The sequence below is a fragment of the Eutrigla gurnardus genome (assembly GCF_963514095.1).
Source record: "Eutrigla gurnardus genome assembly, chromosome: 12".
Lineage (NCBI taxonomy): Eukaryota > Metazoa > Chordata > Actinopteri > Perciformes > Triglidae > Eutrigla > Eutrigla gurnardus.
Genome location: NC_139926.1, coordinates 15,226,940 through 15,505,234, shown reverse-complemented (window position 1 = coordinate 15,505,234; position 278,295 = coordinate 15,226,940). Strand labels below are relative to the sequence as shown.

The following is a 278,295-nucleotide window of genomic DNA, read 5'->3' as shown; positions in this document are numbered from 1 at the left end:
GGATGTGGGGAGGATGAAAAAGAGATACAAAGAGGGAGAAGCAACGAAACGCTACAAAAGGTATGAAGGTGAGATTAATCAGCATAATGATTCATTTGAAAATGATCCATGATACAGATGCTGCAGGTATGGGATGGGGGTCGGGTGGTGGATGGAGTGATGGTGGGATGCGGTTTAAGGCTGCAGCATGTCAGGAAACGCAAAGCTCTGTGCTTTGACCAGCCGTAGTCACAGCAACAGCATAGTTACCATTCTTTCCTGCCACTGACCTCAAACCAGCCACTACCACTTCCTGTCCGCACACATGGGCACGCAGACACAAACACACACACACACACACACACACACACACATATGTATACGCACTTCTAACCCATTTTGGCTCACTTTAATTGGCGATTTGACAACTTTTTAGAACCCTCTGACCAATGTCTTGAACACTAAGCTGCAATAAGCTATGTACAGTTTGTTTGTGTGCGTGTGTGTGTGTGTGTGTGTGTGTGTGGGTGTGTGTGTGCGTGTGTATTGTCTATATTTGGAAGATCTGACCGAGGGCTGTTGAGTGACTTTAATTCCGGAGAGTATGTTATACACTGAGTCATGCCATTCATGAATAAAGACATTTAAAACATCAAGACTTATACTTATAGATAATACTGAGTTACATGATATTGCACATGCAAAAGGGCAATTTTAAAAATAACTAATACATTGCAATTACAAATGATTTTCAAACACATTACTGTGCTTTTTAATGTTTGTTTGTTTTTTCAGCTATGTTGACTCAAAGACTCTTCCATTTCACTGGTTTATCTGTTAGTCAAATGAAGGACTCCTTTTCAAGAATGATTCATCTGTCTGCTGAAGTTTGACTGTTGAACAGCAGAGGGCACAAACAATCAAATAATGCTGATGAACGACAACATGTGGCCATCAGTATGAGGATCATAATCCCTATGCACAGCACTACACAATGAGGTTGGGCAGCGTACTGTAATAACATGAGTTTGAGTAAGTGTAATAAGACATTTTGACTTGTCATAACAGAAAATAGATAGGTGTTACTGATAGCATTAATAATAGCTCCACTTTATTGTCTCAATATGACAGTGTCACGCCAAGCCAGCATTCAATAGGCTATTCCAGAGTGGTGGAGTATTGAGTATTACTACCATTGACAAGTGAGTACTGTGCTTTCTCCAAGTACAATTTAAAAAAAAAAAAAAGTTCTGTCTTTGCATGTGTCAGGGGTCACTTACTCCTTATTGTTTTTGTTTTTTTTAGATCTGAATTTTACTCTTTTTAATCATTATTGCTGTAGATACATTCATGTTTTTCAAAAAAACAATCTCATATCTGGCTTATAGGAAGTTTTAGAAAGTTACATTTTCCGTGCGTGTTTATGTGTGCATGTGTGTGCATGCTGTGTACAAGGCTGGTCACGAAGGTCATAAAGAGGAAGTCGTTGTGGTCAGTAGAAAGGAACACATGTTTAGCTTGATGTCATGGTCAACGTCCATTTTTTTCCCTCTCCTTCATCCATCCCTTCTTGCCTTTGACCGTGGTGGAAAACTCATGCAGTGTGTGTCCAGTCAGTGGGTCTATATTTGTGAGTCTGTATAGTATATATGCACATAGTGAAAACTCGTTGGTTCAGTGTTATCCTAGCCTCCACAAACATCCAGATCAATTATCAAATTGTATTTCAAATAAATATTTCACATTGTCATATGTAAATTAGAAGACTAAGTCAACAGCTTTAACATTTCAAAGACATAAGAGTGCAGTTTTCCTTATATATAATATCTTTTTAAGATTTCCTTTTATTTAAATACACATAATACTTGTGAAAATTAACATTGGCCTGAAAGTAGTTTCCTTTACATGTGAATACAAGTGTGTATATATAACATTTCCTCCGGTTGTCTCTCCCATCCATCACCAGCGTTGACAAATTAAGACGTGCAAGTCTTGTTGAACGCTTCTCTGCATGACTTATGCTGCTTTCCAACAAGCGTACACATGCACACATGCATGTGTACGCATTTACTGTATACGGGCACTGAGTCTCTCACACACACACGCAAACACACATGCAGAGTGTGAGCAATGCAGTATAATAAGCAGCGTGGCAGCGATGTGGTCAGCTTTGCCCCATGTGCAATCGTTGAGAAGCCACATGAAGGCTTCTGGGTATTAAAGGACAAGCCTTGGTTGGCTGGGAGGGAATCTGTCATGCAACAAGAAAACTGTGTTTTTCACCCTTTTCTCCCTCTTTCATTTCTTCTCCATCCCTTTTTTTCTTTACCCTATTCCCAAGTTCTGTCTTTCACCAAATTCTCCTTCCCACCCCCCCTCCTTCTTCATTTCTTTCATTCTGTGGCATATTAGACTCAGTTGTAATACTCTCCAGCTTAAAATGCTTAGACCACTGGAATGTACCGTCAAAGAGGTGGGCGGACCCGGGGGGGTGGGACAGACCAACATGGCCAATTAAGGAGGAGATTGAGGTAAGACGGACAGCTTCTAAATGGTGTAATAACAACCTACTAAAATGTAATTACAATGCAATAGCAATAGACACTTCTAATGATAGGATGTATATGCCAATGTGATTTCCTAACTATGGCCTTGGCTTAATGGGTGACTGTTAACATGGCGTGGAGATTATAGAGAGGTGTCTGAATGCAGCGATGCAACCACAGGGACTTGTAACGGGGGAATAGTCACTCAGAAGTCCTGCCAAGTATTGATCACAACAGGTAGGTTAGCGGGGTTGAGAGGCAGCCTGAGAGGGAATGAGTCAGTGTGAGCTTGAGAGAGTGATTTCATTGGGTCATTTATCCACTACTGAGTCAACTATCCAGTGGTCCATTCATCTGTCCATCCAGTCGGTCTATTAAGACTCTATCTAGCAACAAGGTTTTTGCTTTTAATTCGCTATTACTTCATTCCTCACAAAGTGCTAATGTACATCCACTGTCTATCTTCTGTCGTTCAATCTGTCCATATGTGATGCTGCCATTCATCCATCCGTCCATCCACCTGTCCGTCTGTCCATCATCTGTCTATTCATCCATCCGTCCATTCATCCATCCGTCCATCCACCTGTCTGTCTGTCCATCATCTGTCCATCATCTGTCTAATCGTCCATCCATCCATTCATCCATCTGTCTGTCCACCTGTCCGTCTGTCCATCATCTGTCTATTCGTGCATCCATCCATCCATCCATTCATCCATCCATCTGTCCACCTGTCCATCTGTCCATCATCTGTCTATTCGTCCATCTATTCGTCCATCCATTCATCCATCTGTCCATCATCTGTCCATCATCTGTCTAATCGTTCATCTATCCATTCATCCATCCGTCCGTCCACCTGTCCGTCTCTCCATCATCTGTCTATTCGTCCATCCATCCATCCATCCGTCCATCTATCCGTCCATCCACCTGTCTGTCTGTCCATCATCTGTCCATCATCTGTCCATCCATCCATCCATCCATCCATCCATCCGTCCATCCGTCCATCCATTCATTCATCCATCCATCCGTCTCTAACAAGAGGAGTGGATGGTGGCGTCCATTATTACAGAGCATCCCAGAATAGAGTCTCGTTTTATTACAAGTCCCTCTGGTCGCCGTGGCTATCCAAATTACAGGCCAGGCTTCTCACACATAAAAAAGGTTGCGCTGCCGAAAACCAGCCACCTCAATAAAGGATGGATTAGAAAATCCTTTGCTTTTTTCCCTTCCTTTCCTTTTTGAAAGGTTTTCTGTACATTTTTTTCCCTCTGGTGTTTTGTTTTATGTTGGGGTGCAGCGGTCTTCTTCAGTGGTTTTGCTCCCCGACCCTGCGGCGGGAAAATACGCTCACTTGTGGGTTTCTGGGAAGGCAGCGGTGGACGAAACATCTGCTGGGAGCAAGATGTAAGTGTGTGTGTGTGTGTGTGTGTGTGTGTGTGTGTGTGTGTGTGTGTGCGTGTGTGTGTGTGTGTGTGTGTGTGTGTGTGTGTGTGTGTGTGTGTGTGTGTGTGTGTGTGTGTGTGTGTGTGTGTGTGTGTGTGTGAATGAGTATGCACATAGGGACACTACCCTGGCATCCTCTTTAAGTTTGAGTCTTTTGAGTGATAGCAAAATAGTAGCAGCTAATGAGAAACATATTCAATACACGTTTTGCTTTTTTGAGATCAATTATTTGTTTACATAAGGAAACTTCACAGTCACAAACGCGAAACAAACGTTTCTTGCCCCCTATTCGATTTGTCTTCCCTTCAACTCCACTCACACTAACCCGGACAATATAAGAATGTATTTGTCATTTTGAAAGACAATTTTCAACGTGTGATGTAATGTTTGGATCTTTAATAGGCTGGATAGTGAAAACTATAGAAATCGATGGTGACAGTGCTTGCAGACAAATTAAACATTTTTTATAAGAATTTAAGAAATGATATCAGTGTTCACATCTTCAATGCCTTCTGTTTAGATGAGGACCGTTTGCACCAGCAGTAAAGGCTAAAGTTACCATGCCTTAAAGCCTCAGCAATGTAGCAGCTGACAAAATAAGGTGCAGTTTGAGTACTCTCAGATGTTAATTGAACGTTACAGCAAGTGCTCATATGCCTGACTGACTTTGATTAGGTTGCATCACCAAATACTAGATAGCTGGCTTATGTGGCTAACCTTATACATCACGCCTACCTGCCCGATAAATACTCTACATCAATGTTTTTCTCTTAAATTCTGCGCTCATTTCAGGGCACATGGTGGGTGTTTCTTTATACTCTATGGACAAATGATCTTTTGTTAAAAAAAGAAAGTAAAAAAGACTTCAGACTGAACTGTGTGCTGAAAAGTAGTAAGGAATTTCTTTAGTTCATTTCCCGAATTTGTAAATGAATCATAGGGAGGTACAGCATGTCACAGCAAATCTGCACCTTTGTAACAGATCAAATAGCTTCCATGTCTTTCAAAACAGATGAATTTGTTCCTTTACCTATGATCTACTATAGATTAAGATAATTCCATTCCACTAGTTTAAATATTTACAAATGGATATATAATTAAAAGTTCAACACTTTCATCATTTGAATATGGTGCAGTGTTCCCTTTAGTCTTTGTTCTGTTTGACTCTATTGTTAGTCTCCTGCTGTCTTGAGATCTCTTTCATCGATTTACTGGGGCTTGCCATGGCCTGAATCAGCTTCCCCTAACGTGATTCAGAAGGAGTTGTTCTTTGATTGAAAATGTTACCAGCTGATTGTCTACAGATGCATGTCTGATGATGAATTAACCCCAAACAACTGAGAAATTGTGAGTTAAATCGGCAATGTTGTGTACAGCAATACTACTGTGCATTGAACAGCAACAACCATACGATGAACAACGATGCAGTCATCTCCATGGTAATGGGTTGCGGTCATATCTAGGGAGAGATGGATTACAGAGATTCAAAGGAAGACATTAAAGCTGGGGACTAGAACTTTTTGATGGATAGAGGAAAGATGAGGGGTTGGGGAGATCTATCACCAAGAAAAAAAAAGGGGATGTTTATAGCAGTTTCTTTCACATCCTCTGCCTTTAAAACCCAAAGGAGAAATATAGCCTGGGATGCAGCCTCATTAAACAATATGAGGGCTCTTTATCATGTGGCAACCCACCGGAAGTATAGGGCTGCGAGCCATCTTGGGCTCCGTCCCATCGTTTAAGAAGCCAGGGTTTTACGGGAAGTGTGAATGTGGTTTGTGATGAAAGGATGGGATGAGGTGTGTGTGTGGATGTCTGTTTGTGTGTGTGTGTCTGCAGTGCACGCTATTATTATGCTGCTGCGGTTGTAATGATGTAAGATGCTCGCAAGGGCGTAAACAAGAGCAGCACGCTATCTACAAACAACATATGAAAACATCATGTTTCCCTCGGTCTCAAATAGATGATGACAATATGCAGATTTCAGACCCGTCTCTGTCTCTGGAGGGGGAAGAGGGATACATTCAATGTACTCCCAGTCTTTTATGTAGGGTTCTTAATTACAAAGTACAATTACAAATCAATCTTTTTTTGTCATACAGCTGATATTCTGTAGACATCTCACAGGACACTTCAATAACCATTTGCTGTACTATAAAAAAAAGATGTTTAAGGTCTTTTTCCCGGTTGCAACTCTAAACTGACATGACAGTCGGTTGGTTACCTGGATCGGAAACAAGATTAAACAAAATAGTTTATATTGTCCGGTGGATGTTATAGTTTTCCATCTAGGTGGTTACGAAAGTCTTTGAGGATTCTGGAAATACTTTCAGACTGGCGGGGTTGTTAATTAAACAGCCATCTGGATTTTTCAAAGATTGACGGGTAATTATCTTAGAAACGGGCGGTTACTTCTGAAACTCAAATGTAATGCCAGTACAGGAGAGACGGAAACAACCTGGTATCTATCAGACTAATGCGGACACAGTCACTCTCACATCTTTGAGCTATTCATAATTCACAGTTTACGGTCTTTATTTTCATTTGCAGTGTGTTTCAGTGCGGTGCTATATGTTGAATGCATTCCTATCCCAAAATGTTTTCAAATAACCTGCATTCTTCTTCCCCATGTTGACTGGAACATTTGCTCTTTTATGGCACATTGCGTCCGCCGACTGAATTGAGTCGGGAAATTACCGAAAACTTAGGGGCAGCATGCAGCTGTTCTTGCTTGTCATTTGATTGTTTTTAGACGTGCTTGTGGCGTGGCACTAGGGAGACCAATGCTACTATTGGATGGATTGCCACAAGATTTTATACAACCATGCAGGGTTCCTAGAGGATGAATCTGTCTGAATTTGATTGGTGTTCACATGCTAATTTTCTTTAAAGATGTAGATTGCCTCTTTGTTACTTAAATGATCTACAGAATTTTCATCCAAGCAGGTAAAACATTCACTTATCTTGTGAACTTTCTCAATATTAGATGGATTGGCACAATGAACAGATATTCATGGTTCAAAAGCCAATGCAACCCAATGTATTTGGTGAGTCTGACGTTTCCTGTAGGGCATCACCATGATGCTGATATTTGTGGTTTTTGGGTGGAAACAACTCCATGATGAATTACCGTAAAGTGTGGAACAGACTTTCACATTACCCTCAGGATGAATTGCAGTCATTTTGGTGATACCTCGCCTTTTCATCATCTATCAGCCTAGAATGGCTGCAGACTCCTCGTGCTGTTTAAATGTATAGACCTGTATCAGCAGGGAAGATAATAATAACCAGAATAATAACGATAGCATCAACTGTCAAATGATGTCAATTCAAAAGTTGATCAGTTGATTTATTAGCTTTTTTTCCTTCCTCATCAGTGAATGAAGCGTGCTCACCTGCAGCAGGTGGAATATCAGTCATGTCTGAACATATAATTCATTCATTTCCTGACGCTGCTCCCTACATCAAGAATGAGCTTTCATGCTCAAACCATTAAATGTTTCAGAGCCACATCAAACAAACCCAAACATCTGTCTCCAAATGCCTACACACTGTGCTGTACATGTGTAGTATGAGGCTGTGAAATTTGATATAAATATTTCATATATATATTTATATATATTCTAGCAGTTTTATCGATCACAAACAGTCAATCCATTCATGTCAAAGTTGAAACCCATTGAACAACAATCCATAAATGTCCCCTTTCTGCTAAAATGAAACGCTGGAGCCCCATCCCAGCCCCCTCCCTCCACCCTTCTGCCTTGTCAATCAGTTGAAGGAGGAAAAAGTCATTAAATCTCCCTGTTGGCCATATGTAATTACAGTCTGCCTGTATGTTGCTAAATACGCCCCGGCGCTAGTCTGGTCTCCCTGGTCATGTTTTTTCCTCCCACAGGTTGTGTTTAAAGCCCTTATAATTGGCAGAAGCAGCGTGTCAGGATTAGAAGCTGTTACTGAGTAGAGGTGTTACTGTGTAGAGGTGTTACTGAGCGATCAGTCGCCGTGAGTTAAACTGTTTCCTAGAAACACATTTTACTATTCACTATTAACAGCCTCCTCTACGCTGACCTTTTGTGACACATCATCCCCAAAATGTTCAACATTTATCATGAACCGTCCCGTTACGTTTCTACATGTTGCATTATACATATATATGAAACCTATCGTGATTCACATTGTTAGCCTTGTTAAGGGTTTTCACAAGCGTTAATTAAGTTAGTGTATATTTGACTGGTGCCTGCAGGACGCCTGTGGTCAGTTGTCTTCCTCTCTCATCTCACACTACAGTCCTCTTATTCAACACCACTTTCCAAGCAGGCAGATTTAGCTTTTTTCATCGTTCAGAGATACCAAACTCATCATTTAAGTCGGTCAATATTTACACCCCGAAACAAGAATTTCGCAGTTCAGTGAAACCATTCGACAACATTTAATGTGTTTGGATGTAGCGTAAACCTGCTGGGGCATTTTCTTTACCAGGCTACAGGGCTACCCCTGTCTCACTGGCAGTAGTAAAAACCCTTGTGGGTTTAGACAAATGAAGGTTGTTTGGGCCATCAAAGCATTTAAAGTCGAAATGATGGAGCTGATGGTCAGTGATGTCAGCAAAGATGTTGACTTTGTCTGAGTCAGAGCAGTTTCTGGTCAGTAGAGCCCCTAATTTCTCGGTCTGTCCTTCGCTGTCTCCCTGTTTCCGTCTCTCTTTTAACCTCTCTTACTCTCACATCATCTCACTCTGTTCCCTCTCACACATCTAAAAACTGCTGCCCTCTCATCCAGGTCAGTGAGCTGACCTGAGCCAAAAGTGTATGCATTCACAAATCTCAAGTGCATCTTAAATGCGCATTACATGAAACTACGTACTAAATTATATGCATATTATTCTCAATTTCCATCGGTAGACATGGGCAACTTTCTGTCCTCTGTTGTTCTTTTTCTTTAATCCCTTATTAGTATGAAAACATTCGCCTTTCTTCTCATTCAAAGTGTGTTTGTGATCGATGCACAACCTTGGAAAGGAACATTCGGTGATGCTTTTTTCTCCTGAATTATAAATGTTAAAAGTTCATGTTCCTGCCCGCGCACTAGGAGGCTTTTCGGTTCACTGCAACAGCTATGCTAATTTCCTTCTCCCTTTTGGGCCGCTGCCGTGTTTTGCTGCAGACATATTACAGCTGCGTTTGTCTGATCAGACAAAAATTTGACTAAAAGTAGGGTTCCCAAGGTTTCTCAGAAGGAACTGCTATATTTACGCTGCAATAAACTCAGTTTTGTTCGCTATTTAAAGCAACGCGGAAAGTCAAGGAAATCTTTCCGGCGTCGGCTCGATAAAAATCTAATATGACATGTTAATTGTTTCTAAGATGAATTTTTTGCTCATTGACAATATAATCTCAATGTCGGGCTGCTTGATGAAAATAGAGTGCAGATGTTGTTGCTGCGGAATGGAGGCTGGTCGAGGTATAATTATGGTAAGGTAAAATGAGGCTGGTGATGGTGGATGAAGTCAAATGAAGACGTTGTTGGCTGGGGTGTTATTTTCAGTGAGGCCTCGGTATGTGTGCGACGCAGACATGTTTTTGAACAGGGGGACCTGAACTCGACGCAGACACGAAGGCGCACATTTCACACATTCATTCACGGTTGCACGGGGACAGAAGATGAAATATTTAATGTCCACGAGGTATCCTCACTGAGTAAACATGCAGCACACAGTTAACAAGTCAACACATCCAGCTAACCCCAACAATTTCCTGTCAGTAAATTCATTCAGAAGTCAGCTACAGCTTCTTTTGTAACACAGACGACGAGTTTTGGTTAAAGTCGAAAGTAGATTATTCTTTATTCTTTATTTCAAGGATAGCCCCTTGAGATGTACCATCTTATTTTCAAGGGGGTCCTTACAATAATGACAAACAATACAAAGATGTTAGAGAGTAAATACTAAACATAATTTCAAACATATTAGCACGAGGACAGACACACACACACACACACACACACACACGCTCACACACTCCAACAATGCTCCCCAGATTAGCAACAACACGATGAAAGGTATAGTATGTTACAGCTTGCATGTGTTAAGTTAGTCTGCATAATGAGCTTTGCTTGGATCAGGCACATTTTACCCTCAATTTGTATCCTTCTTACCTGAAATCGATTCAGTCTGACTATATGATAATAATAGTCACATGTTGGGGCATTGAGGTAAATGTGACAGGAGTTACTGATATGGACATTAGACAAAAGAACAAGGGACTTTTCCAGCTTAGCTGAGGTAAGAACTCCTTCATTTTTGATATATTACCTTGAAAGAAAGAGTGTCACCTCTTTGACACCATCACTGACCCATCCCTTGGATACTGGAGCTGTATGACTTAATAAATGGACTTATTTTGTAAAAAGTGTTGGCAGGAATTCTAGCTTTTGGTACTCTTTTGCTTCCCTGTGCTACTGACACTGTTTAGTCAGTGCTAAAAAGTGATCGGACTTCAACTGTGGATAAAACCCAGGTTTTTTGTAGTAGTGTACCTGTAAAATTTGAAACAAGAATCCATGTGGAGTCTGTGTGTGAAAGGCACAATAAACGATTTAATATAGGGCTCCTCTTTAATAAATGCTGCCAACACCAGCTCTGTGAATCTTCATCAACTGATTGTTCCGCCCCATGTTAACAGACCTCGCTAATGCCTCTGTGGCCTTTTCACCCTCATTGCCATGTTCTAGATGGCACGTAGTCTCTTACTACCGATTTGAATAGACTTTATGAAAACCATTGTAACCGTACGAACAATAGCATAGTAACTAAAAGGGCCTCTGAATGGGAATGTCTTCATTCAGTAAACAGCGGAACAATAAAACAGCATGTAATTTCCAGTTTCTGTTTTCACAGAATAAATATTTCAAGTGAGTCTTTGGGTAGGAGTGATTGTGCAAATCCCCCTCCCCCCCCCCCTTGTTTCTACTGTTTTGTAATAATATGGCACCTGTATGGATTCAAAGTTGATTTGTTTGATTTTTTTTAATTGAAATATATCAATTTCTCTTACTTTTCTACTCACATGTCCCGTTTTCTCATCTTTCTCATAGTGCATCAGCTTGGTTCCTTCTTCCTTCATCTATATGTCTCTGTTAGATGCTTGTCCCTCAATCTTTCCACTTGTTCTCTGTTACTCTGCATAACCCCCCCCACCCCCCCCACCCCCACCCTGCCCAAAGGCCAACGCCCCCCCACCCCCACCCCAGACAGCTGTCTCACCGCAGCACAGAGCTACGATGTGACACCGTGCTATAAATATCAGTACACATAGACACACATACACACACACACACACATACACACAAACACACCTACACACACGCACACACACACGCACACTATAAATACCATCTCTGTGCAAAACACACTGCTGCAGTATAAATATTTAAGTATAAATGTGTAATGAATTTATTGATATGTTGCCCATGCCAGCAGGCACTGTTTTGAGCCACAGAGTGGTGAACCAGTGTGGTGGGATTGAAGTGGTGCTGAGGGATTGTGGGAACGCATGTTCCGAGTTAGGCTGCTGACCAATCGGTGGGCTGGAAGCTGGAAGCCGCATCACAGAAAGAGCTACTGATCAGTACCAGTCTTCATAGCCATCCATCTCTCTCTTTTGCTCTTTCTTTTTTTCACTTTCTTGCTTTCTTTATCTCCTTTCTTTCTCGCTCTCCTTTCCACTTATATCAACTCTGATTCCCCTTTTTGTCCTTGATTCTTTTCCCTTTCTCCCTCTCCATTCTGCCAAACACACTTTTTTGTGCTTCTCTGTGTCTTTGTCACTTATCTTTCTTTCATTGACTATTTGTCCCTCAGTGTTTAATTCACACTACAATTTTGTAACTGATGGTCGCACAGCATGTCTTTGATTTTTTGAATGAGAATTTTAAAACGTGTTCACAATAGAAGAACACCGTCACTATAGCAGATTTTCCCCGTTGCTCCTCCCAGAATTCTATAAATTAACAGGTTTTCTGGTTAACAAGAAACAAGTGACTCAAGACGTTAGTCTGTATGTTCATGAAGTGACGGATTCTCACATTGATTAATTATTACTGAACACTTTTGTCAATGGGAGCATGAGAAATGTTATCTGACTTGGCTGTGATGCTTTACAGTTCAAGTGAAATGTGTCACGCTTTGCCATCACCTCCAAAGAAATAGGGGGCAGAGTTTCACCTCCTCTACTGTGTCCATAATCTAAATTTACAATCATCAGTAATGAAAAAACTTAATAGCAGGGCAAGAATACACCCCAACTTCTACTCTGATAGACGGTCAAAACAACATCATATTGTATAATATTCACATGTTGCGTCTACCTATGGTTAGCCACCTGTGTGTTTGTGCCACTGACCGGGGGCTCTACGGTCATTTTGATAGTTTGTTAATAAATCCAAAGTGTCAGAAAAGAGAAAACAATGCATGCTATCGTCTCATCCTCCTCGTGGCCAGGAGATCGTTCCATTGGGAGGAGAGCGGCGGGCACTCAGGGGTCAGGGGTCACAGTCAGTGACCGCAGCAAATCAAAATCAGCCGGCACAAACCCCCAAACAGTCACATAGGTCGAACATGTGTCATATCTCTAACAGAAGGTTTGCTGAAACCTCTGTTCTTACACACTGAATCTTTAACCATATGAAGTAAAAAACAAAAGTGAGGTCTTGTGATTGAATGTTGCTAATGGACTGACAATAATGGAAACTGTTCAGTTATTACATAACAATCATTTCTAAATAACCGCTGATAAGTATAGAGTCAGATTTTCTGTTGTACAGAAGTGGATGCTTTTCTTTGAATGTTTAAAAATGAACTCCTGAAAAAAAAAAGTAACAAAACCTGCTCTCATAGTAGACACTGTGGCTATTGTCATCTTAGTTTTATTGGGAGTAGCCAGTATCACTTCCTTTTGATAACAATCTCGATTAACCCTGCTGTTTGTTCAATAAAATTGTTCCAATGTCCCAATTTCCTTCCTCAGTGGCTGTTCCACTCTGGTAACTATTTGCCTCATGGGAAAATTAATCTGATGCAGATTTCTTCTATAAATACTTGTTTTCTGCGCAACAAGTGAAGTGGAAGGATTTCGTTTGAGTTCTATTGCTAAATTAGCAAAAAAATAATCATAGTTCTGAATGCGCTGGATTTAGCTCGGACTACTCCTGTCCCACCATTCATGCATGAACCTGTACTTTGCTCAGCAAATCCCACTGAGCTTTGCAGTATCCTTTTTCAGTAGCAGACAGGGCATTAAGAGTTGCAAACAGAACAAAACTTTAATATTACTTCAAAGCAAACCACGGCAGATGTTCTTTCTCCCCAGAATAACATGTTGATGGGAACAGATGTTGGAATATTCTATCCGAGAGATAACACTCTCTGTGGTGATACTGGGGCGGCAGACTCATTGCGGGTCAAACAAACACAGGACTTTCTTCCAGGGGACCCCTGTTCGTGTCTCACACAAAACTGAATCATTTGACACTTTGTCACGTTAGTCATGAGTTGTGATTGTTGTTATCACACGAGTCATCGTTTGAAGCTTGGGGCTACTTACCAAGTGTCGGTATTTGATGAGTTGGAAGTGACAATGTGTCGTCCGTCCTCACACTCATGGGTGTCTGCTGCGTTAATGATATGGTTAACCACCTGATCCTCCTCTCCACTCTAGAAGGGTCGGGTGGTGGGCGCTCCTGTGTCTGAAACATGCAGTCTGGGCCCCCTCGCCTTCTCCCACTTGGTTCTGTCTTCCACCCCGAACGGCTTCCCCTGACACTGCTATGCTGATGACACCAAGCAATTCTCATCTTTTCACCATCTATCAGTCAGGTGGAGGAATGCATTACCTTGTAAACGTCTTAAGACTGAGTATGTGTTTCTTCAAGGGGAGGGAATACAAAGGCCTGTCCATCATGATCACCATACTGTCACTAGAGGCCTACTAGGGCCAAGTCTCCCGGATTCATGAAGATTTCTAGGACCAAGAGGCAACCGCTAAGGCTGAATATTTATATAACTTACCTGTTTAATTATATTAAGTAACAGTGAGGTGGGTGACACTACAGCCACTAGCTATCTGCTTAGTGTCACCTCAGCTAATTCAAGTCACTGAACTTAACCTGGCGGTCATGTTTGTGGCGTTGGTGTCTATTGGAGAAAGTTTGATGTAAAGATTGGCAAATATTACAGTTACTGATAGCTCAGCGCTATCAGTAACTGTAATGTCTATGAAAGCCTGGATTATCTGACCCGCCATTCATCCAGTGACTCCTTTCTATATATCGATCTGATAGAACAGAGGACCCTGGCAAGAAGAAAGGAGGAGGCGTGAGCTCTATGGTGAATCAGATTAATGTGAGTACACAAATTAAAGGAGCGGACAGGATTTAATTTCACGTCATTTTATAACGTAACCTTGTACGATTTCATGTGACAAATACATTGACTGATGGTTGAAGAAGTGCTCATTTTTGACATTGACATTTCTATGTTAGCATTATTTTAGATGGAATAAACTCTCTGCTGTAGCTTTGGACACAGGCTTGACTCTTCATCATATGAGACTGAATACTAATTGTTGTAAGTTGCTTTGGACAAAAGCATCTGTCCAAATTAATATAATTAAATCTAATTAATGTATGAATGGAGCAAATGAATGGCAAGGGGAAACTGCTTAAGATGTTTTCTGATTATATCTCTCTCCATATACAATTACACATGCCTTTATGCTCCTCTCTCTTTCCCTCCCCTAACCTTGTATTCTCTCTCACTTTCTTCACACCTTCCAAATGAGTTTTTTACATCCTCTCCCTCCGTTCAAACGAATCTTCCTGTCCTTGCACTTACCCTCCCCTGACCTCCCCCCTCCCCTCCCCCTCATCTGTGGACTTTCTCCCTTTCCTCATCTCTCATCAACTCTCCCTCTACGTCCCTCCCTGCGTTCTTTCAAAGCCACATCCCTCTGTACTTCCTCCAGCTCCACTCATCAGAAGCCACTGTTGTTTTTCTCTGATTCCGGTAAGCATGTCTGTCTGTGTGTGAGCGTGCATGTGAGTGTGTATGTGTGTGTGAGAGTGAATCCTTTTTCATATCCCTCTAAGTGAGCCTGTTCCTGCTATTACCTTTGAGCACCCAGGGTAATCATATTGTCACGTCCTATTTCAGGGCGTCCGCTCAACATCTCTTCCCTGTCCACCTCTCTGCCTCTCTTGTGCTTTTCCACCCTCTCTCTTGCTCTTTCCTCCACTTTGCTTAGCTCAATTTACCTGTCTGTCATTCTTTATCCTCTTTTCCGTTCTGCTTGTTGTTTGCCTCCGTCTTTCATTCCTCTCTCTCTCTCTCTCTCTCTCTCTCTCTCTCTCTCTCTCTCTCTCTCTCTCTCTCTCTCTCTCTCTTTGTCACTTGCCTCCTCCCCTTCGTCTTTCTCTCCCTCTTTCTGCCCAAAAGTTCTGCAGCCCAGCTGGCATGGTTTTCTAGTGGTGTAGTAAAATATAAATATAATAAGGACGTTTTTGAGCTGGTGAATCCATTCTGAGCAGAGAAACATCACCACAGAGCCCACAGATGTGGCACACACTCGGGAGAGAGAGAGAGAGAGAGAGAGAGAGAGAGAGAGAGAGAGAGAGAGAGAGAGAGAGAGAGAGAGAGGGAGGAGAAGTGAGCCCCCGTTTGACATGGAGAGAGTATAGCAGGAGCACTGACTGCATTATTGTTGGCATTACCCAGTGACCAGATTTGTTATTAGGACACTTCATACAAACTCAAGTCTTCGTCAACAATCTTTGAAGCAAGTTTTCAAATCTTTTGAGTCTTATTTTAAGACTCACCGAACTTTTGAAAAACGATCCACATGTAATTAATAAATATGCCAAAAAGTACAAATCTGAGGACGTTCAATGAGGTAGACATTTCATTTCTTATTTCTTTTTTAGAATGTTACATATTTGTAGTTACTCAATCATATTTAGCTAAATTAATTTTGAAACTCTTCTTCTCTTTAAAAATAACGATAAATTTGACATAGTTAAAGGTTCAAGTTTCACAATTGCCAGAGGGTAATTGATGAAATCTTTAATTATAATGTATTTATGTTCCACTCTTTTCAAAAACATTCTAATAAGCAGTGTGTCTGTACAAGTGTGCGTGCGTGTGGCCGTGGCTACCTGCGTGCTTATGTATTCTCACGTATATGTGCGTGTGTGCGTGATTCCCTCTCTCCATTCATATGCGAATGTGTCAGAGCATAGCGGACTTCAGTCCCTTGGGCAGCTCTTTGTTTGCTTTAGCCATGCGGTGGCTAGCCTAGCCCGCTAACTCCAAGACACATTTAGCCTGCGCTCCACTTTTATATCACCCTGGTTTTATTTTCCTTCTGTCTGCTCTCTGACCAAACACGCTGCACAGAACTGGCCTTTAGAGAGGCGCGTATCTGTGCCACGCTCAGCCATTGATAGACAGTTTTGGTCATTGTGGTTTTCGCTGGCTGCTGCGTTAGCTCCGGCTTAGCTTCTAAACTGCTCGCACTGGCCAAGTGGCACTCCCGGCCAAAAAAGGATGCTGAAACGTGTGAAGGCTACAGTTAAGTACAGCGCATCCAGGGAGTCGTATCTCCTTGTCTCGACAGATTAATGCTTACACGGTTTCCGACGGAACCACTCGGATGCTTAGAAGCCGATCAAAACGTAGTGTTAGGTGTTTGTTGTGGTCTGGGGTTGGATACTGGAGTGTGTGGAGGGATAGAAGTAGGAGGAGGAGGAGGAGGAGGAGGAGGAGGAAGAGGGATGGTGGTTTCAGCCACTAGCTGTTGTTACCTTGAGCATAACGTCTTAACCCCCATTACAGAGAATCACCACAAGCCACAAACACGCTAGCTTCCACTGACTGCAAAACAACCCAAACTCACTTGTTTACCAGCTAATGTGCCATGTATTCACCCTCTATTACTCATCCAACCCCTCTCCCATACTACTCTTTCTTTTATCAACTCTTCCATTCACATCTTGCGCCCTCATTTCCCGATATGTTCTCCTTAACTCGTGTGCAATTTTCTCACCCTCTCTCATTATCTCTCCGTCTCTCTGCCTGTCTCCACATCCTCTTTCTCATGCTCTCCGTTTCTTTCTCTTCATCTCCTTCCTAGCAGTTCCTTTCATCTGTGTCTTCCTCCTTTTTTGCCCCACTTGGAGCCTTTGTTGGTTAGGGCCCCGGGTATGCGTGGGTAACCCCGATGCCCATGTGAAGGCCTTTAGCTGTGGACTCATAGAGCCCCAGTGCCAGTAGATGAAAGCAGGGGGAGATTCTGGGGCTGGCACCATCTTCCTCTGTCCTGCCACCGTGGCCTCTTATTTCACAGAGAAAATTAATAACTTTAACAAACATCAATGAGCGAAGGCCTGATGCTCGGTTGGCTTGGTGTAGCCTGTGTGTGTGTGTTAGCATGGGAGTGTATACTGTGCACACATGGCTGGATATGTGTGTTTTCCTTGTGTGTTTGTGGGCTTGCATGCGTGTGTGCAGTAATGCAGAAAGAGGCTAAGAGAAAAGGTGTAAAAACTTCACAGGTTGATGAATACTGACTACTAAGAGTTTTTTTTTCGGGGTGTGGGGTGTCGGCCTCTGCTCGGTTTGGCCTGATCAGATTGTTTTCTGCTTGGAAAGGCCATGGTGTCCTTTCCTGAGGCAAAGAGGAACTGAAATCCGGATGGATGAAGGGATGGATGGATGGATGGGAGAATGTGACCACTTCTGAAGCATTGTCGACAGCCACGCTGAATAGGCAGCGGGCCTGCCTGGAGCCACGCCCGTATTTATGATCTTCAAAGGAAGGATGACACACACACACACGCACGCACATACACACACACTCAATGCACAGCCACAAAATGTAGACAGTTACAGGAAAACATGTTATACACATAAATTTGCATATAGATTTCTGCGCACGCATACAGACACACTTTTGGACTCATGTGAAAGAATCGGCATCCAAATAATGTATGTGATCACAAAAGCTCTGCAGTTCCGTCTCTAAACTGAAATGCCAATTAGTGTAAATGGTATATGGCCTGCACTTCCGCAGTGGCTTTAACATGAGAGTGTTGCAGCGATCCTTACAAAGCCGTACAGATACCAACGCCACATGCCTGTGGCGGCGCTGCCGTGCAAGGCGCTGGTCTGCTCGTTGGTCGTTTGGGGTTCAGGGCACTTATTGTTCACAGGCAGGAGTAGTTAGAGGTCGCACCACTAACTCGTAACGGAATAGTTTGATATTTTGAGAAATATTCTTCATCTCTTTCAGAGTTGGACCAGAAGATCAATGCCGCTCTTACGTCTATACTACTGCCAGAAGCTCGTTAGCTTAGCTTAGCACAAAGATTGGAAACAGCGAGCCTGATTTGAAGATAATAAAAATCCACCTTTTACAGGATGTGCTGAACAATTTCGGCGAACAGTGGCATCCTGGAGTCGTCCGAGGTTGCCAGGCAACCAACAGCATCTCCGAGAGGTTACTTCTCCCACCAAGGAATAGTCCGACACCTAGCCCCCTGAAAACCAGCAACAATACAATACTAATCAGTGTTTGTAGAGATTAAATGACCAAGATAGACTGTGTTAATTAGTAACCTTCAGAGGTGCTGGTAGGTGTTTTTTGTTAGCTGTAGAGAGAGCAAGGCCAGCTGCTTCCAGACTTTGTGCTGAGCTATCTGGCTGATGGCTGTAGCCCTATACTTAAGCTACTGAACACAGGTTCTGTTCTTCTCATCTATCTTTCAACCAGAAATAAGCATATTTCCGAAAATGTCAAAGTTTAGTGGACAACAACTTCCCGAGGCACACCCATTTATCTGCAAAGCATGTTTTAGCTGATTTCACAAAAGGTGGTCGATGCCCATGTGCTCCCCCCTCTTCTAATAGCACCTAAAAAACAGAAAACGTAAGGGGGGAGACCTCACCTACAATGAGGTGATACATCATTATCTGAGCCGTTCCGCCTTACAAAGCTGGAAACAAAATCTGGTAAAACACTGACACCTCTATATGACAAATTTTGATTTTTTTTTTACTGGCTGGTATGCTCCATACTAGGAAAGTTCTAATGAATTTACCCAAGTGTCGGTTGATTTTCTATTTCAGCTTAAAGGTAAACACAGCTATAGATGGCTGTTTACTGTGTGTGAATCCCTCTCTTTGCTTTTCTCTATTCCATCAAGAGACATGAAAAGCGGTGGCACGGCAGAAATACTTTATGGTGTTTACACTCGCAAATAATAAAACATAAATTGTGGAAACCCCTCAGCCTTGTACAGTTCAGTTCATTCAAAGCAGCCTGCCCTGAGAAACAGGGGTGAGACCACCGATTTTCTGCTGGCAAATATTTGAAGAGCTAATTTGGAGGGGTTGGGTTTGCTGGTGTGTGTGTGTGTGTGTGTGTGTGTGTGTGTGTGTCAGCCACACCCAGCCAGCAGCCAGAGAGCAAGACAGCCAATGCTTATTCAATTAAAGATGTAATTTGTCCATTTTTGGGAAACTGGCAGAAATATATTAATTGTCTTAAGTGTCTTGACTTATTGGCACTGCTGTAAATCAGCAGTCATCCAGGCAGTCAGCCAATCACAGATAAAGTTAGTCAGTCAGCAATTCAAACAATCCGTCAGTCCGTTATATAGTTATATAGCCACGCAATTCTTTGGCGAGTCCACCTGCCACACATCCAGGATATCTGTCTCATAAATTACCTCATTAATAGAATGTCATCTAAACACTAGCCAAACAGTCAACCAATGACCCTTGATCTTATTTGATGCTGGAATATCTATCAGTGGCTGCATACTCCAGGAAATTGATTGGTTTAATTGATTGTCCTGTCCAGTCTGAAACAAACAAACAAACAAACATCATTCAGACCTGTCAAGGGCACAGACAGACAAAGACAACAAGTGGAAATGTGAAGTGGCAGCAAATAAAGGGCAAAGCTTGTGTTTGCAGCTCGCCTGCCTGCCTGTGTGTCTGCCAGCAGCGTGTGGACAGGACTCTCCAGTGCGCCCTGTGCCCAGGAGGGGCGGGGTGGGTGGCAGAGTAGGGACAGAGGGAGAGAGGGAGAGGAGAGAGGAGGGCAGGACTGGCAGGGTGCGGTCTGAAGTGGCAACAGATCGTTTTGGATCACTCAAATCCCTTCAACTCAACTGGAAAGCTGCAGCTTGTTGCGCGCCGGCCGCATACGGAGAGGAGACGCGTTCGGTCCAGAGAGGCACCGGGAGCGGGCGGAAAGTGGCTGATGTGACAGTTTCCCAGAGCAGAAAGGAAGAGAGGGAGAGAAACCACAACACTGCAACTTGGGATATCAGTAACCGCTCTCTCTCTCTCTCTCTTTAACTCTCTCACCCACCAAATCGACTTTGAACCTGTTTGTTTAAATACACGGACTTTACAGCCTGCACACTTACTGTTGATTCTGTAAGGCGGAGGGAGCGAAGTTTCTCAATTTGGATCCATTTCTCTTTTTCATTTCTTTTTTTCTTTTTTTTTTTGGAGCTGCTGAAAAAACTTTTTTGGTGTCCTCATGGTGCCTGGAGCTGCCGAGGTGGGCTTCTGTTATCCGAGTTTTTCGGACGTGATATTGCGACTGTCACGGACGATGGAGAGGGGAACTGAGCCGGGGAGGTACTGAAGACATCTCTGTCCACCCCCCCCTCCCGGGAGAGTCCTCCCTCCCTCCCCCCACGGGGCGATGCGGATCTCCTTCCTTCTTCTCACCGCCTCTCTGTGTGCCTTGGTCCTCCTCCTCGCACCTGCCTCGGAGGGCTGCGGGCCGGGGAGGGGGTACGGCAAGAGGCGGCTCCCGAAGAAGCTCATCCCGCTCGCGTACAAGCAATTCAGCCCCAACGTGGCCGAGAAGACCCTGGGGGCCAGCGGGAGACCCGAGGGCAAGATCACGCGCAACTCCGAGCGCTTTAAAGAACTGACGCCGAATTACAACACAGACATCATCTTCAAAGATGAGGAGGACACGGGCGCCGACAGGCTCATGACCCAGGTAAGGAGGAGACACCGGGCACGGATGCGCATGTTGGACCGTTGTTCCCGACGTGCTGCAGCTTGTATACCTGGCTCTGTACGGCCATGCTAAAAACCCAATCACTTCAGATTAGCCACACTGTTGCAGCTAATGGTCTCCGGAATGTTTACTGGCAGTTAAATGTTTAAACCAAAATAATTGATTCCATTGACTCTCGGCCCTTCGTTTCACCTCTGGATTTTTGCTACCAAGCATTCTTATCTGCTGATGTTGCCTTGAAGTATTGCTTTCCCCCCTAAACTAAGTCTTATTTTCTTGATTAGGTTCAACCACCTTTAATATGGACAGTTTTCCATTCATTTGAGTTTTAAACCAAAGTCTATATCATCTCAGTTTCAGACTTATTGTTTATCCACAAAGGCACCTCTCACCCATGTAATTGTAACAATTAGAGCAGAGTTACTTTATCTCTACCCAGCCTTTCTCAGTTGTTAATGTAATAATATGTAGCAGTAATTCATTAATTGAATAATTCATGATTCCATGATTTATCCAGTCACATTTACATACACTGCAGTGGCAGTTCCCTGCTTAGAATCCCATTCATTGCATGTGAGAAATGCAGATCTGCTGAAAAAATCAAGCCTTTTATGGAAAACTGCTGCATCATCCTGAGCAAGCACTCGTGGCTAGTTGTGCGTACTTTGACCTTAACCAAATTCACCTGACACAATTGTAATAGAGCTTTACCTTTCCTTGAGTTCATTGGTATACCCTCATATTTCTGATGGTACGTCATTTGCTTTACACTTTCACGCTCTCCTTCTCTGGTCTACACTGTCACTCTTTCTGTCTTGCTCTCTTCCACCTTCCCTCTCCCTGTGTCATGTGATGACACTGTTTTCTCCGACTATCTGCTCCACCAGACACACACCCACCCATGCCCTGTCCACACTGTACATGTGTCTTTTTTTCCTCTCAACTTGGGCATCTTTTCGTTGACCACACGGCTGTAACCATGCCTCATACTCATCACACCCAACTCACAGCGTCCCACTTTTCCTCTCTTCAGTTGATCTCTCTCCACCTCCTGCTATACTCTCAACATTATTAGGACAACTTAATTCTGCATTTGTAGCGTTGGTTTGTAACGCCCTCTCCCCGCCCGTTACGTCTCTCTTAGCGCTGCAAAGACAAGTTGAACTCTCTGGCCATCTCTGTGATGAACATGTGGCCGGGTGTGAAGCTGAGAGTGACCGAGGGCTGGGACGAGGATGGTCATCACTCGGAGGACTCGCTGCACTACGAGGGGCGCTCTGTCGACATCACCACCTCAGACAGGTAGACATGCAACACATCACGTGGTGTGAATATGCGCAATAAAACAACTCAACTTGTCAGTTAAAGCAGTGCAGAGATATTTGCTTCTGCTGACTCAATTTGGATTTAAAATCCGAGTTTAAATCTGTGGTCAAATTCCTCCAGAAATAAAATTTTTTAAGCTTTATATTATAAGCCATACAAATAATTGTATGGATGTCAGCGGGAAAATTGATGTAGTCTGCGCATGTTTTGAAAAGCAAACACACAAGCTATGATTGATCGCATGTGGAGTCAACGACATATTTGTGTTCTTTTTTATAGGGACAGAAACAAGTACGCCATGTTGGCTCGGTTGGCCGTAGAAGCTGGATTTGACTGGGTCTACTACGAGTCCAAGGCCCACATTCACTGTAGCGTCAAGTCAGGTAAGAGACTACCATGTGTGTGTGTGTGTGTATGTGTGTGTGTCTGTATGTGTGTTTGTATGTTTTTGTGTTTGTGACCAGCTGTCATTACCACTAATGAGGTTGGCGGTTCACTAATGGTTAACCTTGCCTTTCAGCGCCACTAAAAATGTGTGTGTGTGTGTGTGTGTGTGTGTGTTTGGCCTATTGGGAGCCAATCAAAGCAGGGTGGAGCACCTGTGCTCTTTGCTGCGTTCACTCTCACTTCTTCATCTCATCGTAAAGTGATCATTCTTTGTGATCATAGAGTATTTAGGCCTATAATTTGCAGATAGAGCCAGTGTAAACATACCATTTTTTGACATGGACGTAGGCTGTGCTATGTTTAGTGGTGGGACGGTGCAATAGCTAATATTACACTTGCAATGAATAACTTCGATTCTACTGTATATTTAAAGTGACATCTGACCCTCCTTTCTGCATTCCTATGATAGAGCGTTTAATTTTTTTTTTTTTCCAGTTTCATTGCGAATCACGTACAGTCCTTATGCAAACAATACTTGACCGCGTTCCACCTCGAGCCATTCTAACTTTTGAGGCATTTTAGAAACCCATTTACCCATGTCTGGTACCACCAGTTGTTTGATGCCAAACTACATTCTAGCAGTCCATTGGGGTTAGTAAGCTGTAAGATGATTAACTCTCCCTTTGTTTTGCTGTTGCTTTGCCTTCAGTAGGTTTCTCTCAGATCTCTTATCTAAGTCTTATCACCTCCCGGTCACAGCCCTCCTTTTCTGCAGCCCTCCGGCTTACAGACACACACACCTTGGACAAATATTTGGCTGCCTTAAGACTACTTTAAGAAAACCCTCCTACACACACACACACACACACACACACACACACTGATTAATTGCTTCAATTTTAGTTCCCAGCGCAGTTTCTTCAAGTCATTCCACTTTCTTGTTTCCAAATTAGCAGAGTTCATTGTTAGGAATCAAGCTCCCTCTCTTTCCTTGTGTGGAACCGTTGAGACTGGGCACGTGACTCGGTTTAAAACACGAACTCTGCTGTAATCCAAACAATATCTAGATCCAGGTCTGAGTCTGTGTACTTTCCTGTTTCTCTGACCCCGGGCCGTGCTCTGACTGCCGTGATACAATCATCTGGTTATCCATTAGCTCTTGCTGACTACCTCTTCTTGCCACCTCGTCTCACTGGGTCTTAAAGGGCCACCTTGTTCAGAGGCACTCACATGTGGTCCTACATCCATGTGGCATCTTGGGAAGCCTAAATGAATGACGACATTACAACAGAGCAGGAGCAGACACGCTTTTCTAATAATGGTGTATCATGTTCATAGGCCTTCGCAGGCCTTAGCAGACTATGTAGAGGGCCTAACACACATGCTGAGAGAAGTCACTAATATTGTGTAGAAAATCAAATATCAACTCTGGATGGGGTTAGAAATCCTAATCTGCGAGAAAAACATTATTTCTCTGTGTGTGAATCATCCGTGATATGAAGAGAGTCAGAGGCAGAAGGAAAAGACAAAGTTTGAACATGAGTCATGTCTTATATCCATGTTAACAATGTCCTGCTGAGATAAAGCTGTCCTTGAGTCAGTGTCAAAGTCTCATCGGTTTTATAGATCACTCAGTGACCGAGAACAATCTGCAGAGTGCTGCAGCTCTACTCATTAGAGAAATTACAACTGCATTCTTCTCCTTTATGTTTAGAATTCTTCTTCTTGCAACCATAATTCTTCTTAAACATAATTCAATAAAAAATGAATTAAGAAATCAAACCAAAAATCTGATTTCTCTTTCTTTTATTTCACCAGAACATTCTGTGGCAGCCAAAACTGGCGGCTGTTTCCCTGGTGATGCTCAGGTCATCCTCAAGGGCGGCGCTACTAAACAGATGCGTGACCTGCACCCTGGTGACCACGTCTTGGCCTCTTCAACAACGGATGGTTACAGCTCCCTCCTCTACAGCCCAGTCTTATCCTTTCTGGACCACCAGCCCAATGTCTCAAAGGTCTTCCTCAACATTGGCACCAACATGGGACATAATATTACTCTCACAGCCGCTCACCTGATCTTTGTCACAGACTGCACTGGTGGCCAGAGTGAGCCAGAGTGGAACGAGACAGCTGAAGAGCCACTTTTGGGCTCCACATGGGAGGGCGGGCCTAGCAGGGAAGCAGGTCTGAGGCCAGTTTTTGCCAGCGAGGTTCGGCAAGGACAGTGCATGCTCACGTATCAAGAGAAAGTGGGGTCACGGGCCACACTTTCAGTTGTGACCTTTGTAGAAGAACTGAGGAGCACCGGGTTGTACGCCCCGCTGACCCAGCATGGGTCCCTCGTGGTGAACGGCGTGCTGGCATCCTGCTACGCTGCTGTGGACAATCACCATTTGGCCCACTGGGTCCTGGCCCCACTGAGGTTCTTCTATAGCCTGATGGGGCCCTCAGAACCGCAGACAGACGGCCTGCACTGGTACCCTCGGCTTCTACAGACGCTGGGGCAAATGCTGTTGGACGCTGGACACTTCCACCCCTTGGGGATCGAGCAAGGACATAGATAGGAGCCACAGAGACATGTTTCACACTGATGACTTCATTCACTCACCTGTAAACAGGAGCACCAAAGCACAGATTGACGACCAACAAAGACATTTGTTCTTATCACGAAAATATTTTTTTTCACCCGACATGCCTGTATTTAATGTACGTCAACAAATTCCTTTTTTTAGCACATTTAAAATTGTGCAAAAAAAAAAAGAGAGGAGACGGGGAAGAATAGTTTAATAATTTCAATTAATTCATTCCAGAGAACTGGAGAGACCATGAAAGGCAGTTCTATAAGTGTTTGATGGAATATTAAACTTGAATGCCAACAGAAATACTGATATATGTATCTCCCGTGTTCAATATGAGAGGTTAACATCTGCGTCAATATTTCTAAGTTCCACACAACAAGAACAGGGCCTGTGATTAGAGATGACATCTTTCATTAAAACAAAGGGAGAGTAGAAGGTGAAGACAATAAAGTCACATCTTTCATTTATGCTGTATTTACTGTAATGTGTGAACATCTGTGCAGCTTGACATTGGTTTGAGGGATTTAAACATTCAAGGACATTTTTTGTGACACATTTGCAATCAGGCTTCAAAGAAAAGGTGATGGTGACAAATAAAAGAAAGAAAGAGGAGGAAAGAAGAAAAGAGTGACTGAATAAGGTGATTTGAAGCTCTATGTACATAGGTATTTATACAGTTATGGAATGTTAAAAAGGAAAGAAAGACAACAAATAGCTTTACTGTCAGAATCACCGCTGCAGTAAATCCACTGATTCTTTACTCTTCTTTATAGAGCCTGTAATGTATTTTAGAATGAAGTGACAGAAAAATATTTAACTGGACAATGAGGGATGATGTTCTGTGTATTTACTGAATGCAATGTAGGTTTTAACAGCCACACTGTCAATCTGGTTTTCCAAGTATGTCACTTGCTTTCAGTCAAGTTGATTGTCTCAAACTGATTCATATGGTCCGTATATACATCTTTGTGTTTTTTTTTTATCAGTTCTTTTTATTTAAAAGGGTGTTTTTGTAAGGTGTTTTTCATTGTTTCAGGTTTTCAACTATCAGGTCAGTAGTATCTAGTTAAGGTATACACAAAACTCAGGCTGTATTCAACTACTGTATTAAGCAAGAGCTATGCATCATATTAAATAACAGATAGCAAATCTCTTAACTCTCTTTAACTCTTCTTTGCATGGTCTTTTTTTTTTCTATTCCATCTATCGCCCAAGACATAAGACCTAGATTGGCAAAAAACACTTTAGGGAGCAGATGGGCTATGTGGCTGAATGAAGATGGACAAACAAAAAAAGTTCATATTGCCTAAATTGTTCTTCCAGTCGTCACTTATTGCAAATGAAGACTTGCTATCTGGGAAACTCCAAGGCATGCTTCTATATGCCTTCTAAAATATGTGTCACGTGTGTATATTAAGCTATTGTTGGAGAGACTATTTAAAGATCTATTTTTAGAAAATACTGTAAACTATTATTATTTTTCTGCAACTTTGTGCATACAATTTGTATCTGAAACATAAAGTTGTTGTTTTTAAACCGAAACTACTCTGTGATTTATTTAGTAGCAACAAATTTAGAAAAGATCACAGGCCATACATTGCTCATTAATTATATACTGTTTGCTATAATGTAATAAAGTTCCTTTTTGTTTATGTCATGCTTGTTCTGATAGAGAGGCCCTGGCTTTTTTATTCAGAAACACCAATGAGGGCTGGCAGCTGGGTTTGTAACACATACTGATAATCCACACCATGATATACAAACAGCCATAAAAGCGAGTGATCGCTGAAAACGGTGTTACATCACAACAGCTAGAACGATGTGAACGCAGCATTAATAGCTGTGGATACAGGGTGGGCTGCTGGTTGGTTTCAGAACCACGGACAGCAGCACACGCCAAGGCTCCTCTTTCCTCCTCATAATGCCTGCAAGCTTCTACCCTTTGTGTCCAGGATGGAGAGTAAGTCCTTGAATGCAGCACACCCTGATGGATGCTTCGGTACTTGCAGAGACATCAAGGGAGCAAAATCCAGAGAACAGAATTCAGCACATCGAAAAAGACACTTAATAAATAAACAAAACGGAGATTCTATAGAATCTTTATTATTATTGGTCAGTTGGGTACAGGAAAAACATTTTTGTTATATCCCATAGCTCATTACAGGAGACATCATCAACATCATCATCATCCATATTGACAAATAGAGAACCAGACCCAGGTGAAACACTCACCAAGTTACATATGTTTAAACGTAAAAATATTCAAGTGATTGATTTACCTAAATGTGCAGGTGATGTTCTCACATTTGAGGCTTTTTAAATATATATGAAAAAACCATGCACATCTGAAGTGGTTTAAATACTGAAAACCGTTACAAAACTCTGTCCACCTGAGTCTGGTGGTTTGAAGCGTTTCTCTATGTGTCCTGTCTCCATGTAATCATGTTTAAGTTTGTTTGGACCACGATACCCCAGCAACATTTTGAGGCAAGGCTGATGGACAACTGGCAATCATAATCAGGGCCAATTTGAGAGGGAATTGTGGGGGAAAACACACAATAAATATAACTACCCAACATCCCTCATAATGAGACAAAAATAAATAATAATAAATAAAAACATGTTTCAGCTGCCTCAAAAGTGACCCAAGTATCATCGTCTTAAATTAAGGGTGTTCCACACAACAACACATGGGAAGTCAGCATGCTCACAGTAACTCACATACAGATATGAATGTCTTTATAGAATATGTATCTGTCATCACAGCTTGGCAAAATTACACTTATACACAACAAATGCACAATAACACCTGGAACCATAATGCCAGCCAGTGGAAAAAGTCCCAAATATGTTTGAGATGTCTTCGTCCAGTCAGAAAAAACTTCCCGTGAAACAAACGACCTCACCCCCTGGTAGGCGGTGGCGATATCGTCCAATAACAATAGCCTATAGATAAAGAATCTATGTTTCCAAACAACCCATAAACACGCACACATACAATCGCACACAACCATTTTCTCGCACACTTATTACATGTTAATAATATCATGAGAGACGTCGATCTCTTCTGAATCAGTGACTGAATGGATGTGAAATAGTTTGGATTACCTACAGTAAGCGGCTATGTTGAGAGCAGTGAATGTGACAGAAGTAAAAAAAACACATAACGTCCTACAGTGAGTTGGCAATTATGTCGACATAGTTACATTAGGCTATATGTAATCATTGCTTGGCAGCATACAAAAATAAAAGAAGTTGCTCTGGTGCATATTCTGAAATCGTCTGCATTTGAGTTAGTCATCTCTATGCAAACGGAAGGAATTGTTTTCGGCACATTTTTCAAAAACGAATGAGGCCGGCTCAGTTATTATATATTTGATTAGCATTCAGGTGTAACCATATTTGCCTAACTATTATACTACCAGTAGCAGCATCTCATTGTTATAGTTTGGTGGCTAGCTTTTTAGCAAGCCCGGCTAATGCATATGTGGAATCCCTTGTGAAAAAAAAATAATCCATGAAAATATTTTTTACATGCCCACTCCACACAACTTCACACAATTTCAAACAACAAGGAAATATAAAACACCACTGCCAAAGATGAAAACAGTCGTGTTTTTCTACTCTATAGGACTTTGGGGTCAGTATCTCTGTTTGGATCTTTAAAGCATTTTTATCTTGAATTCCTGTTGTCTTTGACTAAATTGGTATCTGATTACCAGTTGAATGCATACTTGTTTATTTTGGATTTTAAACAACAGGTTCAAACTATCATACCACAATTCAATCTAAACTAATACAAAAACCAGGGGCCCATTTTCAATGTTTCACAAGTAGGTAACTAAAGTAGGACTAAACAATGGTATGGATGTTTTTCAAAAGGGCTTGTTTCAGCAGCAGAACCCGAAGGACTAATCAGAGTGATTGCGGATCAGTAAACAGCAAATACTGGCGTGGAAACAGCAATGGTTAAAGTGATGGTTCGGAGTGAAATGCACCCGAGGTCATTTCCACCATGACATCCAGCCAAATACCCCCTCAGAAGTATTTTTAACGATGGTCAACATTGGTCAAGATAGCCACTATCAGCCGAATGGCTTAGTACTAGCGCTATGGTACAGAGGGTATATCTCGTAAATTACCCCACTAATAATGCATGGAATGTTACCAAACTTCTGCAGTAGTACACATAGGGTCTGTACTCACAAAACGAGGCATTTGAAAGTTTGTAAGTACACCAGGAGTTTATTTAAAAGGACACTTGCCTGATAGCTTCTATCCTCGGCTGCTAACGCTAACGCTGCGCCGACGCCACTTCCGTGTTTACCCAGCCGCTGCCGTGACGCGAGTTTCACGAGAGAGTATGAAAACGTTTCACTGAATTTTTATAAATGATTGTATTATCAGGTCAACACTTGTCAACACTTGTTGACCTGAAAATACAAGCATTTATAAAAATGCGTTGACCTGATAATACAATAATTTATAAAAATTCAGCGAAACTTTTTCATACTCTCTCGTGAAACTCGCGTCACGGAAACAGCTGGGTAAACACGGAAGTGGCGTTGGCGCAGCGGTAGCGTTAGTTAGCGTTAGCAGCCGAGGATAGAAGCTATCAGGCAAGTGTTCTTTTAAATAAACTCCTGGTGTACTTACAAACTTTCAAATGCCTCGTTTTGTGAGTACAGACCCTATGTGTACTACTGCAGAAGTTTGGTAACATTCCATGCATTATTAGTGGGGTAATTTACGACATATACACACTGTACCATTTGCGCCAGTACTTAGCCATTCGGCTGATCGCCCTATCTTGACCAATGTTGACCATAGCTAAAAATGCTTCTGAGGGGGTATTTGGCTGGATGTCTTGGTGGAAATTACCTAGGGTGTATTTTACTCTGAACCATCACTTCCATCAATCTTTACTGACACACTGCCCAGCCAGAGCCCCCAAAATAAGAAATGGGCACAGGTGAGGAAACCTACATGCTCCAAAAGAAAGACACTTGATGGCTACACATGTGGCTAAAACAGACTATTGCCCAAAATAGAGATTTGTTTCAACAACCCACTTGAGCATGAGAAAACCAAGATCAGCAACAACAGCGAGTCGCTAACGTCGAGAGCTGTCGTGGTTCCAGTTGTTGATGAGATTGTCAGTTTTTGTTTTTGTTTTGTTTATGCGTTGGTTAGATGCTGATTCTCCGCCTCATGTGTTCGAAGGTCTTTTTTGGGGGGGGGGGGGTTGCCAGCTCGGAGTTGGTCGTACTCTTTCAGTGTGTTAGTCTGCTGGGTGAATGTGAGGACAGTTTGTGTTTATCTTCCTGTCATCTTGGCTTCACTAAACACACCCTCGCCTTTTTTTAAACAGATTTCAGGGTTTAGGCCTATGCTGTTGGAAGGGATTCTCTACTACACTTGGCATTGTCGTAATAATGTTACAATATCCCCCATTTCTCATTATCAGATGAACACAGGCATGTCTCCAAACGCATATTCTCTGTTATGGTGGTGGAATATGCCTTGGCAAGTTTATGACATGGCTATGAATAAAATATTATAATGCAATTGCAGCAGTAGCCACTGCAGAGGTACCCATCCCTGTATCAATCCTGTATGATTGGTATTCTCTAATCAATACACCGAATAGCAACTATAGTGCAACAAGACATCGAAGAATGGGACCCATGAAATGACTACATCTGTAATTGTAAATCTTCAGGAAATACCAAGATCCACTTTTAGCAAAGTGTAGCAGACCTTAGAAATGCATGATATCAGCCAGGGCTGTGAGAGCTCGGCTTCTATGGCCAAAGTCCTAGTAAAGATACAGTATCAGGGCAAGAGAAGGAAGAAAGGAAGGAAGGATTGAGGCAAGAGAGATGAAGAAGGAAGCTGGAATGATGCCCTGTCCTCCTTCCTCACAGCCTCTGGGTGAAGTTTTCAGGGAATACTCCTTTAGCGGCATTTTCTTTCTTCTGCAGCCAGTCATCCTCTATCATTCCCATCAGCCAGCCGTCATCCTAAAAACGCAGAAATGCAAATAAAGACACATAAACCTCACTGTTACACATAGTACAGTGTGTGTGTGTGTGTGTGCGTGTGTGTGTGTGTGTGTGTGTGTGTGTGTGTGTGTGTGTTGTGTGTGTGTGTGCACCTGTTCGTCAGGGTTGTCAAATGGGATGACCAGCACCACATCGCCAGTCTTCATCTCCAGTTCGTCCGTGTCGTTGGCAGCATAATCATGCATCACCTGAAGCTACATCACATAAATACTCACATAAATCATCTCCATATGTGCATACAAGATATATATATATATACACACACACACAGTATATAAACAAGATTTTTTTATTTATCTCGTTTTACCTTGAACAAGAAGCCAGGTGGCATTTCTGCAGGCTCTGGTGCAACTTCGGTAGATTCCACTGCAACGGGAGCAACGGGAGCAACGGGAGCAACGGGCGTCTGGAAAAACAGGTTTCATTGAGTGACAGGTAGAGCACACTGAAAAAACTTTCTTCATCGTTTAAAGAGATATAGGGACTCTAATTAAGTCCTGAAAGTCTTATTATCTAGAAAAACGATGTAACAAAAAGTGTATCTATAACCCAACTAGAATTATGTCTTTACCAAAAAAAAAGGGTTACTTGATTTTAGAAAAGGCCTGAAAAATGATGTGATGAGATTTCTAATAAATATGAAGAATGGTGGGTATTAGCCCTTAAATAACTATGTCATAGCATCACAATATAGACTATAACAATTGCACACACCTCTTCTGCTGGTGCTTCATCCTCTGGTGATGCAGCAGCTGCTGCACACTCACCCTGGGAGCAGAGAGACATGGGAGGATAACAGAGGGAGGTCAAAAATGAGGCAGACGAAAGTTTGGAATAAGGAGGAGGAAATATTGAAAGAAAGACAGACAGACAAGACAAAGACAAATACAAGCTGCACAGCCTAAACAGCAACAGTTGTGGCTAATACAAGCAATTATGTTGAATAGATGTAAGCTTGGATAGCATTTGCACAGCATACTATGTGCATGGATTTGTGTTTAGCAGTGACTGGGATTAGTTGTGTATTGAGAAGCAGGTGTCTATACTCTTCTCTTTCCTCAGCAATTAATGTCCAACTTGCCCTGTGTCACAGTTGATGCATCCACGCTGCTGGTCCAGATGCATCCTAAATCTTTCATCACAAGATTTTCTCCATCTTGCCACCATTTATACACACTTAATCTCTCTATTATCTGTTTCTTTCCAATACCTCACGCTCAAACCTCCTCCTCAAAAATCAATGCATCCATCATTTCCGTCCAGATGCATTTCTCCATTTTTTTTTCTCTCTCCTCGGTTACCTGACCCTCTTCATCATCCAGCGTAGCGGCAGCTGGTGTGGCTTCTTCCTCGGCAACATCAGCTGGAGACTCAACTGCAGGTGTTTCATCCTCCGGAGCAGGAACCTCTGTGACCGACTGGTCGATATCATCGCCCAAATCCTCTTGTTTTTCAGCCACGGGCTCATAATGAACCTGCTGGCTCTCATCATCCCCCCCTTCCTCCTGAGCTGGAGCCACGGGGTCATAGCGAACTGGTTTGGTTCCGTCATCCCCCCAGCCCTCTGTGGCAGCTGCTATGGGGTCATAGCGGATAGGCTGAGAACCGTCATCTCCCCAGGCGTCTGTGGCCGCAGCCACAGGGTCGTAGTGCTTGGTGTCCTCTTGCTCGGCACCACTGTCCTCATGCTGAGGAGCAAGGGTCAGGTTTCAAGGAGGTCAAAAGAGATATTTTATCTTACGGATATTATAAGGGGTTCATAAATCAAATGGTTGAAGACATTTTAAGGGACAGAAAGGCAAGGTATAAGGGATATGTGAGACCAGATTCAAGGGTTCAACTGGAGGAGAATAAAGAATGATTGTGTTTGTTATTTTGCTAATCATATTACATCATTTTTAATTGGGATGGCAATGACAATCAGCTGTCTGCTTCTACTACTACTTGGCTACATTGGGGCCAGCTGGGACAGTCCATCCCAAATCAAAAATGTTTCCTCTAACCTGTAGTGCTATTTATGATACATGAATACATTAAACTGCTCACAACAATTTCTGTGGATTCTCTTGAGTAACCAGGTCATTATTTCTGGAAAGAGACATAGTATGGTGCAGCCATATAATCCCATTATATTCAAGAGAAAGCAGATGTCTCAACAAATGATATCTCCAAAAACTAGCCGAAGCAAGACTGATAATTACCACTAAAGGTAAGAGGAAAAATATGCATTTTTTTTAAATTTGGGTTGAAGTGTCCCTTTAACAACTATTGGGTGGATTGGATCTTGGTTTATAGCCATATACCTGCAAACTGACAGCCTCAACTGTAGTTTGTCTTCAGTGCAAATGCGTGTATGCTAGCCCATTAAAGAAGTGGTAAGCATTAAAGCTGCTAATCATAAGAATTGTAGTATTGTCATTGTAAAAATTGAATATTTTGCAAAAAATATGCGCAGAAACGGGGCCAAGAAAGGTGCTGTGGGAGGATTTCAGCAGTGAGTCATCATCACCATCATCATCATGAGACCCAAGATTGATGTGGAAGGATAAACCTTTACGGGGGAAGGTTCAGATGAAATTAAAAGACAGATGAAGATAAGGAAGGGTGGCAGCAGAAGGCAGAAACGCAAAAGCTGTCAGCCTTTTCCCATCAGAAAATAGATGTTGGATCTTCCGCATGTAGTTTGCAAGCATGGTTTTGTATTCCCACGGCTATGTTCAGATGGAGAAAGAGGAAGAAAGCTTTGTAAGAGCAGAAGTGTTGTTCCTTTCTGGGCTATCACTGTCTTGCCTCAAGCTATACAGCAGAACTGTATGATTGTTGAGACACACCTCTCTTACAGTGATAGGGATGAACAAAAAAAGGTTAGTTAATGGTCGGGGGAGCCAAGTTGCGAGGCTTTGTGAAGTTGCCCACTAGCTCTCATGGGTTCGCCGGTCTCATTTCCATGAAAAAATCCACTGAAGACATGAGCAACTTCACTCAACTTTCACAACAAAACTGTTCCCTGTGTGTCACATGGAGCTAACATGTGAAGGACACATGTTGTGTCAATGCAACACATGTACATACAGGGATACGGAGGGCAAACAGAAAGAAAGGTGGGCGATTCAGTTACAAACCAATTTCACAAAGATGCGATAATTTACCATTCAATACACGCTAAACGAGTACATTTGTAACCTTTTCTGGATTTCAGTGGTGTCTTGCAATCAGTATTTATATGTTTTATGTCTACTGCACCCTAAGCTAGTTATTGCACATCTATCTACACATTCTCACATCTACTGCAGATGAGAGAGAGAGAGAGGATTGCATATCAGTCACCGTGTTTATTTGTTCAATATACATAACAGTATGAAATATCAATTTGTAACTGAATTATCCTGCGCTCCTTCCCAAGTTCCATTTGTGCTGTACAATCTCTTCAGTGTTTAGTGTTATCACATCAAGCACTGCAGACACAAAGACAACGCACAAACAGATTTGGGACAGACAAATGAAAGAGATTCAACTTATGGAAAAGCATGTTCATAAGCAGCAATGGCCATTACAGAAGTCCCGACCCAGCATCTCCTGCGTGTGTTGTGTACCGGTAAGCATAATGAGAGTGGGGCTTGTATAATGGTTACTTAAGGAGGAAATGTAAGTAATGACAAATGAATTGATGGGCTACTATGAACACAAATAAGAATATGCTGAAGAGGACCATGATCGTAATGATAATGTATTGTATGTTTTTTTACATATTAGAACATGTGTTAAGATGAGGATGACATGCTTACCCATGAGTCCCAGTTTGCAGGCTGTGGAAACCAGAGGCGACAGAATGAGAAGACAGAACTCAACTCTTCACAAAGCTCTTGAGTTTTCAAATTGCATTCAATAAAACTTTCCAGTGCGGATCCCATGCTCTATACCATTGCGTAGCTCTCCAACAGAACAAGGGTATACAGGCAACAAATCTGAGGTACTTAAGATGTAAGTCTAAAGACGTGGTCACTGTCATATGTTTATTGCATGTTTAGCAGAACCTTCACAATGTAAGGTGATATTTTCACACAAACAATGTAGCAAAAATCCTTTCAATGAGGCAAATGAGAACTGTTGGTATACATACTTACATATATATATTACATACATATATATATTACATACTACATACATATACTGAAACTAAGAAAAGACGATTTGGCGACTCAAAATAATTCGATTTTTAAAGTTTTCCATGCACCTGTGATTAAGAGAATTTTTGGTGGGTAACTTACAATATGTAACCCTAGTTCTATAAGCACAAAAAAAGCCTTCCAATGGACTCTGTTGATAATACATACCAGCCAATCAGTACATACACTACCACAGTATATAAAGCAGCATACACCATTACCTGCCATCCTACACCCTATTCAGTGATCGGCGTAGGAGCAACAGGGTCCCTTGATAGGGGGATCGCCGGGTTACACTATCGTAACCTTCATTGGAATGCGTTGAATGCAATCCCTGGAGGACCAAGAACACTGCCTGTAGCTTAAGGAGATTGATCCTCCATCAAGGGCCACACACCAACCACCACTGTGAACCACAACAGCCGCACCACTGTCAACGCTGTCACCGTTGCACCCTTCCTCTGCCAGCAGCCTGCTGCAGGGCCGTCGGTCTGCATGCGTTGAGCACAACCCCCAGATATTCCACCCTTCGGTCTGGCAACGGGCCACTCTACTCCCAGTTGATCATGAACCCCAGTTTGGCTAGGTGTGAGATTAATTGGGCCTTGCCCCTGCCAGGATACCTTGATATGCAGCAAGATGCTAGAGGGGGTGAGACGAAAGCTGCCTGTTCCCTACATGTTTATCTCATGATTGAGTCTAGTTTGCCTGGATCTGGTACCTACTGACTGGGTTAAGGTATACAGTAGGCTGCATGCTATTAATCTGTCAGGAATAATAATTCCAAAAACTAAGGCTGAGTCACAGACCTGGATCAACAGCTGAACATGAACAAGTGAAATAACCTTTCAAATCATGTGGGCAACTCTTAGGGTTACCTTGGTGTATGCTGAGATAAAGTAAGAACAACTTGTGTCATTCCAGAATTTAAAACTACATTTTAATATACGGTTCCGAAGAGAAAGCAGTAGGAGCAGAGCAGGGCTTTAGTCTAGAGTCCATGCCTTGAGTGATCTGTGGATAGTGCCGAAGCAGGAAGAAGTGGTCACTAGAAGCAGGTTATCATGCCATCATCCAACTCTCGTTTGGCAAATGGGAAGGAAGCAGAGCAGGTAACGCCTCAAACTACGCCAAGCTTTCCAAGCAATTTCATTTTGAATCCAGACCTATCAAGCTTGTTTCAATATATTTTAAAGTCAATACACGTCGGTGGCAACGTTTTACTGAACTAAAATATCAACATGTTATGACATTAATTTAAAAAAATTCTGAATCAAAAATAGAATCTCTTGTGAAGCTTGACATCTCTTGCATCTCTATGATCTATATGTTCATGCTATGAATCATCCACCTGGGTAACAGTAGGGGCTTTGGTTGCTTCACTGAAAGAGTCCAGGTCCATGTCCAACAGGCTGCTCACTGCAGGACTGTCAAACTGACAACAACAAGAATAGGGGGGCTCATTGGCTAACCGGGTGCAATAGAGGGTCAAGGAACAGGACAGAATAGACAGAAAATAGGATAGAATAGACTAGACTGTGTATAGGATGAGGGTTAAGGTTAGGAGGAGGGGCAGACCAGTCTCTGACCTCTGCAGGAGAATGGAAAATGAAAGGTCTATGGCTGTATGTCGACAGCAGCTGCTCACTAACCTCTGTAGGGGAGGTGACGCTGATATCAGGAGTAGCTGCAGCATCAAACAGACTGACGATGTTCTCTGTTTTCAACTCCTTAGATGGGGTCACTTTGGGTGGAGGAGGCACTGCGGGCCTTAGCTAGAACAGAGAGAGGAGCATGGTGATGAAGTCGTGGCACAAGCCAACTGAATATAAAGTTGTCTCGAATGAATATGAATCTGAATTGTGCTGCATTTTAGAAAAACTGACTTCAATAGTATGGATTTCAAAGTTGTATTTTAAACGTTTCAACTTGACATGTTGACAGTAGATGAAGAACTCAAAGTTAGATTAGAACAATAGATGTCTTTTCTCAGCAGACATTTTTACATGCCATTGCAGGATGATCACGTACCTTGGATGGAGATTTGGGGATTGGTGGCGGTCCTGCTGGCCTGAGGGTGTGGTTAGATGGTTCTTTTGCACTCACACTGAATGAGACAGAGAGAAAGGGAGGGAGAGACAGATGGAGGGCAAAATAGAAAATACAGATTACAGATAAAGTAACAAGGATGGGAAAGGATGTGAGAGAAAAGTCAAGCAGAGGTTAAAAGGTGCAGCTAAAATCTAACACAAACGTGAGATGTTACAAGGCATGCTCTACAAGAGTCCAAGAGCTGTCATGCAAGAAAAGTGAGCCTTCCTTTCCTCTATTCATTGTCTTCCTCCATCCCATGCAAGCAGGCTTTGTCTGTGCCTCCAGTAAATCCTCATAAGCGACCAGTGATAGCATTCACTGTCATAAAGAAAAGATATTCTAAAGCCTAAAGAAGTAGCCCCAAATCGATAGATATTTATTTATTTTCAATCATTGCTGGCCCAGGAAATGTTGTACTGCGGTGGCTTCAAACTCAATCAACTGGCACGATAAGGAGCTTAAGGTAGTACAATTGTACCTACACAGAGAAGGGGAGTAACAAGGGGTTTATAGGACCCCCCTATAGTATTTACCTGGCCATGTATATTCTGGCCAGGTAAACTGACTATCCACTATAGTCTTTGCATGTTGGGTTGTATTAGTTGCCTGGTGGACAAACATGCAGTTTTTCTCAACTCTTATGTATCTGCAGCTCTGGGAGCAAAGCTCCGTCATCAGTGTGTCCGTGAATTCACTTGCACAACCAAGCACATGTTCACCCTTAAATCTCCCAAGCCTGCAGATTGGCTGACAGACAGACAGCTGGACAAAGAGGTCAGTTGGACAGACAGACAAGAGTTGTGTCACCATGGTTACCACAGTTGCTGCCGGTTACCTCCTATTTGTTCCTGACGATGAGGCGCCGCAGGTACCTGTCTTTCTGAAAGGGGGGGTTCAGGGTGGCTCCTGGTTAATGCCATTTTGATAAGTAGTGATTTAATCCACGAGTTTCATATTTTTCGTGGGTTTTTTTTGATTTTTTCTTGGCTTACAGCAAAAAATTAATTATTTTGAACACAACCTCCCCACTTTCACAATTCACTCATTTAAATGTCTATGTTGGTTAAAATGACCAGATGATTCAGGTAGACTATCAACAAAATATCCAAACACTTTGGAGTAGTCTATCATTGTTACCTATTGGTGTACATCTATATATATATATACAGTTTATATATATATATTTTAAAACCTTTGATGTTAAAAGAGTATGCAGGGGAAACTGACTTGCTTGGTTGCTGCTCCGTGCCTGTTCCCTCCAATTTCTCCAAGACATCATACAAATCTTGATCCAACTGCAGAGTCAGAAAGACGGGCAGTTAGACATTAGACCTAATACCACTTTGCATTACATTGTCATCATCCTACATGGTTGTGGAACAATCGATGCACAGGATATGAAAAACAAATCATTACATTTTTGTTTCTTCTAATATGATTCAAGTGCCTTGGTCATGCCCAAATTCAGATTGACAGGATATAGGCTACAACTAAGATATTAATAGAGACGATAATCTCTCTTCAGACAATTAAAACCAAATATCCTACTGTTGGTAGAACAGGCTTCAGGTTTCATTGACAGTGCTGAATTGATACACTTGATTGAAATCTGTTTGTCTGGTCTTTATCTAAATTCTGCATAAATGAAGATCTATACACAGAACTTACCCGGCCAATTTCCTTGTGAAACTTCTCCTCAAAACCAGCCAAACTCTGGAAGGTGCTGACATAAAACCCAACACGACTACAAAGGGCAGAGGAGAGAGAGAGAGAGAGAGTATTGACTGCATTACTGGCTTGACTTAATTTAACGAAACGTAATTACAGCGTCCATCCACCAACAGGAGAATCACTTTCCACAAACACACATACACACCTGTTCCACAGTGAAGGTAATTCCTCTTGCAAGTCAATATTAATCTCCTCAAACACCTTCTGGGCTCTATCCAACTCTTCCTCGGCCTGAAACACACACACACACACACACACACACACACACACACACGAATGTGTTTGTCTGCAGTCGTTCTATCTTTGCGGTTTTCATTTTGTGTGTTGTTAGACAGCAGCACGTGACAGGGAACATGGGTTCAAACTGAGGACATCCTTGCTTTCATCCCATGTGTCTTTGACCGCCGGGCTACCAGCACATCAATTATCATTGTTTGGTAGTCAGTAGACCTTGTAGGAAGTGCGGGAGGATTATTGTGTACCTGGCTTCTGGACAGACTGCTCTGGGCAACATTGTGTGCAGACAAGATACCCTGGGCCCAGCCTGGAGTGGCCCTCTCCAACAAAGAGGAGGGCTGGAGGAGAGAGCGATAATACAACAAATAAAACATCATTTTTTTTTTAATGTAAATGACATTATTATCAGTGTGCCACGCCTGTTTGTATGAAAATATATTTCAAATTTCTTTCACCTTGGTAATTTTAATGCCCCCGTCCTTTTTCTTGGTCTTGTGTGTGGTGGCGTAGTTGTGCCTGGCGCTGTCATAATCAACCAGCTTCCTGTCCCGCTTAGCTATACGTGCCTGAACAAACAGAGGGACAACACGTTTGTGTTTATTCTCCACTTGCAAGGATAAAGTCAGCTTCCATCTTCCAAGCACAATCTTGTTTTTGGGCTCTGTATGATTATTAAAACTACAGTTAGATGACAATATACAGTTTGATGTGGAGGAAAGCCAGGAAAGATGCAAAACATTTTCCGTCATGGTTGCTGCAGGTTACCTTGATGTCAGGGAACTGGCCCAGGTAAGTATCCATGGAGATGAGAGCGTGATCGACCAACTTTTGATGGTAGTCAGTCCACAGCACATCGCAGTCCTGCAGCATTGATGGACATAACAATGACTGGTAAGGTAAAATCGTTCCAAGAAGTAATTCATGAAGTTAAAGGGAATTTTCAAAAGAGCTATTCAACATCTCTCACAAGAGATATGTGTATTCCAGACACATTTCATGAAAATCGTTTCTGACCTCCACAACGGAATCCACCTCGTTCTTGCCGTACCACTCCGGCTCATACATGTCAGCCAAACACGCCTGCACATTCTTGGAGGACTCGTGCATGGCTGCGGACAAACACATATTCTACGTCAGTGGATACTTGCTGGTTATGGCGTGTATTTGGACATCCACGATTGTCTGTCAACATATATAGCTTGTTGCATGCAAGTGTGAGTCACCTTTCACCGCCTCCAGGTATGCCCGAAGGTCCCTTTGCAGTTTGCTGCCTTCAGTCTGGGGGGGGGGAACGCAAAACATGGGGCTTACAGAACAACACTAGAGTGAAATAGACATGTTCACTGCCTGCTGAGCCAGTATTTCATTTCAGACTCAGCAAATCCCCAAACAATAATAATATGTAGAGGGTTCAGATGTGATTAAAACATTCAAACAGAAAAACTTTGACTTCATTTGAGTATGCAATATTGGTCACTATTGATTTCATGGTCAAATTAGAAATACGACTCTGTCATACAGCACAGGGCCATTCATAGGAGTGAACTCACATATTGTTTGTTGAAGTTGATCACTCCCTCCTCAAAAGCAACATCTTTGGTCTCATCGGCTTTGCCAAGCTTCTGAAGAACCTGTCAGCCAAACATATGATAACATTATTGACGATACCAAGGTTAAGGTTACATTGATTCTGTTCAGATTTAGGACGGGGACTGAGATATGTGAACATTCACCTGTTTTCCTGCCCTGATCTCTCACTTTCTTCTAAGTTTAAAATCAAATGTGATGAAATGAACGGAATAGCAATACATGACCCAATGTTAGCTTTGTTAAAAAGAGCAAAAGGAACACATTAAACAAATAGTATTTAATAAGGATGACTAAATAAATGAAGAGAGATAAGTCACATACAGAATATAATACAAAATCCATATATGCATTATATGTGTCATGTGTTTCAACATAAAGTCACTCGGCCAAAATGTTGTCAATACATATGTGATCTGTTTCCTCTCTTGAATGGTGCTGTACATGATGCATTATGATGGACAAACAGCGCCCCCTGCCATTTATTCCGAGCACAACGCGCAGGTGCATTAACGTATAGGGCCTAGATCTATTCATATTGCCGTATGGGTAATAATTATCAACATGGTGCTAGCAAAATTTAACAGAGAGTTTCAGCATTTACCATTATATGACAGGCACGTATTTAATTACTCGGATAATGATTAAAAAGGGTAGAAACACATCAGTAATCGGCTAAATGATGAGCTCCAGCAGGCTATATCTCTGTAAACCGCTGTATGACATTGAATTCAGTAAGTGTGTGTTTTAAGTGGACATCCCCGTCACCAAATAGGCCCACAGCATCCCTGCCCTTGTTATTATGATGTCGTGATGCGACACTGCGCCTCGGTGGAGGACGGATGCGGCACCGCTGCTTCGAGGCTCGTAGGCCTGATCGTAATTCTCCACGTCGTTTCCCAGCCAACACGTAAACGAGCTTACCTTTTCTTGGGCTCTGGTTAGTTTTTTCTGGACGTTGCTGGCCACTTTCCCTGCGGTCAGCCCCTTCCCCAAATTCAACTCAGCCATCTTGCAACGTAGATCAAGTCTTTGGATGCTGGAAGGAGGTGAGATAAGAGCAATAACGATCAGATAGACCGCTACGGTGACCGTTGAGGCAAATGCATCAATGTCCAGTGGAGGAAATAGTTGCGATGGGTGTAAAGGTGTGATGGTATGGTGTATCTCCCGGAAGATGTGTATGCGGAAAGCTAAACTGTATTCTCAAATGTTGAGCTGCTGTGCGCGCGTCCGTGACAGAGGAGGATGCTGTCAGAGATGCTCTTAAAGGCGCAGATGCTGCTGCGCGTCCACACGGGGACCTGTACAATGCGAGACAGATGGTGGTACAGCTACATGATGAACACAGTGTGCTGTTTTAGAATAAAATTCGGCATTTACTATCCTGAACAAGGCTCGTTGTTGATCTTCTCAGTGTTTCCTGTATTACAACGTCAGACCTTAAGAGGATGAAGTCAAGTTTTAAAATTATCAGTGTCTCAAATATATATTATATGTCAAATTAATCCATGAAATTCCAGCCCAACATTCACAAGTTAACAAACAACAATCAGAAACCAGGCCAAGCATTCTTCTATTAATGCTTCAAAGACCCATCTGTCTAAATCTGATATATCATTACATAACACGTAAAGTGATATGACAGCCATTAATGAAACAGTATCACTGTAGAGCAAGTGACTCAAGAAATAAACACCTTCCAGACACTAGTTTAGACATTTAGGTCTTAAAGAGGGCGTGTTTATATTTATGCTGTGCACCTTGGTGGATATGATCAATCAAATATATCCAAAATCAACGTATTAAAACAAGCCATCAATAGGAAAATGAGTATATGATGATGAAGGCTACTTGCAATCACTAGCTGTGATACCCTGAGAGCACACGTATCTCCTCCGGGATGGTCAACACCTACATTTGAACTATGTTCACTATACAACATGTTTTATCTGGTGATAAAATGTGTTTCGGATTCAGGAGCTCACCGGGAGATGGCGCCATTGGCCCATATCATATCAACATACAAACGTAACGTATGGAGCCCGAGTAAATGATTTGACTGTATTAAAAGCTGTCTGTTTTCGCTCAAAGGCGTCTCACGGAGGAGTGAGTCTCTGCAGACGCATAGAGGGGGATCTGCCAACATCACACAGAGCAGGCTGCTCCCAGTGATTGTTAGTGGATTCATAGTGAGTCGATCTAGAGTACAAGTTGCTGAATTTGTTATATTCCTTCACCCGATGAAGGACAGCATCCCACACAATACTCTAAAATGTATTTGCGTGATATATTTTTAATAGAAACGATCTACAGGTCTGTATTGACACAGGTGGCTGGTGCTGGCCGGGAGCTCTCCCAGGTCCTGAACTGGGACTCTGCTGGGCGGAGGGTGGTAACAGGCAGCGGAACAAAAGGCTCTCCAAACACCGGGCGGTACTTGTGTTGTGTTTGTCCAAGCCTAAAATGAAAATGAAATGTAATTATATATCCGTTGCATGATCTAGCACGAGAGCAGCAGCCTTGCATGTGAAGGGTTTAGTGTGTGATTACACGGGTTTGTCATAATCTGCCAAAACAACAACAAAGACACTATCAATACGGAAAATGAAAAAAAGAAAGAAAGAAAGAAAGAAAAAAAAGCACTTGTTTTTGATCACTTCTGGCATTTGCAATAGATTTTGATGACAGGTAAGCCGTCTGTCCTCCTTGTGAATGAAGTGCCTCGAATACCCACTTTCTCCCTTTCCTCTTCCCTTGTCCCCTTCTTTCCTTCCCCTCATCTCTCCCTCGCCGTCTCTTTATCCCCGACAATAACAACATTTGGCCACGAGTCACCAAGCCCATTCGTTCCCACATCCACATGAATAGCTCCTCTCCTCCTCCTCCACCACCACCACACCACCCCCCTCTCGTGCTGCGGGAATGGTTTAACCCGTTGCCCACAGCGAGAGCGAGACAGGGAGCACAAAGGAAGCGCGTACACATTGGTCGATTTAGGAGGGATATAATAGGGGGGGGAAAGCATGATGTGAACACGGAATAAAGAAAACCGCAAGGCACCGTTTCCATTCCCCCCGTCGCTCCGGTTCCATTAACGGCGTCCACTATTCCATGAGGTGCCGATGCAACAACGTCTGTCTGGACAGCGGAAGAAGACAGACACGAGCGTGAAACAGACGCCGCGAGGAGTTGAGCATTGTTTCATCCTCGCGCCAGGCTTCTTTTTGTGTGTGTGTGTGTGTGTGTGTGGAGTTGCTTCGCTGTTTTTGTGTTCATGTCTCGGACCGAGATATCATGATGTTGGCTTTTTCAAGCAGACAAGTGGAGATTCCCTTCTTCTTTTTTTAAAAGCAGTTTTTTTGTATTTTCCTCCCATGGGCTCGGGGATGACAAAGGGGAACACACGCTGATATGTTGCATTTCTGAGGTGAGTTTTTTTTGTTGTTGTTCCACGTCAAATTACAGTTATGCTAGCATTATCGCGTAGGTGTTTGTTGAAATTGAGTCTGCCACGAACAACAGAGACTTAAAGTGTAACGTTTTTACCCCCTCACAGCCCAAACGAGCCACATTTCACACGGTTAAAACGCTCCCCAACAGCTAATCATGTTGCCAAGAGACCTTCTCCCCATCACTGCGACTGCCTTTGAACATTTTCGACAAGACACATAGAGGACGGGCTCCGCTCCTATTGTTTTCACTCTATTGTTTTCAAACCGTCGCTTTGACGGCGAATTGGGATGCTCTGAAAACAAGGCGCGAGCACTTCCAGCCCTCTCAACGGCCGCATATCAGTGACAGCCAGATTAATCCTTCATGATGTGCGTGTGATTAATAATTGAAAAGACTAAACTCCGAATTTGACACCCGTGTGCATAATTTGGTTGGACAGCGTGTAAACACCGGGAGCCAAATTGATTTGCACTCGCAGAAAGTCACGTGCACCAATGTCCTATCTGTCTGTCTGTCCATTCATTAATCCATCCATCCATCTATACCCACCAACAAACCGTCAATGGGAGTTTATACAAAAACAAAACACAAACAGAGGGAGAACAATATCTCTCTCTACACCTCCTCTCATCTTTGGAGTACAGTAATAGCACCTTCATAATTAGTAGTTTGCTGGAGCAAAGACGAGGTAATTACATGCAGCAAGACTGCTGAGCCAACTGTGCAGGCATTTTCTTTTATTTCCTTTTGTTCAACATGCAAATGTTGTCTTTTTACCCCTGATTGTTCTGAAAATGGCACAGCTTGAACTTGTGTGTTCTCTCTCCCTCTTCTGCAGTATAAGATAGCATTATTCATAAATGGATGAGTGCTGTCGTCTGCACTGTATTTGTTGGTGTGTGTGTGTGTGTGTGTGTGTGTGTGTGTGTGTGTGTGTGTGTGTGTGTGTGTGTGTGTGTGTGTGTGTGTGTGTTTGGTACTGTTTGTGCGGATCTGCCAATGTGGTGCAAGGTGGAGACGTACAACATACTGTACATACGTGCCTACTTTGAGGTGTGAAACATAATAGCCAGGGTCACACTGAAATCCATGAGCCCGATCTATTGAGAAAAAATGATGGTTTTGAAGGTTTTGTATTATTTGAATAGAGGATGCAGAGGGAAAGTTGCCATGGGAAAAAGCATGAATAAGATGGGGCGTATAATAGTGTTAAGAAACCACTGTGCAGCCAGTGGTACACTCACTGAATGTGTGCTTTTGTTTGATTGAATGATGCACCAGAGAGCACATTGGTGTCAACCAATAGAGTTTCTTACTTTGCAGTGTGATTAAATCTTTTAATAAGGCTCTCTTTCAGTTTGTGGTTTATTTCAGGGGCTGAACTTTGAAGCTGTGGTTTTGGCTTTGGGCAATAACTCGATGAACATGTTCAGAACTTAGATCTTTATCACATTTTTCCCACCATTTATCAGATAAAATGTGGCCAGTCGTGCATGAATTTTTAGGAACACGTATTTACATTCAACTCAGTGTCCCCCGAGCTTTCTACTGTTGGCAATCGTGCTGCTACACTGGAGCAGTTGAGGGTCACCAAGCAGGGCACTGCTTTGGGAGGTATTGAGCAAAATGAAAGTGTTTAACATTTTTACTTGTATTCATTCATACGGCCCTATGCTATGAGCACTGTAATTACTCCGGTTGAAAGGTGTTATTATATTATGCACTGTTCTCTTCCCACACTGATTTCTCAGTGTTTGACTAATGACAGTTCTTGATATCGCATTTAACTCTCGGTGTCATGTGTGGTCGTTGTTTCAGATGAGATGAGGAGATACTGAGGACAGTGAGGGGATAGAGATGTGACGACATATTGGGATTCAGTCCCACGCCTTTAAAAGCCAATTAAAATAGCTTGAATGAGGCCCAACGTATGGTGCTTCGCTGATAGTTGGACTTCAGCCAAAGGGACAGGCTAAGAGTTTATGAGAAGTGGGGCCAGAAGTCACACATTCTGTCTCTTTGATGGCTTTTTACCTTTCTCCATAAGAAGGTTAGGGTTCCTCAGGATCATATATGATCATATGCGCTCGCCATGCAGAATTTTAATCGGTATTAAGCTCCAAGTTCGAAATGTTTTAAAGATGAGGATGGGTACCAGAGAGACTACCATTCATACATGGGTTGTACATGTTGCTACGCACTGTGTCATGCTTTGACAGGTTATGTAAGTACAGTGAACATAAGCCAAAAAGATTTGGACTCAAGGCAGAGCACAACGCATCTACAGGGTATTCTGTGTCTGACAGTCTGCAAAAGGCCTCTGTGTTTTTGTTATATATTAAGGAAAAGGGTCAATGGGAGGTTAAAGAGGGTGGACAAAGAAAGAGCGAGGAAGGAAATGGGATTTATCAGAGCAATATATCAAAAATGAAAGCAAAAAAAGAAGGTAGGAGGAAAAAGGTAGAAGGGGCAGGGCTATGACTTATTAGAAGTGGAGCCTGAGAGGCATACAGAAGTTAATAAATAAAGAATAACCATACAATGAGGAAAATGGCCTTCAAGAATAATGGGCAGGGTGGAGAAAGAGATGGAGGAGAAAAGGAAGGGGAGAGGACTTAGAAGGGAAAGGATGAGAGGAAGAGAAAGGGTAGAGTCGATCCTAATCCCATTAATACACACCAGTGCTGTCCTTCCCACTGGCGTATTCACATGCGCACAAGCTGTTTAGATATATTGCTGTTTTGTTGTGCGGCTCACGAATATACTGTGTGGACGGCCATTTAATGATTTGAGAACTACATTTGCTAAATGTGCGCTGGTCAGGATGGGGTCAGTGTAATGAGGACAGCATCAGGTTGGGAGCTTCTCGTTTCAACCAGATCTGACTCGCAGCTTGTAAGAGTTCTCTGGCAATGTGGCATGTTATGTGTGTGATTTAAATCGTCTCTATATGGTCCAGACACACCTACTGCATCTGTTTACAGTATTTATGTGTTCACTGTAAAGACTCAGGAATCATATTTTTCAGAATAGGAAATCCTGGTTCATCTGCATGACAATTGAGTCTGATATTTAACTTAATTCCAGCCAATGAACCGGTGAGGCCATTGGTTGTACTTCATTTGTAATACATACTAATACTGTATGTGTGCGTGTGAATGTGTGTGCCAATACAGGCGAATATCGATGGATAAATAAAGCAAATTGAGCCCACAGTGCTACAGTGGAATGCAGTAATTCAGGACAGGTCTACAGAGAGACGGAGCTGTGAGCAGCACAGCTAATAGAAACAGTGGAAGATGGAAGGCAAGGATATATACAGAGAAACTGAATTTGTGTGAGTGTGTTTCTCTATGTCTGCAGCCTCTTGTCCTGTTCTCACAGACATCCGTGTGCTTGCCACTTGTGGAAAGGATCCAAGTGTGTTTGCTCAAGTCCTCCTGCACTTAAGTACAATTCTCACGTATAGGTACTTCACTGGAATATTGCAATTTCATACTTTATGCGTCTGCTCCCCTGCCTATTAGAGGCAAATATTGGACTTTTTTGCGCCAATGTATTTATTTATTTATGAGCTATGCTAACAAGCAACTTTGTGGTTTAAAAAAGCTATAATGATCATGTATGGATTTGTATAGTGCTAACTGTGTATCATGTTTCAAAACCCACCGTGACCAGATACAGTATTGAAATGCTGTTTACATTTTAATGAGTTATTATTCACAATATTCCAGTTTTATAGAAGAATATAACAGTGAAAATGGCCATTGTTAGTTTTCGTGTATTTTTTTTTTACATTTACATTCAACAATTTGAATACACTTCGAGTATTTGAACAATTTGGAATCTATACTCTGAAAGATCTAAGTACTTCTGTCACCTCATGAGTTTGCAGTATTACTTTAGGGAAAACAGCAAGAAGGAAATAATTTTCTTTTACTGCTCGCTGGAAACAGGAACAGCATAATTAAGCAGCATGAAGATGATTATGTAGGAAACGGAGGCATAATGGTTTTGAAAGAAATGGCAAATTGCTTTACGCTGTTAGAAACGTTCTGCATTCCTCTGTGCATTGAATGGATTAGCCTCAGTTGCCTGAATACCTGTAAAAATAAGATTTCCCTGAAACTTGCTAATTTCATGCCTTTTGAGTGTCACTTTGACGTGCAGTCATACAATTATAAACAGGCACCATCAGCTCACAGGGAACTTCTTGAAAGAGACAAATGGATCCATATGGGATCGATGACAAATTTAACGCTATGGCTTAAAGTAAGCCTTGTTCAGCAAGAGAGAAAAGATAGAGAAAAAGCAAATGGGTTGAAAGCGGCAGTGAGATAAATGATGCTGGAAAGAGGGAGACGGTGAAAGACAGCGAATGAGCTGTAATCTGATCAAAGCCTCTTTACTCCCCTGTCACCTCACCTTCAGGCCACAAGCAATGACCAAGGCTTAGAGGGGGATCAATGCTGAGGCCACCAACACGCAGGACGAAGCACACACTCACTCCTCATATCATTTCACCTGAGATCGCTGCACGGCAAAGCACTTTCTCACACCAAGGCATCAAATGATGCAGCATGGTCAGTGCTCCAAAGATTGTGACGCTCTACACACCCTTCCAGCGTCAGTTTTGCCCGTGTCAGTGACGGCGTGTGAAAGTACACTTGTTACATGCATGGCATCTTTTCAAAATAATCTTTGGAAGTCCGTTGTAGGCAAGAAAAAATACCTTAATAAGAGAGAGTGCTTGACTGAGTAATAGCAACTCACGTGACAAGTTTGGACTTGAACAGCGGTCTCCTGGACCATTAAGTCATGTGTTTGTTTGCCTTACCTTTCTGCCCGGTGTGGACTATTTTGCTGTTATGCCATGTCAGTTGCTCTGTCCGTAATGCAGAAGGAGGTTGTCTGTTCATACGTTATTGTTGCATTTTATGAGTATTTTGCTAAATGGATGGATGGATGGATGAATGAATAGATGCATTAGAAGGGATTGGATCTGTCAACGATCAGCTAGGACAAAATGTCTTGAATAGTTTCTGAAAATATTTTTCTCTCTTTCAGTGTCTCGGTTTCGGTGTTTTGTGTGTGGCTGGGTGGAATGGTGCTCGAGGGGTCTAAAGGTCACCCAGACGTCTCAATAGAGTCATAGCTCAAAGGGAGAAAGGGAGAGTGTGAGGAGAAAATTAACTGCTGCCATACAAATAACCCTGCTGCATTTACAACCTAATGACCCGGGCACCCAGATGACCCAGGCTGAGCATGTTTCACTGTCTGTGCCCTCTAGCTTAGTGTTATATTACAGAGAAAATAAAGGCAAAATAAATGTATGCATGATGGATGAGACAGAACTGAATGAGCTTATTGGGATGCAGATAAGGAAATTATGAACTCAAGACTGTTAGCCGTGAAAGTGTTAAATAGCTTCCCCTTTTAGCATTAAAGCCTGACTTTATTCCACTCAATTAAGCACTGAAATGGCCTTGAATGGTTCTTTAATAAGATGTTATTAACATTTTTCAAATGTTTTTATCTACCAATGTCAGCACTTTATTTATCAAATAACCTGTATTTTACTAAGAATGGGATGTTTTATTGCCTTCATGAATGCAAGTGATGTCTGTACATGGTGTTCGCATTTTGTCTGAGCTTATGAAACTTGTGTGATCAAGACATGATTCAAAGTCAAAGAAAAGGAAATGCACAGAAACTAAGACTTCTCAAGCTCGTAAAACTAAATAAGATAAGCTTGCTGCTTTTTATACAGTCGTTTCAGCTCAGCAGTGCAGTTAATCAAAGATGCAACAGTGGAGGCATTTCCAATAAAACAAGGCGAAGGCTATCCGCTCCTATCTGGTTACTATGCCAACTGTCCAGGAAGCTGGTCCAGAGCTGCACAGTTTGGCTCACTAAGAAATAGGCCAGCAAGGAATGAAAACCTTTATTATAAACAAATGAGTTGATTAATTAATGTGTAATTTACTCTTTGAAGATTCAGAAAATAGTGCAGAATCACAGTTTCCCAAAGCCTAAGCACTTGAAATTGCTTGTTTTTTCCAAAAAATGATAATAAAAAACATAAAATATGACATTTGCAATTATTTATATCAAATAAATGCAGCTCACTTTTGAGGAAATGTAAGCGTGTGAATGTTTTCCTTCACACAAGATGGTGAATGAGCAGCTTGATGTTAAGCTCTTGGCAACATTAATTAAGCATTTCAAAGCTTTGTATAAACATTTTAAACACCAATGTTGGTAACCATTGTAAGAAACAGTGGTGAGCATTACAAATGCTGTTCACTGTTGCATTTCTATCATATGGTATACAGTAACTAGGACCCTATGATTGCACATTTTGATTCATCAACCACATGATTAGACACAATTTGATGGGAAAATGCTATAAAATTGTAAAACAGAATTTGGAAAAATAAAAACGGAAAACACGGAATTTAGAAAAATTAAAACAGAAAACACGGAATTTAGAAAAATTAAAACAGAAAACACGGAATTTAGAAAAATTCAAACGGAAAACACGGAATTTGGGAAAAAATAAAACAGAATCTGGAAAAAATGTAAATGGATTTCATAGGGCCCTACGGTATACACATTCGTTTGTTAAGGTGCTGCACTTATGCAGCTAACACCACTCATTACTGAAATAAAGTGTCATTTGTCCTCTCGGATATAATGATAGTACTGAGATCCTTTTATGTTACATCTCAATGGTCTGTGGAATACCAGTAATTGCACTGTGAATCAATCCCTCTGAGTTTTTATTCTGCAGCAGATGTAGCTAGCTGTTTTGTGATAAGTCTTTCATGTCAAATCTGTCTCGAATCTTAAGTAGGTTCAAACTCTCAAAAAACCTCTTCTCACAACAGCACACAGACACACACACACACACACACACACACACACACACACACACACACACACACACACACACACACACACACACACACACAACACTAGTTGGTGTAGTCTCCCCAGTGACAGATGAGCTAGATGGAAGCACAGTCATCCTGTTAGTAACCATGACATCAGCAACACTGTTACTCACTGTCACATGCACATGAATGCTTCCCCTCTTTCTTTCTCCAAATTGGAAAGGCTTTTCCACAAGGATATGGAGCAGCCAGCCAGTGGGAAAAAGTAGACAGCTCGGGGGGTCCAGGGGCAAGTAATGAAGCATTTCAGGAATTATTGTTAAGGGGAATAAGGTTCCTTTCATGTTTTAGCCCACATGGCCTTTAAATAGGTGTTAATATTTAAAATGAATCCCAACACCATCTTTATTGACACCTACACTCCCTTTTCTTAACTATTGATATGTACCAAAAAACATTCACTACACACAAAGCAGGTGAAAATGATTCAATATCAGGATCACCAAAAATGTAACCATGGATACGATGTATGATGTGGAAAATGATGTATATCATATATATGATCATCATGAAACTGTATAATACTGCAGGAAGTTCGATTACATCATATTTAGTTTTTCAATAACATGAAAAGGGTCATCTGATATTGATTTGCAAGTAGGGAAAAAATGTCAATGGAAAAAATGCAAAAGTGTTCTTGGACATTTTAAGCTGTAAAATTGCAGTGTGAGCCTGAGGCAGAGCATACATTTCCCTCTCTGAAAAATGAGTGGGTGGTCGGACAGAAAGACAGGACAAAAAGTCAAACAGAAATCAAGGAAGTTTGATATGTACATTTAGATATTCGAGTCAGATAATGCAAAGACTGTAAACGTCAGATAATTCCAAACATCAGCCACCCTACTTACTAATGTTCAGTGCTGATAATCGGAAGTTCCTAAAGCATCCAGAGGTCGGGTTGTGGATGGCAATGTAAGGGTTTTCCCTCAACAATGGCAGTTTTTACCTCCTGTTTCTTAATCATAATCTGTGTTTACGTTATTATTATTATAGTGCCGATACATTGAATATTAACTTTATATCTCGTAGACTGACCTCCAGAGAAAAAGAGCCATGCTCTACTCAGTCGTTCTTTGAGGTAAATGCTAATGTCAGAATGTTAACATATAATGACAATGTGAGCGTGTGAATGTTTAGCAGGTTAGGTTAAACATGATAGCATGCTAACATTTGCTAATTAGCAGCTGAGGCTGACAGGAATGGCATTAAACTTGCAGGTATTTGGTCATAAACTAAAGTATTTGCACTAATTTAAATTGTGATCAGATAGTTGTAGAGTTGTGTTATAATCCAATATGATGATCATCATTTAATGTCATAATATTGGAATAATATATATGGGGATTTTGTGTGATTGAATGTCACAGCAATTCATCCAAGAGCTCTTAATACAAAACCAAAAATGTGATCCTTGTGGTGGAGCTAGAGCAGAAGTCTGTAGATCACGTGTGGACTATCCTCTGGGGTCCATAAATGTCTGTAGGAAATTGGATCCCTAATAAATATATTAATGTGGCCTTGGATTTACAGTAAAATATTACAATTAATTGGTGAAATGTTGTTTTCTCAATCCAGTGATCATGTCTTGTATCTTGTTAACCTTGTCAGGACGAAGGACTTGATATCTCCTTAATAGCTTTAGTTGAATCAGCGAGGTTTACCTCTAAAACGTTTCACCTTAGACTAACCCAGGCTTAATCTCCATAATGGTTTAACCTAATGATCTATAACCCGCTAATCTCACTTCCCCATACTGTAGGTTCTATCTATAACGTCTATGTTTTCACATGCAAAAATAATTAGGCCTATGACATTAGTTATAGCCACGATCTAATATTTCATCTAATCTACTGATGTAAGTACACTTCAGCACATTTAACAATCAATATCAACACTTCATACCAGAGTCAGGAGAGACAACTGCTCATTTAAACCCTGAGGAAAAGACAGACAATAGATATTCAAGATTTCTGCTGCATCCCCAAAACAATAGCATTGAATGGATTTTTGTTAGTGTTCCTCATTGAATTCCCAAAAATTCAATAACATCACCGTTTCCGAAAGGAGTCGTTTCTATTACGCTCGACAATACACAGAACACATTTTTTTCATTTTGTCTGGGCTTTATTTCTTCAGTAGTTCCAGTGAAAACTGTTCCGAGGGAGGTCTGTTTATTATCCAGAGTAATGACACCAATGTTTCTGCTGTTGAAAATTCAGTTCACAGCTGTTGTTTTGGGGTTTAGGCAGACATCTCTGAGACAAATGTGAATAAATAAATATACAAACGTTATTTTGATTTTTATTAACAAAGTCAGACTCATTGTCTTTGAGGAAACAATCATTTTAACGTTGTTGTTCCTTACACACACTTGGATGAGGTTCCTAACCTGCAGAGATTTTCTAATTATGCAATCTTTTGTGTATCAAGTCTTTCTGTTTTTTTTGTTTGTGAAATATCTCCATGTCCAAACATTGCTGCTTTCTCCACCCACCCCCCCTGTCCAACCCTCCCAATCCCCACCCTGGAGAGGAGTGTGTCCTCGTTCTGGTGATTCTCTGTCGCCACCACTCAGTGTGGGGCCTCTGAAATATTCATGCTGACACACACACACACACACCTCGAGACACAGACAGGCACAAACACACACACACACACACACACACACACACACACACACACACACACACCTCGAGACACAGACAGGCACAAACACTTCCCAAACCATCTTTTTTCTCCCTGTCAGTTTGCCCATATCAGTAGAAGATTAGAAAATATAATTCAACTCGTAGCAGGTTTAGGGAGGAAAAGCTTTCCCCACACGCAAACACAAACACACGCGTCATGTTTCTCTGAAATTTTGCAGAATACAGTTTGGTATTTCCTTCATAGTTGATCAATTTGCATTTGAAATGATAGTCTGTTGTTCAAGTAAAGAATCAGGTATTTATACATAATGACAACCGGCAACATCAACTATCTTTGTTGCGATAGACGCTGGATGCCAGAGATTAGCACTGGCATACAGCAGAAGGAATCATAAAGCCCTTATTACAGTGCCAGCAGGGTTCAGATCTGATCTGTGACCTCAGACTGTCTTACTCATCTGAAGAGAAGAGGAACAGAAGCTAAACTCCTGCTGAGAACACATCAACACGCAGAAAGGTTTTTACTCTGCCAGCGGTTCCGATATGTTAGATAACATTAATGGCCTGGCAGGCTGACGGAGCAATGCAAGCACGGATATGGCTGAGCAAGTCATCATGTGAACAGTGATTTGTTTCAGAGCTGCTGTGATGTGATTCAACGCTACTCGTTTGTCAGCAGGAGGAACAGCAAGCCTGTGAAACAACATTTAGATGTTAGTTTGCATACTAGCTCACAAGTGGAGCCAACATGTTGCTCTGCAACCTGTGTTGCTACACTAAGATCATGTAGATTTCCCTTGCATCAAGTGACAGTAGTGTTGTCTAATGTGCCAGCTTCAGCGTAAAAGTGCATACATTCTACACTGTAATTGTCTTGTGTGTCTTCCCCCACATGTTTTTGAATTTGTGTAGAAGTGATATCCCATTCTACATATGGCAATAATTGTTTTATAAACCTAAACCTTTTTAAGGTTACTGTCAAATTGATATTGTCATCCATAAATTCCAAGGTTTTGGGCAACTTGTTACGGTTGAACATTTAATAGCAGGGATGGGACTGGTTTTTTTTTGCCAAATACACTCAGTTCAGTGGAAACCCTAACATGTTGGTGAATTATAAAGATTAGCTAGCTGAATAGGGTCAGAGGTCAGGACCATCCGCTGCCAGGAGGCTCAAAGAAACCATCACGGACTGGCTCTTAACATGCACATTCCCATGGAGACGAAATCCACTTCCCATTTGCAGGGTCTTGGACCACTGCTGGTTGATATAGCAACAGACAGGACGTGACATAGTTGCATAATATGCTGTTTTTCCTTCTTCCTTGTTCTGACCTTATTGTTGGGCTATTTTCTAATCATGTCATCTTCTCTGTGGGAGTAGCAGTCAAGAGAGCCACCGTCAGGTCAGACTCCACACAATGAAATGAATATTAAGCTTGAAGAGTCATGCAGGGGAAACTAAGGATGATTACTTTATTTGATTGAGCTGTCATAGAAATACTCACTGGTGCAGAACCTGGGACTTTTTTTTCTTCTCTTCATGAAACATCCTCATACTGTATTATACCGATTTGTTGTTCGTAAAATTGCTTTTTTGTCATTGGGACTTGTTTTTTAGACCCAATTGGATCTTATCGTGCAACACTATCACCCCCACGTCTCCTTGGGACTGTGTCAACAATTACAAGCTGAGCACGTAGCTTGCTTTTTAGCAAGCAATGTGTAACTAAGCAAGCCTCCACTTTCTCCAACAATGTATGTGACTTGTGTTACAAAGAAATTCAAGTTTGTGTCTGTTGTTTTGGCTGAAAGAGACACAAAACAGAAGAAGAAAAAGAAACAAGAAATAGTAGTAATCAGAAACTGTTTTCCCATAAGTGGTAAAGACTTCCAAATCACAACAGTTCCATGAAGTAAAATATATTATAATTCTTGAGGTGTGCAGAAAAATCCTTTGTGACTGAAGATGCCTCAATTGAATATTTATTGTAAATAGCAAAAAAGCTATTTTAGAGACCAAAACATTTGTCGTTATTCTTTTTGGGAGTGCAGTAGTGTCAATTGTCACCCATTCTCAGTTCGATCTTTCTCCTGAACCTGTGGTGGAACTAAGCCTCAGTTTTCCCTATCTGAGTCTGTCTTTCCAATTATGAACTGGAATTACTATTCTGTTTTTTTGACCCACTCTGCAGTGAATGCAGGCTGATGCAGGCGTTTTGTTAAAATTGAAATTATACATCAAGATGCAGGTGCATCCTGGATTTAAATCTAGTATATGTCGCCATCTATTACTCTGTTTTTTAAAATAATGACCAAGAAGAAGATGTAGCATTTCCAAACATTTCCTAATTGAAATGTAACTTTTTCATTTTGGGGATTGTGTAGCCTTGGCAGATGTACTGCACTTCTCCGGTTTCTAATATAGGCTGTATAAAGTGAATTTTTTTCCAGAAGCTTTCCATCAACTTCACCCCAGGCATTCCGTTAAAGTTTTATCATATAACCATTCCTGCATCAATTTATAATGATTATCAGTTGTCTGCGGGCAGCAGGATGACGTGATGCGTAGAATCACTCACTGAACCAGACAACTGACTTTCTCCTGTCAATACGTACCTACTCAGTTGAAGTTTCCCGATCTAGGAGTGCTACTGTGGACTAGTGAGTGTGGGGGATTAACCTCAGAAATCAATACAGCATCACATTGACATGGCTGCGTACCTCCTAGCAGTATGTTATGTTGCTAACATGGTTGCCACTGAAGACTGCTGAATTTAAACACCCCCTATTAATTCTAATCAGCGTTTGTGTAGCTCTGTGACATGTGCTCCCTTCCAGCGTTTACACCGCATCAGTAAAATGTGCACTACTAGTTTATAGTTCATCTTAATCTATGTCAATGCGTTAAGTCTAATATCGGTAGTGACAGGGAAGCCCAGAGGCACAGACTCAGGTGGGTGTTATTCACATAGGAAGTGATCTGATCCTATACCTTTGTAGGCGTAAAAGCAATTACAACGACGGAAATTGACATGTCTTAATGACATCTAATGATTGAGCAATTATATAGTGATACACTGTTTTTCCAGGATAGTGAAGCCTTTTTTAATTTCTCTTGACTCACACGTCCATCATTGTTATACAATTGGTTCTTGAAAATGAATGTTGAGACATTGACTTGACCTAGTGTGTACGCTTATTGGATTATGATTTCTCCTTGAATCCCACTTCTTTGTAGTCTGTGTGTTTTCTCCAAAGCATACAGCATATCATGTTTCTCAAGTGTGTGTGTGTGTGTGTGTGTGTGTGTGTGTGCGTGTGTGTGTGTGCACCACGGTGCATCAGCAGCACCCACCTGCACCTACTCAGTCAATAACGATTACCTCCGCTGTGCATTCAGGCAGGCGAGTACATGTTTCACGTGTTTGTGTGCGTGTTCAAGAGTGAACGCAGGAGACTGAGGGTATGTCTGTGTATGTCATCTGTAGTCTGACATGACAAGTGCAGTGATCTGAGGGAGAGAACTAGAAAAAGATATTGGATCCAGCGTAATAGAATTTAAAAGCTAAAATCAAACCGGTAACCCGCAGAGGCTGTAAGAGAACAGTTGGTTTTGAACTACAGTAGAAGAAGGTATAGAGATATGCTACTTGCACTGTAGTGTACAGTACGGTTGTTTGATCCCACTAGAATCTTTACACTAAACCCTCACTTTCAAGATTAGGTGTTCCTTCCAAAGTCTGGGGGTTTACCAGATGGACATTGGACAGATAGGAGATGAGAACAGGGCCAGACCGATTTAGCATGGAGTCACACAAGGCTAATGGAAATAACAGTGGAAAAGGAAAGACTTGTATAAAAACTGGCAGTGTGTGTGGGTGTGTGTCACGCCTTTGCATGAATTACTGCATACCAGATGTAGTATCGTGCTTGTTGCGTGAAATAATGATGATGCAGCATAAAACACTGTCATTAATGCCACTTAGAGGAAAGTCCTATTTAAAGGTATCCACTACTGAGCGAGTCCATACGCTTAATAGGTCTTAATTTGTGTCTCGACTGGAAAAAAAAACCCATTGGGATTTGGTGCCTGAATGAGCGTGGAGCTGAGTGTGTGGTTAATGGTAAGAGTCTATTACACTACAACTCTCTGTGTTTTTGTGCACATCTTTCCTCAAATGTGCGTTTAGAATTTACACTAATGTCGTTTTTCTACTTATTCTGCGATTATGTTTGTCACAGTGACTGAATTTGCCCTTGGCTATCTTCACACAGTTGTAACACAGCCGACTTTGATTCCTTTTATTTGATGATACTACAAAATACTACACACAATGTGGAAGCTCCAGGCACATTTTCATCCAACAAAAGTCCAAAAAAGAAAGAAAGCAGCGTGTGTGAAGCTGACACCACACACCTAATTGATCTGCTTGTTTCTTTTGGTGGCCCGAAGGACACAAGGGGATCAATTAAGAATGAAGATATCGATACTGAGCTGTGTTGTGTAATGGTACTACTACTCTACATAACAGCTCATGTTAGATGAGAGGTTGTAATGTAACACACTGGGTACAAAAATGAATTGTGAAACCACTAATTGCTCATAACTTACAAATACTGTAATTGCGAAAGCTGCCCTATGGCATGTTTTAGAAATGTAACTATCAAACTAATTAACCAGTGCCTCCAAATTATAAACCGTAGACACTGATTTACGAATGCAATATAACCATGCTTGAATACTAATATTGTGTGTGGATTAAGTTGATGAATAGAATGTACTTTAAGAATTGTTTTCATAGAAAATAAACACACTGCAGTTCCAGTGTATTTCACTGTATGTGATGTTTCTGGTGCAGCAGCTTCTGTCTCAATTGTTGCCTTTTCAAAACCAAATCATAGACATATGTCTCAAGAGATTTTGGAACTGACATCCAATAACACTAAAAAACAACATAGGCTGTCTATTTGCTCATGTTTATTTTCATATTTATATTTCATATATTAAGTATACATTTCAGTAATATCTTATTTACATTGTTATTGCTATATTGAAGTATGATCTTACTCATGCTGTAAGACCTTGCTTGATAATGTTGCAGTTTGCCTGGTGGTTTAGTCTTATTTATCAAAAGTCTGACATATGTTGCACTAAATGCCCCCGGACAATACACTATATTCAGCATTTTCAGCATGAACAATCAATACACGTAATACTCTATTTCTATTCCTGATGAGTGTTTCATCTATAATAATAGTGAAATGTAATACATTGTGTATACTGCAGCACTATGTTGTGCGGTATAGAGTTATGAGAGAGCAGTCAGGCGATTCAACAGCAGTGGGTGAGTATTTGCTGATGTATTATTCCAAGTGGGTGATTAGAGCAGCGGCAGTACAGGACTAAGTAGAGAGGCAAATACTTTTCAGGGGTTATTTATCCTTCGAGAGAAAAACCTAAGCTTTGTGGCACAAATACAAAATGTGCAGTCTTATACTTCCCACGACATGCAAATGTATGCAAATGGTTTTAGTTGATCTTTCCATGGCAACCATTATGTGTGTTCTGCAGATCTTCTGCTACCGGCCAAACATTTTCAAACTCTGTGCAAACAATTTGTTGCAACCTCTTAACTGTGAATGCAAGTGAATGATAGTGGCTGAATTGTGTTTGTCCTTTTTTTTTAAAGTGTGCAGTCATTTCCTTTGCAGCAGTAGTTGTTAGAGTGGCCATGCTATGCCGTGATGTTTTTTTATTTTTTTCAAAAATGTAATGCATACTTACTGCTCTGTCAGCACTTACAGCTGAGTACTTAAAATGAGCAATCAATAATCAGTTGTCGGACTTTCTCTCTTCTCACAACTGCCCTCTCTCTCCATCATTTTCCTTTCATGCCTTCCATTTGCAGGTAGACACGGCTGAATGGGTGAGGCCCAGTGATCCAGTCAACCCTGTACATCCCCTCACCCCTGTCCTCCTCCGTGCCCCTAAATGCCACCTCCATTCTTGTCAGTCACCATGACTTCCACCGACCAACTGCTGGGTTTGGCCGAGGTGGGGCTGAGGTGTGACCAGGAGATCGAGAGGAGATATGAGATCGTCCCCTCGGTGGTCTGTTCCATGTGCTGCCTCTTTGGAATCATCTACTGCTTCTTTGGTAAGTGATGATGTAGTCGAAGCTTTGATATTAAAGGTACCCATGCAGTAAATTGGATAACTGAAAAATGTTCCTTAAAAAGCTTTGTTTTAGTATTATTTCAGAATGTGGTGTGTAGGCGCTTGTTAAAAATACAGTTTGCCGCTTGTGCCTGCCATTGTCAGCTGAAAAATGCCAATCGCCATAAGCTAAGAGTATTGCTGTATTAATGGTATGAGAGGTCTATATGTCTTTTCATGCTGGTCCCATTTTGTGCACCTACAAAAACAGTGTGCCCTGCTCAATTGACAAGGAATATTTCAACATTGTTTCGAAAATTCACTTTGCACATGTTTATGTGCCGAGTTTAAGATGAAAGATCTACACAACTCTCATGTCTGGCTACTGCCAGCAGCCAGTAAGATTAGCAAAGAGCAGCACATCTAAAGCTCATTAATTAACACGGTGAATCATGTTGGTTTGATTCATACAAGTGTTAAAATGACATGTCCAAGTTATTGCAGCCAGCTAAGGAATAGCCCGTTGCAGTTAACCCCCCCACAGGGCCCCACAATGAGTTGTTGTTACACACCGTTTTTTGTATGTACTAAATAAGCCTCCCCTATTAATGCTGCTTTTTACTCGTCTAAAAGCATTAAAGACAGCCTCAATGGTAACGCTGAAAGTTGACATGCAGCTGATTTATACTTCCTATATGTGTAAGGGCCAGGAAATAATGAGAAAGAGGTAGAACATGTCTAAAGAGCCTCGGAATCTCATTTCTAGTTCATTCCACTCTGCTACTGCATGATATTATTGATTTAAGAGCAGTACACAGAGGTTGTCTTGTTTCTGCCTATGTGAATCCATATTGAAATCGTATCCCTGCAGACTAAGCTATTGCTATATGTTCATATGTTTTATTTGCATCAAATCCTGACAGCCTTTGCCGAATTGCTCACACCAGCAGACAAACTCTAAAAAAATCGACTGCCTGCTGTTTTTTTAAAGGAAAGCAGGCATTTTCTGCTGCTTATTCAAAGGCATGTTCCAATTTCTTTCAACTACATGCTGTAGCAGCACTTCTGAAAGAAAAAGGAAGCACAGAGTTTTTGCAATTAATCAAAATACCAGGCCTAACTGGTTTGTTTTTGTATTCCTTTATGCCATCAAACGCCCGGACTCATACTTTATTCATGGACCATTCATATGTTTAGACACAGGACACAGACAGAGTCCTTACTCGAGGCTAAATTTTGTACCCAGTAAGTGACTGCTGGATTCCATCACAAATATTAAGTGTTCATCCTAATGAATTTGGATGTAATGTCATTACAGGAATGTGTAATCAATAAATAATTAGAGAGAACAAGATTTGCTGTAATGTTTTCAGGCAGAGCTGTTGTTGCGACAAATACAATTGTATTTCCCCTTGAATAGGGAATGATCAAATCAAATGAATGAGCTCAAATTATATTGTGCTCAGTACGTCATTTTTTGTACAATGGTACATTCATTTCAATATTTTGCCTTCAGTTGACTTACGGGCCTATGTAATCATTTACTTGCTATTTTGTAGTTCAAGAGGCAATGGAAGAGATTTTGCTTAATGTATTTGGACTGTAAGAATGCGGGCACACAAGATCCAAATTACAGAGTCAATTTAAGAAATACTTCTTTAATACATTATGATACCCAAACAAAACACAATATAGAGCCATGCAAGTTATAAATGCTCCCCAAGAAGCAGGAAGAAAGGTGTGCAAATAAACTTGAATACAACACACTACCAGTGTCTACTGACAAGCAATCAACTGTCAAACAATGCACGGAATTGTCTTATGATAAATCATCCTTCATTAGCTTACTTGGCCACTGCTACTGTGTTTTGTTCTCTATGTAAACTAAAATATTTTCCATAAGATAGCATGCTACACAGCTCAGATCATTTACCCGCAGGCCCATAGAGGGATGTTAATATCTATACTGCCAGTAGCAAAATGCTACAAAACGAAAACATTCATGAAAGTTAACATGGTAATATTTCATGAAATAAAGATTCAGAATTGTGTTCTATATAAAATATATAGAAAGCAACCTCTATGCTGCGGGATGAATATTGATGAATGTTGAAGCTTGAAGTAGATGCATTGCATGCAAATAGAAAAGAGAGATTACTTGAAGTGTACACATGGTATAAACATTCACTGTATGTTTAGGTAAGCCGTCTCCGGCGTCCCTGCTTTATAAACAGTTCACCCAACAACTTTATGCTTACAAAGTTGACAGGATGCAACAAGAGCGTAGCCCTGAAATAACATTTCTGGACATAGATTCTCTCCACTCGGCAGAAAATGTCAAGTTTGCCCTAGGGGGGTGCCAGCCAAAAGAACAAGTTGTATGGCACTATTATTATCTTCATTAGCATGCTAACATTGGAAACATTGCATTTAGCAAGCTAAATATTATCATGTTAGTGTTTTCTGTGCAACACAATTAACACCAGGTCTGGAAGTTTCCAGTTAAACAAAAACTTCAATTTAGAGAATCACACTGATAAAATACATGATTCCAAAAAATGAACAGCAAGGCATTTTACTTCAAATACATACGCTTCTCAGTCCTTCACCATCTGTTGTCTATTTGTTTCTCTGTTTGTTTGAAAAGATAAAGAGATGGATTTTCCCCCTCCGTTGCCAGATCTTACTCTATAACTAAACAAAACTGCTGTTCTGCAAATGAGACACAGTGCCTATTGTTGATGTTACTCAGAAACTCCAGTCACATTTAAATGACAGTTCTGCAGTCTGAAAATTGAATTTCCCTGCTGATAGAACTGTAGAATGTGGTTTAATGCCAAGGTCTTGAGAAGAAAAGGTTAGCTGTCATTTATTTGATCCAAAACACAACAACAGCTTTGGAGCTTTAATGATGAGTGATGGTAGAGGGACGAGATGGATGAGGCAAAAGAAACGAGAGGTGGGGAGACGGACAAGAGCTAAATAAGCCAGAGTGAACAGATGGGATGGATTGATGGCTGGAGGAAAAGTACAGGGTCCAAGTAGGAGGGGTGGACCCATGGGGGAGAGGAGATGATGGATCCGAGAAAAAGTAGAAAAGGAAAACGGAGAAGTTTAGTAGCAGTCATGAATGAATATAAAATGCATTCATGATGGATGGAGACCGTCTCGTATGGAACAACAATTTGTGGTAAATGTTCAGGTGGCTGTAGTTGCTTCGGAAATGCTCCAGCTACACTATGTCAGACTATTCATCCAGACATTCTGTTATAGAAGACAGAAAACAGCTGTGGGGAGAGAAAAAAAATACAGTGGCTTTTACCAGGCTTTTATAGTTAAGGGTCTTGTGGCTGACAGATGCCAAGGAAAACACATGGGATTGAATAGAAGGAAGTCAAGGAAGCTAGAAGAAGTGCATCAAATAAATAAGGTATGGTCACGAGGGAGCGGCACGGACCATGGGTTGGATGAGAGGAAGAGTATTAGGCTCAGCTGTGCGATGCCTGATTACACACAAATAACAATCTGATGTTACTTCCCCTCGAGACAGATAGAGAGAGAAGCAGATATGGAGCAAATAGAAAGGGAGACACAAATATTAATGAACACAGAAGCACGAAGGAGATTGCAAATGTTGATAATTTGAGTTTTTAATTATTTTGCGTCTTTCTTTGTTGTTGCAATGAAGCACTTTAAATCGGTGATATACTGGTAAGAGCGAAAGACTGGAGGGACCATATGATGGGAGAATGAAAAAAGTAGGAGAGCAGCTGTTCCATTCAGCAAGCCTGTTGACTAATGAATGTAGATGACCTTTTGTAATGTGATGATTATCATATTCTTTCATAAAGGTTTATGGTGACAGTTTATCTGCCCATAATGAAGGAACGCGTCCCTCAGCCCACCACAGGAAGGTGGCTGTTTATTGTCTTGCTTTTCATTATTCATCATCCCTATAATATTTGATGTTCTCTGTTTGGATAGGATTGCAGCCTTTTATTTGCAACAACAAAAGAGGTGGATTTTCATAGCAATCTACTCTTAATCAGCTTAATTCAGAAAACTGTAGAATGTAAGCAGGTAAGAGCTATTTTTTGGTTAATGCTATCGTATAATTAGACCAGGTAGGATGTAGTTTTCAAACGGATGGTTGATGTGATCTGCCAGATGAAGTCAAAATCAGCCAAATTGTTGCTTTTGGTGACTAATTATAGATCTGTAAAACATAAATGTGTTATTATTCCAACAATTAGTTACAATTAATAATGTGTTCAACCCTTTATAACATGTAACTCATTATAAAATGCTGCCCAAATACATATCCTCTATGTCGTCATTGTCATTTGTTATCGATCTGCTCAGGCTGTTGGTCCCAATATGTCATTCAATAGCACTGCTTGTTGTGTGTGCGTGCATGTGTTTGAAGAGAAAATGAGCCATATACACACTCATGGACCAGTGTTTGTATGATTGCGATGACCTCACAGTGCTCTGTCTCCCATCTCTGCTCCAGGCTATCGATGCTTCAAGGCCGTATTGTTCCTGACAGGCCTAATGTTTGGCTCTGTGGTCATCTTCATGCTGTGCTACAAGGAAAGGGTGATGGACACTCAGCTGAGCGTAGAGGCGTCAGTGGGCATCGGCCTCGGAATCGGGACCCTGTGTGGCCTGGTGACCATGTTGGTTCGCAGTGTGGGACTGTTTATGGTGGGCCTGCTGCTAGGCCTGCTGGTCGGAGTGGCTTCACTGGTGGTGAGGAGACACATTTGACTGTGCACTGTATTAGATTCATGTTGACTTGTGCACAGAATGATAAGGAAAAACGGCTTTCTTGGGCTGGTTGAGGTTAGATACTACTTTTGTGCAGCTTTTAAATGGATGTCCAGGAGATCCCGCAGAACCCATGTTGAAATGCCATTGAAATTACTTTCCCAGGCAGTAGCAGCAAGAGAAGACAATACATAAATCGGCCTGTGGATTACTGCATAGGCAGTACTAAAAGCTAGAATGGTTCCTATTCATCTTGTCATTTAGGGAGGTAGCAAAGAAAAGTTAACCCTTTAAATCTTAAATCTTGTTGTTGCTGCCATTAACAAAGCCATTCAAATTACATTGATTCTGTCACGTTAATGCTGTCATAAATCTTGATGTGACCAGGCCCCAATTCTATAAAACTATAACAACTAAGATGTGTCAAAGTAAAATGAACTCTCCCCTTTCTCTCCAAGGCCATGGAGGAGTTCTACCACCCCAGAACAGTGTGGGTTCCACTGGGTGTTCTCCTGGGTTCTGGGACGCTTTTTGCCGTCCTCACTCTCCAGTGGCAGCGCTGCTTCGTCACCCTTTCCACGGCCACCTTCGGCTCCGCCATCATCACTGTCACTGTGGACTACTTTATAGAGCTGTTTGCTTTGGTACACTACGTCTACGAGAGACTCAGGGTAGGCTCGTCTGTGTGTTTCTGTGTAAACGGTCAGTGGCAGGGAGAAAGAAATGCTGTTTGTCTTCTGTGTTTGTGAGTAATCTTTATGTTTATGTCTGGTTGTGTGTGTTGGATATAATGAATGTGTCAATTAGGGAAAGACAGGCTTATGTAAGCATGGATAATGGATTTTCAGTTTGAGTATGTATGTAATTTTGTCGGAGTGACATTTAGGAATACAGTCAGCTTCACACAAATTCAATTGAAAACCTATTTGTAGATAACAAAGCCAAATGGAAATGTCTGTTTTTTACCTAAGTCAGTGAGTAAAATAGCTGACAACACTAAAGCAAAAACCCTGTAAATCCAATATTGGCATAAAACAGCATAGTGGAGAGTACATGTCCATCCAAAATCTCCCACAGGTTTTAATTATGGTGTATGCGTTGATTTTGAGATGGGGAATCTTGAAGATTCCTTTTTTTCAACCAAACTATTTGTTTAACATTATTATTGATATTTCACTTTTATGTGCTTTTTTGTTCTAGAATAACTCTCAAAAGTTTATTTATAGATGATTTATTTTGCACAAATTAGGGTTTTTGTGGAAACAGAAATGAAAATGAAATCATCTAAAATTATAAGTGTTGTGTTTGCAGGTGGCACCAAAGAAGCCAGTGTGTTGGTTTACTTGGGTCATCTTGGGGGTGTGGCCTGTCCTGGCCCTCCTGGGAGTGCTGATCCAATGGAAAGTCACTGCAGAGGGCTTTTCTCACACAGAGGGTGAGTGATGCTGCGTTACACACACAACCAGACTCCTTTGAAAGAAAAGCTAACTCAGGACACAGATATTTGTTGCGGTCTGAGCACCGTATTTGAATAATCTGCATGTTGCGATATTTGTTCATTTTGCTTCTTCGCAGCAACAAATACTAGTTTTGATTTTATGTAAATGTGTAGGAGAGTATGAAAAAAATGTCAAGAATTGTTTAAGGTATATTAAACTAACACGTGATTTACTGTTTTCCTTTTTCGGGGGTCATGATTATGTGTACAAAACATGATTGAAGTTGATGAAGTGCAAGAATACAACAGTGTTTCTACAGCCAGTTCAATATAATCTATGAAAACCAATTAGAATGATGTAGCAAAACAACACTGACGTTATACTAAACTAGAAAAACTACTCAGTCAATCAATTTCTTTCATCATATTCAATATTTTACTTATTCCATGGTTCAACGGTTGATAACTCTGTTTGCATTGGTAATTGGATATTTTGTAAAAAAAAATATATATATATGTTGTCACAGTACTGAAAACATGCCTGAGGACTCTAATGCTGATACTTGTAGGTAGAACAGGATTGATAGAATAATTTCTTGTCAAAAACAAGCTTACTCAATTTCATCCATCCATCCATTATCGATCACCGCTTAAAGGGGGCTGACATTTGGCGAAGGCAGAGGACATCCTGGGCAGGTCACCAGTCTGTCACAGCCAGGGCTGACAAAAAGAGACATGCATAGAGAGACAACCATTCACGCTCACACGCACCTGCAGGAAATTTAGAGTCATCAATGAACCTCTAATGCATGTCTTTGGACTGTGAAGAAGCTAGAATGCCTGAAACAGCCCAAACAAGCAAAAAATTCAACATTCAAAGGCAAGTAATAATCAGGCAGCAGGTGTAAACACAGGGAGCAGATCATAAGGTGGATTTACAGAAAGAGGGGACAGGCAGATGTAAGGGTAAATGGATGAAGGGCTACTGAGGAGCTGCTGAGGGAATTGGGAGCAGTTTTGCATGCGGGTGTGGAGGTCAGGTGATATGGAAATGTGGGAATACCCCAGGGAGATTTTCTGGAAAAAGGGAATGGCAGGTTTTAAAAATTCAGGGACCATGGGGAAAAGAGTATGACATGTCAGAAAAGGGCTGCCAAGACTTTGATCTTTCCCCCAAAGGATTTAAATTAATCTTAAAATCATCATAACAGCTAAGGATTTAAGGAAAATGCACAATCACATTTTATGAATTACTGCATAAATAAAGCTATATAACACATGATGCATTACGCTAAGAAATGGCTGATTTAAGAGAGACCTCACTGGGTCTGTCTCTATGGTAATGTAGGCCACAGCCTCAAGCTTCAGGCAAGGCTGGTGCAGACCCCTTGAAACGCTGTATAGTGCAGTTTTAAATTCAAGTTCTTATTCTTAATCACAGCATTTACCACCAATATCACTCATGATGACGACTATGTAAATGACAGAGATAAGAAAAGCCACGTCCTTCTATTATGGCCCTCCAGGGGAGTGTGTTTGAGTGTGTAGCTTCTGTCCCTACTCTGTGACGTATCTTAAAACCTAGCCTTGCTATTTGTACCCAACATCCTGTAACTGTTGTTACAAACATTTCAATCTGTCTATGAATTTGATTTTAACATTAATCTTAGTTACTCAGTAAGCATGCCAAGTAGAAGGAATGACGCCGAGGCTTGTTTCAGTATCGACCTCACAAAGGCCACTACAAACTGGTGCCATTTTATCACTGACAAATCTATACTCATTTTATTAAAAGGGCAGTTTTATTGGCAGCTTAAGAAACAACAACCATTATGAGTTGAGGGAACACTGTATATGTGTGTTTGTGCATACCAGGGAGAGTCTGAATACATCAACCTCAGTGTTGTCAGCAGAACGTGCTATTTTGAGGGAGACGGCCTTAATCTGTTCAGAAAACAACACAGATGGCAAAATCACTCTCTCACACACACAGTGTAAACGCACCCAAACACTATACACACGACTCTTATACATCCTAATAATATACTGGGACATAGTTCTCTCACTCACTCATACACTGCAAGGAAATTGAAACACACATCTCATTCATTCGTACACACACACACACACACACACACACACTTCCATTTGATCTTCGCTGGCGTGTGACATGCACAGCTAAACAGTGTCTTAGAAGAAGTCACACATGGCCTTAAATAATGGGATTAAACAGCAGGCTGTCGTGCATTCCAGTCGGAAGGGGGTGGGCAAAGAGATAGAAGGAGCTTTTTAGTCCTATTTTAAAAAATGTGCAATAAAGTGTGGGGGGAACAGAGACCTAGAAAGGAGTAGAGACACACATACAGTGATACGCCACTTTGGTACAAAAAGTACCAAAGTACAAAACGTTGCTCGTATGTGGCTGTCTGAAACCTTTACCCATGCACACTGACCATCCTCTGTTCTCTTGCACTGTTAAACAACCACACACAGACAAGTAAATTCTAGTATCATAGATCTTTTTCATACTTGTTTGGGGGCAGTTAATAAGGAGGCTGTTGCATCTTACTGGTTTCCCCCACAGAAGGAGGGATAAAACGATTCCTATATATAATACATGTGGGTTGCAGCATGTGATTGGGTGGAAGAATTAGGAGGAAATGATGGAGAGGCTCTTGCAAGAGAACTGTGAATGTTACTATAGTTACTGCTGCTTTGATTAACAGCCACAGCATTAAGTTCATCATTGTGTTTCTTAGAAACCCCAATCAATGAACCAATACTATTCTTAAATGTAACATCAAAAAACCTTGTTGCAGCAGTCTGTCCTTCATGATGACGAGCAGTGCATTGACATAGAAAGAAGGATGGAGGAACGGAGAAGGGGAAAAGAGGGAGCAGGTGTATTGGGGGAAGGGCAGGGGAGGGTGATAGGTTAGGGCACAATGGGTAAGCAGGGCGCCCAAGTGGAGCAGAATGGAAAATCATCTGTGTTAGGTGTTCGCAGGATACAGGCATGAATTAATTATTATTTTTGTCTGCATGTGTGGACACATATTTTCATGACATTTGGGGACATTACATTGACTAACATTCCTTTCCTGGAGAACCTTATGTAAATTTCCTGGAGAACCATATCTTAACCTTAAACCAAGTCTTCAACTTAAAATGTAATTATTTACGTTATGGTGACAATTGAATGTTCCCATAAGCTAGCCCCTCCCCCTAACTTGAACTAGCATAACTAAATTGTTAAACAGCCTTTTAAAGAAGTGGGGACATGCAGGATGGTCCTCCCTCACAAGGTCTAAAGCTCATATTAGTCCTCGCAAAGATAGATGTACAGGAACACACACACACACTGTAGCATGTAGCCAGAGGGGCCTGAGGTGGGGTGAGCTGAGGAAAGGAAAAGGGGGGTATCATTAAGCAGTTTCCCTGGCAGATGGTATCTCGTTAGCTGTCCGCCTGCACAAAGAAAAAACAAAAGACCTCATACCCCACCCACACACATATGTAACTGTGACGCATACAGTACATCTTGTCTCATGAAGTTCACCGGGGTTGTTGTACTACGGCAACATCATGACCTGAACATGAAACAGACCCACGACTCTACCGCATAATAAACGGCTAAATCGGAATGCTTACAAACATGCATACCCCCAAAAATCATATGGGTAATCAATGGACAGCGAGACAGGATGCATTTTGGACATCCTTTCCTGGGGTGGATCAAAAAAATAACAAGAACACACTCAAAATAATGTCAGGTAACTGAACAGCTTCAGGAGTGAATGAAATGAAGGAAATGGGCATCAGTTTCTTTTCTTCCTTTTTATTTTTGTAGCCTCTACTTACGATAAACCTCCACCCCCAGTAACTGCTTTTCATCAGCATGTCGAAGATAATTGAAATATTCAAAACGATCTGATTGAAGGATTTTCCTGCTTTAGTAAGTGAGGTATTTGCATGGCGTCCTCTCCTCTTGACTTGATCAGTTAATTTGTATTTCGCTCTAAAAGCTGCATTGTTCTGACTTCATCATCCTCTTTCTCACTCATATATATCTCTTGTTCCTTCTCCACACATAATCACATCTCTGGTCTTTTTTTGTCTCCAGTGGTTTTGAGTCGACAGCAACGGAGGGTTCAGCTCATGCGGATCCGACAGCGGGAAGAGAGGCTGAAAAAGGAGAAGGAGACCAAGAAGAAGAAAAAACGAGAGAACCAGAAGAGCAACCTCAAGCAGAAAGCCCACACCCATCACCACCACCACCACCAGCAGTACCATCACCCAGCAGCTTCCCACCCTCATCACCAAGCCCAGAGCTCTCAGCCACCTAAAGTCCCTCCTCCTCAGACTGAACCAGGCTATCATCGCAAGGTCAACCCTAAAAGGCGCTTTGATGGAGATGTGCTGTCACCGGTAAGATGCAGTAGCCTCCTTACTCTTAAGATTAAATTAAATTGAGATTCTGGCATGTAGGCCAACATATAAATATTTCAAGAAATAATAAAAAAAGAAGCCTCTACCTTCAATGTGTCTATATAATGTGCTTAAAAATAGCTCTTGGCATGACACCAGGGGTAATTTATTTTGGGAAATTTTGTGAATCTTCCCCAAGAGTTATATGAGAAGATTGCTGCCACTCCCATGTCGGTATGTTGAATATGAAACTGGAGCCAGCAGCCAATTAGCTTAGCTTAGCATGAAAATTGGAAAACGCTAGCCTAGCTCTGTTCAATTGTGACAAAATCTTTCTACCATCATATGAAGCAGACCGATATGAGATCTTCTTCTCTACCTGTTTCCAAAACGTCAAACAGGTTCTTCAACTGCTGTTTATGCATTTTACTGTCTTTTACCCTGTAACATCTGTCTGCCCACAGAGCTACATCAGGAGTTTCAGGGACAGACAAACAGACAGACGAGCATACTCCCACAGTCGAATGATGAGCCGCTCCCGGATGGCCGAACTCGACTACGACTGCGGCTCTCGAGTGCCCCTCACGGCTCCCAGTGGACCCCCAGTTCGCATCTGAGATGGGAAAACGAATATGGGTACAGCCAACCACACACACAGTTACATAGGCTACTTCAAACCTCTTTGTAACAGAAACTTAACGCTACTATGCCGACATACTCAACTGCCAATTAATCCAACAGGAAGTCAAGATGTCCCAATAAGGCGGTGAGGCCCATACTGGTTTTCTCCTCTCTGACCAGTTAGAAGTGTCTTTTATTTGGCCAGTTTTGTCCTCTTCTGTTCTTTTTGAATTCAAAGACACAAGAGCAATGGAGCAAGAACTGATTGCTCTCCAACATAGTCGTCATATTCTGTATTTGACCTCAAACCTCTTATGTTTCTGTAGTGGTCTGGAGGACACTGGGAATAATGGACCTGTCTGGCGGGGGAAGTTGATGGAAATATCTCCGTTGAACATTTGATTTAAAGAATCTTACGGTTGCTTTAAGCCATAGTCATAGCCAGAAGTCATTTCCAGTGGGATTGCAATGGGGTAAACAATCACATTTTTCCACGGGAGGGCTGCACTATTTCAGATAAAAATGCATCACATGGCTTCCATGGAGTCGGGGTAGCAGAACCTTCAATAAACCTTCCTCAGCAACTTAAGTGCAAGGGGAAATTATGGAGGAAACAATTCGCTTCAAGACCTTCATGAAGATCGGCCAGAGGAAAAATTGCAACAAGAAGAAAACAAAAGCTAACACTGCAACATAAAGGCAGCTCTTCTTCATAATTATCGTCACTGAAAGGTCACTGTGTGAAGGGAGGTGTACATGAAGTCAGCTGGTTGTCTTCACGGAAAGCTTGTGAATTCAGACATGGCAGCACAAGTCTTCTGCTGCTTTATAATGCAGAACAGGGACTGCTTTTAGGTGTGCGTACGATCAAATAGTTTACACCGGAGACTATTTTTTTTGTTATTTCACCCTTGAACGCTCACATGTGTCATCGCCTGCATATGTGCTATTTTGCAAGGGGACTGTGCATCTCATCGCTCTGCTTTTGCCCTCGACGGCCAGCTGTTTAAACCACGGACCTGAGCAGAAGAAACATCCGTACCTTCCCTCTTCTTTCCTCTTTCCACTGAATTTAAAAACATGTTTTGAAAGCTATTGTAGGTAATTATCTTTGTTAACCTGTTTCTAAGTGATCTGGTGTCCCCTTTTTCTCTGCTCATCCAAGAAAAGAAATCTACCCTTGTCGAATTTGTCAGCCATCTAAATATACTGTTAAAGCACAAAGACTGATACTGGTGCTCTGGGAATATGGTGTTTGAAATTTGGAGCGGACAGTACATGGCAGTGAAAATGTTAAATAGTGTGTTTGTGTGTATGAGTGGACACAGAACCCCCGTGGAAAGTGATGGATTGCACCACATATTGGCTAATGAGGGGGGGATTGTTTGTTATGCTGTATTGTTCCCTCTTTTTTTTGACAATATACTGGTGAAAGATGTGAATCTCATAGTTTGGATGAAATGTTAAATGATGAAAAGGAGCAGGAGAAAAATAATGTCCTGTAAATGATAATACATAATGAAAAGATTGAATCATTTTCAAATATTCCCCTCTAATGTTTACTACTGGACCTTTCTTTTTTTCTAGACTTACTGTTTATGTGTGCATACGTTTGTGTGTTACATGCATTTGCGTGTGAGTTGCTTTTAAATTCACATGTGTTGTTGTGCCGAACACACAGAGAGCCGTATAAAGGAACCATTTTTGATTAGGACTTGAGGTGCGATAAACTCCAACACTACAACTCTTGCATTTCCGACTAATTCTTACTAAAAATGGACTATGGCCATTTGGAATGTGTTTTATATAATTTTTTTGGAGGATTTACTTCAGTTTAGATGAACAACTGTACTTAAATACTCTATATCTAATGGGATGTGATGGCCTTGGCACCAGGACCAATCATTCTCACCTCAACCCATCACTGCATGAGAATCCTTGTGTAACTGTTTCCAATGTGTCAGTGTTTCAATGTGTCACTGTTGTCTTGTGAAAACCTCAGATCTCCATTTTGAGTTTGTTGGTCCCAGGGTGCACAAAACACAAAGTCCACATTGACAGAATGAAGTCAAAAATGAAGATCATAATCTCATTGTTTTCAGTGTTTCAATAATTAAGAAACACATAAATAGTGCAACATTAGAAAACACTTAAAGGACTAAGCATAGCTTATTTTGCATTTTGAATAGGTTCAACTATCTCTTCTCTCTAGTCTATGCTGTCCAGTTAAAGGGCTCCGAAAAGGTATTTAAATCATTTCCCTCCCCTTGAAATGCATTATGCTCCGTCACCTTCTATTCTGCTGTGTCATTGTTTCGCCAATAGTGTTGTTTGGGGTTTTGCTTATACTACAGTCCTGTTTTGGTCTTCTTTTGGAGTTTTACTGTCGTCATCACTGTCTACAATTTTACAAAGGCAAAAATGCTCATTCAAGCCCTGATTGTAATTTGGGTATGAAATGCAATGTTAGACTTGTCAGTTATTTTTATGAGCTTTTTTTTTATTTTATTTTTGTTTCTATTATTTTCTGTGATTGCCTATCACTACTGAATATACATTGGGGAAAAAAACACTTGTTGTAGATATTGAATTGTAAATAATTTTTAAATGTACAACTGTTTTCTTCAATGTTTACACTATGACCGCTTATGTCATTTATCCAGCTTATTGGATTGGACATGTTTTCTATTCCGTTACTACTGTATGTCTATTCAGTTTGATTTGGCTGGGTGGTGGACGCACTTCCATTATTCTCATATTGCTGATTCAACATGCCATGTTGAAAATCCGCAAACAAACTGAGCCTTAATTGACTCTGATTATCAGCAACCGTCAGTTATTCAATAATCGCTTGACATTTTGAGAAGAGACAGCAATTCATTCTACCACCCTGTTTAAATGTGTACAAATCATTATTATTATTATTGTTATTATTATTATTGTTGTTGTTGTTGTTGATAGCATGAATTTATATGGACCTAAAATATGATAAACAGTGTGATTCTACAATCTAATGGTCTTTTTTGTCTCGGCTGGGTTAAAATGTGTCCCATGGGTTCAAATACCAAATACTCTCTGACACCTAACCAGGTTAACAAGATAAGAAGAGTTCAAGGTGCTTCACCCAAAGCACCTTGAACTCATCTTATCTAGTTAACCTGGTTAGGTGTATGAGCAGGTGTGGTATTCACTTAAGCTACAATAGTTAGGTGCATTTACAACCCTATTGAGCAAATGTCTCACACTGAACCTAACACTAAATTTCCAGTTACATGTAGAGGCAGGTGGAGCACTGCTGCGCCCAGTGTGGAGTATCGGTGCAAGGTTGAGTGAAGCTTCAGAGGCACACACACTTTACATAATAGTCACAGTTCAGAGAACAAGGTAAGCAGGGTGTAATACCCGATGGCATTCCGGGGAGCCCCCTGCCTAGAACAAGTGTCGTGCTGAAGTCTTAGACTCGATACGAAAAAGGCCTACATGATTTCATGGATTCGAGCTAAGGCAGTCAACTGCACAGCCATATAGACTTTGTGCACACATCACCAAGGCTAATCTCGTTAACAGTAAGGCTAATCACACAACCCTACAACAGAATCCACACAGCACACTCTCTCCTACCCGACCCACACACTCGTGTTTCACTGTAAAACGTTTCAACTCATGCAGAGCAGCTCTATCACAAACTTCTATTGTACTATTAAAAAATCCCCTGCTGTTCAGGTTGTGCAGGGTAATGTTTAGGGTTTCTGAACTACACAAAGTTTGCATTGCGGATCGTTTGCAACAGCCCCATCAAGCAATTATATTGTATTTATATGAATGTGAATTTATATAAATTACATTTTCCAGACCCCTTTTTATGTCAGGAGATCTCGGGTGTCAATCAAGGAGTCTTGAATTCTATAAATTAGAGAGTAAAACCAGCTACATTACAGAACAGTAAAATACATAATTAGAGATGATCAGGATGTTTGTCTTCATGTCGTCTCTCTTCACAAACACATTGAATTGCTTGGTTCCAGGCAACATTTGTATTGCAGTGTCATAATAAATCACAATGCAGAAGTTTTGGAATGTGCTACGTAGAAATGATGGTAAAGACTCCTACACGGAGTCATTCAATTACAAATCGAATCGGGTAAGAAAAAATCTTTCAGCAGCTCAAACAGGGAGCCACATGGAGCATTTTCTTTACCGGCTGATCGAGAAGTCACAAAGGTTAGCTAACTTAATTTGAAGGAAATGGAAGAGGAACATGCTGCCCTTTGTATTGACCTGTAATGATTGGGGAGCTGTTGACATTGGCAGGTAGTCGCAAAGAAACCGTGAGGGAGACAGAAAGTTCTGATCAACATTTCTAAGAAGCAATGAAGTCTCTCACTTTCTTTGTCTCCGTGCTTCGGTCTTGTTCTGCCTTGTCCCTTTTCTCTGTCTGAATAACCTTTTCATTACATTTGTTCCCTCTGCCTTCTTGTTTTCTCCCTGCGCCGCCCTCCCCGTCTCGCTCTCTTTCTTGCATGCTCATTTATTTTCTGCGTTCACTGTATCTTTCTTTTGTCTCTCCTCCTCCACCCCCACTTTTTTTTTTTTTAATCTCTGCTGACATTTTCAGTCCAATGACTTCAGACACAAACCACAAAGACTATATCATCATCTTTTTTTTGATGCTGTGCTAATCTGCTTTCTGCTGGAAACAACACATGGCCGGGCCAGCTCATTAACAAGCCATTGTTCACTTTCCCCTGCACCAAGATCAGTCCCGTCACTGATCATTTCCGGGCGCGCAACTCTTATTTTTTTTTTTATAAAAGAGAATTAAATGCTAACAGAATACGGTCACGCTTGGCTGGAAAAGTTGGTATCATTTGAGGAAGCTAACACAGCCGACATCAGATGATGAATGCAGTGGGTAGAAGTAGTTCTTAAAGGGAGTAATAGAGGGTCTTACGCAATGCACACACAAAATACAACAAAGATTTTCATTTTGTTCCCAAATCATAAGAATTTTGGTGACTCCAGTGGCAAACGGTAATAGCAAATGTCTTTATTTGAGATGTTGGCCACATAACATGGTCGCCCACGCTCGTACAATCAAACCCAGCACATGCTACCGAGCTCCAACTTCAAACATGACTCAGTTCCCTTTTTCATTAGATGTTGTGTGTTTCTGACACAATCACTCACTTTCCTTCATAAAAGCCCAGCTTGATCAAGTCATTTACGTTTGCACAGAAAGACTTGGACTATAAAGCACCGTTGCCTGTGACCATGGTGTTTCTGGCCCATAGATCTGTCATGCACCTTGCAAACCTCCCTGTGGATACTGGGCTGATACAGCTACACGAAGTCTTGTTGAAATTATATTCTTGCCATTATATTATATTTGCAGACACGATATGATGAATTCCGGTGTGAGAAGGAAAGTATCATCAATAAAACAGCATTCCTGAAATGATCTTTATTTAAATCCAGGCTTAAGACATAGAGCATATGTCCTGTTCGTGATGTGTACTGGTTGCATTCTCTGACATCAGTTTGTGTTCAGCTGAAATAATCAGCGTCCTTTCTCTAAAAATGACTCAGCGTATAAATCGTGGTAGGAAAATGTCCATTTCTTTTTATAATTTTTATTTGTTGTATGTAGTGTTTCTAGCGTTGCCTCCTCCGGTTTACATGATGTCCTGCTGATGCTGTGTGGATTCGCTGACAACCTGGGGAGGAGAAACAAAATAGCCGTTATCTATGTGAAGGACTGCAGAGTGTTGCAGATCAACAACGGTGAAGCAGGTATTGGTTGGAGTGAGGTGCTGTGCAGGGGGGTGGGGGTGGGGGTTTGGGGGGTGGGGGGGTATGCAGTGAAGCTTCTTCACTGAAGCCTGGACTGCTGAAGTTCACTCGTGTGTCCTATAGTGTCTATCGAGGGTCGGTGCAAACTGCAAGATTTCAGGAAACAGTGAGAGACTAGAGCTTTGACGATTCAAAATCTGATAGTTTGCTTCAGCCCACAGTGAAGGGATGAAAGCGTGATACTGGAACCAGACTTACAGACTGGGCACTAGCGCCCTGGCTCATAGAATACTTCATCTGTTTCAGAATATAACAAATGACAATGATTCAGTGGGATGATTATCAATCTCTTCATAGCTCAAACAAAATGACATCACAGTATGTAGGGATGTGGGTGTGTTGGGGCTGCAGAGTGTATGATATACGAGTGCATGTTAGTACCTCTCCATCGCGGGTCTCGATGGTCTTGATGAGAACTGTCTTCTTGGAGTGAACCTCTGAGGCGCGCTGATGCTGGGACTCAGGACTGGTCTCTGTAACAATACATCCGTACAACTCTTACTTCAAAATATCACGCAATATGCTTTGCCGCATTCAGTTTGGAGACATTAGTCGAGTGTTGCTGTAATTAACCGGCTCCCAACACCACGATGGCATGCCTTGCAGGTGAAGTGGACGGCCTGCAGAGCTCGGTGTGACTGCCACTTCAAAATGTTATATTCTCATAAACTCATATTCACAATCAATTGTGCTAATGAATTGTGGCCGCACCCTCATACATCATCTTTAATTACTGCTCACTGCTCTCATGTAAGCAGCCGCAAAGTGGCCCGAGCGGAGGTATTGGCAGAAGATGAATTGCACATTTGGACTGTCTATACATCAAGCGAATGGGCTAAGTTGTGTGATTATCGATGTGTGGGTTGTTGATGATTGCCCCTGTGCATCAAAGGCCATGAAAGTTTTTGACATGTCATATATTGCCACACAGTGGTCAAAATGTGTCTCTGCAGGCACACAACATAATGTCCTCAAAATAGCACCTGCCTTATATAGTCACAAGCTATAATTACACTTTTCTTTTTTTTTTGTATCCCCTAATAACTCATCTGGAATGTGAAATGGATTTTAGGGGTCTTTCTATATGAAGGGAACAATGTGGAGTGTTTCTCCTACCTCTGAATCCAATAGAGGAATAAGAAGACTGGGCAGGCATCACGTTGGTGGTGATCCTGAAGGAGAAACGAGATTCAGCATGATAAGTCGATGATAGGAAGGAAATACTAGAATACAAATGACACCTCAGTGAAAAAAGCCAAGTTATAGAGACAGTCTTCCCCACATCCGAATGTGAACAGCACACACACACACACACCTGCTCTCTTCTCCCTCCAGCAGCTTGCGGTAGGTGGCAATTTCAATATCAAGGGCCATCTTCACATTGAGGAGGTCCTGGTACTCTCTCAGGTGACGAGCCATATCGTCCTTCAAATCAACACATAAAAAGTTTGATTGTCCACGGAAACATATTTCACACCAATCACATGTTCAAACAGTGAAGGGACCAAAGACTGTGCGAAGAAACGCTGTTATATATGTGTAATAAATGTAAAGTCACAAACACGAAGTGGCTAAATCTATGATCACTAGTCAATGATTATCAGCAGGAGAAAGGTACTTCCTATAATCTGGAGAGACAGTGTAAAATCACTAAACTAATTACCTTCATCTTAGCAATGTCTTCCTCCAGCCGTGAGATGTTATCCTGGTAACCAGTAGCCTCGCGTCCCATGCGGTCCTCCATGTCCCTCATCTGGCGCAGCAGAGACTCGTTCTACAAGGGAACAGGGACACAAAGTTAGAAGTGAACACATGGTGGTTCTAAGAACAATACATGTGCTTATACAGGAACAAAAAACGTGAACGAAAGGTAGAGGTGCTGCAGGGAGTACTCACGGTGCCCTTGAGTGAGTCGATCTCACAGGTGTAGGACTGGATCTGGTGCCTGAACTCCATGGACTCCTGTTTGGCCTGACGCAGCACGTCATTGTTTTTAGTCACAGCCTGGTTCAGATCAGACACCTGAGGAGAGAAAGAATGAGATTCTAGCAACATACGGACTGTGTGTGAGTGTGTGTGTGTGTGTGTGTGTGTGTGTGTGTGTGTGTGTGTGTGTATGTGTGTGTGCCCTACCTTGGACTTGTACCAGTCTTCAGCCTCTGAGATGTTCTTGGCAGCGATGCCCTCGTACTGCATGCGGATGTCCCTAAGGGCGGCAGTCAGGTCGGGTTTAGACATGTCCATCTGGATCTGCACCTGGGTGTCCTGCATCTGGCTCTGCAGCTCACGGATCTCCTGCAAGGTGACGAGAGGGAAACATGAATAAATATATATCATACAAAATGATGACAGGAAGGTGACGAAGAATTAAAGTATAAATTAATTTCTTTTTTCTCAAGGAACCTGCATTGAAGTCTAATGTCGACACTTTCAGGGTATGCTACATCAATGATATTAACATATTGATATAGAAGAACTAGGACTGGTTACTAGTGTGAAACCCCTGCTCTTTGGTCACTCAGCTGTCTTCCAATCGAACCAAAAGATATAAAAAGCTTTGCATCTGTTCACATACACACATTCTTTCTCCCTCACACACACACACGCACACAACAGCTGACATGCTCTTCTACCAATCGGCAGTTCAGCATTTCTGAGAGGTCAGGGGACCTCAACTGTGCCGACATGGGTCTGAATGTGCAGCCTTTGATGCATGTGGTTCAATGTGCTTATTGCACTGGCTTTGCTTGAGGCCTGTGTAAGTGCATATTCCCAAATTGTTACATTTTGGTACAGGGAGAGTGTGTGTGGGAATCGTAGAAATATGCATAATGAATACACATCGGTTGGGTGTGACATCTTTGATCTCTTTGAAGCGCTGCATACCTACAGAGGCTCAGATATATTGAACGTTTTAATATAGCCTCGCACAGCGTTGTTATATGATACAGCACACGCCACCCTGCTGCGTGAGGGGTGGCTTCCTGCAGGATTTAGAGAAATATCAACAGACCTCTTCGTGGATCTTCTTGAGGAAGCCAATCTCCTCTTGCAGGCTCTCAATGCGTCTCTCCAGGTCCAGCCTGGCCAGAGTGGCATTGTCAACGTCCTGGACAACGGGGAAAAAACAACACTTCAGAGGAAGGAATTGGCTGGTGAATTTCACTTTGAGGCTAAAATGAGATACAATGAGCTGTATTGAGATATAAAGGTGTGATTTTATGAAAGTAGGAGACGTACGGCTCTGAAGGCAGAAAGGTTGTTCTCAGCCTCTTCCTTCTGGTGGATCTCCTCCTGCAGTCTGGAGAGAGAGAGAGAGCAAGGAGGGTAAAAACACAAGCAAATACAAAAACACAACAATCCTGTGTTCTTCAGGACCAATTACTAGGCAGGTAAACTGGTTACACCTTTCGTTCCTCCAGCCTTCTGTGCTTCCTGGTTTAAGGATAGAACTGCCTTGACAATGATACATCATAGTCACATTTATTTCTGTCCATATCCACACACACACACACACAGACACACAACCTTTTGCACATGCTCTTTGAGTCCTTAAGCCGTGGTGCAGCTGTTGTCACACTGTCAGAGTCAGAAGGGCAACAGTGAGAAGGAACAGAGGTCTGCCCTTGGTGATGCTGTTTCCAGAATTAGCATTTCACTTTGCACCCTGAATAACTGGAATGTGGGGCAACATGCACGCGTGTAATGTATGCATATTCAAACTGCTCTTCCAGGTATAGTTGAATGTTGATTAAATGTCTTTTTTTTTCGTTGTATTTTTGTATCTCTGTGGCAAAACACTTTTTATTTTTTAGTAATTTGCAGCCAGAGCTGAAAAAATATTTTTAAAGGAACAATGTGTTTTGTGCGTGTGAGTGGGTGGGTGTGTCTGTGCACGAATCGTAAGTGCTGTCAGGCAGGAGGTCTGTATGTATTTTGATCTCAGTGTGAGCAGCAGGTGCTTTGGCAAGCTCCACTCATTGCTGCAGGCAACAATTTCAAATTGGCTCATGAAAAGGGAGTGAAAAGTGAATGTTTGTGTGTGTGATGTGTGTGTGACTTGAAATGTTCTACCTCTCTCTCTCTCTGTCTGTCTGTGTGTGTGTGTGTGTGTGTGTGTGTGTGTGTGTGTGTGTGTGTGTGTGTGTGTGTGTGTGTGTGTGTGTGTGTGTGTGTGTGTGTGTGTTTCTATGTACACTTAAATTGAAGTGATGTTGCTTGCTACAGCAGTGACAGAAATACAAAATCTGAAGAGCTGACCCAGTAGCTACAAATAGATCACTCAGAGATGCTCCCACATCACAGATCTCTCTCTCTCTCTCTCTCTCTCTCTCTCTCTCTCTCTCTCACTCTCTCTCTCTCTCGCTGATTTTTTTTGTTCATTTCTTTTTGTTTTACTCTCACAAACATAACCATCTGTGTGCGTTCATCTGTTCAATTTCGTCTGTCTACTTCTCTTTCTGTCTGGCTGAAACTTTATCTGTCTGTCTGCCTCAGCTTTATTCTCATGGGCCTACAAGTCTCTAGAAGTCTCTCTCTCTCTCTCTCTCTCTCTCTCTCTCTCTCTCTATCTCTCTCTCTCTCTCTTCATTTTTCCCATTATGTCTCTTGCGAATAAATTAAAAGCACATTAGTATAAAGTTGGTGGACCGCAATGCTCACTGAAGTGTAGCTATTCTCATATCTCTACTGTGTCACTTTGTGGTTTCCCATTTCTCCAAAAGAGAAGAGAACAACTTCTGGAAAAGTCTTTGATGCCACATGCTGGGCTGTAATTCCTTTCATTGCATAACTTTGGGAAACTATCACGATCTCCCGTGTCCTGCTTTCCATTCCTCCCCATTTTCTCATTTCTATAAACATCCAGAAATGGGTTGCCCTATTTTTATTATATTGCCAAACGGTTGCCGACCTGTGGGTCAAGACCTCCCCTAATAATTCTGTCACACTTTTAGTTTAGTTCTCTTATATGAGATTTAAATTAGTCACTTATATAATCACTTATATATTAAACCGGTGATGAGGGTTAACAAGTAGAAATTGCTTTAGAGGGTCACATGCCAAAAGGGTAGGGAACCTCATCCATTAACTCTGTAACGGTACGTCCATTGGTACTCTTAAATCCACCCATTCATTGGGCCATCCTCTAACCTACCTGAGCTTCAGTTTCTGCAGGTCATCAGCCAGGTTGTCTCTCTCCACCTCCACGCGGGCGCGCTGGTTGGAGGCGGCCTCTATTTGCCTCCTCAGCTCCCTCATTTCCTCCTCGTACATCTCCGCCACGCGGCCGGGCCCCTCGCGGCCCCTCAGCGTCTCAATCTCCACCGTCAGCGCCGCATTCTGCTGCTCCAGGAAGCGCACCTTCTCGATGTAGCTGGCGAAGCGGTCGTTGAGGTGCTGCAGCTCGGCCTTCTCGTTGGTCCTTGTGTTGAGGAAGTCCTGGTTCATGGCATCGGCCAGGTTGAAGTCGAGTTTCTCGCCGGAGTAGGTGCGGATGGCTGAAGAGGAGCCGTACCCTGCTCCCCCGGCACCAGAGGACACCCGGTAGCTGGAATAAGAGGGACTAGCGGATTTCTTGACCTCATAGATTCGGGAGGACATGTGGCTTCCAGAGGAGCTGCGGCCAGCTCCTCCTGAGAAGAGGGAGGACATTGGGGTTGACCCGATGCCAGAGCCGAAGGTGCGACGGTAGGAGGAGGCCGACTGGGCCGAGGAGGAATAGGACTTGCTCATGGCTGGTGGACTGTTTGGTGGTCTTGTGGCTTTGATGGAGGTGGCGAGACCCAACTGTCCCACTGGGCAACTGGGAGAGAAACGAAGTGAAGGAATGGCAGACACCGAGCGCAGCTATTTGTAGATCTACCACACCCACTCCTACCCCGACCCCTCCTCTCCGTCCTCCCTCTGTCTCCATTCACCCCGTCTGCACTCCTACTTCCTCCGACTTCAGCCCTCCACTTTCCTTTAATTGATCACTTTGCTGGCATCCCCGTGGACCCATTTTTGAAGATGCCAAATGTTGGCAGCATTCCTAACCTCAGGGTACTTTCACCTAACCACCTTAAATCTGTAAATGAGCGATAATGGTGCCTTTTTGTAGAGACTATGAGGGCATATTTTGGCATTTTTTGCTGCTTGAGTCAAAGTGGTTTTATTAGCCGCCTATCAGTGCGAGCAGAAATGTAATCCTCTGATGACATTTAGTGATGTGACTTCATCTTTTGAGTCATTTATTTGACTTGGATGTCCATTAAATTGTATTATTAGGGTTTTTGTATAAATGATTGCCTTTTAAAGACAAGGCCACCTGACTTTTCTTGACATGACATTTTTGTAAATTGGTTTATTGCATATCTTGATGTGTCATACTGTATTCTCCAGGCCTTTCCTCACTCTCTCCCTCCCCTTCCCAGTCCCTCTCTTCATTTCTACCCCCCATGTGCCTGTTGTGAGCCCTCGATTCAGCTGTTGAACGGTTCTGGTTTCAACTGCTGGAAAGGGCAGGGCCTTCTGTGAGCGTGTGTGTGTGTGTGTGTGTGTGTGTGTGTGTGTGTGTGCTTTCTTGAAACGATGCGTGATGGAGTGAGTGAGTGTTAGTGAGTCGGTCTGTGCAGTTGTTAGAGTAGAGTATAGAGTATGAGCTTTCCATGAACACTATCTGCACAGAGGGAAGATAATCCAGTGGGGAAACACCGTCTATATGTCAATTCCCTGAAATAGATCACATCCCCGTTTCAAGTCAGTTTTAAATAACCTTACATGTTTGAAATAGACCCCGCATACTTAATGTAATTCATAAATCTTGCTAATGCAACTAGATCAGGAAAGGACATACCTTTCGGGTGCAGAATGCAGCCTAATTTTTAGCAATCCATAACACACTGACACTTTTCAAAACCTTTAAGGATATTCCCTGTATCCCTGCAATATCACAAAATCCATACGTTTAGCAGTGTCCTAATGCAGCACAATAGGATTGATCTTACTATCCTGCCAGTAGAGCTACAATAGTGTTTACCCTTGGTTACATAAGGAGCTGTATGGTTTGACTAATAGGGATGCTGCCGGGAAGGTCACTCCCACTCTCTACTCTGTCACAAGTGCTCTCCACTGGACTGACAAACCCTCTATGTGGGCGGACTAATCTTTACAGACCAGCAATGCACTATTAGTTAAATGTGTCGTTTGAATCCAAGCGCATTGGCAAAATTATACATCATACTACATACATACTACGACGTTTTAAAAAAGACGAATGTGAACTAAAAACAGGCCTTCATGAAGAATGTCCCTGTCTGAGACCATACACTTTATATTCCCAAAGAATATGAACTATTCTATAACTATAATAATAATAATAATAATAATAATAATAATAATAATAATACTTTTTTATAGTGCTCAAAGACACAACAACAACAACAAAAAACTAAATAAATAAATAAATCTCAGCTGTCTAGCCTAACACGGTGAAACAAATAATGCCAGCTATGTTAACACTGCTTAGATATCTGATGGGTGTGGGCCGAGACACTATAGGGGCCCGGATCTGGGTTCTGGTCAGCCTCGTGTGTGGAGTTGGCATGTTTCCCCTGTGATTGCGTGGGTTCTCTCCGAGTACTGTGGCTTCCTCCCACAGTCCAAAGACATGCAGGATGCAGGATTAATTACCCTGAGGTGTGAATGTGAGTGTGAATGGCTGTCTCTATGCGTCTCTGGTGAGCTGTCTAGGGAGTATCCTGCCTTCACCCAATGTCAGCTTGGCTCCATGCCGCCACCCTCATTAATTATCTTCACTATACGCAAACCTTTTACGCTACATATTTGATTCCATGTTAAAAAGGTTTTGTGTAGCATAGTAATCATGTGTGTTTGGGAGAAAGCATTCGAATGAATGCTGCTCGTCTATAATGGACAGGCATTGCTCTCATCAGACACGTAGGACTGCACAGTTTAAAGCCAGCCCAGGATCGTGGGGCATCTCTGTCCTGTCACAGGACCGACTGTGCTGCTGGTAATGATGGTCGTAATGATGATGACTCTAGTTCTGTAAAGTTCTGATCATTTAATTGGAGGCATAACTTTTGATTGACTTCTTACAGACGTTAAGTAAAGGCCATGCTGTAACATCCCGTTAGAAGACATTATTGTTTTTTCCTGTTTTAACTTATCGTTTCAGTTCCTGCCCTCGTGTCGTCTCCCCCCCTGATTACCTACACCTGCCTCTGATTAGCCACACCTGCCTCTGAGTTTCCCATCAAGTCGTTCCCTATATAACCTCCCCTGGTTTCCCAGCTCCTTGCCAGACTGTCAGTGTTCAGTACTTCCTAGCGTTATTAGTGATCGGTTTAATCATGACTTTTGACCCAGTATTTTGTCTCACGGATTTGGGGATTTTGATCATTCCCTTTCAACTTCTTTGCCTGCCTGACCTAGTTGGTAAAGAAATGATTCTAAAAACACCATCTCTGTGTTTTAGTCTCTTTTCACCCCACAATTGTGAGACATGCACACCCACGCAGGAAGTTTGTTCATTGTGCCTCTCCTCATGTTAAAACTGCCTCATGTCAAACATCTCTGATGACCAATAAGAATTTTAAAGTTGTCCCGCCCCTAACTGATGCAACAAAAGGAGAGTCGGGGAGATCAATCAATTGCAGTGTGTACAGACTCACAGTAGTTTGCTGCCACCGAAGCATTCAAACGTAATGGGAAATCCCAGTGTTCTAGTCAACGCGCTTTAAATGATGAACAAACAACGTGTAAACACACACACACACACACACACACACACACACACAGATCCAAAGGGGAGCCAACGCAACTGCATGCAAAGTTAATACAAAGACGCGAGCGGGCATGAACTGATGCAATTTTGCTTTAGGTGATGCAAATTGTGCATCTGTGTGAGCTGGAAATGTTTTGCAGTAACTTGAGCAAATCCTTTGTGTTCAGCCTGGAGATGTAGAAATGTATTTACAGAGTGTGTGTGTGTGTGTGTGTGTGTGTGTGTGTGTGTGTGTGTGTGTATTCTGTGTGGATATAGATTTGGGGGTTGGGCAGTGTGTGTGTGTGGTCGTGTGTGTAATTGTGTTTCACAGAGCAGCGTGTGTGTCAGCTGCTGCTGGTGTCAGCTCTATTTTTAGCATTTGAACTCTGTTGTCCAGCTCCTCTCCCAGAGGATCATGGGACTGAAGACAGAACATGACACCGTTGACTGAAATAAGAATAATGATGCTGCTTTTGGTGACATGTTCTAAGGTTCAAAAGAATAACTGCTGGCCACTCTGATGTTAAATATCAAATAAAAATGTATTGTAAGGATTATGAATATAATATGGAGTTCACACGCATGATTAAGAACTGCTAGCTATTCTTTTGTTTTGCCTCACATACATGTTTAAAGTATTGAATTGTAATGAGTTAAGAATTTAAAACTGTTAGCAGACAGGATGTAAGGAATTTCACTTCCACAGATGATGTGACCTGACTGTATTATATTCTGACATGACTGGGGCAGTCATCCTGGAGTTCCCCAGTTGAAGACCACATCATCAGCACAGCACAGAAAATGAGCTGGCTATGAGTTGCCTAACAACCCCAGACACAGGAGCAATACCTGACCTGCAGCCTCGAAAAACACTCTTAAATTAGCATCCTGACCCCGACACTGCAGGGAAAAGTGATCACACAGGCCATGGGCGTCACCACCACCTTTTAAAAAAAGTAGTTTGGACCTAGCTAGCTACTTGGTCAACGAATTGACGCCAGCAACAGGGGCGGTCATATTTTAATTACATCTGTTACAATCATGAATCATGGACGTATTAAAACAGGCCCTCAGCCACAACACTGCTGTTGAACGCATCCGCAGACAGCATTAAACGCGCAGGAGCTCTGACCCGGCAGTCAGACTGGGCCAGTTCAATACTGTCAATTAGTGGGGGGGGGGGGGGGAGAGATGCGCTCCCAACTTACACTGCTCCACTTTTTGTTCAATTGGCTCACCCTGACCCTCGGCCGTCACTGACTTCCCTCTGAAGTTACAGAGAAAACGAAAACATGTTGAAATGAAAAAAAGGTGGTGGAGATGAGAAACAAATGGGTGGCGTGGATAATTTAAGTAGCTGAAAAGAAAAGTGTAAATTAACAATGCACTCTCAGATTAATAATTAGGCCATCATGAGTGTATGCCACTATGTGATATACACTGTGCAAAAGCTTGTTTTGATTCTGTAGTCATTTGTATAACTACTATTGCAAAGGCATAATAAAAAATGTCAGTATAACAATGATAGGCTTATTTAATTCTCATTTTCATTTCTAGGAACAAGAGACGTTAGATACGGAAGAGACATCTTCTAAAAAACATGTGAGAATGCACCAAAATGTGGGAAATTGCATAAAAAATGTCTGGGGGAGGACCCTAAACATTCATTTAGAATGCTGCCGAAACACCTGACACAGGCACTCGCACGCACCAAGTCTGATAATATAATATATAACAGTCCATGGTAGAGCCCATCATCAGGAGTTGAGAGACGATGCATGACGAAGTACAAACTAATTATAAAAGCAAAATCATCATCAGATGACAGCCGGTGGTTCATTCAGCCCGCTGGAACGTGATTGGTCAATGCTACTCAGACTACAAACAGTAACCAGAACACTTAACGCTTAATGCATTATTATAATATAAAAATATCAGCAGAAATGTCCCCATCTTTGCTTGAGAAAACGAGCTGTTTGGATGTGATTGATTTGTCTGGATTCTTTCAAATGTGACAGACCGACAGTGAGTCAGAGATCATTTCAACGAACTGATTTGATTTTGAAGCCCGTTCCTTCCTCTCCTTTTCACAACATCACTGCCATTCACCCCGCCTGGATTTACACGTCAGCAGATCTCTTTCTCTAAAATGACATTTATATTGACAAAATGGTAAAAGTTCAATCTGTCATGTCATCTTTACTTAACTCATTTACCACGTCTCATGGTTGGGGTGTCTGGGTTCAGGGTGTGGGCCCTCTGGCCTTTGGAATGCTAGGACAGCCATGAGCCAAGTCGTGTGGATAACATGATGGGAAAATGTTTGAGTCCTTTTTTTAACCACCCAACATGAGAAACTAAGATAGCAACAGTCTGTTTTTTTTAATTACAAAGTGATCAATACAGTTAGAGACCAACAAGCTCTGTCCAGAATGTGATAACAGTGGCAGTATAAAATAGCAAGAGTGAAGAAGAGTGAAACATGGTGAAAATCCTATGATGTTTTAACGTGATGAAGGGTGTTCAGCTGGTTTCATCCTTCATAGGCTGTGAATGCAAGTTGCCCAGCAACCAACCAAACATGCATACACACATGCCAACGAGTTGAGGAGTGATACAAGGATGGACAGATGAGAGTAGAGAGGAAGACAGAGAGTGTGTGTGTGTGTGTGTGTGTGTGTGTGTGTGTGTGTGTGTGGGGGTGTGTGTGTGTGTGTGTGTGTGTGTGAGTGTGTGTGAGTGTGTGTGTGTGTGTGTGTGTGTGTGTGTGTGTGTGTGTGTGTGTGTGTGTGTGTGTGTGTGAGTGTGTGTGTGTGTGTGTGTGTGTGTGTGTGTGTGTGTGTGTGTGTGAGTGTGTGTGTGTGTGTGAGTGTGTGTGTGTGTGTGTGTGCACGTGTGTGTGTGCACGTGTATGTGTGTGTGTGCACGTGTGTGTGTGTGTGCACGAGCGCTCACATGGAAACCAGAATATCTTTATAGACACGCTTTATGAGGAAACTTGTTCCAGATCTATTTTAGGTTATCTTAGTAGATATGTGACATCAAAAGCCAGCAACATAACAATGTGCCATCAAATCAAACATGTGATTTAAGAGTCATACCAGATAGAAAGGCTACTTCCTGTTTTATCACAGTCCAGCTGCCCCAGACTTCTGGCAGTAAAATTAGCAACGTTTCATGAGAGGACAATGCAAACTTAACATTCAGCACAAGTAAAAGAGCTTGAATTTATAATAAATTTGCCACATTATGTAAATACAATATGCAACTATGATAACTGTTGTTAGTTATTATTAGTAATCAAATAAGGATTTTAGTAGATGTGCTGTACATAAGATCACATGTGAATGTACACAATTAAATTACAAAAATAGAACATAGATCACCTAAAATATGCACAACGTCTACAGGCTGGAGCAACCCAGAATGGTTTAGACATTGAAGCCGGTTCCACTGAGTCAGTCTCAGTAACATTATTAAACCTCTAGCTCTACACTTAACATGTCAGTGGGCATTTTCATTCATCATTGAGTGTTTTATGAATGGACATAAAGCTACTGCATAGTTCAGTCTGGTTTCTGTGTGTGCTTTGATAGACACAAGAGGGAGCAAGAGGACAACTAGACAACATGAACAGCTGTGACACACTTCCAGGTGGAGGCGTGGCTCGCTGCCACATCCAGTGCATAATAAATCAATAATTAAATAATCAAGTATTGCACCGCTTGGGCATCCATTAAGTGCTAGATCGAGACAGAAATATGTACAATTATTTATTTATTTTTTGTATTTTTGGGGGGGGGGGGGGGGGGGGGGGTCAGTGTGCAATATAATATAACTACAATAGGATAATACACTGGAGACGCTTTTGTATTGGTTTTGTTTGCATGTTGGCTCTTGGTGCATCATGGTCTTACCTGGGCTGAGGTGAACTGAAGGGACTACCCAGCATGTGTACGTCCTCTTAGCCATGGTCCTTTGAGATTGCTCTTGTTGCCATCCGGCCTTCCAGGAATCTTATAGGGTGAAAAACAGCTTGTGTGTGCAGCACATTTTTGTTTCATCCCCAAATAAACATTCATATAAGATATATAGAGAACATCTGCAATCCTGAAGATTTCATGACAGTTAAGCGTTAAATATCAACGTCAAAGGGACACTTCACCCCCAAATCTAAAATACACATTTTTCCTCTTCCATGTAGTGCCATAGATATATTTGTCTTCTGTCCAATATAATGGGATGGATGGATGGATGGATGGATGGATGGATGGATGGATAGATAGATAGATAGATAGATAGATAGATAGATAGATAGATAGATAGATAGATAGATAGATAGATAGATAGATAGATAGATAGATTGATTGATTGATTGATTGATTGATTGATTGATTGATTGATTGATTTTGATTTATTATAATCTAAAGTTGACACACAAGTCCACATCACATTATGTCAAAATTAATGCATTTCGTGATTGGAAAGGAGCAGAAAGGGAAATGTAATTTTGAGGTTTCCTTTCCATTCAAAATAGCATTAAGATATGAGACTTGGGTGTCTATGTGGGCCAGAGGTGCTCACCTGTAATCTGCTCGATGCATTGCACACGTATTGTGCGCATGCATGCATGTGCGTAAGCAGAGCGCGTGACGTTTTCCGAATAGGTGTGGGAGATTAAAACTTTCGCTCGTCTCAGCCGTGACGACGCAGCTGCAGGTGGATCCCCTCTGCCTGCCTCCTCTTCCTCCTCTTCTTCTTTTTTCAGATTGTGAGGCTCTACGTTATTTCCGCAGTCGCGCGCTGCCTCCCCGCTCCTCGCGCCCCGCCTTGCCACTGTGGAATCAGTTGTTTTTTTTTCTTCCTTCCCTCCAGCCATTCGTGTATATGTTTCTGTCACATGGGCTGCCTGGATGCGGTGTGAGCTGTCGACACTGCATGCTGCGGCTCGTTTGAAAATGATGGGGATTTAAAAAAAATATAAAAATAAAAAGAGAGAGAGAGAGAGAGGGGGACGAAAAGCAAAGGGACTCCGCATCTTTCTCTCCATCTCCGCCGCCGCTGGGAGGCTTCCGAGGGGGGATCATGCAACCCTTTAAACCGTGGCGAGCCGTGCTCCTTCTAACCGTGCTGTGCCGACCGGGAATCTCAGATAAATACGGTAAGATGACGGTTGATGATGCTGATGATTGCGAGGTCCGTATCTGAACATCATCCCCACAGGTACACGGTGTGCCGGTCTAATGACTTCACGGTGATCTCATCCGACTGGATACTTTATCCCCCTGTGGCACCGCTGCCATGGTCCTGTAATATTCCACTATTTTTTTGTCACTGTAGAGGATTTGCCATAGATGGATGGTCTGTGTGGGTAAATGTAGAGGCTGATAATGAGATTAGAGTGAGGCGGAGGAGGGATGGAGGATGCAAGTAGTGATGAGGAGGAAGAGAAACCCTAGCTGTAGGTGTTTTATTTCTTTTTCTTGCAGAGCATGGGACACTTTTAGAGATGTATGATCCATGTCATGGGAAACTGAAGAATAAGAATTGCATTGCTCAGTGTGAACTCTGTTTCTACAGTGTGTGTGACGATCAAAATCTTGAATCTTGAATTGAATGTCACCAACACTCCTCGTGGTGTTATCATCGGCATTATGTTATCATTTCTATTGGCAAGGTAGCAGGAAAGCCATTAAATCCAGTTGTTTGTGAGGATACAGGAATGTCGCCCAGACTAACACACAGTTCATCATCAAACAGATCTGATGGCAAATTAATGTTTAAACCTATAATAAAAGACAAAAAGTTGTGGTCCACAAAATTGCAAACTGAAGACAAAAAAGACCAGAGTATATTTTTTATGCATATTGTATAAAAAGAAAATTAAAATAAGTTCCCTACATCTTAAGAATGTGTTTCATGCTGCCTGAACGGTGTCATCCTCACATTTCACTCCCAGAAAGGACAGTATAACAGTCGCAGTCGCAGGTGTTGTGCATATCATTGACAATGGCAGCAGTAGTGATGTCAGTTTATTGATTATTGACAAGATCCCATTATTTTTCATTTTGTCATAATTATGTATTACTTTGATGCAACAAGTGCATTTATTTTATTTATGCCCCCCAAATTCCAAATGATAGGTTTTGTTGCTTTTTCCCCTCCAAAAAAAAAAAACTGACTAAAAAAAATGGTGTCAGTCTGACACGTAGGTGTTTTGGAAGTCTGGAGTGAATTCAATCAGTTATTCAGACTGATCAGGTTTTCAACGACAAAAACAAGTGACCATGATTTTATTCTAACATAAGGGTTGCCACTCCCATTATTTCCCCTTCACTCTGTTCCTTATATATAACGCCATTTGAATTATTTAAAGAGATATTTCTTGTCAGTTTATTATTTAAGTGCAATCGACCAAATGCAATGCATTACACGCCTTAAAAACAATATTTTTGACAGTTCATTATGCATCTAAAGCACCTCACTGTGACAGCAATGGGGGAACTATACTTGCCCAAACACTTATAATAAGCAAAAGGGGACAGAAAATGCTGGTAAAATATAAGTCTTTCTGTACCTCTTTGAAAAAATATTTGAAATGATTAAAAATCATTGAGAAAACTCATGTGAAATTGCAAGAAAAACCTATCAATGAACAATGGACAGCCGTGGGAAGCCATTCTGCAAGTGCCTGCGATTTCAGCACCATGGAGAGAAACAAGACAACCACGGTTTCTTCCTGTTGTCCATTCATCCATTAACGCCTCTTTGCTTCCATCTCTGCTCTCCTTTCACACATGCATCCATCCATGTGTTCACTTGATGAGCCATCCACGAGTCCAACTGTCTGTCGTTACACATGCAGCATGATGTTTATGTCAGAGCAGAGGTCCCCACAGCCAGCCATTTCCTTGAGGCCGGATGTCCTTTGCTTTTCCATTTCCCCTAAAATTGCTCACCACATGTTTGTAATTAAAAGTCAATACAGTAGTTTTTACAAAAAGCATGTGTTGCTGTTGCCACCTTGGGAGAATGCTTGTTATATTAACTAAATCATGCAAGTTGAATTTACCAAATCACAGTGTACCGGAAATTAAAATGAGATCCAGAAATGGAAACACGATTTGAACCCTATAAAATAAACTATAAATAAACAGTTTTTTAGCTCTATTGGCCCAACACTGCCAGATGTCCTTTCCTGGACATCCACTCAGTGTTTGATGACCGAGATTGACATTTAGGTACAATGTCTTGTCATCATTGTGATGATACGTGTTCGATCCCTCTGCCGCGCGCAGTTCCTCGGATACCTCATTATTTCAGCTACACATGAAGGTTCACTTAACCCTTCCACAGAGAGTAGCTATCTCTCTCTCTCGTTTTAAACAGCACATAGAAATGCTATTGTTGTTTTTAAGAAGTCATCTGATTTGTCTGCAAGATTGCATGTAAGATTTGGTCCAAATAATTCCACGTGAAGTGAAGTTAGGAGAAAATGGATTGCTTGCCCCCATTAGTCATTAAAATATAGCCTCAGGCTTGGAAGTTTAAAGTTTGAGAATGCATCACCACTTACACAGTGTGTGTGTGTGTGTGTGTGTGTGTGTGTGTGTGTGTGTGTGTGTGTGCGTGTGTTTCTCTTCAAAGAAAGTAGAGGTGAGTCACTGAAACTGCTGTAGGTTCTGCGTCACTTGATTTAGAGACTTGATTTTAAAGCAAATAGTTCACAATCTTCTCTATCCATTCATTCCATGCATTTCATTTGGGGTATTGATATCATGACATACTGTACGCACAGATTTCATACCATGTCTTGTACATGCAAACATGACATGAGCTGTGACGTGAAGAGAAAGGCAGGCAGGATAACGCGTGTTGTGCCGTGTTCCCATCTAACGTCAGCCACCCGCTCCTTCCCACATTCATACCCTCAAAGGCCTTACTCACCGCCCTAAAATATGAACAGCTTAAAATGACATTCAGGGGAATTTAAAAAGTGATAACACTGTTCGTTTCCAACCCATTTAACAAATCAGCATAACAGTGTAGCCCCAAAATAATCTCATCCCTCTAATGAATCCATGTTTAAGTCGTGCTTATGAAAAACATAGAGACGTTCCACCTGGAATACAACTTGATGGTGTCTATGCAGGAGCAAAATTGTCATGTTTTTTCAGAAGTTGTAACTTTCTTTTATGCTAATGAACGACCACTTAACAATTGAGGTGGCTCTTGAAATGTCCTTGAGCAGTTATATAAAAGTCTTGTAAAAGATAAGTGCAGGTTGGCTTTGACTGGCACAGCATTTAAATATGAAAGACGTGCGTTTTAAGTCATCACTGTGCTGCTCGTTTGAAGCTGATGATAATGTTATTAAGCCTGGCTTAAGCGCACCTTGTTGTGTTCCTATTTCAACCTTCTCAGTGTGAGGTAAAGCAGGAAGGCAGATTTGAGCCCTCTCTTTGTCTTTCTGCCTCAGGTTGCCTGTTTGAGGGAAAACTGTGCTCAAGGGATCAGTCCTGTTCAGATGGTGGGTAAAACACACACACACTCAAACATAATCTCTCTCTTTTATTTCTACTTTCTTAATCCCGTTTATGCTTGTTAATGTTGAATTCTAAACCACGGCTGGACATTATATGTGTCACACGCTAACACAAAGACCCTCTCAGCCCTCATCTGTCTATCTAAGCATCACCTGCCCCTCTTCCCTTTCCTCATCTTTCCTCAAGCCCCTCCCCCGCTCTGCTGTCTCCATGGCAACACTGACATCACCGTGAGGTTGACACCCCCACAGTTGTTGTGGCAATACAGCAATGAGTCACTGACGCACGCTTACGCACTTCTCTGTGGAAATTGCACTTACGCACAAGAGCAGCCATTGGACGCAGTACAGAAAATGGGCCGGCGTTCTTGCAGCTGGGGAGCAGACAGAGCGGCATATTTGTGCACATCTGTGCGTCTGAGAGGGAGATAGCGACTACTCAAAGGTTTTTCCGTCTGATTGGCTGAAATGAGCCCTTTGTCTCTCTGTCTGTCTCTCAGAATCTGTGTCTCTTCAAGAGCCGCTGACAGTCTGTTTGTTAGACACCTACAAATACTCACTGACCTTTTTTTTTTAGCTTGTGGGAGGAAAATAATTAAGGACACATCTAGGTCTCACTGTGACAAACACATTAAAAGTAAATGTTGAGTTTAGACGGAGAGTTCAAAGAAGTGCAATCAATAGAAAACAATCAGACCGTTTTGGATTTTGTGAAGAATCTCATCCAAACATGAATGCCTTCTGTTTGCGTTCAGTATACTCCCGTTGAACTACTTGCACAAGACATCACTGCTTTTTAATTGGCAAATTACGTGTTTGACGTCTAAGTCATCAAAGATGAAATATAATAAACAGTAGAACCCTCTCACAGATAATACAGACACGCTACACTGAAAATATATGGCAGTGATTGCAAATGTTTATTTTTGTTCATCTTTTCAGATGCAAATTCAGCAGTAATTATACTATCAAACCAACTGCTTCATTACTTCAACTTGATTGATTTAGGCCCGTTTGCTGACTTACCAGGAATGAATTGGAGTATCAATATCAATCTGTTCTCTTTGTGATCTGGTACACAGCTAGCTTCTGCCAAAAAGAAGAGAAAAAAGCAGCAAATATGAATCTTTGAATTGAACTGAACAGAATTGTTTTAATTGGAAAGTAGTGTTTTCACCGGACACTAATGACAGAGATGCCAGCTTATGTATCGCGTCCTCTAAGGTCTTGTGAGAAATAATTTGTGTAAAAGTCCTTTTCTTTCGTGATAGAGGAGATGGACTGAGTCCCATGTGTTTTGCTGTGCTGTATGGATTGCACTGCATCTTACGGTTGCTCTCAGCAGTTGTTTATTTGTGTCTGTGGCAGGATGTGTGTCTGGCCCTTATAGACTTGGCTGTATGCCGGCAGAATAAAAGCTTTTCAGGTTGTTACTGTTATATAGTTTCTATACCTCTGATAAAACTAGTGGATTGGACATGGGGCGCTTCCCCTCATTTTTACTACATAAGTGTTTGTTGTTTGTGGTGCTGTGTAAGGTTATACATGGGTCAAAATCATGTTTATGATGTTGTTGCAAGCATCTCCCCTGTGAGCCTGTAGAGTCTGTTAGCAGGTGAGGCCCGTGTTAAACAGATTAAGGTCATACATTGTCTGTGTGCACAGGTGTAGCAACCTGACTTGGTCAACCAGCTGCTCCTTGAGGTTTTAATTTCTTGATGTACAACAGGCATCTAGGCAGTGAAGGTTTGGTGGGTCTTTTGAAAATGGCCATAGCAGCAAATGCAAATTTTAGTAGTGTGTGAACCTATGAGAACATCAGTGGGTTGGTGTTGTTTAGGTATCGATGGAAATTCACATTTGAGTATGCTGTCTTACACTGAATACTAGAGTATGTCCCCTGCACAAAAGTCAAATCTACAGAAATAACCCAAGCTCCAGAAATAGTCCCAATCCAATTAAGCCATGCAGTTTGCCATCGCCTCTCCATTCATCTTCCATTCCTTCTCCACATATCCCTCTTCTCTCTGTCATCAGTCAGTACACCCCCAGGGATAAGAGCATTTTATACCCCCCAATATCCCGTGTCATTGTCAACGTCATCGTATGTATGATTTGATTCGGGGTTTCACTGACTGGGATGGAAAATACTGGGGGAAGGATGCTCAGGTTCTTTCAGTATTCTCTCTCTATGTCTACTGTCTCTTGAACTTGTAAATCTCATAACACTAACACAAGGCTGATTGAATACCTACCCACAGAGAAGGCGTTACCTCTGCAAAATGGAAATAAAATAAAAACATCAGTCTACTTGCTCTTCAATACACGAGAGGCAATAAATAAATAAAAAAATAAGCCGGACTGTTTCCTGCAGCATCGCGCGGCTCTATAAACACATTAATACTCTCTAATCTGTTCCGTATAACATCTTAGGCCCACTGTTTCACTGTGGCAGGTTGGGTTGTGTGAGATTCAGCCAGTGTAGTGCGGTGACTCATCAGTGCGCCAGATAAGTCTTCTCTTTATCCCCGTCACATTGCAGTCTGACGCGTTTTCTTCAGAAACATCTTCCTTCGGGATGAACCAATCAAAGTCACATACCTCCAAAGGATGCATCGGCTTGTTTCTCGCTGATCGGCGGATGCATGATGCATGTGTGGGTTAAGGTTAAACGTGAACCTTTCCTCATGTGCTGCAGATGTTCAAAATGTGGATTCGTGTACAATCGTGAGATGAGAACGGCATAAAATAATACATGAACATGTATTTCTTTTTGCCCTGAGGCTGCCTGCAGGTTAGCAACTATCTCAAATTATTTTTTTCTAAAGTGGCAGAACCTTGTCAAAAGCAGTGACAAGTGTCAGCGTGTGGGCTGCACTTCAAAACCATGACTCACTGCGGAGGCTGTGGCGTGGGCTACATTAGAATTGTGGGTATTATTACAAAGTACTGTACCTAAAGGAAAGAAAACATCTGCGACTGTATTTTCCATACGCCTTTTCCACAGAAGGCGTTACGATTTATCATAGTAGGAAAAGCACACTAATAGCATTAACGATGACTCTGTTCTCTTCAAGTATCCCAGATTAGAAATCACTAAAACAAGATCTCACAAAGACTATACTGGCAAGAATTAAAGGGTAACAGTGTGCGTGCGTGTGTGTTCATTCCAGATGGACTGTTCGGTCAGTGTCGTAGCTCGAAGCAGGACCTGGTCCAGTACCAGGTGTCAGTTCCAGTTCTGAAGAGGATGCAGGAAGTCCTCAAACAACTCATGCTACAAGGTGAGATGTGAAAGTCATCACCAGCATTCCTGGACTGTGTTATAGTACCGAAAATTTCAAATGGATTCTGCTATGATGTCAGTATAATTCAGATGAAAGCAAAACTAAAATATTTTTGAAACAAGACTAAGCGTCTACAGACACTGCTCTGTGAGACTATTAGATTATAGACTGTGTATAATAAGACATGAGTCTGTGTGTGCAGGTCTTTCATGGCAAGACGACATCACCCAGTATATTTTATCCAAGGAGCTGAAGAGAGTTCCCCATGTCACCCACCCCTCTAAGCCAAACTTCTCCTCTCCTTCCTCTCAGTAAGTACAGTTACACTGATATTCAGTCATTTCAACAAGTCAATATTTATTTCTCTCTGGAACTATTCCTTTATCCTTCCCTGTGCATGTATCCTACTACTTACCTACCTACTTCTCTCTTGGTTCCCAGGTCCAAACAGAACATCCCCCACCGCCATAGTTCTAAATCAGGGTCCGCACCTCCTGGTGGCAACTATGTGGACTACATGATCGTTGAGCCTCCTCAGACCCCCCTACGCATGCAGACAGCCTCCATGGACCCATACACATACCACCAGGTACACCTATTTCCATTCCATTGAGGAATATCACATGCATGCATGGGCACGGTACTAAACCAGTGATATACCTCTCCTGGTTCCAGCATAGGTATCAAGACGACGTGGAGAGATCACTCATTGGGGCAGGAGCTGGTTATGCTCGCCCCTCTTCTCGGTCGCAGGCCAATCAAAGAGAGCGAGAGCGTGACAGGCAGCTGCTACAAGAGGCCTTGTCCCTCTACCTCGCGTCTGCACAGCCTTCTTATCGCCACCGAGGGGCCGCTTCCATGGCTCCCGCAGGTAAACAGGACTTTCTACTTTCCCAGATAAGACACACAAGAGAAACACTGTTGGAGAACATGAAAACATAAAACAATATATGGTATGAGCAGGTCTGCCTTATTATGAGGCCCTGGAACTGGGGATACCAGTGGACTATGTGGAAGACTACACCCTAGAGGAAAGGCTTGGTACTGCTGGACGACAACAACCGCTGCAGAATAAAAAGATACCTCAGGACATCAGCATTCTGTTGGGAAACAATGGTGAGGAAAATAATCTCAATGTTATTAAAGTTTAATTTACGTGAGGCGTTGCATCAGAATTTCTTTACAACAAATATACAGTAGAAGGACAGTAGAAAGACAATGACTATAACAATATCACTTTGCGCTGCTGTGTTAGATGGCCTTCTCCAGAGGATGTCAGGAGTCTTGAAGAGGTACGGAGTTGACCCCAGAGAGCTCAGCCAAGAGCAGCTCTACAAACTAGCCCTTATTCTGCAGCTGATGCAGGCCCAGGACAAAACAGGTAGAAACACTTTCAGTCATTTCCAATCGACTACTGGTTCTTTTTTAAGCTGGTGGAGCTCATTTGGAATAAATCTGATAATTATCCCAAATAGATCAAAAAGAACACCTCGATAGCTGACACTTTAAGACAGATAATGCTTAAATTGAATAGGGTTTTATTGAAGTATTTGTTTAAAAAGCATACGTTTCTCTGTCTTAACCCAGATCCAGCTGAAAAAGATCTCGTCACACTCAAGGAGGTATGTCAGTGTCACCGTCAGCACTGTTCACAAGAAGCGATCGTACATTTTTAACTTTTTCTTTCCACTGACCGGTCGTCTATCATTCCCCTTTAGGTGCAGCTATTAAAAACAGACAGTGTGTCCCGCAAGCCGGAGAAGCCCGCCCCCGTCCCTGGTCCCTCTGATGCCCTCGCTGCCACCTCCTCCGTCCCGGTCCAAGTTACACCTCAAGTCAAGAGCACCAGTCTCCCCCAGTCTGCCTCCCAGCCTTCACAGGCTACTCCTGCTGCAGGTGAACCAGGCCTAAAGGAGCAGGGTTTGCCTCTGGTCGTGGGTACCGGAGCCAAGGAGGAGTACGGCTACATCGTCACCAACCAGAGGTCAGCACTCGGTCACAATCAGCTCTTCTGTTTATTACAGATAAACTAAAGCATGGAGCACATATGTTCCTTTGGAGCCACTAAATATGATCAGAAAAGAAAATGTATTTATTTTGCTGTTTACAAGGAGGATAATGATGTATTTCATTCATAGTCCTTTGAGTTTGTATGATGGAGTGAAGCTGTTGGAGCTACTGGCTGATAAGATACACCTGACAACCAGCAGCTTCATCAACATCAGGTAACACCACCGCGCCACTGTGTCAGTGTGTGAGAGTTGTGCTTTTTATTTTTTTTTACTATTTTACTCTTAACAGTAAGACTGTTTTCCCCAGTTTTGTAATAAAACATGTCCGCCCCTGCGGCTTTGTGTTTCCAGTGTGGTGGGCCCCGCGTTGACGTTTCGTATGCGCCAGAATGAACACAACATGACAGCCGCAGAGGTGGCTGCTAAAGCTGGTGAGGCTCAAAAACACAGCGACACACCAACACCTACCTGCTCACACAAGCATGACATGAACAGTATGTGGGCGCGTTGCCCTGTCGCTCTCACATTTGTTTTTGCCCCAAAAAAACATATCACGGAAGGAAGCATTTTCTCAAAAAATATGTTTTGTTTCACCTCAACAGTATCTGAAAAGAACTTCCTGGAGTCGGAGACAGGCCTGAAGATTGTGCAGACTGGTGTGGGAGAGGTACAAATTTCCTTTGTAACCCCTCCTATCAGTAACATGTGGAGCAGTTGGCAAGGCAACACAGATATAATCACTCCTTTGTATTCCATACCATTTACCATCTATTCATCGGTGGTCCTAACCTTGACAGATGATCAGATCAAATTAGACTTCAGCTTGTCATATTTCTGGTACTATAAAATGATTGCTGTTGAAATGGTTCAGATACATGGATACTGGATGTTAGTGTTGAGGAAGACCTTCAGTGCAAATCACCTAACGCACAGGATGAAGGACTGATTCGTGGTTTGCAAATTTAGAGGATGTATTTTGTATTGCTCAATATGGGAATATCACCAAATGTAGAAAAAAAATAAGCTCAACTTTTTGTCAGCAAAATGACTTTTATGAGAACGAGCACTCTTGCGGCGCAGCACAAACAAAGACAGCACATCCATCTCAGTTTTGGAGCTTGTTTTCCATCCGCCACTACACTTGTAATATTGTGCGTGGGTGTTTGTCTAATGCGTAAAGCCCTGTGAGCGTTTGCCACCTGGAGGGCAAGTGGCCAGAACAAATCAGTCTGCAGCTCATGACAACTAAACCATAATTTGCTATATTTACTCGTTGCTATGGCGCTTTTCCTCCCCCACCCCCACCCCCTACTGTGGCTCCCAGATCCCAGGTGCTATGGCAACAGGTGTCATTAACCTCCTTATTTTCTTTCTATCCTAACAGCCTTATTCCAGGCCTCTGAATTATTGCCTTATAACTGAATGTGTAATGGACACACACGTGCACAGATTTGAATTCAGGGCTGCAGATAATATTGTAATTGTCCAATGGAACGTGTGTGTCTATTCATTCAAAATGTCATTATTTTGTCATTTCATTCAGTAAGACATGATTTGCATACTGATTTTTGTATTTGACCAAAACTGGGCAGCAACCTCCTGTTGTGAAAAGTGAAGCCAATCATGAGTTCTCAAACCTCTGTTTCTAAAACTCAACATCACCCTCTCACCGAGCACAGTTACATAGAAACAGATGCGTGACCTATATCCTTTGTGATGTCTCTTTCCCAGAGGACAGATGCACGGGGTCTCCCCCAGGTGACCAGGGTTTCCCAGGGCTCCAGTGGCACAGTCATCACCCTTGTTTCCATGGCAGTAGTGGGAGGCGTGTTGGTATTGGCCATGGCCGTAGCTTGTCTCAGGCACTACGCTCAGCAAGTGACCAGTGGCAAGCTTGGACTGGGGCCAGAGGGAGGAGCAGAAACACACTTTGACTATCAGGTAAGGCAGCGTAAGGAGATTCAGGCCATCTTATAGAATTTAGTACAAAATATTATCGGTTATTATATATAATCACCGATCATTAAACTTACACTTACACTTACCATTTTTATCCTCCTTCCTTTCCACTCAGGAGTTATGTCGGCAGCACATGGCGTCCAAATCCTCCCTGTGCCGCCAGGACTGTGTGGGCGGGGCGAGCATCGGCATGGCGGGGTCTGCCATACTCACGGGTGCCGGCGGGCGAAGGGGCACGGACACGTCGCGCGTCAGCAGCGTTTCCTCACAGTTCAGCGACGGGCCCCAGCACAGCCCGTCCTCCACCCACAGCTCCACGCCGTCTTGGAGCGAAGAGCCGGCCCAGTCTAACATGGACATCTCTACTGGTCACATGATACTGGTGAGTTAATCAGAGTGGAGAGACAAATAAATGTAAAAAAAATATACATATATTTATATTTACCTCCTACGCTTCATGTGCATGCCATCTCTCTCCGGCAGGCTTATATGGAGGATCACCTGCGTAATAAGGACCGCCTTCAGAGGGAGTGGGAGGCTTTGTGCTCCTACCAGGCTGAACCCAGCTCAGTAGCGGCAGCTCAGACGCCAAGCAACATGGACAAAAACAGACACGCAGAATCCCTCCCCTGTTAGTTCATCAATGTGTCGCTGTAATCATTTCTGTCGTTTGACGTGATGGTGTCATGTTATATCAATCATAGCTCGTTCATTCAGTGATTTTCTTTTACAGATGACCACTCTCGGGTGAAGCTGAAGGCTGACCTAAACCCCAATAAACAAGACTACATTAACGCTAGCATCATCGTAAGAGTTCTTTGAACAATATAAAACATTTACAGTATGCAATGATTTATAATCGTTTATTACACAGTCTATTACACATGTATCACTTAATGCAATACGAGAATTGTATTATATACTGATTGTATTATATACTGCATTGCTGATGGATTTCCATCAAGTACATGCAATTCATTAGTTGTTAAAGCAGAAAGAAGCTATTTGGATGTGTGTTATTTTGTGACTGCTTTTGTATGCCAAACTCCTGTCTCTCCATCAGAATACATTTAGACCAGATTCAGATCTGTAAAATTCAATCCATGCCCAAGAGGCCAAAGGAAAGATCTTGAAGCCTCAGTCTCATGTATTTGCAACCATATCACTGTATCAGTTCCTCAGCAGAGAAAGCTTACGAAACCTTTTTAACCCACAGTCTGATCATGACCCTCGCCAGCCGGCTTATATCGCAACACAGGGACCGCTGGCTCACACTGTCGCTGATTTCTGGCAGGTCAGTGCAATCGTTCCTCTTATCTTCTTTTTTCTGTCTCCCTCGCAATGTTTTGAGGATGCACCTGCTGTTTAATGACAAATTAAATCGATGTCGGCCTTTGGATCATCACCAGTCCATCTGCAGGGCAATCTGCCTCGTTACTCACAGATTTATTTGAACGTAACATCAGATGGTGTGCGTGTCGTCTCCGGCCCACAGATGGTCTGGGAGAACGGCTGCACGGTGATCGTGATGATGACGGCTCTGGTGGAGGACGGAGAGAAACAGTGCGAGAGATACTGGCCAGATGAGGGCTCATCGCTCTACCACATCTATGAGGTTAATTTCCTGTCATGACGCACAACCTTTAATTTGTTTTTCATTTTAACATTCAAGACAGCAGGTATAACTTCCGTGTATTAGCTTTTAGTAGAAATATGTAAATGTTGAATTCATCAAGTCACATTTTGTTTACCCTCTTGTCTGTATTTCTTTTGCGTCTGCCATTCCTCCCTCTCTTTCCTTCCCTTTTTTTTCAGGTGAACCTTGTGTCAGAGCACATCTGGTGTAAAGACTTCCTGGTACGTAGCTTCTACCTGAAGAACGTCCAGACGCAGGAGACCAGAACCCTGACGCAGTTTCACCTGCTGAGCTGGCCGGCTGACGGGATCCCCACCTCCACGCGGCCACTGCTCGACTTCCGCAGGTAAGAAGCGACACGAGGTCAGATCCCCACGCGTTCCCCCTTGATTCCAGCAGGTTGCCACCAGATTCAGTAATGCTCCGAACGTAGAGGAACGGCGGAGCGGTCCAGTGGTCGGGATGCAGTGAGTGTACAACACATCAGTGGGTTCGCCTTCATCACATCCATCCTTTCTGTCCTTCTGTATGCTGCGTTCTACACATCCATGACATTAGCTCTCTCTCTCTCACTCTCTCTCAGTGTGCAGGTTGATAGGTTTGTATTTTAACATCTCCCAGTGTCATTTTTGTGGTTTGCAGCTAGTACTCTGGCTCCAGTTGCATAGTCACAAAAATGAGCATTGGCAGGTGTGACTGGCTACTGCAAGAGGGACAGTGAATCTGTGGCTTCCTCTTCACCTATCCTCCCTGTTTCACCATGTCACTGTGGTCCACCACACTCATGCAGTTCCCATTCCTCTTCCCGTTCTGAAATCCCTTTCTAATTCCTGATCTTACTGTCTGTCATCTGTCTCCATGCTTTATTCTTTCCTACGTGGTCTACCTTCCTCTCATTCCCTTCAATTGAACCACAACCTGAAGTACCTGAAGCTGCAGTAGACAGTGGTAGTTGTGTTGTATGCATGTGTTAATCCATTTCTGTATGTTCATTGAATATGTGAATAAAGTATAAAGTATTGCAAAGTTTATGATAAATATTTTTTTTCTGTTTTTTGTTTTGTTTCTTTCTCTGCTGTCCCTTGTTCCTGCTTTTCAGGAAGGTGAATAAATGCTACAGAGGTCGTTCCTGCCCAATCATCGTTCACTGCGGGTAAACAAATAAATACATAGGAGAACATACAATAATAAGAATATGTGTTTGGAAAGCAGATTGATTGGTTAAACACTTTGGAGAATTCCATGCAAATTGACAGTTTCTTTTTCACCTTTGACAGTGATGGCACTAGCCGGACTGGCGCGTACATCCTCATCGACATGGTGCTGAACCGCATGGCCAAGGGTGAGTAACACAGACACACACACACACACACACACACACACACACACACACACACACACACACACACACAGGGTCTAATTCAGTGTGTACACAGATGTGTGACCTATCATGGACAGTGGAGGGTGCTATAGTCACAACGAACTTAAATAATTATGCATACGCTTATGTTGAGGTATTATTCCACCATGGTGTAAAAGTGTTTTGTCTATTTCTGTAACCACAATTAAATGTGGTAGTTATGCTTTTACTGTTCCTGTTGTTTGTTAGGAGTCAAGGAGATCGATATTGCAGCCTCCCTGGAGCACATCAGAGACCAGAGACCTGGCTTGGTCCGCACCAAGGTACCATAATGCTGTGTTTGTGTGTGTGTTTGCACTATTTCAGCACCTTTAAGGTGGAAGTCCATTCTAACCCAGTTTCCCGTCCTGTCTCTAACCACCCGTCTTACACCATCTCTGTCCTGATCAGGACCAGTTTGAGTTCGCTCTGACAGCAGTAGCCGAGGAGGTGAATGCCATTTTGAAAGCCCTGCCACAGTGAGCTGAGGAGGCGGCGAGGACATCCACAGGCAGACAGACAGAAAGAAATACTCATGAGGACACGCTCGTATGATCCGGTCATGTACTGTACGTCTGGCCATCACTGTAAACAAGAATATGCTCAACCACACTTGGATCAGTTACTGCTCATGTTTTCAGCATGCAGTATTTTACCATCTGCTCTTTCTCTGGGGTTTGGAAACTTTTTGGAACATCATTAAATATTTATTTTTTTGCAGGATGTAAATATGGACAGAAGATCGAATCGGTTCACCAATACAGCAAAAATTTGCTCTAATTTCTAATTAGACAACAATGAGGCCGTTAGATGTGAACTACAAATGGTAAAAAAAAAAAAAAAAATCATATACTGGGTCCTTTCCATGCAATGACATAATATTGAAGTACACTATAATTTACTTATCTTACTGCCATCTGATTCCATTCTTGCCTGATCCACCCTATTACTGGACGTGATGATTAGTTACCTCAAATGATTAATCAACAACACATGATTTACCACCAACGCTGACAGCTTGTTTGATTCCAATTTTTTTCCACCGATGTCAAAATGATCTTAAATCCATTGACAAACGTATCGACTTTCTAGGAAATCCATCTGGCAGAAATACAATAAGGTTTCAATTCAACTCTCTTAGTGTGTTGTAACTGTATGCTACCGTCTAGTGTATGTTGATTTTACAGCAGGTTTTTATTTGTGTGGCTTGTCTTGTCTGCCATGACGACATGATTGTTTGCTTTGAGCACTGGTCCTTTTGTAATGCTGTACGTTGACCACAAACTACACCTTGCCTTCTCTCTCTCTCTCTCTGCACACAAAGTGCACACTTTGTTTGGGTTCTTTTATTGTCCTCCTCAGTGTACGACCTTGTGATTAATGTAAATAACCATCCTGATGATTGTGTTTATTTCATGTAGCAGAAAATATCTATAAAAATGTATTTTTGACTTGATCTGAATAAATTTGTGATGTGATGCAGCAAAAAAATGAAAGAAAAAAAGTCTCAAGTGCTCATTTTCAAAAGCCCTGTTTTGTTTCGTGGATGTGCTTTTTGTTTGATAAAACAAAACTAAGGCACATGAGACAGGGTTTTTTTTTTTTTTGTGTCTCCTATTGATTTTAAATCCATGTATTATACCAAATGTTAAAAAAAGTGCAATCAATAGTTTTACAGACAGTGCCCCCAGTCACAAAGGTGGAACAAAAATAAGTGTATTACAATAATGTCCAGTTGATCTTTTAACCTCAAATTTAATTTGTTTGTATTTTATTTTCTTATTCTTTGATATTAACCCTGACAATTCCTGTTACAAAGGTACGCCGCCATGGACTGATACAGAATAGTCAGCAGAAAATGTTTTATTTTCTCTGCTTCATATGTTTTGAAACACGTTTCTATCTTATCCATAATGCAAATTCAGCTGAAAACAGAGTTAATGCAGAGATGATTAGAACTTTCCTTGGGTTTCAAAATAGAAACTTTCCAGTCTTTCGCTCCACAGTGAGCAATGTACACACACGCACGCATACATAGAAAAAAAAAGTGTCATTCAGCAGGTAGGTAGGAGCCGTGGCGGGAAGAGAGACAAGTGCATCATGAGGAATTGACCTTTGACCTGTAGGAATAGATGTACAAGGACATGTTACACTTCATCAGTAATTGAAATACTGCAGGTATCACCTGATATAAGTATGACTTCTACAACAGATAGGACCATCATCTACGTGGGGCTAATGGATGCTGCAGTGTCCTTCAGGTTTACGCTGGTTCTTTACCTCACAGCAGGACTAGAGCACAGCACAGCATGAGCCAATCAGGTTAACTTGTGAAGGCCTTGAAGTCTGAGTCTGAAACAGGAAGCAGGAAGTGTAAGACAAACAACAAAGTCCAACGTAAATCCAAAGAATGTGGTCTAATAACATGTTTAAAAAACGTTTTGTTTCATCAACATCACAATGAGCTCTACTTACAGAAAATACGATGAATGAAAGTGTGAGATGATAATATTAATTTGTGGCTATTTCAAATTTGTAATGATTCGTTTTGGGGACAAATTTCGATAAGACTTTTAGTTATTAATTAACAATGTCTTCTTTTTTATCAAGTCGCAATGAAGACGGGTGAAACAAAATAATTTTTAGGTGATGGCTGAGCAGAGGGATGAGATGAAAAGATGAGAAACAGGCAGACTTGCATTGATCAACGTACAACTTGTGAGGGCGTGTTAAGGAGTTAGTATGGGAATTCAATACAGACACATTGCTTTGGACAACTGACTGAGTGAAAACAAATGTCAGCATACTGATCAAGTTCTGTTGACCCTCATCGTTTTGTTTTGTTGTTTATGAAATGGCTGATCTGGATCGGTTTTAGCGATCCAGAAAGGCCTAGAATCATTTACAAAGAAGGGGAAAGCAGCACTGCAGTTCATTTCCTGTATCCTTGTTAGTTATGGTAGTAATAGTATTATTAGTATGGCATGAAATCAGTGATCATGATGGAAAAATTACTGTCATACTTAAAAAAAAAATCTCAATTATCCTCTTCGGCTCAATCTTTATTTGTCATTTCCCTTTTAACAATTTGAAACTAAAAATAATAAACACACATGATCAATTGTAGTACAAATAATACAGGGAATATTTGCATTCCCTCTCCACACGCAATAACAGTTAGGAGAGGAGAAATGATAAACAGCTCAGAGACAACAACAAATTACTGGAATTGTTTTAAACTGACGCGTCATCAGTGTTGTGCTTTATTTTTAGCCAGTGATGATGATTATCTTTTAACGTGAGAGAAAAAAACTCGTGCAATGCAAAATAAATCAGGTGCTCCACTCTGAAAATAAATATGACAACCAAATAAACTTAATGTGCTCTATGAGCAGTGTGAAAGCAGGGGTGGGAAAGAGACACTGCCTATACTTATTTCTGTCTTTGAACAGCAGTAAATCATATATTTTAACATATTACTGGCACTAGTAATTCTTTTTAACACCTTTGTGTTTTGGCACCAACAGTACTTCCTGTTACTTTCAGCCTTATTTCACAGATACATCACATTTAAAACTGTGTGTGTGTGTTTTAGTGTAACGCAAACAAGTCCAGGGGAAATAGAACCGTGCACTGATTTGGTGATAAAGCTCCCTATTATTGAACATTCACACAACAATCGCAATGCAGTTGAATTTGATCATTCTCACTCCTCAGAACACCTGACAACACCACCAGTCACCATTGTACCGCTCTAACAGTGCTTTGCTTTAAATACATTCGTTGTTTTTCTACTTCGGCACATTTGCAAAGGTAATGTGAACAAAGTAAACACATAGTAGTTACAACATGCAAAGGCACCAAAAGGATTATATATAAAGATTTATATAATGATTGTTTGTAACTGTGACTTACAATCTGTCATAATGCTGTTCACACTGTACACTTTGCTTTGAATTCCAACTTGATAAAGTGCCTCCCTCCCAATCTACAATCTGACCAAGTATGGTCATTTTAGTAAGAGTATTAAGGCCAAGACGGGTAGCTGCTATGATTGTTTGAACATTCTGACTTGGATGTGTATTTACAAATAGTGTTTGGGTGTATGTGTGTGTGTATGTGCTTCAACTACCTATTGGTACTATATTTTCTAGAAATTATTAGCTCACCAACAAACACAGGTCTTTTTTTAAAAACCAAGCCAGTATTTATGTGATCTCCGCGGCTTGCTTTAGATTTAAATCATTTAAATCATGTTTCTGACTGGGCATGTGCCACAGTTCTGATACATTCCCCATTGCCAGACAGTCAGAATGAGAAACTTCTACAACAGGGTCTCAACTGACCCAAATACATACACACATACACAGAAACACACACGCAATGCTCTCACTGAAATTTAACACTACCAACTTGACCAGATCTAAATCCCTTTTAATTCTCTTTTCAGTCAATATTTGGCAGATTTCCTCTCTGTTGATTTACATTCACTTTGATGTTTTGGCAAAATTAAATGGAAATGTCTCGGTTGGCACCTTGTCAAAGTTGACTCACTCTCTCTTTTAGAGGTGATAAGACTGCAGTAAAGCATTGTGATCTGCTGTGGCACTGCCTCAAATCAAGAGTCTGGCAATCACATAACATCAGAGTCTGTCTGTAGGCAGAACACTGAGGTAATTGTAGAGAAATAAGGCATCCCAAATGCGCACACACACACACGCTGCATTAGCACATAATACACCCGCACTTCTTTTTCTTTTTCACGCTGCTATTTTTCGTGGCAGGATCAAACTCCTCTTCACTGCTCTGGCTTAGTGGTGTAGTGTTGGCAGTTGTGGAGGACTCAGGAGAGAAGTCTCGTTCCCTGGTTCCCTTTCCCTCCTGGCCTGAGCCCATTTTACACTGCCCATCTTCATCTCTCTCCCCTGCAACAACCTTATCAGTATGAACTACATTGTAATGTGCCGTCGTAACAACCCTGCCTCCTTTACGGCCACTAGTTGTGTCACTCACGGCTGTGCCCCCACCCCCAGCACCTGATATGAAGTTGGTAGCGGCTGCTCTCTGCTGGGCTTCCATTTCTGACAGGCTGCATGCCAAAGCCATCTGCAGGTCTTCATCTTCTTCTTCATCCTCGCTGCTTGCTGCAAGCCCGTAGTTGTAGAAGGGAGCGGAGCTACATGACCGGTGTGTGGCTGCAGAGGGGGGGCTGGGTCGGGATTTGGCGGATTCTGCAGGCGACCTGTTTTGGATTTGTGGCTTCTGAGGGGAGTGATGGGCCTGTCCCTCTCGTCGGCTCAGCTCCAGAGCGAGGGCCATTTCATCCTCCGCACCTGGGAACACCACACACGACACAATACAGGTGTGTATGCAGAAGCAACATGGATGTGTACGCACAAACTAAGAGGAGCAAGAAAATAAACCTTCTGTAGGGATTCACCGTGCTACAATCTCTTCATTTATCTTCAATACCAAAATCTCTGCTCATACAATATAAAAAAAAACAACAACACTTGACTTGAAAGCTTTTTGACAAGCAAAATAGTTTGTGTCACTGTTAGAAATAAAAAAAAAATTAATTTATTGGATTCAGCTCAAGATATTGCTGTTTCTTTTACGGAAGCACTAAAATTCTGTGAAAGACTGGAATTTTTGTTGAAAAAAGTAGTAATAGTTCAAAGAAAGTGAAGGGATAGAAATTATTACATGCAACTTACGTTTATTTGTCATAACATTCAATGTGTGTAGTCTTACCATTAATTAGGACACTCTTTAACACCCCATCCTCCTCGATCTCTGTTCTTTCCTGTCCATTCTCCTTTACCCTGTTAACAAGACAAATACACAGGTAAATAGTATTTAACATTTCTTCATTATAATTGGTGTGTGTGCGTGTGTGTGTGTGTGTGTGTGTGTGTGTCACTGTGGAACATTTGTATGCAACGTGCCATCACACTCTAGCAAAGATTACACTATAAATGTAATAATATGTCCCAAATATGAAACTATGGCACTATGTGTTCTTAGTATCAACCTAGTTTGAAGGACTTTTGTCACATTAAGGACATTTAAAGTCTTATCAAATTAAACTGTACAATTATGACAGATTTCATGACGTGTGTCCCTGTTTTGTAAGGACGACCTTAGAGACGGATCACACCAAGACGCATCACATGAAACACGTCGTCCACATCCAAACACGTTGCAAATGCTCTTTAAATCTACATCTGATTGCCTGGTTGGGCAGCCACCTCTCCTCCACAGGCCAATCAGCTGTTTTGCCTGACGCACTTTGCCAAGGGGCATTTTTGAAGCGACCATGCATGTCCCGATGTGATCGGAGCCTTACGTACTTCTTGGTCGTGGTGCGTTTTCCATTTACGATGCGAGTGGAGGTAGAAACTGATCTGAAGTTGCCAATCCCTCCACCCATGCTGTCCATCCCATCCAGACCACCCATGGAAGAGAAGGAGGTAAAATCAACTGAAGAAGGACAGACAATCAGGAAAGGAAGGCAGAAGAGAAGAGACACTGATTCATTTTTATGTAATTTACAACTGAATCTCAGTCTGTGTTAATGCCACAGAAAGTGTGGGTCGACATCAACAGCGAGATGTCCACAAAATCCTCATGGCTACTGTAGGTGAGGTACACCAATGAATGACCAGCTAGTGTAATAGTACATGGAGTATACATTTTTAGTGATTTTAAACATTGACTATATGTTTGAGGTGTTTATTTTATAATTTTATAACAGTATCTTTCATGTCACAGGAATCTGGCAGTTTACTTGTATAGAAACAGTGTCCTCATATTTCAATGAACTACTCTCCCTCCGCTCTTAGCTGACCTCCCTCAGTGTGTGTGTGCTCTGTAAACTCCAAAACAGTGATGCAGTTGTTCAGCACCGGTGCTTTTGGCGTTGTGGTCACAATAAAATATACCATGTTGAATTCAACAGCTACAGTAGAGGATACCGTATTTGCCGTGCAACTTACGGCATGTAATTGTTTACCTCCTGCTGAAGGAAAAGAAAAGAACCGACTGGGGCCGAGGCGAGACGATGAACCTCCAAAGGAAGAGAAGTCATCTAGATGAGAGAAAGAGAAAGACGCTTAGAATTACTTAAAGACTGTACTGTGAGGTAAAGTGTAATATTAGAGTAGGTTTTATGTTGCTAGTTAAGAAGTTGACTTAAGTCAAGCAATGCAATCTTAAAAATATTAAGGTATCCAGGACGAGAACTGTCGAATTTTAACTGACAATTACTTTGATTGTAGTATTAATTTCCCCTCATACATCCACCTCCATATATCTTCCTAATGAAAATACAAGAATATTAATTTTCAACAAATTCTTCAGAAAAAACTCCATTTGAATATTGTGTATATGACTTACCAAAGAAGCTAGCAAAGGGATCCTGACCGCCAAAAAACTCTCTGAACACCTCATCTGGGTTGCGGAATGTGAAGGTGAATCCTGGGAAGTCCGATGAAAAATCTGAGCTGGAAGTACCTGAAAAAATAAGTTGACGGGGTCATGAGGAGCAACCAAGAGAGAGGAAGAGTATATGGGTTAGAAAACATATTAGCGGCCAGAATGTTGCAGAGCGATTGAATTGGAAGTTGCAGGTAAGGAAGGAAGGAGGAGAGGCAAAAGCAAAGAGTGTGAAGGAGGAAAGGTAAGGGATTCAATAAAGTTTTATTTACCTGTGTGTCGCATTCTGTCATTTCCATATCTGTCATACGCGTCACGCTTACTCTCTGTAGCAGAGAAACAGAGTACAACTTAATGATGGAATTAAAACCCAAAGACACCAGTACATGTGTGTTTCCTCATGCATACACTCCATGCAAATTAAATCAATAATGTAACTGCTATGTTAAAAAGTGATGACTTTTGTGAATGACGTTCCTAATATACAGAGTTATTCAGCCACACACTGCCCTGACTTACTGTCAGATAGGACTTCATAGGCCTCAGCAAGTTCTTTGAACTTCATCTCTGCTTCCTCTTTGTTATCTGGATTTTTGTCTGGGTGCCATTTCAGTGCCAGCTTCCTGTACCTGAATTCCAAATACAAAAACACATTTAATCATACACACATGTAATATATAGATAGATAAAGATGGATTGATACGTACATACATGTACTAGTACTACTGTCTTTTCTACAACAACAAACAGTGCACTATTGAGAGACTTTGAGAAATGAGGCACCAGGCCACTGAGACCAACCCATGTTTTTGAGAAGTCTGTATTTTACATACCAGTGGTTCTCAAACCTATATTTATGGGTTTGGTTAAAATGTATAACGAGATATTGTATTTTTGGTGTTTTGTCGTTTCATACCACATGTTCTGGATGAGAATGTTTCCGTTTGCAATCAAATACAAGTGTGGTTCTGAAGTTTTATAAAATCCAGAAACATAAAACTAAGGAACTGCTATTCATACATTTTCAGGGCTTATATAACCTGGCGATGTTAAGTACGAAATTAAACTCCAAATATATTGTTTTATACTCAAGTGAAATATAACTTTATTGTTCATGAAATATGTAAAGGGATTTTTAAGAAAGCTTGAGAGAGAATCAAAGGACACTCACGCCTTCTTGATATCATCCTGAGAAGCTGCTTTGGAAACTCCCAGGACGTTGTAGTAATCCACCATGTTGCCTGCTGTCACTCCTCACCACACCGCCCCCTGAAGGGAAAATACTTCGTTTTCTTTTGAATACAGAGAATATTCAACTCTGATTGGACACAGGCATTCTGCATTCATCAAATTCCTGTCTCTGATAATAAAACGTTCGTTAATCCTTGGCATATATGGTATTTCCTAAAATCCAAAAGGAAAAGAAACAGCTCTTTGCTCAGTATTTGCAGATAAGTGTTTATATACAACAGGGGCACTCTTAGCAATGCCAAAGAAGGAAATGTGTCATGTAAACATAGCTGTTTATTATTCTGTCATTTAATATTGACAAATACTGATTATGAAAACGCACAATTAATTGGTATGGAATAGGCCAATTAGTGTGGGTGTATGGGACCGTCATTACTGTTAGAACTGTTGTCATGTTTATCCATGAAACGACTTATCTGGGATAAAATCATGAAATGACTCACAACAACACTCCGTGAGGTCAATTTCATTTATTAATATATGATGCGTGATATAGATTACACTCATAAGATATTTTTATTTGTCATAAAAAATTCATGAGATGGTTTCGACGAGGTAATGAAAGCTCCGATAATGTAAATCTAGTTCTATAAACACAGGCGGCGCGGTCTACTGGACTCTAAGAGTTGTATTCTCCTCCAACCACAAGGTGCAACACAACCAACACCCACCCATAGACTGTGTATAAGAAGTGGACGTAGTCACCGTGATGTCACTCATTGGTTTGTGCACTATGGTTTTGAGTTTTAAGCCCGTCGTTTCGCCATTTTGGACTTTTGTAACCAGTGATCAGAAGTGATATAATATGTGTAGGAGGACATTCAGCAGAGGAGCCACGGGTGGATCTAAACAAACACAAATGGCAGAACGACACCCGGAGCAGCAACCTTACGGCATCTGGCTGGATCTGGCTTCTGATGCGAAGCTCTTAACAAAATGTATTTGTGGTAAACTTTACACCTTTGAGTTAATGTAAGTGTTTAATGTGTTGCTAGCATGGTAGCAACGATAGCAAGGCCATGGTAGCAACCTGTCAATCACAAGGTAGCCACGCTATTCTAGTAAAGAATACTCTGCTTTATCGTCTATTTTACTCTAAATGGGACCATCATTTACAAAATTGACATCATGCTGTATTGAAGAAGACTTGATACTAGTGTGAGAGTCCATACACATGTTTACTGAGGGAATAAAACAAATGAGAAGGAGGGACTTTTTCTCAGACTTCTATGCAATCAGATTTCTTTTTGCAACCAGAGGTGTCACCCCCGGATGGCCAGTAGAGAGAATGCAAATTTAAGGCACTTGCACGCCAGCTTGACCTTTCAGAACTGAAGGCTACCGCCTGCTCCCATCCCACCATAGTCACCAGCCTTGTGTCATTCCAGCAAACAAAGAACCTGAAAAGGAGTCCAATATGCCCACCTGACCGTGTGATTCCAGTCGGAGCTTCCTGATTGGCCGGCAACACAACAAAATGTTCAGTGGGCGAATGTGTGCTTGTGGTTGGAGGAGAGTATTACCCATAGAGTCCACTAGAGGGCGGAGTTTGTATGAGTTAGAACTAGAAGTTTCCATTTAATTTGACAAATGTATAGAGATCAGTTGACTGATAACATCACTGATAACATTTAATGGTAGCAGTTGTACTGTTGGGTTTAAAAATGTTTTTCATGTTACACACAAAAGAAATGTCTCTTGTGTCCTCCACAGATTGAAATAACTATATAAGGACATTATGCATGTCCTATTAAGGTACAGATTGTTTTTCTTTAAACATTTTCCAAATGAAATAGGCCTACTTGAAAGTGTGCCCTTGAAATGATAAAAACTCATTACACTCAGTGGTTCCATAAGCCACAGTCAGAGTCAACAGCACACCACCATGCCAATCTCATTAGTGGACTTCGACTGTTTCAGGGCTGAAGGGGACTAGCAAACTGAGGTAAAATAAATAAATAATAATATTAATAACTAAACTTAACTTCATATGCGCCCTCGGGAACAGCCATGCGCTCACACGAGTATTATTACTATGTTATTTCTAGCGTCATGGCATCTGACAACTGCTGCTGACATGACAGCGGGCCTACGCAAACGTAACGTTACATACATGGGCAGATGCACTTTGCGGGCACAGGTGCTGTCTATATCCAAGTAACTACGTAGCGTTCGCATTAGAATAACATTTGGTAGCATTTCGGTTTCCCATTATGGTAAAAGTTGGACGTGGCAAACTGCAGACGGTAGCTGGCATTGCCTGTTAACAGTGGGTAAGGTAGCCACGACTTAACAACGACTAGCCAAAGCTGTTATGGGACCTACCGTCTCAGTCTCCCGGCCTGTTGGTGAGCGGTTTAGCCGTGTGTCCGCCGCTGCGGAGCGACAATGGAGAAGTTGGGATAGCGGTGCTTCTGGAATGCGCTCCCCCCCTCTCTTCGTGACAGCCGCACGGACGGCCTCCTCCTCCGTCCACCGCCCCGACACAAACACTGTCCTCTAACACAGTATGTCTCCGGAGCACCGTTATGCCTCTGCGGTTTACCCCACGGTGCTCGTCGGGAAAACAAGCGGACGGGCAAGCCCCGTTTGCCTCGTGCGCTGTTCTGAGCTGGTGCACGCGCTACGTCACTATCAGCTGAGAGAGAAAAATAGAGCGTCTGGAACATGCGAGAGTTTTGGAAAACGTCGTCAGACCCGCCCTGTCTCAACCGCTGCCTGTTGCTCCGTGCTAATGTGGCTAGACAGGAGAGCCGAAGATACGTAGCATTACTGATCACAGGGTTATCAATGCAGTGGTGAAGTGATGGCTAATTCATTTACTCAAGTCATTTTTTTTTTGTATACCGAGAAGCTTGTTCCAATACCTGTATCTGAAAATCTCAATTTGCAGATTAATAGTTTATATAGGCCTACAAATACAAGGCCAGTTTATAAAATATGATTAATTGAAGCACCTAACACGAAGTAGGAAGGAAATTAAGTCAACTTTGATCAGCTAAAAGCTTACATCGTTTCTAACGCTTCACTTATCAAAAGTAGGCTTTTAATTATCCATTCAGGCCCATGCTTCCCTCAGGACAAATTCTGCTGCATAATTTACAGTACATTTTACTGATAATAGTTCTGCTCCTAAGATTTTCAATACACAACTGAATACAGGATAAGCGGTAGACAATGGATAGATGGATGGGCCTGTTAAAATTAATGGTGTTGTGGCACCAATGTCTTTACTTAGGTTAAGGAAACAAACATCACTGCTGACTAACTGTCTGAATAGCAGATCAGAATACAGTATATTAGTCATAGAAGAGAATTACCCCTTTAATTAAGTGAGAGAGCAGTAGGCTATTCACATTTAGACCAAAGATGTGTAACTTACCAGTGACTCATCAGGATCACATGAAGAGCTCATGGGTAGGTCAGTTTAAGTGACTAATATCTTTCCAAGTCTGAGGATTTAAAAAACAATTTAACTCACAACTTTACTAGCTGGTCACATTGCTTCCATCTGGTGGTTAAAGGAAGCAACTGCAAGTACAAGGGGGGCCCAGCCCAACCCATTGTGGCTTGTCGTAAACGGCACAAAAGGCAGGAAATTGGCAAAGGCATAGAAACTGGAATTTCCTTTGTAAATCAATTGGCACGGCATGCAAACATTCTGAAATCCAGCAAAACAGGGCTGTAAAAATCCCCTCCATGAATAGCAAATATAACAAAAGGTTCAATCGATAACAGGGATTCGATAATAAATTCAATAGTCCGAGATTAATCTAGGTCACCCAGTATGAAAGGCAGATTAGTATTTAAGATAGCAACATGTGGTTGTAGTAATCTCAAGGCAAGGTAAATCTAGGTAAAAATATTCCTTAATTGACTGCTAAACTATGTTGGACGAGTCTAGAAATGAACACAAATCATGAGATGGTTCATGAGAATGTTTTATTCATAATGCTGATCTTAGTGGTTCACGTGTTATAAGAGTGTTGTTGGGAATGTGTGGCATTCATTATAACTTCTGGAATATATGACGATGTTTGGCCCTTTAATACTCCTCTCCCTCTTCATCCTCCTCTCCCATGCTGTCAGTGCCAACCTCTTCATAATCCTTCTCCAGGGCAGCCATGTCTTCTCTGGCCTCGGAGAACTCTCCCTCCTCCATGCCCTCCCCAACGTACCAGTGGACAAAGGCTCTCTTGGCGTACATAAGGTCAAACTTGTGGTCGAGACGGGCCCAGGCCTCGGCGATGGCTGTGGTGTTGCTCAGCATGCACACAGCCCTCTGCACCTTGGCCAGGTCTCCTCCAGGAACCACCGTGGGAGGCTGATAGTTGATGCCCACCTTGAAGCCTGTGGGGCACCAGTCCACGAACTGGATGGTGCGTTTGGTCTTGATAGCAGCAATGGCAGAGTTGACATCTTTGGGCACCACATCACCACGATACAGCAGACAGCAGGCCATGTATTTACCATGACGAGGATCACACTTCACCATCTGATTGGCTGGCTCAAAGCAAGCATTGGTTATGTCAGCAACGGAGAGCTGCTCATGGTAGGCTTTCTCGGCGGAGATGACTGGAGCGTAGGTGGCCAGAGGGAAGTGGATACGAGGGTAAGGCACCAAGTTGGTCTGGAACTCTGTCAGGTCAACATTTAGGGCTCCATCAAAGCGAAGTGAGGCTGTGATCGAAGACACAATCTGGCCAATGAGCCTGTTCAGGTTGGTGTAAGTCGGCCTGTCGATGTCAAGGTTCCTGCGGCAGATGTCGTAGATGGCCTCGTTGTCCACCATGAAGGCACAGTCGGAGTGCTCCAGGGTGGTGTGGGTGGTCAGGATGGAGTTGTAAGGCTCCACTACGGCGGTGGAGACCTGGGGGGCTGGGTAAACAGCAAATTCAAGTTTTGATTTTTTTCCGTAATCAACGGAGAGTCTCTCCATCAGCAGGGAGGTGAAACCTGAGCCAGTGCCTCCACCAAAGGAGTGGAAGATGAGGAATCCCTGCAGGCCAGTGCACTGATCCGCCTGAAAGGAAAATGTGCCACGTTTATTTAAAATCCAGCTTCAGTTGCACAATGTCAAAAGGTTTGAAGTAAATCTTGTTTACTGAAAAGACATGCCTGTCAGAAAAGCAAAACCTGTCCAGCAAATAAACTAAACTCTCACCAGTTTGCGGGTCCTGTCCAGAACCAGATCTATGATCTCCTTGCCGATGGTGTAGTGTCCACGAGCGTAGTTGTTGGCTGCATCTTCCTTTCCTGTGATCAGCTGCTCAGGGTGGAACAGCTGTCGGTAGGTTCCTGTACGCACCTCATCTGTGAAAGGAACCATTGAAAACGAGGCTTAGACCCAATATCATGAGGTAATTTTTTTTAAAGCAAAATATTTGATCAATAATTTAAGCCCCAATACTTTGAAGCATGGAGTGTTAAGCATGTACATACAGTATCTTCTACAAATTAGAGGCTTTGAAATCAAGTGTATATTTAAGTTCGTGTCTATGAACACACTTTGCACATTACTGACCGATGACCGTAGGTTCCAGGTCGACAAAGATGGCTCTGGGAACATGCTTTCCTGCCCCCGTCTCGCTGAAGAAGGTGTTAAAGGAGTCATCTCCTCCTCCAATAGTCTTGTCGCTGGGCATCTGTCCGTCTGGCTGGATCCCATGTTCCAGACAGTACAGCTCCCAGCATGCATTGCCCATCTGGGCTCCGGCTTGGCCGACGTGCATGGAAATACACTCGCGCTGAGTGAAAGAAGGGAGAGAGGTTGATTAAAGGGAAGCTTACACATCGAGATGTCCATTTACTTTCCAAATGCAAATACGTCTTCAGTATTTTCTGATACAAATCAACTGCTTACACATTTTTGCCGATGAGTACATTCATTTCATGGTTTAAATAAAAAAAAAGGAAATGTATTGCGTTTTATTGTCGCTCTGGCACCCATGTCCTTCCTTTGAACTTCATGACTAATGACAATTTTCGGTATGCTGTCTGCACTCGGCTCAGAGAGGAAATAGCCGAGTCGACAAAAAGACACGTGGACTGCTGAATAATGGTTGACCGAGCGGACTGTAGAAGCTTTCAGCTCCTCGAAGTGCACACGAGCGAGCCAGCGTTTAAATGAACGCATGAGATCGTCCAGTCTGCAGTCTTTGCGGTGATGGGAGAATCCAGCAAACGTGGGCAGGAAATGTAGCTACAGATGAAATACAGATTTAAAGCCCAACACATCCACTTTACAGAGTTTTCCAAATAAACTAGGACATGTAAACTAAGGAGCTATGGGGCAGACAGGAAGGCCATGCCTCAAAAAAAGATGGGGAAACTCCCCCCCCACTTCTCCAGTCTCCTCCCTTTGCCCACCCCCTCCCCTTTTGTGCGTCTCTCTCTCCTCCCCCATCCTGTCCAGCTGCATAGTGCTATGTAACAGTCGGGGATGTGTCCCATTCTCTCCCTCTCTCCAACCAAAAAGTCCTAACAGCTGCAAAATGGCTGCCAGCTAACTCACACTGCCCAGGCCAGACCACTCCTCTTTTCTCTGGTCTTTCTATCCATCCCCCCACTGCCACGATTACCCCGGTCACTCCTTCCTAGTCAAAATGACTGTTAATTCCTCAACAAACACACAGGACTCCAGTATTTCCTTGTCCTTTAGTCACATGTGTTTCCTGCTTTGTCTAGCTAGCTGAAACAAGTCAAACAAAAGAAATGACAAAGCAGTCTAACTTATGAAGTGGCTGCCATCTGACCTACATTGTCCAAAAGTACAGAAACTAGTTACAGGGTCTTGTAGTGATAAGTATCTTTCCCATGGCGTGCCTCTCCCTGAATTCTCTCCAGACATGCCCTAAAAAGTTTCACTCCACAAACTCATGCACAAAAGCTGCCTTATCAGTAACCTTAACCTCCACAGCTCAGACCCTATGAGCATTAAAGAGGGATTGGCTGTTTAATACAGCTAATGCCGAGAAACGGAGACAAAGAGGATGAAGGGGAAGAGATAGAGGAAATTTCATCGGCTACGTCATCAGCCGAGCTATTACTCACCATTTTGTCTGCTGGTCCTTCGACTGACGTTAAAGATTCAGATAGAAGGCAGGAATGCAGAGGAGAGGGAGAGTCAGGGTTTATATATGCAAGGAGGTGGAGGGGGACGGCAGGAAACCACAGCAAGCAGCTGCATCGCTGATTGGCGGGAGGGAGCAGCAGTTTGAAAAAAAGAAGAAGTGGGATGTCCCTAATACTGTCTGTCATGGTTCTCCGCCCTTACAGTCATCTCCTTTGTCTGTCAGTTTGAGATTAGGCACTTATGTCTGTCCTCTTTTATTTCCTTTCTGATCACTTTGCCCCTGTTTTCTCATCCTGTGTTTGTGACAGTTGAAATGACACTTAAATGAGTTGCTGTGTTTGTAGCATGCCAAATATTCACAGCTGAATATATACTGTATAATATACAGTATATGCATTGAACAAGGACAATTATGTTTAATCTATGCATTCAACTGCACCCACATACTCATCAACACACATACATCCATTGTCTGTATTAAATCATTAAATTGATAATCGCATATTAATCTGGAAAAAAGTCATTAAAGTTCTTCATTCCGACTAATGAAATGTAAAAGGCAAATGCTTTAATAGTAGGCAAATTAATAGTGTTGTCTGTACAAGTGATGTGAGATGACACAAATGGCAAATAGGCATTGTTTCAGTTTAATCAGCGAAGTAGGAGAATACCCGGGGGGGGCATGACATTGGATAATTAGCATGCCACCATCTCTGCAGGCCCCTTGGGATCACAGAGCGGTGATTCACCCGTAACTGGGATCCTATTGTTGCCGCAGGCCACTGTCTGAGTATGAGCTACACAAACAACACCAGCCAGTGAGTTAGTCAGTTATTTTCTTTCCCCCGCTCTCACACAGTCACAGCTGAATGGTATATAGAAACTGACATAGGAGCCCTTTCATAACTTACATTCCACATGGGAGAGCATAGCGGGGGGAGGTGCACAAAAGAGAGGGTTTGGTCTAAGTTTCTCAGTCTGATACGGCAGAGAGAGAGTATCTTTAAAGGCCCACAATAAGATATGACTGACCACGTTTTTATTAGGTCTGTTTTTTGAATTTGTGTCACAGCATGGAGAACATATACTGAATGCCTGAAGGCACAACTTATTTGAACACATTTTTATTTCACCATTTTGCTGTTTTGAGGATAATGATTATAATACGGATTATCATCATATATTTCATCTACATGTTTCTTCACTACAAAAAACACCCCCACTTTAAAACCCGGGTAAAATATATATTTTGACTTAAATCCACGCCTTAGGAAAGTCAGTATTCCTCTCCTTCATCCTCCTCTCCCATGCTGTCAGTGCCAACCTCTTCATAATCCTTCTCCAGGGCAGCCATGTCTTCTCTGGCCTCGGAGAACTCTCCCTCCTCCATGCCCTCCCCAACGTACCAGTGGACAAAGGCTCTCTTGGCGTACATGAGGTCAAACTTGTGGTCGAGACGGGCCCAGGCCTCGGCGATGGCTGTGGTGTTGCTCAGCATGCACACAGCCCTCTGCACCTTGGCCAGGTCTCCTCCAGGAACCACCGTGGGAGGCTGATAGTTGATGCCCACCTTGAAGCCTGTGGGGCACCAGTCCACGAACTGGATGGTGCGTTTGGTCTTGATAGCAGCAATGGCAGAGTTGACATCTTTGGGCACCACATCACCGCGATACAGCAGACAGCAGGCCATGTATTTACCATGACGAGGATCACACTTCACCATCTGATTGGCTGGCTCAAAGCAGGTGTTGGTTATGTCAGCGACGGACAGCTGCTCATGGTAGGCTTTCTCGGCGGAGATGACTGGAGCGTAGGTGGCCAGAGGGAAGTGGATACGAGGGTAAGGCACCAAGTTGGTCTGGAACTCCGTCAGGTCAACATTTAGAGCTCCATCAAAGCGAAGTGAGGCTGTGATCGAAGACACAATCTGGCCAATGAGCCTGTTCAGGTTGGTGTAAGTCGGCCTGTCGATATCAAGGTTCCTGCGGCAGATGTCGTAGATGGCCTCGTTGTCCACCATGAAGGCACAGTCGGAGTGCTCCAGGGTGGTGTGGGTGGTCAGGATGGAGTTGTAAGGCTCCACTACGGCGGTGGAGATCTGGGGGGCCGGGTAGATGGCAAACTCAAGCTTTGACTTTTTACCATAATCAACAGAGAGTCTCTCCATCAGCAGGGAGGTGAAACCTGAGCCAGTGCCTCCACCGAAGGAGTGGAAGATGAGGAATCCCTGCAGGCCAGTGCACTGATCCGCCTGAAATTTAAATAATGTTTAAGCAATTAACAAATAATAAAGTCGTGCAAAAGACTAATTTACGAGAAACGTGCAACATCAGCACTCTCAGACTTTCTCACCAGTTTGCGAGTCCTGTCCAGAACCAGATCTATGATCTCCTTGCCGATGGTGTAGTGTCCACGAGCGTAGTTGTTGGCTGCATCTTCCTTTCCTGTGATCAGCTGCTCAGGGTGGAACAGCTGTCGGTAGGTTCCTGTACGCACCTCATCTGGATACAGACAAAAACTAGATTGACTGACGCGCTTTGACATTAAAATGTTTGGCAAAAACAACTCTCTTCTAGTAATAAAGTTTATCGTCTGCATGGATTTCATTTTTTTGTATCATGAAAGTATAATGCTATACTGGTACCTGTAAAAATGTGTAAAAACATGTGGACACGAAAAATGCAATAAGCCTTAAACCAATGTTCAATCCCTAATACTCATATGGCTTTATTAATCATCCCGCTGCATGAATACATGACAACATCTAATGTATGTAATGTATTATCAACTATAAGCACTGACCGATGACTGTAGGTTCCAGGTCGACAAAGATGGCTCTGGGAACATGCTTTCCTGCCCCCGTCTCGCTGAAGAAGGTGTTAAAGGAGTCATCTCCTCCTCCAGTAGTCTTGTCGCTGGGCATCTGTCCGTCTGGCTGGATCCCATGTTCCAGACAGTACAGCTCCCAACATGCATTGCCCATCTGAGCCCCGGCTTGGCCCACATGAATAGAAATGCATTCACGCTGCACAAAGCAAACAACGCTGTTCAATAACTCAACATATGTGTTTTACTTTCCACATTTCTGCTACAAATACTTTAATTTAGCGACTTCAATCCACTTATCACATTCTCCTCTACACTCTCTTAGGGGCTGGCAGATTTAAAAAATAAATATTTTCATATCTCACAAATACAATTTTATAATACAATATGATTATTACAAACAAACCAAGCCTTACCATAGTTGATCTCTCTTCTCCAAAGTCCAGGTATCGGTAAGAAGATGCAGTGCTGGAGACGGCCGTGTCACTCTGCTTCTTTATACCTGCAGTTTAAGGTGAACAGTGATTTGATCTGAGCTGTAATCAGAGAACCTACTGATGAGACCAGGATAAGACCATCCGCTTGACAGGCATACACACAAAGCAAAAGGAGGTCACCACCCTAGTCATTGTGTGAGTCTGTGAGTGTGGGTGCACCTCATATTTCAGAAAGCAGAACCCCAGATGAGGGGAAGGTAACCTCATACAGTTTCACTTGGCAGTTTCTAATATATGACTTCATCATGTGGCTTAAATAAAAAAACACTTTAGTGTAACAGTTATAGTCAGCAACAGAGTCTGACAAATTGCTCACGTAATCTAATTTGGAAAAGTTGGAATTGAGGTTTGGTGGAAGCAATTTACTATTATTAACTTTTTCAACGTCACATGAGTGTCTTTTATGTATTGATAAATGCTAAAACATAAGATGAGAATTACTTTTTGTCCAAATGTATTTTTATGGAAACTGGAAAGACAAAACCTCCAACAGGTGATGTCGGTTCTGAATCCCATCGGCACCAACGGTTGTAATTATTTGACATAACTTTTTTGTCAAGCACACCGGTTTCCCACACTCTTTCCCCAAGTTGAAACTCTCAGTCTCTATTAAACAATACAATATATATGAGACCTGCTCCTCCTTCCCGTTCCTGCAACCTCTTGGGAATGTAGAGAAACTGAATACATGTGAACCACCTCATAAAGCGTCAGCTGACTCAGTGGAGTAAACAGCAACTGCCAGATTGGTTTCACTATATGCAACATAAGAGTAAAAATGATGTTTGTTTAAGCAGGTACCCGTGTCAGACACGACATTTGTTTAGTTCACGATTCTGCTCAACATGAGTCTCTGTTAGCAGCAGAGTAACTGTTTGAGTTGGAAGAAATAACCTGTTTTGATAGACTGACATGACTCAAAGGCAGAACACACTGTTTTGTAATATTTAAGACTAGTCGAACCACTTTCAAGCCCAACGGGCATCTTTAATAGTCATTCAGTATAACCTACTGTTTTGAGATACGACACTGGGGCGATCTATGGCGTATTGTTCAAAAATGTCACATGGACTTCCTCCTTGCTGTCACGAGATACATGCACCAGCAAAAAAAAAAAAAAAACGATGAGTGTCAGTCTGTCAAATGGAAATTATAGACTCAAGTCAACCAACTTGAAAGTGTGTTGGTTGTGAACATATTTACGGAAGCCAAAGTGATAATTTACCCCACAGAGTTTCTCTCCCGAGGCTGTGAGCACATCTGCAACAAAAAAAATTAATTATTGCAGTATTTTGACATTAATCCCACAAAGTAAAAAAAAATAAAATTACATTGGTGCTGAACACATGCACCTGCAGCATGTTTTATTACCTTGTACAGAAGACAGTGAACACTTATACCAAATCTTTAGGTCTGGTTCATGACACGTGAAATCCTGCACTTTGCTGCCGCAATCATAGGTGTTCCCTCAGTCTATGTCCCACTTCCATTGTTTGAGTGTTTCAAGCAACGCCTCACAATTAAGTCTCATTATGATCATAATAAAGCCAGTGCAAGCAACAAAGAAAAAAGACACAGATCAGAACGAATAAAACAAGATTAAGAGATAATTTTTGAGGTCATGATAAATAAATTATATTGAGTGAGTTACATTATATTAATCGAGTTACAACATTACAAATATAAAGCTTAATCAATCAAATGTCCACAGAAAGCAGGGTTGTTGAAGGGTGACATGGATGTTTGAAGGATCTGTTGTTGTGGTTGGAAAAAAAAAGAGTTCGCCTTCAAGCTGTCACGTGTCTGTTTCACTTGTACTCCTTCAGTGAAGCAACTACGACCTCTAGCGTTCAAAAGGTTACAATGACATCATGTCCAGTAAAATGGCAGCCTGAGGAGGGTTGCTGTTATGTGGATTGGTTTTGCAAGATGTTGATCCCACCCACAAGATGACTGACTGTAGGTGTGGCCCTTACATACACCCAGTAGACAGAAGGGCAGTTTGAATGAATGGAATGGCACCAAAAGTGATGGGGTCTTGAAACTACAATAAGATGTGATGAAAATGTGATGAACTTAATATATACTAACATGAATAATGTACGAAAAGAGAAAAATTCTGTGTTTCCCTGCACAAATGTTATTATCGACAGTATGGAGATGGCTGTAAATAGCATTTAGAGCGTCATCAATAATATGTGAGGCAATGTAATAGATTAGTTAAATTCATAAATAAACAATTAGATTTGTGTGTTTGATCATGTAGGCGGTAGCAGCTTTCTCAGCGGAGTAGTATCTGGAAATTATGAAATATTAAGATGTTTTTTTTAAAGAATACGATGAACCACATCCATCGTCTACCGCTTATCCTGTATCCTGAGTCGGTATTGAAACTTTAAAATATCTGTTTGCAATTCATTTCTCCTGCCTACGTTTCCCCCTCTCACTATAGAGCTTAAAACTCACTTTTATCGTTTGGATATAATTGTATCTAGTGTGCTGTAAAATACAACTGTTTTAGAGCTGCCATATATTAAACAATGAATTTCCCAGAAAACCTTCCCGGTGACTGTTTGGCCTCACAGTTTGTTTGTTTTTAATTCATGACTTCTGTAAGAACACACCCTAGTGCGTCAAGTGGCACGCGCGCCAACGCGGTGGCACGGTGCGCGTTCACGTCAAAGAGACAGGTGGGAGTGGTTTGCAGTTGAATATAGCGTGGCAGCTCCCCGCACCTGGCATGACTCACTCACTCGGACCACATTGACGGCTGTCGTGAGAGTTCCAGAAAACCGGCTGCAAGTTTCTTTTCCGTCAACTTACGACTCTACTAAGAAGCTACAATGGTAAGTATAGTTTCAGTTTGGCCCGGAAGGACATTTCCACTCCAAAAGTTTGCGTTTGTATATCTACTAAAACCGAGAAAATGTTTCTTCGGTAGTTTGTATTTTTTTTTTTTACACAGTGCGCCATCTTGAGCATTTGCATGTGCTTTTAAAAAATGTGCCGGATTGAAGCAACCTCGGGACTGCTCCTCCTCCTCTGTAGCGGGACCCTGTGTCAGAAATAGACCCAGTGACTGGCTGTAAAGCTGAGCTGGCTGCTGGCCTGGGCGAGCAGGTGCTGATGACTGGAGTCTACATTTCCATCACGTCAAGGGGAGAAACAACAACGAAGCTTATAGGTGCTTTGTAGAGTCCTACTTTAATCGTTATTCCAGTATTTTATAATCCGTATAGTGCCTTGGTTTAGGCTGAGCCAGTGAGGAATTTAGGTGTGTCCCCCTGAAGCCACCATCAACAAGTCGGTTCAGATTGAGACCGGTGTTTCTGCAGGGCAGGATCCAACGTTTTCCCTCCACATTTGACAGAGCTATGGTAAAGGTTTGTTGTTGTTTTTTTTGGAAGTTTCTCCCATGCAGTAGAAAGCAAACACACTTAATATGAAAATGTGACAAATAATAAGAGAACCTAGAAGTCTCTGTGGTGAAGCTTTGTAATCACTTTTTGACATGCACTGTGGTTAGACTTCTAGCTATATCAGGAGTTGACACACGCACACACACAGCCTGTGTGTGTTTGCACAGTGTAGTATGAACACAGCTGGTTGGCTTTGTCAGTGGTGGGTATGAAAACCAATCGGTATCATTGTGTACTGAGTGAGTGAGTGCACCTGCCTTGATCAAATAATCCTGGTCTGTTAAATGTAGTTCCTTTTTTTTTTTTTTTGTACTAAATGCACGCTACCGAACTAACCTGATCAGTGACCTTTTAAATTAAAATGAATGCATAAAGGAAGGGTTTTTTGTTAAATCCATACTAGGCGTATAATTACTTCAGAATGACTCATCAGATCATTTACTTACATTGGGAGCGTGAATGAGCTCAGCAACTGTCATGTCAGCCAATCGGTTACTGTGTATTGTGTGCGGTGGTGGTTCTATGCTCCCTAAGGCAGAACTATACTTTTTGGCTAACTTTTCCATCTTTGGCATGTTGCTTTCTAGCTAGTTTAGAAATTGAAGTTGAAATTGAGGCCTATTTTTGTCTGAATCCATAGTTTTCATCCTTCACTGTAAATATCCACATCAAATTGTATGGAATTAGTTTACAGTTTTCAAATGTGATTCAAGGCAGAAGAGGCGAGGCCTCACAAAAGAGCATGAAAGGTTCAGTTTTTTTTTTTTTTATTCTGGAAGAAACACGGTGCCGACCAGTGTACAAGCCCATGTAACCCCAATTAAATCCAGTCAACTCTTCTCCAGCACCCTGTGCTTTCATCAGTTTTTGACACAAGGGGAGATGTTTGCCTTGGTGTGACAAGAGACTAAAGGTCAAAGGGTCGTCACAATAAATAGATAAATAGATTAATGTAAATTTGAATCTGTGGATGGCAGATTTCTGGCTGTTGGTGATGAACACAATTGGTTATGGTCTCCAAAATCACTATGAATCATCCTCAGTGCCAAGAATATCCATACCACATAATTTCAATCAGGCCTGTAGATCAATCAGGCCTGTAGATCAGGCCTGTAGATTCAACACATCCTGGTCCAGATTAAATTGTTGCACAGACAACTATTCCCATCGCCACCGCAGGCAGACTGCGGTGGCGATGGGAATAGAAGGGATCTCTGTTCACATGGCTGCTGACCTGAAAAGCTTTTAACAAATTGATTGCTCTCTTTTTTTTCTTTTTAAATTGCACACTTTTCCACTCCCTTGCTTGCTCTCTATGTAGAGTGTGTATTTAAGTTATTAGATGTCGTCACCAAGAAAACTGGAATCTCCGGTCCATGTGTGCTCAAACATGCCCTTGTTTATGTCATGCAGACACACCCTGTATGTCAGGAGCAGTTTGAGACTGCTTTGCCTTGAATGCTTTACAATTATGTGTGTGGTGATGGGGCCAAATCTCCCAGCATTCAAGTAGCAACATCCCTTTGGATATATGCAGCCTTTTACATTTATCATTTTAGACTTTAAATACGTTGTTTCGGATTGCAGCAGACAGAAATTCCACCTGGTAGGGACCACTATTTTAGGGACTGCCAGTCAGTGTTTACTGAAACTGTGAGCCTTGGCTGCTAGGTGTCGGGTTAGTACGAGGAACCCAAAATAGCTGCTGCATAGAGCTCTGCTAACCTGGAAGCATGGGTCCAGTCACGGGAGGGTCACCTTTTTGCTTTGGATAGTTTCTGATTATAGAATTACAAATCCTTGTTGATCAACATAGATTTACTGAGATTTTACAGACTCTAAAACGATACAGCCCCTCCCAGCCGTCAACCACAACACCTAGCCCGGTCTGGTTTGTCTGACTATTAGGAAGGGGGAAGTTGGGGAAGGATAAAAATAGCAGCCTGACATTAAGCAAGTTGAGATATAGTATGTATTTCACTGTTGTATGGAGTGGAATAAATAGCACAATGGATTTACAATGCTTTGGTTTGATTTTTCAAATGCAAAGATTGGCTTGGTTTTCTCCAGTTCATATTGTTGATTTGGAAGCTATGTATCTGTGAATGTTGTGAGCTGAAGACAATTTCTTTATGCAGGTTTTGTCTGGGAAATTGCTTAAAATGTCAGTGGAATATACCTAGCAGACGGGAATGTAGTCTCTCTGGCAAACCCAGCAAAATAAGTACCTGACAAATCAATGTTTTTCATCACATCGATCCAGTTTTGCTATAAAGCATTGATTACATTGGAACAACTTTCCATTACTGCAGGAGATGTTGGAGCTATGAGACCGCTACCATAACCGATAAGCATACGACTTTTAAAACAAATTGTGGTAACCTTCATAGTATAATGTGAACGGCATTTTTTTTTTTTTCTCAGAACTCGACCTCCGTTTCAGCTCATAATCCTTGCTCACAGTCACATGAGACCCATTGACAGCTGCAGCAAATCTGTTTTGCTCATTCTTTAAACTTCAACCTGTTCCCTCATATCTCTTTGCTTCCCTCTAGTGGCTGAGTTTCTATATGACTCCTTTGTATTCCTGTGACAATAGCATTTGTGTAAAAGCTGATTATAATACAATTTGTCATTTATAACATTTTGCACAACAAAAGTCTTTCTATGTCTAAAGCCCTTTGCTCACTAGAAAAGATCAACACAGTTGCTAAGCGTATGTAATCCTTTCCCTTCCCTGAAATGCCATTAAATCGATCGTCCCTCCTGAAGCTCCCTTCTCTCCTCTGCCCCCTTTTATTTTCAACCTCTTGTCTTCTCTTCCAGCGTGAATGCATCTCTGTGCACGTAGGCCAGGCTGGTGTCCAGATGGGCAACACCTGCTGGGAGCTCTACTGTCTGGAGCACGGCATCCAGCCGGACGGCCAGATGCCCGACCACAAGGCCGTGGGAGGCCACGACGACTCCTTCACTACCTTCTTCAGTGAGACTGGGGCTGGGAAGTATGTCCCCAGAGCAATCTTTGTTGACCTGGAACCCACTGTCATTGGTCAGTAGTGTTATGTTATACAGGATTATCATCATTCTGTGTCCGTCTTCTTTTCATATCTTTAACCTGTGAAATGAACGGATGAATTATTTTTACTCAATCGTCGCATTTCTTTTAATTTCCCAGATGAGGTGCGCACAGGAACCTACCGTCAACTGTTTCACCCTGAACAGCTGATCTCGGGAAAGGAAGATGCAGCAAACAACTACGCCCGTGGACACTACACCATCGGCAAGGAGATCATTGACTCTGTCCTAGACAGAATCCGCAAACTGGTAAAGAACTTCAGCAAAAGTTCAACTTTGAGTTCACATTCACACTGACTTCCTCCAACAGGGCTCCATGCAGGCAACTGCTGATTTTCATGGGCAGATTGTAACGCCTGCACTCAGACCTCCCGCTGCCTTTTAGAAATTTATGTTGTGAACGAATTGCTCAGAGATTTGAACTTTGATCTTTTCGAGAGAAAAAATCTTGTTCAAGAATTGTGCCAAAGCAAATAAAACCATAAAGGGACTGTAGGTTGCATGTCTGCGGAACATAAATTCAGTGTGAATCTGAATGAGATCTTCGTAGATACTGTAGATAAAGAAGCCAATAGCGCTTGAATTTTGGGGTTTTAATGCATAACCCTCACTGCCATCACACAACCAATAATGTGTGTGACAATTGCCAAATATTGATTTACTTTTCTATATGCTCATTCACGTCAGTATAATGCAATGTGGGAAAAAATGCTTTGTTTCATATTACTTTTCCAGTCTTTCTAATTGTTTCTTTGTATCTGTAGTCTGATCAGTGCACAGGTCTCCAAGGCTTCCTGGTCTTCCACTCCTTCGGTGGAGGCACTGGCTCAGGTTTCACCTCCCTGCTGATGGAGAGACTCTCCGTTGATTATGGTAAAAAGTCAAAGCTTGAGTTTGCCATCTACCCGGCCCCCCAGGTCTCCACTGCCGTAGTGGAGCCTTACAACTCCATCCTGACCACCCACACCACCCTGGAGCACTCCGACTGTGCCTTCATGGTGGACAACGAGGCCATCTACGACATCTGCCGCAGGAACCTTGATATTGAACGCCCGTCATACACCAACCTGAACAGGCTCATTAGCCAGATTGTGTCTTCGATCACAGCCTCACTTCGCTTTGATGGAGCTCTAAATGTTGACCTGACGGAGTTCCAGACCAACTTGGTGCCTTACCCTCGTATCCACTTCCCTCTGGCCACCTACGCTCCAGTCATCTCCGTTGAGAAAGCCTACCATGAGCAGCTGTCTGTCGCTGAAATCACAAACGCCTGCTTTGAGCCAGCCAATCAGATGGTGAAGTGTGATCCTCGTCATGGTAAATACATGGCCTGCTGTCTGCTGTATCGCGGTGATGTGATGCCCAAAGATGTCAACACTGCCATTGCTGCCATCAAGACCAAACGCACCATCCAGTTCGTGGACTGGTGCCCCACAGGCTTCAAGGTGGGCATCAACTATCAGCCTCCCACGTCGGTTCCTGGAGGAGACCTGGCCAAGGTGCAGAGGGCTGTGTGCATGCTGAGCAACACCACAGCCATCGCCGAGGCCTGGGCCCGTCTCGACCACAAGTTTGACCTCATGTACGCCAAGAGAGCCTTTGTCCACTGGTACGTTGGGGAGGGCATGGAGGAGGGAGAGTTCTCCGAGGCCAGAGAAGACATGGCTGCCCTGGAGAAGGATTATGAAGAGGTTGGGATTGACTCCTTCGAAGAGGATGAGGAAGGAGAGGAATATTAGGAAGGCATAGCTGATATTTGCCTGACAATTAATTTCAGAGACAAAACTAGTCTATTGTTACATAAACGGATAAATGCAACAAAATGTGCATGTTTTCAAATAAAGATTTTTTTTTTTTTTTTTTTTTTGTCTGTTAAGCTTCTTTGTTGGGCCATTAAAATTCCTTTTAAGAGTTTGTCAATTTATACCTGTTCATTCATTTGTTTTATCAAAAAGACCGAACAATGATCAATAATCTGATCTTTATAAGTTTGAAAAGTGTGGTTGCTCAATAAATCTTTCCCCAAAATATGACTCTTATTTGATTTTTTTCAAGAAATGTTTTGCAAATTGGAATGTCTGTAGTTTTATGGTTTAGCCACAAGGGTTCAGTGAAATCCAATAAATGGAGCACAACTGAAATGAATATAAACCTGTCATTAGATTATCTCCTGCCTTCACAACTCTCTCACCCATCTTTTACTTAGCATGTTAGCGTATTTGAATAATTATGCTAGGTTTTTTTTACGACTGTGTGTGTGTGTGTGTGTGTGTGTGTGTGTGTGTGTGTGTGTGTGTGTGTGTGTGTGTGTGTGTGTGTGTGTGTGTGTGTGTGTGTGTGTGTGTGTGTGTGTGTGTGTGTGTGTGTGTATACGTTTTGTTTCATGATATACAATTCATCAGTAGATATGCTGCTTCTTGTGTTTTAAAAAGGCAGTTGCTAACAAGTAGCTAAATGAGACTACAAAACGTCATAACGTCGACTAGTCCACATATACAGCCTCGTGTATACTCGCGCACATGCGACCACGGTGTAGTTAGTTTCTTACGACTTTAGCTTTTTACTTCTAGCGATTAAAATAAATTTAACATTAACAAATATAACTTTGGAGTTCATTTGTGAAGATTCGTTTTTATTTTTTTTATCAAACAACGTGTAATTATCACAAACTATTTGAAATAATCCAAAGGAAAAATCGGACGAGGAAACATTCCGGGGTTGGCTTTCAAAATAAATGTCTTCCTCGTACCACTTTCGGAGGCGCCCCCTAGTGGATTTGTTAAGGTTGCAGGGCTGCTGAGTTGTGTAATGTGCTTGTACATTTAAATTGAGTTAGCTGAGTTTAACACGTTATGAATCAATGCTACCCAACTTGCACTTAACACGCTGGGGAATATGCAGCGCAGGCAAAAATGAGTAATGACGACTTCTCTATTGCTTTGCGGACCATGACACCCGAAAACCACCAGATAATTTGGGGTGAAAACGTTGCATAAATTGGAAATTGTGTATCTGTTCTTTGGGGGTGAAGTACGTCACAAAGCAAGTAAATAACTCAAACTGTCCCGAAAGAAAAGCACTTAATCCCATCTAATGTTATCAGTTATTTCCGCCTTAAGAAGTGACTATATTCTGCAGCTCACACAGAGGTCAGCCTTCACCCACTGCACACTTCTGAACCGGTTTCTAACAGGGCCTCCATGCAAGCAAAGGGCAATGTGTTGATGCAATTAAACCACACCCAGTATGTTTTTATTAGCAGCATTGAATGTACTGGGGAACAAGTGTGATTGTCATTCCAGGTATATTGCTTTACACAATAGTTAGGCCTAAGTGATGGTTGATCCATTCATTCAGTAAAAATCACTGTAAAAAAAATGCTGCATGACGAAGACTGTGTTGGTCTTCAGATAGTGGCTTTCGCATCTAGGGACCTGCAGCATGCTGAATAATTTGCCAAAAAGCACAACATCCCTCGAGCATACACAAGTTACGATGAGTTGGCAAAAGATCCAGACATCGGTAGGCTCTTCTGTCACCATACCACGTAATGTTTGGTCTAAATTTAATCAACAAATTCCTCTCGGCTAGTTTTCAGGCCACTCTGAATCTCAACCTGCTCCAAGACTGCTACTCTTTAGTGGGCTTTTGCATCACATTACATTACTCTCGTTTTTCTTGGACTGTCCAAGAAAAACGTGCTGATTGAAAAGCCTCTGGCCATGAATTCAAGGGAAGTGCAGGAACTCATCACTGCTGCCCAAGACAACAGAGTCTTTCTCATGGAGGCAACTAAATGTTTTTTTAAAAAAAAATCAAATTACATTTACTATTCACCATTTATCTGTTCACAACATTGCACGTGTTCCTTCAGACAATGTGGACTCATTTCTTTCCCGTGTCTGGGGGCTCCGCTCACTCACATTCCTCGCTTGGCTGAGAGGAAGCTGGGAGGGGGGGGGGGGGGGGGGGGGGGGTCACTGCTAGACTTGGGCATCTACTGTCGGCAGTTTATCCTCATGGTTTTCAATGGTGAGAGGCCCGAGTCCATCCAAGCAACAGGGCATCGCATAGACACAGGAAATTGTCTCAAGGAAGTCCAAGCAAATCATTTAGTAAATTACATTTTATATTCAATGGAATATTCATAAAAATCCCGATACCTACTCAAGCCTGGAATCTGGAGGTCCTTTATTCAAGCTCTCACTGCATTTTTTGTCCAGACGTTCTCAGGAAACAGATTGCCCGTTTGTACTTGGCCAGTCACCATGATGCTGACCTATGATGCGGTTATCAATGGGTCCAAAGGCACCATTAAGGTAACAGCATACAGTATGAAAACAGTTACACATGTATCACACACTTTCAATAGCTGAAGCTAGGTCCAAACAATCTTAACCATTGTGGCTCTGTCTATGTATTCAATTTGCTTAAGTTGTTGAGTCTATGTGTAGGTTAGTTGGATTCTTACTAGGATTTTCCTGGGATATGTTTTGTTAATACCACATAAAAACTTGATAAACATGGTAAAACATGGAAGACCAGATGAAATACTAGTGTTAAATCTAAACTCAATAGATTTACCTTGTTTTAAGGGTTGTAAGCAGTCAAAAGCAAGAGCTCATTGCTGTGGCTGTCTCTGTGTATAAAATGCTCCACAATTAAAATACAGGCTCCCAAGTAATGCAACATAACTATGTACAAGTATTTATCCTTCTTCTGAATTACACTGATTTCAGATGCAGTTCCCTCTGCCAGAGGCTGGCATGCCACTAACTTCACCAACAGCACGGGTCTGCGAATAGGTGTATACGAATAGAACAGCTACCACTGGTCTGATCGGTTTTATTTATTAACATTTTCAGTCAGTTCTTTATATCCAAGTGTGGTTGCAACATTTAAGATTTTAATTGCTTATGTTGGGCAGTCATTTTTAGGAATACCTCAAAGATATTTAGATTTTGCCTCTTGTTGTGGTCTCTTATTTGCGATTGCTTGTTCTCCTCTAGGACTGAAGGAGAGTCTATGTCATGGGCTCACTCCAGTCTGTTAGCAGAAGTTATAGATGAGGCCAGAAGACAATTGTGGGTGACACATGAGCAGGACAACATCCAGTGACGTGTTCTCAGCAACAGCTCGGGACCAGAATGACCAAAAGGATGAATCTGAGTCAAGTTTCGTCTTGAATTCAGGTCATATGGGATCATGTTTTGGCAAAGCTTGGGACTATTTTGTGTGCGTGCGTGTATGACTGTAATCAGGTAACATTAACAATGGTTAATTTGTTCCATTCATGCAGTCCCATGTCAGTGTGATGAGGGTGAGCCAGCACGCACAATATTATGACAATAAAACCTAAGCTGTTAAGTGAAATTAAGCCATCATTCATTTTATTATTAACATCTGTGCTGTTCCAAATGTGTTATGTGAAAATATCGTCTGTGGAGAAGGAAAAAAAGCCTAATAAAGAATTGTAAGAGTAACATTTACATGGATTCAATTTAAATCGTGTTGTACACATTTAATTGAGTCTCTTGATGGTTGGCAAATACAGTGAAGGGAACAAATATTTTGACATTTATTGGAGTCCCTCTAACATTTCCTGAATTAATCTCCGATCAATTTAGTATTCGTCTCATTCCTGGTTGCTCGGCAACTGTACAGACGCCTTTTGCACTTCCGGAAGTGCGTGGCTCTAAGGAAATATGGCGCACAGAGCGGTGCGTGTACCAGTGGTATTCATCGCTTCACTCTACTCCCTGGCCGCGTTTTGTTTCTCTGTTTTCGTCGCTTTTGCCGCCGTTGAAACCGTAAACGCGGACAATGCGTTCAGTGCAAGCCGCGCGGCTAGCGTACCCGTCTCCGCCGCTCGGGATCTACGGTGAGTTTCTTGACGTGTTAAGTTACCGTTAGCTAGCTATGTTACTCTATGCTAACACTGCAATGGTCGTGTGTATTTGTGCAGCTTTGGGTGAGACCTCCTGTGTTTTTTAAGGCTGTATTTGTTTATTTCTTAATCCCGATGTCCAGACTCGACCACTTGTGTAGATAAATCATGCAGTCTCGATGAGAGGTGAAGGTTTACCATACTTCATACAAAAAGTTGTCACTTTAAGGACTTCTTCGTATTAGGACCACTCACTCTCTCTAGACCTTTCCCTCAATGCAACGTGGGGAAAGCTATTGTATTGTAGTAGATTTCGGCGTACACGTGCTTTGTTAAGAAGAACCAGAATCTCTTATTTCCCGTCATTTACAGTATAGTAGTAACGGCGGAATGCACGTTGCTAACTGAGTGTCGGGACGTATCGGGGCTCATCTGATGCCACCATTGAATCGTGTTTTGAGGTCTGCTGACGTACATGTATGGTGATACTACTGGTAACGTTAGTTTTACCTGTGCATGGGTATTTGTTTGCAGCATAGAGAATACGGGCCCGTCAACTCTTCATTACAACTAGTGGCTATGGTGCTTTTATTAAATATGATACAAAATCAATTGTCCACAGCATGTGACTTTAACCATTAACAACATAATATCGGTGTAATACTGATGCATGACTCTCCTCTTTGACATCTCTGTATATCATGTCATGGCACTTTTCATTGTCATTTGTCATTTTGTTTGTGTTTGGACAGCTGCCATCTATTATTAATCATATTTCTATCATCATTACTTCTACTATTACTGTTTTTATTATCATTCGATAATATCCACTGCTGTGGTTATTATTATTATTGTTATTATTATTATTAGTAATCATTTTATTTGATTAAAACTGCTATTTCTGCTCTCATTTTCCATATGACCATATGACTTTCTGTCATATGGATAGAGTATGTTGTAATTGTATTATGTTGTTTATTCAGTGTTGTGCTTCTCTTAAATGTTGGCTAGACTGCCTAGATAGGCTAGATTACTACATTTCAAAAACACGCACGCACGCACACACACACACACACACACACACACACACACACACACACACACACACACAGGTATATATAAATGAAAGGTATTGAAAGGTATCAGCTATGACTATATATAGCCCTTAATTTTGTCATACAGACAATACTTGACATCAACGTGGCCGGTTTGATGTCGACACTTAGCCTTCATTCTTTTTGTTCACTGATCCAAAACCTTTTTCAACCTCCGAGATCTCATGTTCTTGTCATCTCAGGTACCTTTTGTATGACGTGAACCCCCCGGAGGGTTTCAATCTGCGCAGAGATGTCTACATCCGCATGGCCTCCCTGGTGAAGACTTTGAGGAAGGGGGGAGATGACTGGGTGTTGGTGCTGCCCCCGTGGGGTCGCCTCTACCACTGGCAGAGCTCCAACGTCCACCAGATGCGCATCCCATGGGGAGAGTTCTTCAGCCTCACCAGCCTGCAGGCCAATGTGCCCGTCATTGAGTATGAAGAATTCATCGCCGGTGAGCTTTTTTCATTTTGCTGACCCAGACTAGAGATTCATTATATCTATTTATGGTTTCTAACTGAGTATTTTTTTTTTTAAAGGTTTATATACAATGTTTACGTTTAGAATAAGTATTTATTGCGCTTTTTCACAATGTGCAGTCACGTTTTTTTATGAGCTGTGAAAACAGTGCTCAGCTTTGTGTCTCCTCTGGATCTAGAAAATGGAGGCCCATTCATAGACCAGGTTCTGGTACTGCAAAACTACGCTGAGGGATGGACTGATGGCAAATGGGAGGAAAAAGTGGATGAGCGGCCATGCATTGAAAAGCTGATGTACTCCAAAGATAAACAGGGATACTTCAGGTAAAGCAGCACCATGCACAAAACCCCCAAATTTATATCACAAAGTATGCAAAGATAAACCCAGTTTCTTACCATTTTTAACCCTCACAACTCATTTAATGTAGCAATGTAATGTAGTATGTAACATTCCTATAGCACAGTGAAACGTAAGGGTTCATGTGGTGGCTGCGTGAAGAATCGTTTGACACCTGAGGCTGTGTTTTTATCCTGTTTTAATGTGTAGTATTTACCGCGGCTACAATCTGTTCTGAACCATCCTGGTTGTCATGACACTGATGTTTCCTGAATCCTTTTTCTGTCTTGCCTCTCTTTCGTAAGACGATTATTTTGTTGTTTATTGCTCCTTACACAAAAGAGAATGATTGAGATTAGCTGCCAAAGAAAGTGAAACGTGATTACAGTAACTCAGGAGAGCCTCCACAGACAGTGATGGATCACATTCGCAGCATTTCCGTGTTAATGACATCCATCTCCACCTGCTCGCTCGCATATCTCTCTCATCCCCATCCATCACTGACAGTCTCATTTATCTGGTTCTGTTTCCAAGGGGCTGGTTTTGGGGATACGAGGAGACGAGAGCTCGAAACGCAACGTGTATATCAGCTCAAGGCCATGCCTCCATCATGGCCCCGGTTCTTCAGAAAAACATCACAGCGACGTGAGTCCGCAGAGCAACACGCCGATGTCAACATGCACAGACCATACACATACATACATACATACACAACGTGTCAAGCACCAAATCTGGTAAATCGTGTCTGCCGGCAGATAAATCAACACAATTTTAAATGTTGTGGTTGTGTTCACTATTGAGCTTGATGTTTATTATTAAACCTCATCTCTTATTTTTTGTCATGAGTTATAGCATGAGAACGAGGAGCTCATTCTACGTTCATAAATCACTGGTTTCTGGCTCTATTTCAGAAAGCTTCCAAAGTTAAATTTGATCTGGGTCTGTTGACCATTATAATCCCACTGTACACGTGAGATGACTAGATGCTAGGTTGGTTAACAAACTACCATAATGACACTATGTAGACACAGAATTTATAATATCAGTCAAACCTAAAAGATAATCTGACTTCATTGTAATTTAAGTGTGGTATTGCTCTCAGTTTGAACTTGATATCGACACTAACATGGATATACTCATTTGGACTGTGTTATTTTCTAGATCAGTCATGCTTGACCGAGCAGAGACACTCCTCCATGATCACTATGCTGGGAAGGATTACTGGGATGTAAGTCATTACTATTGGGCTAATACCATACCTTTATTTTAGTCCCTATGAAATCCGCTTAATTTTTTTCCAGATTTTGTTTTATTTTTTTCCCAAATTCCATGTTTTCGGTTTTAATTTTTCTAAATTCTGTGTTTTCCCATTTTAATTTTTTCTAAATTCTGTGTTTTACAATTTTATAGCATTTTTTCCCATCAAATTGTGTCTAATCATGTGGTTGATGAATCAAAATTAAGAAATTAACTGAGAAATATTCTAGTAGTTCTAATTCTAATTCCTTGTCATTCAGAGACCTTACACATGTGCATACCGTAAATATGTACTTGTATGTGCAATCATTTATGGAGGAATCACAATAATAGCACCCACTTTTTCAAACAAATTCCACGAAATTCCGCATTTTACATTTTTTTTACACTTTTTTTTTACATGATGTGTGAGTGTCTCCCATTGTGTGATGTAGACCCGCCGCAGTATGGTTTTCGCCAAGCACCTGAGACTTATAGGAGATGACTTCAGAGCAAAGTACCTAAATTCTACAGATGACAGTGACCATACCATCTACAGTGAAGATTGGACCCGCATGAAAGTGAGTCAGTGAATCTGATCGTTGCACAAGTATGTGATTTTACAGGTGGAAGGCTGTGGGAACGTACAGTACAATAAAAGCCTTTGATGTGAGTGCATTTGCATCATTTGAGTCCTGGCTCTTGCACATGTTTAGCATTGTTGGAAGTTTTGAGCTTATCATGTCATCACATCACATCGGTTAAGATTTCATTGTGCTTTTGAACAGATAAAATGTAATCCTTTTTTTTATTTTGGTTAATGTGAAAGCTGTTGTCTGTAAAAACACAATTTCTTACCTGCAGTAGAGTTTCACTGCGTGAAAACAACACATTAATATCAGCCTCGTGGTGATCCAATTTTAAAGCAATAAATAAACTGTGGTGTTGTTTCTTCATTTCCTCCTCAGGTCAAGCTGGGTTCAGCTAAAGGTGGTCCATATCTGGGAGTGCATCTCCGCAGGAAGGACTTTATCTGGGGTCACAGAGAGGATGTACCCACCCTGAAGGGGGCAGTGAAAAAAATGCGCAGCTTGATGAAGAAGCATAAACTCAACAATGTGTTTGTTGCAACTGATGCAGATGAGGAAGGTAATGACATACACATTCATATTTGTCCACTCCACAGTTTACACTTTATTATTCATATAGATGACCCAAAGACATGTAGACTTTTTCTTTTATAATAATAACATCGGTGCTTATGAAATAGTATTATGAAGATTGGTAAAACATTTTTATATATCCTGTATTTTGTGACATTATGTATGCCTTTTTTATTGGGTGACACAATAACATAAGAATTCTGTGTATTATAATGATAATACTCGTGTAATAAGAACACCTAGTAGAATTAGCTGGTAACATATACAGTAAAAACATAGTAACAGGAAATGCTTTTATAAACCGTGTAATGTATTTTTTTTTTTTTTTAGAATTAAGGGAGCTAAAGAAGTTGTTGCCAGACATGGTGCGGTTTGAGCCGTCCAAAGAGGACCTGGAGCTCTTTAAAGATGGAGGGGTGGCCATCATTGACCAGTGGATATGTGCCCATGCAAGGTGAATTAGTTTGTTACATGCATTCATGACATGATTAAAATAATAGCTCACTGGTATTAGAAAATAAGATGGCATGTATGTTATCCATGTTTATGATGATAATTATAATTATAATATAATATAATTATAAAGATAAGTTCTTCTTTTCATTCACTTAAACCAAGGTGATTATGTGATTATGTGTGAGTTCATCCAATTTATTCCAAAGACTCATGTAGCACAAACGCCAGACACAATTTATTTCCCAGTACCTGGTTTATGACCAAATACCTGCAAAACTAATGACACTGTCATCAGCCTCAGCTGTACTTTATACTAAACTAAAATAGTGGCAATGTTATCATTTAGCTCAAAAGACCGTTGTTTAGCCTCATAGAGCTACTAATGGGGCTGTAGGCTCTTGTTGCTTTATTGTTTTGGAGTATTATGTGTAGATTAATTAACAAAAATAATGAATATATAAAGTGCTCAATTAATTATTGAGCGCCTACATCAGTTCCTGTATTTTACCCCATGTCTAATTTGGAAAAAGTTTCTTATGTAAGATTTTTTTTTGCCTTGTCATTGTTGCACCAAGCCGTGGAAAAAATGCTGTTCTGTGACATGCAGTGAGAGCTGCATGAGTCATCCTGTGTCACATGGTCATTTCATATTCCAATCTCTGGCATCACTTTTGTTTTTATTTATTATTTTATTTACTTTTTTTTCTTTTTACAGATTCTTCATAGGAACATCAGTGTCCACCTTCTCTTTCCGGATCCATGAAGAGAGGGAGATCTTGGGTTTTGACCCCAAAGCTACATACAGTCGTTTCTGTGGGGACAATGAGAAAGAATGTGAACAGCCCACACACTGGAAAATAGTTTACTGATGTGCTGTGACTCTCATTCTTCACACACACACAAGTGCCAAAAGCAGTGTTAAAAGTTACATGTATTTTTATTGATTATACAAGATACTTTGAGTGTTTAATGGTGTATTTTTTTTACTTTTTATGATTTCAGATTTGTGCAATCAGGTCTGTATTGACCACTGACTGAACCTGGGCTGCCAAACATGTATTACTGTAAAGTTCAACAAGAAATCTGCAAATAATTTTGGGTTGTATGTTTAATGTGGATCCTTCATGACAGCCTCATATTTCATTTACATTATTTCTTTAATATTTATTACCAGCACCACTGTTGTTATAATGACTGCAGCAAAGTGTTGTACGGCAGTATTCTTAGTTCAACATTTTCTGTGAGATGAAAACATCCCATCAATGTGAGACAAATTGTCTGAACTTTAAAGGTGTTAAATTTGAAATTCAGACCATTAAAATAGCAGCAAGCAGCTTGACACCGTCCTGACCCGTGGCATAACGCCAACATTACAATTAGCCCCTGTTAACACTGTTAGCTCTCTAAGCACTGTTGCTGTTGTTTGCGCTGTTAGCACTGTTAGCTGCTAGCCACCTGCTCAGCCGTCGCCATGTAGAGAGCAGTGTGGAGGAAATCCCTCAATCATAGGTGTGCTCTGAATCTGGATGTGTGTTTAGCGCCTTTTAGCAATTCTAATTCAACAATATTTATAAAAATACCACGTAAGTATGAAGGAACATTTAGAGATCATGAACATACTACGATTAGAATACTTTTAGGATTAAAGTCACACCTTGGAGATTTCTTGTACACATTGTTAAAGTTCCTGTGTTTCCAACCAAGACATTGCATGTTATTCTTAGGTCTAGACAACGTGTTGCATACCTTTTTTTTTAACTCGGCTACTTTCGGCCCTGCGATGTGTTCATTCGTGTGTTGCATGAGATCCAAACAAAAAGGGGAGGTTCACAAAAACACTGCTGCACAACACCACTAGTGGTCAAAAACTCCACAGGGTACCTTTTAAAACAGAAGACCAAAAAGAAGCTAATGATTCACAGCTCATAATTCTTTTTTTTAAATTTTTTTTATCTTCTACTTCCACCATATTTTTGTTGTTGTGTGAAAAACCTTTCCTCCCTTATTTTATATTTGAATGCAGTGCCTGTATTAACATTTGACAATTGTCAGTTGTCGTGAATGACAATTTCATGATGGATTATAATGGTGCTTTATTATTTTAGCCATGTCTTTTTTTGTCATTAACCCTAATAGTGTTATTGCTAATAATACTACAGTTAACAAGACATGAAATACCACGAAGGAGCCACTGTGTCTCATCAACATTAGCCAGCCATGAAGCTCTTCTGTTAAAACACACCCTGTTTTTTCAATCCTTGAAGATGCCCATATTTGATTAAAATCTGTCTGGAATCTCATGACTTGCTATGTTGTTTTTAGCAGATTTTAAACGTGGCAGAAAACAGATTTGTGACAATGAAAGCAAAGGTATTTTTGTGGCTCTCTTCTGAGTACGTATACGTCATTGACATTCTTTACGTTTTTCAGAGCCATTTTGGAAATCTATTCCAGTCTATCAGCTTCTGCTGTCCAATGAATTGTTCGTTCTGAGGCAGAGGCATGGCATCGTGATGAGACCATGGGTTTTTCCACATGTTCTTATCAAGATGTAAAACCAGTACAACATGTTAATGGTATTCTCATTGAAGCCAAACAATACAACAGTATCTTATGTCTCGGATACTTTTGTCCAGGCTCTGGAAAAAAATGCAGCATTGTCCGTATCAACAGTTTACTGACCACTTCAGCCACATAACGCTTTAGTAACATAAAGAGCTGATTTTTTTTCCTGACTTTCCTGACTTCTTTTGTGCAAATGGAGCAAATAAGATGGTATTTAATTTGATATTGTATTTTTTTTTATTCATATCTACTTTTACTTGTTACCTAGGGGACTGATGGAGGGTACGAGCCAATGGGAGCCTTCCGGAGCAATGGCTCCCATTGGTCAATTTCTATGCAGAATATGGCTGATAGACTGAATGGATTTTTTTTATTCCAAATTGTAGACCATAGCTTTAAGATTAGTTTTGACTTCGTCCTCTCAACATAGACATAAGATGTGCAGCGCCTGAATTATTCATTACCTCGTTTTGACTTTTCTCTGTGGAGCCTGTGCAGTATCAGGGTGGTTTTCCCTGTGGAGACATTTCCCAACAACACCTTTCAAACCTGGGTAATTGAGGGAGTAATGTGAAGCTTGGCGTTGCCCCTCACCCTTCAAATCAATGATGGCCCTCGTAGAGTTAAAATGTACAATGTTTTGTAACCTTCAAACGTGACTTGTAATCTTAATCACAGATCAATCTTTCTGTTCATTATTCACTTTATCCACGTTACCCAGAAGCTACACTACACTACAATAAAATAAAATAAAAATAAAAAAAACAGCCTTTACTTCAGGTCAAACAAGTAGCCCAACACATACAGTGATCATTAATGGTTGGTCATTACAAAGACATATTTTGGTTACACTTATAAAAGATCTTACTAATTATTTAGGGTAATCATTAACAAATTCTTTAATGTTAAATGCAAGACCATTTTACAGAAATGTTTGGCGCTATAGATGTCTGAAATTGATTCAAGCAACCATCTGAAATGTGATTGTGGTGTGTTAACTGTCTACAGAACACCAGCTGTAAATAGACATAATCAAAACAGTTCTCATGGACCTTCAGACATGTTTTAGACACACCATTACGTGCTATACACGTGAATTAGAATGACTAGCGTAAACATAATCTGATATAACATTATGTAAACCTAATGTAAGCGACTTAAAGGGGCCGTTATTGCTCGCGGGTGTTGCGTCGAAGCCCGTTCCCCTCGTTTGATGGAGTTACCCACATCTCACCGGTGCGTGCACGGCTGTTCCCAGAAGCGCGAGGCGCCTCTCTTTTGTTGTGGGCAAGCAAGTAGGAGAACACGCCCTTCGTCACAGATTTACCTTGTCACAGCCGCATACAGGTGCAGCGACCCACATTAGCACAAGGAACAGACACGAGAAGGTAGTTGTTACATGTAACGTTTGCAATTACTGTGACCTCGTTCTTTTTTCGTTTTGTTCGAAGTGACTCTGTTTTAACTCTCACAACCGACTAACGTTAATGGGAAAAGGCATTCTGCTAGGGGGCACCTAGCCATGTCCTTCGTAAGCCTGCGAGCTCCAGTCAGATAACAACGAATTTAACCAATTCTGAAGGCGGACGCAACCAGGTACGTTCTGTGCTTTATTGGTACATTGGGCTGTTAGGCCTACTTTATTATTATTTCATATGTCTTTTTTTTGTCATTCTTAGACTAAACTTCTACTTGTGGATTCATAATTAACTTTCTTATGCTGCCACGTTTGCTGAACTAATTAATGTTAGTAATAGTTAGATTTAAAAAAGTCCTTTATCTCATATCTTTAGTATTCGATTTAGGAGATCTTTTTATCAGAATTTTATTTATTTGAGAATATTTTGTTTTCAGGCGCTATAAAAGACAAAAAAAGTTGTCTTTACTTTATGGGCCTGTATTTATACACACACACAGTTGACAAATTAATTAAACCGCAATGTCCATTCAGCTGTTAATGTTAATTAATATGAGCACTCTAAATCTCAACACTTGTGTATACCCGCTGTGTATAAACAGGCCTAATGGATAGATGGACAGTTCATGTATTGTGTCTTCATTTTAGCATCCCCTACTGATGGCCTTCTTACGGCAGCTGAAGCTTCTTCTCTGGAAGAATGGGCTCGGAGTCGTCAGACAGCCAGTGAGTTGACTTTCAATTGCAATTTTATTCCTATTAACACACTATAGAGCACATCCTTAAGAAAGACTGTGGGAATAAATCAGCATCTATACATAAATATTAAACTGATTATTGCTGTTTTGACTTCTTGTGTTATAGCTATGGTCCCTTACTCTGATCATCTGGCCTCTGATCATCTTCATCATCATTGGTGTGACCCGCAGACAGTTCCCTCCAGTCGTAAAAGATATGTGTAAGTGTAAAACAGCACAGAAAAACATACCGGTCCATGTTAGTGACGTGTAATTGCCCTTCATCACAGTAAGTCTTTCTATTAGTCAATTGTAAACAAGATGAAAACATTTGAAACAGGACATTAAAGGAGCGATGCTATCTTATACTCCAAACTTTCTTTTCATAAAGAGTAAAGCAAAATCTTTCACCGGCAAATCAAAGGGAAAGGTCTAATTTACGAAAGTTTGCATAAACACAATTTGACCTGAAATAGCCAGCAGTGATTTAATTTGACATCTTGAATGATAGCAGCTAAACATTCGGAACATTCCAATTTCACAATCAGAGTAAACAGCCTAACCCCGCGCTGTTGACATTGTTCTCATTTCCTTTTCAAATCTTGTTGATTTAGAGGACATTTTTCAATAAATGCGAGTAAAGTTGCCTCAGGAGGGAGCGTCACATAGGTATTTCTGCCTTTATGTCGCCATCTACAAGCACAGAGGAGAGTTGAGTGGTTGGTTGAAGAGGGAGGGGCGGAAACTGCAACCAGTTGGTTTGGAAAAACATACCACAAGCCTTTCACTTTCCAGCAAGTCTGGTTCTTTAGCAAATAAACTGCAATCTCCTCATAGATAGATTTATGCACCTGTCAGTATGCGGGATAAAGTGTCTATTTTTGTATCATTTACAGCAACAGTAATATTAACAATGTAATCAGGACCACAAACTGTAATCAGTTAACCTTCCCACTTTTGTTTGTTCATTCTTTTTTATGGATAATAGTCTGTGGATTCAGGGATTTATATGTAACCTAATAACTTGAGGAATATGACCTTGTTATTGGACCACACCCAAAACAGGCAAAAAAACCAAAACAATCTTCAGCGTCTGCTCAGACGGAAATCTACCACTATAATGTTGTTTGTCAAATCTACATGATTAAGGACATGGCCTCCTGGGATCTTGAAACAATCCTTCATGGAAGTGCTGTTTTCAAGCATCCTCACTGCGACAACAACATTGTCATGTCTCCTCCAGGTTTTGTGGGACCCCGAAACCTCCCCAGCACAGGTTTCTTCCCTTTCCTGCAGACCCTAATGTGCAACACAGACAGCAACTGTCACAACAAATCAGGTCTGCTGAACAAAGCTTCCTCGGAGCCAGCTAGGAGATCCTCAAAGGATGCAAGGTATGCACATTCAGCAGTACATACTGTATGCGATATATTACCTGACCTGTATTGCAGGAATTACCGGATATTTTTTGTTTAAGTTGTTGCAATTTCATTCATCACTGCACCTGTACTGCTTCATAAGACATCCACGTCTTAAACACTGTGGGTGATGTCTCTAGTGGCTCTAATGGTGTTATGTGATAAAATGGTGTACAGAGGACCATTTGGTCACAAAGGAGGGACACACCTCAGCATAGCAGCACCACATGAGATGATGAGTCAGCATGATCACGGAAGTGTTACCAACAACAACAACAAACATTCCCCTGCAGGGCTCCAGACTAACCTTTTACATTGGTCACAGTGGTGCGCCTAACTTTTTCATTTATGTTCACCAGCACACAATTCAAGTGCACCCAAAATGTTTCGCTGCAACGCAATAATACACCTATTATACCTTTTATTTATAGTTCCCATATACACTGGTAGTTTCTGAACACATTCGGTCAATGACTATAAACAGGAATAAAGATGAAAAAAGAAAGAAATGTAGATAAATGTTTTTTCTTTATTTAAATCACAAACAAGAAATCAAAATAACCTAAATTGTTTAAAAATAAATGTAAAATGCTCGTCTTTGGATTATAGTATAAGCAGTGTTAAATGTTACTATAATTTCTGACTCTTCTGACTTTTCTGTACAAAAAAAAAAACAATCACAGATGTCTTCATTTTTGTCGCCGTTTCACTCGTAGTATATTATGGCTGATACACTGTCAGATTTCTTTTCCCCACAAACATTCAGCAAAGAAGCGATCAGGGTCAGAGCCAACCAGAGACGAAGGCCTGCCCCTACTTGGCCTCTGATTGGCTCAGACCAGTGTTACTCCGCCACAGCTACCATCTGTGGAAGAATCATTGTTCAAGATCACATACATTTGCTTGATCCCTTTTGAAAGCTTCGTATGATCCCTTTGTCTCTGTGTGACAGGTCGAATTCACTGCTTACGGGGACAGATTCTTTTAACCTCCCTCTCTCCAAGGACTCCCTGAATGATACTGCAACACTGATTGAGGCTTTGAACAACATGTTTGGTGTGTTATGCTCACTCACAGACTATTCTTTCTTTGTACTTTGCCAAAATTACATTTCATCTTTTCCAGTTAAATAGCTGAGCATAAAGACTGAAAACAGGGGACAGCTAGCCTTCGGTTAGCCACTTCATTAATGAATAGTTCTACCTTGGAAACACAACAAAGCTAACTGTTTCCCTCTATCACGAGTCGTATATTAAGCTAAGCTAACTGTCTCCTGTTAGCTTCATATTTAATGGAAAATATGAGAGGGGTTATCATTTTTTTTCTTCAAATGCTACAAAGCAAGTAACTGTATTTTCCAAAATGTTGAACTACTTACTTCAACAACCACAATTTTGGGGGGATTTAGTTTTTTGTCACTATGATATCTGCATGACTGTAAAGGCCTTTATACACTGGGGGTGTTATTCCCCATGTGATAAATTTGCATGTTAATATATTTTCTCAAACTGTTGTTTTTGTCGTGAGTTCATACAGAACGCGGATATAACGCATCATATCAAAATTCCAACAGTTGTTTATTCATCATGTATCACACCCAGCCAGTTTTTCAACAGTTTTTCAACAGTGTTTCCTTGTGTTGAAGGTTCATCTTACCCAAGAAGCTCTCATAATGTCTCTCTCATGAGCATCATGGATACAACTCTTCCTGGAGATCAGGTGGGTTTTGTTAAAATACAATGGAGGAAGTCAAACTGCTGAGAATAAGGAACAGCCTGTTAATTGTCATTGTTTACAGCAGATGATCTCTCTGACATAAAAGGCTTACGGGAATGTCTAGACAGTTTATTTAAAATTCACAGTTCTGTTACTAGTTCTTCTTCTATAAACCACACAGCATTAGTACATTTCAATGCCCCTTTATTTTATTATTCCTCTTTTTTCCCCTTGGTTAGACATTATGTTTGAGCAGAACAGGGGACACGTCATAGTAGCAGTAGTCAATAAAGATTCTGAAAGCACTATTGTTTTAATTCAATTGAATCCCTCAAGGAAAGTATTTAAAGCCATTCAAATCATCATTCTAAAATGAATGAAACCAACAGCGATGAGAGAAAAATCAAAGTATAGAGTACATTTTAGACTGCATCTTTGAGCATGCGTAGACACTGTATAATTGGTTTATTCATAATTCATTGTTACATACTATATAACTGTAAACAACGTCATTTAACAGTGCAATTGCTGCTTGTGTGCAAATTTTATGAATTGACCTTTCTAACAAATAGCTTAATTTCATGCATAACTGTAATAATCTCAATCCAGGAGTCCTTAAACAAAATGCTGGAGTCAGTGAACCTGTTGAAGAGAGCCATCTGCAACGTGACGCTGCCCATGATAAGTACAACCCAACTCACCCCCCTCCCCTACGCTATGGTCGCGTTCTGCAAGTCCAACAACACTGTGTTAGAGGTCTCGCTCAACACACTCAACCAGGTGTGCTTGCTTGCGTACATGTTTCAGCGTGTTGTTATTTGTCATTTAATGTTTATCGATAACCACACAAAACGGGTGCAGTCACATTTGAATCGTTGACTCTGAAATCACCTTCGGTTGTCAGGCGCTGATGGAGCTGATGCTGACAAAACCGGATGAGATGATGACGGCGGCCGGGGCCGCGATGTTGCTGTTCGACCAGCTGCAAAATCAGACCTCGCTGTGGGAAAACCTTCTCGCTATTCCCAGACTGTTCTCTTCCAGTTCTGAGGACCATGTACTGGCCAGCTCAGATGCCCTTCTTACCAACATACAAGGGTGATGTACTTTCAAAGATGGATCACCTCAAAATGAATGAAGGGCAGCTCTATTAAGGTGTAGTTGAAGTGTGCCGTGTTATACAGAAAATGTCATAAAGGTAGAGATGGAGTCCACCGTTAGCATGGCTCCTTAAGCAGTTTGTAAATCTTTCATTCAAATTTCGTTTTTGTTTCATGAAATAGTGAACTGAAGTACAATAATACAGAACCCCTAGTGAATTCAGTTCAGAAATACTCTTGTTGGTATGCGCTAGTCCTGTTTGAAAGCAACAATATCTGTGTGTTTGCTGCAGGTTCAGTGTTTTGGGCACTAAATGTTTTCCCCTGTGGTCTCTCTAGTGCTATGCATGTGATCCAGACTAATTTCCCTGAAGCCGGGGCCTCACTTTCCAGCGTACATCCGTTCCTTGCTGGAGGCATCAACCTCATCCACTATATTCAAAACTGGCCTGGAAAAGGTGAAATAAGGCATTAAGTCATGTTATTTTAGTGCATCCACAATGCAAACACAATACACCTGTGATCTGATAATAGAAGAGAAATGTTGTCAGTCAAGTTTTGTGCTCATTCGTCAGTAGGGTGTGACATCTGACTACGTGTTTGATTCTCATCAGATGTGCCCATATCCCTTGGAGCCGTCGTCACGTTGCAGAATGATTCACTCAGTGAAATGGTGAAACGTGTTCTTCAAGATGTCCAAATACCACTGGACAAGGTACGTACTGACCAGCTATCAATAAGCAGGATCAGCGAGCGGTAGACATAACACGGCAATTCAATACTGGTTTTAGCGCGTGAGCTTTCACTCTGTGTGAAGAAACCACATTTCTAACAGGAAAATTGAGTTATGAACTTACAACTTTAACAAGATAGAACATTTGGGGAATTACCCTTAATTTCTTGCCAAGTGTTAGATGAGAAGAGCAGTTAGCATAAAGACTGGAGCCAGAGGGATACAACTAGCTCTAGCTTCATAATATGGACCAATATGAGAGTAAGATTCTAACTGCACTCCCTAATCTCCTGAATTTGTGTTTTTTTTATTACCACCTTATTCAGTGTTTGACCACAGCGTCATTATATTTACTATAACTCTCTTCCCTTCTCTAGGCCATTGGCCTGACATTGGACAGAGGCATGGTGCGTTCGTACTTGTGTGATAACAGCAGTAACCCATTGTGGCTAACAGCAGCCTGCAGTACAGGCACATTGGACATGCTTCTGCGCTGGATCAGCCCTGATAAGCTGGCAAAGCAGGTAGGTTAGAATGATATGAATGTAAATTGTCTCATCAAGAGGGAGACTCGCAGACATAAGAAATCATGGGTGACGTTTTCCCTCTTACCGCCTCACTCTTACCTTTACTTTCTCTCTTGTCTGTGTTCTTCTGTCCTTGCTCTTAATTTACATTCTCAAGTGCCCCTGTCACTTCTAATTAGGTTGAGAGGGTGTTAATAATTAGTCTGTGGCCGCAAGAAAGCTGTTGGCTGTAGCAACAAGCAACTGTGACTCCCAGGTCGCACCTGGAGAACAGAAACCTCAAAGTCAACCAATTAGCCATGCCTCTATGGTGGACGTGTTTTGATGAGATAATTCCCAATCAGAAGCTGTTAGCTAATACTGTCATCACTCTGTGTACTCGCTCGAACAGCCAGCCGGACATCAAGCAACAATCTAACGCTGGCATATCAGAATCGGGTTTATTGCCAAGTAGGTTTTTCACATGCAATTTGCACGACTGAGAGTAAACACAGTAAGAGAAAATGAAAGAAGCACGAATAGAACAATTACAATAAAATTATGAATATGTTTCACTGCTTAGAGATGGTCAGGAAGAGAAAGGAGAAGAAAGAGATCGACTCTATGTACACGTTGGATTTTTGCTGAAATGATTCAATGTTTGCAAACCTAACTCGGCATCCCTTCTCCTCCTATATGTGAACTACTTTCTTTCCCAGGCTCTCCTCGCGTGGAGTAAGAATGTTGCACCACATGATGTGTCATTCGCCAAAGGGCTGCTGCACAGCCTGATGGGAGGTTCATCCCCAGGAGGACAGGGAGGCCCCAACACCAGAAGGACCCGGCGTAGCGTAGATACACAACCACAAAACATTGACGAGGAGCTGTGAGTACAGTACAATACAGCCAATCAGCTATAAAGCAAATACTGCTACAGAAATAATACAGCAATTTGGATTGAAGAAACTGAATGGGCTTTCTGAATGTGAAACATATATCCAGAGTGGAAGGGAGCTTAAACCTTTTATTAGGAGGCAAGGTTTTACTTCTGTTCTGAAAAAAAAAAGCCAAAAATACACAATTTCATATAGTATTCTTTTGCACCAGCAGGTTATGCTGTACTATCAAGATACAGTTTTATACACTGCTGTACATGGAAGAAACACCTTGTGTTGTCTCTTACTTGTTTGTCTTTTTCGCCCCCTGCTTTCTACACATCTGAAGTTAGCCAATTCAATTTTACATCAGGCTAAATATCAGAGACCTGTATACAAATTCTGCCATCCACTATAATCTGAACAGTTTGTTCTTTATCTTGAGTCTGGCCTTGTGCTTTGGCAGGTTTCTGAGGGTCGGTCAGGTGGCGATGGACTTAATACAAATTGTGCCGGAGCTGGATTTGGTTGTCCAGAGCATCCTCAGAACTGCCTTTCAGGCCATGAATTCAGCGACACTGGCCGTCGATACTGTAGAAGGTAAGACTGCAACACATCCTGCTCAAAGGGAAGCCTCGCTGAGAAATATATCATTTTCAACACTTTTAACAAGTGCTTTGTCATTCCTACCTGTCAAGTTAAAATAGATTTTGACAGAAGTATCTTTTGAGAACTGACCGTAGACATACAATAAACACTTTTGGTGTCGCACATAACAAAATGAAAAGGGCAGGGAGACTAAATCTCAAAGTTCACACATTCTCAGGACTTATTGTGTTCAGTGTAGCATGGCTTTGTTTGTCACAATAGTGCCACAGTGTTTTCTCGACTTAGAGTATTTGTACCTTATGACTCAGTGGTGAATGGAACAAGTCCACACCCTTACTCAGGGGACTGATGAAAGATCTGGAACCAAACTGAAAGTAGAGGAGTCACCATGTGTGAAATGGATACAGACACAAAAAGGAAAAAAAAAAAAAAAAATACAGCCCCCTGAGATGTATTGTTCAACAGAACTTGCGTAAGATGTACTTATTTTTGAAATTGTGTTGAAAAGGTATGCATGTTTTATTGCGTATCAATGAATATGACTCACTGAATAGCTTTATATTTGTTGTCTCTCCCTGGTTTGCAGAAATATTGGCCAAAGTCCTGAATGATGCTGATCAACTCCAAATGACTTATCTAACGTTGCTCACAAACCAGTCGGAGGCAAACGTTTGGATCGGTCGTGTCCTGGACAGCGTGATGGAAATTATACCAAAGGTATGCTCGTAGTATTCCAACTGACCATAGGCCTTTGGATATTAATCTCTTAGAATTAGAAGAACAATTAGTCAGTCTGTCTGACTGCTACTGGAACTCGGCCTAAAATTATAGCTGCCAGTATTCTTGCAGTGACATTTCTCAGGAATGAAAGTGGTGTGTAAATTGTTATCATAAACCATAAATGTGGACTAAAACTGCAAAGAAAACATTTTACTTTACTTTTACTTACAGTTCTTGTTAACTGTTCTTGACCACTTGTTATTTCAAGGACATTGTTCAGACTCAAAGCTTTGTTATGAAACTATGTGCAAGACGTCTAAGGTGACTTACTGAGCACCTGTCTGACATAATTTATTTCACGATTGTTTCATTGACAGTATTTATACCTTGTAATACCTTGAATTCAAGAGATGACATGTTTGAAGTTGTGGATAACGATAATGGAAAACAATGAACGTAGCATACCCTTATCAGTTGATGCGTTTGCCTCCCTTTTACTAGATTCTGTCACCTGAGTCTTTAACATGTGAGGATGTCTTGGGTCCATTTGAGTGGGTCTTAAACACAGAGAGCATAGAGATCGAGTTGTGGAGATCAATGATCTGTCAGAACAGCTCCGCTCTGCAGAACACTCTACTGATGGACTGGATGCCATTGGGTCAGAAGGTAAAATTGTTATGGGAAAACAAATTATTAATTAATGAGTCCTCCTTTTCTTTATTGTTTTAGAGGTTTTTTTTTTTTTAACAAATGGATTGTTCTTTATTTTATCAATTTAGTTTATTCATTTCATCAATCAATATGAAAGTCTGTCACAGCAGATCTTTTTCATTTACATGAACACACATCCATATTTAATGTTATAGAGACATACCTAAGCTTTAGATCTGTGGTTTCTCGTTATGTTTCTACAGGTACAAGACGTATACAAGGCCTTTACAGGCCAAAGAGACTACAACGTGACACTTCCCATGATTCTCTCTCAGTGGCACCAGCTGTGCAATAACACTGTGCAGTTTGGCGTGCTTTTGGACAGAGTGACCACACAGCTGAGTGGAGAATACTGGATGAACTGGATGCAAGAAAACAGCACTCGTGATGTCACTGTGACTCTTGAACAAAGGTCTTGAGATAATATGCCCGCAGGGCTTCATTCCAGAGCGCTACCGTGCTCTCCATATCTGCTTTTGATTTGATCAGATGATTCAATTACGTAATATTACAATTTTGTAATGGTTAACGTCATATAATGTAAAACTCACATAATGTAAAATGCACATAATGTCTTTGATTTAAAAGATTTGAGGCCCAGACCCATCAATATATGATTTTTGATTTAAATTACCCAAAGCTATTCAAATGGCCCATTTCAGTTAATATAAAGAAAAAATGTGGTGTTTTAGATGTCTCATTTCTTGCTGTTGGTTATCATTTCACGCTCTCAACAATGTTGTGCTTTGCTCTGATTGTAGTGTTTCCTTGTTCATGGTAAATCTTGGAGAAATGATTGAGAAGAGTCAACTTTGGCCCGAGGTAAAGAACTATTTCCACATGCTTTACTGGATATTGAACTACAGGCCGGGTGTCACAACTCAACCAGCAAACTGTGAGTACCATATTTTATTTTCTTAGGTAGCAAATGCATACATCCAGGATAATCAGGGTCCAAGTAAATCTCCGAATGATACAGCATTTTTTCATGAAATGCCAAAACAAGTTTTACCAATAAAAAAACAATTCAAGTATACATGTAACTTGTTATCCTTCTGCTTTAGGCTCTATTGACATGGAATACTCAGCCATTCAATGCAATACTGGTTTCAAATGGCCACAGTTTGTTCAAGCAACGATTCGGGCTCTGATGTCACCAAACCAAGACGTCCTGGTGAAGTAAGTGCTTTGTTCTTGTTAGTTAGTTGTTGTTTAATGAACAATGTCTTTTTTAGCATGGACACATGTATTGTATGCTCTGGAATAGAGTTCAGGATACCTAGGATATATAGGATGATATGATGAGAATGATGAGAATGATAACAAGATCGATACCGCTCCCACATCTGTTAAACATGAAACTATAGTCAGCAGCTGGTTTGTTTAGCTTAGCATCTGCCAACCAGCAGCTTTAAAGCTAAGCATGGGACTATTTCTTGGTTGCCATGCAACCTCATGGTGATGACAAAAAGCCAGGTCACTGAACTTATACTATGAATATTACACTTCAATTCAAGTATATTTCCTAAAATAGGAAATGACTAACATGAACCTATTGTTAATGATTATTATTATTAGTAGCATTTGATCAAACAGGCAGCTGCTTTACACACATGTGGAATTAATTGTAGTGCATACTGTTACAACACAAGTATTATTATTATTGTTACTTCTCAACCTACCTTACTCATAGCAATTTCTTAAATTCTGACATGCTGTCTTCCACTTTTGTCTTTTCTCTGTAGTTGTCTCAAAGGAAGCGTGGATCTGTTGCAGCATGTGTATGGTGACATCTTTAAACATCTGGCAGGATCATATTTGAAACAGGAAATCAAAGGTGGAGATGCACTCTCTGTCTACATGATGAACCTGATGCAAAACCTGGATAGCTTTGTCAAGACGATATTCATGCTTCCGGACCGAAACATCACAAACCCTGATGTCATGCTTCCACTCATCGGTAACCTGTTGAAGTCCACAGGTCTTGGACCACTGCTACCTCTGCTCTTCAATGGCGGCCCCCTCAATGTCTCTGCTGTGCTTGATGTTGCTTCAAGGGTTGGCAGGCTCAACCAGCACATTTTTACCTTCAATGAGACAGACCCAACAATGCCTCAACTGGAACAGTTGATAAGGCAGTTTCTCTCCTTGGAGGGTAACCTCACCATGTCTCTTTCCCACATTATGGGACACACTCTGCTGACCTATTCAGACTACTTCAACCCTGACGATGCGGCTCGTTTCATAGAAGCCATCCGGCCTTTCACGAACCAGACCTCATCAGGCATTGTAGAAGCCATACTCAGTGCCATGGAGCTACTGAAGACAGTGGTTGATTCCCCAAATGGTGACCCAACTAACATCATTCTTGGGTATCTACGCCAGCTTCAAGAATTTGTGAAGTCACTGTATAGATTGCGAAAAATCCAACAGCTCCCTTTACCAAATGGGCAGCTTAGCACAGAGCAAGTCACTGACCTCAGCCTGCTTTCCAAGGACTTTCTCGACCTCCTCACCCCAGAGAGCCTTCAGAACCTGTCTCAGGCTGGACCAGATGCTGCCCAGAACATTGTTGCACAGAAGCTTGTGGCATTCCTACCACTTGAGGTGCAACAGGAAGCTGCTCGCTTTCTCCAGGATTTCAAAGCTCTGCAGGACCATGTGAATAAATGTGCAGCAGGTCAAAACTGTTTGGCTGGAGTCTCAGAAATCTTCAGGTTCTTGGATCAGATATTAGACTTGATGCTCTCGGCCAATGTTAACGTCACCATCAAATTAGCTGGGACCAACTCAGTTCTGGAGGGAAGGGAATATGAAGAAATTACATCCCTGTTCTTCTCACTCCTCCTGTCGTCCAACGATGCTGCCAATGTTGAAACATTCAAACAGACTCTTCATTTCATCAGATTGGTCATGACTACACCAAATGTTACTGTGTCTGATGTCCAGAATTCTCTACGACAGTCAAACCTAACCCTTGAGGAACTGAACCACATTGCATCACTAGCTGGAGCTGCCAACATTAACGACCTGGTGGGAAATATGATGCAGATTATCAATGTCCGCCAGTGTTTCGAAGCACAGCAGAACCCGATAGTGATGGCCCAATGTGTTATGGGATTGATAAATGGTGTCAGCAGTTTCCTGACACACCTACCTGCACTCCGTAATGAGACAGCCATCCTCTCCCTCGTCCCGTTAATCGTCAATAACACTATCAGTGATGTCGTCCAAGCTAACTTCAGCTCCAATCCTAACATGGCTCTCGCACAAACCATGAACAACACCCTGGCCAATATCAAGAGGAACCTCCAGCTGAACAACCTGTACACTCCAGAGATCATGAATGAATTCAGAGTGGTAGAGGGTCTGATACAACTGGTCGCTTACACTGAACCATTTGATAATGTAAACACCACCTTGCTGATGAACCCCATGTATGCTCAGAAAGTATATCTGGAGATTGTGGAATGGTACTTGAAAAGACTGGAAAATATCACCAGCACAAGCTCGTTCTCCGAGCTCCTCCAACCCTTTTTCTCCCTCACACAAATGCAAGTGACCTTACAACTGGCATACACAGATTTCTCTTCGTTTTTGAGCCAGCAGATTGAGATGCTAATAAACAGTCTCCAGTACCCAATAGATGGTGCAGGGGTGAGGAAAGTTGGCCTGACAACAGTTGAAATTCTCCGGAGTCTATTCGAAATCATAAAGTTCCAGCTAGAGACTCAGAATAAAATGTCTGGTTATGACCAGTTATTCAACACAACCATTCTAAATGTGACTGAGCTCCAAGTTAAGCTATACCTCGACCTCATACAGAAGTGGATGACACAACCAAATGTCACGTCTGTCCTCAGTAGTATGCTCCAATTGGGAAACCCCAACATGAATACCTTTAAACAACTGGTAGGATCATATTTGAAACAGGAAATCAAAGGTGGAGATGCACTCTCTGACTACCTGATAAACCTGATGCAAAACCTGGATGGCTTTGTCAACACGATCTCAATGCTTCCTGGTCAAAACGTCACACACCCTGATGTCATGCTTCCACTCGTCAGTAACCTGTTGCAGTCCACAGGTCTTGGACCACTGCTGCCTCTGCTCTTCAATGGCGGTCCCCTCAATGTCTCTGCTGTGCTTGATGTTGCTTCAAGGGTTGGCAGGCTCAACCAGCACATTTTTACCTTCAATGAGACAGACCCAACAATGCCTCAACTGGAACAGTTGATAAGGCAGTTTCTCTCCTTGGAGGGTAACCTCACCATGTCTCTTTCCCACATTATGGGACACACTCTGCTGACCTATTCAGACTACTTCAACCCTGACGATGCGGCTCGTTTCCTAGAAGCCATCCGGCCTTTCACCAACCAGACCTCATCAGGCATTGTAGAAGCGATACTCAGTGCCATGGAGCTACTGAAGACAGTGGTTGATTCTCCAAATGGTGACCCAACTAACATCATTCTTGGGTATCTACGCCAGCTTCAAGAATTTGTGAAGTCACTGTATAGACTGCGAAAAATCCAACAGCTCCCTTTACCAAATGGGCAGCTTAGCACAGAGCAAGTCACTGACCTCAGCCTGCTTTCCAAGGACTTTCTCGACCTCCTCACCCAAGAGAGCCTTCAGAACCTGTCTCAGGCTGGACCAGATGCTGCCCAGAACATTGTTGCACAGAAGCTTGTGGCATTCCTACCACTTGAGGTGCAACAGGAAGCTGCTCGCTTTCTCCAGGATTTCAAAGCTCTGCAGGACCATGTAAATAAATGTGCAGCAGGTCAAAACTGTTTGGCTGGAGTCTCAGAAATCTTCAGGTTCTTGGATCAGATATTAGACTTGATGCTCTCGGCCAATGTTAACGTCACCATCAAATTAGCTGGGACCAACTCAGTTCTGGAGGGAAGGGAATATGAAGAAATTTCATCCCTGTTCTTCTCACTCCTCCTGTCGTCCAACGATGCTGCCAACGTGGAAACATTCAAACAGACTCTTCATTTCATCAGATTGGTCATGACTACACCAAATGTTACTGTGTCTGATGTCCAGAATTCTCTGCGACAGTCAAACCTAACCCTTGAGGAACTGAACCACATTGCATCATTAGCTGGAGCTGCCAACATTAACGACCTGGTGGGAAATATGATGCAGATTATCAATGTCCGCCAGTGTTTCGAAGCACAGCAGGACCCGATAGTGATGGCCCAGTGTGTTATGGGATTGATAAATGGTGTCAGCAGTTTCCTGACACACCTACCTGCACTCCGTAATGAGACAGCCATCCTCTCCCTCGTCCCGCTAATCGTCAATAACACTATCAGTGATGTCATCCAAGCTAACTTCAGCTCCAATCCTAACATGGCTCTCGCACAAACCATGAACAACACCCTGGCCAATATCAAGAGGAACCTCCAGCTGAACAACCTGTACACTCCAGAGATCATGAATGAATTCAGAGTGGTAGAGGGTCTGATACAACTGGTCGCTTACACTGAACCATTTGACAATTTGAACACCACCTTGCTGATGAACCCCATGTATGCTCAGAAAGTATATCTGGAGATGGTGGAATGGTACTTGAAAAGACTGGAAAATATCACCAGCACAAGCTCGTTCTCCGAGCTCCTCCAACCCTTTTTCTCCCTCACGCAAATGCAAATTACCTTACAACTGGCATACACAGATTTCTCTTCGTTTTTGAGCCAGCAGATCGAGATGCTGATAAACAGTCTCCAGTACCCAATAGATGGTGCCGGGGTGAGGAAAGTTGGCCTGACATCAGTTGAAATTCTCCGGAGTCTATTCGAAATCGTAAAGTTTCAGCTAGAGACTCAGAATAAAATGTCTGGTTATGACCAGTTATTCAACACAACCATTCTAAATGTGACTGAGCTCCAAGTTAAGCTATACCTCGACCTCATACAGAAGTGGATGACACAACCAAATGTCACGTCGGTCCTCAGTAGTATGCTCCAATTGGGAAACCCCAACATGAATACCTTAAAACAACTGGTAGGATCATATTTGAAACAGGAAATCAAAGGTGGAGATGCACTCTCTGACTACCTGATAAACCTGATGCAAAACCTGGATGGCTTTGTCAACACGATCTCAATGCTTCCTGGTCAAAACATCACAAACCCTGATGTCATGCTTCCACTCGTCAGTAACCTGTTGCAGTCCGCAGGTCTTGGACCGCTGCTGCCTCTGCTCTTCAGTGGCGGTCCCCTCAATGTCTCTGCTGTGCTTGATGTTGCTTCAAAGGTTGGCAGGCTCAACCAGCACATTTTTACCTTCAATGAGACAGACCCAACAATGCCTCAACTGGAACAGTTGATAAGGCAGTTTCTCTCCTTGGAGGGTAACCTCACCATGTCTCTTTCCCACATTATGGGACACACTCTGCTGACCTATTCAGACTACTTCAACCCTGACGATGCGGCTCGTTTCCTAGAAGCCATCCGGCCTTTCACCAACCAGACCTCATCAGGCATTGTAGAAGCGATACTCAGTGCCATGGAGCTACTGAAGACAGTGGTTGATTCCCCAAATAGTGACCCAACTAACATCATTCTTGGGTATCTACGCCAGCTTCAAGAATTTGTGAAGTCACTGTATAGACTGCGAAAAATCCAACAGCTCCCTTTACCAAATGGGCAGCTTAGCACAGAGCAAGTCACTGACCTCAGCCTGCTTTCCAAGGACTTTCTCGACCTCCTCACCCAAGAGAGCCTTCAGAACCTGTCTCAGGCTGGACCAGATGCTGCCCAGAACATTGTTGCACAGAAGCTTGTGGCATTCCTACCACTTGAGGTGCAACAGGAAGCTGCTCGCTTTCTCCAGGATTTCAAAGCTCTGCAGGACCATGTGAATAAATGTGCAGCAGGTCAAAACTGTTTGGCTGGAGTCTCAGAAATCTTCAGGTTCTTGGATCAGATATTAGACTTGATGCTCTCGGCCAATGGTAACGTCACCATCAAATTAGCTGGGACCAACTCAGTTCTGGAGGGAAGGGAATATGAAGAAATTACATCCCTGTTCTTCTCACTCCTCCTGTCGTCCAACGATGCTGCCAATGTGGAAACATTCAAACAGACTCTTCATTTCATCAGATTGGTCATGACTACACCAAATGTTACTGTGTCTGATGTCCAGAATTCTCTGCGACAGTCAAACCTAACCCTTGAGGAACTGAACCACATTGCATCACTAGCTGGAGCTGCCAACATTAACGACCTTGTGAGAAATATGATGCAGATTATCAATGTCCACCAGTGTTTCGAAGCACAGCGTGACCCGACAGTGATGGCCCAGTGTGTTATGGGATTGATAAATGGTGTCAGCGGTTTCCTGACACACCTACCTGCACTCCGTAATGAGACAGCCATCCTCTCCCTCGTCCCGTTAATCGTCAATAACACTATCAGTGATGTCGTCCAAGCTAACTTCAGCTCCAATCCTAACATGGCTCTCGCACAAACCATGAACAACACCCTGGCCAATATCAAGAGGAACCTCCAGCTGAACAACCTGTACACTCCAGAGATCATGAATGAATTCAGAGTGGTAGAGGGTCTGATACAACTGGTCGCTAACACTGAACCATTTGATAATGTAAACACCTCCTTGCTGATGAACCCCATGTATGCTCAGAAAGTATATCTGGAGATTGTGGAATGGTACTTGAAAAGACTGGAAAATATCACCAGCACAAGCTCGTTCTCCGAGCTCCTCCAACCCCTTTTCTCCCTCACGCAAATGCAAGTGACATTACAACTGGCATACACGGATTTCTCTTCGTTTTTGAGTCAGCAGATCGAGATGCTGATGAACAGTCTCCAGTACCCAATAGATGGTGCAGGGGTGAGGAAAGTTGGCCTGGCAACAGTTGAAATTCTCCGGAGTCTATTGGAAACCATGATGTTCCAGCTAGAGACTCAGAATAAAATGTCTGGTTATGACCAGTTATTCAACACAACCATTCTAAATGTGACTGAGCTCCAAGTTAAGCTATACCTCGACCTCATACAGAAGTGGATGACACAACCAAATGTCCCGTCGGTCCTCAGTAGTATGCTCCAATGGGGAAACCCCAACATAAATGTCTCCACCCCTGCAAGAAATCTCCAGCACCTACTGGGGACGATGGTTAATGTTCTCAGTGAAGATCAACAGGCCTACTTCTCCACCATTAGCAACATCACCATGTCCCTGAGCAAAGCCTTAATGGTGGCAGAGCAACCAGGTGGTCTACAGAGTGAAAACTTCTTTGCCGCCATTTTGGAAGCCGTCCAAAGAGCCATGCAGCTCCAGACCACAGCCACAGGCCCACTGACGCTGTCTGTACAGCAGAACATCCTGGACATTTTACAGGACTCACTTAAGCTCATTTTCCAACCAAACGTAAGTTTTGCCTCATCCCGTAACATCTCCCTCCTCATCCTCAAGAGGGCTGAGAGCGTCATCCAGCAAACAGTACCAGAAATGTTCGCTGAATACCTGATTTCTGGAATCAAAGCAGCAACCACGTATTTTGAGAGCATCTCAACAGCCCGTGGACCAGACAGCTGGAATCAGTTGTGAGTGATACTACCATTTCCCTAAAACTTCATTGGACCTGTCTCTGTCTAGAAACAAACAATATTAAATTGATAATATGAAATAGATCAAAATTCCACCATCACCGTGAAGTCACTATACATCACCAGATATTGTTTAATATTTGAGTAGCCCAATAGTGCTTGAAATGATAAACCAATTGAAATGATGGAATAAATAATGTTAGCTTCTTGTAAGGCTGTAATTAATTAAGAATAAAATAGATAAAAGATAATATAGTTGCAGCTATAGCTAATCAATATGTTTTATTTTAAAGTGGATCACATGACTTGAAGGGGTCACATGACTACCCCTCAGCTCTATTGAACATTTTAACACCCACAAGTTTACAGTTTTGGTTCATTCTCACTGCTTTCAGTGACACAGCTGTTTTTGTGAAAATGCACACAAACCCACTGTATGCTAGCATCAAATGGCAGACAGGCAATGTTAGCTGGTAACATAGTGTAGCATTTAGCGGCTAAAGAGACAAGTTTTTCGCACAGGATTTATTTGAGACCAAAAACAGAGCTAAAAGGAGATTGAATAACAGGTGAACAGAAATATAACTCCAGATTTATTTTAACGCTAACCAGAAAAATATGTAAGTAATCAAATGATTAAAAACAAGTTTGCCTTATCAACTTTACAAGGTGGAAATATATGATTGTTGTGTTTACATCGTGGTTACACAGTACCATAACATAACCAGTGAATGCATGTTTAGTTATGCATTTGTTAAAGGGAAACCACAGACTCAGCCTTTAATGAAAATTAATAGAATTTATCTTGCTTGTCAAAAAAATTGTCCCCCAGTGGAAATACCAACCACTGATGCAGATACCACACAGAATGATGGCGTACATGCTGTCCTGCAAGCTTATATCAAATTTGAAGAGACCCTTTCTGATGTGAACTCCAGATGTGCTTTGTTTTTCAAGGATTCTGGATGAGATGAACATGGTCTACAGCATCCTACCGGCAAACAGCACAGCCCAGGCCTATGTCGCTGTCCTCATTAACATCACCCACATTATCTTGGAGTCAGGCCGAGGCAAGTCAGCTTCTCTGTGTCACTGTAGGTGGACAGTATGTTGAATCCTGATGAACTCTGATGGAGTGGAGGTCGCATTATGCACTTCATTATTCAAGCGTTGATGCCAGACAGCCTAAGAGCTGTAGATCAAAGTCATAAACTGTTGTTGCTGTCTGTAAGAATAAGACGCTTTACGTTTAAGCCTATATTTGTATGTTTGACTGAAGTTGAGGTCTTTGTGAACAATATTTCTTGTGATTTCAGGCAACATGAGTCTCTGGGCAAGTTTTGAGAGCGCATCAGTAGAACATTTGCCCATGATGTTTGGCCAGGTAAGACTTAAATCATTGTCACATACGTATATATGAGAAGTTCATTATGTTTGTTTTTTTCTTCTACTTTCAATGAAGTTCAGTATGTAAAATTAATCTTTTGAAAGGTCTGCAAGTTAACCATGATGTTATATTAAATGAACAATGCTGATAAAACACCTCAGTCCTTTTTCTGTTACTATTGGCCATTATCCAGTTCTAAAACACACTTCTGCAGGTATTTAAACACATCATTCACCATCATGGACAGAGGAACCAAAACAAAAAACATGATCTTATCATATGTCTTTAATTATTTGACCTGAACTCAAGGTTCATATATAATATTCGATGGATCAACGGGCACATGAAACACAACTCCTTTAGTTGAGGTTTTGGATGAACATAAAATCTGTACATGACATTTTTTCCCCCATTTGTTTTGTTGTCAGATGGGCAAACTGTTGAGCAAGATTTGGCCACTTGTCATGGGAGGCCCAGGCCCACATACAACCACTCCATCTCTGGGGGGCTTTGCTCATCTTGTTCCAGTCTTGGAGCAGGTGATGTCTGGGAAGGCAGACCAACACACGTGGGACAAGTATGTTTCATAACCTCTTGTAATGGAAACAAACCAAACATGTTTGTCATTTGAGAGCAGGGTATTATTGAGTTGCATGTTTTGTTTGTTTCTATATCTTTGAATTTCATAATAAAAATGCTGTTTGCCACTGTGATTGCTCAACAGGCTTGAAATGATACTACAGGCCCTGCTGTCGACCCTCAATGGAACAGAGCTATCTGTTATCCCACAGTTTGAGAAAATCATAGGAAATGCGGTGATCAACATACAAGCACAGAACGGTGAGGACACTACTGATCAGCAAGACTGTTGTCTTACAGATGTAGCCAGGAAAGGGTTAGACTAGTTTGCTGATCCAGAAATGTCACTGTTACACAACAAGAAGGAACAAATCATTGACAGAAGGAAGAATTCTTTCCCACGTCCAATACATTACACAGAAATACTAGCTGTAAACTTGGTTTGGTTATGCCTTTCACTGTTCAAAATTGTCTCCTGTTACATTTCATAACAATCTGCTTATCTATACATAGCTTTTTTTTGTAAACCATGCATTTTGGTCAAACACCCTGTCTTTTCTTTCTCCCAGTGTTGATAACAAGCCTTCAGATGCCGGTGGTGACCCTGATCAGAGAAATCGCACAGTCTGTGAACACCAGCCATTTCAACTTGTCTGAGGTCTCAGAAAGAGTGCCGCTTTCGATTGAACGCACGGTGCAGCTAGCTGAGCAGGTTAGACTCATACTCCTCTCCTTGACAGCCTTTGTACAGACTGTATTGTTGTGTTTGCGTCTCTTCACAGTCATTTGCTGGCACTTATTTGTCGAATGTGCGTGAGAGTGTGCCGTGAGATTTTAGCTACTGTATCGGTAAATCTTCATGCATTATTGCAATGTAACTATATCTATGCCTCATCTTGATGCCACACATAATTTGCCAAAAGTTTCCAAACACTCAACTGATGTAAGAGCTTGGCGGAGGGGGAGGTTACCAATTCCAACCTGATTTGTCATACCAGAACTCAAATCCTATGTGCATATGACTTGGCTGGTTAGTACTTTGAATGACAATAAATGTACCTCAGTTAGTGGTAAGAAATCAGTGGTGAGGGTTTTGACATGTAGTTCTTTATCATCATACACAGGCAAAATGAATCAGAATTTATAATTATATAAATTATAATCATGATCTTATAATTGAAAGTGTTTTCTTTAGGCCGCTCTGTGTTCTTAAAAAAATGCATGGATCAAAGGGCAGATGAAATACAACCCTTGTAGTTGAGGTTTTACTGCGCAGACACCGACCTTCTCATCTCTCGGCAAGAAAGCAAAAAAGGCGTATTTGCCAAAATGTCAACCTGTTACTTTAAATGAATAATTAATGCTCATTAAATTTTCTTCAGTCTACAGTTCAAAATGTACTATTACACTAACTATTATTTTCAGCCTAAAAAATGCCGGTATCAAATAGGCTCTAATCCATACAATGGAAGATAGTATAATATAGGAGAGCACTATTGTCTTGGGTATACCTTAGAGGGAACCTTGTTACAGTCTATAACAATAGCTGACCCAGTGTTCATGCAGGTACATTGTATCTGAATTTACAGCATGTGTCAGTCTGAGAGAAGCCATGATATGATATGTGAGACTTCTGCCCTTTTCTTTGCTTCTATGTAAACTGTGAGAGATAATAATATATCCATTGTGCCTCTGCCCTTTGTCCCACTGACATTTTGTTCTGTTCCCATCTCAGTCTTGCAAACTGAACTGGTTTTCAACAATGTATATGAAACATGATGACGTTGACTCCTTCCCTTTAGGCTAATGGCAGTTTGAAGTGCAGTGAAGTTCTCAAGGCATGGGAGCCGGTGAGAAAGTCAGCATGGTTAAGCAACACCACCATGGCTATGTGGTGTAACGTCAGCGTGCAGCCAGTTTTTGAGGCCTATGCTGCAGCCCAGGCACTCTACACCCACATGAACATGAGTGTGAGTAGATGCATGGCAAATTAAAATCTAATTTGATGGAAGGATATTGTATTTTAAATTTGTTTCACAAACCAGACTGAAATATTATATTCTGATGTCAAATTTTTTTATTCAAATACAATGACCAGTTTCACCACTTGGTGGCAGTGTTGACATGCAACCAAGCTGCCACATTGCTAACAGTCCATCTCTGCTGTATGTTTTCTGTACAGCACATGGGTGTGGGACAAATGACTGTGAGTGCCGCATCTGCCAGGACTGTCAAGGCTTTAAAATCATTCTACCAAGTCAACATTAACAGCTCATTTGTGATGGAGAAGCTCATTGAGGCTCTCCTCAGCCAGTTCTCGAAGCTCGCAGGTCAGCCTCTGAGCCGTGAGGCCGAGCTTCACTGGCGCAAGCAGTTCTACGACATGCAGTTGCAAAACAGGTGAGTATTTACAGTGACGAGAAGATGATGTATTTGTTAACAAGATGTGCCCTTCACTGGTCACAATTTACTGTGCTTTGGAGGAAAGTCCCAAACACTTTTGAACACAAGTTTATTTGTATTGAATACAGCATCCACTTAATTATTAAAAATTATGAATGAGACATCACATTGAACCCCATGCATTTGTTGCATCAGTTCATTAGAATGAAAAAGCAATATCGTCTTTGTAACATTCAAAAGTCATATGAAGAAAAATCCATCATAGCATACCCCCCCACCCCACCCCCGGATCACAGCATTCTTTTAACTAAGAAGATCAGGCAGACCAGACCACACTGAAGCCAAAGGATATGAGGACAATGATGCAATCATATCAAAATGTAGCGCAGGCACACACACACAAAGAACCCACTGATCATTCTGATTAACAATGTTTTATCTGACTGTAGAAATCTCCATTAAATTCTGTCAAGAGATGGTTGCATAACTAGAAAGACTCATCGACACAGACTGACTCATAGATGCATGAACTCACCTCTCCATTTGTTGGTTCAACATCATCCACAATGCACCAATTCGGTCAATTTGACTCATACTTAATTACAGGAATTGGAGTGATCACATTTGCATTCAACTTGATTCACTTAATGCGATTCTTCCTAGAAATACGCGGGCCTGCACAGATAGCAGCTTAACCATGATTCAGCTAGCTGAGACATCCTTTTAAAATTGATTTCTCTTTATACACCAGCTGCAATAATGAGCCGGGCACGGCGATAAGGATCACATTTTGCATATCACAAGGAACCCATCTGGTCTGACTGCATGAGTTATAGATCATTGATCATAGCGGAAAGACTCCACAGACTATTTTCAAGGATGAAATGGGAAAACTGTGTGAATAAGTATAAAGCAAGATAATGAAGAAATATTACTTTTGGTCAAAGCTGAGAAATGAGAATTCTATGGAATCACTGTGTAAAGCTCTTAGTTTGCATTGCATGAAAGAAGTAGGTGAGAATTAGTCCATTGTCCACAGAAGCGCGTTACGTCTTACAATCATCTACATTCTTTTTGTAATTCATATTGACATGAGACTATATCTATAGAACAACCTTGACATTCATTGAATTTCTTCCCTCCCCTTCAGTTTGTCTTCCTTCAAAATGGTCTCACATGAGCTGGTCGGTGTTGCCCCATCCGTCCAGCCTTACATCGAAGCTATAGAGAAAGCACTTAACCATCTCATTCAAGACAGCAACCAATCCCAGGACCTTTTCAGAGAAGCAGCAATGATCTTCCTATCCTCAGCGAACATCATGTCAGACGCCGTCTTCCCCATGATGTGGGGAAATGTTTCTGAGACATCTCTTAACCACATGATGAGGGAAGCTGTCAAAGTGGTGATTGACATGAAGATATTTGGGAATGTGCCGATGGTTTACCAAGCCTTGGAGCAATGTCTGGCAAACAACGGCTCAAGCATGATTGTGCAGAAGGTGTCCGCGATGTCTGCATGGCTGGCTTCGACTCAGGCTTCTGGACTGGATCTGCTGACTCAGGCTCTGCCCAAAATCTTTGACATCCTCAGGCCTCTTATGTCTGTTCTGACCCAGATGAGTATGGACATGCCGGCAAACATGGAGCAGTTTGAAGACTTAGCTGGAAACATAATTGCAATGCTGAGGCAGTTTGTGAGCACCAGTGGTATTTTGAACCCCATGGACTACCGCCCGGGTATCTTTCAGCCAGATATGACAGCTGGTAACCATATGACGAGGGTCCGCCACAGACGAGAGGCCCCGATGATGCTGGCAAGGGAACCCATGGATGATTTCATGGACCTGTTGAACATTGACTACCATTCCATGTTCAAAGCCATCTCTGTCCCTGCTACTGCAACAGAAATTATGGAGACAGTCAACATGTTCCTCGCCAATCCCAATCTGAGCGTTGTGATGAAAGGAGCTACAAGCAACATGCCGTGGGACTTTAATGCCCCACGAGAACAGACCATTGATGCTGCTCTTGAGGCGCTCTCCTTCTTCACTCTTCCTGGGGCGTTTCAGATGTAAGTCTTATTTGCACCTTCCCAAATATGGCTTTAGGAGTATGAAAAAAAAGCACTTTTTGCCGTTTTTTGATGTGTATATTCAGTATCTTGCCTCAGATAGGAATTTTTCCCCCACATCTAAAAACAACTGCTTTGAATCTCGCCTTACCTTGTTTCTCACCATTATGTTGCATTCTTGGCCTGTTACCTAAACTGTTTTTGTTTAATCTTCTTCAGGCCATCAATGGATCTTCTGACGAATGCTGCAGATATGCTTCCCGCTGGCTTTCCATTCTCCTCAGTGCTTAAAAATATCACCAGAGCGCTTGCCAGTGAATCTCAAGGTAACTTAAGAGTTGAGATCTACTGTCTCCCTGACTCAGTCTGGACAGTAAGGCTTCTCTGACCAAGGGTAGCTTTAAAATGTGTACTCATTAGTAGTAGTTCAAAGGAGAATCCCCAAATGAATGATGTTTTATGCTTTTAGTTCCAAATGAACTTAACCTACTGACTCCTCAGTGAATCCCCCTCCCACTAAGTCTTAATTGTTGCTGTACTGTGGAGCTCCCACTGATGCTGCAGCTTGTGTTTACATACCTGCTGTGACAGTGTGCATGTATAAGCACAGTCCGCCAGCCTGTGCCATTAAAAAAAAGTCACACAGCATGGAAAAGTGCTCCCCCCCCCCCCTTTTTCCCTGACCTTCATAGCTATTACGGGACGATTGGAAGACCATCAAGCGTTTTGTTAGTGCTGTTGTTATTGTATACACGATTATGGTGCGGCATAATTCATTCTGGAGATATGAAGAATAAGGCTTCACATCAGCTTAGCTTGAGCTCCCAAAGAGCCCAAGGCCATATGGCCCTTCTCCAGCAGAAAGCCACTCAGCACCTTTTTAAATCTCATTAGCAAAGTAGAATTCAATCACTTATCCTGTCCGCTCGCGCTAAACGTCTCCCCTCGCACTCACACAAGTGGACATCTATGACCTCCTTTTAATTGGCATCTGTGTTCGTGTGATAATGTTTTTAGTGCATAGAATTACTTTGTAAGCAGCCTTAGCTTCACTTCTCCGCAACCCCACTCCTATTCTTCACACACACACACATCCGGAGTGAACTGTTGTAATTGCAAAGGCCTCTAGGTGTTGAGCACCCTGAGATTAAACATCACCATTGTCTAATTTTGGCCTAATTAAATATTCTGTCATTGCATCTTGCTGCCTGAGGTGACGCCTTTCTTTGGGCTTGTCAGATGTGTTTTAATACACGACAGCAGCTAGGATCTCCTGCCCTCGTGGCCCCATCATTCCCACACAGGGCTTCACTTTAAGCACATCATTTGCTGCTCGCTGGCTGACGCCGCTGCCTCGTAATGGTGCGAGTCGTAATGAAACCCAGTGGGATGTCATGTTATTTTGTCACCTCGCAGACCTTATTGCCTTCTTTTCCCTTTCCTGTCCCATCTTCCTGTCTAAGTCTAATAACCTCTCGCTTACCCTCATTTTTTCACCCTCTGGTTCACTCTGCCTCCCTTCACAGAGAACCTAATGCTCATGCAAGAGGCCATCCAAATAGTCGGCAAGCTCCTCCAAATCAACCTGACAGACCCGCGATTCAAAGAGCAACTCGGCCACCTGGAATCCAAGGTCTCTGCATTCACCCTGCCACTCTCACACGTGCAACATTCATCAATATATGTAAAATAGTGTTTCACAATGTCAGAAAACTACTGTCATTAAGTATTTCAATAAGCACCATTTTAATTAGAAGTACTTGGAATTTAAATGATTTTATATATTGCTGAAATTATACATCATGTTTATGGACCTGCACACATTCATTAACTGATGGCAGAGGAGCCAGGGGCAATTTGGGGTTCAGTATCTTGCCCGAGGACACTTCGGCATGCGGCCTCTGAGCCACAGCTGCCCTAATCGTGACAATAATGAGTTAAGATCCACTCATAAATACTTTATGTTCCTACGATAAAGGTGTCCCTACAGTGTTATCAAATATACATGCAACATGGACATGAATAGGCAACAAAAGCAACAACAACAATGCCACTGTTGAGACTTTGATAAAAGTGCAAACAACATGGATTTTTTTGTGTTTACAGTGAAAAGCTTTTTTTTGTGTCCATTGCCAAAAAAAAAAAGTATAAATCATAAATTGCAAGTATTCAGTGTTTTGCCCAGACCCAAAGGGAAAGCCTGAAAAGAACTGTCTAGTACAACTTGTCAGAAAAAGAAAGAATTAAGAAGAAACAAATCAAATTCTTTAGGGGGATTGGAGTTTTTTTTTCTATATGCTCTAATCCTAAGTACTAAAATGCTACAGTGGGCAACAAAGTCCAACCAACCGATCTATTGCATGTGTTTGTTTTTGCGATTTGGCCAGAAACTTACTTGGTGCTTACGTGACTGATTTACTGTAGGTGTGCACCTTGGAGGAAACAGAGTCTCTGCGTCAGCTGCTGTCGGCCCTCTCCATTGAGCCTGGTCAGCTGTGTCAAACCTTACTGCCCAGCCTGCACGTCCTGGTGGAGAATTTGATGACGAACATGACCTCTCTGACCGATGCCATCTTCCAGACCATCATTGGAGACCCTGAAACCTACAATGTCCAGTCTAACTGGTACAGCAATGTCTTACTCATTAAAATAAAACCGTTCCAGGGTTTTCACAGCAATGAGCAGCACTTTGTACAGAGAACACTGCTCTCACCATTGTCTAGTTCTTTTCCCCTCTTTTATTTTTATTTTTTTAATATAATTTGGCAGATACAGAGTAGTTCAGGCTGTTGCACTTTACAGACCTCCCTGTATTTCACAGTATTGAAGTCTGTGAAATCAGACGGTAACTCTTGCTGCCATTCGGGGCCAAAAGGCAACGTTTCTTTGTGTTGGTTTAACAGATTTTTTCCCGACCTCAGCCCATTTAGCCTGCAGGGTGCCTGGCAGCATTTTATTTTTTTTAATAAAGGCAGAGATCCCTCTTAAGAACTATTTTTTTGTATTTCCTGTTTTAAGTGCATTCATGTGTGTGTGTCTGTATTTGTGTTTACAGGTCCTCTGTGTTGAGTCGAGGTTTGGGCTTTAACACCAGCAGCCTGAGCTCTTTCAACATTAACGTCACTTCACCAGGTGAGACATTTCTCTATACCACAACAGTTGCTGTATTTCATAATAACATATTCTGAATAGATACAACTACCCCACTGTGTTACAGTAGATCAACAGATATTCCCTTAATTTTCAGCTTTTTCCACTAAACAGATTGTTGTTTTGCTTTTGGGGTTTAGTATATCATTTCTTGGCTGGCTTGTCATGAATATAGAATAAAGGCATACATATATGAGAAAAGAAGAAATTATAATCAAAACGATATAAAGACGGTCCATTTGTAAATATTGCATATACAGTATATATACATTTTGGAAGTATTGAATCTAAAATGAAAAAAATATCTGATTTAGGGATGTGGTGACTTTTGTATTAAAAGTATGATGCCTGGTTTGCTTTCAGTAGAATACAGTGGATGCCAAACCTTGTTTCCATAGCAACAGATTCATTTCAGCTCACCTGTCGCTCACTCATGTCTGATGACACCACTTTGCCCATTTCTCCACCCTCTCTTTGTGCATGATTGCTGTTCTAGTGAACATTCAACCAACTTATCCATAATTGTGATTGGCTGGCTAAGAAAACAATCGATGTCATTCAGCGCTGTCCACTCTGCCAAAAAAGCAACCAAGTGCAGCTCTTTTCAAATATTGTATTTTACGTATAAAACAGATATTTACAGATATCGCAGGCAATACAATCGGGATACAATAGTACATTATGGCACCTACTTGAAGAATACAATGGAAACGGAATCAATTCTGTTTTTGTAGAATTCCCATCATTATAGGGGTAAAACTAGATATACAGGTTCTGTATGAAAAGACAAAAACAATACCCTGCATCAGTGTCATAATGAAAAATCTACTTTTCAGCATGCTCTTATTTTATTCCATTTCCCAGGACCGGTGACAGTCGGTGAGATGCTGAGGAATAAAACAGCCTTCATTATGGATGTTCAACAACACATGAATTTTGATCCAGCTGCTCTCCATCTCCTGATGGGAACCACGGTACCAAACAACAATTTAGAGGTGAGCCAGGGACATCCTCACTATGTGTCTACATAAAGTGTATAGTGTGGAACAAGGTCCTTGTTGTATTCTCTTGAAGACACATGTCTGCACCCGGCACTCGAATCACTGTGTTGTTTTTTAGGCCCCTGTAGCCAATATATTGTGCCTAATGCTGGTGCTACAGCCAGTGGCGCAGAAGTTTCATTTTGTAAAGCCAGTTTGTTCATTTAATACCGTATATATCAGGCTAAAAAAATTAACTGTTGCCTTAATAGAAGAATGGATACAGAATGGCAAGCCTTGTTGAAATCAGTCAGCAGCTGGTCACTGATCGTGGACTATTTCTCCAGAGCAGACATGACTTAGTGGAACAAAAGTATATTGTCTTTTCCTAGTTAGTACTTGTGCAACATAAGAAATATTTAAAATATTTTACCTGCTGGTGGCAACACATTCACACACTCTCTGCACACTGCACAGGTAAAATAACAACAGTAGATGTGGTTGTACAATTGCTGAGCTATGTGACATATACTTCAATAGGAGCACACACATTTCCATAATGAGCAACCTGAAAAAAGGCCTGGATGGCACAAGTCTTTTCACTGTTCTATACCACACATCACATTCTTGCCAAGCATCCAGAACAGCAGGGCCGACTTGTCCCCGAACAATGAAGTCAAATCCAGCAGGTTGCCACACTAGCACAGGGATTTGGGAGCCATTTCTATATATAAAACCTAGGAATCTGGTATCAGTTGATGTTAATGTCTTTCAGTTGTTGTAATTTCTCTTGTTCTGCTGTTTCCAGCATTAATTGTTTCCATACTCTCTTAATACTTAAAACAGATCCTGTCCTGGTTGTTGAACCTGCGTCACTGCAACTCCAATGCAGCCATGAAAATGATAGAGACGGATGTTGCCATGAAGACCTTCTGCTCAATGTCTGTCGAACAGTGGTACAGCTTTTCACTGCTGATAGCTCGCCATCTCAACATGGAGAAAGTCATCTACAGAGTAAGGCTGAATTCAGCAGAGTCTCTTGTAAAAAACCTACATGCATACATACAAAAAAGAATCCAGACATTTATGGGACCATTTCATTGCTGTCCAGTTCAGACCACTGATGTGCTGGTGCAATGCAGACTATTCAACCAAATGGAAAGACTTAGAATTAATGCAATCAGAATTACAGGCCCTGTCAGAAATCAACCCTTTCCTTAACACTTTGATCAATATATAAGATGCTGGTAAAATGGTCTACATACTCTACAAATGTAACCTACAGTCTAGCTGGTTTCAAAGTCCCTGTCTGTTCCAATGTGTGGCTCATATCCCCTGTTTTCTTCTTTTTTCCCCTTTAATCTTAAAATGCCAAAAGAAAGTTTAAAAATGTGAGAAACATGTTTGAACGTTGTTCCCTGTCTTTCAGATGGTTTTGTCTGAAGAACTGCAGAGCATGGTGGGAGTCTTACTCCATATGGCTGAGGTTATAACCAATGTGATGAACATGATTCTGCCTGCTGTTGATCAGCTTCAAACCTATATGCACTCCGTCCAAGACCTTAACCTGATGGCCAACAGGGAATTTCACCAAGTATGTAGTCTTTGCTCCTGTTCAGTGCGTTACCTACAATGTATTCATGTGTTTGTCTATGTGTGTGTGTTCACTAGATTTAGCTAAAAGTAACAAATGCAGTTTCACTGCTCAAATTATCCCTGTGATCATACTCCATACACAAAACTGGAGCAGGAAACTTGTTGTTTTAAACGCTTTTTGAACCTGGGCCTCCACTTTTTTATTCCCATTTGCATGACACATTTTGAATACATGTAAATCATAAAGTATTAAAATATTCTATATGTTTTACCCCTAGATGGTGAGGGGACAGAGGTCCACCATTCGTAGCAAAGCTACGTTTGTCACCCTCTCTCGAGTTTTGTGCAATAAAGGTATCCTGGCTGTGCTTGGAATCTCCAATCTCCCCGTCATGTCGGAGTCAAACTCCTCCTTCACCGACCAACACCAGAGGGAGGAGATGATCGAGAGGTTCAAGATTCCACCAAATTCCAGTATGTACAGAGGAGGGCGCACTTTTGCAAACTGAATTGTATTGTATTCGGTGGTCAAAAGCATTCATGGTTAGCATTATCTTATTAAAGGAAAAGACGAGGCCAGCACACCAAGTCGACTTTTCAGTATTACCATATGGCTGTTTCGGGCAAGACACCTTTCTTCAGCGTTTATTTGGGCAATTTGTCCTTCACAAGCTGCTGCCTTGACAGCTGTGAATACTGACAATGGCCACGTTCATTGTTTGAGGCCTGAAGGGAGCTTCAGGGGACTGTCAGTGTTGCCAACTTGGCAACATTCTTGCTAGATTTAACGGCTTTTTGGAGTAAGCGCTGTTAGCTTCTTTCATTGTTATAGATTTGGCAACACCTGTCTGGGTTTTTCGGTTGGATACTTTCAAAATGCAGCTTTCGCTTGCTGATTTCTCCAACGTTACCAACCACACCTTTAAGAGACTGATGTATGCATTGTTGGTCTTTTCATTGGATTTGTTGATAATGACAAAAAAATAATAATAAAATAATACCAGCTTCAATAAACATTTCTTCAATCAACAGTGATTCTCAAAAATTCACCCCTGTGAATATTGTATGTTTGATGGTTCTCCTCTTTTTCTCACCTTGTGTAGGTCCCTTCTGCATGAGCATGTACTTGGACATGGTCAATACCACCGGAGGTGCCATCGCCTGGGCCTTCCTCAAACCAATGCTGATGGGACACATTCTGTACAGCCCTGACACACCTGTCACCAGGGCCATAATGGAGAAGGTATACAATAAATGCTTAATTTTTTCTCTGGGTTAGCACATTCATCTTTATATTCTAAATCCTCCGAAAGGTTTTGTCACTTCTATTTCTACTTCTTCTAAGCCATAGTTACCTGTGTAGTCTTCATGCACCCCGACTGCAACAAGAAACACAGTGTTGCGGGAAGTATTCACATATTTGTATGCACCACCATCTTCTGCTGTGGTTCTATTTTGAGCAGGTTTGATTTTGTTTTCAGTATACTGTTGCCTTCACAGACTGAAACAGCCTCATACACAGCGGGTTAGGAAATCTTGCTGATGCCCAGCTATTTCACGTGTTCTCGTCCTTGTCCTGTCCTTGTCCAGGCCAACGGCACCTTGCAGGAGTTCGCAAATCTGAGGAAGTACTCCGAGGACTGGATCGGGTCCGCCAACTACATAATAAAGTCTACCGAAATACTTAGCCACACTTTACCAATGCTGCAGGTATGAAAACTCAGAACCGTCTCCTGTATATCCAATTATTCTCGCTGGCTTGCTGTCGGCTCGCTGAAATTCTGGAGATAAAATTTGCAGTGGTCTGCAACGAGTTTCAGCAGCCGAATATTGATGTTGTGCATCGTGTCTTCCACTCTCTCTCCCCTCCTGTCAGAATTCCCTCGGCAATTCCTTTGTTGAGAATTTCATTCAGACGCAGACAGACATCAATGTCGGCAGTATGAAGGAGACGCTCAGCAACTTCTGTGAGTGAGCATTTGAAGGTCTTACTTTTGTAAGCTGCAGATACCAGGCTTACCCTTATATTCTTCCCTCACTTATTGCCTGTAAAATATACACACTATCAGAAAACAGGCCTGCTGCTTAGGTTTATAGGAAGCATTGCATTCATTTCTACATATGTATGTAGAGGGCAAATAAGGGGCATCCCCCCTTGATGCTATTTTTTTCCCACAAGGTCTGACATTGATATGTGGGTATTGACATTACCTTGTATTGTAAAGCCTTATTTCTATCCCAGTTAACATAAAACAGTTCATGATATTAATGGGATCACCTGGAGTTGCTTTAACCCTGTCAGTAAATCTCTAAATGTCTGTTTCCCCCACCCCGCAAAGCTAACATGACTATCATGCTGGAGAAAAACAAACACATCATGGATCAGATCACTACCTTGTCCAACCTGATGGTGAACATCTCCTCCTGCATTAAGTTTGACCGTTACCGTGGCTACGACTCTGCCGACGAGCTCAACACTGTAGCTCAGGACCTCGCCAAAAACCGTGATCTCTACGCAAGTGAGTAAATATTGGGTATAATGGGCAGGTTTTATGTGAAAAGAGCAGACTCTTTCAATCCTCGGGGTTCATTAAGACAGTGCAGCATGCAATGATTTCTGATATTGATTCATCTTCCCCACTTTTACAGTACTATTTCTGTGTTAGAGTTTGTGGGTAAGATTACACCAAGGTTTAATGAATTAAAGCCCAGCCTGTGACAGAGGCAAAACATCAACCTCATCAAACAGATACTCCTTTACATCTTTTAATCGATGCTACTTCCTCTAAAGTGGTCTTTTCTGTTAATAATGAGTTGAGATGAGGATGCTTCTCAGGGGATCTGACTCGGCAACAGTTTATCTAGAACAAGGAACATAAGGGCTAGTCTAGTCTTTGCATTTTTACATATAAAGTGCATGCAGTGAACTGGAATGCAATCTTTCTTTAAGGTGTCATCTTCAAGCTTCCCAAAGACGATGGGAAGCGCCAGGCCAGGTCTTCCCCCTCCGCATCCTCCCTGCCTCCTAAAGTCAGCTACACTATCCGCATGCACATGGACAATGTCATGCGTACTGACCGAGTCCGGGAGCCCTATTTTTATAAAGACAGCCACATCTCGGCCAGGCAGACGCTGCGCTACAACCGGGGCTTTATCTACCTGCAGGAAAACATCGATCGGGCTATCATTGAGACGCAGACTGGACAAAGAGTCACAGAGACAGCCGTCCAGCTGCAGCCCTTCCCCTATCCCTGCCACCTCCGAGATGAGTGAGTGCCGTGAATACATGGATGCACACTCACACATGCAAACGAACACACGCACACACAGACACAGGCATGCAGTCTAAACATGTCCCTGTATGGACGCATGCATAGAAACGTGAAAGCTGAGGGGAAGGGAAGTTCAGGCATTGATATGGAATAATGCATGCTCTCTCATTGTTCATTTGCCACTTGGGAGTGACAGTATGTAGTTATCCACAGGAACATTTCACATTATAATTGGGTCTGCACCACATGCATGAATATTCACTTTCATTGTGGATTCATTTTGAAGACCGACACTCAAACACCCTTCAGGCTATTCAGGAACGCCTCTCATCTTTATAATATACATCCAACGGAAAAAATTGGCTTTGCATTAACTTGTGCATCAATACACTACATTGTTTCCAATATATCATGGTTGACCGTAATGCTTATGTTTGTGCTTTAATGCTGATGTCTCATCTGAGGACCAGCGGACCACTGTCTCTGGCTGGCTGCCTTCTGATCAACTATAAGATATGATAAAACGCGCCTCGCCGATGTTCTGATTTATTACTGGGCAACAGAATTTCTGACATGAGCTGTGATATATAGCTGTGTAGTATGAAAACAGCAAGCACTCAATTCCTATGTTTCAGACCCCAGATATGATAAAAAAAAAAAAGTAATGAAATAGAGAGGCATTTGTTTTCCTTAAATAATAAGAGTATCAGAACACAGCTGTCAAAAAAACCCCATCAATATTGCTCTTCCACTCCGCACGCCTGTCTCTCTGTCAAGCGAGTGACGAGAATGACAGGGTTTTTCATCCGCTGTTGTTGACAGTGATTGGACATTAAGGTTTTCTAGAAATATGACTGACGGTTGGCACCTCTGCATTCCCCAGGTACCTGGAGGCCATCTCTTTTGTCTTCCCACTCATGCTGATGATAGCCTGGGTGCTGTTCGTGGCTGATTTTGTGAAGAAACTGGTGCATGAGAGAGAGCTGAGGCTGCATGAGGTAGTGTTTATCAAACCTGCCACTGTACTACTGCATTGAACACTGACTTCTTGGTTTCTAAGATGCCCTGTAATGATACTGTCTATTTCTTTTTGCTTTTCTTTTTTTTAAAGTACACATTCAATGACAAATTATTTCTGATAAACAGTTGACGGTGTGATAAGAAGAGCCTTCCTTTCTGCGATTCGAACACAGCAACAAATGTTAACTCTTCCTCCCCTAGCCCGTGCTGTAAACAAGCCCTGAAACCCTATTGTTTACTGGCGTTTCTGTTCTTTTTTCTTGCAGTACATGAAAATGATGGGAGTCAACCCGCTGAGCCACTTCTTTGCTTGGTTCGTGGAGTGCGCCACCTACTTGATAGTGACCGTCTTTTTCCTCACACTGCTGCTCAAGTATGGGAAGATTCTGCCCCACAGCGACGGCTTCCTCCTTTTCTTGTACCTCTGCGACTATGCTTTGAGCATTCTGTCCTTCAGTTACCTGGTCAGCTCCTTCTTTGACAAGACATACATCGCCGGCCTTAGTGGCAGCCTCCTTTACATCCTCTGCTTCTTCCCCTTCATTGTGGTTGTGGCTGTGGAGACAAAGCTCACCTTTTTCCAGAAGAGCGCTCTGGTGAGGAACCTCCTCTGTCGTGACTCATATATATTAAACTAAAATTAGGACTGTGATATGTAATGACACTAAATCCTGTTATTTGCTCTGGAAGATAGTGAGAATTTAATGGAGAGATAAGGAGCGACACAATGTCATTTAATTTGATTCCAAATTGTTATTTACTCTCATCCAGTGAAGAAAACCATATTACCAACAATATGATTCAAAATGTTTGACTGCAGCCTCAAAAAGACAGTTACTCTATGAAATAGTCCACATAAATGGAGGCTTTTGCCTCAAGTTGTTTTCCATTGTGCGGTTTTATTTATATTTCTCATTTTGCCTTAATAGTAAACTGAAAGTGTGCAAATGTTTCTGCACAGTTTCCTTTCCTTCTTACATAAGACATAAGTTATATTATATTTTAAGACATGAGTACCTTTACATGACACATACTCCATTCGTTTTTCGTTATTCGTGTTGTCAGTAAGTGGAGGTCATACATAACATCACAAGTCTTCGTATCATCTTGAGAAGGGCTTTTAGTGTATCACTTCATACTACACAAGGTTGTCAAGAGCATGAAAGGGAGGGTTTTATAGAAAGGCATTGTCTACAAATAGAAGGGGTATTTCTTATGTACTTTTTTGCTGATCTTTTTCTATATCCTGTCTAATTTGTCTCTCAATTTTCGACAGGGTTTGTTTTCCCCGACCTGTTTCAGTTATGCAAGTCAATATGTCTCTCGCTATGAGTCCCAAGGAGAAGGTATGTGCATGTAGACATCTGATTTGCATCCAGCAATATCTCTTTGACGTGCAAGTTGCTTGAGTCAGTGGGATTAAATCTTCTGTTTGCTTCTTCAGGCATTCAATGGAGCAACTCGTACACCTCGCCCGTGGCTGGAGACACAGCTTCGTTCGGTTGGCTGTGCTGGCTGATCCTCATCGACTCCATCATCTACTTCCTCCTCGGGGTTTACGTCCGCATGGTCTTCCCAGGTAAACTGTCAAATCATACGCGTCTTTAAAACATCAAGCAGATTGATCTTGATTCAAGGTGTCCTGATACTTAGGAAATATTTAAAAAAGAACATTTCTAGTATTAACTTGTCTCGATTGATCCGATTGAGCTCTCATTAATCTAGCTAGAGGGTTTAATCTGATTGTATAGCTGGTCTGTATTCATTTTGAATATCAGACAGTTTCTTAGGCTTAGCTATAATTTGTTGGATTCTACTTTCGCAGGTCTAACAGTGTAATCAGGTCAGCCGTTCTTAAAGGTTGATCACAGCATTAGCATAAGCGTCATAATATTTGCACTCTTTATTACCCATCAGGAAAGTACGGCATTGCTGTCCCGTGGTACTTCCCCTTCAAAGCCTCCTTCTGGGGCAACCTGTGCTGTTGCATTAAGACAAACAGTGTGGGCAGAGGACTCCTCTTCACCAACATCATGCAGAAAAACCAGCCTGTCTTCTCCAACGACAAGGGAAAAGGTACAGGGGAAATAAGGAAGTGGTACCGTCTAGCAATAAGCAATGCTGTCTCCTCCAGTGTTTTGTAGCAATAACATGATGTCTTTACTTTCATGTCATTTTTTTTCAGACTGCCAACACCTCACTCATATTTCACCCTCACTCTTCATTTAGTTCCCGTCCCCTGTGAGTTTGATTTACAGGTTGCTTCTGTCTCCATGTTTCTCTTAGGCCAGAGCACTCTTTCTTCTCAGGCCGGGGAGGATTTCTCAGAGCTCCCAGTGGGTGTTGCCCTTCATGGTCTCAGCAAGATCTATGGCGACCGAGTAGCTATCGAAAACCTTAACATTTCCTTCTACGAGGGCCATGTCACCTCACTGCTTGGTCACAACGGAGCCGGCAAGACAACCACCATGTATGTGTGGCACATTTATTTTCTGCATTTTTACTGTTTCGGCATGTTGTAAGATGACTACAAATGCATAATTTATGACCATTCCTGTACTGCATGAAGTTCTTTTAGATTTGATTTGTGCATCCCTTTAAAAGGGTCTCCTGCTGACAGGGGTATTGTTCTGTCCAAATCTGGCACAGCAAATGCACCGTGGTGGAGATTCGCCTGACAGGTCTTCATCAACGGGAGCACTTAAATTTACATTTTTGAATGTGACAAATTTTGCTAATGTTCTTACCCAGGGCATGAGTGCATCAGCAGAATAAGACTCAACTATTTCAAAAACAACCTGAGCCAAGAATAGATTCATGACAGACAATATTCCTAGGACCAACAAATCATAATTGAGGAAAGTGCTCGGGAGAAATTTCAATAAAATAGCTAATGAAAGGGCATTTTGAGCGTTTGATGTCCCAGGTGGGAGAAGGTAAGGTCAGAAAAAATTATTGAAAAACTGGCTGATTTTAAATTGGAATTTTATAATTTTTCCCCAAATATTAAACGTGAAATAATCCAAAAAATTAACTCACAAAATATATGATCATACTTTTTGCTTAGGTCTCTCCTGACTGGCCTTTTCGCCCCATCTTCGGGATCCATCGAGGTTTATGGCAAAGACATGCAGTCCAATATTGAAGATGTTCGCAGAGTGCTAGGGGTGTGCATGCAATACGACGTCCTCTTTGACCACATGACCGCCAATGAGCACTTGCTGCTGTACGGCCATATCAAGGCCCCACACTGGTCAAGCAGGGAACTGCATGAACAAATCCGCACGTGAGTGACCATTTATTCATTACAGGTTGCATGCTCAAGTTCATAATGTGTCTTTCTGTGATGTAACAATGACATTGAATATATTTATACTTAAGACATCATGAAAAGGTATCTATAGTTCAGCCAGTGTCGTGTTCCTCCAATAAAAATGAAATAGGGTAAGTTACAGGTGTGGATAGGCATTGCTGCATTAATTCTGATCTGTGATTAGGATAAAACATTTGTGATCCTTGAAATTAGCCCCCACTTTAGCATCTCGGGAGCTGTGAAATGTATCCAACACTTCTACAGCCATTAAATGCAGGTCAGGAAAGAGAGTGTTTCTGAACCTGCTAGGATACATTTTATCCCGGTTTCAGGCTCACATTTTCCTGATTAAAAAAAAAAATATTATATCTTTTTTTTGTTAATTTGCATTCTTTTGGATAAACATACGGGAGCAAGAGCTGTAAATATGTATTTTTTTTTATTCTGTGGCATCATAAAACTATAGGTTGAACCCCCAGATTCATTATGAGACTGTATCTGGAGGTTATCTGCATGACAAGCCATAATTTAAAGGCAAGAGACTGTACCTCTCCACAGTAGTTCAGCAACCCCCGCTGGGTTACTGATGGAACTGATGGATGTATAACTCAGGAAGTGGATTGAAATGCACACAAAGTATGGAACATGAGCTCCACGTTAAATGCTCTTCATTGACTTCCCTACCAGGATCCTAGAGGAGATGGGCATGTATGCTCACAGACACAAGCGGGTGGGCACCCTGTCAGGCGGCATGAAGCGGAAGCTGTCAATCTCCATCGCTTTCATAGGGGGCTCTCGCTTGGTGGTTCTGGATGAACCCACCACAGGAGTCGATCCCTGCTCCAGGCGAAATATCTGGGACATTGTAATACAGCACAAGAAACGTGAGTCTCTCAGACACACACACACACATACACACACACTACTGCTATTATAACTATCACCACCACTATTAATGTTACCACTAATAATGATGATAATGATACATAGATAGAGCAGGAGAAGAAAAAGAGAACAGAACACATTTTCTCTCCCTTTATGTCATGTGGGATTCTGCCAGGCTCGATACTTTTGTTCAGTTTGAATCTGTCTGTCCTCTGCGAACTCTTGGCCATATTATTTGTCACTTCAGTTTAGTGCTGAAAATCGTAACAATCTGGATTCACTGCACTGCTGCCTTGCTGCCATCAAAGACTAGATGGCCCCTAACCACTGGCTTAAAATATTCAGCCAGAATTCTAGAAGTCTTGAATTATTCATATAAATCAGAATTGTTGCCAGACAGACCAGCCACTTCACAAAAACATTGTTGAGAAACTTACACACGCCTTCATTTCCTCTCGCCTCGACTACTGCAATTCATTATGTACTTACTTCAATTAACCATCTTCAGTTGGTGCATAATGCAGCAGCAATGCTTCAGTCAAACACGAGACTCAGAGAGCATATCTCACCAGCTCTGGCTGAATTACATGGATTCCCTATTTGTTTTAGAATTCAACTTCCTGATTACTTTTTAAACCCCCTTGTGATTTGTCTCGGCTATATATTTATGATCTTGAAACTCCTTATTCTGCATCAAAACCTCAAACCAAATCTTATCAAACAAGTCCCCAATCCAATCCAAGTTAAAAGGGGTTCATGCTTTTGTGGAACAAACGGTCCCTTAGCATCAGGTCAAATCAACTGAGGCTGTGTCACATTTTAAAAAGATGTGGAAAAACTTGCTCGTGTCGGCTAGGATTTCAACATCTTATAACTGGTTTTATGTTGTTCTTTTATAATTTGTTTGATTTTTATTTTATGTGCACTTGTGGTTGATCTTAAATGTGGCATATAAATATTTATTTACATGCTTATTTAACCCCCAGTCAATATGTAACATTAAAAGCTAGTCAGTGTAGGACATCTGCGGTGTTTCACAATAATACATGTGGAATTAATCACATTGCGTCATGTTTAGACATTGTTTTTAATTAATAATAAGTTTCATCCTTGTCCAAAAATACCAATTAAAAAGTCACATTCTGTATTATACGCACTCACATGGCACAGGCCATCCAGGGGGTGGGGGTGGGGTAGAAGAGCAGGAACCTGGAGCTGGTCCTGGAGGGATTTCCTCTTCTCAGGTTTCTGTCTTTACATTTGGCATGTAATTAGGCTAAAATAAATCCAGTATTTTTTTCTTCAGGCTGTCTTGGGGTAGCAGCAGCAACGGCAAGGAGACTGCTAAATGTCATGTAATTGTAGCTGTGGAAAAAAATATCCTGTGTAATTGGCCCTGTCTCAGATGTTAGCGAGATTTTGATGCCAGGGGAATTTATTTCAAAATAAACTTCCTTCATGACTTGCTCTTCCTCTGATGATTTGTATGTGCACAGCACAGCTTGTGTCTGACTTTGTCTTTGTGATGTCTGGTTTTGGCTGTTTATTTGGATGTGTGTTGTTGCAAACATGTGGGTGTCTGTAGCTAGACATAAAAGGCCAGTGTGTACTGACTGGGATAGGAAAATAAGGAAAACAACTTTGCCAAAATACATCTAAATATTGCCTCTGTGTACTTCTTTCACCCATCTGAAAATCTTGAAACTCCCACAAAGTTTAACGGATTATATTGGCTGGTATAGATCATCTCACCGTGTGCGTTTTATGACATTGAATCACTGGATTTTCATGTTTATGTATTGACACAGTTCCCTTTATCTTCTATTTGAGATGTAGTTATGGGTCAGGGAATTACTTAATGATGCATACAGAAATAACGCAGGCTGTTTTATGTGTTTGTCCTACCAGATCGCACCATCATTATGTCCACCCACCACCTGGATGAAGCTGAAGTACTGAGTGACCGCATCGCCTTCCTGGAGAGAGGAGGTTTAAAATGTTGCGGGTCCCCCTTCCACCTGAAAGACAAGCTGGGTCAGGGCTACAAAGTCACTCTCTCCAAGAAGGTATTTTTTTTAAACTCCTCAAATATTCCATATTTCCCAGGTGCTCCATAATTAACATTTTTGGCATGAGCGAATGCAATTACAGGCGACAAACATGGCAAATAAGCATGCACCCAAGCTGTTGCCTAGCACTGCACTTCCATTGAAATGCTCTAAAACATTTAAGACACAGGCTTAATGCAGTTATATTCAGACCAGGCTTATAGGTCTGACGACAGATAAGCCTCTGGAGGAGAAGGGGCTAATTTTTGGGGGATCCGGTGCAGCTCGTGGATATCTGAGCCAAGACCTAGTAACTTGAGATGTAAGAAATCATCGTCAGAAGATAGCATCTTTTGCCCTTCATGTGATCTGTTTACCTGCATTCGACCAAAGCCTGCTAGAATGTTATTTGTTGCTTCTATTTGGACTACAAACAAACCAGAACATTTTGGATACCAAAATCTTATTCCGTTGTCTAAAGATTTTACACGTGAATGGAGATTATATTCAGACAGTTTGAGAAAAAAAAAGGGGGGGGGGGGGGGGGGGTTTGAAGTTGGAAATTAGCATGTTTCTCCTTGAAGAGTGACCGATCTAGGATGATGCACAGCCCGGATAAATAGTAACATTTACAATACATTATTATGGAGGAGCTGGCCTGTTAATTTCTTAAATAAATTCTTGTCACATTGGACACTAAAGCTGCACACAATACATATTGCAGTAGTGTGATTTGAATCAGACACATTGGAAAAACTGCTTAATAGGTTAAATCCAACACAAATTATGCTCTGCTGACTGCTGCAAACTGGCTCATACTTTTTTCAGCATACTATATCATCAACTGCTATTCCGGGATTTATAGAAAACCTAAGATTGGCTTCAATTTTCTGTATTTTTACATCTGTTTCAGGCTGTAGCAAACAGCTTTTCTGAGATAGAATTGGATGATGTTAGCAGTTGGGAGAAAAGTAGAGCATACACATCCCAAAAAACTAAAAGGATAAAAATGATATATGTTTTAAACCACTGGCAGCTGGTGTGTAGTTGTGCAAAGTAAATGTGTGTAATCTTGATGATAAAGCTTGTTTTAAACTATTCCTACTTTTCTATCTGCAGATGCGAGACGTAGAATCTGAGCGGATTGATAATTCTGAACTGAAGGCCTTCATCCAAGCTCATGTACCAGAAGCGCGACTGAAGGAGGCCCAGGGGGGCGACATGGTCTACTCGCTGCCCCCCTTCACCTCATCCAACGCCTCCTCATACCGCTCCCTCCTGACCGCGCTGGACTCCAACCTGGACGCCCTGCAGCTGGGGGGCTATGGCATCTCTGACACCACCCTAGAGGAGGTAAGCTCATACACACCCACTCAAACAACAAAAACACAGTGGAGACAAATATCACGCTGAGCTGCTGAGGCATATTTTAATGTTTCCTGTGTAAAAAAAATGCTACGTGATCATATCGACATGTTAGAACCACAGGGTGTAAAGTTTTCATGTTTTTATCTGTGTAGGTGTTCCTCCAGCTGACTGATGAACACACAGACGGCAGGACTGAGGACGGCCTGCTGTCTGTCTCAGAGACCGTTTCTGACACTGATTCCATTAACAGCTTCAACTCAGACTCCAGTGGAAGCATCTCCGGCTTTGGTGACACTATCAGTGAGTAAAAGGATGCTGGAAAAACCTTTCTTAACGGCTATTTTTTACAACATTTTTATTAAATCTTTATCTAATCAGGAATTCTCATTGAGCTTGAGATCTCGTTCCCGAGAGAGAACTGAAGAAACATTCACAAGGACACAATCAGCAAAACCAAATTAACAAAACTACCTCATGAACAAGGAATTATAATCAGTTAAAAGAATCATTAAAATACTGTAATGAAGCTTTAAAATCTCCAAGGGAAACGCAAGACTCTAGTCTGAGGGCAGTTTGTAGTTCATCCCATTCCCAACTTAGTATTAAAACTAAAAAATAGGTATGTGTGAAGTGAACAGCAACAGTGTGCTGTAACATTTTTGTTTCCTTTCCATATTTTCTTATTTAAGCTAAAATATTTGAAGAATATTTAATCCGCTGACCTACACTAGTTCAACATTTTACATTGGTCTGCACTGCCATCTTTGGTGATACAATCTACCTGTTGACCGTAACCTTCAGAGCTTACCGGTTCATCCACGGTGCGCGGCATGGCCCTGGCCTGGCAGCAGATGAAAGCCATTCTGATCAAGAGGTTCCACCACAGCCGCAGAGACTGGAAGGGCCTGATCTCCCAGATCCTCCTCCCCGTTCTGTTCATGGTGTGCGCCATGGGCCTGGGCTCCATCAAGAACGACCTGCAGCACTATCCCAAGCTGGAGCTCAGCCCTGCGCTTTACAACTACGAACCCAGCTACTCTTTCTTCAGGTCAGTCCTCGTGGCAAAGAAAATACAAGGGAGCACTGGGAGGGAGGCCAATAGACAATGTTCATTAGGGTGATTTTACACCAAACATGTTTGATGTCGATCCTCTGAAGCTTTACTCTTTTATTTAAGTGGATTTAGCAAATCAGACCAATGCCTCTGTGAGTGATTTTGAAACATTTCCCTGCATAATTTCAGGAAACGACTCCAAATGTTTCACTGTGTAAACATGGTGAATTATGGCAAGGTTGACAAACAATTCGTAATGATACTGCTGCGTGTATCTCAGCTGTCATTAGACTGTAAATGGCTTGGAGATGTTGTATCCTAGTCTTCTGTTCTGGGCTTCTGGCGTTTTCAAAAATGTTACTGCTTGGCCTGAAGAATGCACTATAATAAAAGATCAGTTTTCAAACAACACAGCTGCAAACCACAACACTCCTGCAACTTTGATGGTGGGTTGACGGATCTATTCCACTGATTGGTCTGTTGGGTTTCTTCATCGTTTTGCGGGGAACAACATGTCTCGCTTGTTAGAAAACGATTTTGAAGCTGCAGTTTGTTGAAGGGCAGATGGACCTTAAGGAGAGCGAGCAACAAAGAACAAGAGGGAAAGAGATGATTTTTGATGAAGAAGGATGACATGCGAGATCAAAGGGAGAGAGATTAAGAGTGTCAGGTGGTTGTGAGAGTTCTTCATTCTTGAGAAGTGCTGTTGTTTGATCTAGAAGATATGTATGTTTATCAAAGGCCGTATGGATGCCCTCACCAGTTCCCTTCAGCTTGATATACAAAAGAGATTGATAAAAGTATTTATTTATTTTTAATGAGATTAATAATGGTGCGTAGGAAGGTTAGAGGTAATCGTCTCAGAGCGCTAGGTTTTTAGACTTCAATGTAAAGTGGCAGATCAAATGTGCTCACTGTCTATTATCAGTTCAGTTCCCCACATTAAGCATATTAGGAGATTGTGTCCCCATGGTCACTTTATTGACAACATTGCTCCTGTAGCAGGAAATCCTAAATGCCAACGTTGAAACCCAGCCACCAAGATTAATTTGAATAAATCCATAATGACTTAAACAGAACCCTGCCATGTTTGAGACACAGCCTTTCATTTGAGTTTCTTCATTTTATTATTGTAGTAGTTATGGCGAAGTTCACCAGAAAGCATGTGAAACATTTTCAGTTGAGGCTGACTATTTGTTTTCTGCCTCCATAGTAACCAGAATCCCAACTCTGCCCCACTGATGGACACCATGATTACATTCCCTGGGATTGATAACGCCTGCCTTGACAAGTCTGATAACCCGTAAGTAATCACACCTCAAATGCCAGCTGTTTTTTTCCCCTAGAAAATGTTAATGTGTCAGTTATACTCTGGGTGGCCGTGCTCGCTTTCTCCGACGTATTCCACCCTTTTCCACATATACAGTATTTTCATATTTCACTCAATGCCATTCTCTTCATGCGTCCTCCCTGCTTCATTTTACAAGTCGGCCTCCTTCCATTTCCCGCCTCTCTCTTCTCTCTCTCTGATCTCTGTCATGTCCTTTCTCTCTATTTTCCTGCCGTTCAGCTCAATGCGATGTATGTGGCTGAAAGCCTGCAGCAGGACTGTGCAACGTGAGAGCATAATTTGTATTCCTCAAACACCCTGTGTTTATAGGGGAGATTTCCCCCTTACAGGCACTCAAATCAATGTTGGCACTCATGAACCAGACCTCGACGGCATTCTAAAGTGCTCTGCCAAAAGAGAGAGAGAGAGAGAGAGAGAGAGAGAGAGAGAGAGAGAGAGAGAGAGAGAGAGACTTCGTGTTTTGCTTTTGATATCTGTAATCACAGCGTGACAGTAACCAAAACGTTGCTTAGTCCTGCATTTGCATGCATAGAACATGTTATTGTTGACCAATGTATACCTAAAGTACAGGTTCAACATGCAACAGATATCCATATTAGTTAGAGTGTGCAAAGACTACAGCTATTGCAACAATCTCTTTTTGATCTGCACAAAGTGTTGCTGAAAGCGTTTGGCAGAGAGCAAAATGTGGCCGAGTAGGACATCAACCCACACAAGCGAATTTCACACAATATGATATTACTGCACATATAAAACAGCTTTCTACTGATATCGGAGCAAGTATTCAGGTCCCGATCTCCCAAAAAAGCATGCACGCTCACAGCTGCTGGGTGAATGGTTGCAGATTTTGCCACCATATTTAGATTTTTATAGCACTGAGGCAGGACATCATATCTACTCAGTTTCAGGATGTTTCTGTGGCGTGTCTAGGGATAATCTTGTGGCATTATCATGCACTGCAGAAGCCTGTCATTCCACCAAGCCATTTCACTTTGCGAGTGTTTCCTTTTAAGGGTCTGCACAAGAAGCACAGACAACTGGCATTCCAGTGGGAACCACTCCAAAGCATTTAGTGTCTGTAAATGCACCCGTGATGAACAGGTGAGACTGGGTCACTGAGAGCAGTGTGTGTGTGCGTGTGTGTGTGTGTGTGTGTGTGTGTGTGTGCGCGTGTGTGCGTGTGTGTGTGTGTGAGAGAGAGGCTTCTGTGTTCTCATGCATGTGTTTCTACATATAAATGTGACTTCCTGTGCATGATTGTTTGAAAAAGGGTGAGCGTAATGCGTCTGTCTCTTCCCTACGCTGCAGATTTGTCCTCGGGGGAACTTCCAGCCCCCCCATAAGAAAATCCCATCGTCTCAGATTGTGTATAACCTGAGTGGCATCAATTTGGATAACTACCTGGTGGCCACAGCCGACGACTTCATCAGGAACAGGTGAACGGAGCCGGTGTTTACATGTGGTTAATGTAGCCACATTGAGAATTCTACCCATGCTTCATTGACTCTGCTGTAGTCCCAGTGCTATTCACCACTCTGATTGCATGAACTATATGAGATAATTTTTCAATATGAATCCAAGTTGTTATCTCATATATTCTTTATCATTTTAATATTAAATGTATCTATTTCATTTAATAATCTTGATGAGTTAACATATTTTGAGATAGTTTGCAAATAATCTATGGGGCTTAATTTGTTTTGGATTGATTAGACCCAACAAAATGTAGTGATAGTGTCCATTTCAATATTTCTTTTACTTTGTATTGTTTTTATAATAATAATAATATTTTAACATTATTATAATAATGCTTTTGCAAGGACAGTTTCTTGTATATTACAAACACGGATGTGCAGATATTTAGTTGCCTGTTGGTTGAAAATGTTCAGTTTCTCTTGTTGCTCTGCTTAATATGAATGGGCTTCCAGTGCCTTCATGTTACTTTATATTTGAAAAACAAAGAATGTCTTCCTCAGCAGCTCCTTCTCAAAGCTTGTCTTCCTCTGCAGCATTCGGAGCTCTTTGTTTTGATTGATATGTTTTTCTTTCAGGTATGGTGGCTTTGCTTTTGGCATGCCACTCCCTCCTGACTTACAAATGGACCTGAGAGCGGTGCCTAAAAACCGTACTCTGGCTAAGGTAACTTTGTCTCCTTCTCTCCTCCCGCCTGTCTCGTTATCACTTTAATCACTGCACTGATGAGTAGCTGAACGTTAAAACATGACATCCTATCCTAAAATGTTTGGCTGCAGGATCACGACTGGCAGATGGAGCTGCCGTGTTAACACCATCAGTGTCATCATAAATATGCTTTACTGGAACATTTGTGCCATTGCTGTCGTGTGTCGATTTTCTCAGATGATGACATCTGCATGTATTGTGTCTTTGAAGCCTTTGTTTTCAAAACATTGGAGAGTAAACTGTGGGCCTTACATATCCTGGTCTGCAGCAGTGTGAGTGATGGTTTCTTTGCACGTCTGTGTTTGTGATCGCATGGGTTTAGGTCTGGTTCAACCCAGAGGGCCACCACTCAATGCCAGCATACTTAAACAGCCTCAGCAACCTCATCCTACGCTCCAATCTGCCAGCAAACAAGGATCCACGTAAATATGGTAAGATGGTGCTGAAATAATAGATGTTTCAAGTCAAGTTGATCACAGATTATATACATACAAATGCAATAACACTGAAGATTACTGCTATCATATGAAGCCATTTACATTTTGTGTTATTTTAATTATTTTAGAAAAGGTTTAAAATGTATAAAATTGATTTTGGCGTCATGCACTTTATTCACACACGCACATCACTCCAAAAAAAATGATGACTGTAATTGAGCAAATGGGATGCACACATCAGTATTGGGAAATATCCAGCAAGGTGCCACTGATTGAACACCTAATGCATTATGTATACTCAATATAAAGAGAGCTGTAAACAGTGTGTTTACTCATGGTTAATTTCACTGGATTAAAGCCAGGGGGTGCTGTGTGTCCTCAGACTCACATCAGTATGCATGTCGAATACTAATGACTGCCGCTTACTGGCGAAAAGAGGCTGGCCCATGATTTCAGTAGTGTTTCAGCTCTGTATCACCCTGACCATCTGCCTGCGGGCAGAAGTATACAAACACACACACACACACATTTCTTCCAGACTTGATAATAAAAGTGCCCGAGGGTAGAATGAATGTTACCTGCAAAATCACGGCAGTGGCGTTGAATGTCACAGGTGGAGATCCAAGGAGATTGCTTTTCAAGGTGATGGTTTATCAGTCAAATGTGAAGTTGTATCCCCCACATTGTGTACTGCAGTACTAACTCTGGGCTGGGACCCTTTAGAGGTCGGCATCCATCCGTTCCTTATCATGCCACTCTTACAGGTCTCTCATCGAACTGTCCACTGCCACAAATGTGCCATCAGTGTCCTGTGCCCTGTTTACACTACATATTCTGATCACCCTCACCTGCAACAATGCTGTCTGGCCCCAGAGAAAATATCTAGTTACTCAACTATTTTATAATCCACCTTTACAGCACATGACTTTTGGAAATGAAGGAAAACAATCATTGGTTCATCTTCTTAAATGTGAATATTTGGTGGCCTCTATGATAGCATAATAAATATCTTTGGGTGAAGGACTGTTTGGATTTTTGGGCTTTGAGAAACTTTATTTTTTCAAATTTTTATTTTCAGTACAAGCACTTTATGGATCAATCAACCAACTGGGAGAAAAATTGATAGTGAAAATGATTGCTCATTGTAGCTGCAGTCGTTTCCCACTGTAAAAGATAAACTATATCTGAGAATATCCATAGATATTTGTTGATAGAACCCAACAATTCCATCGAAGCAAGTAACTGGGCCTCTAACCCGCTCCAGGGCTGCTGTTCTTTAGTCGAATTTGCTTTCTCCTATTATAGGAAATGTAAGCAGAGATATGTCGGGTAGCAGTTCATGTCTGTGAGCATCTAGAAGACCCTGAAAAAATGATAAAGAAAATTCAATTTCCTTTGTGTGCACTGGCAAATGAAATCATCTTGCACTATATTTTTCAATTGACTGTGTCCCCGGCTAAGAGAATATCATTGCTCATTTGGTTCCTTTGCTGAAAAATAGCCACATGTTGTTTCTGTTTCAAACTCAATACACTGTTTTCTCTATTACAGCCATTTCAGTTTCCAGTCACCCCTATTTTGGCCGGGCGGATGATGAAGATTCAGTGTAAGGACTGCATTTTAAATTCTTCCTTCTGCTGTACTCAGTACTCAACAATAGCAATGGCTGCACTTGCACAAATCATTTTAATTAGCATTCTGAATGGTGTATATATCCCAAAATGAGTCATGCCATGATGACTATTCTTGGCTGTTGAAGGTAAATTATTGAAGCATCCTACTTTTTAATTCAGGACATCAAAGTCATGGTGGACTCGGGGCAGAGAGGTACATGACAGCGGTATTTACCCATATTTGATTTTCTAAATGGATTTCCCTGAGCTTGCACTATTGATCAGAGTTCCAATATAATGAGTGTTTACCCTGAAGGTGGCACAGAGGTGGATTGATTCTACCCCACTTCCCAAAATGAGTTCTTTTAAAATACTCCACATTCTGCTTCAGAAACCCGGACTGCAGAATCGGAGCTTGTGTGTTTACTTGCGTGCAAACACGTATGTGCTTCGGAGGGTCAAATCAAATAAATCATTCCAAGAGTGGATTGACCTAAAGCTGTGGCCTCATAAAGGTCCGGTCTCTCTAGAGCCTTATTAACACTCATTTCACCGTCTACTTGCTTGTGTTAACTGCCCTTCCTTTTATCTACGTATTCCCCATGTCTTCATGCGTATATTATTTATGTAGCTTTTTCCTGCTTAGGTACCACAGTGGCTGCAAGTGTACAAATACCCAACTGTGTTATTCTGCTTCCTTACTTGATGTATTGGTTTGGCCCGGGCTGTGTTAAAGATACAACTCCAAATGTCTTGATTGTCACAGTGGTAGCTTTGACCATGGGAGAAATATGAAGGTTATATTGGTCATATTGCTAACAAAGCTGCTGCTGGCTATCATTTGTAGTTTGTGCTGCCCTCAAACGCTCACAACGTGTCCCTCTCCGTGCTTCTCGCTCGGTCACCTTCATCCTCACCCTCGTGTTCAGCCTCATGCAGCGTATTTTGTTTGGTTGGTTGTTTGGTTGGTCGTACTGTTGCTCCCCAGCCAGAGGTGAGAGGTAAAAGTACTATAGTAGCATGTAAGGTAGGAAAAAGAGCATGGGAGGTAGCGGTAACAAGAAAGTTTGAATGAGCGCACTGGGTTGGAGAGTAACTGAGGGATCAAAGTCTCAGCTGGTTGTCTGGGCAATAGGCTCCGCAGCCTCACGGCAGCACCACTGGCTTACCAACTATATAGCAATAGCAGCATGAGGTATCTACAGAAAGCCATTTGTGTTTTTTTTACAGTTAATATCTTGTCAGAGGCGAACGCACAAGAATCTCTTTTAACAACGTTGTTAGTTATTAATGGAATTCAATTAAATCGGGAGCCACTTCAATAGTTCAAATGAGTCAGGTCCCTACAGGGAACGATATGCTCGTTTGTAGGAGGCCATTGTTTTTTGGAAATAATTTACACCAGGTTGCCTCATTCAAAGTGACACACCAGAAGATGATCAAAACGTCTTACTACTGTAGCGCTGCAGCCGTATTGTCAAAAAGGAGTAAATCCAAATGTACCATGCAGGAATATAATAAGCATCAGTGGAGTTGACGTGGTTGAATGATAATTCATCAATTAAGAACACGAAGGATAATTAACGACGGCAGTGTTGCCACTGGCATCTGAATGATCTTGTGTTTTTCCTCACAGTGTCCAGGGAATGCTCCAGATCCTAGTGGCTATGTGTGTGCTGACGGGCTACTCAATCACGACAGCCAGCTTCGCCATCTATGAAGTCACCGAGCACCACAGTGGCTCCAAGAGGCTCCAGCACATCTCTGGCATCAGTGAGCCATTCTACTGGGCTGTGAACTTCTTTTATGACATGGTAATTACCTAAAGGGAGGGGGGGGGATTTAAACATCTCACTAACCTGGTCAAATATATGGTCGAACATGATACTTCTGTTCCCCGTGTTCAATTTGAGATTGCAATAGCGAAACATTTAAAATTTTCCAAAATGATTAACCTATATTTTTCTACAGGCCGTGTATATGATCCCTGTGACCTTGACTGTTGCCGTGGTCGCGATCTTCCAGATTCCAGCATTCACAGATCGGCAAAATTTGGGCGCTGTCACCCTGCTTCTGGTCCTGTTTGGGTAAGTGATTTAACCTCTGTATAATTAAATATTCACAGGGACTTAAGGGGCTTGATTTACAAAGCCTACCGAAAAATGGCTGTCAAATTATTACATTGTTGGCCTTTTATAATGACAGTTGACCAAAAGTGATTTGATGAGGAATCAAGTCTTTATGAGGCTGAAACATCTGAATTATTCAGACAAAACTCCTTTACTCCAATGTAAAAGGAAAACTATGCTTTTTTACAACCTTCATTTCTGTAGCTCCAGCAATCGGTTCAGTCAGTTATTTTTTTTTTGCACTCACCAATTGCTAAGATCTCAAGACACAACATCACAACAAAAAACTGTGTTTTTGTATGTCTGCTTATGCAAGAATACTTTATATTTAGAACTTCAGATGTATGACGGGGCTGATGATTTGTATAAGGGTGCAGAGTGTCAGAGGGTCTTGATTCACACAAATGCACATCGGTGAGCCGATTATACACGTTGAAACAAGCTGCCAGTCTTATCACTTTGATTGTTAACTGAAAGTGGGTAATATCCGCAATAATCCCAACAGCACAACTACTGCATATAGGTCAAAGTAAGTTGTTCTGGAAACTGTGATGGATGTTTACAGCAATTTATTTGACTAACCTGGGCTGTTTGTTTTCAACGTGTATCATCGTCTGAATGCTTGGGTTTCTTTTGTTTAATCAGCGGTTCGATGTTCCAAGAACCTCAGAAACTATTTAAAATACATTGTCCACTCTGATCCAAGCGAATGCAGCAAAACTCATGTCATGCAGCAGACAAACGATCCTCACACTACACCCACACATCCGAGGATGTCCTCTCTGTATATTCTGTCCTCCGCTGCATGTGGCTTTGTGAGCCACCAGGTTGGTTTTCAGAATTTCTTGCAAAGACAGATGGTGGCAGGATTGAACTGCTGCTAGAAAAATCACCACCAACATTTTTATCCCGTTCAAGTCAAAGTTGTTAGAGAGAGAGTGAGGGATCAGGAAGCAACCTGCACTTTGGCTTGGCGTGATCTCACAATACAAGTTTTACAATCGATTTGACAAGAAGACTGAGATTTTTGGAAAGGTGCCCAACCGATGACGCATGTTTTTTTCCCCACATCTGTAGCTGAAACTTTAGTCTTTAGTCTTGCTGTTGTAGGCCTCGTCCTGAGCCCTGGATTTCAGGAGGCCAAATCAGCACTCAGCTTCTCATTTATCAGACAGATGTCTCCTTCCCAAGCAATGAATAATCACAGTCTGTCAGGCGGTACCCACCTGGTCTGCTCTGCAGCCTCCTCGCTTCTGTTCCTTGTCATGACTTGGCACTCGCAGTCTGCCTACCCAAGCAACTTTTTTTGGGCATGGCTCGTGGATGCTTTGTCTCTGTCTGGCTCGATCTGTTTTGGTCTGTCTCTTTCCTTTCCAACCTTCTTCTTTTTTCTTCTTCATACCGCCTTCTCTGCCTTGCTGACCCAGACACCCCAATCAAATGAACTAGCAGATTATGTGAGAGAAAAGAGAGAACAAAAAAAAAAAGCAAAGGCTGTTCTGCCACCAGGGGAATAGAGAGAGAAGTAATTTATCTTCCACTCTTTTGGCGTCATGACTGAATGTTTACCCTCCGCGTGGTGTGGTATTTTTCCTCCTTCCCTTTTCAGTATTCTAAGGTGTCTATTTTCATCAGGATCACTGCTGCCCTATTTAGTGTGAGAAAGGCCTGAACCACTTCAGTTTAAAAAAAATGCAAGGTCACGTCATTTTAGATGATGTATCTGTGAGGAGGGCTGTATAAATGTTCCATATCCCTATTGTTTGTTTGTCTTTGTGGGTTTTCTGTATTTGGAAGAAAACCAGCAAGAACACATCAGGGCTATGCTAAGGTGAATGTGTGTGTGTGTACTTATTTTTACATGATGCTGTGTTTAAAGTATGTGGTAATTGTCAATTCCTCAGGTTTGCTACATTCCCCTGGATGTACCTGTTGTCAGGTGTCTTCAAGGATGCGGAGATGGCCTTCATTGCGTATGTGTGCATCAACCTCTTCATCAGCATCAACACCATCATGTCCACCTCCATCCTATTCTTCCTGGGTCAGATTTCATTGACCAACCCTGAGGTCAGTATATATAACTACCCGAGTCAAGAGGCCTTTTGTTAGCAACCGAATATAATCATTAAAATAATTATAATAATACATTTTATTTGTTGGTGCCTTTCAAGACACGTTACAAAACATGAACCTAGAATATGTTAAACGCACACTTAAATGTGCAAACATATCCAGTGACAAGGAAATGAAGATTACAATTCAGGATGAGCTCTCGGGTCAATATATATCCTCTCTTCTCACCCCCCTCTATCAATGTTCACCCGATGTCCTCTATTCTGTCCTTCAATGCTGCAGTTCATCCAGGAGATCTTCAAGAAGTTGAGCCACGCCTTCCTCATCTTCCCCCAGTTCAACTTTGGGAACGGGTTGATGAAGCTGGCCAGGATGAACATAGAGGTCCAGCTGCTCAGTGGCTATGGCCTCGATGTCTATAAGAACCCATTCTCTACAGATGCCCTGGGCTGGATGTTCATCGCCTCTTTCCTCCAAGGTCTGGTCTTCTTCACTCTGCGCCTCCTGCTCAACAAGTTTCTCATACGCAAAGTCAGGTGAGGAAAACAGAAGCCTCTTATGATACACATTCAGCCTTGTTATTTAATTCAGAGTATTCTGTTTATAGAGAATATGCAAATGCATGGTTGGATATTAATCAAAGTCCTTTAAAGTAATGAATGAAAACAATAAATTAAGTTAAATTCAAATTATTTTTAATTAAAAATGAACAAAGATAAAAACAAATATAAATGCCCATAATATTGGGCCCCAAATACCAAAGAGGTGTGTAACCAGTTCAATTAAAGTTCAATTAAATTGTCATCAAATTTTAACCAATCGCAGATTTATTATGTGTCTCTGTCAGTTAAACACCTATTAGTTAGTACTAACACAAATACTTTTTACAGGAATCTAATTTGGCGCAGAAAGACAGCGCCGGAGGTGGCTTTTGAGGATGAGGATGAGGATGAGGATGAGGACGTGGCGACTGAGAAGCTACGGGTGTCCAGTGGAGCAGCCAGCACAGACGTACTGCAGGTCAACCAGCTGAGTAAGGTCTATCAACACCTCAAGAAGAAGGTCCACGCTGTCAAGAGGCTCTCTGTGGGCATCCCCGCGGGAGAGGTAAGCCTTCACCCGTAGTAGGAATTACACATACAGATGAAATCTAGCTGAGTAGGGGCATCACTTAATTAATGACTATTATCAACCGCTTCTGACAACAGTATGACTGTAATTATTCAAATAATCACAAAGTCAGTAGTATTTTGCCATTACATTGCTAGGTAAACGCAGTGCTATATAATAACATTAATTATGACCCTGTTCCATTTAGGTGGGTCAGAGTGCTGGTATTGTGCATGCTGGCTCACTTGGATGGCTGGCACATTAAATAGAATGGGATCATAATTAATTGTATGGATTACACCTGTATTTACCCTGCTATGACATGTCAAACGACATCACTGCACTGCAAATTACAACTGTAATCTTTGAAAAAGGTTACCATAGCATAATAATAGTACAGTAAAATGGGCAAATGCTTCAGCATTACTAAGCAATGAATGTTGGCTTACAGTGCTTTGGTCTGCTGGGAGAGAATGGAGCAGGAAAAACGACCACCTTCAAGATGCTGACTGGAGATATTAGCTCCACCGATGGCACAGCACAGATCAGGGACTGCGATGGGTAAGCTGATCATGAATTTATTTCTTCATCATCACTCACATACTGTACGATGCAAACTGGGGGGTGGGGCATAATAATAAGCACATTTCTGAATATACCAATTTAATATATATTCCTGTAAACTGAAAATGATTTACAAGAATCACCATAGACGATGCAACAAAAGCCATCGCAGGACAAAGTTTTGATTTCATTTCTACAGGTGCCCAAGCTGCATTGTCTAATGAGCTAGATCACATTTGCATAAAGCAAATATCCACAAATGGGGGATGTTATTGCCTCCCATCAGCCAAAATGTGAATGTAAATGGTTTAGATTTTAGCAAGTGTATAATCCCAAAATCTCAGACTCTCCCATACATGTATAAACCACTGTACTCATGAGTCTGCCTCTCTGTAACAGCTGTTGTTCAGTTGTAAGTGGGTATTCCCGGCAGGCAGCTGGGCCAATGTAGCACTCCTCATGTCCATCTGACCTACACAGTGTGGTGAATGCCATTCAAGAGAATATGTCTTTTCTTGTCTCCTTTTCCCCAGGCGGTTGGTGGACATTATGGAGTGCCGTAACAAGGGAATTAACATCGGCTACTGTCCCCAGGTGGATGCGCTGGACGACTTGCTCACAGGCGAAGAGCACTTGTACTTCTACGCTGGCATTCGAGGCATCGCAAAGGGAGAGATAGACAGGGTAAGGAAGTGCTGCAGACTCTGTGCTGCTTTTTTTTCAAAGCTCCGGGTAGTGACAAGACCATACACAAAATGACACGAGATCTGATATAAATTCAAAGGTGCACTCCCACTGCAGGACTGGTAACTGTGAATGCTTCCATGCATACTGGATCAGAGGGTGTGAAGTTTTGAGTGATGTGTGCTGAAAAGCATACTATCTGGGGTAAAATAGGAAAGCCTTTCTTGTCGGCTTGTGCAGTCCAAACTTCAGAATTGAGCTGATGCCTGCAGACAAATTTACATTTAAACGATACTTTGACGATGAGAGGATCTCATTTGACGAGTCACTTTAGCCCCATTCCTCCCATTTATCTTTCTGAGGACTAATCAATCTTACCTCTGTGGTGATTACTGAGTGTGTCTGTCTTTCACTGCTGCTGCTGACATGAGAGGAATCCACCAAACAGGATTTCTGATTTCCCATTTTGTTTTTGTTTTTCTACCTTAAAAAAACAAACAGCTCTGTTTTTGCGGAAAAATGTGTGGACATGATAAATCTAAATTGAATGCAGAAAAACACCTATCTGTGTTTCCCTCTCTATGTGTATACCATTTTACATTTTGCAGATGCAGAAGTACAGATTTCAGTCATGTTACAAACAGACCCATTAGCAAGGATGCCCGCAGACACACAGACAGAGACTTATTTGCACAGCGAAGCACAGAAATGGATCCGTGTTGCTCTATTCAGCGTCGCCGCTGTTGTTACAGCTCCTTTTCTTTGGTCAGGATAGTGACAACAATGGCTATAATGGCCACAGCATCAGCGTTGGGCTAATTCACAAAGATGAGGTTATATATAGTGTTCCTCTTATGTTGTCTCCCACTGAGAGTCCCCTAGCTGTGGATAATGAGACAAGCCTTAATGGGGTCATTTCGCATTGACATGGTTTTGTCAGGCTTAATGAGCTGTTACATAAAAGGTGATAGAAAGTGGCTTTCATGAGAGAAAAAAACAACACACTCTGTATTTCGATGTGAACCAGTCAGTCATACACAACGTTGCCACTGCTAATAATTCAAATTAAGCTGCTTGTACAGTGTATTTTTCTAAAGTACGTATTATTCTACAATGGGTTCTGATAACCCGGATCAGTAAAAAAATCAAGTCAAATACTTCTTCAGAGAAAAAGCAGATAATCTTGAGTGAACAGAGTTTTCTGCTGCTTTGGCTTGCTTCATTGATCTGGTTCCCCAACTTGCCACCCGATGGGAATAAGGCTGAAGCTTACCGATTGGGAAATCACCTCAAGCTATTTGAAAATGAACTGGTATATACAGCGCAATGTGATTAATAGGCAAAAATAGAGATTTTTAAGACAGACTTCGGTGTGACACACAAGATAAATTGCACTAAATAGATTATGCTGCGTCAGGTCCTGTTCTCTAAAGCTGCAACCCCAGGACAGCATAGAGCTTAGATAGAATAAAGTCACCAAGCAAAGTCATCATTGTTGTACATACAAACAAAATTAAATATGCATGGGAGTGGACAGATAGATACCTCACTCATTTGCATTGCAGCTGGATAGAATAGCATGGGGCAATAACAGAAATAAACATGAATATCAAGTAGCCAATGAGTAGTAGGGCCACGCTCTACCCTCAGAAAATCTTTCTGTGAATCTGTAAATCCTGCTTTGATCAGGTCTTTAACTGTGTGTAGTGGGATATTGGACTTTGTCCCCAGAGAGGGTTCCTCCAGTTGATAGATTAAAGGGATGGAAAATCAACTTCCTGGTGTTTGGATCCGCCGGAGCCACAAATGGATTGAATCGCTCCTCGTGTGCATGAAACTAGGGAGCAGCATATGAAATTGTCTCATATTCATTTAAGGTCATAGAGCCCTGCAGAGCAGGCTTTAAACTGCCCTTCTGACTCCCAATATATTAATGCAACACCAGTACTTGTCTCCCACCGTTCGCAGTAGACGCGGTTGGAGGGTTTCATATAAACCTGTTTGGAAAAAGACAAATCAAATATTATTACCTCAATCGGCTTTTGTTAAACCTTTGTCGTGTGGTGTTTGTCATTTTGCTAATCCACTGTATAATACCCTGCATGTTTTATTTTTTTTTCTGAAGGTGGTGAACTACCTACTGAAGAGGCTGGAGCTGAGCTACCATAGAAACATCATTACTGATGGTTACAGTTGCGGCACCCGCAGGAAGCTCTCTACTGCACTGGCTCTCATTGGGCATCCGCAAATCCTGCTCCTGGTGAGGACACACGGACCTGTACACGCTGCTGTAGCCGCCCTCATTATTGCAGAACTGGACAGCAAATATTAAACTAACTATATACTAGTGTTCCTCCTGAAAGGGTCTTTGAAGTAAAGTAGATATTGATCCCCTAGACTTGACAGATTTCATATAGTTAATTAGGTTGTTTCCTCAGGCTCACCCAAGGGTGGTCTTTCAACTTTGCTTCTACCTTACGTCTCTATCAAATCCTCCCTTCTCTTCCCCTCCCTGCTTACTTGTCTCCCCATCTTGTTTCACTCACTTTGTTTTCTCTGTCTTAATTTCCCCATCTTCCCTTGCATTTTCCCTCTGCTTTTTGTCTCCATCTTAGCTATGCATTTGTATTTACTCTGTCTTGTTCAATGATGCCATTGTTTTTCTCTTCTCCTACTATATGTACTGCACTGTTCAAAACACTGCCCTCCTCAACCTACTCCTTTTTTCCCCTTGATCCCCCTATCTTGATTTTAACCTTCCTCTCTTTTTACACACATCTTGGGAGGCTCACCCTGCTGTGCTGCAGGAAAGAAAAGTTCAGGAGGTTTTCAAACCCACACCCATCATAACAGCCTTTATAACACCTCTGCCAAAGGTAGATAGAAATCACCACCACAGAGGTGCCAACAGGCTGGTGCAATAGTCCTCTTAAAGTGGACTTGGTGCAATATCGCCCCCCTTTGTTAATTTATCGACTCACTTATTTATTTATATATGCATTACTTTTAACCTGGATGTATGAGCCAAGCAATACCCTGATTTCCCCCAAGGTGATGCATTAAGTATCTATCTATGTATCTTCTCATCGCTCCTCTTTCCATAGGATGAGCCAAGCTCTGGCATGGATCCTCGCACCAAGCGTCACCTGTGGAAAATCATCTCTGAAGAAGTGAAAGGAAAATGTGCCGTGGTCCTCACTTCTCACAGGTCAGTCTCAAGTACATACTGCTGCTGCTGGTTTTTGTATACACATTTATTTCTTAGGATTGGGCCAACAAAAACTAAGATGGTCTTCCTCCACCCCTCCCCTTGCTTATCTTTCTTTCTTTGTGTCCATCTCTCAGCATGGAGGAGTGCGAGGCACTGTGCGGCCGTCTTGCCATCATGGTGAAAGGTCAGTTCCGTTGCCTGGGCTCCCTGCAGCACATTAAGAACAGGTTAGTGACCTCTGCTCGACCTCCGGTCCACCATTACAGCTCATCCCACTGTGCACCCCCAACCGCCTATTCTTCCCGCTCTGTGGTCCTTTCTGCTCAATTTGAGTTGTAACCGTGTACACTTAGACATGTAATAAAACATTGCTTTGTCTCTAAATCTCCTTTGTGCAGGTTTGGCAGCGGGTTCACTGTGAAGATGTACTTGTCTGAGGCCACCTGCGATGCAGAGGAGATCACTGGCTTCATGCAACAACGATTCCCAAGCACTTATCTCAAGGTGAGCTTTGTCAGCCACCAAAATAGTTAAGAGCACTTGGTATGTCAGGGAGAAAGGACTAAGTATACATAATTTGTAGTTGTGAGTATGACTAATTGTTGCTGAAGAGTTCAGAGAGCATGCAAGTAGCATTCATTTGACATCCACATCCCAGCTATTACAAGATTGAACAAGATTCAAATTTTATGATGTTGATACGTGTGATGTTTAGTTTGAACAAATTGGTAACAGCTGTTCACTGTGTTTAACATAATTTTGGCTACACAAAGAGCATATTTCAGAATATTTAACCCTCTACTCGTGCATTCTGTGTCAATATTCAGGACCAGCACTCCACTATGGTGGAGTACCACATACCAGTTGCTCCAGGAGGGGTGGCTGACATCTTTGACCAGCTGGAGTCCAACAAGAATGCTCTGCACATCAAACACTTCTCTGTGAGCCAGACCACACTGGATGAGGTGAGGCAAAGAGACTGAGCTTAAACACAGAGTGGGGAAAACTAGCGTGATGCTTTATAGGGGTGGATGGATGGCAGCGAGGCAGAGAAAAAAGGGAAAGGAGATGAGAGGAGAAGAGAGAGGGTAGAAGGGGAAGCAGGGACAGAAGAAAGCTGAGTGGGAGTGAAAAAGTTTAAAAGAGGCAGAGGGAAACTGACAGAGGGTATGCCTGAGGGAAAATGAATGGAATATGAGTTCGGGAGAGAATCCATGAGCTTTATATTTAGCCAGTGCTGATACTCCGCCGTTCTGGGGCTCTGGGATCTGAAGATACCATTGGTAGAATAAAGAGGGCAGGCAAATTGACCAGCAGATTAACTAAAACAATGAGAGAAGAAGAGCTGTCTTTTATATCAGCATGGCACCTAAATTATTACTGAACATTCGCAGGTCTTCATCAACTTTGCAACAGGAAAGAGCATCATGGAATCCATATCACTTGACAGCCAAGACCAAGCTCGTGACCTGGACTCCATCAAGGCAGTCGACACGTAGAGATGACTACCATCCTCACTATGCTATTGTGTCAGCGTCAACTGTGAAATGTAAAAAAAAAAATGTTTGTAGTTTCATCTGTATAATCTGTGTGTGTATATATATTTTTATATATATATATATACCTGAAAAATAACTGTAACAATAATGATAATGATAATGATGATTGCATGAAGGATAATTTACATTTTTGTTCTTACTAGATTCAATTTAATGGAAATCAGAAGGCAACATGCACTTTTGCATATATGCACTAATGAACATATTTTTGCTTTTTGAAATTGAGTTTCCTATCGAACAGGTCGCACACCTTTTACCTTTAATACTCCTGAACTTAATATTATGAAGGATACAGTTAATCGTGTAGGTTATTCATTTCTGATTATGTTTGGGGCACTTTTTACTATTAGATTATTATACCATGGAAAATGAAAGAAAAGATGGAAGAATACATTTAATTTATGTTATGTTGGCAACACATTATTTTACATAATCTTAAGGCACCAACACTAAATATATAACATTTCTAAAGATGTAATTTATTTAATCTAAATGTACATGCAACTGAATTAAATTTGAATATTATGTTATATTAAATATTCTGAAGAACACCATAAATATGCACCTTTCTACAACTCATTAGCACGTCCTGTCAGTACATACCAAACCTTTACAATCAATGTACTAACTATTAAATATGTAATTTACTTTTTTCTCTGAGTATGGACCAATTAATGGTCTTGAATGTATCAAGCCTATTTTTATTCGAATTAAGAATTTTGTTTTGTTTACTTATTGTAAATGTTTGTCTAATGTTTGAGTATCAGATCACATACAACATCTTAGATTTTGCTGCTATAAACCAATCACATTCCAAGGAAGAAGAAGATAAAAAGACAAATGATTAAAAAAAGATAGGTAAGAATACTGCTACTTAAGCATAGACGGATGACTCACACCTAATTATTTTATTTATTAAAACATATTAGATTCATATATTCTGTTCCACATAATTTTTTTATTCAATGTATTTTTTACAAATGCATTTTTTGTTCATAACATGGAACTAAGTGTGGGTAATGCATTAAGCTATTGTAGACATATAAAAATAAATTGAAGCAAACAGTGATGAATAAATATACCCATATCTGAATAGCCCTAATCAAGTTGAAGAGCTTAAGAACTGAGAAGATGCCAAAATAAATAAGGGGTATCTATAATTGTCTTCTGTTGAAAATCCTACCATTTTTGTTATTTCTTTTATTGAGTCATGAGAATGTACATACACTCAATCATACACTTTAAATTAACAAAGGATGAAAAACATCAGAAGCCTTAAAATTCCTCCCATCATGACGGAGGGGTGCGTCAACAACTACGTCATCACAGCGGTGCGTTGGTTGCGTCAATCTTTGGCGGGAGATGCAAATAGCCAGGAAGTAAATGCGGCTTGTTTTGCAGTCTTGATTCATAACAAGTGAAAACAGATGAGCCCGGAAACAGCTCCAGTTTCTTCTAATAATGGATGATCTCGCACAGATAAATGATTGGAAGAACACCAAGGAAGCGGTTAGAAACTTCCGACGATTGCTGCTTTGCTCCAAATGGTAAGTTTACGTAAACGTTACTGAAAGAGAGTAAACGTAATGTTCAGTAGGTGACGTTAAGTCCTTTGTTTCGTGACTTTAGTCCGAAAATAAAAGTAACAACCAGTGCCGTTCAACCTAACGTTACAATTTCTGTTTATCAAACTGTAAACAGTTCGCTTTGACTGCTAGACGAAAGCTATAACAGGCTAATCAGCTATTTTTGAGTTTAGCGTTAGCTTGCCAAATTGTGTTAGCTCAACAAAAATAAATGACTAAAAGTTACTTTACTTTACGCGGAAACGTGACGTAAAGCCTAAAAACCTGTCTGCAACAACGCGATATTGTAAACACGATAACAAATACATCATAGACGAATAAAACCGAGGTTTGGGTGCAGCATAAAAACGCCACACATCACCTCTCACACACACTACGGCAGCCGGAGCAGCCCGACGATTCACAAGCTGGCATGCTCTGCAGAAGCTACGTTTAAATCTGATTTGTAGATGTAAACAGCTGCATCAAGGGCACAGTGGGTGATGTAACTGCAACCCGGAAGGTTACTGCCCCGAAACACTGTTGGTGACTGTGTGGTCTGGGAATGGTGGGTTGATGTAGTCCAGGTACTCTTCTTGTGGGTCTGGAGCATGCTCAGTGTAGTGGAGGGCGTCTTGCTTATTCTTACTGTCCTGACTTTTAAATGTTCTTCCCCCCCCAGCTCACATTTAATGACGGATCCTGTGTGTCTAGGGATGTGCGAGCATATGCTGTGCAGGTATTGTATTTGTAACCTCAGCTAAATGTATTTTACGCCGTCATGCTCACTAACAAATTACCTGTCTCATGGTGAACGTTAGTATTTGTCAAACACAGGTGTAACTAATTATGTTAATTGCGTCTCCATCCTGTTTAATGTGCTACCGCTGAGATGATTCAAGAGGGAACATAGCCATGAGACAGGAGGCATAATCTAGTTCTGTAGTGAAAGCAACAAGGAAGTGCCTCAAACGTGCATTCTCTCTACTGGCCATCAGGGGGCGACTGGTCGCAAAAAGAAATCCGATTGCATGGAAATCTATAAGAAATTGACCCTACTTTATTTTTTTTGTTATTTTTACCTCCATAAACATTGTAAACATGAGCTAGTTTCAAGTTGTCCACAATACAGCATGATGTTCATTTAAAAAGCACTAATATGAGGGACAGCTAACAATTCCAAAGGCATTTAACACCGATGAGGGATATGGAAAACAAAGTAATTTTACAGCTCATTTTGTCGTAAATTATCGTTGGTTTGGAAATATTGTATGTTATGGGGCCTTTTTCTTGTACAGTACTGAATATTAGTGGCAATGGCATGTTTTCTTGGCAATTAATGGTTTGCAGCATTGCAAGGCGTCAATGTAATTAATGTCCCTATAGGCATAAACTATAGCCTCAATTTATTCCTTTCATTCAAGACTGAATGGCCTTAAAGGTAAATCAATAAGCTCATTATGTTTCTTTTTTACTGAACTGTGAAGTGAACCCCTAATCCAAGGTATGGTTTATTGCTCAGGTCCTGTGCCGGCCCCCAGGCAGGAGATGGCTGTGTGGTGTGTCAGAGTCCTGCGTGGGTGAAGGACATCCAAATCAACAGGCAGCTCAGCAGCGTCATACAGCTCTTCTGTGGGCTGGAGTCCCTTCTCAATCCCATAGAGCAACCAGGTAGATGGTAGCCATAATATAGCAGCTTGACAGCACACTTAGCAGGTTTATCCTCTCAAATCCATGTGTCTTATTCATTATCTTTCTCCCCACGCTCATTTGCCCATACCCCCTTCTATCAATTGTTGACTGAAACATTTAACAATTTCCTCTGCCAATCTAATCTCTGAACGACAATATTAGTGGCTTGTTCCTGTGCTTTATTATCTTTATCTCCCATCCAGCATCCCGGTAATGACAGTAATTATGTCGTTCAATTAACTATGGTGGTGTTTTAGTTTTGGGAGTAGATCTCAGCTTTGACAAAGAACTACAGGGTACTTAAAATGTGAAAACATCTGCACACTGTTGAAACTAACATAAAAATAGCTAACAGTTCCAGAAGTCGACTTTTATTCTACTATCAAATGTCACTATTATTAGTTGGAGTGCATTATTTTTAAGGGTTAGTGTCATTCTCTTCATCTCAACAACGTCTCAACAGATTCATGGTGATTTAAAAACAAAGAGCCTTTTTGACAGCAAAAATAGAAAAAAATCAGAATTGTTTTATTGAACATGTTTTTTTCACACCTCATTGCAGATGCCTCCCCTCTAACCGAGATTCAAACACAACCTCGGAGCCCAGTGTTTAAACACAAGAAGAACTTCAAGATCTGGTTCAGCCCCCGTAGTCGCAAGGTGCGCTGCATGGTGGAGAAGCCTTCAGAGGTCATCACATCGGAGAGCACTTCTTCTGGAGAGACAGCTGCAGCGCAGCCAGGCACCGTTACTGCTCAATGCCAGGACCTCTCGGTTTACAATTTCACCTCATCCTCCCAAGACTCTGGCTCGTCTTCATCTCAAAGACGCAAAAATGAAAACAGGAAGAGGAGGTCAACTAAGAAAAACGTGGCCAGCACGAAAGTGTCAGTGCATGGAACCAAGCAGACCAAACAAAAACAGACCAAGCAGAAAATGATGAAGAACAGGCTGGAGGCTATAAACCAGCAATGGGGCATCACCAAGGAGGTAGATGATTTAAAGGGAAAGGAGCAGCCCTGTCCTGTGCAGTCAAAGAGGTCCAGTAAAAGAGTTTCCTTCCCAAGTCCTATTGTCACATCTGACGGTTCTCAGCCTCAAGTACCACAAGGAGGAAGTATTAATGAACTCAGCCCTGGGAGAAGCACCATGGGGAAGAGTTTCTTAGGAGGCAGCGTCACTGAACTGAATGACCAAACCCAGCCTGGTCACAGAATGTCAGGCAGTGAAGGCCAGATTGACCAACTGTCTGAAATTGACAATCCTGAAAAACAACACAACGCATCTACCCCAAAGCATTCATCAAAAAGATCCAGAGTGGAGGAGAAGGTTGTGACGTTGGAGACCCCAACCAAAAGGCCCAGAGCTTCCCCAGGCAGGCAGAGAAAATCACAGATGTCTCCAGCTATCCTTAACCCTCCTTCTTCGGCTAGCCCCAGGTATGATAAGAGCATCAAAAACTCAAGAGAAGAGCAAGGAGACAGCCCCTCCCTCCTCGCCACTATTGGTAGAAAATCTCCCCGCTCTCCTGTTGCATCTGTTGGACGGCCCACCCCAGGGAGCCCTGTGGCTATGAAGAGGAACCACAAGGGAGAGACCATGCTGCATCTAGCTGCTATAAAGGTGGAGAGGTTTCTGAATAATTCAACTTATTTCTGTTGCATTCTACAAATGCAAATTGTAAAACATGTCTGCCATTAAGTGACGGCATTAAAAGCTAAAATAAAGAAAGGTCTGCCTGACGATCACACAGCCGTGTTTCGGTCTGTTGAGAATAAACCATCTTGCAGTAATCCTTGTAAACACAGTTGTAATCCCACTCTGGATCCCAGGGAAGGTAATCAATGGCCCACTGTGGAGTGTGATTGATAAACAGCAGAGTTTTAGTACACTGGGATCAGCTGCTGAAGAGCTGCATTTACAGGTCTCGAATACTGACCTCAGGTTTGTTCTCTCTGTGTCCTGCAGGGAGATGTAGAGGTTGTCAAGGAATTGCTGGACCAGGGGGCTGACCCTAACCTGAAAGATAATGCTGGGTGGACACCTCTGGTAAGACACACGCAGCAAGTGATGCAGCTAAAAGCTTTATTTGTTTTGTTGGAAATCTCTGTGACAAAATGGTTCATCAACAATATCTTTTGTGGTGATTTGTGGTGTTTTTTTCTTTGTTAATAAACTAAGCTATTGTAATTTTTGTAAACACTCAGTTACTTTGTGGATTATCAGACTCTGATGGCAAAACATTTCCCATGCAAATGCTTGTTCACTCTCTCCCCTGGCCTTCATGTACAGCTTGCCATTTACTATTTATTGTATTGTCTCCTCCATTAAATCAATACTCAGTCACTGTGCATTATGTTGCTGTTATTAATATGCCATGTAAGCGCTTGGTTTTCCACTCTAAGTAGCTGTATTTATTACAATTTTCTGCATCCTAACACCTGCTATGTGAGGTTGCCGTTTCTCACTGCATTAAACCCATCCCGAAATGCAACCAACAGCAATTCAATAATCTGTTCTGTGGAGGAGCATGGCCACAAAGAGTTCATGTTGACTTTAGATTAGCTTGTAAATATGAGTAAATCATGCGAGAAATCATGGCTTCCAGAATGTGTCTGTGACGATCAGTATTTAAGCATATTTTTTATGCATGATGGCTACCTTCAAAATATGTACTAGGCACATGTTTTTTTTTTGTTTGTTTTTTTAACAATTTAGCCCAAATTGCCTGCACTTGACAGACCGCAAAATCCTTTTTGAGAATGTTTGCCGCTATCATATTGCATCACTTTATGTGGCTACTTGCTGTCAAGATGCTCCACTCAAACTTGAATTTTTTTTTTTTTTTTTGACAGTTGATTTTTCAAATTGCTACTAATAAGCTTAGAGCATGACACCTTCATATTTGACAGATTTGTTTATATCTGTGAAGGCTGGGAATATGGCATGCTACAATCATCTTACCCTCCCCCATGTGTATCGTTTGTATTCATGCATCTTTCAGCACCATCTTACCTGATGTGGTTTTCTGCTCAGCCAATCATAGGTTTACAAGGTAAAAAAAAAAAAAAGGTATTTAAAACACACAATACAATTCTCAGTTGCCCACTTTATTTATCCAGTGCAAATGCAGTTGATCCAATGGATCTTAACCTCATTCCTGAATGCAAAGCTCTTGTCCCTTTACTTTGTCAAATTTACTTCAGATTCAAGTTGCAAACAACTTAAAAACACCCACTTTTACTAAGCTGAATCCTCATTCAAATTCATTTTAGAAAAGCAGGTCAGAATAATATTGAACTTTTCCAAATTCAGTGTGATTACGCTGCAATATCTCAGTTGGTATATATTCCTATACAAAGATTCAAATTTAATTTTTATCTCTTTGAAGCACCTACCCTTATCTAAAATGGTAGCAGCTGGAAAAAAGATAAATATGACGGTGATTAAATATGGATGAGAATCTACAATACATATGGAGAATGAGGCTCTATTTTGAGGATAACCGAGAAACCAGATCACAGAAGAGCAGATGACGTCTGATCATTACTCCTCTTTGTTCCAGCATGAAGCGTGTAACCTGGGTCACCTGCCGGTTGTGGAGGTGTTGGTGTCGAGGGGAGCCCTGTTGAACACACCTGGCTATGAAAATGACTCTCCGCTCCACGATGCTGTGAGGAATGGACATCCCGCCATTGTCAAACTGCTGCTGCAGCTTGGAGCCTCGCAGAGTGTACTGTAAGTCACTTTAAATCTTCTTTTCATTCCTGGAGTTTCTTTGTTTTGGCCGGTGAGATGCTGTCCCTAACACTGTAGGCATTTATTCTTCTTGTAACGCTTATATACTGTGTACAGTACTGCAGACAGTCACTTTTATAAAAGCTACATGTTTAACAAATTTCACAGATCTCGTCTTTTGTGAACATCTTCAAATACTCTTTTCAGCTCAGTTTCAGAGCTGAAAAGAAGATTTTTGGATGCATATGTTCAAAACAGAAACGAAACCTTTTAATCTGGTTCTTGGCATTCTTGTCCCAGTCACGTGAATACAGTTACAGAATAGAATTCTTATATAACATTGCTACATATCTTCACTATAAGGTATATTTCTGACATCTAGTGTACAAAATACGTTTTAAGAAGTGTTTTGTAATCTAATTTAAAATGACATTTTAGGAATGAATAATTTAATGATCAAATTTGCAGTTTGTTGGTTTAAGAGGTTATTGGTGTGTACACAAAATGTGTGTGTGTAAATTAATGAGCTTGACAAAATATTCCAAACACCTTTCATTGAGTTGGACAATTCAAACACAAATCTCAACAAAAACGGAACATTTTAGGCAAGTTAGAATTTATTGCACGGCGATTGTATTTCATTGCATCACATGACGAAGGCTCTTGTATTATTCCGGACCAGTGTTTATTTTCCACTACTTCAATCAATCGTTTCCCAGTCAGTGTACCAGCCTTTTTCTTATCAAGGACAGGTGTGTGCTGGTGCAGTCGTATGTGAATGGACATAAGAAAATAGACTGATGCTCATTAGTTGTTGCTGGTCAATTAGGTGCAGCCGCATCAGCGTTTCTGGCCTGCGGAGACTGGGTTGTTAGCTATAATATCGATAATGAGCGAGAGGATGCTGGTTAATAAGTGTGTTGTAAAGAGTAGTTCATCAGGGTCGTTATGTTGGTCAGTTAGAGCTCTTTATTTAGACCAATCATCCTCGGTCATCTGCCTTCTTCATGTGATCGTGCTCGTGTCATTGCTTTGATGGCTCCCGATTGCTGGTTCTTGCATTTTCTCTTCTTTACTGCATGGCAAACAAAAAGAGGCAGCGATTGGGACTGTCTGTTGAGGCTGCAAGATGAATGCAGTCCTTGCATCCAACCTCACGCACACACACGCATGCACACATGCATATGGTCACACAAGGTGGAAACCACGACATCTGTCAGTCCAATCCCTAATGCGTTGGCAGGCATCTCTGGGATTTAGAAATACAGGTTTTCATTGTTACTCTGTGTATGTTTGTGTATGCACACTAGGTTTGAATTATTGGACTGCTTTTATTCATTGTTCGGGGTCTGTTCTCTAGATCGTTCACTGTGAATCCACGTTTTATCAAGTATTTGGTTATTAGAGAAATCAGAGTCTTACAACAGGCAAATTCTTAAGTGAATACCAATGTGTTTTATACAGCCGACGATTCTCTGTCATCTCAAAAACAACAGGTTTAAGCATTTTCTGAAAAGCTACACAGCATGCACAGCAGGGCTCCTGAATATAAGTGCAGTAAGCATATCTACCAGCACAGCACATTTGGACAGCTGTGTTAACTGGTAGCATATGTTCTGTTCACAAACTTAAAGGACCATCCTGTTTTTTATGTACTATACGGCTTACTAAATGAAGTGATATTAGCATTCCTTATCATACTAAGGGTTTGTAGATTGTCTTGTAAATACAGCACAGTATGAAAATTGATGATGAGAGGGGGGAGTGTTGAATTGGCTCACACTTAATGACTATCCAAAGCCTGAAGCACTGAATCCATACAGACATTAATTAACATCACCTTTGTGCCTCGTACTGACAGGTTTATTCAATATACTGGACCGATCACGCTGCACATCACAGGGTGAAACGACAAACAAGCAATGTCAGTCTACGAATGTTAGCAATGAATGGCAACTACATTTCCCAGTTAACCAAAGCATTTATATTAATACATACAGTAGTGAATATGGTATGTGTAACAGCCTTTTAAAAATACATAGATGAGACATTTTTATCCAGACATAGATATGTATGCATCAAAAAGGCAATCTGCATAACAATTACAGTACTTCTACAGGGTTAAATGGTCGAGTCATGTGCTGCATCATCAACTATAAGATGTAACAGCCAGCTGATCCAACCAATCAGGACAAATTGAGAGTGGATTGTTTAAAAGGGAAATGTAACTAATGAACCTTTTGATTAAAAATGCATACAGGCCTTACCATCTGCTTCATAATTTGCTTCCCACTTGTTTCCATCATTAAACCTATGACTCCTTGAAGACATATATCTACTGCTGAGGAGCTGACATAGTTCAAAAGCTCTGTTCGCTGTTGGGTATGCATGAGCTCGGCTCGAGTTTTAGACTGACCTCATACAATCTTAGCATATGGTACTATTTGAGGACAAGTACATTTGAGACATGATGTTTCATAATGCATGCACATTAAGTCAAAGAAATGTGTTTAAAGGCTACAGAAACAGGGGATTTACTTGGGCAAAAAATAACATCAGTAGCCAACTGATAACATGATGGTGTTATGTTTATGTTGACTTGAACTCTGTACTTGTGTTCAGCTTGAAATGAATATGTGAATCTCCTCCTCCTGGTTACAGTGGGTATCCTCTAGAAACTCCACCGCCTTCCTCCCACTTGTGTACTTTTAATGGAGAGGCTTGTGGGAGAGTGTTTGTTACTTTACATCCTGCACAATTTTCCACGCTTTATGATTTTTCTTCAGATATTCTTCTCACGTGCAGCTGCATGAAGCAGCTTGCGTGTGTGTGCATATGCATAAGTGTCGGGGACATTTTATGTTTGTGTTTGTATTTGTGTGTGTGTGTGTGTGTGTGTGTGTGGGGGGGGGTATGAATCCAAATGAAATATTTTATGGACCAGTGGACCTATTAATTGTCCCCCAGGTGTTATCTTTGCTGACGCCTAATCTTTTAGAGACGACCTGCTGGGCTTGGTTCTTCTCTCCGTCTCCTCTCCTCCTGTGTGTTTTCTCTCTTTCATTTCTCCTCTCCCTCTTTCCTCAAGGTGACCTCGGTCTTGTTTCACGCAGCTCCCGCAAACTTAAAGAAACATACTTTAAAAGTGTTTCTTCGATACACCTATGGTAACAAGGTGGTGGTCATCTCTTTGAATCTCTGTTCATAATGCTGCTTCCTGATGAGGCTAAGCCTCAATTACACATACTTTGTACGTGTGCAGCTTTTGCTTGCAGCGAGTCTAGCGTGTTGTATATGGACAAGACCTAGGAATGAAGTAGAACACAGATTTCTGCTCACCCTCATATCAAACAATTATGCTTCAACAAGTGAATGACACACATCAGTGCACAGTTTCACAGAACAAGCAGGGTGTGACATTGCCAAATTGTTTTTCTCGGAGCTCTGGTCTGGCAAATCTAGATTTTCTTCTCCTTTTTCCTCCTTGCTTGACAGCCAGTGATAAGAAAGAAAACCCAACCCAAATGTGCTCCGATTTATTCAAATAATGAATAGATATGATGGAATGATTATCTTGTTGGAGATGACTTTCCTTTGGACATATAACATCAACGTTGGTGTCTGAAAGCTTTTTCACATTGGCAGAGGAAAACTATCTTTGCTCATCTCAGTCCTGTCATGACTAATTAACATCCCAGATATGTGCAACTGCGCAACAATACGCTGCTGTGCATTTTGACCTGCTTTTAGCTCGTGTCAAGTTAAACATAATTAGTAAATTATTGAGTTTTTTTCTGCCGTCATGTATTGCTTGTCAGTTTTAACATGTCTGACTGTCCCTTTGGTCACCAGATGGCCTGCGTTTCCGCAAATGCATAAATGCACAAGTGTATGCATCCCGTGAGACACTGACACACTATCTTTTGAATTTTCTTCACAGTAATCTGTATGGAAAGCGGGCTGCTGATTACGCAGTGGGTCTGGAGATGCTGAAGATTTTCCAGGAAGCCTCAGAAGGAACCCAATATGCTAATACATCTCTTAGCCCCTCAGCCAGTCTCTCCAAAGTACGTCTACATGGAGATGTTCTTTTTTTTGTCATTTCCCTTGAAATTGTTACCGTGAGAGTACTAATATTCCTGCATTTTAGGCCTAGACATTTCTAAGCCATGTTCTTGTGTCCTTTATTAGGTGACCGACTCTGTGCGGAGGGATGAAATGGTGGTGATTCTGGCCAGCAAGCTGTCGCAGTCGGAGCAGCTTCTAGTAGCCAAACTGGGAAAACTACTGGGAGGGAGGACGGCTGAAACCTTTTCTGGCTCAGGTAGCGTTTGTGTGCTGCAGAAACACTTCCTCTGGGGGGGCTTACACTTCCCTAATGTTCCAGACGAGGCCTTTTAGTATACTGGTTGCATATGATTGCTTATTAATGTTGTTGTTTGAGACATCTGGGGACTCGGCAAAACTGCAAGTCAACAGCAGCTGGTACATTGGGAGGTTGCCTCATCAGTTTGTTCACTGCCAAAACTCAAAACAAGTCATCAACCATCATTCGGAGGCTCAAGCACCCAAAGGCTCGAGTCATGAGGCAGTATCTTGCCCTGGTCATCGATATACAGGCCTTTCACCACTACAGACATGGGATTCTATTACTAGCTCCACAGGCTTTACTACATTACACAGACCCCTTTTGTATTGTAAAAGCCACAAGTAGGTGCTTGAGCATTATCACTCATGAAGGTTCAACAGTAACTAACAAGTGCTTTTAAAGCTGTATACATCATTGGGATACAGCTGCTCCTTCACTGTTGCATAGTAATGGCTGGGAGAACACCGGAGAGGAAAAGTAATTGAAATCATTCCTCATAAAATGTTTGGAGGTACTGTCAGCGTGATGAATAAGCACTAATGAAAAACAGAAGTGTTTTTTTTTTTTCCACTACTCCCCTTCCTCTCACCGGAGGGGTGAAAGTTGGTGCTGTCAGAGATGTTTTTATACATTTTTAACTCGAGCTACAATTCCACGGTCAATGAGCAATATAAGAAGTTTTTCCCCTGCGGATATAATTATGCTCATTTTGTACTTGTCACTTGTTGAATGAAAAGGCAATAAGCTTCTATTTAAGTTTTAATTAACCTATAATTATCGTCGAAAGCGTTTTATGAAATAACCGTGAGCATGGTCCTTTGTTGTTTCTCCATGAGCAGTCTGTCAGACTTGCTCTAAGCTTACCTGTTCACAAAAAAGCAAAGCTAAGCAAATAAGTCAGAAATGCACTATTTTTGGGATATATTAAAAATGAATATTAGTCCTCCTTCTGGAGTTTGGTTGGATGAAGTAGAATTGATGTGTTATCCTGTTACAAAACTGATGTCAAAATGAATGATGAATGAACACAATATTGTTTTTCTTATCATGTTTAACATTTGGAACACAACTGTTAAACACCATATAATTGGCCATATCAACACTGTCTACTTTTAATCTAGTGATATTGAAAGAGATGTTCATGTGCCCCTAAGGATGAAAATATCTTGGCTGTCTTTTCTATCATCAAGGCAAAATTGTGTTCTGAAGTAACTTTAAAACTACATTCCCATCATCCTCAGCTGTAAAAATATTATCACGCTAACACAATAAACTAAGATGAGCACACTATGTACTGCAAGAACTCTATTCACCACATGAGCTGGGCCTCAGCGAGGGGCGTGTCTCATTGAAAGTTAAGATTCAAATGTTCAAGTACATCAGAAGATGTATTTGATTTACAAACTAAATCAAATAAATCATACATTTTACCACTTCTTGCCATGAAATCTCAGCATGGTTGTGTCACCAGGAAGTTGGGGTTCCTTTTAACCTTCAATGAAACCAGGCCATGTGCTTTTGGTGTTGCCTCTCCAGACAGCGTCTTGTGCAGCCCTTAGCTCCTGTAGTAGCACCAGGGATGTCGTCTAACTCCAGACATGTCAGGGACCAAGTTAGAGACATCAAGGCAATATCCAAAATACATTCTCCAAATTGTGGAAAAAAGGCATTCAACCATATTATAATTGTATTCTTTTGTAGCTCTCAATCTATCTAGCTATCTACATTCCCACCAATATCATGCATACACATTCTGCCTGACAGTCTTGAGTCACTCAGACATACTAGCAGCACAGCATCTGTTTGCGTTTGTGTAGCAGTACTTACTTGTACCTTTTCAATATGGCTGATATGTGTGTTTGTGTCTCCCTCCAGTGAGCCATGTCGTGGTGCCAGAAGAACACATGCCCACCACCAACTCCACCCTCCTTGGTCTTCTCTCTGGCTGCTGGGTTGTCAAATTCAGCTGTGAGTATGTGCTGAGCCGTCCACTGGAGTAGTTCTCTGTGGAGGCAATTTTTTGTTGCTGTTGTGATTTAAACCCAATTTTCCTTGATGTTAATGTCTGTGTTACCGTTTTAAATTGTAATGGAAAAGTTCCCCTTGAATTGCATTTTAGATTTTGTTATTATAGACTGTACTGAACTTCAAGTCAAGTGTTTATGACCACACAGAAAGCAGGTAACAGTAGCCGGTGATGGCTTTCATAAGCTATCGCTGCCATCTTCTTATCCAAAAAGTAAAGAACATCTATGTACTAAATGTAGTGTAAATCCACATATTGTTCAGCCAAATCATTTTTACTAACACTCAAATATCCATCCCGTTATCTCCCTTCTGATAAGGAGATTAGTTTACCATGACAATGAATAACAAAAACGTTTGGATATGTATTGCATTCAGCACTTTCTATTTGTGACAGTCATTAATATATCAGTGGAGATGGCTTTAACATTTATGCCATCACTGTAGCCCAGGATGAGATGAGTCAGTGAGATCATCATCTCTCCAAGCTTTTTCACAGTCACAAATGGTTTTAAGTGTTTTGAAATTGTTTGTTTATCATCGACAAAAGAGCGAAATTGTTAGTTAATTATATATTTTCCACACTCACTCTAGACTACTTAACAAGGTTACTTACGTATTGCCTTCAAGAGATAGTTTGACATTTCGGAACATATTCTAATTTGCTTTTAGTTAGTTGAGAAGACTTGCCATGTCTGCCTGTCAAATATGAAGCTACTGGCACAGATCGTTGTCGTGGACTGGAAACGGAGACACGCTACCCTGAGTTTGTCTGACGATAACCAGAGATCAAATACTACTCAGCCTAAAGCGTAAAAAGGATTTTTTTTTTTTTCTTGTTGGAGGAACTTTAAAAAGTTTCCATGAGTAAACAATTCTGCTTCACACCCTTCAACTAAGTTACAGGAAAACGGGCAAGTAGTTTTTCCAAAATCCTGCTAACGAACAAAACTAACAATCCAAACCAAAAACACAACCTTGGCAGAGGTAATTAGACTGGACAACCCAGCTGATTGAGTAACCTGCCCACATTTGCATTTTTGCATTTTAACATTGTTGTCTTTGTGTACAAATCACATTTGTATTCCGTTAACAGAGTCACTCTGACTATTCTCATCTGCATTCAAAGTTATATTTGCCGCAGTAAGGTGACTCTCGGCATAATATACAGTAGGAGAGAAACATGTAGGAGGTTGGTATTGGACTCTTGGAACCACATGAAGAGATTGGTTGTGCAGCACAAGCAGTTTGGAGTAATTTTATGTAGTTTGTGCTCTTCTCTGAATCCCAAAGATTTCACCTGCCATCCCTGTGTCAGACACACTTTTGATGGAGTTTGGCTGGATAGCATGCGGTTTGTGAGTTTGGCATGCAAACCTTACTGGAAACATGAGGATATTTTTATTATTTGGGTTAACATCTATTTGCTGCCGCCTCCACATAAAGTTCCTCTTGAGGCCCCAGCGTTAATTCCTCCTACGTACCAAACTAGTCTGAGACGTATACATTTGATCTTGTACGTTCTCTCTGCAACCAACCTAACCCAGGTAATATCAGGCTCTGTGTCTGGAATAAGAATGAAATGCAATACTTTTTATTTTCTGCAACACATGGAATGTCTTGGGAAACATTAAAAGAACATTTTGCATCGAGCAGTTTTCAGGTAAATTGTTTGTGTCTTCTGCTGCGTGCATACCTGTGCACAATCGATGCTCCTCGAGGCTTCAGTATTACTAACGATGAAAAGATGAGTAACTCCTTCCCCGTGCGATTTATACCATGATGAATACTTAACAAACATGTTGCTATTCCCAGCCAGACTCCCTGGCAACCTTGAAATCAACAAGCAGATATTCAGAGGAAGTCGGCTTTAGGGGAAGGGAGAAAAGTCTTGCTGTCAAAGAGTTTTCCGGCACCTTGGTGTGCCCTTGACTGGTGTGTCCATCAGTGTGTGTGTCTGTGTGGAATGAAAAGGCATGCACACTTGTCTCTGTCTCTGCCAGTAAGCCATTTCGAGTTTGAATGTGTGTATTTAGGTGTGTGGTTGTGTCACTATATGAGATTGTTTTGTGTGTTTGGACCATTTTCATCCCCTCCCCTCCTTCTTTCCTCCACGCAGGCTGAGTGCTCGACACAGCTTGTCTCCCTCATGACAATCACTGTTTCATCTTATCTGTCTCTGTCCTTGTTTTGCGTTTGTGTGCAGCGGAGTTCTCCCTGTCACCTACTTTTGTGTGCCATCGCTGTCAACTAGACCGAGTCCGAGCGTACCACTTTATTGGTCTTACGTTTCATTGCAACACTTTACCCTTCCCTAAAAGTCTTAACTAAGCTTTCATTGTGGATCAAACAATGTTTTAATTTGGAATGTAACACATTTAAGTAATAAGTGATGACAAAATGATTTGAAACATTATTGCACCAAAAAGCTATTTTTCTCTTAAGATATAGTGGGGTAATAGCATATTAAGCAGAGAATGAAGTCCCACTCCCTCTGTGTGTGTTGTAATCCGAGCATGTCGTTTGCACCGTTCATGTTGCTAGCACTGTTCACTGCTAGCTGCCGAATCAGCCATCTCCATGTTGAGAGAACATAGCTTTGTTCTGAATTTGGTATTTGGCAACATAATAATTCAACATTTTGGAAAATGCTTACTTATTTGAGCTCGATAATAATCTCAATGTCAGGACATATTTAGCCTAGCTTAGCATAAAGACTGAAGACCAAAGAAAGCAAAAAAGGGAATATCCCAAAATGTTGAACTGTCCCTTTTTATTTTCCAATGTGTGATGCCTAATTTCCCTTGGTTTTTGCCACTGTGACTCCCATTGCTAGCCCAGGGAGGAGCTGCTTCCTTTTGGCTGCCAATGAGAGGCTTCGCTCCTGCACCTGCCCCATTAGATACACAGCCTGAAGGCATTGCTACTTGGGATTATACTAGGGTCATTACTGTGGGCCGGTGTTTCGCTGCCGGCCCACCTGTACACACCTCTCTACAGTGACTGGTCTTTAGGGTACTATTGACAAAGAATGAGCTATTGTACCCTGTCTCTATCCTGAAGTGTCGCCGTGGGCCTTGAGAATTTCATACGAGTCAAACATAATGAGACATTGCTCCAGTTGATCTCATGGTTAATCAAGGAAGTGGGTTCATCTGGCTCTTCACTCAGTCAGAAAGGGTTGGAGATGTCCTGCATTCAGCCCTTGTGAAAGTAATTACCAAATATGGTAATGGCTCTTGAGCACTAAGCGCCATCGTCCGGAGCGATTAACCCCAGTATCTCCCCCTCTTCTCTGCCTGTCGCAGGCAGGGTCCCTGTAAATGAAAGTTGTAATTAAGGCGGATGACGAAAAGTAATTACACCCGTGTGTGTGTGTGTGTGTGTGTGTGTGTGTGTGTGTGTGTGTGTGTGTGTGTGTGTGTGTGTGTGTGTGTGTGTGTGTGTGTGTGTGTGTGTGTGTGTGTGTGTGTGTGTGTGTGTGTGTGTGTGTGTGTGTGTGTGTGTGTGTGTGTGTGTGTGTGTGTGTGTAAATGCAGATCCTTTACAGATTCAGTTGGAAGTTGGAGAAGTCTCTGCACGTTCATGATCAAAATAGTTATTCAGGCCATGCCTTATGCCTGGATCTATTTCACATTCATCCTTTATATCCTTTTTTTTCATAGCAAACTGCAGCATTTTCAACTAAATCTAGCCCCAGTGTGTTTTGATGTGCAACTTTTAAATTGTATTATTTTTCATGAACCCCAAACATAAGATATTCAGTAATGGAACACTTGTAGGGAACAGCAGCACTGTGATCTTTGTCGTGTTCAAAACCAATTTCTTTTATCTGTGACAGCGATGGGTCATTAAAATGTGACTTTCCACTCCATATCTGCCTTTTTTCTTCTTCTAGTTTTTATTTTTTTTATTTTTTTACAATAGAAGTTTTCTGTCTTTCAGGATGCTTTTTGTTGGAATTTAGAACCAAGTATTCTTTTCCATCTATAAAATACCAGGATGCCGAGTGTCACAGTCCTAATTTGATTCTGTAAAACCACAAGAGACGGAGAGAAAGAGATGCTCACATTCTGCTTAAGCTTGAGATACTTAAAACAAGGGTTGCATCATTAACTCCATCAGGCTGCGGGCATCTTTCTCTGTCAACAACTGCTGCTTTGCCAATACTCGAAATCTTCCAACTTATGTTACGAGAGACACGCTTTGTCATCCTCGTTTCGCGATTGGCCTTGTCGCACTCCTTCAAGTCAACATAATTAGCTGTAGCTTTCATTTCTTTCTCTCTCTTTGATGCCAGGGGTGAGGGCATGTCTGCGGGCAGGCGACTGGATGCCCGAAACTGAGCATGAAGCAGGAGAAGGCCCCCAGCGCAGTCGCATCAACAAATGCAGCTTGGTAAATGAGAAGCAAACAAACAACACATGAAGTAGATGAGTATGGATTGTATAAATCCTCTGACCTTGGAGGAGATTTGCTTTTCTGTACAATAACAGATGGTTATTATTCAGAAGCATAGAGTGCCATTAAAAGTCCTCCCTTCGAGTTTTTGAGTTTTGAAACTCGACATAATTTGGGTTTTTTGACACTAATGGAGAGGGAAAAAACGTATGTCCCTCATACTCTGTTATTACTCATAATTCATCATAATTCAGCCATATGTTGTAGAAATATGAAAAGAATTGATAACATGCCACACGTGTTTGATTGTGTATCCAATACATTTGAGATGGATGCACACATGCAGAACGACAGGCAGAAAAACACAATCATCAATCATGATTATAAATGAAGGAGAAGCGTTTGCAAGTGAAAGTGAAATGCAACCAAAGTGTAGTCAAAGAATGTTCTTCCTAGAAACTCTTGAGGGAGCCAGTTTACACCCCAGAACAGTTGGAGTTCAGTGATGCTGTGAATAGACCGGTCTCCGGTGGCCTAATTCACTGCTACTTTAAACAGCAATCCTAATCGGTGCTGATAAAAATGTCTCCTGGCTCTGTTGCAAAGCATCCACACAGATGCTCCATAACGCCAGAGCCTGGATGTATTGGCAAAGGCGTGATTCAGCGTTTAACTTAATCATGAACAAAATTGGGAGCCTGTAATCCTTTTTGCAACTGTTTTCACAAGGACTGACTTTTTCTGCTGCTTTAATAATATAGTCTTTTGATTTTATTAGAAGTTCCCACTCGTGCTTTAATTTGTTTTTTTCTTATCCTTGATCTTTCGTAGCTCCCACCACTCTTCGATGGCTGTTTCTTCTTCCTCCTTGGCTCCTTTAAGGCACCTTCCAAAGATGAGCTCACCAAACTGCTTCGGGAAGGAGGAGGTCAACTCCTGACCCGGCAGCCGAAGCCCGAAAGCGATGTGACACAAACCCTGAGTGCTGCTGCCTACCATGCGCTGCCAGGGTCTGACCAGGCCCTCTGCACCCAGTACATCCTCTTTGACCCCCGGGGCCCTCACAAGCCGGCAGTTGTGAGGCGAGGCAAGGTGTGGTCTGCTCCCTCCACCTGGCTCATCGACTGCATCGCAGCCTTCCGCCTCCTCCCTGTGTCCGACTCGCAAACGTCGGTCTAAATTTGTCATATTCAATGATAATTTTGCACTGAGATGTTACTTTGCCTTGAGCATGGTCATCATGTTTTTTTAATATGCTGTTGATGATTTAACAAGAATCACATAAATTGTATCATAACACTAATACTACTATCATGTGCTCTTAAAAGCTAAACTTGATTTACATGGTTTGTTGTTTCTTTCTTTTTATATTTGGAGCAAAGTGTGTGATAATGTCTCCGACATGTGCCCAGGGTTTCTAAATAGAACATTTCCCGTCCTGGAGACAATGGAAATTTGCTTCACAATTACTTGTGTAATTGAGTGTATGTGGTTCGGTTTAGCTCGATTGAGAAAATCGATATTAGTTAAAAGGTACTTTTGCGTTTCTTTCTTTTGCGACTCTTTTGGTGCTTTCCTTTTTCCCCCGCATGGACGCGTTTCAGAGAATGAAAATTGCTTCAACGGCGTAGAAAAGTCTTGGAAATGTATTGGTAACAATGTATATATATATCTAACACTACTGCACAGTTTAAACCAGTATTTATACTGGGTCTTCTGGGTCAGCCCCAGGTTTTCCTCCCAGTTGGACATTCCTGGAAAACCTCCACACATGCCCCAAAACCACCTTAACGGACTCCTTTGAACCCGAAAGAGCAGCACCGTTACCCTGAGCTCCATCCAGATCTCCAGACCTCTCACTTCTTTTCTAAAGGTGAGCCCAGCCACACTGAAGGGAACTCATGTCAGTCACTTGTATCCTTGATCTGGTTCTAATGGCCATTACCCAAAGCTGTTGGTCATGGGTGAAGGTGGGAAAGTGATACTGGTGAATTGCTCCACGACACTCCCAATACAACCACTGCAGGCCCTTCACCAGTGCGATTCTTGAATGACACATTCATGCAATTTTGTCCGCCGTGCATAATCTCTAGTTAATTCGGTGTTTGGTTTGTGCCGTGTGTCTCACTCCAATCAATTTCTGTCTGAATATCTAATGTGTGGTTTTGGAGTGGAAATGCATTCCATAGTCTGCATGGGTCTGCCAGGAAAACATAATTATCTAATTGAGAATGCCTGTCTGATGCTACTGGAGGGAGCGGGTCCCCCAAAAAAGATCAATGGAGACTCAATATAAAGTGTAGAAAAGGAAAAACAAAGCAATTAATTGCTCTGTCACAGTACTTGCAGTGTCCAACTTTTGTGTAACTAAGCTTGTGTGTGTGTATATGTGTATATATATATATATACACACACACTCCAGCACTAGGCAAGGTACATGTGCTTAAAAAGGTCTCCTACTGGCCATCTCCCAATATGCCGTTTTCAAAGGGATTAGTCAGGGATGCACCTAATTGCTATTGATTGCTATGTGCTGCATAAAATTGCTTCCCTTTTCTTGTCCACCGCGGGAGGTGGGAGAAGGCAATTAGTAGTGCATACGAGATAGAAGCTTTGACTGACTTGTAATGAAATGGAAAGCAGGAATGAACCTGTGAGTAATGCCCTTGAACTCACTGAGCATAACAAAACCATTACGCACCGGCATCTTCTTTTCTCTCTCACCTGGTCCCAGGGAAATACTGTACTGTTTTTTTTTTTTTTTTTAATAATGTTCTTATGGAGAGATTACCTGGAGTTCTGCTCTGTCCAGGCTCACCTGTAAAGTTTCCTATCGTTTATTGGTTATTGCTGTACGGTTTTAAAACGTTGAAAATGGGCAGAATTTGCCCGGCAGCATCCTTAAGGGTTCGATTAAAATTCACCTCACATGATTCACCCACCATTCAGGTGCCAAGAAATGCTGTGCTTTTCGCAGTAATGAATTTCACATTTTTCATTAGTCCTTAATGGCGTGTTTTCATGGAAACTTAAGTGATCTTGTATCCGGAAGCATCAGCATAATTCAGAGTAGAAAAAGTAACATAAAGAAAAAAAATCCACGCTCACTTTTGCCCATCAAAACTTCTTTTCCAAGTCTGTTTTACAAAATAGGTGTTGTCTTGATGAATAATACACATTTTCCCATTTCTTATGTCTTTTTTTTTCTTTTTTACTCCACCTCAGATTTCAGAATACACATTATACGTTTGTAGATATTTACATATGGACAATATGGGGGAACACCAAGGGTTGTTTAACTTGGTCATATACAATCAAAGATGCTGTTAATGCTGTTAATTTTTAACACATTTCTAATTTGTCATAGAAATGGTACTATCCCACCTTTGACTCCCTCATGAACAGACCCTTGGTGTCCCAAAAACTCATACAATTGATTGTATAATAACAGTGTTTCTCTCTTCATATTCTGTCTTGGTTTTCAGGCACACTTTATGTAACAGTTTTGTTGCTGAAAAAAAGCAAACATAAGGGAGAAAAAAAAAATCAGTTTCCAGCTACAGTAAATCGGTGTCTCATGGAAAGAGCAAATGGTATACCTTTACAAAATGCCCATGTACAAGCCTGCGGTTTGAATGGTCTGAGGACAGATGAGGCTAATTTGGATAGACATTTATAGATGGACATAAAGGCTTGAGTTTCTTGGCAGAAAAAGGAACAAAGACAGACTGTGCTGCCGGTCTGTCCTTGAAACTGTACAGCTTTACCCATCTGCAAGGAGAACTGTAATTCCCCCTGGTTCACCCCGGCAGAGGCGCTCTTTTTTTTTATTGTGTTTTTAAATGCGGCCTGAAATATTCTTTCAAATGGCACACATAGGAATCTACTGTATGTGAACCATTGTGTGATCCTTACTCATCAATTTTACTTCTCAATGAGAGCTATGAAAGTCATTTTCATGACAACTGTTTAAGGAGTCAAACTACTTACAGTGCAGACTCGAGGGCGACACATGCACCAGTACATTCTTGCTGTATGCTCCTTTGCTGAGGTGAAAAAATAAATAATTGTTTTGATTTCATATCTCCTTGTGTGTGTGGAGGGCCAATTGAGCATGATCTCTGATCTGGATGATTTGGATTTCTGTTGACAACCGTTTCACACTCTGCATTCCAGGCGTCGCACTTAGTCCATGGCAGCAGCTCGCAAGTTATAACGTGGCATCATGACTTTTCGTAAATATACACGCCACTGCCTGTGGCGTGTTATCTGTACGCAATTCCAGCTATCCGCGTGTATGTGTACGTTCTGAGCGAAACGACCCATCACATCTGCGTGTTTGTCAGCGCCCTCTAGCGAAACGCCCCATCACATCCGCGTGTTTGTCAGCGCCCTCTAGCGAAACGACCCATCACATCCGCGTGTTTGTCAGCGCCCTCTAGCGAAACGACCCATGACATCCGCGTGTTAGTCAGCGCCCTCTAGCGAAACGACCCATCACATCCGTGTGTTTGTCAGCGCCCTCTAGCGAAACGACCCATCACATCCGCGTGTTTGTCAGCGCCCTCTAGCGAAACGACCCATCACATCCGCGTGTTTGTCAGCGCCCTCTAGCGAAACGACCCATCACATCCGCGTGTTTGTCAGCGCCCTCTAGCGAAACGACCCATCACATCCGCGTGTTTGTCAGCGCCCTCTAGCGAAACGACCCATCACATCCGCGTGTTTGTCAGCGCCCTCTAGCGAAACGACCCATCACATCCGCGTGTTTGTCAGTACCCTCTAGCGAAACGACCCATCACATCCGCGTGTATGTAGACGCCCTTTAGGGTTAGGGTTAGGGTTCTGCGTTGATAAACACGTGAAAAGGCGATTGTGCGTAGTGATAACACGCCATAATGGCATACGAGCTGGCGCGTCATACATACGCCACTTCATGAGATCAGTCTGCAAGTTAGAGAGATGAGCAGCCGTGGCACCCCAGATTATTTTAACAAATGCGATGCACCTCAGAAGCAAACTGAATCCAACCCGACGATGAGTTGCCACGTCGTTTTTGGTTGCCTGGATAGTTCCGACGGCCGAAATCTACGTTGACTTCTATCAAAAATTGTTCTATATGTTTTTCTCTGATTGAACTCTGTCTTTGCCCTTGTACTCTGAATACTAATTCACCCCTGCTAGCTGTTACATGTTAATGTCAAAGGGGTAAAACAATAAACTACATAATGTCAAACCTCTGCACAGAGGAGTGCGAACAAAGTAGCACTTAAAGCAGTCTGGGCGGCTCATACTGTGTGAAGCCAAAGGCCATGCTTTGTGAATCTTATCTGGAACGGTACCAATAAGGCATCGGTGGTGACAGCAATGCCCCGCTACGCTCACCACCTTTGCTACCCAGTAAAATTATTCCAATATATATTTTTTTGAATATATGTACAGGCTGAATAATTATTTGGGATCTACAGCAATTAAGGTGAATGAAGTTTTTTTGTATTCCTTGTCTGGTGCGCCGAGGCTGTGACTGATGAACTGTAGATGTCACTTTTGTTTTATGAGTCTGAAGACTGAAGACCTCAAGCCGGATAGATGAGAACTGTCTTTTCACATTGAGAGACACTAAATCACTGTAGCTTAATGGTGAGAATGACCCACGCTCCATTATTGCACCTAGGATGTAACCCCACCCATGCTCTTCTTTTTTTATTTTTTATTCTGTGATTCCTCAACCAACTGTGTGCTGCAGCTTTAGAATATGCAGCTGACTTTGCAGACTATGGGGTTCTTCCACCAAAAATAGTTTTAGTGCCTTCTTAAGGTAATATACCTCTTTAGTCATTGCTCTTTATCCTATGTTCATTTCTGTCTCATTACAGAGTGCTGGGAGCTGCTATTAAGCAGCCCATCCATCACCACCCAAGAATAGGGTCTAAAAGGTTAACGGGAACGGATTTTCTGGAAATGGAAAAAAATCGAGTGATGAATGGCATGAGCTTACTGGAATTCACCTTTTGAATTAATGACTATTATTTATCACCTCAAAAATATCGTGTTTCGGGGCTCTGGGTGGGTGCTTTTTCTTTCAGGCTGGACCACTTGAGGACCACTCTGGTCAGGGGAAATATCAAGGCAATACATTAGCTTGTCTCCATGTTGTAACCCCGGCCGTACAGCTACGCCACATCTAAGAGCTTTTCTGTCGTATCGTGGAGGGGAGGAGCTGGAAATCTATTACACAATCTATAGCAGTGGCATAATGTAACAGCTTTTGTGTCTTAACAAGCCTTCTAGCTTTAAGTGCTTCACAGTGTGAAAGATTCTGTGGCTATGAGATTGTGGACGTGTACGCTCACGTGGACAATGTTCCCTCCTTTTGTCTGCCGGTTCTTGTTGGAGCGCGCCGCAGCAACGCCGAAGCGCCCAGCTGGATGATTTATCACAGAATACTCCTTGATTAAGGGAAATTAAAGCAGGACGCTCTTGGCTCACTAATTGCTTTGATAACAAGTTCAAGCAGTTAGTTAGTGGGATATATTTTGGAGGATACGGACCTCTGAGAGAAAACAATAACCACAATTAAGCCGGAAGAGACTGCCCAAAGTTGTTGTTTTGATGCAGCGTTGCAGAATTTTACATCTGTTCTCCTCATGGCTTGCTACCACCATCCGTGCCTTTTTCCCCTAATTCTACAGCAACAACCTCCCTCCTGCCCGCGCTGAGACGTGACTCAAAAACCACGGCCCAGCAAGGTGGTTTTATAACGGTTTATAAAACAGTTCATCTTAGTGTTAGAGGTGATTTCCTGCCACAGCGATCAAAAGTGTTAAAGTCTTTTGATGACACAAACATTTAATGTGTGATGTGCATCTTGTAAACAAGCTCTTAAGAGTGAAGTCGTGAAACTCAAGCACGGCGTCGCGACGCTTCCGCCGCCGTCAATCCCCACATGACAAACGAAGAAAAAAAGCGCAGTTAAGTGTGCTTATGGTTTGTTTTTTTCCTGCTGTTGGAATATTACAACACCTGCGTGATTGTGAGAGACAAGTACAGCAAGCAGATGACATACACGTACAGAAATCAACAGGAGCAATCCAACATTGCCGATGGTTCGGAAAGAGTTCAAGGAGCTTAGAAACTTTTTTTTGTGTGTGCGTGTGTGTGTGTGTGTGTGAGAGAGAGAGAGCAGCAAGTCAAGCAAGTCAACTTCTGAAAATATATAAGACGATTAAAACTGGAGGGTGGAAACAGCCTTGAGACGAGTTTCGTCTTCTTCTCAGTGGCAACATTTGTGTTTGTGAAGCTTGTGAGAGCATTTCTTCGATGCTATGCCGTCTCAGGTTGCTTAGGAATTGTGCTCCTGCCCTGTCAATCATACAAAATGGTGCAGTAGGCAGGGCCTTGCCTGAGCTTTTCCACCGTCCCGAGTGGAGTCTCTCTATGACAACGTCGGGCCGTTGAGGCACTCCCGCCGCAAGCACTGCGCCGGCTTCCACCAGTCTCCGTTGTGGCAGCGGCAGATGTTGCAGTCGTCCACCTTTACTTCGATTCCAGCTGGGATGATCGTTGTTCCAGCAAAGCAATTTGGACCTGCAGCATAGGAAGGGAGAAGAAAGGGGGGGATGGGGGGAGAGACAGCAGAGAAGGAATGAGAACGACAAGAAATGGATGTGGCTCTCCTGAGGGCCTTCTCTTTTTTGGAGGGGATGGTGGAGTGATGCAGAAAGCTGCAGGGAGTTAGGGGAGTCAGAGCAGACGTACAGATCTTTTCACGGGCATGCACCGATGGGCTTGTTTTTGCAACACTAAAGCGCTTTTGTTAGTCTCCCCTTCTCCCTCGACATGGAGCGCTTTGCATCCTAATGTGCTGCTAGCAGAGAAGGCTGCCAGGCGCTGGCTCGGCAGTACAGAGAGGCTGGAGTACAGAGAGAGAGCAAAGGAAGAGAGGGAGAAAGCTGCTTTGAGAGGCGGCAGGGAGGATGGTGTTAATCACTCCAGTCGGTATGAAAAGGCCACAGAACTCCTTAGCAATTCCTTCCATGGTCTCTTTCTCTCTCTCTCTCCACACACACACACACACACACACACACACACACACACACACACACACACACACACACACACACACACACACACACACACACACACACACACCCTGTGCTGACTTCCACAACAATAAAGAACTCGGATTAATTTTGACGTCTGATTTATCCTAAAAACACTAGGATTTACCTGCACGGATCCCTTTGTGCTGATCTTTAATTCAAAAGTGTGTTTGATTGTGTACAACCAGAACACCTCGTGTATTTGATAATCTCTGCAGATAGCGAGACAGATTAAGCCTGGGTACATTTGCGGAGCCGTAAAAACACGCTTACCTTTTGTGAGAATGCACTGCATTCCTTACTGGTAAACACACCATGTGAAATTATGAAATCTTATTGCGTTTCTCCCCGCCTCGGGGTGATTTGAGGGGCCGTATGTCTTCCTCGTCTTCTTGAGACAGCGGAGCCAGAGAGTGCCAGGAATTCTTCCCGGTTTTAATCATCTAGATGAAGCAATCAGCAGCTCAATTGGGGTGACGGTGACTTTGCACTCAGTATTCAGCTCCGTAAAAAAAAAACCTGCCGGATTCAAGACTCGACGAGCAGTCGTAAAAAACTCATGTGTCTCGTAACTCTTGAAGACACAGTAGCTTTCACAGCTTATTTCCACGGACGCTTCACTGTCCCAGTGAATTTGATTTAGGACAGGCAACCTGAGCCCCAGCAATGTAAATGTGAGCTGACCTGAAGAGCCGAGCTACACAGGGTATGTTTGGGGACATGGGCCAGCTGCATGCAAATCTGCACCATTACTCAACTTGGGCACAAGAAGAGCATCGGCCCTTTTCTTAGATGTTTTGACATGTTGCAGCAGGAAAGGGACAGTAGCCTAATTATTCAAATGAATGATGTGTGTATTCCATTTTGCTGCTTATTTATGGTATTGTGCATGCTGGTTCATTGTCATGCTGTCATGGTTTGCTGGGACAAAGCAATTGTTCAATGTTATGAGTACCACCTGTTTTTTTCCTTCTCAGTGAAAATGACCTATTAGTGTTTTAATGATAATGTTTAGGCAACTCACAGCACATCATTAAGGTTAGGTGAAGATCATGGTCTTGGTAATGTATTGAAACTAAGACTTTTTCAATATTTAATCAAGACCATGACTTCGACCTAAATTAATAGCGTATATTCATAGCCTACTGACTGGTGGAATAATTTTTCAGATCTTTTCATTAAGTAAAAGTATCTATACCACATTGAAAATACACCATTAGTCCGTTTTCTTAGTTTTTTTTCGAGCAAGTCATTTGGAAAAACCACTTTGAATTTGAACACATCATATTTTCTCCGGCTCTAATTTTTTGTTTGGATGGGGTTTTTTCAGTCTTGCGAAGGCCACAAAGGACATTTTTAAAAATGTTTTATGTCAGAGCATTTACTGTATTGAGGATTATCATAATGTTACAAGGATTTTGAGTAATAAAACAGAAAGTGTTTCTGAATAGAATCACCTACTCAACCTTTAATCGTTCCTTTCGTCAGGAAAAACTCAAAAAATTAAAAATCCCCAAATTTGGAGTGACTGTTCATTGGAAAGGAAGTGTGTATCATCTTTAAAATGAACCTGTATCTAAAGCTGCCAGACAAATGTGATGCAGTATAGAAAGAACAACATTTGCCTCTGAAATGAAGTAGAGTATAAGGATAAAGTGGCATAAAATGGACATTTTCAAGTAAAGTGCAAGTACCTCCAATTTGTGCTTAAGTGCAGTTGTTGAGTAAATGTATTTCCACAGTTACATGCCGCTACTGCCTTAAGATAAAGGTACATAGGGTTGGCCAGAAACTCCCAATATTTCAGAAACTTTAGTTTCAGATATCTAAGCGATTAAGGTTCAAGTGTTTATGGATGAAACTATGGCGCAGGAGGCCATAAACAGCCATGTGACACTGGCCGAACGAGGTGTTGGCACCCTAATATCATCCTCCTTTGCCTCAGCATAGATGAGTCCATAGAAATAGAAATCATTCTATTCCTATGGATGAGTCCCATGCTCCATTTGGACCTGATAAATGCCCTTTGATCTGAGCTTAGAGGAGACATTGAAAACGCTTGCCAAGTCTTAACTCTCATTGATCTGCCTCTGGACAGCTGGCACAGGTTACAGGACAAACTCAGTAGAGGTTGATGAGGGAAGAGGATGACTGGTTCTGGCTGCCAAGTGTCATTGTTTATAGCCAGATACACTCGGACCCGCAAGGACACGGTTTCAGCTACCTGTCACCGTTCAAAGGACACACTGTCACCTGTCTGAGCTTGTGATCGATTCACGGCCAATAAAATGTAGTGACGTCAGGAAATGTTTGTCCTGTGTGAAAACTGTGTCTCAGAACATCATGTTTTCTCCTGATACATTCTAGGGCTCATTACAGCCTTTTTGGCTCAAATACGATTATAGCTTGAATGTTTCAGTATCAGTTTGGCTGTCTCTACATTACCTCTCATCATCATATTCTTCATGAGAAATATGTAATAGCTCGCATCTCTTGATAACTTTGCAGTATATAATTCATGATAAAGATTAGAGCTGAATCAGTCAGAGTCAATGAACGTGATTCGCCGAGATAAGCACTCCCACGGGACGACTTTCCAATTGTGCTGCCTTCTGCTCTATGTTGCTGTTTTCAGGGTCACAGAGAAGCAGATGAGCTATAACCACATCCAACATTTATTTTTTGTGATTTGCTGCTCAAAAAAATCCATCTGCACATCAAGGTTGTAGTTTTTTTTTAGATGCTGAAATGTGGTCAGAATTTGACTTCCATTAAGAACTTACAATCATTAATCCTGTAAAAGATGTTCCATCATACAGCACATTTAGCCTTATTTTAACCCAAGTATCAAGACACATTTCAACCTCCAAATCAAAATGTAATGGGTGTTCAATAGCCGTGTGCAAAATCTCAATCTCAAACACTTCAGCCCTTAGCATTTTGGTCCGCCCTTAAGAATTCTAATTGGTTTTAAAAATTTAAACAATTCAGCCCAACCCCAACTATTTTGGAATGAGTGTTTTCAGCCAGAACTTTCAGCTGTTCTGGAACAGTGCTAGTGCAGTGTGAGGATACAAGCTAGCTGGCTGATGTTAGCATTTAGCTCAAAGCATCGCTATTAGAATTGTTGAGCAGACCAAACTCTGAACTCGTTCTCTTTCCTCTGTCCAGGTCTTTCCCTCTCTCCTGAAAACCTCCTGGCCTCGAGGGCTGGCCTCCCGAGCCACCAAGCCAAGGCGATTGCTGTGAAGGCTCAACTCATCCTGGTCTCCCCATTGAAGTCTGAACTCATTCAGTCTCATTGAGACTCACTAGAAATTCCTCCTTTCCACGCATCAGGATCGACTGAGGACACCAACACGGATCGACCTTTTCTTCAAGGAACGGTAACTGTTACGTTTTTGTATCCTTAGCTCAGTTGTTCGTGGAATAGCAACACAGTTTGCATGCTCACTAACTAGGGGTGTGAATCTTTGGATTCCCTTCGATTCGATTAACGATACCGTACTTGGCAAGGACAATTTTTGTAATTATTCGATTTGATTCTGTAACTTGTAACCAAAATTCTATATCCATGAAATAAACATGCAATAATGCGAGTGAGACTGATCTGTATTATTCTGAAAGGTGAAAAAATAAACCGACCACAGAATTACTTATTAAACATATTTATTCTATAAAAAGTAGTCCTGCATAATATTTTATGCTGAATACAAAAATGTAATGCTCAGTTATTTTTTTAACATTTTTTAATAGACTACACGCTGGCAGGGAAGAGAGTGTCTTAAAAGTCTTAAAACATTAATCAGAATTAAGAATCGTGATTCATCCAATTAAACGCATTTATATCTATTATTGGTGAAGCCAAAACGATTCATTCTATTTATTTATTTTAGCAGATCGATTTAGTAGAATCGATAGGACTGACAATCGATTAATCGAATGAATGGTTACACCTCTATCATTAACCAACCTTTGCTAACAGCACTACATACCTCACATTAATTACAGAAACCTAGTCTCAGGGTGCACTCACAATAGGCCATCCGTTCAGTGCCCAGGCACGACTGAGCCTCAAGTCCGGATCGGCACGGTGCGATTCATGCACAAGGACATCCACTGGTACGCAACGTGGACACGACGTGGGCTATTATTGAAAGGCCATTCAAAATAACATTGACTTAGAGATGATGGACCACTTTAAGCCTGTCCAGTTATTGAACGGCCTACCTGCCTGTGCGCCCATGCACTCAGTGCCATAACAAGAGTTCTCCACAAGCTGCTAGAGTGACAGCTGTGAGTACTAACTTTTGTAGAAAAAGCATTGTGCTCATCCCACATAATGATTTGAAACCAAACACTTGCAGCAGGTAAAGTAAATGACAAATGCGTGACTGTCTTCTACTGATTGCATGTCTAACCAGAGCACATAAGAGGATGTCTTCCTCTCACAACCCCCTGTCCGTCGGCCAAAAAAATGAGAGCTAAACAACATTCTTCATTGTCCTCTCCCCACAGCCCTCAGCTCCCATTGAGATTTAACCGGCTGCCAGAGCCTGACCGGGCACCCTTGGGGAGCCTAGAAACGGCAGGCCTACCCTGAAATGCCAAGTGTGTCACTGTGTCCTGTCAGCCCGGATTAGCTCTCTTCTAGCAGCTTCTGCAGCCTTGTTACTGTGGGTGTTTGTATGTGTATGTGTGTTGAAATAAAAAAGAGAAAGCAACGGGAGCAAAGAAGACGTGAGAGAAAAGTGTGAAAGAAAATGTGGGTCGTTGTGGGGAAATAACCATTTAGCATCTGCTTCAAACAAAGTTCCTCTCAGCACATTTATAGGTCTAATACTGCTTGTAAGAAAAAGAAAAAATCCACCAACAGGAATACTCGTGAACAAATGTGTCTATTTTGACAGTCAATATAATGAGTAGACGTGCTCCTTCAGCTCTCATGATCTGGAGCTACACATGATGTCAAATGAAAAAGAAAAATCAACATTGTGTTGTACCTGCCTTTAACTTTGTTGCTGTTGAGCATTCCAGCCAGAATCACATTACAGATGAGCAGTCCCTGTACTTTAGTCATAAAGCTCCATCTGTCCCACAGGATTGGTGCTGGCAAAAAGGGAAATCTCCCACCTCGCCTTGTAAATAGCCAGTGAACCATTGGAATTCTATAATTCTAATTTAGGGATTGGCTGTGTGTGACAAGGGCGTCAGGGCACTGGGAGATAAAAGACTCTCCTAGGACCCATTAGTCCCTCCTACCGTGCCTTTAATCAATGGGCTAATGTTTACTCTGCTTAGTGTGTCATTTATAATTAAAACTAGTACTGCTCATTAGTGTCCAACGGGCCCACGGTAATAATTTTAATTCATAAAACATCAATTACATCCTCATCCTCTAAAGGCACGGCCATCAAATGGCGATACCACAGATAAACTTGCCGTCGTTGGTTTAATGAAAATGTAATGACTTTCGAGTGTGAGTGTGCGTTGAATTGCAGAGAAGATGAGTGTTTTTTTTACCGTTTTTACAGATGGGGCAGCATTGCTCCGGCTCGTACACAGGGTTGACACACTCTGGGACGGCGCAGTCCGACACCACACAGTGCACCTCATTATTTGGTTCGCAACGGCACCATTCACAGGGTGACGGCTGTGGGCAGAGGGGAGGGAGGGGGGGGAGAGACATGGTTAGATGATTGCGTAGGTTTCACCTTTGTGTGTGTGTGTGTGTGTGTGTGTGTGTGTGTGTGTGTGTGTGTGTGTGTGTGTGTGTGTGTGTGTGTGTGTGTGTGTGTGTGTGTGTGTGTGTGTGTGTGTGTGTGTGTGTGTGTGTAACCAGCCCCTATGCTGAATAGTATGCATCTCATACAGTCTTCATGAAGACAGAAAGTTAATAAATGATTCAAAAAGTCATATTTATTTGGCTTCTTGCATCTCAACAAACGAGCAGTCTGTAGCTGACTTTATATAAAATCACCAGAATTAACTACAGTAACAAGGGAGTCTATAAAGTAGCGTTCCTGATATTTTATTTTGCTGCATTCTGCTGCGGCCCGCCTCAGGAAACGGTTCCGAGGCTTATCTTCCCACCTCTGCAACATGGAAATCAGCACTATGCAGCTCTCTATCCTTTTACCTGACTGTATCGTTGCACAATCTCTTGACCGTAAAATGAACTGTAATGCAATGACATGGAGCGGAAAAATACAAACTGTTTCCAAATCATGAAAAGGTCAACCGTTCATCATATTATTTTTTTCTTCTGCTTATCATAGTAAAGATTCTCTCCACCGGGTGTACTCTTCTTTACACCGTCTGCCTCATCAAGCTTCGAGGGTACACATGTCTCGTATTTTCAGAACATTTGGTAAGCTATGTTGTTTTTTGTGTGTGTGGCGAACAGCAACTGAAACCAAACGAAATGATTCAGATGAGTCATAATGTACCGGGTCACTTATCCGTTTGACATCCACAAATTACTGCAGTGAATATTTCAATACATATCAATTCATTTTTGTCAAGGTTTTGTACAGATTTAACACATATGATGCAATGTGTTAATGAGTGAGCTTTAGAGGTGCTGATGGGCAGATTTTGTTACCTTGGGACAGAGTCAGACTAGCTGTTTCCCCCTCGTTTCCAGGCTTTATGCTAACTAGCTAATTGCATGCTCCAGCTGCACATTTACTGCCAAGAGAGTGGTATCAAACTTCTCATCTTATCTCTCTGCAGGAAGAGCATTTTGCATAATATTATAATGATTTTATTCCTTTAAAATGCTGGATGTTGTTCTGTGGAATTAATGTTTTTTGTCATGATGCCATCAAATATCCCATACTGCATTAGTTCTGGACAGTTTGTTACATTTTCACATACCACAATTTAATAGACAACAAAAACAGTTCCACTGTTCAGTTTTGTGTAGAGAGAAGTGAAAAGGCTGTGGATGCTTTAATGTGACGTTTATCAGCCGATATTGCCAGTATCCATTAAGTGGCCGGGCTTGCATTTTTATATGGAAGTCTGGACGCACTGCAGCTACAAATTGAATATGAGCAACGATGGAGGATGGTGAGGGTTTGTGGAAAAGGAAGCAAATGTGAATGCGTAACCCATTCTCCGATTGTGGCCATGCATCCTTAACTTAGAACTGTTTACTGTCTGTAGAATGAGATCGACAAGGAACAGAGCAGAGACAACGGAGCGTACCATTCCACATCCTATCCTTGTGGTAGAGAATGTATAAAACGGTCTCCCCTACAACAGATGTACTTCCTGATATGTCAGACATCTGTCTGGTGGGATTAAAAGTTAGGATAGGAAACTATCTTTTGGATATGATGTGTATATAGGGCAACAACAAAAAAAATCAAATCAAACTCCTTCCGAGGAAATGAATAAGTGCAGGAACAGGGACTGCATTTCCAGCATGTGTGACAATGTTCTCTGCTTTAAAATAATCACACTCTTAGCAATGTTAATGGCGATGGATTTAATCTGCTCATTCATTGTGCCTGTTGCATATTTTAAAGCTTCCACTCCCTGATGTAAAACATGCCTTTCCTCCTCTAGTGTAGCTGCACTGAAATAATAAAAGCTTTTCAGAAATACACACAGAGATGGGACCTGAACATTTACAACTTGACTCCCCTCTCATTGGAAATTCCTGTCGAAAATCCCTCTCGTATTTTACCCACGCAAATGGTTGACACCAGTGCGCTCATGTAAATAATCCACGCAAAACGATTCCTTGATTTCAGAGTTAAACATCCTTACAGTTATCGTCCCCGCTGTCAGTGTGAGCACTCGTACAGAAACGTACCAATTACACAGTGATATGTTGTCTCCTAGATATGCAAGATGGACTACATGTTGCCAACCTGACAGGTTTAATCTGTGGGGGGATCCCAAGGTGGGATTCGGGGTCAGCATTCGGCAGTGGTGCATATGCCGTGTCTGACACATGCAGTTTTCAACTCAAGATGCCACGGCTGCATTTCAGATTTTTCTGATTCTGCATATTTGTCTTTGTATTGGTCCCAGTAATTGGATAAATAAAGCTCACCTAGCTTTGCTGTCTTTAGCCTTCTGGGTTGACCTTGGGCAACATATAAAATAAATTACACCCCACTTTAAGATGACACTGCCAGCGGCGGGAACCCAGGTTCGGTCAAGATTCTGTTCGGTAATAGTAAATTTGCAGTTTAAAATAATAAACTTCAAGCTTTGTGTTTATTAAAAAGTCCTTAAATGAAGGTACAATACCACTTCAGGTGTTTTCATGCACACTAATGATCCTTTTTTGATTTTGTAGAATCCTGGTTGTAGTTTTGCGGGCAAACATCATATCCTGGTTTCAGAAACCTGGAATTAATAATTAAGTTATGAATCAATGGATCATGGACATTGGTGAGCTGAACCAACTTTACTTTATTTCCAAACTATAAGAAGAATGCAAAAAGCGGAGGTGCTGTAGGAATATTACATGCTGATGGGCAAGTCTGGCCCATATATTTGAAACACTTTCTGAAGGGAAAGGGAACGCCTAAGAAAGGTCTAAAAATCTAAAGCAGTGGATGAACTGTGTTGTTGCTCTCGTCCTTTATTACTGCTGATAAGATGGAGACATTAACACCATCAATCGTCCATCTAAATGGGATCATTTTCAAATGCTGGAAGAGTTTGGTGGGTAAAGAAATTAGATTGGCTGGATATGGAGGCAGACATTTGGAAATTTGGATATTGCTACAAAACTAAAAGGATATGAATAACAAGATTCCTCACGTCGTATGTGAATTTCATATCCCGAATATCATCAGTGCCAGGAAACGCATCCTCGATCACAAAAGCAGCAATGAATGGCATCCCCGCAAAACCATGCATCTAATAGTTATTACATCTTTTGGAAATAAAAGCAACAGGCTAACAACATCAAATTCCGCTCCACAACAGAAACTTTACTAAGCAGTAAATGGTTGATTACATGTTAGTTTGAATTATGTAATTATGGGTAAAAGCACAGCACAATCGTGGATTCCCTCTAGGACTGGGACAATTAGTTAAGTGGATGGTAAGGATCCAGCTTACACCAGTTTTGATGAATATTTGATCAACCGCCAAACATAAAGCAAGGAAATGACTCTTAAAACATAACAAGTTGGGACAATTAGACACAGTTATGCTGCAGTCTGCATCTGGCACGGATACAGTTTCCCTTTTCCCCACATCACTATCTTTAGAGGCTAGAAAAGAGGATGATTAGACATCATATACGTAGTCCTTAAAGAAGACGTTTGGGATGCATAGTTAATGTACTAAGATTTCATTTTTCTTCCAAGAAGAAAAGTTATTGCTGGTAAATTGTAGGGATAAAAAGGAACTAAGAATAAGAATTAACATATATTATTCAGGTGGTTTTAGGCGATGCAATCAATATTTTTGTAAATGAATGCGAGTCAAAAACAAAGACTTATTAGATTTATTATTTATGGTTCTGGAATTACTAAATGCTTATTTTGTGCACTTGGAATTACCCTGGTCAAAGACTTGTTGCAGATGCAGAAAAAAAACAACAAGTATATTGAAGTATATTGCAATGTTTTCTGATTCATTTCTGTTGCATATCCTGTGAGGCATCATAATCCATGCAATAAAGAAGTGCCCTTTTTGCTGTAATGGAATCTTCGTTTATGCCAAATACATAAAAAATATATATTTCAAAGACGGTAGTGATACATATTGTTTTGTTGTTTTTGGGGGGTTACAGTCAGAAAATTGTTATTAGTGTTCTGCTACAAGATTTGATCCTGATAGTGATGGAAGAAGTATTGTGATATTTTCTTCGATTAAAACACAGCAATACAAGTCAATCTCCCCAAAAGACACAACTGTTACTGTTGTACTGTATCAAAAGTTAAATTACTCATAATGTGAAATGCCTCCAATCAAAGTGTTAGTTTTATTTATTGAAATAGATGTATTACCATCTTCGCAACATCTGACTGTAGGCAGAATTAATTTTAATAACTGAACTGTTTTTTGGTTTCATCCATAATGATGGATAGTTTATAAATATAATAATCTGGAAAATGAAAACACGTAATTATAGATAAATGTTGTGGAGTAAAAAATAAAATGTTTCCCTCTGAAATGTGTATAACGATAATTGAATGGAATTAACATGAATAAGTAAAGAAGGCCTGAACATAAACATGCTGCCAGATGTTTTGGTGGAGAAAAGTCTCATTGACTGGATATGAGAGTGAATCAGCTTTGGTGCTTCTCATTCCCCCTCGGAGACAAATAAAGACGACGAAGCAACAAATAGTCAAATAACCTTTAACGGTGGAAAATGGTAATGTCAGTAACTTTGAAGCTGCACAAGAGGGTCACAGGAATCTCAGCCATGTGGTTAACAGGAATGCCAGGAACGGATTGACGGTCAAACAGCATGCTACTGTTGTTCGAGTCAAAATAAATATTTCACTGCTGGTCAGGGAATACACAGAGAGAGAGGAGGACTTGTGGATGAGGGCAGTCGGATGCTCAAAACACCTTTGATTCTTTGTACTTTTAGTGCAAGGAAGTTCAAATAAGAAAAAAAACGTTTTTGAAACTTCTTTGTGGCCCCGATGTTTTCACTTAATAATTGCTTCTAATTAACACCGTTGTTGCCTCTGGCATATTGGATGGGAAAACCTATTGGAGCAATCATTTTTACAGCTTTTCTGACTGTTTTATCTCATAGGTGTCAGTGCTGAAAAGTGCTGAGTCACTAATTACTATTGCGGGTGATGTGAAGGCAGCCCTGGGCGTGTGTGCGTGTGTGTGCGTGTGTGCATGTGTGTGTGCTGTTTTAATATTATTTAATTTAATATATGTGTATTTGTTGTGATTGTCTGCAAAGACATTTGTTGCATTGAACAATTAAAAGTCACATGAAAGAGACAAATTGAAAGTATAATTCCCTCCATATGTTATCCCCACTCAGTAGTAGGCCTTAACTGCATTGCACTGGAAAGATTAGTACCTGTCTCATGGGGATTTTAAGGAAAGGTGAGGAGGCGTATTAAGGCTGCATGTTTTAGCAGTTATATTACGTGCAAATGAATCAATTAACATTTGGTGCCTCTGAATGAAAAATTAAACAAGATACTCTGATGGTTGTAATCTATGGTGTGTCCATTTGTCACTGCAAATGTTGGAGCCCTGCCCACTTTTTTTTTTTTCTTTTTTTTTAACACTGCATCCCTTCACTAGGGGGATCGCAGGAAGCACGGACGGGATTGTTCACATTTGAGTTCACATCCCAGCCCTAGCCTGAAGATCTGGGATCTGAACTCACCCTATATCTCCCGGTTCTTGATTGCAGCTGCGCTGGGGCCAGAGGGACGCCGGCAGCCATGCTGGGCGGACTGGTCCCTTCCTCATCTGACGGGGGACCCTGTAGGTGAAACACCTACTAAGGTTGAGTGGCATGACTCTCTCACAGGGTAACAGAACAAGAGTAGAAAATACACCCACTGGTCGTAATTCTCCTACATGAATCAACATTGTATTATATGTTGTGTACTCTGTTGCTAGAAGTAAATACTTATTATATCCTAAATTCCATATTCAGAGCATTAGCAACTATTTGCTATGTGGTAGTGGAGTGGAGTAATGGCATCCCGAGCAGAACATGAAGTCACCGTCCCCCTGTGTGTGTTGTGATCAGAGCTTCTCTGTGCTTTGTTTGGACTGTGCTTTAGACTTAATTGTCAGGTTGCTGATGCATGAGTTAAACCAGCATTCGATTCAGTGAATGACAGGCTGACATTGCACTGCAGTCAGTAGCTCTGTGTTGAACGAATGCCCAATACCACTTGCATTGACAATGACTGCATACTCTCCTTGCATGGGAAATTAATGACTGACATATTGCATGATGGGATTTCCAGCACAATGAAAATGATTAAATAGTGTCGCTTGGTGCCAACTTACGTATACCGTAATTCTTTATTCAAACTTAAACACAAGATTATCCCAGAAGCTCCGGACTGACCGCATCGCTCCTGTTATTGTTCTGAGATGCTGTGCATCCTCTGCATTTCTGCTCCATTATCTGCTACTGAATATAAACGCAAACGTCGGCACAATGTAGCACGAGCACCGCAAGGGAAATGCCAATGAGGCCAACACCAAAGGTTAACCCTGTCGGCAACTCTAAACAGGGGTCTTTATATCAGATACTGACGGCCTTTGATTTCCTTGAACACAGCAGGGTTCTGAAGCTTGAATGTCCTCACTGAATAGACCCAACCCTCACAGGATGTGGACAAAGACATTTGAGTTACTTTGTGTGGTCTTAGATTGGGGGGGGCGGATCCTCACGGATTGCATCTTTTCTTATTTCTTTTATGCTGTTTTCACTGAGATGATCAATAAGAACAAAAATAAAAAAATAAATAAATTCTCCTTCAAGTGCAAAGAGGTGTCCTTCCCTCCCTGGGACATCGAGTCAAGGTTAGCATGAGGGTGAGCTGCAGTATTGATGGACTTGATCTCACATCACACTGCCAGGCTTATGCACTCACAGCGGCTCTTACCAAATCTGTGGTCTTACAGGACGGAGCTTGATGCTGTCTGACATGCAAACACACCGATCAGTACAGATTAAGTACATGGGTTTTTAAACGGGCTGATCCCACACACCCTTTATCAACAGCAACACTACGGTAAGTCACTGTCATGCCACAACGAACAAATATTTTCACAATCAATGTATTTCTGATTAATAAATCCATTCATTCATTTAATAGAAAATATATATATATAAGAATATTGAAGTCCATGTCTTCAAATTGGTTATTTTATCCAATTAACAAGTCAGTGCTAGAGGAATTCAATTAATAATAATAATAATAATAATAATAATAATAATAATAATAATAACAATAATAATAAACACAGAGAAAAGATGTTGGAATTGTTCTTGCTAATCCATTTGTATGTTGATTGAATAATTATTTATTCAAATAATTGGCCCCTATACAAATCCAGGTTAATTAATTCAGCTGAATGTACGAGAGGCAGAGACATGAAAAATTAAAAGCAACTATAAAAGGCTGTACATTAATACAGATAAACGGTATCAGGATGATTAATTATGCATTTGTTTGGCTTAACTAACTGTGTACCCCCCTCAGCTTGCTAATATTCACAGGTGTGACATGTTCCGACATCTCCCAGCAGAGGTGTCTTTGATTCACCTCGAAGTCATTATGCAAATGGAAACAAACACTACAGATTACACAACATTCTGCTGAAGCTTTGCAGCGAGGTTTTAAAACTGTTGGTGTAAATGTCCACTTTCTGCAAATGATGTTCATACACAACTTTCTGATTCAAGCATGTAATCAGGTGTTTTCCTTCAACACAGGAAACACACGCTCATCCTCCTCTGATATAGGCCAAGTAGTAGTCAGCTTAATATGATCAACATTATACCTCCCTAACTTGATATATCATATTTTATATTAACAATGGGTCAAATCACTATATGTGTGTGAGGGCTGCCATTTAGATTTGGAGCACCGCCCAGGTAGGTAGGGTGAGAGTGTTCCCCGCCTTTATGAGGACAGGTGAGGGCAATTAGTGCCTGTGTAGCAGGACTGCTGTGTTTATGTTGGGTAACCTTTGGAGAGAAAAGTGGGTTCTAGTGTGTTACCGGGAATTAAATGAGGTTATTTGTCTATCATGTTGTGGTGCGGCTCTGACCCGATTGATGTATCTGTGACCTGAAGAGGTAGGCTATAGATAATGCTGTTTTTGTTTCAATTTAAGACACTAATAGCATACTCTGACTCTTTAGAGACAAATCCAGTCTCCCCTGTTAGAGCCACAATCGAGCCAGCCATTCTGTTTCTTAGATGCGGAACCCCATACTGAGCAAGGTAAATGGTATAGTAGTATGCTAATGTCGGAGGGAGATTCCCTCTGAGGTATCTAGTTGCCAGTTGCTGTGACTTTGTTCTCTTTTAGTACATTTAGCACCACACTGCTGCTTTGCCTGGACGTATTCACCACTGCTGTCCAGCCCATGTGCATACAGTTTTAATCTACTCTATTGTAAATGGTTTACATTGTTGCCCACTGTATTTGATATCGTTGCTCATAGGTCGAACCGCCTGCTTGTAATTTAAAGCTCATGTCATTTTAACACTTTGTGATCCTGAAGCTGAGTCCCACTGAGAAATGTCGCTTTGCTTTCCTCAGGCAGTGGGGGACACCAGCGGGGAGTACTCGAAGAATACACACCCCTTGATGCATCCATTGTGGTAGGAATGCACTTCTCCCCCTCTTATGAAGCCCTACAATGTGATTTCTGTCCACACTGGTTACAGCCCATATACTTATTTAGGGACATGTGTCTCCCTGGGACACTGTGGGGGACACGTGTATATGTGAAAGGGATTGTTTGACACTTGCAGAGAGACTCTGGTGGTCCCTTCAGCTCTAGAGAATATTTTCGCATCTTTGGCTAATGGGTTTTGGTTTTATGGCTGACAATTTTGTTTTGGTTTACTGACAATGTCTCACACCTCATCTCAAGCAGAACCAGGCAGCAGTTTATAGTTAAAAAAAAGGCTCCATTAAAACAACCGAATGCTACCGGTGTTGCCTGCCCCAGAGAGCAAAGTTGGCAACTAGCAGGTCAACATTTAAGTGCTAAGGAGCCAATTATTCCCCCAGGGGTTGGCAGAGACCAAAAACAGAGCTTAAATAGGCTAGACAGGTCAGATTTTAATGTTTCTTCGCTGGATGTTTAAATACACAAATGTTTGCTACAACATTCGCTGTAACAACTTCATAAGATAATATGTTGTTATTGTGTTTACAGTTTGCCCCGCTGACTAAAAGTGGCCAAAAATGACTCGTAATACTAATTGGAGTTAGAAAAACACATGTTTTGCATGTAAACAAAAGATGACTTGATAATTTGAGGAAATATTTTGAAATTTTCTTTTAAAAGATTTTTTAGCATGTTGGTGCAAAGTAGCTGCAATGCTTTCAGTCGTGTGTGCAGATAGATGGATAGATATATACATAGAAAAAAAATGAGTTTCCGGATAATTCCATGGTAAGAATAGTTTAGTTTGGAAACATTTAATCTGGCAATGTCTCAAACATTGGGCTCACTGGTAGGTTGCCTCTAACATTATGTCAATGTTAAATCCAGAAAAGGAGACAAGCACATGTATAATAGATGAGGAAAACAACCCCTCCAAAAGTACAGTCCTGAAAACTTAACATCACAGATACTTTTAGAGACAATTCAATTAATTGTGAGTATGAATGAGGAATTTTCAACATGGGTTGAAAAAATCGAAACCCAGACCTGAGCTGTCATGTTAATGGTGTCATTTCTAATCAGCTCGATAAATCCCCCTGAGACACTGGTCTGGTGGGTAGACACGGTGCTCGCTCCGCAAGGCACATGGAAACAAAATATGCCAGTCATGACTCAGCGTCCAAAAATCCAAGCATTAAAATACTAAAATACTCTTATGGCATCTGTCAGCTCAGTGATGGTGGTTGAATGTTCAGTTGATGGTGCAGGGAGGGGGGATGACATCACTCTGGGAGGCAGCCATCTTGGTGCCCTTAGCCAATAAACACATTTTCATGATACTTTTTACAGTCTGCCAAGAAGTGATATATATACTCCCCCTAAGCTTCACTCCCCCCATTACATATCAGATCATCAACTGTCAACATGTACTGCCATGTAAGTTACTCCAGACTTTGACTGAATCTACCTGGCCAGATGGAACCAACTCATGGAGACATTATGGCCCTTCAATAAGTGTATATGTAATCGTATTAACTATTTCATAATCACATTGAAAGACAATAGCATGTAGTCCTAGAATTGCCTTGACTTTGTTTGTTTTTTTAAGTTGAAGCATCTCAACCAAAAGTTGTTGTTTTACAAAATATGCATGTGGAATCATTCTTACCTTGAATTCTTGCAGTATTTTATACGTTTTCCCCCGGTACTCGCAAAAGTTTTTAACCTCCTTGCACTCGGGGCAGCATCCATTGTGCTCCACTTTGGTGCACTTGGGGTGCAGTTTGGGGCACTCGGGCTGGTCGCACACAGGCCCGTCCTCCGTGCACACGCACGGACAGTTCGAGTGTCCCGGGTAGAAGCGCTCCCCGAGTTTGTAGACGAAGCCACTGTCGTCCACGCATCCTTTGCCCCGGTAGTCATCGAAGACGATGTTTTCACTGGCGGTCCGCTCCGCCTCGTCCGCGGTGTAATCCTCGTGGTTACTCACCGAAGCCGGAGACACGGCGCTCAGGGCCAGCAGGAGGACGAAGGCGGCCGAGAGGAGAGGGCCCATCCTTCGCCGCGGCATCGATATCCACGTTCAACAAAATAGTGTGGATGTCATCCCTAGGCTCCCGGTATCCTCTCCGGATCTGTCCTGTGCTTCATTATCATCATCACCATCATCATCACCACTTGAGGAAAAGGGCTGCAGTGGGGGGGAAAAAGGGAGATGAAATGATGGATGATGATTCCACTGCTGCTGTTTTTGCACATCCTCATAAATCTCACAATCCAAATAGACTACTTTGCTTATACGCCTGGATATGTTGCACTGCTGCAAACAGCCATCAAGGCTCATTCAAGTTTCTTTATTCTATCTCCCCAGACTGATGGGATGCAGGCTAATACCATTACTCCTGACAATAAATCAGAAATATTCGACATGATTCTCTTCGTGCAAAAATCGCGTCCAACTACAGAGGAAAAGGTTACAACATCCACTATCTGAAGTGGGTGGAGTGGGCTCGGTTATTATTCTCCACAATCAAAAAAACAACCTATTAGCTGTCGTTGTACAATTCCAAACTCAGTGAGAGCGACCAGAGACAACAGGTAGCTATTGCTCTATTGCTTTGGAAGTCAATGATTTGACAAATTAGGACGTCCACCCACCTCCTGTTCTTACTAAATCAGCCATGTAACATGCAAATGTCCCGAATCATGCATACGCAATGATTTAACCCAAAATGCATCACTCCCTCGGAAAGGGGGAAAACCCACAGAGGTGAATCCAGACAGTAAAGCAATACATAGCTGAAAATAAACATCTCCCCTCGGCTCGGAATCGCTCGGTGTCTCAATGCTGCGTGTCTTGACGGATCAATCGAAATGCCAGCAACAACAGGGATGTATATTTACACGGTATATGGGGCAAACTCACCGCGTTGAAATGGCTTGATATCCACTTAGTGTGAAGCCAAAGAGCCCGACACATAGAGGGCTAGCAGATTAACGATAGTCGCCTAGCCTATTGGAAACTTCACTTTATCCACAGGGTGAATTCACCAGACTCCGCAAGACACTATAATCCGGTCGTGATGATGGGTTTAAAAGCAATTAAACACCAGCCTTTTGGAGGTATGGTTCCCCCTTTCCAGTAGAAAGAAAGCGATATCCAAAGTAGGTCTGCTTCATGATTATCCTCATCGGACTCACCTTTTTGAGACAAACAGTTCACGTCCAGTGGCATGCAGTACGGAAAGAGACAGAGAAAAACAGCAAGAAAAATCCCCTATTCCCTGAGAACCCCGGAGTCAATATTTCCCAACGAAGCAGGTGAATATTACAAAGCTGCAGTCAGTCGTGTTGCATACATCCAGCGGTTGCGTGGAAAATGAAATAAAAAAATCCAGAAGGGTTAGAAGTTAGAGTGCGGGGGAGGAGGGAAATGAAACCAAACGAGATTGAAGCCAGTCATTGTTTGATTTTCGGTGTTCGTCAGAGGTCGCGTTCGTCGTCGTCGGCGGGCGAGACTGAGGAGAGAGCGCTCCGACTTTCAGCACCTTGGAGAGCGACTGTCTCCTACGTCCTGCACCGAGCAGAGCAGAGCAGAGCGCCCCCGTCCCCCGCCGTCCCCCGCCGCCCCCCACGGACACGGCGACGCTCGCATGGCACGATCCGGGCGCAACTCCGGCCGCGATGATCCAATATGGTCCGGCGGGAGTTAAAGGGTGAAATCAAGTCAAACGACGGGGGAAAAGAAGTGGTCAATCAGTCAGAGGTTCCCCGATGAGGAGCTAGAGGAGGCTAGATCTGCCCGCGTGTCTCTTTGAGTCTGTAATGGGATGCGCCGGTGTTTATGTTTGTGTTGTTATGCGCCTGTGGATGTGTGTGTGTGTGTGTGTGTGTGTGTGTGTGTGTGTGTCAGAGAGTCTTCACACATGACCTGCAGGCTGCAGCACGTACACACACACACACACACACACACACACACACACACACACACACACACACACACACACACACACACAGACGGCACAGTATACAGGAACCCATTTGTATTCCACGGTGCGATGCAAAAAGGGAGTCTGACTTGTCAACCCCTACAACAACAGGAAAATACAGTATAGCTTTGCAGAGCAGTATCAGCTTTGTTACGGACCCGTAGGGACCACTACCCACTACATTCAGTCTACGCACAGATGACTGAGTGAGACCCCAAAGACCAGTTATTCCCACGAGAAACCATACACATCATTTTAAACCTCAATATTATGGCCTGTCTTTTTCAGTTATTAGGAGTAATGATTCAAACTACATATTCTATAGGAGTTTTTACATCTGTCAGTAAGTAACTCAGTCGAAACCTCACCTACAATTGCTATAAATGATACAGTTGTAGCCGTGCTTGACCCAACCTCGGAAGGTCAAAGCAAAAGAAACTGCCTAATTAAAAATTACATTCACAAGTTGGAGCATGGCATGGATTCTGGATGTATTGCACTCCCTGACTGATAGCTTAAGAACATTTAATATTACTTTCCATCTACAGAATCACAAACAGATCAATATTCAGAACATCTGTGCAGCCCAGCTACATCATCTTCTTCATGTACATTTAATGTAAAATAATTGAGGGGCATTTCATCCACTAATGACGTGACCAGAGTTAAATCCCACCGCCCCGTGTTGATTTCCCTCATTAAATCCTCACTAATTAAAGAGGTGGAGATGGACATAAAGAAAAGCTGACAATTTAGATAAAGATTTTTAATGTTTGAGACAGCTCAGATTTGGATTGTGCAAATAAGGCTGCAGCTCCAAGGATGTCTTGCATATATCAAGTGTATGTGCTCATTAATGCACAGGCATAACCCGGGCCTCCTCTCTCTCTGAATATAATTCCGGGCTGCAAACAGCAAAAGCTGCTCTCTGGTATCATCCGTCAAGCAAATTCAGCATCAAGCTGCAGCCTTGATGAATTTCAAACTGTGTAACGTCCAGTCTATCTAAAGAGGAAAGTGTTTGCAAGCTCTACCTATTATTTTATTCATCCTAGAGAATCTAAACATTTTAATCGCACAGTCTCTGTCTTTTGACTAAATAAGAAGTCACTCAGGTTGTGAGGGAGTGCAGCTACGGCCATTGATAGGGATGATGGTGGGGTTAGTTATCTCTAAAAGTTGGCAGGTTTTTGAAATGCAAATGTCAGCTGAGCTGCGATCACAACAAAACCCGTGGCAAGCAAACTCCTGGCAACATGGGCAAAGTGCATAATTATGCTCAAACATTTAGCAGGCACACACACAGGGCAAACTGGGGTTACACTCCTAACTTTTATCACCAAATAAAAACAGGAATGTAGGAAGGCACATTTTCATTACATTTTCATCAGGTGTTTCCATTTTTACTTCACCCTTCTCTAATGCTGACTGCTGTTTTCATAGCATTTCACACCTCACTCTAACCACAAACAGGTGTTCAGTGTCATATTACTGTTAATTAAATCATCCCTTGTGGTTTGCATATGCCTATCTTTTTCACAGCACATGTCTTTCTTATACACTGTCCAAAACATGCTCTATTATCTGGGATAAAATCATGTACTTTCCATCCTGTACTAGGCTGTGTGCTTAACTATGCACCACAACCCCCCTACCCGCATCCACTCCCCACTTCTCTGTACAAGAACCTTTTGGCTGTTGACCTGGTTACAAAGAAAAAGGAACACTTATGGTTTGTGAAACCTCTCATCTTCCTCCCTCTTCTCACACCACTCTCTGCAAATAAGACAGAATAAGTATATATATATATATATATATATATATATATATATATATATATATATATATATATATCCTGTATGTATGTATTGATTTTGACATTGCACTTGGGTACATGTTGTATCCTAATGTGAGATGTGTAAGATAGCCGGCCAGCTACTCCAGCACGCCATGGTCCATTAGGCCTTCACTCTGGCTCACACAAAACATGGTGTGGTTGATATGAAACAACACCGGTACTGAGAAACGTACACGAGCAACCACTTTTATGAACAGACTGCCTGTGTGCTCCTGCTGGGTGCATTCTGAAGTAGTCTTGTTGATGGGACAAAGCTTTCATATGACGTATTTCCTGAGCCCACTAACCGAGGTGTTTACATCTCAGTTGTGTTTGAGGTGAGGCAAAGAATTCCCAGCACACAGGGTTCCAATTCAATCAGCTAATGGAGCTCTTCATCGCCCTGCCTCCTGCCTTCTACTACCCCCCTGTTTTCCTGCAGCAACACATTCACTGCGGCTGAGTCTGTACCCAATGTTATAATGCTTTAGCCATTAGGGCTACGTTTAATGCCTGCTAGCAGGTCTTAGGCATTATATTCGGTCACAGCTATTCAAGTTAACGTATTAAACAGAATGCCAGAGAGGGAGAAAGCAGAGTGAGCTGGAGCAAGTGAGAAAGAGGAGATAGAGAAGAAACAGATAGTAAGAAGGGAGGTGGGCCTCAGGCGACTCAAGGCTTTTGTGTAAGTGAGGCATACCCTTTTTTCCTCTTCCATGCTATTTCCATGGGTTACACTTCATAAAAGAGAGGCTTTGTGTTAATGTCTCCAGAAGTGAAATTCATGCTGAACAATATGCCTCTCACTTGCTAAGTATTCTGTTAGGGCCTTTAAATGAACACTATTAAGTACAATTTTACTGTGACGAATCTTCGATTTGAGCTCCTGCTGATTTGACCGTGTAATAATGGCGAAATCACGTCTCTCTGACAAAAGATCTACTAAAGTCATTAAGTCATATTATGATGAATTAAATCGTCTTGGTTTTTAGAGACATTTCACACATCATGTGTGGTATCTATAGACATTTGTAACAGTAGTCAGAGAATGAAAAGAATGTTTTTTGATCCCAAAAGCTACAAAATATACCTCATTTATGAGGCTGAATTTTGGGGAAATATGTATGAAATTATGTACAAGACATAACAAACTCACGTAAATGTCATCTGGACACCGAATAAGCAACATAGTGCCAGACAGTGAGGATTATGATGACTCTGCAACCCTAAAGCTATGAGAAACAAAAAGAGAAACGGCGTGTGTGAAGTGGAGAAGTAAAGTATAAAACAGCGCAATAAATTCCAATGGGAAGCTTTCCGTTGTCTGCGTGCCGTGTGGATGGCATGCCAAAGTATTTCAGTTCAAACCTGCTTTCCAGAGAGTACACCTCATAGCCCCACACTGTTTCACTCCATCCACTTCCCCCTGTGGTCCGATAAACCACATTCTGTATTACATGGCACACTGATTCAGCCGTTCAAATAGCCCTTCTAAAGCAAGGGGAAAGATTCATTGACTTTTTGGGATGAGTCAGCTTGGTGGCAATGGTGAATAGGGAAGAATCCTTGCTCTGGTCTCAGTTTGCTGGTGGATCGAGGCTCTCCCCATGATACTTATTATCCCAGCTGTGTGTAACGGTGCCCCTGTGGGTGCTGGCATTTTCCACCGAGTTAGAATAAGAGCTCTCTTCTCCTCCCATAGGGGACCTGTAGAGAATCTCCGATTCGCTTTCCGCGAGGGCTGACGATGCTTCAGCAGCTCCAGTGAGGCACTGAGCACTGAGACTGTGTCGCTGTGGTTGGTTGCCTCTTAATGACTCTGCTGCTTTAGACATGCAAATAGAGTTGAAGTGGAGAAGAGGCCTGGGGGGACAATTTGGCAACGCAATACATTGGATTTTACAGTGCAAAATGTGACGAAGTTATATGTGTGGTAATGAATGAATGAATAGTCTGCATATGGTTATGAGGGTGCTAGATTAGAAATATTCACCTCCTTGAATTGCCTTAAATTACCTTAAAGCTCACCAATTAACATGCTGTATTGTCCAAGCTTATGCTACGCTAAGCTAATACCCTCCTTGTTGTACTTTAGCTTCATACTTAATGCACAGAAATGAGTCGCATCAATTTTCTCATCTAATTCTTGGCAATTAAGTGCATTTCGTCATTCATCAAGGAATCATTTTGTGGGTGTAATTTGCGGTATAAAATATTGGCTTTATAATTCCAGCATTTTGAATTCAGTGTGGTAGTTTTCATTTGTTTTTTGTGTAAATTACACCAGAATAGATGGGTTTTGTAATGTTATTTCCGCCCTGGTTCTTTTCCTACACATTGCTATTTTTGATGGGTATATTCAAATGAAAACATGTATACACTGAATGGCTCAACGCAATTTACAATAATTCATTATGAGTTAAAGCAATTTAATCATTATAAAAGAAATCAACTCACAGGACTTAAATTGTTCCTGGCAACATAAAAGAATGATGAGAATTGTATTGTTGTGAAATAAATATCTGTGACTAACTAAAACTTAAATGTCACCTTCAGCCTTGTTTAAAATTGCACAGTTTCCTTATTGATGCTTACATTACATAAAAGCTGTGTTGTGGAGGATTATTGTAATCATTTGTGACAATCATTCAAATTAATTTGCATAGGTGACACCAATATCCGCCAACTGTACAGCCTGCGTACTACTGCTGCTAAAAGATAAGTCCTGAGCACTTTCAGTGGCTTTACCCACTGACATGGTGTGTTACAGCATGAACTCCCTCAATTTTCACAATACGCAAGAGGCACCAGGGAGGTGTAATGCTTCCCAGCATTTGGCAGCCAATTAGATTGATTGTCTCTACACACAAAGGCTGTCAGTCATGAGTGTAATGCATTCCATGGTAATCATCTTCAATTACACTATCCCTCGGGGATGTGAACTACTGCAGTCTGGCCTTTGCCATAGACAGAATCCTCATGGCTGTTGTCACAAAATCTTACAATGTCTGTCTGTATTGAGGAAACAACTCGGGAGCAAATTCTGCATCAAAGTACATATCATTACTAGACTATGATAAAAGATGTGTACTGAATTTGTATAATATCCACTACTATTAAAGTATTAAGTATCATGGTTGAAATAGCTGATCAGCACATTTGGATCAATTGTTCGTTCTTCAGTTAAGGAAGAAAAAATATTTTATATTCCAAACATAATTATAATGCTGGTTCCTGGTATGACATTTTTATGAAATAAGTTACTGGTAAAATATGTGCATCCATCACTTATCGCTGCTGGGTAGCCTAATACTTTTTGTTTTGCGTTGTTAAAACACTAGAAAGAATGTCTTACCTAAGCCTCCCCTCATTATACATAATGTAAATTTATCCATCAGATGTTAGGAACGATTATTTTTTTCTAGATGGCAGACGTTACCTCATGCTAATGTGTAATATTAGTCTAATAGTGTGTGGTGGATTTGAACAGCTGGTTGTTCCTTGTTGGCTTGATAATTAGCCAGAAGCACACAGAAGAGTTAGTGCATGTGGCCCCTCTCCATCCTTCCCATCTTTGCCGCTCAGAGACTCTTTCTCAAGGGACTGCCGGCTTCCAGCACAATCAAACCCCGCTCACCGCAGGGATTTTCATCTCCCGCAGCTTGCATCCTGCTCGTCCCCCTCCGCTTCAGCTCCCTTTCTTCCACCTAAAGTCACTGGTTCTGGGAAAGATGCAGAGGTGGGAATATTTACCCTCTGATGTGCTGACATCACTGCTGCAGATGGCAGAATGTGGATTTGTACACTATATTAATAAGACCAGGTGTTCCACCACAGGAGACACCACTCATTTTTAAATGGGCCTGCAAATTAAATGCAAACCCATTTAACTGTTAAGTGCGCGTAAGGTTCAGAAAGCCCAGCATCTGGAATGATTTTAATATTCATGCCCTTATCAGTTTATGAAAGTACTTTCCAAACATACACACCCACTGATTCCCGACTTGTTGACTAATTGTTCAGCGAGTAGAGCTATGACAAGAACTAGAGCAAAACTGTGACAAATAGATTTTCCTCGGGTGCAGCTTACTCTATCTGCATAATGAACAAGGTCAACGGGCGTCCTAATTTATCAGCTATTATACAAGAAGAGTTTATGCTGGACTAGTCTTCCGTGCTGTATGTTAGCACATAATATATGCGGAAACACCTGCTGCTGGCACAGTGGCAGTATATGTAGACAGTTAGGATATTGTCAGTAAGTTATTAGTGGTGTTTAATACGGTGTGTACTGTAGCTTCATTTAGTTCTTTACATGTTTAAGTACAGTGAGCTTATGTCCAACGTTCTGCTCTACTGACCTCAGTTTCACAACATATGTCTGCATTCTGTCCAGATAATAACATAACGGGTCTCTCTCTAGCTATAGATATCAGGGTTTGGCATGTATGAGGCTTTTAAAATCTCTTATCATACGAGACGACTTATACCAAGGTTTATAATTACAAGTGGTGGATATAATGTATTATAAGTTCAGCATTCATAATGCATTATATCTCAATGCCAAAGTGAACACAGTGTTTGATAGAAGAATCTGACCTGGGTTACTGCTTGAGGCTGCTCGTTAGTGTAAGTGGGAAGGATGGACCAGCATACAGGCATTGATTTTACCAGGAAAAGACTAAATGTATCCAGCTCAGGTGCACTAAACATGAGCTGACCTATAAGGTGGACCAGCTATTCTATGACGTTTACTTTGCTTTTTTTATTTTCAATATTTCTTTATTAACTGTCTTATTAATAGTTATTAACATTCCTACTGCAAACTATAATGTTCGCATCTGGAAAACAGTGGTCCCTATCCAGAGATCTGAGGTGCCGTTTACACGAAGGGAAAACGTAGATATTTCCACGCCGTTTGGCCTCTCATTTACACGAAAACGCAGTTTTTATCACAGAACAATTATTTCTAAAAACTCCGGCCAAAGTGGAGATATCGCATAACGCCGGTTATGTGTTGTCGTGTTAACTGGGAGAAACGGGGTTTTAGGTTCTCAAGCGTCACAGGAAGTCGCTCGTGTTATTTGTTGTTGTTGATTCTGAGGATTCTGATTGGCTTGCATGGCTTTAACCTTCTCCCTACACTGCCGCCATAGGTTTGGCATAGTTATAATGGCGCTCAACGGCGGATTTATGCGGGTTGAACGATGTTGTGTGCACAATGTTATTTTTGAAAACAGAGGGGGGGGAATATTTGTTTCTCTAAATACCTTGCTACATGTAAACGTGACCAAAGACTTCAGCTAATAAAGGGGGAAGAACAGATCAAGTGCTCCTGTTTGGGAAGGACCCGCCCCCTTCAGCCTAATCAGAGGCATTAAATACTCCCTTCCTCCTTTTGTTCTGTTCTTTTTTTCACCTAGCAGGCTGTGTGTCTGAAACCACACACATGAAACAAGCAAAAAAAACTACCAGGAAATGAAAATTAAATAAGAAAAAGTGGTATTGGTAGATCTCTAATTGTGGGGATATAAAGTTTTTAGTCCCACATACACGGGAGCCTCAAATGTAACCAAGGCTTAGAATCAGTCAGAACCTGAGAGACGTTGCCTACCAGATTTTGTTCATTCATCAGCAACCATTCCATATCATCCATATACAGTTTACAAGATATATGTTCCACTTATTTTAACATACAGTACAGAAATACAGATGCCACTGATTGATGTTGTTTGTCCAACAAATGTATGTGCGCCCATTTAAATATTCGCTAAGGGAGTGGTCATGGAGTTTAATTTTTCACTTAGCTGTGCTAATGCTGTCTCCTGTGGCGTATCTTTAACACATTACATGAATACTAATACGGTGCAAGGAAGACCATTTCTCAAATCAAGAGCAGAAATTAAGTCCACCTTTAAATATGTGTGATCCTTTTTTGTGTTTCCCCCCCCATCTATGATCTGAGAGAGACTGCAGAAAGCTACGTTTCCCAGTCTGGATCTGATCCATTCCACATTATGCACAAATATCCCTAAAAATCACCACTTACTGCCAGAATGCATGTATCAGTCATAACTACAACTGGGATATTGTCCCAAGATCACAAGAATAACAAATGTGAATTTCATTTTGGGGTAGACATCTGCCTTCATTTGCATCACAATTGCCCTACTAAGTAATTTTTAATTCCTATTTTGGCATTCCACAGCTCTTTTGTTTGTTCTGAATAAATTGATGCAGAACGATTAACTGGGTTCTAATATGAGGTCTGCCTGTGAATAGGGCCAGTCTTATGTTTTGAAGTCGGTTGAAATTACTTCAAAATATTAGACAGACTGGCTGCTTAATAATTGACAACTTTATCACCCATACCGAAATAAAGCTCTCAGTGCTCCTTCTATATAGTTGTAATGAAATTAAATGAATCAATGTTTCTCTTCAGGGACATATTAATTGGAATTTGAATATAACTAGAGCCTAATATATATATATATATATATATATATATATATATATATATATATATATATATATATATATACATAAAAGAACCTGCAACATCTATAAGAGACTAATAAATGAAATGCAATAAAGTATAATTTGACAAAACTAACACTAACCCTAACCCTTTGCTAGCTATGCCATCTTTTGTAAATGTTTGGCACTGATCTAAGGTTCATACTTCCACAGCCCTTGTCAATGTTTGTCCAGTTTCTCGTAAAAAATAAAAAAAATAGCTGATAAGTAACTCTATGACTTCTGTGTTCAGTCATTATTTTTTTTGTGCTCAACCTCAAACACCATGAATCATAGAAGTCAAACTTAAATAATGGGGCAAAGAGATTTAACAACCTCTGTATCCACGACAACTGAAGGATTGCCGTATTAATCACATCATCAGACCACTGAGTAAAGATGCTTTCTTCCAAGAGAGGAGGATTTGTTATTAGAGCTGGGTTTTCAGGTATGCCATCTTGCATCCCAGTAGCATAGCTGGACTCTCATTTTATTGACAAAACATCATTATTGATAAAACATCAAAATCTGACAGATGAGGCTGACCAAATGGTTTGGCAGAGGCTGATCTGCAGTCACAGAATGAGTCCACAAACAACAGGCTCATCCAAACAAAAAACAGAAAGATGTGATTGGCTCCTCTTCTGAACGATCCCTCTCTGACAGACTGAGAATAAAAGCAGTTATAAACCAGCCAAACACCTTCTTTGGGACACGGGCCATTCTGCAAGTTAATGGAGTCCATCTGAAGGGCTATTTATTCAATACATATCATTCCATCATTACCCAATTGGAAGGATTTCATAAATTACTTATTGATGGAAATCAAAGAGCAAGTACAGACAAAAATGTGGATGTTTTGAAATGAATATGAAGAAGCTATTTGCCGTTGGTCTCATCTATGAAATCAATCTATTGTGTAAAATTCAGACAATATAGAGATCCCTTAGAGATAGACATGGCTTTGACAATGGACACTGGTGTCGGTAAGGTTGTGGAAGAGGCAAGGCAAGGCAAATGTATTTCTACAGCCCATTTCATACAGTATGCAATTCAATGTGCTTTACAGGAACAGACACAGTCACAGAATATAGATCCAAAACAATTTAGGAAACATTCACATATCAAAATACAGTGCAAAATGCAAGAATAAATAAATTACAAAATTAATAAGTAGTAGGTAAAAGAGATGAAGTTTACGAAGAATTAATTATGAGTAAAACGAAGTAAACCATAATAAAATAAAAGATTTCAGTTCAAGGCTAAAGAGAATAGGTTTGTTTTAAGCCTGGTCTTGAAACGGTCAATAGTGGGGGCACTTTTGCTGTGGTCTGGTAGAGCACTCCAAAGTTGTTCTGCATAGTGACTGAAGGCTGCTTGACCTTGTTTTGTTTTTACAGGAGGGGCCACCAACAAGAGGAAACCAGTGTACAGTGTAAGGACAGCAAAATGGCTAAGAGAGAAGGGTGGTTAACATATCCTTCAGTTGAGATGATCTAACTGAGACTAATCGACAGAAAACCCAACAAACATGGAGTTCACTAAATAACTGCAGAATCAGTGAGATGAGGAAAATCAATGACAAATATTCATCATCAATATATGCAAAATCTCTATAAGACCACCAATTTTCTTTAAAATTTGTGTGGATCTCTGGCCTCTGCTGTTTATGTGTGAAATTGTCCTCGGGCGAGAGTCCCAGATTGCTCCTTGAATCCGCCAGCACTTTGCATGGTGGCTTTCTGCCATCTGTGTTACTGGTGGCAAGAGAAACATGTGTTTTACCTGAAATTCCTAACATAATGTTTAAATGTTCCAGTTCCTGTGTAGAAGGGGCTGAAACGCTCTGTCTTAATGTAAGAGCTGTCCTGAATTTCGCTAAATTCACTCGTCCTATTTATTCCTGACAAAAGACTACAACAAATTTGTGTGTATGAACATTTCATAAATAACAAACACACTAACAAGTGTTACCTGCAGTGTTCAATGGGAATCAACTCCTACAGTTACCTACAGCAGTTCAGTCTATATTTGTGAATTGAGAGAGAAGGCAGTGTGTTGCTCTGTGAAAGTGACTTGGCTTGTTAGTGCAGATGCCTGCCTCCCCTGCATTCACATGCATAATACATCCCAGCCCCATCTTTCATTCCCTTGTCTAAATAGGAGGCTTGCCCTCGTGACACATGGAGCAGCACAGAAACAGGCTGAGCTGGCAGGCTCTGGCAGCGGACACCTTGGACCCATCTCAGATCTGCCTGAACTGTGATCCTGTCAGCTTCACTGAGTCTCCCAGGTGGGGAATATAATATATCAAAAAACCATGGTTATTAGCATGACACAAGCCAAAAGTGGATAGTATGAAAATATTCTTTTGAGCGGATGGCGGAGTCGCGTATAGTGGACTGTTGGCCAAGCTACACGCTTATGAAATAACTCAGCCTAAGCACTGAGCTATTAAGGAAGCACTGTCCTTAATTAGATGACGATATAAACTCTTTAGATGAGTCGATAAGAAGGAGCCGCCTAATGTGATCTCCAGCAGATTGAAAAGCATTTAAGGCAAAGTACCAGTGACTGCTCAAATGGGATTGTGGCCACTGCTTTGGTCCCATCAGCATTCAGCTGCTCTACCCCCAGCAATGTGGCTGACCCGGGGAAAAAACCCCAGAGAGTGATCACTAATGCACACAGAAGGGGTATTCCTTACAGAATTCTCTGTGTGAGCGTAGGAAGGCAGAATACTCGACTCAACTGACAATCCTAGCACAGTCTTTCTTTTTAAAGTCAACATAATTATACCTCTTTAAAAAGAGAGATACAGCTGTGGCATAGTATGCTTCAGCATGTTGTGGGATTCACTTTCTGGAAAAAAAAACATACTGTCTCTTTTTGAGGTCATTTAGAACCTGCTCTATCAGTGTACAGTTATAGTTCACATGGATTAATTTTATTTTATTAAAGAAGTAGATGTATGGCAGGTTGAATTAATGTGATCACTGAAGTGTAACTTAACCTGCCAATGTTTACAACTCTCACGCTCCTCCCCCACGACCACCGAGCTCCTTCCCCTCTACTTCGTGCCCTTTGAAATCCCTTAGATCACGCCACCTTTGAAACGATGTTGACTCTGGTTTTATCACGGGCACCGTCGCAATCTTTCTTTTTTTCCTTATTTTCCACCGGTGTTTTCTTTTCCTTGGTTGTTTTGAACCTCCTCGTTTCGCTTTTTAACCGAGGAATTGGAAGCTTGTTGCTACTTCCCTCCACCTCCCCCCTGTGATAGTGGAACGACCCGAGGGGGAGGGCTCTGTGTGTGCACAAACACAGCCCTGCGTGCTGATTGGACAGGATGATCCGGGTGCTGTCGATTTTTGCAAAACAAACGTAGAGGCACGTTTTTTTTCTAAAATCGGATGATTTATGTTGTATCGTCTATCGCAGCATAGTGACGGCTTCGGTGAATATGATCAAAAAACTGTTGCTGACTGGGACTTTAACATGCTGACATTCTCCAATTAGTAAAAAATACAAAGTACAGCTGAGGCTGACGGGACATTAAATGAGCTTGTTGAACACATTTCAATTTTGACCTGCAAGATGAAAAGTCAGAGAATTACCATTAAGTAATTAAGATTCCTCCTGAAGGGGACATGGTAATACATTCAATTCTTTTAGACATTTAGGCATATGTCAACCTCATTGGGCGGCAAAATTGGGAAGTCTGAGGATCCCCAAATGTCAGTAAGTGTCATGTCTGTATAAAATGTATCGACAATTGATCCAATATTTGTAGATATATTTAAGTCTGTCTTGATTGACATTTACATCCCATAGAAACACTTACAAAATGCAATGAAATACTGAAATACTTTTTTTTTTTTAAATGACAAAGCAAGGAGAGAAATATCAATAGTGATATTGTCAGCATGACAGATGATTGATTTGCATGCTCGTATATCCATTTACAGGAACCCACACATACCTCCTAATTATTGACTGCCTTGTAGTCATGTGGACAACATCTGTCACCTAATCTTCTAATATTACACTAAAACACTGACACAACAGAACTGAATACACCTCAGCATTAATCAAAATCACTTTCACACTTATCTTATAGCAGATCCATGTTCCCAACAGGAAGCATTCGTCATTTTCTGCCATGATTTCAAAGGGACCCGAGCACCCATTTTACATCTTAGGAATGGATTGTGGCATGTGAGGCATTACCAACTCTGGATGGAAAATAATAAGGGCTCTCAACTGTGTCCAAATTGTTTAACGTTATCCTCTCTTTACTGCTTCATCTTATCTGCAGCGTTTCCTAAATTGGAATAAGAATCTTGGACTATTTGAATCTGTCTGAGCTCATAAATTAGAATTGGAACTAAAACACCACCTCCAAAAAATGTATAATTATCAAGCAGCATGGGTGTTGGAGTGTTGTGAGGCCAGCTGAGTGGTTCTGATAAAACTGAGTGGCAGCTCACAACAATACAGACACGTTTTGATTTTTTTGGTAACGCCAGAGCTAAATCTGAGATACAGCAGGTAGATTCAGTGCATTAGAAACCAAGGCGTATTCCCTAATCTTCTGTGTAATATAAGTTTCAGAAAATACTTCATATAATTCAGAGTGGAAGGACAGAAAGAAGGGAGAGGACATTTTAAAGACCGCAGTTTTATTCATGAGGCATGCAGCTTAGGCTGTTCCTCTGAGTTAAGGGGCACACTTATATTGCATGGGGCTTTTTCAAGTGTAATGCGATGGGCTATGTAAGAAAGTGACTTTTCAGATTATTTTCTTGTCCAAACATGGGTGATGATGAGTATACCAACATTTAACTATGGTGAATCCATTTTGGACAGTGCTGCTGCGTAGGGGGCAGTGTTATTTGTTACTATGGGCAAAAAATGTGTCCATTACACCTCAAACTACTTTACCCTTATGGTTTGCATCTTTAATTTATGCATTCCTTGAATCCATTTAAATTATCATCAAGCAACTTCCCACGCATGCCCTGCACCCTGTGAAGGGTGACAGTACTGTAATATTTATTAGTGTGTTAGAGAAGTCATGCCACTGGAGCTGGCAGGACTGATCTACAGTGTGAGTGGCTCTAGCTTCCATTATTGTAAGGCCGATGCTATTTCATTGCTATGACTGATGGAGAGTGCTATGGCAATTGTTTGGGGACGTAGCTCTGGTGCAACAACTTCTCACCACCGGGGAGTGTGGGTAATATTTTCTCCTCCTGGATCAGGGATGGTACATTCCTCCACGCAACGCCGCCTTCACTGCCAAAGCTTAATAATAAGCCTGTCAGCTTGATTTAAAAAGCCTGTGGCAGTATTATGAGAGACACCATCAGATTTACAATAATTCATAAATCTCAAGCAATAAAGGATAAATCAATAGAGGTGTGAGTTTAAACTGTTCTCAGTCTCCTTTCTCTGTGTGTCATAGCTCAAAGGAGAGACACAATTCAATTGTGGAGGCACTGCTGCACATTGCACAATATACTTATATTGTTGGCAGTGCAATGAGACTTATCCCCTTTGTGCATAAATTGGCAGCATAAAACCGCCAAATCTCTGGATATGATATGTGTTTAACTGGACTACAGTTAACTGAATTATGTGATGGGGGAAAAACACATATATAACTTCTCAATTAACCATAACACTTATATATGTTTATATTATTATGGCCTATAATATAAAATGATGACATATTAAAAATGGGTACAGTGATGTAGTTGTGGCACTGGAGGCAGGTTTACAGGGTAGATCCACAGCAAACACAACTGAAGACAAAATGACCTGCGACAAAGTGATCCAGCTGACCAGTCCTCATTTCTCACACAGTCGTGACTGAATCTGTGGAATCTTGGATCCCTGAAAAGCTGTAGGGAGTTTAAATGCTGCAAGGTTAGTGCCAGCATCCATGTGGTTATGAATGCTACATTTCATTGTCTGCTGGCAAAGAGAAGCCATATCATAGCCTGCCTTGTGTTTATTTCATGCACAGTTGATTTTTTAATCCAGAGGTGCAGCAAACGCACTTATCAAGCTCATACACAGTTATTATGCTGATGAACAACCCACACTGCAGAGAGACAGAAGCAAGAGAGAAAAAAGCTAATAATCTTTTACCACAGTTCATTTTAAACCGGTAGAGTTCGTTTTCTTGGAGAATTGTATTTATCTAAGATTTATTTATTTGTTAATGACTGTACTTCCAGATAATGCAGTGATCAGTGCGTGAAGTGAAAAAAAATACCAGCACCAGCGATCTCTTGCTTTTTATTCCTATTTATATCTTATTTCTTAAAGCATGTTACACTGCATCAATCATAATCAGTTGTGATTGTATTGTTATTATTATACTCGTTATGCATCCTCTATTTTAGACCTATAATATTCCAACTGAAACATTATCGGGTCAAAAGGGCATGTTTGTGTTTTTAACCATACTGTTTGAACTTAAAGTGCTCTCCTGTGTTATTTGTAGAATCACTCTATAATATATAACAGCCTGAAATCAACACCATGCAGCCAGAGAGGCAGGTATGCATGCAGAGCTGAGGCGTGTAAGTTATTCTTTCAAGTTTTAGCAGCAGCCTTCCAGTCTGGATGCTTGTTCATATTATGCAGCAGGATAAAGATACATTTTCTGAAATAAGTAAATTTAAAGGGTTTTGACGATGCAATTGTACATCATTTTTGGCCACAGTTAACTTTATTATTATTATTATTATTATTATTATTATTATTATTATTATTATTATTATTATAACTATAGTTAATGCAAATAATGTTAAATCATTATTTCATTATAAACGAATATCAAAGCCTATATATGAACAATTCATTCTTCTGAAAATGCATTCGCTAACTAAAAATTTCCATAAGGAGGCATCAGGATGTCCCCACCTGAAAACATGGCTAATCCCACATTATGTAATGCAAAACACACAGGAGCCTTTGCTCTTCAGTCAATGCCTAATTGTTTACCTCCACAGATGGAGTCACTGCTTCAAGAAGCGAACAGATCTTCGAGATGCCTGCTTCAAGCACTTAAGCACAGACCAGGCAAACAGTGGTGTTCAGCACCCACCAGCCCGCTGAGCACCAACACTTTCATTGTGATGCTTAGCTTTAGGCTACTCATGCAAACGTTGTGTTTTATTAATTATTTTTTTATTACTATTCATACTGAAAGTGAACATATTTTTACTCAATAAAACAAAATTAAGACAAATAAATAATATTAAACAGTGGCGATATCTGAGCAAGGTCACCGTTAATTGAAGGAGCCTATGGTCATTGGTCTGGCGCTTGACCTCTAACCAGGCACGTGCAAAGGGGGGGCGGAGGCTGCTGGAGCACCTGCCCCTTTGCCCCTTGATGCCCAAAGTGCCCTTTTGTCAAAGTGATTTCCCCCCCCCCCAAAGAGTGTGTGTGTGTCTGTGTGGCCCAAAATAATAATAAATAAAACAAAATAAAAATAATTTAGATCTACCTTGGTCGGTCGTGCCCTCTCTGCCGTCACTGCCCTGACGTGCCCAGACATGCCCTGCTGCTGAACGCTAAGCTGCTGGAGACGGCCACTGCTCGTCTCGCGAAACCTCACTTTTTTGACAGACAGGGAGTAAACAACTGGTCCGGTGAGTAGGTTTTGCAGCGGTATTCGTTTGTGTACGGTCTATTCTTGCAAGATGACTGACGAAGTGAAGTGAGCAATGAGCATCCTGTGTTGTCCAACTCTGCGCACACACACCTCTCACAAGTTATAGCCATTAGTATGTCGGACTTTTTCTTTTTTTTAGTTTCTGTACGTTTCTCTTGTCACGGGCAAAGTGCATTAGAGAGATATCTTGTTATTTTACTGTCAAGCTGTTTTTTCCTGTTTCTAGAGGCAATGAGGCAAAGACTGTTATTTCACTAAAACTATGCGATATACATATTCACATAATTTTGGACTATTACAGTATAAATACAACAATAATAGAAGAATTAGAATTTGGATTTTCTCAACCTCTCATTTAACAAATTGCGCGAAGTCATTAGTCAAACTGAGTAAAAGCACAAAAATATTTAAGTACATGATTTCAATATCACTTAATTATTTTTTACTTTAATTTAGCACTAGGAATAATAAATGGAAGATTATGAATGGATTAAATTCGTGGCTATACAGTACAATTTTAGAAAAGGTATGAAATGTCTGTGTGTGTGTGTGTGTGTGTGTGTGTGTGTGTGTGTGTGTGTGTGTGTGTGTGTGTGTGTGCGCGCGCGCGCACTGGCCATATATGAGGTGTGGACAATGACATGGTGTGTTGTGATTCCATGTTACATTCTTTATGAATATGGGTTTCTACCATTCAACCGGTTATATTGCAAGGTATGTTTCTGTATGGTGTTTCAAATTCGTGCTCCATGTGCCCCCTTTTAACTTTGAGCACCTGCCCCTCCAAAGGTCTCTGCACGGCCCTGCCTCTAACCTACTGGTTTAAGTGCGAGCCGGGTGCTACAGTGAGCAACTTAAACCGGTGATAACGAAGATAAAATGGACATCGGGAAATGGCTCCACGGTACATGTGGGCCTCTGCCAGGGACGTAAGAGACATAGGATTCAACCAGACCCCGCACATCCACCTCTGAAGGGCCGCCACCTGTCAGCGGCTAGCATGAGTGCTAAAGTTAGCACTTCCCGAGATGACCTCGGGACTGACGAGCCCAACCAAACCGTTTTACAACAGCACCCTGCCAGCATGTTCAATGGGAGAAAACGTTCGCGTCTCTGCTTGAATAGGGTGTCAAGGCAGATGCAACATTTCGTTTTTGCTGTCGGCAGTCCAGCGCCCACTGTGGGGATAACTCCTTAAAAGGTAAGACGCGCATTTAATTCACCGTGTGATGCCAGCCTTGGCCTCCATGGTTTATGATGCAACATGTTTTGATGTTTTTCGGGCTTGTCTGAATTAATTCAGTAAGAGTTTTGCTATCTCTGTGTCAAATGGCACGCTCCGTGAGAGAGAGGGAGATTATATTTTGTGTTGCTGGATGTAGGCAGAAAGTACTCTGAATGGCTTGTCCGCATGTGTTACAGAGAGAGAGAGGCTTTATATTGTGCGGTGCACAGGACTGTGTGTGTGCTATATATACCTTCTAGCATGTTTGGATGAAATTTGAGTTGTGCGAGTGGTTGTTGACGGTTATTAAGCCTTTACATAATATATTGATGTATATCATATATGACCCCCGCGGGTAGGTCATGCCCCCAGACACTGTAACCAGAGTCTTCCGAAGTCTTCCAGGACTTCCCCCATGCTGCAGGGTGTGTCGTGCTACCTCTGCCTCCATTCTAACCATGTCAGTGACAGTGAGTTGCCTTTGCCATGGATATTACACACTGGCTCGCCCAGCTCAGGCGACTTTTGTCTTGCCAAGGAGAAGCTGGATTATTTTGACAAAATCTTTGAACTGGGAGCACAGCTAGCTGCAGCTGCTAACAACTTGGGTGTTTGTGAAGTTTCACTGGCATCTCCGGGGTCCGACGACCTCCCCCTGCCGTCTCTTACACTCTGGACCATAGAATGTCAAATGAATAATCTGATTCAAGGAGTTGCAACAGCACTCTCTCCACCCTGTGCTCCCGTCATGTGTGGATGAAATGCGTAGGTCTCCTGAGTATCCCTAGTATCCCCTCTACAATCCTCTGCTTGTGCCTGAACATCACATACATTGCATTTAAACCAATTATAACTTGTAACGGTGCAAATTTAAGATACTGAATCAATGGGCAATCATTGTTGCCTTAATATTTGTGGTCAACATAGGTGGACTTACCAGCAGTCAGTCAGCAACTGTGATGAAGACCAGAACAAAAGAACTGACATTCTCTTTTACCAGAAAGAGAATGATTTATGTACATATTATATCTCCTTTGCATTTCTCTGTCAATCAAGTCGAAAACACAATAATTTTCTGTTACCTACTAAGACAATAATGGTGGCTTTGTCTCACTTGTGTGCCTGTTAAAATAATGAGATGTCTTCATATACTTGAAGTAGATTATCTATCCAAGTGTGAATAAATTATGATCCACCGTTGATTGGATTTCTGATTCAGGGATTGAACAGGAAATTAAAGCCGTTGCATGGGAAGGGGTTACAGTGGGAAAGAAAATTGTATGCTGTGATTAATTGTTTTGTGCCACTTATGCAGTTATTTTCTGGCTTATGAATACAGGAGGTAAACAAGGCAATGGCAGAGCAAGATAATCCTCTGCATCATTCAGTTCTTGGTATGTGACTGAAAGGGTCAATGATTGACTCTGATTTAGCCCTTTCCCAGTTCAGAGGAAATGAATAGATGCCAATCACACTCCTGCAATTCTGGCAGCAGGACTGCTCGGCTCTGAATAGATGGTGTCCAATGCCTTCTTAACACTAGTTTAAAGTCATGGTTGCATGCTACATGACATGTCATTGCACCATATGCAAACCATTTAAGTGTGCTGTTAGTTAGTTAGTTTGATTGATTGATTGATTGATTATTTGGTAACGCTTTAGATTAGGGAACACATATTAACCATGAACTAGTTTCTTATTAGCATGCATGTTAGTAGCATATTGGCTGTTTTTAAGCCATTATAAGTCACTTACTGCCTTATTCTGCATGATCATATTCTGCAACTACTATTACTATTGATAGGGAGTTGTTGTAAACCACTTAATAAGAATAAGCTAATAAGAAACTAGTTCATGGTTAATATGTGTTCCCTAATCTAAAATGTTATCGATTATTTACCCCCCCTCTGACCTGTAGTGGAGAAGAAGTATACAGTGACATGAAATGTGAATACTAAAATATATCATGTACAGAACCTGAGTTTTGTATCAAAGCCACTGTGTCTTATCATGCAACATCTCTGCAGAGAATGAGAAGCTGACTTCATAAAGCTTCTATGAAACAACTCATCACTGTGCGTTTTCCCTTCAGACTTTTTGTGCTCTAAGCCTTTCAATACTTTGTATTCTAGTCCTGCCAAAGCACCTCATACATTATGCCCAGACAATTGCAGGCATACAACAAAATACGGAGCCTCAACTTATTCAAAATGCTCTGTTCAGTACTATAATTACATGCATCATCGAGAAACTTCTGAGTATTTCGGATGTACGAATTTCTAATACTTTCCGTGCATGTCCATTACCCTGAAACAAAATCGGAAATTAAAAAGGGGGCAACGCAAGCAGAAGTTTGTCACATCGTTCAAGAGCTTTTTATCCTACTGAGTAAATTGAAATTTCAAATAATCAGAATTAAAGTGTTCATGTAATTCTTTTCTGTCTAATTATCTCAAGCTTTGTTCCTCCAGTGGATATTTTTCTAACCTACCTAGAAAGAATGAAAAGCAACACCAGAAAAAGTGAAATGAACTGTAAATATCCCATACATTGCTATTGATGAAAAGAAAAACATAGATTTTTCTTTTGTAAATCAGAAAAAGGACATTTGTATGGCATTGCTAAATGGAATCCTGGAATGAGTCTCTTACTTATGTTCATCCAAACCCAACACCTTTTGGTCCCAAGATGTGTTTTAGACAAGTTAAACAGCGAGCGTAAAGCTGCTGCTTGAAGGTTCACTAAATTACTCCCATGACTTGCTGCACTCTGTCTTTTTCCTTCATTACCATGTCCTGATTAAAACATTAATGAAAGGGAGCTGAAATTGCTGCCATTCCTGTCTTTTTTTTTAAAAACATGAACAATTCTAATGTTATTACGTGATTTGTTCTGTGTTGGGGAAATGGCAGAGCTTTATACAAATCATCTTTGGCTTAAATAGGTACGCAGAGGAGGTAATACAAATAATAAAACATACAAAGCAACAAAATACAGCAATTGCCCCTCATCATGACACGACGGAAAACAACAACAAAGCTAAAAGCATGTGCCATTTTCCGATTCCATTTTAAAGGTAGATTGGTTTTAAACTGCAGGGTAAATCTGAGAGCATGCAAAAGGATTGTATTAAGTTTGACCAAAAGAGCTGATTTGCATATCGCCACGAAAAGAGATGACAAGGTAAAGTGTCCTGATCTGATACCTCTGAGAATGGGGTATCTTTTCTGCTGCCATTAATGTTCCGTCTCAGTTTGTTTGTGTTTTTATTTGGCTTATCTTGAAATATGTATAGTGGTTTGGTAATTGTTTTTGTCAAAGCCTTGAGAAGATAATATTGCCATTGTGTCATCTGCATATTTCAGGATGGTAATCCTTGGAGACTTTACTCCAAAGAATAATGTTAGCATCAGTCGTTTCAGCAAGTGCTTCAAAATGACATGTTTTACATCCAAGTGACAAAGCTGTCTAGCAGAGGTAGTATGATTATGATTATGGGAACAAAGCGGGAAGTCAGATGGTGTTATAGATGATTTCAAAGTCTGCAAAATGAGGAGGTTTCTGATTGATGGGTCACAGGAAATCATGTGTTGTCTCCCCTTTCTATCTAACAGTCAACATTGATTTTTGCTTTAAACATGATCAAGATCATTAAGCCGAAATTATCTCACTGCGGCTCATTCATTGGCCGACATGGTCAGATATTGAACACAATTTTTTTTTTAAACAATCTACTAGAAATGCTGCTTCCCATTATTGGGAAATGGCCACATTAAATAATTTGCCCAGCAGAGTCTACTGCTACATACAAAACCAGCCACAGTGCTATGCAGGACAGGGAACCAGGACCAGCTTGAACTGAGAAATGTAACAACCGCCTCACAATTTTTAGATCCTTAGAACCAACACTAACTATTACACAAATACCCATTACAGTGTTGAACAGTTATGAGCTCTAATATATCTAATGCAACATGAAGAAATGGTAAATAGTTCCAATGGATTAGAATGAATAAAAAAAAAATATATAAAAAATATATATCCCATTACGGTATTTATGATATTGTGAGGATTCAATGGCAAAATGTCAATAAGAGGATCATATCATGTGTAAAAAATATAGCATAGTGTAGAATAGCTAAAATTACATTAGAATAGTATAGTATAATAAGATACATAGACATAGTTGTATAGAATAGTATACAGTATTACTATTATTAATAGTAATAGTAATTACTGTTATTTACTATTAACTATTAACTAAAATATTGTGTAGAAGGTTGGTGAGACAGGACTTGTTTTTCTGTTCATCACAGAATTTTCCACTGCTGCTGCAATGCTGCTTCAACCATGTCAGTATAAATTTAAGAATTCGGAAGTGTGCACCTTTCAGTCTCTCTGCTTCTGTATTCGGCTTCACTTCACCTATCAAAGCGTGCTAAGCCAGCTGATGATCTAGCCACGGGGTGTGTAGACATTGTAGGACTTTGTTTTCCCCGATTCTAAAATCCTTGAAAATACTTTACAACAGTCATGTGTACTGGGCAAACACCTTGGAGGGATATGATTGCAAAGTGAACGTTCCTTTTAGAGGTACTGAGTGATGCATTCAGCGAGACCTTCACACCTCTGCTGGAAGTATAGTGGCTGATTTTGAACATAGATTTCCTAGAGGATTCATTAATAGAGGCTATGATCTAGCTGAGGGTAAAAAAAATCCTGAATCCTCTCTTTTTCTTTTTCCTTGTACCATCTTTGATGAATTATGTGCAAATAAAGCTATTTGGCAGCAATTTAGGGTGGAGAGATTTAAAAGCCTTGGACACCATGGGTGCAGGTTTATCTTGATGTCTAGATGCCTCCAAAACCACCATATCAAGATATTACAGTTTTTTAGCTGGGACGTAAAATATTTTCTGTGTGAGAGAGTGTTGAGGAGTAATGAAGAGAACCATAGGCACAGTCGTTTATTGATTTCATTTTTTCTAATTTCCCATAAACACAGGACCATTTCAGTGTTAAAGTGGTCCCAATAGCTGCTGCAAATATATCCAATTTCTCTGTAGTGCATCTGATTTTAAATTTCAAAAGTGAATAATTATTTTATTGGAACTAGAGGAGCCTACTGGTTAATCCATGTTCTTACTGTGTTTGAGCGACTGCAGAGTTGCAACTTTAGGGCAAATACCGATCACAATATTACTTCATCCTTTTACCTGTTCACCCAGCCAAACGAACTTCATTTTCTTAAAGCTTCGGAGAGCAAACTATGCGACTCACATGGGTCACTACCCCTGCATTTCAACGCAACACAGGCATACCACAGTCTTTTTGTCCTCTATTTGCCCTGCTGTGTTTGTGCAATTTTCCTTCCGCCGTGGCCTCCATGTTTGTCACCCTTATCTCCCGTGGCCAGGCCACTGCTTACAGGCCAACCTCTAGGGAAGACTGCAGTTGACCTGAGCTGTGAACACACTTGAGAGACCTGTGAAGCTTGTCAGGCTGGACCCACAGCCTACCTCTTGACTTTGCCAAAGGCACCGACTGCCATTCACGCATCATCCATCGAGGTGCTGAAAATGAAGTGGACGGATTCCCTGTATGTGCATACAAAAAGCCAAGTGATAAAATGGAATGTGATGTGTGGACATGAATCCAAGGAAATGGACTGCCCCGAATTGAACACAAGCTGCTTCTCACATGGTATTACAAAAAACAACACTATGCACGAACCATTGAAATACTAATAGACATTAAGAAAGTGATGAATTCTGTGTTTTAATGTGATTGCCTTAAATCCTTACTGGTCCATTATCTATCAACTAATGGGCGGATGAGGGTTGGGGGTTTCACATAACAAGACACTGACCTCATTCCCATCCATTGCTCGAGCTAAATGACGAGCCACACATAAGCCCTACAAGGATATATAAAGGAATGTTTTTTTTTACCCCAGCCTTGGCTTTCACATTAAATTTCTTTGGATTTCTAATTTGTATGCAAATGGTATAAATGTTTAATACCAAAGCGTTGGCGCTGCATGGAGATTAATGACAGCTTGGCAGTGCATTGGCTGGTGAATTAGTATTCCCCGCCCTTCCTCTGGGCTCTGTCCGGCTCCTGTCTGCCAGAAAGATATAGGTCCTGCTCTGCAGACAGGGACATCCCTGAAAATGTGACGCCGCCATCCCAGTATTAACTGTTAATGACTAAGAAAGCCTCAGTTTGTCTGTGATGTCTGCATTGTATACTAATGTCAATGGAGCATGCAGCAGCCTGTGATAATGGTGGTACTGAATTTGTCTCTTCTAAAGTTAAATTTTGGAGGCAACACTACACAGAGTAGTGTACAACTCCAACAATAACCTTCATTTATCAGTGTTGGAGGGCAGGCCAGCAAGTGCATGTGCAACATGATACAATTTTGAGTAAGAAAACGTCCATTACTTTGCAATTGCTGAGGCAATGCAGGGAGCCGTTGATAGTCCTTTCACATGTTTTTTTAGACTTAACAAACTCGAGTCCATATGCCTTGTCCATTTACGGATAACCCTGTTTTGTAATTCTTTTTTGAACATCACTTTCCTCTCCATTCCTTCATAGCCTCCTCCTTTGTGTTGCCATTGATTACTGGATTATGATATTTAATGGTTATACTGTAGTGCCTGACTCTAGGCTGTCATTTTAGCTGCTAATTTCTTCTGTCTTTTGTTTCCAGTTGTATCTGGCTTGTTTCTGAAAGCACTGTGTATCTTCTTTAATCACTATGTCTCGCTCTTAACAAAGTAATTCATGCTACAAACATGCATACAGATGATTTAAATGAGAAGCTGGTCACACAAATTATAGTTCTATTATCTGTTTAGTAAACGTCTCCCTTTTTGTTGAGCTGACCATCTCCACCTATTAATTGTCTTGAAAATGTACTAGATAAAACTATCAAAGGTTATTTTTTCAGGATCCTGACAACAATCCATAATACATTAATTTAGCTGCAAACTAAGAAATATACATTTTGTATGAGTAGAAATAAATAGCAGATACATTCTTTTTTTTTTTTTACATTATGCTTGGAAAACAGTGTAGTACGTCATTTGTACTTTTTCATGAATAAAACTGCTGATAGTCCAACGGCCATCTCAATGCAGCTGTTTCAAACTGAACTTGGTCTCTTGGGAGCGGAGCCCTATTATATGATTTATCAACTGGATCCACGAGGGAGGTTGTATGGGTGGTATCTCATGGACAATACTACAGTTCTCTTCATTTCAATCACAGCACAGATGCTCAAAGCTCAGACAGGGAAAGACAAAGTGAGTATAGCACTGTGGGATTGTTGCAAGTGCAGAGCTGCCTATACTGTGACCAGTGGGAGCACACTGTGGACAATCCTCAGAGAGCATCACATCGCTGTAATCCTGAACGCATCACCTCAAATACTGGAAGCTGTAGACAGATGGGGGAAAAAAAAGACACACTACTGAGCTTTGTCTTTAGAGGAACTTAAGGGTTTGGTGGACTGAATATACGACATCACAAATATATAGCTTTGCTAATAGTAGCTCTTGCTTTAGGCAAATAGAATACTTTCTTATGAGGGCTTTTCCCATAGAATTTGAGGCAATGGAAAGGAAGCAAAACAAACATAATCACAATCAGTGGTCCATGACTAAGGAAACACTACCTGAGGACACCATGCCCGGAGGCCTAACTAAATGTGAAAGCACACCTTTGGAAGAAACCCATCCTCTAGCTGCAGCTCACTCATGAAGCACTCTGAAGAAAGCAATATTTTTGTAGATGAGCTGTACTCCTCAGCCATTTAGTACTCTTTCGCTGAGGACGTTAAAGCCTCCTGCTTGGGCCAGGTGCTGTGCAAATTGCCTCCCTTAAATCATTAGTGAGGGAAACTCTGTCTGTGTAGAGGCTAAGACTGAACCCTGTGCGATACAAAAGTAGTAAAATTAGATTGAGCATGTAAATTATGAAAAAACCTAAAAAAAATCGAAAGAAAATTACTTAGCTTCCAGGATCATCAAATGTGCATAAAGTGACCTCTGGCCAGCCTCAGCTTATTCACTGAACTGCATCCAAATATAAACTGCTATAGCAGTAGAGTTCAGCATGCACCTGTATTGACTTTTTTCAAGCAGGTGTGAAAGCAAGTAGCTCCCATGAATTAGAACTGATGCAGAATTTGAAAGCCAGAAATCCAGTACTTCTTGAGTCACTGTTTTCAATCAAGTACCATGTAAGTAACACAGCAGTAAAATTAATTTAGTTTAGTGTCGGATAGCTATGACCACCAAGAACAATTACAGATTTGTTGTTTCAGCAAATGTTCCAAAATGACATATCTTTCCACCGTAGACTGTATATAAGAAGTGGACGTAGTTATCATGAAGTCACCCAGTGGTTTTTGGACGAGGTTTATGAAGCCTAGAGTTTGGCATTTTGGACATGGCCATCTTGGAGTTAGATCCATAATTCAAGGGAAAATTCATAGCTAAGGGCCCTAGCTTCGTAGACCAGGCGCAGTCAGCTCTCAGCGCACCTGCGCCACGCCGACGGGGTGTGTCCGCCTGGACTTTGCAAGTTTCGTGCACCGCGCAGGCTCGCGCAGGCACACCTCCCGTCACTCCCACCCGCGCAAGTGGGAAAGAGGGAGGAGAAGAAGGCGTGAGTGGGAGACGAGGAGGAGATGAGGTGTGGACTGGGATTAATACAGCCGATTCAGATCTTCACCAATCAAATGAGCTCCTCTCCTCACCTTTAATGCGTTAGGGGAGGTTCAGTGCAAGTTCCGTCACTTGACAACACGATGACAGAAGCAGCGCCGCCACTCACACCACGCGCATCACGCGCTGTGCGTATCATAATAATAACAATGCCGATATTATAAAAAACAGGAGAGAGAGAGGGAGATGTTTTGGTCCGAGAGGCTGAGTTTCCGTTACGCGTGCCATCCGCCTTTGATCTGACGTCAGATGTGACGGGACAATCTAGATATAAATTCACATGTTGATTCAATTAGTTGCATTAAATAGTGTTTGTTGTTATTATGTATTGCATTTAAATGTGCCTGGAACTGTGGAAACCTGCCTGTGAGGTCTCGGTGACGTGTGCGCACTGCGCGCCGTCAGCCAAACTTCCACTCCGCCAGCTGTGATTCGTCTTGAATGAATGGACTTTATTTAGTTTAGTTTAGTTTATTTGTTTATTTCGGGCATGTCAGTTAAATCATCATCACACATCATTTTCACATAGTAAAATACACATGGCCGAAAGGGAAAGCGGGAGAAGCCAAGGCTTATCTGGTCCCACCCCCATTACACACAGGATAAAATCATCATCATAATCTTTTCTTTTCATTTCATTTTTCATTTGACATAACTTTTCCTTTTCCTAGTGACATTTGACATAACATGTTACAGCAGTAGGTGGTACAGAGAGCTGAAGTCCAGTGCATACAGATTACGTGTGTGTCTGCACACATGTCCATATTTATTCATCACAATAGAGCAATAGTCTCAACATGTAGACAAGGTCCGAGGGAAAAGAGAAGTAAAAAATAAAAAATAGAAGAATAAAAAAAATAAAATTAAAAATAAAATTAAAAATAAAAATAAAAATAAAAAATAAAAAATAAAGATAAAAAATATAGTCCAGTGTAGGAGAAGTAAATAATGAAGAAAAATAAAGAATAAAAAAAGTAAAAATAAGGATAAAAAATAAAGTCCAGTGTAGGTACTAGTTGTTGAGATGGTGAGAGATGGTGTGGGAGCCCCCCCTTTTTTTTTTTTTTTATGAATCCTCACTGTACTCTGCAGCTTTCGCTGCCCTTGACTTAGCCACTTCCTCCCGGTTATTAATGTTCATTTGTTATGCTCCCATCCCGTCACAACACCATGTCTACTGATTCGTGTCTCAGACACTTATCAACTTTCATGCAATAATCTATATCAACGGTTGAATATACATACTTCTTCTTAAAGCCACTTAGTGTTGCTGTTTTTTTGACTTCTTCTTCTAACACATTCCATTGTCTAACCCCTGTGACCGATAAGGAAAAGGATTTTAACGTAGTTCGTACCTTTCTTTGCCTGAAAACGAAATTTAAGCCTTGCGCCGAGAGTAGACCAGGTCGGGGCTGGCGAGCTTTCAGCGCAGTCTCGGCGAGGCTTTTTGCCACGAAACTTCCGCTACGCCAAGCTGAATCTGTGACGCCTCCCCCTGCTGCGCTGCCACACCCATCTTGGCGCAGGCGATCCACCAAACTGCCAAACTGACCGTGCGCAAGGCTGCGCGGGTCGAAACTTGCATTGCGCCGGCTCCGCCACCCTGCGCCGCGCCACGAAACTAGGGCCCAAAGTGTAACAGGGCGTACCCACCAAACGCGATGAACGCGATTTAATCGCGCGACAAATGAAATCGCGTCGCGCTAGACGCTCCAGTTTTGACGCCGGTCCAATATGCCAAAAAACGCCTCATCGCGTCATCGCGTCATCGCGGCATCGCGTCATCGCGTCGCGCGACGAGCCCGTCCAAACAACAACATTTCTTCCGCCATTTCATTCTCTCGTCGATCATGGCTGAGATAACCACCATCGCTGCACTGTATCTACTCTGGAGAAGTTCCCAGCTTCGTCTGCGGGCTAGGCGCCGACGTCGGTTCTGGGTGCATGCTACCCTACGGAGGCGGCGTGAGCTCGGCGAGTTCCACCGTCTCCTGCAGGAGCTGCGCCTGGACGACGGCCGGTTCCAGCGGTACTTCAGGCTGACTGTTGCCCAGTTTGAAGACCTGCTAACCAGGGTTGGTGCCAGGATCTCCCGCCTGGATACCAACTATCGGCGCTCCATTCCAGCTGCGGAGCGCCTTTCCATCTGTCTCCGGTGAGTTTAAGTTTATCGGTTTGTCACTGGAGCGGCAAGCCGGCAAAAAGCGAGGGAACACCAGGACGTCCGTACGTCAGCACGTCGGTGACGATCTCAACGCTGATAGGCTGTCGCGGCGCGTCTTCACGCGAATTCGCCGCAAAAGTTCAATTATTTCAACTCGAGCGATGGCGCGATGAAGCGATGGCGCGATGAAGCGATGAAGCGATGGCGCGATGAAGCGATTTTTTGCGTCCATCGCGTCCATCGCGCCGCGCTATCGCGTCCATCGCGTCGCCCGGCGCGATGAAGCGTCTAATCGCGTCTTTGCATGGACTTTACATGTAATCTTGTCGCGCGATGAAGTTTCATCGCGTTTGGTGGGTACGCCCTGTTAAAGTAACCTTAGTAGCTAATTGCATTGGCAGCATGGTAACCACGGTAGTGAGGCTGCGGTAGCAACACCTTTTCAATCGCAAGGTAGACGCACCCTAAAGCATACCCTGATTTATCGCCTATTTTACTCTTAATGGGACCATCATTTACAAAATGGACATCATGCTTTATAGAAGGAGACTTGGCACTAGCGATTGAGTCCATAAACTCATGGACTATGGATATGATCAACAGGCAGCCTGCTCCTCCAGGTCCCCACCACCAAGCTCTGCACCATGGGGGACCGAGCTTTTTGCTCAGCTGCACCACGGCTGTGGAACAGCCTCCCCATCCAGCTGAGGGCAGTACAAAGCCTGGACTCTTTTAAAGCAGGCCTGAAAACCTTTTTATTTAAAAAG

At 41.6% G+C, this 278,295-nt stretch overlaps 13 protein-coding genes and 1 pseudogene across 21 annotated transcripts; 8 read left to right on the top strand and 6 right to left on the bottom strand.

The window, feature by feature from the left end:
• Positions 1 to 20,112: 20,112 nt before the first annotated feature.
• LOC311022514 (indian hedgehog B protein-like) lies at positions 20,113 to 26,965 on the top strand. Its single transcript, XM_084023802.1, has 4 exons — positions 20,113 to 21,043; positions 22,209 to 22,366; positions 22,670 to 22,773; positions 24,596 to 26,965. Exons 1-4 carry the CDS (start codon positions 20,738 to 20,740, stop codon positions 25,339 to 25,341), a joined length of 1,314 nt encoding a protein of 437 aa, XP_083879928.1. The 5' UTR covers positions 20,113 to 20,737; the 3' UTR covers positions 25,342 to 26,965.
• A 3,282-nt stretch (positions 26,966 to 30,247) lies between these two features.
• Positions 30,248 to 42,396, bottom strand: bin1a (bridging integrator 1a). Of its 5 annotated transcripts, XM_084023792.1 has the most exons (20): positions 42,161 to 42,396; positions 41,200 to 41,280; positions 40,873 to 40,927; positions 40,664 to 40,758; positions 40,415 to 40,510; positions 40,105 to 40,215; positions 39,895 to 39,987; positions 39,558 to 39,643; positions 39,350 to 39,425; positions 38,909 to 38,976; positions 38,517 to 38,561; positions 37,619 to 37,694; positions 37,240 to 37,362; positions 36,939 to 37,022; positions 35,207 to 35,227; positions 32,723 to 33,109; positions 32,136 to 32,189; positions 31,729 to 31,827; positions 31,514 to 31,615; positions 30,248 to 31,379 (listed from the first exon to the last, which is right to left on the bottom strand). In XM_084023792.1, exons 1-20 carry the CDS (start codon positions 42,245 to 42,247, stop codon positions 31,278 to 31,280), a joined length of 1,941 nt encoding a protein of 646 aa, XP_083879918.1. In that variant the 5' UTR covers positions 42,248 to 42,396; the 3' UTR covers positions 30,248 to 31,277. The 5 variants fall into 5 exon arrangements, with proteins under 5 accessions (XP_083879918.1, XP_083879919.1, XP_083879920.1 ...); XM_084023793.1 differs by lacking the exon at positions 38,517 to 38,561; XM_084023794.1 differs by lacking the exon at positions 36,939 to 37,022 and having other exon boundaries at positions 30,249 to 31,379; positions 42,161 to 42,391.
• A 1,846-nt stretch (positions 42,397 to 44,242) lies between these two features.
• tmem198aa (transmembrane protein 198aa) lies at positions 44,243 to 74,702 on the top strand. Its single transcript, XM_084022404.1, has 7 exons — positions 44,243 to 44,666; positions 60,209 to 60,457; positions 64,970 to 65,208; positions 65,685 to 65,897; positions 66,538 to 66,661; positions 70,788 to 71,092; positions 71,557 to 74,702. Exons 2-7 carry the CDS (start codon positions 60,292 to 60,294, stop codon positions 71,707 to 71,709), a joined length of 1,200 nt encoding a protein of 399 aa, XP_083878530.1. The 5' UTR covers positions 44,243 to 44,666; positions 60,209 to 60,291; the 3' UTR covers positions 71,710 to 74,702.
• Positions 74,703 to 76,670: 1,968 nt separating this feature from the next.
• desma (desmin a) lies at positions 76,671 to 83,391 on the bottom strand. Of its 2 annotated transcripts, XM_084023841.1 has the most exons (11): positions 82,719 to 83,391; positions 80,804 to 80,864; positions 80,577 to 80,672; positions 79,697 to 79,858; positions 79,460 to 79,585; positions 79,227 to 79,337; positions 78,879 to 78,988; positions 78,680 to 78,735; positions 77,945 to 78,036; positions 77,762 to 77,800; positions 76,671 to 77,427 (listed from the first exon to the last, which is right to left on the bottom strand). In XM_084023841.1, exons 1-11 carry the CDS (start codon positions 83,294 to 83,296, stop codon positions 77,386 to 77,388), a joined length of 1,473 nt encoding a protein of 490 aa, XP_083879967.1. In that variant the 5' UTR covers positions 83,297 to 83,391; the 3' UTR covers positions 76,671 to 77,385. The 2 variants fall into 2 exon arrangements, with proteins under 2 accessions (XP_083879967.1, XP_083879968.1); XM_084023842.1 differs by lacking the exon at positions 77,762 to 77,800 and having other exon boundaries at positions 82,719 to 83,317.
• Positions 83,392 to 91,324: 7,933 nt separating this feature from the next.
• ptprna (protein tyrosine phosphatase receptor type Na) lies at positions 91,325 to 106,658 on the top strand. Its single transcript, XM_084023791.1, has 24 exons — positions 91,325 to 91,494; positions 94,813 to 94,863; positions 98,052 to 98,162; positions 98,368 to 98,476; positions 98,607 to 98,754; positions 98,841 to 99,036; positions 99,129 to 99,281; positions 99,421 to 99,546; positions 99,753 to 99,787; positions 99,884 to 100,149; positions 100,304 to 100,390; positions 100,529 to 100,608; positions 100,780 to 100,844; positions 101,909 to 102,118; positions 102,252 to 102,518; positions 102,620 to 102,767; positions 102,870 to 102,943; positions 103,353 to 103,430; positions 103,632 to 103,751; positions 103,952 to 104,118; positions 104,872 to 104,925; positions 105,050 to 105,114; positions 105,382 to 105,455; positions 105,583 to 106,658. Exons 1-24 carry the CDS (start codon positions 91,419 to 91,421, stop codon positions 105,652 to 105,654), a joined length of 2,832 nt encoding a protein of 943 aa, XP_083879917.1. The 5' UTR covers positions 91,325 to 91,418; the 3' UTR covers positions 105,655 to 106,658.
• A 265-nt stretch (positions 106,659 to 106,923) lies between these two features.
• Positions 106,924 to 116,574, bottom strand: dnajb2 (DnaJ heat shock protein family (Hsp40) member B2). 2 transcript variants are annotated; one of them, XM_084023804.1, is made up of 11 exons: positions 116,185 to 116,562; positions 113,780 to 113,877; positions 113,128 to 113,237; positions 112,881 to 112,934; positions 112,570 to 112,686; positions 112,187 to 112,261; positions 111,525 to 111,654; positions 110,926 to 110,996; positions 110,208 to 110,504; positions 107,452 to 107,523; positions 106,924 to 107,291 (listed from the first exon to the last, which is right to left on the bottom strand). In XM_084023804.1, the coding sequence occupies exons 2-10, from the start codon at positions 113,842 to 113,844 to the stop codon at positions 107,495 to 107,497; spliced, it is 948 nt and encodes a 315-aa protein (XP_083879930.1). In that variant the 5' UTR covers positions 113,845 to 113,877; positions 116,185 to 116,562; the 3' UTR covers positions 106,924 to 107,291; positions 107,452 to 107,494. The 2 variants fall into 2 exon arrangements, with proteins under 2 accessions (XP_083879930.1, XP_083879929.1); XM_084023803.1 differs by lacking the exons at positions 106,924 to 107,291; positions 107,452 to 107,523 and having other exon boundaries at positions 109,644 to 110,504; positions 116,185 to 116,574.
• Positions 116,575 to 117,786: 1,212 nt separating this feature from the next.
• Positions 117,787 to 121,042, bottom strand: LOC311022511 (tubulin alpha chain). Its single transcript, XM_084023799.1, has 4 exons — positions 120,913 to 121,042; positions 119,384 to 119,606; positions 119,024 to 119,172; positions 117,787 to 118,882 (listed from the first exon to the last, which is right to left on the bottom strand). Exons 1-4 carry the CDS (start codon positions 120,913 to 120,915, stop codon positions 117,905 to 117,907), a joined length of 1,353 nt encoding a protein of 450 aa, XP_083879925.1. The 5' UTR covers positions 120,916 to 121,042; the 3' UTR covers positions 117,787 to 117,904.
• Positions 121,043 to 122,191: 1,149 nt separating this feature from the next.
• LOC311022512 (tubulin alpha chain-like) lies at positions 122,192 to 135,154 on the bottom strand. Its single transcript, XM_084023800.1, has 4 exons — positions 135,151 to 135,154; positions 123,737 to 123,959; positions 123,287 to 123,435; positions 122,192 to 123,185 (listed from the first exon to the last, which is right to left on the bottom strand). Exons 1-4 carry the CDS (start codon positions 135,151 to 135,153, stop codon positions 122,211 to 122,213), a joined length of 1,350 nt encoding a protein of 449 aa, XP_083879926.1. The 5' UTR covers position 135,154; the 3' UTR covers positions 122,192 to 122,210.
• Positions 126,964 to 132,779, top strand: LOC311022513 (tubulin alpha chain-like). Its single transcript, XM_084023801.1, has 4 exons — positions 126,964 to 127,103; positions 130,503 to 130,725; positions 130,852 to 131,000; positions 131,516 to 132,779. The coding sequence occupies exons 1-4, from the start codon at positions 127,101 to 127,103 to the stop codon at positions 132,488 to 132,490; spliced, it is 1,350 nt and encodes a 449-aa protein (XP_083879927.1). The 5' UTR covers positions 126,964 to 127,100; the 3' UTR covers positions 132,491 to 132,779.
• LOC311022105 (trans-1,2-dihydrobenzene-1,2-diol dehydrogenase pseudogene) lies at positions 134,204 to 135,127 on the top strand (annotated as a pseudogene). The gene is made up of 3 exons: positions 134,204 to 134,298; positions 134,393 to 134,837; positions 134,952 to 135,127. The product of its transcript is annotated as a trans-1,2-dihydrobenzene-1,2-diol dehydrogenase pseudogene (transcript).
• Positions 135,155 to 136,456: 1,302 nt separating the features above from the next.
• Positions 136,457 to 142,591, top strand: pofut2 (protein O-fucosyltransferase 2; the record flags this gene model as incomplete). Its single annotated transcript, XM_084023484.1, has 9 exons — positions 136,457 to 136,632; positions 137,936 to 138,189; positions 138,394 to 138,538; positions 139,086 to 139,196; positions 139,713 to 139,779; positions 140,243 to 140,368; positions 140,756 to 140,936; positions 141,281 to 141,404; positions 142,122 to 142,591. The coding sequence occupies 9 exons, from the start codon at positions 136,457 to 136,459 to the stop codon at positions 142,273 to 142,275; spliced, it is 1,338 nt and encodes a 445-aa protein (XP_083879610.1). The 3' UTR covers positions 142,276 to 142,591.
• A 2,741-nt stretch (positions 142,592 to 145,332) lies between these two features.
• abca12 (ATP-binding cassette, sub-family A (ABC1), member 12) lies at positions 145,333 to 206,299 on the top strand. Its single transcript, XM_084023788.1, has 71 exons — positions 145,333 to 145,567; positions 146,037 to 146,114; positions 146,253 to 146,346; positions 147,369 to 147,519; positions 148,496 to 148,599; positions 149,189 to 149,262; positions 149,869 to 150,039; positions 150,164 to 150,357; positions 150,699 to 150,817; positions 150,974 to 151,074; positions 151,470 to 151,616; positions 152,318 to 152,484; positions 152,940 to 153,073; positions 153,669 to 153,799; positions 154,304 to 154,468; positions 154,717 to 154,925; positions 155,275 to 155,408; positions 155,578 to 155,692; positions 156,259 to 163,098; positions 164,059 to 164,171; positions 164,418 to 164,485; positions 164,917 to 165,065; positions 165,213 to 165,328; positions 165,637 to 165,779; positions 166,870 to 167,037; positions 167,250 to 167,467; positions 168,621 to 169,541; positions 169,761 to 169,867; positions 171,068 to 171,174; positions 171,966 to 172,165; positions 172,597 to 172,673; positions 173,556 to 173,686; positions 174,518 to 174,685; positions 175,101 to 175,265; positions 175,546 to 175,741; positions 176,371 to 176,510; positions 176,858 to 176,977; positions 177,144 to 177,234; positions 177,607 to 177,786; positions 178,218 to 178,536; positions 179,423 to 179,537; positions 179,826 to 180,155; positions 180,836 to 180,905; positions 181,004 to 181,138; positions 181,477 to 181,635; positions 181,846 to 182,029; positions 182,627 to 182,845; positions 183,560 to 183,756; positions 185,666 to 185,823; positions 186,925 to 187,158; positions 187,326 to 187,473; positions 187,975 to 188,221; positions 189,441 to 189,530; positions 190,592 to 190,679; positions 190,887 to 191,014; positions 191,630 to 191,717; positions 192,082 to 192,190; positions 193,748 to 193,802; positions 195,446 to 195,623; positions 195,781 to 195,896; positions 197,843 to 198,005; positions 198,294 to 198,547; positions 198,902 to 199,118; positions 199,573 to 199,682; positions 200,219 to 200,369; positions 202,495 to 202,629; positions 203,474 to 203,577; positions 203,715 to 203,807; positions 203,979 to 204,084; positions 204,408 to 204,545; positions 204,975 to 206,299. The coding sequence occupies exons 2-71, from the start codon at positions 146,049 to 146,051 to the stop codon at positions 205,077 to 205,079; spliced, it is 17,637 nt and encodes a 5,878-aa protein (XP_083879914.1). The 5' UTR covers positions 145,333 to 145,567; positions 146,037 to 146,048; the 3' UTR covers positions 205,080 to 206,299.
• A 245-nt stretch (positions 206,300 to 206,544) lies between these two features.
• bard1 (BRCA1 associated RING domain 1) lies at positions 206,545 to 226,644 on the top strand. Its single transcript, XM_084023270.1, has 11 exons — positions 206,545 to 206,686; positions 207,387 to 207,443; positions 208,227 to 208,375; positions 208,959 to 210,019; positions 210,365 to 210,445; positions 211,962 to 212,134; positions 216,075 to 216,201; positions 216,326 to 216,458; positions 218,379 to 218,471; positions 222,829 to 222,926; positions 223,761 to 226,644. The coding sequence occupies exons 1-11, from the start codon at positions 206,601 to 206,603 to the stop codon at positions 224,106 to 224,108; spliced, it is 2,406 nt and encodes an 801-aa protein (XP_083879396.1). The 5' UTR covers positions 206,545 to 206,600; the 3' UTR covers positions 224,109 to 226,644.
• A 3,506-nt stretch (positions 226,645 to 230,150) lies between these two features.
• On the bottom strand, positions 230,151 to 248,885 carry vwc2l (von Willebrand factor C domain containing 2 like). Of its 2 annotated transcripts, XM_084022429.1 has the most exons (5): positions 248,293 to 248,885; positions 247,036 to 247,557; positions 242,379 to 242,477; positions 236,555 to 236,684; positions 230,151 to 230,516 (listed from the first exon to the last, which is right to left on the bottom strand). In XM_084022429.1, the coding sequence occupies exons 2-5, from the start codon at positions 247,435 to 247,437 to the stop codon at positions 230,365 to 230,367; spliced, it is 783 nt and encodes a 260-aa protein (XP_083878555.1). In that variant the 5' UTR covers positions 247,438 to 247,557; positions 248,293 to 248,885; the 3' UTR covers positions 230,151 to 230,364. The 2 variants fall into 2 exon arrangements, with proteins under 2 accessions (XP_083878555.1, XP_083878556.1); XM_084022430.1 differs by lacking the exon at positions 242,379 to 242,477 and having other exon boundaries at positions 248,293 to 248,871.
• Between the last annotated feature and the right edge of the window lie 29,410 nt (positions 248,886 to 278,295).

Excerpts from the sequence above, each read along its gene's own strand:
- LOC311022514 (XM_084023802.1), top strand. The coding sequence starts at position 20,738 with ATGCGGATCTCCTTCCTTCTTCTCACCGCCTCTCTGTGTGCCTTGGTC. Across the intron at positions 22,367-22,669 it reads GACATCACCACCTCAGACAG|GGACAGAAACAAGTACGCCA; the intron begins GTAGACATGCAA and ends TCTTTTTTATAG. Across the intron at positions 22,774-24,595 it reads TCACTGTAGCGTCAAGTCAG|AACATTCTGTGGCAGCCAAA; the intron begins GTAAGAGACTAC and ends TTATTTCACCAG.
- bin1a (XM_084023792.1), bottom strand. The coding sequence starts at position 42,247 with ATGGCTGAGTTGAATTTGGGGAAGGGGCTGACCGCAGGGAAAGTGGCC. Across the intron at positions 39,988-40,104 it reads GGGGCATTAAAATTACCAAG|CCCTCCTCTTTGTTGGAGAG; the intron begins GTGAAAGAAATT and ends TCTCTCCTCCAG. Across the intron at positions 38,562-38,908 it reads ACGGAGCAGCAACCAAGCAA|AAAGACAGGTACCTGCGGCG; the intron begins GTCAGTTTCCCC and ends CCCCCCTTTCAG.
- tmem198aa (XM_084022404.1), top strand. The coding sequence starts at position 60,292 with ATGCCACCTCCATTCTTGTCAGTCACCATGACTTCCACCGACCAACTG. Across the intron at positions 65,209-65,684 it reads TCGGAGTGGCTTCACTGGTG|GCCATGGAGGAGTTCTACCA; the intron begins GTGAGGAGACAC and ends TTTCTCTCCAAG. Across the intron at positions 65,898-66,537 it reads ACGTCTACGAGAGACTCAGG|GTGGCACCAAAGAAGCCAGT; the intron begins GTAGGCTCGTCT and ends TTGTGTTTGCAG.
- desma (XM_084023841.1), bottom strand. The coding sequence starts at position 83,296 with ATGAGCAAGTCCTATTCCTCCTCGGCCCAGTCGGCCTCCTCCTACCGT. Across the intron at positions 80,673-80,803 it reads ACCTTTCTGCCTTCAGAGCC|GACGTTGACAATGCCACTCT; the intron begins GTACGTCTCCTA and ends CCCGTTGTCCAG. Across the intron at positions 78,736-78,878 it reads CTGGAGGGAGAAGAGAGCAG|GATCACCACCAACGTGATGC; the intron begins GTGTGTGTGTGT and ends TTTCTCCTTCAG.
- ptprna (XM_084023791.1), top strand. The coding sequence starts at position 91,419 with ATGCAACCCTTTAAACCGTGGCGAGCCGTGCTCCTTCTAACCGTGCTG. Across the intron at positions 99,037-99,128 it reads CGCTTCCATGGCTCCCGCAG|GTCTGCCTTATTATGAGGCC; the intron begins GTAAACAGGACT and ends TGGTATGAGCAG. Across the intron at positions 102,519-102,619 it reads CTACTGGTCACATGATACTG|GCTTATATGGAGGATCACCT; the intron begins GTGAGTTAATCA and ends TCTCTCCGGCAG.
- dnajb2 (XM_084023803.1), bottom strand. The coding sequence starts at position 113,844 with ATGGTGGATTACTACAACGTCCTGGGAGTTTCCAAAGCAGCTTCTCAG. Across the intron at positions 113,238-113,779 it reads CAGGATGATATCAAGAAGGC|GTACAGGAAGCTGGCACTGA; the intron begins GTGAGTGTCCTT and ends TTTGGAATTCAG. Across the intron at positions 111,655-112,186 it reads TTCTTTTCCTTCAGCAGGAG|TTGATTTTACCTCCTTCTCT; the intron begins GTAAACAATTAC and ends GTCCTTCTTCAG.
- LOC311022511 (XM_084023799.1), bottom strand. Across the intron at positions 119,173-119,383 it reads CCTGGAACCTACGGTCATCG|ATGAGGTGCGTACAGGAACC; the intron begins GTCAGTAATGTG and ends TTCCTTTCACAG. Across the intron at positions 118,883-119,023 it reads TGGACAGGACCCGCAAACTG|GCGGATCAGTGCACTGGCCT; the intron begins GTGAGAGTTTAG and ends TTTTCCTTTCAG.
- LOC311022513 (XM_084023801.1), top strand. Across the intron at positions 130,726-130,851 it reads CCTGGAACCCACTGTCATTG|ATGAGGTGCGCACAGGAACC; the intron begins GTCAGTAGTGTT and ends TTAATTTCCCAG. Across the intron at positions 131,001-131,515 it reads TAGACAGAATCCGCAAACTG|TCTGATCAGTGCACAGGTCT; the intron begins GTAAAGAACTTC and ends TTGTATCTGTAG.
- LOC311022512 (XM_084023800.1), bottom strand. Across the intron at positions 123,436-123,736 it reads CCTGGAACCTACAGTCATCG|ATGAGGTGCGTACAGGAACC; the intron begins GTCAGTGCTTAT and ends GTCTGTATCCAG. Across the intron at positions 123,186-123,286 it reads TGGACAGGACTCGCAAACTG|GCGGATCAGTGCACTGGCCT; the intron begins GTGAGAAAGTCT and ends TTTAAATTTCAG.
- abca12 (XM_084023788.1), top strand. The coding sequence starts at position 146,049 with ATGGCCTTCTTACGGCAGCTGAAGCTTCTTCTCTGGAAGAATGGGCTC. Across the intron at positions 172,166-172,596 it reads TACAATGTCCAGTCTAACTG|GTCCTCTGTGTTGAGTCGAG; the intron begins GTACAGCAATGT and ends TTGTGTTTACAG. Across the intron at positions 204,085-204,407 it reads TCCCAAGCACTTATCTCAAG|GACCAGCACTCCACTATGGT; the intron begins GTGAGCTTTGTC and ends GTCAATATTCAG.
- bard1 (XM_084023270.1), top strand. The coding sequence starts at position 206,601 with ATGGATGATCTCGCACAGATAAATGATTGGAAGAACACCAAGGAAGCG. Across the intron at positions 208,376-208,958 it reads CAATCCCATAGAGCAACCAG|ATGCCTCCCCTCTAACCGAG; the intron begins GTAGATGGTAGC and ends ACCTCATTGCAG. Across the intron at positions 210,020-210,364 it reads TGCATCTAGCTGCTATAAAG|GGAGATGTAGAGGTTGTCAA; the intron begins GTGGAGAGGTTT and ends TGTGTCCTGCAG.
- vwc2l (XM_084022429.1), bottom strand. The coding sequence starts at position 247,437 with ATGCCGCGGCGAAGGATGGGCCCTCTCCTCTCGGCCGCCTTCGTCCTC. Across the intron at positions 236,685-242,378 it reads CAAGAACCGGGAGATATAGG|CCGTCACCCTGTGAATGGTG; the intron begins GTGAGTTCAGAT and ends CTCTGCCCACAG. Across the intron at positions 230,517-236,554 it reads CTGCCCCATCTGTAAAAACG|GTCCAAATTGCTTTGCTGGA; the intron begins GTAAAAAAAACA and ends CCTATGCTGCAG.